The sequence below is a fragment of the Bubalus bubalis genome, chromosome 24, assembly GCF_019923935.1.
Source record: "Bubalus bubalis isolate 160015118507 breed Murrah chromosome 24, NDDB_SH_1, whole genome shotgun sequence".
Taxonomy (NCBI): domain Eukaryota; kingdom Metazoa; phylum Chordata; class Mammalia; order Artiodactyla; family Bovidae; genus Bubalus; species Bubalus bubalis.
The window spans coordinates 3,433,770-3,710,505 of record NC_059180.1 but is presented as its reverse complement, the minus strand read 5'-3'; the positions used below and the strand labels follow the sequence as shown (position 1 = coordinate 3,710,505).

The 276,736-nt window shown below is 50.5% G+C and overlaps 5 protein-coding genes, 3 long non-coding RNA genes and 1 other non-coding gene across 32 annotated transcripts; 5 read left to right on the top strand and 4 right to left on the bottom strand.

Moving 5' to 3' along the window:
- Positions 1–3,908: 3,908 nt before the first annotated feature.
- Positions 3,909–24,277, bottom strand: LOC102390572 (zinc finger protein 568). Of its 10 annotated transcripts, XM_044936230.2 has the most exons (9): positions 24,019–24,269; positions 19,813–20,002; positions 19,619–19,726; positions 19,202–19,305; positions 14,578–14,706; positions 11,765–11,807; positions 8,532–8,658; positions 8,018–8,113; positions 3,909–6,398 (listed from the first exon to the last, which is right to left on the bottom strand). In XM_044936230.2, the coding sequence occupies exons 6-9, from the start codon at positions 11,771–11,773 to the stop codon at positions 5,815–5,817; spliced, it is 816 nt and encodes a 271-aa protein (XP_044792165.1). In that variant the 5' UTR covers positions 11,774–11,807; positions 14,578–14,706; positions 19,202–19,305; positions 19,619–19,726; positions 19,813–20,002; positions 24,019–24,269; the 3' UTR covers positions 3,909–5,814. The 10 variants fall into 10 exon arrangements, 6 of the variants coding, with proteins under 6 accessions (XP_044792165.1, XP_044792164.1, XP_044792167.1 ...); XM_044936229.2 differs by lacking the exon at positions 19,619–19,726 and having other exon boundaries at positions 24,019–24,259; XM_044936232.2 differs by lacking the exon at positions 19,619–19,726 and having other exon boundaries at positions 3,909–6,395; positions 24,019–24,259.
- LOC112581730 lies at positions 6,605–9,450 on the top strand. The gene is made up of 2 exons (XR_003106317.2): positions 6,605–6,664; positions 9,353–9,450. It is a non-coding gene; the product is annotated as an uncharacterized LOC112581730 (long non-coding RNA).
- A 16,721-nt stretch (positions 24,278–40,998) lies between the features above and the next one.
- RNF216 (ring finger protein 216) lies at positions 40,999–161,974 on the top strand. Of its 6 annotated transcripts, XM_006044281.3 has the most exons (19): positions 41,000–41,168; positions 43,816–43,852; positions 47,040–47,149; positions 50,479–50,600; positions 56,118–56,248; positions 59,523–60,377; positions 61,317–61,393; positions 66,889–66,991; positions 68,639–68,803; positions 73,992–74,106; positions 78,004–78,143; positions 81,695–81,745; positions 82,666–82,803; positions 84,015–84,163; positions 84,660–84,738; positions 139,519–139,616; positions 146,484–146,706; positions 158,359–158,428; positions 159,122–161,974. In XM_006044281.3, the coding sequence occupies exons 4-19, from the start codon at positions 50,534–50,536 to the stop codon at positions 159,439–159,441; spliced, it is 2,781 nt and encodes a 926-aa protein (XP_006044343.1). In that variant the 5' UTR covers positions 41,000–41,168; positions 43,816–43,852; positions 47,040–47,149; positions 50,479–50,533; the 3' UTR covers positions 159,442–161,974. The 6 variants fall into 6 exon arrangements, with proteins under 6 accessions (XP_044791686.1, XP_006044343.1, XP_006044342.1 ...); XM_006044280.3 differs by lacking the exon at positions 43,816–43,852; XM_044935751.1 differs by lacking the exons at positions 43,816–43,852; positions 47,040–47,149 and having other exon boundaries at positions 40,999–41,168; positions 59,694–60,377.
- Positions 161,975–165,063: 3,089 nt separating this feature from the next.
- Positions 165,064–166,158, bottom strand: LOC102414942. The gene is made up of 3 exons (XR_003106384.2): positions 166,011–166,158; positions 165,787–165,902; positions 165,064–165,195 (listed from the first exon to the last, which is right to left on the bottom strand). It is a non-coding gene; the product is annotated as an uncharacterized LOC102414942 (long non-coding RNA).
- A 6,970-nt stretch (positions 166,159–173,128) lies between these two features.
- FSCN1 (fascin actin-bundling protein 1) lies at positions 173,129–182,604 on the bottom strand. Its single transcript, XM_006044279.3, has 5 exons — positions 181,651–182,604; positions 175,377–175,533; positions 175,169–175,290; positions 174,733–174,900; positions 173,129–174,423 (listed from the first exon to the last, which is right to left on the bottom strand). Exons 1-5 carry the CDS (start codon positions 182,480–182,482, stop codon positions 174,221–174,223), a joined length of 1,482 nt encoding a protein of 493 aa, XP_006044341.1. The 5' UTR covers positions 182,483–182,604; the 3' UTR covers positions 173,129–174,220.
- A 3,958-nt stretch (positions 182,605–186,562) lies between these two features.
- Positions 186,563–186,635, top strand: TRNAG-UCC. The gene has a single exon. It is a non-coding gene; the product is annotated as a tRNA-Gly (tRNA).
- A 20,264-nt stretch (positions 186,636–206,899) lies between these two features.
- Positions 206,900–213,221, bottom strand: LOC112581772. 3 transcript variants are annotated; one of them, XR_006548246.2, is made up of 5 exons: positions 212,742–213,221; positions 212,049–212,214; positions 210,218–210,320; positions 208,816–208,997; positions 206,900–208,444 (listed from the first exon to the last, which is right to left on the bottom strand). It is a non-coding gene; the product is annotated as an uncharacterized LOC112581772 (long non-coding RNA). The 3 variants fall into 3 exon arrangements; XR_006548245.2 differs by lacking the exon at positions 212,742–213,221 and having other exon boundaries at positions 207,619–207,675; positions 208,349–208,444; positions 212,049–212,718; XR_006548244.2 differs by lacking the exon at positions 212,742–213,221 and having other exon boundaries at positions 212,049–212,718.
- A 10,551-nt stretch (positions 213,222–223,772) lies between these two features.
- Positions 223,773–227,221, top strand: ACTB (actin beta). 2 transcript variants are annotated; one of them, XM_025274489.3, is made up of 6 exons: positions 223,773–223,900; positions 224,635–224,763; positions 224,925–225,164; positions 225,611–226,049; positions 226,139–226,320; positions 226,449–227,221. In XM_025274489.3, exons 2-6 carry the CDS (start codon positions 224,641–224,643, stop codon positions 226,590–226,592), a joined length of 1,128 nt encoding a protein of 375 aa, XP_025130274.1. In that variant the 5' UTR covers positions 223,773–223,900; positions 224,635–224,640; the 3' UTR covers positions 226,593–227,221.
- Positions 227,222–234,625: 7,404 nt separating this feature from the next.
- FBXL18 (F-box and leucine rich repeat protein 18) lies at positions 234,626–274,727 on the top strand. 7 transcript variants are annotated; one of them, XR_006548425.2, is made up of 7 exons: positions 238,566–238,698; positions 240,513–240,716; positions 244,274–245,811; positions 248,659–248,877; positions 252,274–253,065; positions 253,721–254,477; positions 256,699–256,834. XR_006548425.2 is itself a non-coding variant. In XM_044936412.2 (5 exons), the coding sequence occupies exons 1-5, from the start codon at positions 234,763–234,765 to the stop codon at positions 274,559–274,561; spliced, it is 2,175 nt and encodes a 724-aa protein (XP_044792347.1). In that variant the 5' UTR covers positions 234,626–234,762; the 3' UTR covers positions 274,562–274,726. The 7 variants fall into 7 exon arrangements, 5 of the variants coding, with proteins under 5 accessions (XP_044792347.1, XP_044792349.1, XP_044792345.1 ...); XR_006548424.2 differs by having other exon boundaries at positions 252,274–254,477; XM_044936412.2 differs by lacking the exons at positions 238,566–238,698; positions 252,274–253,065; positions 253,721–254,477; positions 256,699–256,834 and adding exons at positions 234,626–234,780; positions 274,366–274,726.
- Positions 274,728–276,736: the final 2,009 nt, after the last annotated feature.

The following is a 276,736-nucleotide window of genomic DNA, read 5'->3' as shown; positions in this document are numbered from 1 at the left end:
ATTCTTTGTCTCTACCCACATGGCACACAGCACTCCCCTACCCAAGATGTGATGATCCAAAGTGTCGTCACACATTGGCAAACATGCCTTGGGGACAAAGTCATCCCTGGTTGAGAACTACTGCTCTGAGTCATAGCCACACGGTATCTTTGGAAAAGGAGTGAGTACTCACATAGGAGAAGTCTATGGCAGCACTGTTTATAATAGACAAAAACTGGAAATGATCCACATGTTCATGAACACAGAATAGATACAAACAGCTCGTGGCAGGACTACCCTGGCGGTTCAGTGGTTAAGACTTTGCCTTCCAATGCAGGGGGTGCAGGTTCGATCCCTGGCTGGGGAGCTGAGATCCCACATGCCTTGTGGCCAAAAAACCAAAACATTAATCAGAAGCAATATTATAAAAAAAAACTTAATAAAGAATTTAAACAATAATCTACATTAAAAAAATGTTTTAAAAAAAAACCCAGCTTGTGGCATGTTCATGCAGTTCATGCAGTTCATGCAGCAGGAATACTACGAACAACAAAAAAGAATGAAGTACTGCTATTGGCAAAAAATGAGAACAACACAGATGTAACAGTGTAAGGAGCAAGACGCAAAGAACACATACTGGATGCTCCCATTTAAGTAAAGGCCAATGACAAGCTCATGTGTGGCTTTTGATGTCGTCGTGGTGGTTAACTGGGGAAAGGGTTTGGGTTGGCAGAGGGCACAGGGAGATTGCCTGGATGCTGGCAACATTCTATATGTCGACTTGGGTGGTGATTCCATGGGTATATGTATGTGCAAAACTTCATCAAGATGCATCCTTAAGATCCGTGGAGTTTGTTTTATGTGAGATGAACTGCGACTGGTTCAAGCCATTCACCAAAATAAGCTTCAAATTACCACACTTGTACTCATACTGCTTTGTGCTGCTTTTTTCCATCTATGAAAATCCCTTGTATAATTCAGCAGTAAGTCCCATCATCATACCTGCTGTAGACTGAATGTGTCCCCCCTACCCTGCAATTCACATGTTGAAAACTGCTCCCCATTATTAGTCTGTTATTAGGAGGTGGGGGATCTCTAGAGTTGATGAGGTCATGAAGGTGGAGACTTCATAAATCAGATTAGTGCCTTTATGAAAGAGACCCAGGGACTTCCCTGGTGGTCCAGTGGCTAAGGATCCACACTTCCCATACAAGGAGCCCAGGTTTGTCGATCCCTGGTCAGGGAACTAGATTCCACGTGCTGCAACTAAATATCCCATATGCCGCAATGAAGACCCAATGCAGCCAAATAAGTAAATAAAAATAATTTTAAAATAAAATGTTTTTTTTTTAAAGAGAGAGAGACCCCGAAGAGCTCTGTATTTGTCTTTCTCTGTCTGGCTTACTTCACTTAGTATGATCATATCTAGATTACAGAAAACAATGTTACCAAAGAGAAAAGCAGAGGGTGGTTGGTGGGGGTGGGTGGGTATAAATTAGGAGTTTGGGATTAACAAATACACACCTACTATACATAAGATAGATAACCAACAAGTACCTACTGTATAGCAGGGGAACTCAATGCAATATTCTGTAATGACCTATAAGGAAAAAGAATCTGAAAAATAGACCTATAACTGAACCACGTTGTTATACACCTGAAACACAACATTGTAAACCAATTTTACTTCAATTTAAAAAAGAGAGGAGGACATGAGGAAGAGACTAAAAAAGAAAGAAAGAAAGAAAAAAAAAACAACGATCTTATGGAAGGGTTCCCTGGCTATCTGTCTGTGCCAGCTCTATTCTTACCTTCTGCTTCTCTGAGGCCAGTGCTCAGGAACCTGAGGCACACAGGAAGCCCCCTCCCACAATTCTTCCCCAAATCCTACAGCTGTGAGGAAGTCCTCACTCCAGAGATGCTGAGGGACGGCCATTCTAACAGCCTGATGTCTGCAGCTGATTGCTTTCAGTGCATCTCCTGGGATTGGGTTAGTCCCAAGGGCCACCAGCGGGCCTGTTATCCAGGCTGCCTGAGATGAGAGTGTTGGCCACCGCTGAGGAAGCCCTGGTCCTTGACAGGGGGTCAAGGGTATTGGAGCTGTATAGATGCTGAGCACGGGTGGCTGCAGCTGCTTTGGAGCCAAGATGAGTCCATGTGGGGAGCCAGCCTGCATTTGCTAATGATGGTCCTCCATCCCTGGGTTCTTTTTTTTTTTTTTAATATCTATTTCTTTGACTTCACCAGGTCTTAGTTGCAGCATATGGGATTTAGTTCCCTGACCAGGGATTGAACCTGGGCCCCCTGAATTGGGAGCTCGGGGTCTTAGCCACTGGACCACCAGGAGGTCCCCTTATTTCTTTAAGAAGGTTATGTATCGTGGGTCTTTGGCTGAATTCCATGGTGCAGAGTAGCAGCACCTCTTCTCCCCCTCCTGCTGTACAAAGTCTTTCAGAATATTTTGAATCTTGAGACACATCAGGTTTCAATTTTCAGTTTATTTATTTATTGAGAGATAACTGACACATAACATCACATTGGTTTCAGGCATACAATGATTCGAGATTTGTATACATTGAGAAAGTATCACAATAGCTCTAGTTAACATCACTTCATGTAGCTGCCAAATTTTATTTTCTAGTAATGAGAACGTTCAAGGTTTACTCTCTTAGCAGCTTTCAAAGATGCAATCCAGGTCCAGATTTTGGCTTCTAATTCTCTATTACCTGCCACTCCCACTCCCCACCCACGATTTGGCCTTAGAGGTGTAACCAAAGGGCTTCCCAGGTGGCACTAGTGGTAAAGAATCCACCTGCCAATGCAGGAGACTCAGGAGACTCAGGTTCAATCCCTAGGAAGATCCCCTGGAGGAAGGCATGGCAACCCATGCCAGTATTCTTGCCTGGAGAATCCCACGGACAGAGGAGCCTGGCAGGGTACAGTCCCAAAGAGTCACAGCTGAGCAACTGGGTGACACATATTGCCATAAAGGTCTGCAGCGGGCTCCCTGGCAACCAGACTCATAGGAGGCCGCTTTCCCTCAGGGTGGTCCCATCAGCCCCAGCAGGATTAGGGTCACCCCCACCAGGGCAGAGGCTGCAGGGTCCCCACAGCTAGGACCTCAGAGCCTGGAACCCATGCTTTGGTGAGTTGGTGGTTCTGGGCACTGAGCACTCCAGCCCTCACCTGTCCTGACAGGACCTTTCGGAAAACCGAGGCCAGCTCTGCTATTGGTCGACAGCTGGGTCTGCGCCTGAAATGGGGAAACACACTCCAAGTCTAACATTCGCTGGGGGAGTTCACCCTCTGTGGGGCGGTAACAGGCAGGAGACACACCCCTAGCCCCTCAAACCAGCCCCCAAGAGCAGTGTTCCAGGGGGATTCTGGGGCACCTGCACTTGGGGGTTGGGAGGTGGCAGCACAGGGGGCCCCCCAGATGGAACATCCCATCTGGGGGAGCCCTGGAGCTCTCACAGCTGAAAGGCATTTCTCCAGTACCCAGTTGCAAGACTGTTCCCATTGTCAATTGTTACCATCTTGTTCCCAGGTGTCAAGACTCTGTTAAATTAACACTTGTTAAGGGGCTTCCCTGGTGGCTCAGATGGTAAAGCATCTACCTGCAATGCAGGAGACCCGGGTTTGATCCCTGGGCCAGGAAGATCCCCTGGAGAAGGAAACAGCTACCCAGTCCAGCATTCTTGCCTGGAAAATCCCATGGTCAGAGTAGCCTGATAGGTTACAGTCCATGGGGTCACAACGAGTCAGACACGACTAAGAGACTTCACTAAGTGGAGCACAGGGTGCAAGACGATGAGTGTGTTAAACAACAGACCACAGAGAAATTGAAATAGACTCGTTTAACACTCACAGGGCCTGGACTGAGTCCACAGTATGCCTGGAGGGGAGGTCAAGATGGAGTGCAGACAGACTGGACTTGGCACACATGCCTTTATTAGGATCCACAGGAGACATGCTCTGGGGTTGCTGGGTTAGGACCATATCAGTCAATTCAAACCCACAGAGCAGGGTTCTGATGAGCTCACAGGGTGCCGGCTAAGAGGCGTAAGGCACACAGACATTGGGAGGCAGGCTGCTGATCATAAGGGCTGAAGTCACACCAGGGACTTATGTCTGCTCGTGGCCTATCGCTGCCATTGGGCATGTCCTTGTTTGACGGGCTACTATTATCAGCTTAAGGTCCCTGCAGCCTCTTGACCAAATATGATGGATGACGAGGCAGCAATACCAGAGAGCAATGTAGCTAAACTCTCAACAGATATACATTGAGTACATCTAGATGTGAATATTTCTAATTACTCAGCTAGGCATATATTGCATGTATATACATATGCATATTTACACATATATACTGCACGCATATATGCATGCTAATGCATGTCTTTTGTTGAATCTGAGCCAATACATATTTGAAGTCTCACTTTTCTTTTAGTGGAACGTTTTTCACTTTAGATGGTCCACTATAATGCCAGAAAAGGGAGCCCCAACCTTGCACATTTAACATGACTTATGAACTAGATGACAGAGATGAGGGTACCTCATGAAGTTGCTGGCTTCCTGATCCAAGGGGTGCTCTGTAATATCTGCCAGCAAACAAAAAACCAAAAGGTATGTGGTACTGTGTATGGACTTCTGGTTGAATAGTAAATTTGGAATGTTCCAGTTATAACATATATTAAAGACAAAAGGGTGTAATTAGTGTGGAAACTCTTGATAGATGTCATCCTCCATATTATGGTATCTATATCTACAAGTTCACAATTGTGTTCAAATATAAATGCAATTCAAAGTAAAATTATTTTTATGGAACATGTCCAGGAACATAGCCCCTGTATACCCCTGGGATTGTTCTGTGCCTCATTCAGCCTTATTCAATATGCTGTCTTAACGGTTTAACTTATTCATTGACTTCAGACTTCAACAGCCATAGTTACTATGAGACACAGATACACTTCATAATTAAGTTTATCCTATAAAACTAAATCCCTCTACAGAGTCATTACCCTTCTTAGTTTTAAGAGAATAAGCTTTTCGGTACTTCCCTGGTGGGTCCAGTGGTTAAGATTCTGCACTTCCAATGCAGGACATACGATTTTGATCCCTGGTCAGGCAACTAAGATCCTACATGCCATGGTGGTGTGGCAAAAAGATTTAAAAATTTAAAAAATAATAAGCTTTTCCTGATTCTCTAAATTGTTAGGGTTTCGCTTTGGTATGACGCTCTGCCCACAGTTAGCCCTGGACTTTCCAGCGAAGGGGTTTTCCACGTTCACAAAGTCCACAGGGTCTTCATTCCTCAGTGTGCTGGGAATTCGTGATGAAAGCCTTGTCTCACCCTGTCCATACAGCTTCTCCCGGGTGTGAATCCTGTGGTGTCGGAGGAGGTTTGCCTCCTGGGCGAAGGTCTTCCCGCAGGCAGAGCACTCGTAGGGCCTCCTGCCCATGTGGGTCCTCTCGTGGATGAGGAGGCAAGAGTTCTGCAAGAAGGCCTTGCCGCACTGGTAGGGTTTCTCTCCCGTGTGCATCCTCTGATGGAGGATGAGCTGCGACTTCCGGAAGGAGGCCTTGCCGCACCGGCCGCACCCGTAGGGCTTCTCCCCGGTGTGCGCTGTCTGATGGATGATCAGGCAGGACATCTGGGACAAGTACTTCCCACACGCTGGGCAACCATAGGGCTTCTCTCCCGTGTGACATCTGTGGTATTCGATGAGGCGCGACTTGTGGGAGAAGATCTCCTCACAGCCGGAACACTTGTAAGGCTTCTCTCCAGTCAGAACGGCCTGGGGGGTGCACAAGTTCGTCTCCCCCAAGAGCTTTCTAAGGCATTTCCTGTTTCGGCGGCATTTCCGGTCCGCCAGCTTTCCCGGATGTTTGCCGGGGCGGACCGCCTCCCCCCTGGAACTTCCGCCCTGAGGGTGGCTGTTCCCTGTGGACTCGGTGACGGGTGATGAGTCTTGACTTGCGGGAGAGGCCCTTCCCGCCTGCGGTGCGTTTGCGGGGTTCCTCACTACCGTGGGCTCCTTGGTCGGCATTAAGGGCTTGGGCACGGCTCACAGCTTCTCGGCACCGGTTACAGTGGCGTGGGCGCGCCCCGGCACAGGGAGGGTCCAGCTTCGAGTAGAGAAACAGGTTCCCCTGTGCGTCGTATTCGAACCTCCTCCTCGCAAGGTACGCGCTGGGAGTGACAGTGACGTCCGCCTTGCCCGGCAAGGCGGCGCCGCACGACTCACACCGAGGGGCCTGTTGTTCTGAAGGGACGACGTCTGTCTCCTGAGGGGTGTTTTTTCCAACCGTGTTAGGTGCGTGGTGCCCTTCTGGGGTCAGTTGTTTGTTGTCTGGGAGTTCTACTTGCTTCAGAGGTTCCTCTCCGTGTTCCCGTTGCCTATCAACTTGGGAAACTTCTAGGGAAAAAAAACAATAAGGTCACAGACGTGTTTATCTTTCCAGGAGCACCATGAAAGTGTTGGTCACTCAGTCGTGTCTGACTCTGCCACCCCATGGACTACCGTAGTTCGCCCTACTCCTCTGTCCAAGGGATTCTTCAGGCAAGAATACTGGAGTTGGTTGCCATTCCCTTCTCCAGGGGATCTTCCCGACCCAGGGGTCGAACCTTGGTCTCTTGCATTGCAAGCAGTTTCTTTACCAACTGAGCCTTCAGGAGCACACGGTAGGACTAAACTATTTCAGAAACGTTTGGGAAAAAATAAAAAGTAAAACTTTTTTTAAAAAGTAGTGTTTGGAAGGAGGACTAACTTTGTGGTTTCAAACCTGAGTGCCCATATTAAATTATGATAATCCTATTCCTACTACACACACTTCCTACTCCCTTGGCTGATCTTTCCCAGCAGAATTTTCTGGGGTGGGACCAGCCAGGGGCATTTTTAAAGCTTCCCCAGTGATTCTGCTGCACACCCCTGATTAAAAACAACCACCTTGAATGGATACTTGATAAAGGATCCTTGTCCTAGAAGGGAGAAAGGGTTAGTTGATATACATTATGTGTATCCTGCAGAAACAAGGGTGAATAAAACAAAGGCTCTGCTCCCCACGGGAATACACTGAGATGGGGGAAAAGCTTTAGTTATAACCTATCGGACAAAATAGGGACAGGTTATCGATACATGCATGGTCTTGAAAGATGAATTTAAAGTCATATAAAAGATAGCAAATACATTTTTTGAGGCATTTCAAAGTGAAGCAGAGAAAACTATTTTAGAAAACTAAAATAAAAATGAGTGATACAGGAATTCTCTGGCAGTCCAGTGGTGAAGACTCTGCTTCCACTGCAGGGGGCATGGGTTTGATCCCTGATCTGGGGACTAAGATCCTGCATGCCACACATCATGGCCAAAAAAAAAAAAAATGCTGCTGCTGCTACGTCGCTTCAGTCATGTCCGACTCTGTGTGACCCCATAGACGGCAGCCCACCAGGCTCCCCCGTCCATGGAATTCTCCAGGCAAGAATACTGGAGTGGGTTGCCATTTCCTTCTCCAATGCATGAAAGTGAAAAGTGAAAGTGAAGTCGCTCAGTCGTGCCCAACTCTTAGCGACCCCATGGACTACAGCCCACCAGGCTCCTCCGTCCATGGGATTTTCCAGGCAAGAGCACTGGAGTGGGGTGCCATTGCCTTCTCCTAAAATAGGACAAATCTACACATATCTGAGAGCTTGAGAAAGCCTGTGTCATAACCAGGGAGACAAGTGCAAGCCTAAAGATTCTAGAGAAAGACTGAGAAAGCAAGGTCTTAGAAGAGGGTGGCAGAGTAGAAAGAAATAATAAATTTTAAAAGAATGTCTTTCTCTAAAATCCATGGGAGGGCAAGTGATCATGCAGTGACGTGATGGGTACAGGTAGCAGAAATCATTTGGGCATCTCAAGGTCTTCGGCCAGCTGTCCACAGTTCCTTGCAAAGATTCAAGGCTTTTAACACAGTTGCCTGAAATAAAAAATCAGAGATTCTGCTTTGTGACCTTCTGGGACCCCATGTCTTCTGTCCCCCTGCACACTGGTTCTCTCACCTGGAAAGCTCCATCTCAGGATCTCTTCCTCTTCCATCCACGGCTCTTGCCCCTGCTCCAATCTGGAGATCACAGCTGGTTTGGTGACTTGACATCCTGTTCACGAGAAACAGTTACAACATTTATCCTGAGGGACTCCCCTAGTGGTCCAGTGGTTAAGACTCCATGCTGCCAATGCAGGGAGATGGGTTTGATCCCTGGTTATGGAATGAAGATCCCACATGCCTTGTGGCATGGCCAAAAGATTATTTTAAAAAAGAGTTTTATGCTGAGCCACCTGGGACACCCAAGGAAGCTGAAGGCTCAGGCCGCACAATGAATATTTACCTCTCAGCCAAAGAAGAGCTGTTTCACTTGGGAGGAAAATTCACCAATAATCCAGGTGAGATTAGAACAGGACTTGATGACTGAAACCCCAGGACAAACATTTTGAGTGCTTAAGGGGTCTTATGTAACTGGAAAGGAAGGAGCTCAGACATAAGCAGGGGTGGGGGGAACTGGAAACCTTCCTCACCCACGAAGACCAGGTGGCTGTAGTTCTCCAGCATCACATCCCGGTACAGGGTCCTCTGTGTAGGGTCCAGCTCCTGCCACTCCTTACGGGTGAAGCCCACAGCCACGTCTCTGAATGACAAGGACCCCTGGAACAGCACATTCCTGATTAATCTGGAGTGCTCGGCACAGGGTATTACGGCAGAGGTGTAGAGGAGACAGATCTTACCACCTTCAGAGGGCAGGTTTCCCCATGTTCAGTTACATAGGAAGCTTAGCATGTCCCTAACTTTGTACTGCATTTTGTGGGAGAGAAAAAAAAATCATTAGAAAGTGTCTGCCTTCTGGATCTCTATTCATCCATCCATCCATCCATCCTTCCATTTAGAGAGCAAGCATCGGTGGGGGACCAGGTATGTTACTGGTGTTCTGCGTGATGCTTGGGGTTGAAAGCTGAATGCCACAGTGCTCCTGTTCAAGGGCGCTTGTTGCCTGGCGGCATGAGATGAATGTAAGAGACTGCTGTATGGTAACAATACACTGAAGGCTATGATGTAAGGACATTTAAGTACAGGACACGAAGACAGCCGCCAGATTCAACATCCTGACGTTAAGCTTCATTGGCGTTTGTAGATGAGCAGAATCATGAAAAATCAAGCGTGTTCTGATGTTGGAAAGATATTCCTATCAAGAAGCATGACCCAAGAAGTCATGGGGAAATTTTGTAGGAAGTAGGAATAAATTGGGAATGATAGTATAGAGGTGTGTGTATAAGGGGGGTATTTTGGGGGGTGGCGGGCAGAGGGATCAGATCATGGAACAAATGACGTTTTTTTCCTGCAGGCAAGAGGGTCTCCATCACAGCACTTAAGAAGGGGAGCTACAAAAGACAATCTGATGTAGATGATTGCTGTATCACGAGGTGGGAATCACGGAGAGAATAAATAAAATTCAGGCACAGTTATAATCATCAACATGAGATACAGGCAAAGTTAAGGTGGTAACAAGAGGAAAGCAGAGAAAGGAAAGCAGAGAAAGGAATCCATGTATACAGGTATAGTTTTCATTCTTTTTTAATTTTTAAAATTTGTTGACTGCACTGCGTGGTATGTGGAATCTTAGGTTCCTGACCAGGGATGGAACCTGTACCCCCTGCATTGGAAGCATAGTCTTAACCACTGGACCAAGGAAGCTCCAGTTTTCATCCTTTTTAAATATCACATCTTCAAAACTTGGTGTGTATTTTCCACTTAAAGTACATCTCATTTAGACACAGTTTTCAATTTCACTTTGGTGAAATGTAGTCCTATGAAAACAAAGTTGTGTTTCCTGAAAAAATATTTTACTCTGAAGTTTTTAAATTGAAATATAGTGTAAAAATTCAAATCCACAGTCACATTAACCACACTTTGAATGCTCGGTATCTACCTGTGGTTACTGGCTACCATGATGCATGTCTGTGTGTGCGAGTACACTCAGTCATCTCTGGACCCCATGGACTGTAGCCCACCAGGCTCCCCTGTCCATGGGATTTTTCAGGCAAGAATCATGGAGTGGGTTATCGTTTCCTTCTCCAGCCATTATGGACAGTGCATGTCTAGAACGCATCAACACTACTGGATTCCTCTGCTGGGGATTTGCTATTGGCAGATAAAACTGGTTTAATTATTAAGGGCCAGTTCTAGGACTGTCTGTCTCTCTGCATTAAGATCCCAACTCCATCACCTAATGGATTTTAATATCTCTAGCCTCGGTTTGTTCAGCTGTAGAATGGAGGAAGGGATTAATGATACCATCTCACAGGTTTATTCATGCAATAATATACTAAAAACAGAGACCACGTAAGTGCTCAGCAGATACACTTACAAGCTTTATTGTTGTTTTTATCACACATAACCCTAACAGGGAGATCCCTGAACTAGAAACCTGTGAATGCTTGTCTTCCTGGCGTGGACCGCTGTGATGTTTATCTACCAGGTCTCATCTTCCTCCCTTCCCTGCCCCCCACCCCCACTTCAAGCACGTGGTGCTCCTGGGAGCTCCCCTTTGCAGACTCAGCCCCTCAGCCCTTGAACTAAGCTGAACCGATCCCAACCTTTCCCAAAGATATTTCCAACTGAGGAAGGAGACTTGGTCCCACTCTGTGGCAGAATTCGTAAATGTGTGCTGTGGGAGCCCTATTTCTGGTCATGTGGATAAGTTGATATGAGAAAAGGAGTCATGGAAACAAGGGAGACCCCTAGTGAAATCTGGGTCCCTGGGCAGAACATTCCAAGTCCCAGTGGCACGCCTGCTCTTCCCACAGCTTGGGGTGCTGCCTCGAGCCTGTCTTTGTCCTCAACTAGCTCTGGGTCTCAGGCTTTGTAACTTCCGGGACTCTGACCAGCGTACTTCAAGTTCATGCATCCTCGGAGCCTGGGGTAAAGAGGGAGGCCCTTTAGGACTGGAGGCATTTGACGGCAATAGAATACATGATGTTGTGATGTCTGAAGAAAGATATGGATGGCCACTGAGAAAGGACACAAGTGGGGTTAAGGGCAGTGGCTGAGGTTAAAGTCACAGAGAGAGGAGGCAGGACAGCTCAGACCATCTCCCCCGCCCCTGCTGAAGCTTGGAGCTGTTCAGGCTCTATCTGTGTCCAGAATTATTAGAAACAGCAGTTCAAAGAACATACCACTCATCCGTTTGTTCCTCTGAATCATGGAGTGTTTTATCTAGGTCAGTGTGAACCCTAATAAGGCTGTTTATGTAGACCTGAGTATTCTGACTCCCTGCAACAACTGTAATCACAGAATTTCTATATTGATCTAGTACATACTTGATACTGTGAGGGCAGGGGAAACTCACAGGAGATCTGCTGTTGCATTTATTTGAATGTTGTTGTTATTGAGGACCCTGCCTATTACATCTGACGTGTGAAGACCCATCACATAAATGTCTAAATACCCTGGAAAGCTTTATGTTCCCTGAGAGGGTGATATGTTTGTCCCAGACAACACAAGTCATATATTGGATGGAATCTGTCTTTTTAAAGTGACAGACATGTTAGACACAAGTTTAGAGGGCAGCTAATAACTCCAGCAGCCTGTGTAGTGTGCCTGCCCTGCCCTCCGCATGGCCTTGATCTTGCATTATCTTCCTGTTTTCACTGGTCCTGATTTCTGTTGGCATTGTGTTTTACTGGACGAATTCTTTTCAGCATCCTGAAATCCATGGGAAAATGAAAAGCACGGTGTAAAGAAGTGCCACACTCACCTGGCACATGGTCCTTCCTTGCTGGTCTGGGAAAAGCAGACACCTGTGGAGGCAGAGATCGGGGTGGGAAGGAGAGGACATGAGAGGCCAGCCTTGCCTCCAGCCTCAGAATCAACTGCTCTAACACCCCAGCCACAGGGTGGCAGGGGCTCCTCCCAAGAACCCCGTTTATCAGAGCGAAGCCCGCACCTTGGAATGTGATGGGGACCTGACCTTGAGGTTTGAATTTGAACTATTCTTCTGCTTAACAGAATATACATCTCTGCGTCTCAGTCATCACCATGCAGTTCACTACCCTCCCCCGCCATCACCCAGAAATTTAATTCATAGAAATTTATTCTGCAGAAACAGTCATGAGTTTGGGCAAAGATTTAGCGGCCAAGATATTTATTACAATTTGGTAAAACTCCAAAAAAGCAGACATAACTAAATATCCAACTATAGAGTACTAATTAAATGAATATACCACAGCCAAAGGGAAATAGACATGATGTAGCTAATAAAATCATAGAAGACTATTTATGATAGTATACTGGCAACTGAAAAAGGTGGTTGAAAGCATCTTGAACTGTCTCCCCCGCACCCCACACACACAGAATAATCTCTGAAATGATGTAGGACAAAATGCAAGTAGTAGTTAGCTTTGTATAGTTGGATAATAACCATTTGTACCTTTTTCTTTTTACTTAGATGAATTTTCTAAGCTTTTCTATGACAAACAGGCATTTCGTATATCATCATGTCTTTTAAATTATTATTCTAAAAATATCTGTAGCCTACTAATCTCCTAACCCAAAGCTTCTATCACCGGGTGTTGAGGAAATCCACAGGGAAAAAATGGAAATGGGTACCAGAAGGCAGAGTCCATTCAGTATCACTCAGCCAAGCAACTGGAAGTCTATTAACCTGGGGTGCTTGGTTCTATCTGTGGATCCTGCTACATTTTGTTCGGTTCTCCTCTCATGGCTGCAGTTTGTCAACAGTCACGTTTATTACTGAGACCTGTCCTGGCTCAACTGTGCCGACTCCTGCACAGGAAATGGTCCTGGTCAGGCTCTGCCACTTACCAAATACGGGACAAGATCTGATGGCTTCTCCTGAGCCCTCCTCCTCCTTTCCTCATTTTCCCAGGGAACAGGAACACGAAGGTTCAGGAGCAAATTTACTGTAGCTGGAAGCATCAACTGGACCCCACACCTATCTCTCTCCTGGTCCTACGTATGTTCCTACTCAGGACAGAGACACACTGGAGTTTGATCCAAGAATTCTGCAGAGATACTAAAACTCTAGAATGACAGGAAACTCCATAAAGAATTCTGAGGGTGTTGTGTTTTTTTTTTAATAAATAAATGGAGGCTACTGAACTGTTGAAAAATAAGAGACTAGTTGATAAATTATGATACAAATTAAAGCATGCTAAGCTATGAATCAACATAAAATAGTATAAATATTTGAGATGGAATGATCTTCCAACAATACCAGCAAGTGGAAAAAAGCAGGGCACATAGCATGTGATTCAGAGATGGGTAACAGAGGAGGAAGGCAGAGGTCCGATGATGCAGCAGGAATCGAGGAATGCCACGGCCGGCCGGCAAGCCTCCAGGAGCTTGGAGAGAGGCCTGGGGCAGGTCCCGCTGGCCTCCAGCGCTGGGCAAGATTCAGCGTCTGTTGTGTAAACCACTAGGCTTGCGATGCTTTGTCATGGCAGCCCCAGGAAGCACACTGGGAAAGGCAGGCCGGACCATCTGGGTCAAAAGCCTGGGTCAGAAACCCTCTATGCTCTGTGGCCTATGACCTGCCACCCCATTTCCTGCTTCTTTATCATAGAATGGGTTTTCATAAACATATCAAGAAAAAACTTACGTAGAAAACAGGCAAAATGTTAACAGTGGTTACCTTTGCATCATAGGATTTGTTTTCTAAGTTTTTCAACAGTAAAATGTGCTCATTGTTTAAAACTTACGTATTTCATAAAAATTTACATGTATCATCTTACTGGGTCCTCTCTCCATGACCTCCTATCAGAGTCCTGCACCCAGAGGAGCTGAAATCCATGAGAAGGTCTGAAGGGGTGGAGCGTGGGGAGGGGCAGTGTTTAGCAAGGGCGCCGCCAGGCCTCCTCCGGACAGGAGCCCTGGCTGCTAGTGCTGGCTTGGCCTCTAGTAAGCTGGGTGGCCCTGAACACCCCTCTCATGCCTGTTTCCTTTCGTCTTTAACAGGAGAAGGAAAAACGAAATACATTTAAGAAAGCAAAGTCTGGGCCTTGACTCCACTAGGAGGGAAGGTTATGGGTTACGAGAAATCAGGTATGGAGGTGACATCAGATGACAAGCTAGAAATCTAGCTGGATGGACAGCAGAGAATGAAGTAAACGCAGATGAGTGGAGAGAAATTGGTGGCTGGGGTGGGAGGGGGGCGGGTTGTCACCCTCAGAACCATGGGAGGCCCTTCCCTCCAAGTTCATGCTTCTCACACACTAAGGCAGGAGACCCCCTCTCCTCCTGGAAATCTTCCCCCGAGACCGAATCCTAGATGATCCCCTAAGGCAATGACATCACCCAATTCTGCCTGCAAGAGGGTCCCAGGCTGCTCTTAGGGGCCTTTTCAGGGTTCGGCGGCTGCCCCACATGGTGAGCCTCCAACTTCAGCCCTAAGCTACCAAGTGGGATAAGAAGGGGATCCCTCTTTCCAAGGAGAAGGCTGCTCCCTGGGTCACCTTTCTTAGGAGAGTTATTCTAATTTGGGACGCCTGGCATTTGAGGCCTGGGGCATGTTCTGAGCACTAAAGCTCTGCTCTCCTGCTGAGAACTTACCGTCAGCTGGAGGCTCAGCTCTGGCCTCCGAGACTCTCTAGCGGTAGAAACAAGCTTGACTATGCAGACAGGACCAAGCCGCCTTGGCTACAGTCTGATTCTAAGCCTTTGCAAAGACACTAAGAAAACCTGGAAATAAACAGATGAGGTGGTGAGACTCATGTAAAAACATTGGCAGGACACTTCATCTCTGAGTTGGCAATGGATGGGGGCAGGAGAGGAGAGACATGGAAAGGGAGGACCCCAGGAGCCCGGCCATCGTCTCTGGCTTTGGAGGTAGGTGTGAGTGTGAGAAGATGCTGAGGGACGACCTCAGCCCAGAGCAGGCAGCAGGGCAGGGTTTCCAGCCCAGACGGCCAGAAACCCACTTCCCCTGACTCTGCACACCAGGAGCGGACTCTCCCCAGAAGCCCTGGAGAAGAGGCCAGCCTGTCCAGCATCTTGATTTTGTTTTGGAAACCCGAGCAGAGTGCGTGGCCGTTGCACTGGGTCACATGGCCTCAGAACTGTGAGCTACTCTAAATCACTGAATTGGTGGTGATCTGTGACAGATAGAGAGGAGGAACACAGGGCGGAGCTGGAGATCACACGGAGACTCCCCTGGGCCAGAGGCAGTGGGAACACAGGAAGCCCCATCCTTCCAGAAATTTCTCTCCTGAAGAACAAAAGTCCTATGTTGCTGGAGGAAGGGTTAGTAAAACCCTTTTGTTGCACCCAGATCATGGGTAATACCTACCACATGTGGCAGGAGGAAGAAGCAGCAGGAAAAGAAAACCCTATCCCTGTGGGCGAGGGGCAGAAATAGGTCCTAGGCTCAGACTATTAGCACCTCCTACTGTTACTGAAACACAAGTCCATGCCCTCAACACACAATGAGGCAAACAATCCCAAAATGTCAAGAGTTTGGAACTGAGGAAGCCCCGGAGAAGAGGCATTCAAGGAGATGGGTGGCTTATGCCTTAAAAACCCCAAACTCCTCAAAAGCTCTCAGCAAAGCCCTTTCCTAGGAAAGGTGAGGAAGGAGCACGGTTAGTTGATGCAGACTTCTCGGCATCACATCCTTTGTCCTTGAGGTCAGGTAACCATGTTCCTCTAAGTCTCTACCAAACGAATGTTACTCTTTGTCCTGACAAGAAAAGGCCAGGTCACCAGGCACAATGCTTGCCCTCTGAGGTCCCAGTCCTGGCTAAGGAGAAGAGAGAGCTCAGAGGGTGGCCCCCTAAGGGCCAGAGCCTCAGACCCTGCCCAGCTGTCATTGCTGAAGGTGCCAGGCGCCCAGGACCCAGCAAGCCCTCAGCTGCCCAGTTGGCAGGGACCACGTCTCGAAGACTGTGTCTCATGCTATTCAGTCAGAGCCGGGGATGGGGGAGAGGGTCACTGCCACCTCAAGGCCTGGGCCTGGCTAGGGGGTGGCCTTGGGGAGGGCCCTGGAGCCTATTCCCTGGGCCCCCCGGCTCACCTGCGGGTCTGAGCTTGGGTGAGCTGGAGGGCCCCCTGGAGAAGGCAAGAATACACCTCTTACCTCACTCTCTACCTGATGAGCATCAGTCCACCAACCATTGGCTGAATCACCCCCTAACACTGCCGTCATTGACAGCTGGCTGCTTGGAGGCAGGGCCCACTGCTGTGCTGACCAGTGGGTGAGCAGGACCAGTAACTCCCTATTACACTACCTCCGTGGGAGAGACATATCCCCAGGGCCCAGGGCCCTCCTAAAACTGAGAGGGAAAGAGCACCCTGCTCTTCCTCCCCGGTCAGCCAGCACAAGGAGCAGACGGGGAGCACCAGCAGGAGGAGAGAGTCAAGGGGGGGAGGCCGGCGGTGGGAGGAGTGGGGAACCAGTAAGTAACCAGCCAGCTCTAAGCCAGAGCAGAGACCCATGATAACCATAGCAACAAGAAATGCCAGCTCTGCGCAACTCACAACTCCTGTCCTCCCAGCTCCAATACAGAAACAGCCCAGCAGAAGTCTCCCACACACAATGTCTGGCATTCATTTAAAAAATTAGGAGACAGACAAAAATCTAGAAAGAACAACCCACCAGAAGGAGACAAAGCAATGACCCGAAGCCAGCTCGATCCTGGGTCCAGTGTGCCCCAGCAAATACACATGAGGCAGGTTAAATGCACAAAAACACTGACTGGACACAACGAGGAGAAACTGACAAGTCGTGACAGCAAAAAGATTTTAGTATATACTTTTAGAAACGAAGATCTAGGATACAAAAAAAATAGCATACGATGTGAATACACAAAAGCTTGACATTGGATCAGACAGTGAACTCAATAGTTAGAGAATATACATTTTTAAAAGTGCCATCTGATATAGTTATAAAATTGACAAGCTGAAAAAAAAAATCTCAACAAACCTTTAAAAAAAATCAATATTGCATAAATGCTACTCTCTAAACAAAAAAGTAATAAAATTAGAAAATAAAAAGAATGCAAAGATATTTACAACAATGACTACAAAAATACTACATACCAAAATTGGTGGATATTTAAAAACACATATTTAAAGGAAATTTACAACCCTAAGACAGGCATTAAATTAATGGAAATGGATAACATACAAATGCAGGAAGCTAGCACAGAAAAGAATAAACTCAAAAGATGTTTTAAAAAAGAAATGAACAAGTATGAAAAGAAATTTTAGAAGAAAAGAAATAATTAAGCACATATTTTTTAAAAAATCCTGCCCCAAATGTATTACCTGAATCTAATCATGACAAAACATCAAACTTAAATTAAGGAACAATCATAACTGGCCTGTATTCTTCAAAACTGTCAATGCTTTAATAGTCTCCAGATTAAAGGAGACCAAAGTGGGGAGGGGGTTGCAATGTGTGATACTAGATTTTCTTTAGCTAGAAAAGGTACTACTGAGACAACTAGTAAAATGTAAGATCCATGGGTTAGACAATGGCATTATACCAATGCTAATTTCTTGATTATACTGTGGTTATGTGACAGAATGCCCTTGTTTGGGGGACATGCACATTAAAGTATTCACACACAAATATATAGAGGAGGGAGGAAAAGCAGGATAAAGCAAATTGTCATATAAATTAGCCAAAGATGTCCTCTGAAGATTGGCCCCTGGGTTGTTTGTTTCTTCACAGCTGTCTGAGATCTCTAGTTCAAAAGACCAGCAGCCCCAAACTCAGATATCAACACATGTGAATGTTTTAAACACAGTCCAGATACCAGCGCATCTGTAGTCATTTAGAAGTTGCACACTTTACCCGCCCTGTGAAACCGCACCCAGTTTCGGGTGGTGCTTGTTCAGTTGCTTAAGCTGTGTCCAACTCTTTGCCACCCCATGGACTATAGCCTGCCAGGCTCCTTTGTCCATGGGAATTTCCCGGCAAGAATACTGGAGTGGGTTGCCATTTCCTTCTCCACTGGACCATGTTTTGTCAGAACTCTCCACTATAACTCCTCCGTCTTGGGTGGCCCTGCACGGCATGGCTTATAGCTTCACTGAGTTACACAAACTCCTTCGCCGTGAGTGGCTATAAAAATATAAAGACCCTAAGTGGCTTTATATACCCCAGGGGTTCCCTTATTCTCCTCTCCTTTGGGAAACGGCCTCTGGGCCCTAGCCTCTAGGTGGTCTCATGCTGAAAGAGGCCCCCTTATCCCTCATACGCATGCATAAATAATGTCATTGTGCTCCTGCAATTCATGGTTACATCTTTTTCCTTAACTGGCTCCAAAATCCCTCTGGAACCTCCTATACGAATGTGGCAAAATGTTAGGGAATTTAGATGAAATCTATTTAGGAATTATTTGTACTATTCTATTATGACTTTAATTCTGAAATTGTGCCCAAATGAAAAATTAAACAAAAAATGAAATTCAACTCTTGGAAAGGATTTATTACAACTAATAAAATAATTGTTTTGTATTTTAAACTAATAAAAGACTAACTGCAGGCAGGACTGATCAAAAAAAGAGTGGGCAAAAAAGAAACAATTTTTGGACTTGAAAAAGGAGACAATTACAGATATACCGAAGTTTTCTTTTAATTAGGTGAGTACTACAAATTAATGCCATAAACTGAAATTAAATTGGACAACTTTCCAGAAAATATATAAATTACTCAAATTGACAAAGCAACAGAAAACCAAATAAACCACTAAACTTTACATGAAATGTATCCATACTCAAAAATACACCCATCAAAGAAACATTAGATCCAATCAAATTCCAGTCAAGATTTTTGCAATGGCTCCTCCATAGCACCCAACCTAGCAGTACCCCCTCGGCTTAAGCCTCTTACCTTTGGTATGCTGTTCCCTCATCTGGGAGTACCCTTTTGCATCTTTCCACCTAGCAGACCTTACTGAAGTCTGATCTTCAGTCCCGCCTCCCCCAGTAGGAACCTCCCTCCCTCCGGTGGGGGTTGGAGGTGGGTCCGTTCATTCATTAGAGATATCGGGGCACTCACACCTAGAGGGACCCTTATCTGTTTACCTGACTGACATGTCCATAAGTCTTTGGCCGCGGATGGGACCCGGTGTTCCCCCAGGGCCAGACACTCTAAAGACTGACACTGTAGACTTCTGAAACAACAGTCATTTCATAGCCTTCCTTAATTGCCCTCATAGCTCAGCGCCTACCCTCGGCTGGATGTAGGGTCCGCAGGAGTTGGGCGGGGGAGCGGTGTCAGAAGAGACTTTCCTCACCCACAGGAGGTCTGGGCACCCAGGTGGAGTTCAGGGATCTGGGTAGGCAGAGAAACTCCAAGTTAAACATCAGAAACAAATCCACCGTCAGGAAAAAGGGGCGACCGTGCGAGGGCGAGCTAGTTCCCAGCTCTTTGGGCTAATGCTATCACTACTGTGTCCTAGAGTAGCTCCCTGTGGATGGTGGGCTCAGACGAGGCTGAGCTGCTGCAGATCAGAGAAGCAGTGAAACCCAGCCAGCCTGCGGCCCCTACCTCGGACCAGACAGAAACCTTGACCCCCCTAAGAAGACATCGGATGGAGCGACCCCGCACGGAGCACCCCCTCCCAGTGCCCGCCTGGTTTTGCAACCGTGGATTCCGTCACGTGAGTCCCTTCTACAGCCAGGAGCCGAGGGAAACACCAGTCCGAGGTGCCGCGGAGACCTCAAAACCGGCCAGGTCCGAGGTGCTCTCAAGTCTGAAGATCACAAGACCACCCATGTCCGAAAATGCGCAGATCTGAGTCGAGCCCCCCCCCCCCCACCCCTGCTCTGCGTAGGCAACCTGGACGAGGATGGAACTACAACTCCCGGCAGGCTCCGCGGCAAGGCCCTTCCGGTCAGCCTGAGTGAGGCACTTCGCGCACGGGGGTGGCTGGCGTGGGCAGGTACACGTGGCAAGAGGAGGCATGTCGCGTGGCAGGTCCAGTGGTTAAGACTCCTTGCTGCCAATGCAGGAGGCGCAGGTTCTATCCCTGGTGAAGGAAGTAAGACCCCACATGTCCCATGGCGGGCCAGAAAAAAAAAAAAAAAAATGGAATGCTGACCTACCATCCCCATGATCTACCCAAGAAATCAACTCCTTGAACTACAGTAAAAAGCCTAGGAAGCCAGGCCACTACCTCTAGCCAACCTCCAGGAAGCTAAGCAGTTACTTTTATAGAAGTCAGCTCCAAATGACCAGGACTTCATCAATTACTGAGTTTCCCTAGCTTTTGTTGTTGCTGGTGGTGGTGTTCAGTCCCTAAGGCCTGTCTGACTCTTTCTGACCTCATGGACTGTAGCATGCCAGGCTCCTCTGGCCTCCATTATCTCCTGGAATTTGCACAAATTCATGTCCATTGAGTTGATGTTGTTATCTAACCATCTTATCCTCTGCTACCTGTTTATCCTTTTGCCTTAAATCTTTCCCAGATCAGGGTCTTTTCCAATGAGTTGGCGCTTCACATCAGGTGTCCAAAGTGTTGGAGTTTCACCTTCAGCATCTGTCCTTCTAATGAATATTCAGGGTTGAGTTCCTTTAGGGTTGAGTGGTTTGATCTTCTTCCAGTCCAAGGGACTCTCAAGAGTCTTCTCCAGCACCACAGTTCGAAAGTATCAGTTCTTCTGCACTCAGCCTTCCTTATGGTCCAACTCTTATATCCATACATGACTACTAGAAAAACCATAGGTTTGACTACACAGACCTTTGTCAGCATAGTGATGTCTTTGCCTTTTAATATGCTGTCCTGGTTTGTCATAGCTTTTCTTCCAAGGAGCAAGTGTCTTTTAATTTCATGGCTGCAGTCACCATCTACAGTGATTTTGTAGCCCAAGAAAAGAAAGTCTGTCACTGTTTCCATTGTTTCCCTATCTGTTTGCCATGAAGTGATGGGACTGGATGCCATGATCTTTGTTTTTTGAATGTTGAGTTTCGAGCCAGCTTTTTCCCTCTCTCCTTAACCCTCGTCAAGAGGCTCTTTAGTTCCACTTCATTTTCTGCCATCAGAGTGGTATCATCTGCATATCTGAGGTTGTTGATATTTCTGCTGGCAACCTTGATTCCAGCTATGATTCATCCAATCCAGAATTTCCCATGATGTACTATGCATGTAAGTTAAATACTATGCAGGGTGACAATATGCAGCCTGTTGTACTTCTTTCCCAATTTTGAGCCAGTCCATTATTCTATGTCCGGTTCTGTTACTTCTTGACTTGCATACAAGTTTCTCACGAGACAGGTAAGGTGGCCCGGTATTCTCATCTCTTTAAGAATTTTCCACAGTTTGTTGTGATTCATACAGTCAACGGCTTTAGTGTAGTCAATGAAACAGAAGTAGATGTTTTCCTGGAATTCCCTTGCTTTCTCTATGATCCAACAAATGTTGGCAATTTAATCTTTGGTTCCTCTGCTTTTTCTAAACCCAGATTGTACATCTGGAAGTTCTCGGTTCACATACTGCTGAAGCTTAGCTTGAAGGATTTTGAGTGTTACCTTGCTAGCATGTGAAATGAGCGGAATTGTATGGTATTTTGAAATTCTTTGGCATTACCATTCGCTCGGATTGGAGTGAAAACTGATCTTTTCCAGTCCTGTCCCCACAGAAATCTCAAAAACAACAGAATGATCTCAGTTCATTTCCAAGGCAAACCATTCAACATCATGGTAATCTAAGTCTATACTCCTTTCCTCTGATAAGCTCTGAATAAACAGCCTGGCCTGTTCTTACCTGGTTGGTTTTCATTTATTTTCAAAGATGCAGTCAATGGTAAATACTTTTCTGCACATTCTGCATATTTTGACTAGCTACGGTATTGTGTGGCTTCCCTCATTATTTGCCATTAAAATGTATTATTCAAAATTCGCTAAGTGAAAGTAAGAAGAATTTAAACTTAAAATGATGCTTTTCAGAAAGAAGAGCTTTCTGATTCTTAGAGCTGTTGAAAAGTGTAATACGTTTCAGGCAGAGGGTCATTTTGGAAGAAAATTTTCCTCTGTGATTGTGTAGTTATGTGCTGGTCAGCACTAGTAGCCACTAACTACCTTTGACTACTGAGTATTTGAAAGGTGGCTAGTCCAGAATACTGGAGTGGGTTGCCATTTCCTCCTCCAGGGGATCTTCCTGACCCAGGGATCGAACCCACATCTCTTGTATCTCCTGCATTAGCAGGAGATTCTTTACCACTAGTGCCACCTGGGAAGCCCAAGTCTAAATTAAAATGTGCTTTAATTGTAAAATACCATGAATTTTGGAGACTTGGTACAAAAAATATGAATAGAAAATATCTCATTAGCATATTTACAATAACTATATGCTGAAGGAACAATGTTTTGGACATACTGAGTTAAATAAAACTACTAAAATTTAAAATAAAATGATGCTTTTCATATGCATCTAACATTTATACTGCTAAAGTCACTAAATCTTAAAATTTTAGAGTATCCTGTATTACATAATAGTGTTAATAAACTTGACTTATTTTACAGTGTTGCTAGAATTGCCTGTAGAGTTTGAAAAACCAAATATGATATTGGTCTAAAACAGATATTCTCTATGACACATATACTCTGTGTGTGTGTGTGTTTGTAAGTATGTATGTATTGGAGGAGGATGTTAGGGGTAAGGAATGTCATGATGTGATTATGAAAAACCTATTAATTATCATTTAAGCTACTTACTAATATGTTCAAATAGTAAGGTTCATATCAGCCTGTTTTTATTATTGAATAAAATGCATAAGAACTTTTAAAATATATCATTAGATTCAGTTCATGCTCTTTTTGAAAAAAAAGAGAAAAGTAATCTTATTCTTTTGTAACATGGAATTGCTTTTCCTTTTGTTTCTAATTCTTGTATTAGATTTGGACATCAGGGATTTGAGTCCTTTGCAGATTCAGCTACATAGCTTTCTATTAATAGCTTTTAGTTTGTTTTAGGGAGAATTATAAACAATAGAAATCATCTCCTTAAAAAAGTTTGAAAAGACTCATTTGCAAGCCTTCTGAGTATAGAACCTTTTACAGGATAATTGAGGGTTTTATGTCTTTTGTTTTTCTCTTCCTGTTTAATTGACTTCGGTAATATATTTTTCCTTCCAAACTTCTTTTAATTCAGTACATTCAAGTTATTTACCGTTTCTATTACTTTGAATTATTTAAAATTTCCAGATGTATTTCTAGAGAATTTTCCAAGAATTAGTATCTCTTTTGTATTGATCAACACAACCAGAGATTTCTCACTTATTTTTCCCCAAAGAGATAACATTAGATTTATTATTTTTTTCTTTTGAGAATAAACCTGTTAAAGCTATCACCTTCTCACATCAAGATTCCATGGAAAGTAGTTTAAAATAGATGGGAAAGGGACCAAAAAATAAAATAAGTAAATTTTTTTAAATAAATAATTTATTGAATTTGTTACAATATTGCTTCTGTTGTTTATGTTCTGATTTTTTGGTCTTGAGACATGATTTAACAATTAACCAATTACAGCACAGTTAATACAATGCCAACACTAAAAAAAAAAGTCCCAGACTTCAGTAATATGAACCCTTGTTATCATTAAGCTTCAACAGAGAAATCAATGTCCCATAATAAAATCTCCTCTTAGAGAAACTGAAATTACTAAATCTCTTATTCTTAATTTCAAAGAAAACTCTGCAAAATCCCATTCATGTGGGTCTCAGGTGCCTAGATAAAATTTGTATTCCTTCTTTTAAAACCTGCCCTGTCTTCCATTAAAATTAATGTTTTCTTCAATATCTCCAGAGGTGGACTAATTCTCCCCCAAGCTTTGTGTTCCCACTTGTGTTCCCAACAAGTCAACTGTTTATCTTAAAAACACATGGCAGCTGTAAGGAGCTTAGAAGTCACCACTCTATCCACACAAGTAAAAAGCAAAACAAACTGATAAATCAACAGTCTTAGAGTCATCAGAAAAATGAGGTCACAGGGCAAACAACTGCCCCCCAAAATTGGAAAGACAGGCGAATATAGGGAATCACAACTTACCAGAGCAGAAATCTCCATGTGGACCAATCCAGGGTAAGAAAACCTAAGCCGTAATTGATAAATTGCTGGAGGCTTAGTGGAGACAAGTGTGGAACTCAGAGTCTCCAGGGAGGTCCCCACACTTCTGTGAGTTTTACCTCCAGAGCTTGACCAGTTTCTCAAGGTGAAGATAGGAGAAAAATCGCCTCATACCTCCTGCAGGGGAAGGGGAGTGACGTGGCCATTTTAAATACACCAGAGCATTCTGGTTTTCTTAACAAGGTCTGCCCTCAGGAGAAACTAGTTAACCAGAGAAACTAGTTAACTCAGATTCTTTATCATCTGAACCACCAGGCTTCCCTGGGTCGGGAAGACCCCTGAAGTAGGAAATGGCAACCCACTCCAGTATTTTTACCTGGGAAATCCCATGGACAGAGGAGCCTGGTGTGTGACAATCCATGGGGTTGCAAAGAGTCAGACACAACTTAGTGACTGAACAACGAATTATTATATTATTAAATGCCAATTTATAGCAGGGTTTTCTGGGTTTTGTTTTCCATGCTTCAGGGCTTGTGAGGTCTTAGTTCCCCTGCCAGGAGTCGAACTCATGCCCTAGGCAGTGAAAGCACAGAGTCCTAACCACTGGACCACCAGAGAATTCCTTACAGCAGGTTTTTTTAACCCATTATATCATGTTCATATAGTCAAAGCTATAATTTTTCCAGTAGTCATGTACAGACATAAGAGTTGGACCATAAAGAAGGCTGCTTGCCAAAGAATTGATGCTTTCAGACTGTGGTGCTGAGGAAGACTCCTGAGAGTCCCTTGGACTGCAACCAGTCAGTCCTAAAGAAAATCAGTCCTGAATATTCATTGGAAAGACTGATGCTGAAGCTGAAACTCCAATTCTTTGGCCACCTGATGCGAAAAGCTGACTCATTGGAAAAGACCCTGTGATGCTGGGAAAGACTGAGGGTGGGAGGAGAAGGGGACAACAGAGGACAAGATGGTTGGATAGCATCACCAACTAAATGAACATGAGTTTGAGCAAACTCCGGGACATGGTGAACGACAGTGAAGCCTGGTGTGCTACAGTCCATGGGGTCACCAAGAATCAGACATGACTTAGCAACTGAACAATAATCAGTACAGAGGTTTCCCTCAGATCCCTTTGACTCAATCTCCACCCCTCTTTGCATCACAAGTCTGACATTTTTTGGAGCACTCAAGCTTTCTGGGTCTCTCTACTTGCTGGTAGGTCTCTCTACTTGCTGGTGGGTGTCTGAACAAGCCATCTAACCCTCACACCACCAGGCACCTGTGAAATAGCAATCCCCCTTCTACCCAGGAGCTAGCTTTCTGAAGACAGCAGTAACGATGCCATCCATGTTGTCGGCTGTCACCATGAGGCCAGCCAAGTCTACCAGCAAGTGGAATTTTCCACTTCCTCTAAAACCTTCCACAGGTTTTTTTGATTTTTCACTTCTGTTTCATGGCACTTGAAGCCCTAAGCTTATTTTATCCCATGGCTAATATCTGTGACAAAGCAGGCCCTGATTGAGAGGGTGAAGATGCTCATAATTACCTTAGCAACGGAACATGCTGTGCATTTGAGTCATGTACTCTCATCCCCATAGCAACACAGAATCACAGAATCTTGATCCTTTGAAGCCCAGTGGCAAAAAGGCTCACTGATCTAACCCCTTTCTAAAACAGAAATGAAATCAAAACAAAACCTTTAAAAATATTATTTACTACTCAGCCTTCATATCCTTGTGCACATCCATTGTTTTTATTGTTTATAATGGAGTGTTGACACAAATGTTTTGTTTAGTCAGTAAGTCATGTCCAACTCTTTTGTGACCCCATGGACTGTAGCCTGCCAGACTCTTCTGTCCATGGGATTTCCCAGGCAAGAATACTGGAGTGGTTTGCCATTTCTTCCTCCAGGGGATCTTCCCCACCAGGAATCAAATCCAAGTCTCCTGCATTGGCAGGCAGATTCTTTACCACTGAGCCACCAGGAGAGCACAGCTAGTTGTATACATACATAACTACAAATTGTAAATGGGCTATAAAGGAATAATTCAAAGAGGAGGTTGATCTAACCCTAATTGTCGAAGAAAGTTGTCAGAAAAATAGCATTTGATTGATAACTGAATTGGTGTTGGAGAAGACTCTTGAGAGGCCCTTGGACTGTCGGGAGATCCAACCAGTCCATCCTAAAGGAGATCAGTCCTGGGTGTTCATTGGAGGGACTGATGTTGAAGCTGAAACTCCACTACTTTGACCAACTGATGCGGAGAGCTGACTCATTTGAAAAGACCCTGATGCTGGGAAAGATTGAGGGCAGGAGGAGAAGGGGACAACAGTGGATAAGATGGTGGGATGGCATCACCAACACAATGGAGATGGGTTTGGGTGGACTCCTGGAGTTGGCAATGGACAAGGAGGCCTGGTGTACTGCGGTTCATGGGGTCGCAAAGAGTCGGACACGACTGAGCAACTGAACTGAACTGACAACTGAATTGTGGCTAAGTAAATGGTAGGCACTCAGTACGTGTTTGTGGAATCTGATTCTTTCCCTAGATGCTTCCTTTTGAAATTTGAATGTGGGAAGAGATAGAGGAAGCAGAAGAAAAAGCAATGGAGGCAAAGTGTACAGTAAGAATCATCTAGAAATTGAAAAACTTCCTAAATTGTGTGTGTGTGTGTGTGTGTGTGTGTGTGTGTGTTTTGGCTGTGCCTTGTGGCTTGCAGGATCTTATTTCCCCAACCAGGGACTGAACACAGGTCATGGCAGTGAAAGTGGCAAGTTCTAACCGCTGGACCTCCGGGGAATTCCCAAAAATCTCTGGAGTTTTCGATCAGAATCTGACATTAACGACCTGTGTGATGTTGGGCATGTCACTCACTCTCTATTTCCCACCTGTTATAACACTTTGAGATTAGACTGGCTCACGGTTTTCCCAAGCAGGTACATGTATCACTGTGCTAAGCAAAAACATTAAAAAAAATTTTTGGCTGCACTGCATCTTCCTCATGGCACACCGGCTCTTGGTTGCTGCAAGCAGGCTTTCTCTAGTTGCAGTAACAAAACCATTTTAACTGATACATACCTGCATGTTGTTGTTGTTCAGTCACCAAGTCTTGTCTGATTCTGCAACCCTGTGGACCACAGCACACCAGCTTCCCTGCACTTCACTGTCTCCCGGAGTTTGCTCAGACTCAAGCCCATTTAGTCAGTTGATGCCATGCAACCACCTCATCCTCTGTTGCCCGCTTCTCCTCCTGTCCTCAGTTTTTCCCAGCATCACAGGGTCTTTTCCAATAAGTCGACTTTTCGCATCAGGTGGCCAAAGTATTGGAGCTTCAGCTTCAGCATCAGTCCTTCCAATGAATATTCAGGACTGATGTCCTTTAGGATGGACTGGTTTGATCTCCTTGCAGTCCAAGGGACTCTCAAGAGTCTTCTTCAACACCACAGTTCAAAAGCATCAATTCTTCAGCACTCAGCCTTCTTTATGGTCCAGACTCTCACATCCATACATGACTACTGGACAAAAACCATAGCTTTGACTATACAGAACTTTGTATTCATTTGAATACAAACAATAAAAGTACCATAAGAGTCTTCTTCAACACCACAGTTCAAAAGCATCAATTCTTCAGCACTCAGCCTTCTTTATGGTCCAGACTCTCACATCCATACATGACTACTGGACAAAAACCATAGCTTTGACTATACAGAACTTTGTATTCATTTGAATACAAACAATAAAAGTACCATAAAACCCCCATGATTTCAAAAACATTACTGCTCAGGAGAAGATTCAAGTAAGTAGTGCTGAGCCTTCTACCTCTTATGGTACTATAAGTGCTTGGATGGCATCCCTTGAATGGCAAGAACCTCTTATGGTTCATAACATATATATATAATATATGCATATTATATATAATACACACACACACATATATGAAACAGCAGTTTGCAAACATTGGACAGCATGAAGCACAGGACTGGATGCCCGAGATACAGATGACAAAGGAAATGAGGCCTATAACTACCCCAACTTCTGCCCAGAAGCAATTTCTGGAATAGAGGTGCAAGGAGGGGAGACCTAATCAGAACTCAGGAGCCTTATTGAGTGGAGAGGATATAGATCAGAACTCAGGGAAACTCAGGTAGCCAGAAATTGTAGGACACGATTATGGAAAGAGTAGAATAGTGGTTCAAATTATATGTGGAAGTAAAAGCATAAAAGTGGGAACTTCTTTGGCAGTCCAGTTGTTAACACTTCGCTTTCCAATGGCAGGGGGTGAGAGTTTGATCCCTCATTGGGGACCTAAGATCCCAAGTGCCTTGTGGCCAAAAAACCAAAACATAAAACAGAAGCAATATTGTAACAAATTCAATAAAGACTTTTAAAAAAGCATAAAAGATGGGAGGGGGGAAATGAAAGTATGCTGCTGCTGCTGCTGCTGCTAAGTCGCTTCAATCGTGTCCGACTCTGTGCGACCCCATACATGGCAGCCCACCAGGCTGTCCCATCCCTGGGATTCTCCAGGCAAGAACACTGGAGTGGGTTGCCATTTCCTTCTCCAATGCATGAAAGTGAAAAGTCAAGGTGAAGTCACTCAGTCGTGTCCGACTCTTTGCGACCCCATGGACTGCAGCCTACCAGGCTCCTCCGTCCATGGGATTTTCCAGGCAAGAGTACTGGAGTGGGGTGCCATTGCCTTTTCCGAATGAAAGTATATTTTTCATTTAAGGGTATAACATTATAAGAAGATGGGTTATGATAAGGTAAGTATTCATGTTATAAACCTTAATGAGATAATTAAAAGGTTAATACAGAGAGGAATAGTTGATTAGCCAACAGTAGAGATAAAATGGAAATCTCAAAATTACTCAGTTAAATCCAGAAGGGAGAAAAAGAGAACAAAGAATAAAAGGGCCAAAATAGAAAACAAATATGAGACAGCAGATTTAGACCCAGTCGTATAAATAATTATATTAAATCAAAATGGCTTAACCACTTGAATTAAAAGACAAAGGTTGTCAGGTTAGATAAAAATGCAAGACCCAGCTATATGCTGTCAACAAACCTAAGGTTTTAGTTGGAAATTTCAAGACTTCCCCTCTCTCTCACTGGAAGAACAGAGACAGAAAATCAAGATGGATATTGTAACACTGACATTGCTGACTTGTCCAGAACATTCTACCGAAGAACAAAAGAATACACTTTCTTTCCAAATGTACATGGATTCACTAAAATAGACCACATCATTGGCCCTGTAACATCATTGGCCAATTCTTGAAAAATGTTTTTGAGTTGATAGCATGTAGAATATGTTCTCTAGTCACAAAAAAAATTAAATTAGAAGTCAATTAGAGAAAGATATCTAATAATAATAAAGAAATTTAAAACACAATCCTAAATAATCTGTAAGTCAACTAAAAAATCACAAGGGAAATAACAAAATATTTGAATTGAATGGAAATTTTGAGAAATACATGAAAACTAATAACTTTTATTCTTCAAAAGACACCATCAAGTAAACAAAAAGGCAAGAGATTTGAGAGAAAATATGCACAATACTAAGGACTTTTATTGAAAAAAAAACTCATAACAATTGTAAGAAGATGAAGCACTCAATTTAAATAATGGGCAAAAAAATTGAACAAAAATTTCACAAAAGAAGAAATAAAAAGGCCAATAAGTACAGGAGAAGATGCTGAACATAATGCACCATTAGGGAAACAAAAATTAAACCACACTAATGTAGGGACTTTCCTGGCAGTCCAGTGGTTAAGAATCTGCCTTCCAATGCAGGTTTGACCCCTGATCAGGGAACTAAGATTCCACGTGGCTTGGGGCAGCAGAATCCAGGTGCCACAAATAAAGAGAAGTGCAGTGCTGCAGTGAAGATCCTGCCACAACTAAGACCCAATGTATTATTATTAAATAAATAAAACAATAAAATTAATAAAATAAATTTTTAAAAATTTAAAAGAAAGTATCAGTGGAGTAACGGAGAAGGCGATGGCACCCCACTCCAGTACTCTTGCCTGGAAAACCCATGGACGGAGGAGCCTGGTAGGCTGCAGTCCATGGGGTCGCGAAGAGTCAGACACGACTAAGCGACTTCACTTTCACTTTTCACTTTCATGCACAGGAGAAGGAAATGGCAACCCACTCCAGTGTTCTTGCCTGGAGAATCCCAGGGATGGGGGAGCCTGGTGGGCTGCCGTCTATGGGGTCGCACAGTGTCGGACATGACTGAAGTGACTTAGCAGCAGCAGCAATGGAGTAAAAAGGCAATCCACATAATGGGAGAAAATATATAGAAATCATATATCTGATGAGGAATTAGTATCCAGAATATATAGAAACCACCTAAAACTCAACAATCAAGAAACAAATACATTCACAAATGGACAAAAGACTGAACAGATATTTCTCCAAAGAAAATATACAAATAGCCAACATGCACCTGAAAAGATGCTGAAGATCATAATCTTTCAGTTCAGTCCAGTCACTCAGTCGTGTCTGACTCTTTGCCACCCCATGAATCGCAGCACACCAGGCCTCCCTGTCCATCACCAACTCCCGGAGTTCACTCAGACTCACGTCCATCAAGTCAGTGATGCACTCCAGCCATCTCATCCTCTGTCGTCCCCTTCTCCTCCTGCCCCCAATCCCTCCCAGCATCACAGTCTTTTCCAATGAGTCAACTCTTCCATGAGGTGGCCAAAGTACTGGAGTTTCAGCTTTAGCATGATTCCTTCCAAAGAAATTCCAGGGCTGATCTTCAGAATGGACTGGTTGGATCTCCTTGCAGTCCAAGGGACTCTCAAGAGTCTTCTCCAACACCACAGTTCAAAAGCATAATCATTAAGGAAATGTAAATCAAAGCTACAGTGAGATACCACCTCATTCCCTTAGAATGGGAAATATTTTTTAAAAAAACAGTAAATAACAATATTGGCAAAGATGTGGAAATGTTGCAACTCTTGAGCACAGTTAATGGGAATGTCAAAATGGTGGAAAACAGTATGTTCCTCAAAAATGAAAACCAGAATTATCATATGACCCAGCAATTCCACTTCTGAATAGTAAACATACACCCAAAGGAGTTGAAAGCAGGATCTGGAAGAGATATTTGTATGCCCGTGTTCACAGCTGCATTGTTCACAATAGTTAAAACATGGAAGTAACCCACGTGTCCACTGACAGATGACTGGATAAGCAAAACGTGGTAACATACAAATGGGCTACTATTCAGCCGTAAAAAGGAAGAAGATTCTGACACATACTACAACATGGATAAAACTCAAGGATACTGTGTTAAGTGAAATAGATCAGTCACAAAAAAACAAATACTGCATGAGCACATTTAAGCAAGGTACTTGCTGCTGCTGCTGCTAAGTCACATCAGTTGTGTCCGACTCTGTGCGAACCCATAGACGGCAGCCCAACAGGCTCCTCTGTCCCTGGGATTCTCCAGGCAAGAATAGTGGAGTGGGTTGCCATTCCCTTCTCCAATGCACTTAGGGTAGTCAAAATCCTAGAGACAGAAAGTAGAATGGTGGTTGACAGGGGCTGGTGGGGAATGGGGAGTGATTGTTGAATGGGTATAGAATGCTGGTTTTTCAAAAAAGTTATGGCGACAGTGATTGTGCAACATTATAAATGTATTTAATACCACTGCAGTGTGTACTTAAAAATGGTGAAGATGGCAAATTCTATTTTATATGTATTTTACTATTATAAAATTACCAACAAATGAACATATGTTGAACAAAAGGAACCAGACACGAGAGTACCTGCTTTATGAGCTCATTTATCTGAAGCTATAGGAAAAGCAATTCTAATCTAAAGTGATAGAAAGAAGATGAGTGGTTGCCTAGCGCCAGGGATGGGGGTGGCGGATTGGCAAGGAAGGAGCATGGGGACTGTTTTGGGGTGATGGAGATGGTCTCTGTCTTGATTATGCTGAGGGTTACATGGGCATATAAATCTGTCAAAACTCATGGGAATGTACACTTATTGCAGGTGCATTGTGTTGAATACAAATTATACTGTTACTGCATTGGGTCTGAATGGCAGGAGATGACTGCTTCTGAATGCAGGCAGGGTTCAGGAATAATTTCCTTCATGGCCAGATGAGCACAGCCTCATCTAGATAAAGCTGATGGTGAGACTTCCAGCCCTTGGGAACAAAGTGATGACGCACAAATTAGGAACACGCAGTCTTCTGCTGTTATAAATTGTTTTATAGGTCGCTGCCACATTAACTGCTTATAACCAGAAAATGAAATCAAGGGAACACTGCTGTGATGACTCCCAGAGATGTACGAATTGTACCACAGCTCTCTGGAAGGTTCGGAGGGTTGCTGTCTGTGTCACACCACCTGCCCTGTTACATGGAAGTGTAGCCGGTACGGTTGATCGGAATTTCCGGATTTCAAACACCATTTGTTGTCAATAGTTTTGTCTGTAGATAGGTATCTTTTTCCCTGATTTGTGGTGCTGGTTAATATGAAAAGAAAAAAAAAAAAAAAAAAAAAAAAAAACAGGGACTCCTCTTGTTTATTTATGTTTGTACTTGATTGCTTCGGGTCTTGGTTGCAGCATCCGGGATCTTCCTCGAAGCAGGCAGCATCCTTCATTACCGTTCATGGACTCTGCAGTTGTGGTCCATGGGGTCAATAGTTGCAGCACTCGGGCTTTGTTTCTCCGAGGCTTGTGGGATCTTAGTTCCCTGACCAAGGATCAAACCCCTGACCCCTGCCTTGCAAGGCAGATTCTTGACCACTGGACCACCAGGGAAGTCCCCAGTTCCTCTTGTTGATATAGAACTCCATTTTTCCCTTAAACTATAAATGTGGAACAAATATTCCTTGATTGCTGATTGATCATTATTTCATTCTTTTCTCTCTTTTTTTAAATAGGCAAGTTTTATTATCAAATGTAACCATTCTACAAAAACTCAGTAATCTTGTAGTATTACTGCCTTTAAGTCTTTCAGAGCTTTGGACAGATAGCATTTTAAGGCAGCAAGTATAAAGAACTTTTTTTTTAATTTAAGTGCCAGTTATCACTAAGTTTCACAGAAAAATGGTTTTTGTTTCATATTTTCATTTTTCCTACTGTAGTTAAAGAGCCGATTCTGGTCAGTGAAGAGGGAATGTTTGACTCTCCACTCAGAGTGTTAATCCAAATAATGTAAAGTAAGTAAAAATAGCAACCATGTAAATCTTCATGACATTGCAGCCAAGCTAAGGACACGGTCAGTAACTTATAGAAACGTGATTCGTACAGATGACCCACAGACTCATGAAAAGATGCTTGTCATAGGTAATTATTAGAGAAAAGCAAATCAAAACTACACTGGGGTAACAGCTCACACTGGTCAGAATGGCTAGCATTGAAAATATACAAATAACAAATGCTGGAGAGGATGTGGAGAAAAGGGAACCCTCCTACACTATTGGTGGGAATGTAAATTGGTGCAGCCATTATAGAAAACAGCATGGAGGCTCCTCAAAAAAATGAAAAATAGAGTTTCCCTATGATCCAACAATCCCACTCCTGGGTGCACATCCAGATAAAACTTTAATTCAAAAAGATACACGCACCCCTCTGTTCATAGCAGCACTATTTATAACAGTCAAGACATGGAAACAACCTATATGTACATGGATAAAGAAGATGTGATGTATATACACAGTGGAATATTACTCATTCATAAAAACGAATGAAATAATGCCATTTGAAGCAACATGGATGGACCTAGGGATTATCATACCAAGTGAAGTAAGTCGGGAAGAAAACGACAAATACCATATGCTAGCACACATTCACAATCTAAAACGTGACACAGGGTCACAGGAGCGGGGCTTCCCTGACAGTGATGGCAGAGACGGGGTTGGAGGCACAGAAGCAGCTCCGCGGGCAAAGCCTCTGGGCCCTGCAAGGCCCGAGGCTCCAGCTCGGAACTGGCAGATAATCAGTGCCGGCTAGGTCTGGGATGCAGGTGGGGCCTTTGGAAAAAGAGAGCGGGCAGAAGAGAAGCATTCCTTCCAAGCTCGTGCTCGAGAATTACAGCTCGCAGCCTTGAAGAAACACCATGAAAATGAGATCTCTCATCACACAAAGGAGACTGAGTGCCTGAAGAGAGAAATTGAGCGGCACAAGCGGTCCATCAAGAAACTAAAACATCGTGATGACGGTGATCAAGTGCACACAGTTCTCCATGGAATGGCTACCTATTATTGCCCACTTCTGTGTAGACTATGTGTAGACACAGTTCTGGTTTAACTAGTATCTGTGTGCTCCCAGCAAATTATAATAAATCGTCCTCAGTGAAAAGAAATAAAAAAACATGACACAAATGAACACATCTTTGAAATGGAAACAGACTCACAGATACACAGAACAGACTTCTGGTTGCCAGGCAGGGGCAGGGCAGGGAAGGACGGGGAGTTTGGGATTAGCAGGTGCAAACTGTTGTATATAGAATGGATAAACAACAAGGTTCTACTATATAGCACAAGGAACTGTATTCAATATCCCAGGATAAACCATAATGGAAAAGAATATTAAAAAGCACATATATATATATGTATATCTGAACCACTTTGCTATACAGAATGTACAGAAATGAACATAATGTTGTAACACAACTGGAGCCACTGGTTTTTACATCACCTCAGTCTCAATAAGGGAATTCCACTACTTTCACAGTGACCCAAAGAGCACACCAAGAGGGCCTGAGAACCCTCCTGGAGCTCGGACCATGGCCACTTCGTTCTTCTCTTAATGAAGCATGTTTTAAGTTTCATGTCTTGCACCTTGATTTAACTTTTACTTGTAGTTCATTGCTTTGTTTAATTATAAATTTAAAAATGTTAATAACATGGAATCTGTTTTTCTGGTTACCTTCTGATTATGGAAAGTGATAATTTTTACTTACAGCAATAAAATAAAGTTTCCTTTTTATTTTTTATTGAATTTTGGTTCATTTACAACATCGTGTTAGTTTCTGGTGTATAGCAAAGTGATTTGGTTATATATATGCACACATATTCTTTTTCAGGTTCTTTTCCATTATAGTTTACTATAACATATTGAATATAGGTCCCTGTGCTATACAATAGGACCTTGTTGATTATCTATTTTAAATACAGTAGTTTGTATCTGCTAATCCTAAACTTTGGTAACGATAAATTTGTTTTCTATGTCTGTGAGGTGAGTCTGTTTCTTTTTTACATAAATATGTATTTAAAAATATATATTAAATAGTTGATTTACAATGTTGTGTTAGTTTCTACTGTACAGCAAAGTGATTCAGTCATAGGTGTATATATATTTTTTATATTCTCCTCCATTGTGGTTTATCACAGGATTCTGAAGACGGTTCCCTGGGCTCTACAGTTGGTGCTTGTTGTTTATCCATTCTATATGTAATAGTTTGCATCTTCAAATCCCAGACTCCCAATCGATCTTAAATAAATATATTTTAACAAAAATGAAGCAGTCTAAAGAAAAACATTATTAATGCGCAACAAGTAGATTAGGCAAATACTGTTTGTGGTGGTACTGCTCAAATGCCTGAGATTTGGGAATGTGCTCTCTTCTCAGCTCTGCTGCTTTGTGGGTCGATGAGAGGGCTGGCGGGGGCTCACCTGTGTCATCTCAGTCAGATGGGGCAACAGCATCAAATCAATAGGAACCGTGGGACTTCCCTGACAGCCCAGTGGTTAAGATTCTGCACTTCCACTGCAGGGGGCACGGGTCCGATCCCAGTCGGGGAACTAAGATCCCACAAGCCAGGTGGAACGGCCAAAAACAACAACAAATATGACAACTTACGGAATCCTTGGAAGCAAGGGCCATTCTCTTTCCTGCTGTCTGCTGGCCAGCAGGTCATTCCTTCTCATTCATTGATGCCTTTGGGACCTGTCTTATTCCATGCCCTCCACCTGCCATTCTGACATCTTTCTTGATGATTTAACATCCTTTTAAATTATCTCTCCACTCCAGGCTCTTAGCTTACTGATCCCTCCCCTTCAATGATCAAGACTTCACCTGTTAATCCACACTCACAGTTACACTCTCAGTTCAGTTCAGTCGTTCAGTCGTGCCGGACTCTCTGCGACCCCATGAACTGCATGTAGCACACCAGGCCTCCCTGTCCACACCAGCTCCTGGAGTTCACTCAAACTCATATACATCGAGTCAGTGATGCCATCCAACCACCTTATCCTCTGTTGTCCCCTTCTCCTCCTGCCTTTACTCTTTCCCAGCAACAGGGTCTTTTCCAAACAGTCAGTTCTTCACATCAGGTGGCCAAAGTATTGGAGCTTCAGATTCAGCATCAGTCCTTTAAATGAATATTCAGGACTGATTTCCTTTAGGATGAACTGGTTGGATCTCCTTGCAGTCCAAGGGACTCTCAGAGTCTTCTCCACACACCACAGTTCAAAAGCATCAATTCTTTGGCGCTCAGCTTTCTTTATAGTCCAACTCTCACATCCATACATGACTACTGGAAAAACCATAGCTTTGACTAGACAGACCTTTGTTGGCAAAGAAGTGTCTCTGCTTTTTAATATGCTGTCTAGGTTGGTCATAACTTTTTTTCCAAGGAGCAAACGTCTTTTAATTTCATGGCTGCGGTCACCATCTGCAGTTATATTGGAGCCCAAAAAATAAAGTCACTGTTTCCCCATCTATTTGCCATGAAGTGATGGGACCAGATGCCATGATCTTAGCTTTTTGAATGTTGAGCTTTAAGCCAACTTTTTCACTCTCCTCTTTCACTTTCATGAAGAGGCTCTTTAGTTCTTCTTCCCTTTCTGCCATAAGGGTGGTGTTATTCACATATCTGAAAGTGAAGTGAAGTCGCTCAGTCATGTCTGACTCTTCGAGACCCCATGGACTGTAGCCTATCAGGCTCCTCCTTCCATGGGATTTTCCAGGCAAGAGTGCTGGAGTGGATTGCCATTCCCTTCTCCAGGGGATCTTCCCGACCCAGGAATCGAACCCGGGTCTCCCGCATTGCAGGCAGACGCTTTACCTTCTGAGCCACCAGGGAAGCCCTCACATATCTGAGGTTACTGGTATTTCTCCCGGCAATCTTGATTCCAGCTTGTGCTTCCTCCAGCCCAGTGTTTCTCATGATGTACTCTGCATATAAGTTAAATAAGCAGGGTGACAATATACAGCCTTGATGTACTCCTTTCCCTATTTGGAACCAGTCTGTTTTCCCATGTTCAGTTCTAACTGTTGCTTCCTGACCTGCATACAGATTTCTCAGGAGGAAGGTCAGATGGTCTGGTATTCCCATCTCTTTGAGAATGTTCCGTATTTTGTTGTGATCCACACAGCCAAAGACTTTGGCACAGTCAATAAAATAGAAGTAGATGTTTTTCTGGAACTCTCTTGCTTTTTCAATGATCCAGTGGATGTTGGCAATTTGATCTCTGGTTCCTCTGCCTTTTCTAAATCCAGCTTGAACATTTGGAAGTTCACAGTTCACATACTGTTGAAGCTTGGCTTGGAGAATTTTGAGCATTACTTTGCTAGCCTGTGAGATGAGTGCTATTGTGCAGTAGTTTGAGCATTCTTTGGCATTGGCTTTCTTTGGGATTGGAATGAAAACTGACCTTTTCCAGTCCTGTGGCCAAAGCTGTTTTCCAAATTTGCTGGCATATTGAGTGCAGCACTTTCACAGCATCATCTTTTAGGATTTGAAATAGCTCAACTGGAATTCCATCCCCTCCACTAGCTTTGTTTGTAGTGATGCTTCCTAAGGCCCACTTGACTTTGCATTCCAGGATGTCTGGCTCTAGGTGAGTGATCATACCATCGTGATTATCTGAGTCGTGTAGATCTTTTTTGTATAGTTCTCCTGTATATTCTTGCCACCTCTTCTTAATATCTTCTGCTTTTGTTAGGTCCATACCATTTCTGTCCTTTATTGTGCCCATCTTTGCATGAAATGTTCCCTTGGTATCTCTAATTTTCTTGAGGAGATCTCTAGTCTTTCCCATTCTGTTGTTTTCCTCTATTTCTTTGCATTGATCACTGAGGAAGGCTTTCTTATCTCTCCTTGCTATTCTTTGGAACTCTGCATTCAAATGGGTATATCTTTCCTTTTCTCCTTTGCCTTTCGCTTCTCTTCTTTTCACAGCTATTTGTAAGGCCTCCACAGACAACCATTTTTCCTTTTTGTATTTCTTTTTCTTGGGGATGGTCTTGATCCCTGCCTCCTGTACAGTGTCACGAACCTCCTTCCATAGTTCTTCAGGCACTCTTATCAGATCTAATCCATTGAATCTATTTCTTACTTCTACTGTATAATCATAAGGGATTTGATTTAGGTCATACCTGAATGGTCTAGTGGTTCTCCCTACTTTCTTCAATTTAAGTCTGAATTTGGCAATAAGGAGTTCATGATTTGAGCCACAGTCAGCGGCCAGTCTTTTGCTGATGGTATAGAGCTTCTCCATCTTTGACTGCAAAGAATATAGTTACACCCTAGGCTTCATCATTACCAAAACTGCACCAATTTCTAAGACCTCAGCTTCAAGAATCCCTCTCTTTGACACCCTTCTGTCTCTCTAGATTCCTTCTTCCCTCTGCATCTATGTATGTAGCTGGAGAAAGATCCACCTCCTTGCTACCTGGCCTCACTTTAAGCTTATAATCCCGGAACTCCAGACCAGCAACCCTTTGCAGTTGCTATCATTTCACTCTCTCATCCTTTTCTTTCACAAACCTCCAAGACCCTCTCTCTGACCTCACTCTCAGCTAACGGCTCTCCTTCTGGTTTTACTGAAATTCAGTTGTATTGTGTTGAATCTCCGAGCAGCATTTGGCACTGTTGATAACTCCCTTCTCCTCGGGACACTTTCTTTCTCTAGCCTTGGGGTACCACTCTCTTCTGTGTTTCATCCTCCTGTACTGCCCTTTCCTTCTTGACATCCTCCTCCAGATCCTAAATGTTAGGTGGCCCTGGCCTCCCTCAGCTGCCCTCTCTCCTCTATCTACACTCATTCCCCGGGTATAAGTATAGCCAGTCCTGAGGCCTTATATATTATCTGTATCTTAGTAAATCCCAATTTAAGTCCTCAGCCTCTGAGTTCTTATCTTTCTGAAGCTACAGACTCATAGATCTATTTGCCTATTGACATATCTAGGGTCGAGTTTGCAATGTAACGTGCAAAAACACATTCACTTCTCCCTACTCCAGCCAAAATCTGTTCCTCCTGATTTTTCCCATATTTGTGAATGGCATCACCATTCACCCAGCTGCACAAGCCAAAAACCTATAGTTATCCTCAATTCTGTTCATTCTCTCTCAGTCTACATCCAATCCATCAACAAATCTTTTTTACATTAAAAAAAAAAATCCCTAATCTGACCATTTTCATTACCTCCTCCTTGACTGTGCTGATCCAAGCCAACATGTCTTATTATTTAGAACCCTGTGATAGCTTCCTAACTGGTTTTCCTGATTCTGCTCTTACCTTTCTATAGTCTATGTCCAAATAGCCACCACAGTGCTTTCAGAAAACACAAATCAATTCACTGCTGCTGCTACCAAGTCACTTCAGTCGTGTCTGACTCTGTGCAACCCCATAGACGGCAGCCCACCAGGCTCCCTCATCCCTGGGATTCTCCAGGCAAGAACACTGGAGTGGGTTGCCATTTCCTTCTCCAATGCATGAAAGTGAAAAGTGAAAGTGAAGTTGCTCAGTTGTGTCCAGCTCTTAGCGACCCCATGGACTGCTGCCCACCAGGCTCCTCTGTCCAAGGGGTTTTCCAGGCAAGAGTACTGGAGTGGGGTGCCATTGCCTTCTCCGAAATCAACTCACAACTGTCCCCAATTCCCCAGCAGCTTTCCATCACACTTAAAATAAAATCCAAACACATTTTAAGACTGTCTACTATTTGGCTCCTAACCAGCTTGCCAAGCCCATTCCCTAGCACTCCCTCTCACTGCTTTGCAGCCACGTGGCATCACCCTGTTTTTTCTAACACACCAGGCATATTCACAATCTCAGGGCTTTGCTCTTTCTATACCCTCTGCTTGGAGCTCTTTCTTCAGGTGGTCGCCATGGCTCACTCCCTCACTTGATTTAGACCACTCTCAGTGAACTCCGGGAGTTGGTGATGGACAGGGAGGCCTGGCGTGCTGCGATTCATGGGGTCGCAAAGAGTCGGACACGACTGAGCGACTGATCTGATCTGATTATCTCCATCGCAGCTTCCCTGGTGGCTCAGCTGGAAAGAATCCGCCTGCCAATGCAGGAAGTGTGGGTTCGACCCCCGGGTGGAAAAGATTCCCTGGAGAAGGAAATGGCAACCCACTCCACTATGCTTGCCTGGGAAATCCCATAGACAGAGGAGGCTGGTGGGCTACAGTCCTTGGGGTCACAACAGTCGGATACAACCTAGTGACTAACCAACAATTATCCCCATCACTCTATCCTTTTCTCTGCTTTATTTTTCATCCGTGTGTGTGCGTGTTTCCGAACACTTCCTGCCTGAGCCAGTATTTTAATTGGTTCGTTAGTTCACCAGTTATTGACTTGCCCACTAAAATACAAGTTTCATGAGAACAGGGACCTTCTGTACTGCTTTTGCTCCAATTCCTAGAACAGTGCCTGGCACACAGGAAGCCCTCTGAATATATGTTCCGTGAATGATTTGCCAAAGGCAATGGGTGCAAATAAACGCAGATCCAGGAGATTTCCACGGTCACCCGCTTCACGCCCTGGAGCTGAAACCCCCAGAGTGATAGTGACACTTGACGGGGCTCCTTTCGTCCTCCCGCCTAGTGGCGAAGTCAAGACTCGGCCCACGCCGAGCCGGGACGAAGGACAGGAGTCCCTCTCTATGGTCTTACTCCCCAGACCCCTCCTCCCTAGCCCCCTGCGTGCCTCTATGGTTCTTCCTGTCATTAGTCGGGAGGGGGCGCTGTGCGCAGGCGCGCGGTGACGCCTCAGCAAGGCCGGAAGGAGCGCAGCGGAGGCCTCGGCGGCGGCGGCGGCGGCGGCGGCGACTAGGCTGTCGCGGCCGCTCCTGCTGACTGGAACCCGCGGCGACAGAAGCCCCAGAGCCTGCCTCGCGAGCCGGCGAGTCGAGTGGCGAGTAAGTATCGGCCGCGGCTCCTCGGCCAGCTCTGTGGGGCGAGTGGCGTCTTCACCGGGCGCCTCCATTAAGCCGGGGGTGGGGGCGGGGGCTCGACCGTGAAGGGCCCGGGGGGGCTCGAGCCCGGCCGGGCGGCTGCCCCGACGCGAGCGAGCCCAGGGCCGGCTCCGGGCAGCGCCGAGCGGCCGGAGCAGCGGGGCCGGCGGCCAAGCAAGAGCGACAAAGGCACGGGCGGCCGGCGGATCCTCCGCAGGTCCCGTTACTTCGGGAAGTTTCGCGGGCCGGTCGGTGGGTCCGCCGCGCGAGGACTCGAAAGCGCCGAAAGACTCGAGTTTCCTCGGCAGCACCTCCTGGGAAGCGGTGGCCGAGGAGCCGAGCGCGGCCCCGAGCGCGCGGGGGGCGCAGCGCCGTGACTTTGAACTCCGACGCCCGGAGGTGGGGGTGGGGGTGGAGCTGCGGGCCGCGGTCTCAGACCCTCGCGGCTCACCTCTGGAGGGGCGTCTTCCCTAGAAGGCGGCCGCTCGCTGCTGCCCACCCTCGTGAGGACTCTCCGAATCCCGGGCAGCGCAGGGAACGCGAACCCCCCCGCCCCAATGTGCCCGGAGTGCTGGGCGGCGAACGAAGGCGCTGTTCCCGCGTGGGTTGTGGCTCGAATGCCGCGTGGAGCGACTGTCGAAAACTTTGGGCCGCACCGGTCTCGTGACCCAGCTCGCTGAGAGCCTTGCGGGGTCTACGCGACGTCCGCAGGGCAGGGTGCCGACCTCAGCGAGTGGGGCGCTGTGATCAGTCGGGGTGCGTCATGAGGAGCGCCTGGAGGGGGCTGGTCCTAGGCTTTTTGATACAACGAGAAGATGGCTTGCGCTGCTGGGAGTGGGCACAGCCGCGTTCAGAACGCTGGCCTCAGGAAGACCGCGGAGAAACGGCCTTCCTCCGTTAGTTTTTTTTTTTTTTTGCAGAAGTCGTTTATAGTAGCTGGGAGTAGGAAGTGGCTGGATTTAAGGAAATAGCTTGAGAGCCTGGGGCCAGACTTTCGGAGCTCCCTGTTAACGTAAATAGAGGCTTTATAGTTTCCTCCTGAAGGCAGGCAGCAACTACAGAAAGAGAAGAAGCCTTGCACCCCGTTTGGAGAAGTGTAATGAAGGAAGTTGAGCTATGAGTCTGGAAGACTGAGAGTTTATGAAATAGGGTGGATGAGAGAGCCTGTGCTCATGTTAATGAGTATTTACAGTGTTCTAGGCTGTGGTAAGAGCTTTACAGACGTCATAATTTTCTTTAGCTAGACACTGTTCTAAGGATTTTCCGTATATTAACTCTGAATCCTCGATAACGTGGCTTTTGTCGTCCCGTATTTTCAAGAGGGAGAAAATGAGGTGCTGAAAAAATAACTTACCTTGTAAGGGTCAAAGCTGGGACTCGAACCCATTTGGCTCCAGAGTTCATGCTCCTAATTATCCTGCTATACCTGTGAATATTCAAGAAGTTCTGGCGTATTTACTTTTGCCAGGCTGTGTGCTGTGTCCTGAGGCTTTGGAAATGAATTACACAAGAGTCCTATCTTCTTGAGGCTACCCTGGTGGCTCAGACAGTAAAGAATCTGCCTGCAATGCAGGAGACTGGGTTTCTATCCCTGGGTAAGGAAGATTCCCCCGGAGTAGGAAATGGCAGCCCACTCAAGCGTTCTTGCCTGGAGAATCCCTTTAACAGAGGAGCCTGGTGGGCTACAGTCCATGGGGTCGCAAAGAGTCGCATATGACTGAGCAACTAACACTTTTTCAGTTCCCTACCTTCTTGGAACTCTTTTTAGCAAAGGAGGTGGATGTTAAATAGCTTCCTAAATATTTTATTGTGGTAGTACTTGGAAGGGGTGAGAGACAGATGAACAGACACTGGGGATAGTCTGGAAAGGTTTTTCTCTGAGAAGTGAAATTTTAAGATGAGGAACTGAAGAATAAATAGAGTTAATTTGGTCAAAGAGAGGCAGAGAGAAGAGCCTGAAATTTCACGGCACTTTATAGGACCTGAGCCGTGGTTTGTGCGGAATGGTGAATAGGGGAAGAAGTATGAGGTGGGGCTGGCTGTGTCAGCAAGGTCATGTGAGGCAGGGTTTCATTGGCCATGGTAAGGGTTTTTGTTCTGCCATGAAGAGATTTGTGGTTTAAAAAACAAAAACAAAACTCCGTGCTATATGAAAATACATTGGGGGGTACAACTTGTAGACAGTATTAGGATAGAAGGGGCAGGATGTCATGAGTTAACGGAGGATTCAACTGTAAAAATATCGTTGAAAACATTGATTTCTTCCTTGTGGATTGAGGATATGCTTGCTTATCCATCCCAATTTCCGAACCAAATTTCAGTTGACAATTGGAGGAAAAAACTTAATGTTGTATGTTAAGCTCGTTAGCCTACCCACTGAAAATTTTGAATAATTTCTGGCTTAAAACCTTTCGTGTTGTAAAAAGATACTGATAACAGAATTTTTAGAGCTCTTTGAAACCACCTGAACTCCAGACTAATTGTTTGCATATCATCTCTGATTATGGATGCTATTTTACCTTAGTTCTTTCATTTTGTATGTATCTTGAAATTAGCGTGCATTGCATTTTCTTATTCTGAACTCATCAACTTCATTGTTCTTTCTTTATAGTATCACCATCATCCAGTCATCTGATCTCAACGTGGAGGTCAACTTGGACTCCTTGCTTCCTCTTGCCCTGATGACCAGTTACATACGAAATCCCATTGTTGCACTTTGCTGGTGGTCCGGTGGTTAAGACTCCCAGTTTCCGTTGCAGGGGGTGCAGATTCAGTCCCTGGTTGGGGAACTAAAATATGCCATATGCTGTGTCCTTAAAAAAAAGTCCCGTTGAATCTAACCTTTATAATTAGTATCCTACATCTTTTCCTTCCTCTGCTTGCTGTTACCTTTTACCTTTAGTTCCCACTTCACTGGCTCTTGTTTACTGGGTTTTCCTGCCTCTGGATGTCTTTTGCAGTCAGTGTCTTACACACTGCAGCTTGGTCGTTGTTCCTAAAGCACAGCTCTCTGCATTGCTTCCCATTGAGTTAGAAAATAAAAATTAGAGCTCTGCTTCACTTTTCTGTTAGCAAACCACCTCTGAGCTTAGTGACTTAATACAACAGTTTTTTTTGTTGGCAGTTTTGTGGGTCAGGAAGTTGGGAAGATTTCACCTGGGACTTTTTTTTTTATTATTCACATGCTGTCAGCCACAGTGGCTGGGACTGGAGGATATACTTCCAGAATGACTTCTTTATTCAAATGCGTTGTCTGCGGCTGCTGGAAGACGGCCCAGCTGCCTTTCCCTTTCCATGTAATGTCAGAGCTTTCCATGTGGTCTCTCCAGTAGGGTAGTCAGACTACTTAAATGGTCACTCTGGGCTTCCAGAGCCCTTGATGGAAGTGCAACTGTCTTAAAACTAAGCATGGAGCTGGCAGAGCATTCAGTTTAGCTTAAATACTTCTGTCTCCCCTCAGCCTTCCCTGACTGCCTGACCGCTCTTAACTGTAATAGTCTTTGTATTGCAGTAAAGACCATACTTTGTAGTATACTCAATTGTGTGCATATTTTCTCTCACTGATGGAAGTTCTGTGAGGCAAGATCCATGTTGGATTTTCCTTGTTATTCCCTATGAGGCATAACACAGATTCTTTAAGTGTTAAGTAAATAATACCAGTTTAGTGTAGAAAAAATCAAAATTTAAGGAAGCAAAAATATAAACCTACTGCTTAGAAATAACCATTATCAACTTTTTTGTGTTAATTTGATATTGATTACATATTAGTACAGGATTACAAAGAATGGCTATCTAAATATTAAGATGAGAAACTAGTATTTGAATGAAGAGCAGTAATCATTTATAGACATTTTAAAAAAATATGATTGGAAGTGGTTTGTGGGGGCTGGTATAACCTGGGCATGTCAGCTTCTCCCAGCCTGGCCTGGCTCTCCTTTGCCCTCCTTTCCTTTATTACCCCAAAATCAATGTTGCAAAAGTGATGGGCATATTTTTGGAGATTATTCTGGAAAGCAGCAACACCACAAAACCCCAGGACCATGCAGTATTAGGAGCATCTGAAAGGAAAAGTGGAGAAGTGATGTGAATAGAGGAATAAGAAGGAAATAGTTTGTTTAAGACAGACCTAAGGACTCTGGTCACAAGGAAGCAAAGATGCAGTTTTGACATGAGAGAACCATGGATGATTCCCATCTTTTCCTGACTTCCTTTGTTTTCCAGATTTTCTATAATGATGTAATTTTTTATTATACTACATTGTGTAATACTTTATAACTGACAAAGAGAATGAGAAACTGGTTGTTGTCACATAAGCCACATTACTTGACTACTTAAATATGGCTGTGATGAACAGCTCCAGTCTCTGGCAGAGAAAGCTATTTTCAGAGTCACTCGTTCATTCAACAACTGTGAGACACTGAAAGTACACTTATGAATAAGACAGAGTCAAGGGCATATGGAGAAAACAAAATGTGAACTCTTTCTCATCATGTGTTGATTCGTTCATACAAGGAAGAGGAGAGTTTAAAAAAAGATCATTAGGACAATTGTGGGAGGTGGAAAGGAACATAGAAGAAGTACCATCCAGATTTCTTAAACTCTTTCAATATAAGATTCTTAAAAAAAAAAAAAAAAAATTCTCCATTGAGTAATGAATTGATGAATACATGCTAATTTTTGGTTCTAATTTGGAAGCTTTAAATGGTATATTTGACCATAAAGTATAATCATAAATGTTTTTTTATAATTAAAGGCAAGAAATAATTGAACTGTTCTTTCATGAAAGGCATTTCCTATTTCTGAACTCCACTTTGGTGTCTATCAGTAAGTGAAAAGACATGTATAGGTTCTTGTTAACTTCCAGAGGGAAAATGAAATTTCCTAAAGAAGGAAGTAAAAGTTTTATGTGAATAGTTACAGTACTAGTGAAAAGTAGCTTGGAAGAGGAGAATAAACCCCTCCCATCCCCACCCTGGTTGGGCTGTATTATCAACCCTTATTATTAACAAAACTATACATCTTCTCTTTCCATTTCACAAGTAATAATAATAGTCATAATGTGGCCCTTACTGTGTGCCAGGTGCTGTACTAAACACTTTATATGTATTTAACTCAATTTCAGAACAGCTGTATTCTCATTTCATGAAGAAAGAAATTAGGCCTGAAAGATTAAGCAGTTTATGCATAGTCACTGATATGACTGGTTGGTGAAACCTGGGTTCATACTTAGTCTGATCTGAGCCCAGATGAGAGGACTGAATGTCAGGGAGTTAAATGATCTTTACAGAGAAGCTAGTCAGGAATAGAAATTTCATTATCAGACTTCTCTTCTCACTGCAGCTTGGGGCCACTGTACATGCCATTGATGAGGAATCTTGCTTTTAAAGCAGCACTGGTAATCTGCTTAACTACAAACTTGACAGTCTAACCAAATTAGATATAAAATAAATCACATTTTCCTTTGTTTTCCAGTGTAAAATTGAAGGAATCTAGTTGTGGTAAAAAAAGAAATAGGAAATTTGGATATTGGAATTAAGTGTTCAAAGTACTTTTTGAAAGTTGTATTGGAAAGAAAAACACTTGAATAAAGGCAGTTGAAAGTGGACACCAAAGCTCTTTCCTTTATACTGGGCCATCTGGAAATAACATCATTATTGTTATTTCAGATGAGATACCTAAGCTTATGCTTGGATTTATAATTTTTAAACATTGAGGTACCTTTGTCCAGTTATAGATCCCAGAAAGTTCTGTTGTAATATTTAAACACAGTCTTGCTATAAAACTGTAGTATCTTATGTTGAAAAATTCTGACATTATTTGATTGTCTCTTTATAGACATCATATTATGAGAAGACATGGTCTAGGGCCTACCTCTTTTGAAGCACATGGTTTCTCTCAGGAAGACAAAGAAAACAGATTTTCTTAAGAAGAAAAACCTTGAGTCGGTAGGTTACAGATAGAATCTTGGAACTAAAAAGGTGCCGTAGCAGTTAAAATTGTCCCCCTTTGGTTCTTACTTGATTTTCATTCTTCTGATGTCCATCAGAATAAAGCAAGAAAATGGTTCAAAAATCAAACTACAGAAAGACTTAAATAATCTTCTCCTCTTGACCCCCAAATACTGTTTCAGAGAGGCAAACACTCTTTTTTTCCCCTGATAGTGACTTTTTTCCTCTCTAACCTTGCCATTTACAAAAAAAGAAAAAGAGCTTATCTGTTTGGCTGCACCAGGTCTTAGTTGTGGCGTGTGGGCTCTCTTAGTTGCCACGTGTGAGCTGTAGTTCCCTGAGCAGGCATTGAATCTGGACCCCCTGCATAAGGAGCTCAAAGTCTTAGCCGCTGGACACCACCACTCTTAATAATTTTTTGGTGAATATTTTTTAAATTTTAATGTACAATATTTCAGTCTTTGCTTTTGTGGACAACATTTTTTCTATCCTGTTTAAGATATCTTTCCATGGGGAGGGAGGCGGGACTGGGGTTCAGGAGGGGGCCCCCATGTACACCCATGGATGGTTCTTGTCAATGTGTGGCGAAAACCACCACAGTGCTGCTGCTGCTGCTAAGTCGTTTCATTCGTGTCCGACTCTGTGCGACCCCGTAGACAGCAGCCCACCAGGTTCGCCGTCCCTGGGATTCTCCAGGCAAAAACACTGGAGTGGGTTGCCATTTCCTTCTCCAATGCATAAAAGTGAAGTCGCTCAGTCACGACCCCATGGACTGCAGCCTACCAGGCTCCTCCATCCATTGGATTTTCCAGGCAAGAGTACTGGAGTTGGCCCACCACAATATTGTAAAGTAATTAGCCTCCAATTAAAATAAATAAATTATTATTTTTAAGAAGATATCTTTCCCAGGTCTGATTTTTGAAGGTATTTTATGTTATCTTCCAGAAAGTTTGTTATTTTACCTTACCATTTAAATCAACAGTTCACATAAAAATTACTTTGTCTAAGGCATAAAGGTGAGGTCTAGTTCTTTGATTTTCCCTATCCTCCCAAATTATAGCCTTCCAGTACAGTGTCATACAGTTTAAAAATCATATTTTTACATTGCTCTGCAAGGCTACTTTTGTCATAAATGTCCGCATGTGAACAGATCTGTTTCTGGACTCTGTTCCATTGGTTTTCTTTTGCCAATACTGCTGCTACTGCTGCTGCTAAGTCGCTTCAGTCGTGTCCGACTCTGTGCGACCCCATAGACGGCAGCCCACCAGGCTTCCCCAGTCCCTGGGATTCTCCAGGCAAGAATACTGGAGTGGGTTGCCATTTCCTTCTCCAATGCATGAAAGTGAAAAGTGAGTGAAGTCGCTTAGTCGTGCCTGACTCTTAGCGACCCCATGGACTGCAGCCCACTAGGCTCCTCTGTCCCTGGGATTCTCCAGGCAAGAGTACTGGAGTGGGGTGCCATTGCCTTCTCCGTTGCCAATACTACATTGTATTAATTATTATAGCTTTATAACAAGACTTAATATCTGATAGTATAAATTCTCCGTCTTTTTGTTTATGAATGCTTTGCTTTTTCTGGGGTCTTTTTTATAATCATCTAGTGCATATCCATTTAAAAAATATGAGTAAGGCTGCATTAAACTTGTACACCAATTTGGGGAGAACTGACATCTTTACATAAGATAATCAAGCATTCCAACCCATGAAAATTAAAGAGTAAATAAAGGAAGAGACATACCACATTCATGGGTTGGAATGCTTGATTATCTTATGTAAAGATGTCAGTTCTCCCCAAATTGGTGTACAAGTTTAATGCAGCCTTACTCATATTTTTTAAATGGATATGCACTAGATGATTATAAAAAAGACCCCAGAAAAAGCAAAGCATTCATAAACAAAAAGACGGAGAATTTATACTATCAGATATTAAGTCTTGTTATAAAGCTATAATAATTAATACAATGTAGTATTGGCAACGGAGAAGGCAATGGCACCCCACTCCAGTACTCTTGCCTGGAGAATCCCAGGGACAGAGGAGCCTAGTGGGCTGCAGTCCATGGGGTCGCTAAGAGTCAGGCACGACTAAGCGACTTCACTCACTTTTCACTTTCATGCATTGGAGAAGGAAATGGCAACCCACTCCAGTATTCTTGCCTGGAGAATCCCAGGGACTGGGGAAGCCTGGTGGGCTGCCGTCTATGGGGTCGCACAGAGTCGGACACGACTGAAGCGACTTAGCAGCAGCAGTAGCAGCAGTATTGGCAAAAGAAAACCAATGGAACAGAGTCCAGAAACAGATCTGTTCACATGCGGACATTTATGACAAAAGTAGCCTTGCAGAGCAATGTAAAAATATGATTTTTAAACTGTAAATAGTGATTTCATTTCCTTCAGTTATATACCCAGAAGTGGAATTGCTGGGTCATGTGGTAGTTCTCTTTTAAAATTTTGAGGAACTTCCATGCTGTTTTCCATAGTGTCTATTCCAATTATAATCCCACCAGTGGTGTAGTTTTCTTTTTTCCATATCCTGCTAGCATTGTTATCGCTCATCTTTTTGAATGAATGATAGTCATTCTAACAGGCAGAGGTGTTTTTGATTTGCCTTTCACTGATGTATAGTAATGTTGAGCACTTTTTAATATCTTAATTTGGGATATTGAATTATTTGTGATTTTTGCCAGTGAGATGTACAAGTTCTTTATATATTCTGGATTTTAGCACCTTATTAGGGGTTATGATTTGCAAATATTTGTCTCCCATTCAGTAGGTTGTAGTAATTGAGTTCTTAATTTTACTTTTTAGAAGATCTTTTATTTCCTTTTATTTATTTTTTTGTTTAATTTAACTTTTTAAAAATGTATATCCCATCTAGTCTTTGATCCTTTGTTCATATTTTGTATGTTCTTTTGCAGCAATTTTTTTTTTTTTTAATTTTAGTTTTTCCTCTTCTGTTAACTTTAGTTATTCATTTAAAAGACTGAAAAAAATTTTTCTTTTTAGGGGTGTTTTCACTTTATAAAGGCTTCCCTGGTGGCTCAGACAGTAAAGCGTCTGCCTGCAATGCGGGAGACCCGGGTTCGATTCCTGGGTCGGGAAGATCCCCTGGAGAAGGAAATGGCAATCCACTCCAGCACTCTTGCCTGGAAAATCCCATGGATGGAGGAGCCTGATAGGCTACAGTCCATGGTGTTGCAGAGTTGAACAGGACTGAGCGACTTCACTTTCACTTTATAAGCTGAGAATGCTATCTTGACTAGATATGTGGGAAGATACTCCTTCATTCTTAATAATTTTCTTTTTCTTTTTCACACCCTTTGGAATAGGTGGTCGCCATGTTTAGATATTAGCAAGCACATAGGTGTATGTCTGTGTTGGAAAATGGCAGAGGGAAACAGCAATGAAGAGGTGATTCACTTAAACAATTTCCACTGCCACCGGGGACAAGGTGAGTGTGCCCATTTTCTCTCTTTCATCATTGCTTTTTCCTTTAGTCTTGTTATATCATATTTGAAATTAATCTGTTTTGTACCATGTAGAATCCAGAAATGTTTCATTTTCAGACCTCAGAACATCAGATTTAAATGGACTCATCAGATTAGAAGTTTGTGTCAGATGGTGATAACCTGCTGGCATGAGTGAAGTTTAAGAGTCTTCCATTACAAGAAGATTGAATCTTAAGAGATAGGAGGGTGGAAACAGTGGTAGTTCTCAGTTTTTGAAGGAATGGTGATTGCAGAGGAGTACAGTTCCTCTAGGGCTGTATGTTCTGATCGTACTTAAGGTGCTGCTAATGCATTTCTGGCCCCCTCATACAAGGCCTAACTTCTTTTTTTCCAGAAGACTCTGGTTTAGCCTTACAGGGAATTTTAGGACATGTATTCCTTGACTGTACAGTGTTTAAAATATGGGGAATTTCATTGATTCATAAAGGGAAGGGACCCTTCATTTCTTTAAGATTTCTAAATGCATGTGAAATTTCCTATCAGATCCTAATTCACAGTTACACCTAGGCTAAAAGGAAAAAAGTTATGCTGATGAGTAGAAGAAGATTATAAGTATAAATCCATAGAAGAGGTTGTACCTTTTTTTATGTTTTGCTATTGATAGTACTTTGTATTTATGGAGACTTTTTTCCCAGCAAAAGATAAAATTTTATATATATGGCTTTCAGAGCATTTAAAAATGAGCAGGGAATTCCCTGGTGGTCTAGTGATTTAGGACTCCATGCTTCTGCTGTAGAGGGCTCAGGTTTGGGGAACCAAGGCCCCACATGTCATGAGACACAACCAAAGAATAAATAAATAAAATTTAGAAAATTTTATTAAGCAGATAAATAGAGAAAATAAATTTGCTTAAGCTATGCAAATTATAAAAACAGAAGAAATACCAATTTTTTAAGCTGTTATTGATAGTATATTCTAAGTTGGTAGTGATTATAGCCGTAATGTGTTGTTGTTTAGGAAGTTTTAAATCCTAGCTATATTTGTATATATGATCAGTTCCATATTTTCCAAACATGCATATCAAATTAATGTTGTGGGGTGTTTTTTTTTCCTAAATCGGATCTTAAATATACTTGAATAGAGTTTCTTTAAGAACAGCTAATTCTGGAAAACTACTAACTTTGGAGATATATTTTTCTGTTCAACAAACTTTATTTTGCACACATAGTGAGGATTTGTTTAGACATAGGGTTGTTTTTATTAGCTGTATTAATAATTTCTATTGTGTCATCCCCTTAAGCGTTTAAGTTTTTAAATCATCTTTATTGAGGTATAATTTACATATAATAAGTGCACACATTTTAACTGTATATATAGTTCAGTGACTTTTGAAAAATGAATATACCCATATAACCACCACCTCAGTCATGATGTAGAACATATCCAGAAAGATTCCTTTATGCCCCTTTGCAGGCAGTTTTCGCCCAACTCCTGACCTGCTTTCTGTCACTATACAATTTCATATGAATGGAACCATACAGTATGTACTCTTCATACTTGAATTCTTCAGCACAACAGTTTTTTGATTCATCCATATTCTTGCATGTATCAGTAATTCAATTCTTTTTAATTGCTGAATATTATTCACCTGGAAATTCTATACCCAGTGAAGGTAGGCTTAAAAATGAAGGTGAAATAAAGATTAAAATTACAAGAATGAATAAAAGATACATTATGCAAATAGTAACCCTCAAAACAGAGCCTTTCAGTTCAGTTCAGTCGCTCAGTCATGTCTCACTCTTTGTGACCCCATAAACCGCAGCACACCAGGCCTCCCTGTCCATCGCCAACTCCTGGAGGCCACCCAAACCCCCCAAACCCATGTCCATCAAGTCGATGATGCCATCCAACCATCTCATCCTCTGTCGTCCCCTTCTCCTGCCCTCAATCTTTCCCAGCATCAGGGTCTTTTCAAATGAGTCAGCTCTTTGCATCAGGTGGCCAAAGTATTGGAGTTTCAGCCTCAACATCAGTCCTTCTGTGAACACCCAGGACTGATCTCCTTTAGGATGGACTGATTGGATTTCCTTGCAGTCCAAGGGACTCTCAAAAGTCTTCTCCAACACCACAGTTCAAAAGCATAAATTCTTCGGCACTCAGCTTTCTTTATAGTCCAACTCTCACATCCATACGTGACTGCTGGAAAAACCATAGCTTTGACTAGATGGACCTTTCTTGGCAAAGAAGTGTCTCTGCTTTTTAATATGCTGTCTAGGTTGGTCATAACTTTCCTTCCAAGGAGTAAGCATCTTTTAATTTCATTGCTGTAATCGCCATCTGCAGTGATTTTGGAGCCCAGAAAAATGAAGTCAGCCACTATTTCCACTGTTTCCCCATCTATTTGCCATGAAGTGATGGGACCAGATGCCATGATCTTTGTTATCTGAATGTTGAGCCTTAAGCCAACTTTTCCACTCTCCTCTTTCACTTTCATCAAGAGGCTCTTTAGTTCTTCTTTACTTTCTGCCATAAGGGTGGCGTCATCTGCATATCTGAGGTTATTGATATTTCTCCTGGCAATCTTGATTCCAGCTTGTGCTTCCTCCAGCCCAGTGTTTCTCATGATGTACTCTGCATATAAGTTAAATAAGCAGGGTGACAATACACAGCCTTGACGTACTCCTTTTCCTATTTGGAACCAGTCTGTTGTTCCATGTCCAGTTCTCTGACCTGCATATAGGTTTCTCAAGAGGCAGGTCAGGTGGTCTGGTATGCCCATCTCTTTCAGAATTTTCCACAGTTTATTGTGATCCACACAGTCAAAGGCTTTAAATTATCAGATAACATACACAATTCAGCCAGAAGTGTCAATAAAAGATAAAAGGTTTTAAAAAGTTAAAGAGTCGGGGAAGATAAAGCAATTCTAATCTCTATGTGTGTAGTAATATGATATCAAAATATACAAAGAGAAAATTGACAGAACTGAAAGGATAACTGGACAAATCCACAGTCAAAATGGGAGATTTTAGCATGTTTATTTCAGTAACTGAGAGAGAGCAAACATATACAAACATTTGTATGAATATAGGACATTGGAAGAACATGATCAACAAATTTGATACAATAGATAGGAATGTTGCACAGGAATGTTTTCCACAATTGACCATATTTTGAGGCACAAAACAAGTTTCGAGTTCCTACACCACTGGCGGTAGTGTGAGTTGGCATAGACAGTTTAGGAAGCTGTTTGACATTGTCCACTAAAATTGAACGTATGCTTTCCCTGTGCCTCAGCACTTCTGGAATATACCCAGCTGAAATGAGTATACCAAGATAGATATGCAAGAATATTCATAACAGTATTATCCAAAATAGCCAAGACTGGAACCAGCCCAAATGTCGAATGTCAACAGAAAAATAAGTAACTTATTCATACACATTCATGTAGTAGATCACATACAGAGGAAACTGCATACTGCAACACCAACATCATGGACATATCTCAGATGTGTTATTTGCATGGAAGCCAGAAATGAGAGAATATACACTCAGAAACTGATCTGTGGAGTTAGGCTCCTAATGTGCTAGAAATGTATTTACCAACATTGGTGATGGTCACACAGGTAGGAGCCTTTTGTATGAATCATAAACTTTGTTCTGTATGTTTATATGTGGTGTTTTGGGGAGTATCTTGTTAACCATTGGGATTCACTGTGAGATGATAGGTTTAAAACCAACTTTTTTGCTGGGTGCCCCAGGCTTGTTGTCTGTCTTTTTTTCTGGGCCAGTTCTTCCTGAGAGGAACCTACAATTTCCTGCATGTAGAATCTAAGACTGTCTGCCAGCATTCAAGGGGCCAGTTAACAGAAGGCAGCAGAGTCACTCATTACGGCTGTTCCAGTGACACGCCTTTTCACTCTTGGCCTGGTGTCTAGTGACTCTCTGTGTTGGTGACTCTTCACAATGGACCTCCTCAGGGTGGGTCTTCTGGAATGGCTGAATGAGAAACTTGGCAAATCCTCTCCACAGAATTAACAGTAAAATTAGAATTGTTTAAAATAACCATTTAAAGACTGGAAATGAACAAAGGCATACAATAATTGAGAATATTTTTCAAGGAAATCTGTGATTCTGCAACATGGATTAAGCTGCCTCTGGTCAGCTGCCCTCTGCAGACTGTGGGTTTGAGCCTTCTCCACTCCTCTAGATTTCTTGCCTCTGAAAATCTGCTGTTCCCAGAATTTTGTTTAAATCTCTTGCTAGCTATCATTTCCTTTTTCCTTCTTTGTGTCCTAAAAAGAAGGACACTTTTTGCTTTTTCACTTTTTACGAGTTCCTTTACTGTCATTTAAGTGGGGTTTCAAACTCGGTGGTGCTGGTCACTTAATTTCATTCTGCCAGCCCTCTACAGTGCACTTCTGCAGGCCCTCAGTTCAGTCAGTTGTTAGATACATCAGTCTGCTGTGTAGGTAGCATTGGACTTGAAATCAGACAACTTCACTGTGTGTGAAGTACTATAATAAATAGGCATTTTGTGTGGGTTTTCTAAGCTAATACAGCTATTTTCTATAGGCACTATTGTTAACCTTTCTTCAATGATGAGGATATGGATGCCTAAAGAAGTAAATAATGGCATCATGTAGCTAGTATGTGGGAGAGCTGAGATTGGGATCCAGGCAGTCTGACCTTAGATCCCATGGACTTACCTATTTTAAATTGCTGTCCTTGGCATCACCACAGCCCTGTTACAGGGATGAAATGAGATAATTGGTTTTATATTGCTTTTCAAATTGTTGGGTACCATAAAAGTACATGAGGCATTAACCTTGAAAAAAAATAATTGCGCTTTATGAAGGAATTATCAGTTTGTGTTATCCAGTAATTCATATCAAATGTGATCTGTCTTCAAACGAAGAAAAGGAGTTAGAGAACTTGAGCAGAATTATTACATCTAGATGGCTAGTTGAACTTTGGTTGTGTTTAAAAAGGAAACTAGAAAGCTTAACTTGCTTACTGTTGTAGATGCTAAATGGGTATTTGCATAAATAATACTCAAGATTTATATGTAAGATGAGCAAACTAATATAAAATATTAAGTGAAAATTTTACTGTTTCTGAGTGAGTTTTTTCAGACCTATCAGTTTGAATAAAACAGTGTTTTATATTCCCTTGGAGGAGTAGAGATGAGATGGGAGGCCATGATTTCACTGTTCAGTTGCCAGTCAAGAAGATTTTATCAACAGATTCCTCCAGTCTAGTATAAGAAAAAGTTGATAATCTTGAGCATAGTAATTGTCAGATTTTCTCTGATGATTGCCAAAATGAATTATTGGCAAAGATCAGCACAGAAAGCTCATTTTAATGCTTAGGTGCATGTGCTGCCTGAGGAGATAAGTTAACACTCCAGTAGCCATGAACTTGGCTTTAGGTTTGACCCTTTTCATGCCAAAGTTGAATTAAAGGACTGAATATGATTATGCCCACCTCCTGATAACAGTGTTCTCTCTGCCTGCTTTTAGACTGGATCAATCTCAGAGATGGACCCATCACCATATCCGACTCCTCTGATGAGGAAGGGGTTCCAATGCTGGTCACCCCAGCTCCTCAGCAACATGATGAGGACCTGGATGATGATGTCATCCTGGCGGAAGTGAGTTTTCTGAAATTTACCATGATGAAATATATTTCAAGTTAATAATTGATTCTTCGGACACTCCGTTTTAATAGAATAGCTGCGAGTACTCTTAGAGCAGTATTTAAATAATGTTGGAGTCACCTGTTCTCTGAAGTTTTGGTAGGATTTTCCCTAAAGGCATTTGGGCTGTTTCTTTTCATGAAGGACCGTTCTTGGAAACTGTTTCAGCTTCCTCTGTGGTGATCGACATGTCTGGATTTTCCGTTGCTTTTTATGGTTTTGTTCACTGATACTTTTCAGTGTTTTTTTAATGTATTTAATAGAACTAAACAAAATAGCCTGTTCTTTCTATTTACTCTACTTACTCTGAATCTATGGCTCCTCCAATTTTCCTTTTCTGTTTTAGTATACTTTTGGGATTTTTTGCCTTTTTTCTTGATTTGATGAGTTAACCATTATTTTCCCTCCTCTCTTCCTCTTTGACCCAGTCCTATGAACAACTAACCACTTCTGTCTGTATAGGGCTTCCCTGGTGACTCAGATGGTAAAGAATCTGCAAGAGATGCGGGTTTGATCCCTGGGTCGGAAGATCCCCTGGAAAAGGAAATGGCTACCCACTCCAATATTCTTGCCTAGAGAATTCCATGGACTGTCTCTATACATTTGCCTATTCTAGACATTTTATATGAATGGAATCATATACTGTTTGGTCCTTCTTTCATTTAGCATAAGTTTTCATGGTCATCTATGATGTAGCATGAATTGGTACTTCAGTTCCTTTTTTATTGATAATGTTCCGTTGTGTGGCTGTATCACATGTTGTTTCATTGATTGATGGACATTTGAGTTGCTTCTCCTTTTTCACTATTATGAATGATGCTGCTGTGAACATTCACGTGGAAGTTTTTCTGTGGACATATGCCTATAGTTGATTATATAGGTGGGTTTTGCCTAGTGGTTCTACTTAAATTAAGAGACTAAAATTTAGTGAGTGAATTCATCTAATTTTTGTTTATTAACATGACTATTATACTTTTTTTAGTTCTCTCATAGTGTTTAATATGCTTTACATTTTTATTGCTTTAAAAAATGATCTTTCACTATGTTCCCTGCATCTTTGAGGTTTAGTTTTTATTTATATTGGGGTCATCTGTTCTTGCTGGTGATTTGAAAGGTTTTTATCCTTAGTTTTTTTTTTTTTTTTTTTTTCCAGTTACTCTAGTACTTAGTTTTATACTTTCAGATGCTGTTCTTACATATGTCCTTACATGTTGATTTATCAGCTTTAAGTGTATCTTTCGATCCTCAGCTTCACTTATTTCCCCTCCCAACTTTTGATAGTAACTGTATTTCTACAAAACCATGATTTAAAACATGTATATTAAATAGCTAATTATTTCATCACTCCATTGTATTCTCACATCTCTCTTTTCTTATTTCATTCACTCTGTGGTATAGATTTCATCATATGTGCCACTCGTCTACCACTTCTTTTTTTAGTAGTTAGATATCTTCATGTAGTTTCTGTGCTGTTTGTTTTTTATTACTACTCAACTTTGAATGCGTTTGAAATTTTCCTGGACCGGCTCTTCGTAGGCATTTATGTTGGGGAAGGGCTCAGGCACTGTTCATGGCGAGCAGGAATTCTTCCTATGACAGAGGATGTTGGGGCTGCATGGGGCAAGGAAGTGTGCTTACATGCATGTGTGCGCTTGTTTCTTTCTTACTGCCTAGCCGTGATTGCCACCTCCAGAGCAGCCCAGATCAAAGTTCTCTCTGTCCTGCCTCACTGACAGCCTACCTTCATCAGGGACGTCTGTCTTCATTCAGTCTAACCTCCTCAGAAAATCCTTGCTGCCCAACAGCGTGCAGATTCCCAGTGTTTCAAACAAGGGACTATAGCTTTTCCCTCTGCGGGCCATACCACTTGCTTTGGAGAACTCTGCCTTTCTGGAGCTTTCTCTGCCTGCCTGAAATCTGGATGTACTTCTCCCACTGCATGTATCAGCTCCTCCTCACATATATTGTGATTTGGGATCACAAATGTGTGCTGGTTTATTCAGAGATCTTCATTTCTTTGTCTCATTCTCTCTGGATTGGGGTGACTTCAGAAAAGATCAGGGTCAGAGACATCTTTATTCTGCTAAATTAAAATTGGGCATTTTACTTTTTAAATTTACAAGTAACACATAGTTGTGTTCTCTATAGAAATTGATACAATACAGAGAAAACTAGTCTCTCTTCACCAGCCCCTTCTGCCCCAGAGATTTCCCAGAGGAACTGTTGTCAGCAGTTTGGCACGTATCCTTCCAAATCTTTTTCTTTGAATTCACACGTGTGTGGGTTCATGCATGCATGTATATATTCAGTGTATATATACACATATATGCTTTTAGAAATGGGATGTTTATGTCTGTGTTCCATTTTTTTCCAAAGAATAGAAATCAGTCTGTGTGTGTTGTTTTGTAGCTTTTCTTCACTTAACATTTCTTGGTGAAGTTTCCATGTCATCACGTAGAGAACCACCTCTCGGGGTGGGGGTGGGAGAGAGTCAGAGAGTATTTTGTAAAGCAGATAAATAGTTTACTTAACTGTATGCTTAGGGACAAACTTAAGAATGTCTCTAGTGTTCTCTTTTTATGATGCAATCAGTGTGGCAGTGAATACCCTTATATATGTCCCCTTTGGATACATAAGGGTGTATAGGATTGATATTGAAAAGTGATATTGATAGATTATAAGGATATACATTTTTTTTTTTAATAAGCAATACCAAATTCCTCTCCTAAATTCACCAGGAATGAGTGATAGTAAGTTTTCCCACATCTGTCCCACATTGAACACATCTGTGTTTAATGTCTAACTAAAAAGTTGTTTGCCAGTCTTGGCAAGGGGGTAGAATCTTGTTTTAATTTGCATTTTGCTAAATTACTAATGAGATTTAGAGTCTTTTCTTGTGCTTACTGACCATTTCTCACTCCTCTGCTGTGTTGTCATTCTTTCATTATTTTCTCTACTATGCAGTTACTTTTGTTTTAGTGGTCGCAAGTGAAATTATAATTCAAAGTATAAGTCAGGCTTCAATCTCTGAATGGCTGCTTTGATTCTTACAGTTACTATAGTGTGATCAGATTTCAATATGAAGATAAATTTGAAGAATAGGTCTTATGGGGGAGGGTGTTTTTGTTTCTTACCTGTCCTACCTCAGAAGCTCAATATAATACATAAGAAAGGTATAGACACAGGAAAAAAATTGAACTGTTATTATTAAAATTTCATTTTTTCTTAGACATACAAACCTCAGACATCACGACCCAATCTCATCAAACCAGCTGCCCAATGGCAAGATCTCAAAAGATTGGGAGAAGAAAGGCCTAAAAAATCTAGAGCAGCCTTTGAATCAGATACGAATGGCTATTTTCCCGTGTATAACAGCTCATTGTTTGGTTCTGGGACACAGGATGATTCTGAGGATGACTACAGTGAATTTCTAGATCTTGGGCCTCCTGGAGTTTCTGGATTCATGAAGCCAAGTGGCCAAACAGAAAGAGAACCTAAGCCTGGACCAAGTCACAACCAAGCAACCAATGACCTCATCAACCCCAGATCAGAGCAGAAAGTCATTATCTTAAAAGAAGGTAATCTTTTTCCAGAAGCTGATCCTTTGGACACTCAGAACCAGTCATCTGAAGAGTCAGAGACAGAGCTTTTATCAAACCTCGGAGAATCATCTGATATCCTCGATGACCAGGCCATCGAAGAAGACTGCTGGTTAGACCACTCTTACTTCCAGTCTCTGAACCAGCAGCCCCGTGAGGTACCAAGCCAGGTTGTACCTCAGGAGCGGCGTCCAGAAGCAGAGCTGGGCCCAATGCTGTATCAGCATGAACCCCGGGGGTCAGCTTTTCCAGGACCGGCGTTTGCAAGACCAGAGCCCCAGCAGGATTGGATTCCAGACCCTGCTTCTCCTCGGCCTGCCCATCCTCTGGGAGAGCTTGAAGACCAGCAACTAGCAATAGATGATGAAGAACCAGGCCCAGCATTTCCGCTAGAAGAAACTCGGGAGCCCAATTTGGGAAACCTTTGGGGGCAAGAAGCTTCTGACGTAGACCAGGAACTCATTGCACTGTTGGTGAAAGAGACAGTAAGTTTTATTTTGATAAATAAGTAATTATACACACTAAATATATTGTTTCCTTTTATTACTAAAGTGTTGTGTGTGTGGACTCATTTTCCTGATTTCCTAGATTTATAGCCTAGAAGAAGAAAAGCTGAAGGTACAAAAATTAAATCAGGATTCCTTAATCTAGCCTGAACCCCCTCAGCATGCCCCTGGGATTCTAGCTGCAGGTTGTGGGTGCCCTGGTGCTGTCATGAGTGGTCCCTACAGTTTTTAAAAAGGAATTGAGTTAACTCCAAATTCAAACCCTTCAAGCAAGTTTATAAGATGACCTAGAGCTGCACTGTCCAATATGACAGCCTCATTTGGCTGTTTAAATGTCTTAAATGAAACTTCAATTTCATTTCCAGTGGCACCAGTCAGATTTTAAGTGCTCAATAGCCACATGAGTCTGAACAGCCACCATGTTGGAAAACACAAAATAGAGCATTTCTGTCTTTATACCAAGTTGTGTTAGGTACCACTGACCAAGAAAATGAATGCAGGGCTTTGTGGGCGGCCATCTGCCTTTGAACAGTCTTTTAATCATTCTTCCCTGGGTTTTTTTCATCTGGTCTGCTGGATCGTGTGCTTCTTAAGGGTATATATACACTAGAAAGTGCCATGTTCATCTTTAGGTGCCCTTTGCTTGGGGTGAGATGCTCAGTATTTACTGAAAGAGAGAAGAATGAATACATAGAATGAGGGCAGAGGACCAGGTGGTCTCTAGGGACCTTTTTCCATATTCTGTGTAGACAGATAAATCTGGGCACCTAGTGTGGAATTTTAAGCCAGACACAAACCTGCTTTATAGTCCTTTTCTAGCGTTTAGTCATTTCGTATACTTTTTGCTATCTGATTTTTATTGCGATTTGAAATCATTCTAGGGGTTGACATATAAATAATGTATTTATTCCTTCCTAGGAAGTAAGATTTCCTGATGTAGCAAATGGGTATGTTGAGGAAATAATTCATTTGAAGAATTACTATGATTTGAATGTGTAAGTATACTACCGTGCCTTTTTTTTTTAATTGCCGTAAAATGTACTTAACATAAAAATTTGCCATTTTAATCATTTTTAGGGTTTTCTAGATGGCTCAGTGGTAAAGAATCTGACTGCCAATGCAGGAGACTCAAGAAACTCGGATTTGATCCCTGGGTTGGGAAGATCCCCTGGAGGAAGGAATGGCAACCCACTCCAGTATTCTTGCCTGGAGACTCCCATGGACAGAGGAGCCTGGTTGGCTGCAATCCATGGGGTCCCAAAGAGCGGGACACGACTGAGCGACTTCGCATGCACATGCACAGCCGTTTCTAAGTGTGCAGTGCAGGGGCATTAAGTGTGTTTGCATTTTTGCACAGCTGTCACCACCATCCATTTCCAGAATGTTTTCATCTTCCTAAACTGGAACTCTGTCCCCGGTCCCTGTCCTGAGCCCCTGGCAACCACTGTTTTGCTTTCTATCTCTGAATTTGGCTCCTCTAGAGACCTCATGTAGGTGAAATCACACAATATTTGTCCTTTTGTGGCTGGCTTGTTTCAGTTAGCATTATGTCTTTTTTAATCATCCTGTTAGAAGAGTTCTAATTTTAATTGTATGCAGACTGTTTTCTGGGTCTTACAATCATGTGTGGTTATAGAATTAAGATGTTTAGTTAATTCTGAGCATTGATACTACATATGTCTTGCTGGGGCTTCCCCAGTGGCTCAGTGCGTAAAGAATCTGCCTGCAGTGCAGGAGATAAAGCAGATGCCGGCTCCATCCCCTGGAGGAGGAAATGGCAACCCACTGCAGTATTCCTGCCTGGGAAATCCTATGGACAGAGGAGCCTGGCGGGCTCTAGTCTGTGGGGTCACAAAGAGTCAGGCAAGTTTCTTTCTGCTTATACTCTTTCACCTCCTTCTAGTCTGCAAAGGTGGAACAGTTGCAAATTTATAAAGAACAATAGATATTTAATTTAATTATATTTTTGGCTATTTAATACAGATTATTTTAATTAAACAAGAATATTCAAAGATTGTATTGTGTACCGTAGAATTCAGCAGGGGTGTGAGTGGGAGCTGGCTGCCCTGACCAAGAGTGAAGGGCCCTCTTTCTGAGATGAGCAGCCCAGAGGAGGTGCTCTTTTCTGATTCATACCAAGGCACTGTTGGCACCATTGGTAGCCCTGTCTGTCCCCTCGACTGAGGGGCAGCCACTGCTTTCAGGTTTTTAAACCAGGTTGGAATCAAGGTTTCATAATGTATTTGTTGACCTTTTTAGCTTCTTGATCTAGTATAGTTCCCTCTTACTTTTTTTTTTTGTTACAGATATTCCCCCCTATAATTTTTGAACATAAAAAGTTGAAAAACTGTAAAATGAATACCCAATATCCACCACCTAGTTTATTATCTGATATTCTGCTGTAAGGAATATTTTGCTATTTTCCTCCACTTGCTTGTTTTTTAAATTACTGTAGACATAGAGGTTTTGTATAAGTGGTGTTTTATAATTAGTTTTTTTTTATAATTACATAAATAATTTATAATTATTTTTCTTTTTGATAGTGGATTATCCTAAATTTGACCAGTAGGAGCTCTTAAATTAATAAACTTTATTTTTAGAGCAGTTTTAAAGTCATGACAAAATTGAACAGAAATGACTACAGTTTTACAGTGAAAACTATCTCCTAGACGTCCACTAAACTAAAAAATAACTAATTTTTTTTAATGTACCTTTTTAGTTCTTGGAATGAAAACATACTTTTTTTCAGAGCAAATATAATTTTGGATTTTTAATGAAGTAATGTTAAGTAAAAAATACTTTTCATTGTTGTCTTCAGGGGGTTAATGATCACCTTTAATTAAAAATTATTCTATTGAATTTTCCTCTTTGTTAATTTTTCTCCTCTTTGTTATTCTCCTGGTTCATAGTTTCACTGATGTTCTGATAAATGTTATTCTGCATTATTCCATATAGTAATTTCCTTTTTTAAAATTATGCTCTACATCCTGAAACCCTAAAGTTAAAAGTTTGGAATCAGGGATTATAAATAGATTCATGATGCTTGAAACATATTTCCAAATAGCTTTCCAGTGGTCCGTGCTCACTCGCTCAGTTGTGTCTGATTCTTTTAGTTTTAAAGTAACCCTTTGGAGAAGGCAATGGCACCCCACTCCAGTACTCTTGCCTGGAAAATCCCATGGGCGGAGGAGCCTGGTAGGCTGCAGTCCACGGGGTCACAAAGAGTTGGGCACGACTGAGCGACTTCACTTTCACTTTTCACCTTCATGCATTGGAGAAGGAAATGGCAACCCACTCCAGTGTTCTTGCCTGGAGAATCCCAGGGACGGCGGAGCCTGGTGGGCTGCCGTCTTTGGGGTCTCACAGAGTCGGACACGACTGAAGTGACTTAGCAGCAGCAAAGTAACCCTTTAGAAATTTAGTATGCTTTAATGTTTCCCTCTCATTCTGTAGATGAATATATTGTTTTCTAAATACCTACAAGGTTAGTTGTCTGCAGTATCAGTAAAACGTGATCAGATTGACAGATCCTGTGACAATTCTGTCCTCCTTCCTCCTGAGTCTCGCACACATCCTTTTCTCTTGGGACTTATCAACTCTGTCCCTAATGCAAAGTCTTATGAATTCCAGAGGAAAGGGAATGTTCAGTAATTGTATTGAATACTTTCAAACCTACAGTCTGATTTTTTTATATATATATATATATATATATATATATAATTTGTTAGTTTATTTTTTATTGTACTGGGTCTTTGTTGCTGCATAGGGACTTCCTCTAGTTGTGACAAGCGGAGGCTACTCTTCGTTGCAGTGCTTGGGCTTCTCATTGCAGTTACTTCTCGTTGCGGAGCACAGGCTCTCTGGTGCTCAGACTTCAGTAGTTGAGGCGCATGGACTTAGCTGCCCTATGGCACGTGCAGTCTTCCCGGACCAGGGATCACACACGTACACCCTGCATTGGCAGGCAGATTCTTACCCACCGTACTACCAGGGAAGTCCTACTGTTTGATTTTCCTGACTCAGTTTTCCTTTTGTCCCTGGACTTTTGAGACTGAATTGTTAATTCTCATAACTAACTTAAGTGTTGTTAATGTAGGGCTGAAAGGAGGCCCAGAGCAGAGTAGAGCGGGCTGATATTTTGTGGGGCTGACTCACAGAATGTTGATTCTGTGTCCAGTCTTTGTCACCTTTAATTGTAACCAGCTGGTCATTTTAGCAGGAGAAGCCTGTTAGCCAGAGAGCTTCCTGTGATAGTAACCTGCTCTCTTTAACTAGGACTTTACTCACATATGATGCAACTTAAATTGGATCAAGGCAGCAACAACTACTAAAGAACAAAAGCTAGAAATATTAGCCTGGCTTACTTAGTGGGAATGCTTTCTCAAAACCCTTTAGCTTGTCAAGTCAGATCAAGCATGGAATAATATCAATAGGTGGGCAGATCTGAGTTCTGACAAGCCTCCTGCTGCCTTTGCCTCAGGCTGTAAATATTAATGTATTTGGTTGTAGCATAAATCTGTAGAAAGGAAACCCTGTTCTTAATTATCGGTGCCACTGAATATCATTTAATTCCAGGAAAGTTGTGTTCGTGAGGGTAGAGGAGACTTTAAAATGGAAATGAATTTTGACAGTTCAAAGTGAGAGCCTCTGATACCCAACTGGTGGAATTCCACATCTTGCATCATGTTGATATGAGAAGTTTTTCATAGTGTTGAAAATACAAAATGAATTGAGATGGTTCTCAATTTTCTTTTCTAAGAAAAGAACCTCTAAAATAGGTTTAGAAAATGCATTTAAAAATGTATAAAAATAGAAATTTTTAAAGGATGAGATTTTAAAAACTAGAAACAGGAGTTTTAATGCTTTCTTCCAAGATCATCTTGCATACACCCCATTTTAGCCACCTGGCTTCATTCATGCATGGCTGTTCTATCAAAGAAGATTCCGTTTATTGGCCTTTGATAGCCGCACTTATCTGAACATTACAAACAAGTAAGGTTGAAATGGAGGAGCTCTTCCACACCTGGTTTATAATATGTCCAGGTGTGCATGAGAAAGGAATTGTTTGGAACTCCATGCCTTTCTCCACAAATACTGAGTTCTTCATGGTGACTGAGTCTCAGCTACCCTTCAGAGATTGTATAACCTGTGGTGCTCATCAGTTTGTACTGGAACAAAGAGTCACCACCAGTGACCGTGGTTTTAAAGGGAAATGTGCTCAGAATTCTTGAGGAGGGTGTCTCCCTTTGCTACTGCTGTAATATGAGAAAGGGGTTTTTCCTCTCAAGCCTTCTGGTGTATGTTCCAGAGAATAGGTGTGGTGATAGGAAGAGAGCTTATCAAGAAGGTGCATGTGGGGTTCCTGCAAGTGATGATGAAGAAAAGGTTGAGGGGTGCTTGACCGGTCCTGGAGCAGGAGCAGGAGAAGGAGGGCACATTGCCGTTGGGCCAGTGCTGAGGGTCCTGAGGGGGTTTGCACAAGAGGCACGCCTCCCCAGTTTTCAGTCCCTGAACACTGGCGCCTGGTGAGAAGAGGAGCGGGAGGTGAGCACTTTCTCTCTGACTTCTTTCTGCTGGACCTGTCTTAATTAGAGGCTGTATTCCTGACACTGGACGGGAGAAGACCTGGGGAGAGTCATGGTGGGGCGCTTTCAAGGCAGTCTGCAGGAGAAAGGAAGAAAGCCGGAGTGGAGGGAAAGCCCCGCTTGCCCTCTGACTGGGCAGCTTTCTTGCTCCTGAAGTGGCTCATGCCGCACACCCCAGCTGTCCTTGTCACTGTGGAATATCCAAAGAGCACAGAGTGTTGCTGCCTTTGGTTTTTATAGGCTGAAGGGCTTTGCTAGTTTAATTTGTAAATCTGGGCAGTGATACATCTTATGGGTTATTTTATTCTCTTTATCCTTGCTTTTGAAAGATTTCATGATAGTGATTAAAAAGACAAGGCTGTGATTTTGGAATGGAGAGAGTTTTTTCTTAAGCAAACATGGTCTGTTCCTTCAGCCATACAGCAAACTGAGCATCCCTCAAATCGTCATGGGGATTTATTTACTATAGGGTTTAAAAAAGTATTAATGAATTAGCACGGGTCTTTTATGTTCTGTTTATTAACTCTTAGAAAACTATTTTTAATTGTGAATGTGAATACAGACTTTTCCCCCATCCCTTATTTGTTAATAGTTTTCCTGACAAATGATAGATACTTTCATCTAAATTCTCCAGTTCCATACAGTTCAACCAGTAAGAACTAACAAATTTCGAAGGAGTTTACCTTTATCGGTATGTTTATTGCTTTTCACATTAGCAAGTAAAAATAGAAATTCAGTGTAATGTCTTATTTGTTCATTTGTTTTTCTGATCTGCAAATATTTTCATTCCCTGATAGGTCAATTACAGTGTGACTAGAGATTTTATTTTCATACATTATGTTTGAATCAGTGAGCAAGTGTGGCATTTGGAAGCAGAGTGACAGTAATATCATTTATTTTTACAGACTTTGTAATTTTCTTCTGGAAAATCCAGATTATCCAAAGAGAGAAGACAGAGTCCTTATGAATCCCAGTAGCAGCCTGCTCGCCAGCCAAGATGAGATGAAGGCAAGTGGTGCTCTTGCTTTGCAGTATCTACTTGGAAATTCTCTCCTCTTTTCATCATTTTTAAGGGAATAAAGTGCTTTGTCAAGATGCATTTTTTTAAGACTATCCAGGAAAGTAGGTTTTTCAGAATACATATTTTAGTGGGATTTCCCCCTCTGAGTCACCTTGAGTTCTGTATTTGACTTCTTTCGTTGTAATTTCATCTTCCCTTGAAAGTGGGAAGATGGAATTTAATTCCCTACAAAGAATTAAATCCTCCATATTGTTAATGCTACAAAGCAAGTTCCTAACATGAATCAAGAATTGGCCAGGACTCTTTGTATCATCTTAGGGTTTAACATTTTATTAAGAAATTTTCAAACACACAGTGAAGCCAGAAGAACTTTCTATTGATTTCCTGTATACACACCAGCCAGTACTATTAAAAGTTAACGTTTTACTATGTCCAATTTGTCCCATATCCATCCCTCTGTCCATCAGCACATCCCTCTTATATTTTATTATAACTCACTTCAGAGCAAATTGCAAAAACATCAGTACTCTGCCGCATAAATACTTCAGCATGCAGATTGTTGCCTAGAGTTTAATATCTGTTTTTCTTTTTGAGTAAGATTTATATACAGTGCATACACCTGTGTAACCAAATCCTGTGTCAAGATATAAACAGTTTGGTTTTTAAAAATCTTAATCATTGTCTTCATGTGTGGTCCAGACCAGCATTTAGTATGTTCAGTGGTTAAAGGAAAGTATAGTTCAGAACTGCTTCACTGGTCTCTATTGCACCATCCTTCCACTTCCCACAAATTCTTTTTGACTGTTTCTTTCATGTATGGTTATTACTCATTTTATTGCTCTTCATTTTATTGCACTTTACAGACGTTACAGTTTTTGTTTTCACAGATTGAAGGTTTGTGGCAACCCTGCCTTGAGCAAATCTGTCAGTGCCATTTTCCCAACAACTTTTGTTCACTTCATATCTCTGTTACATTTTGGTAATTCTCACGATATTTCTGACTTTTTTATTATTATTACATTTGTTATGATAATCTGTGATCAGTGACCTTTGATGTTACTATTGCAAAAAGATTGATTTGCTGAAAGCTCCAATAATGGTTAGCATTTTTCAGCAATAAATTATAGAATTAATTGAGATATGTGCTTTTTTTTTTTTTTAAGACATACACTGTTGCACACTTACTAGACTACAGTATGGTGTAATTTTAACTTTTCTAAAAGTTGGGAAACCAAACAATTTGTGTGACTTGCTTTATTGTGATACTAACTTCATTGCAGTGGCCTGCGACCAAACCTCCAGTATTCCTGAAGTATGTCTGTATTTTGTAGCTGGGGGAAAACAACCTCAGTTTTTTCTAAACATTTTGTGAAAAGAAAATGGCTAAAAACTTGTGTTCAAACCCCCAACTATACTTTTTCATAGTTCCAACTAGCAAAACTAGTCTCCAGACTCCAGACAGTTTGTTTAACCTCTCTGAACATCATTTCTTCATCTTTGCTCAGGGCTGGTATCCTCCTTTAGAGTAATTAGTACAAGTCAGATTATTCTGTTCTTCAGTAAGTAATTCTTCAAATGATTTCCCTCTAGAAATACAGTCTGGCCACTAATGTTGTGCCTCTCTCTCGTTTCAGTTGCCTACAGTAGACTTTTTTGACTATTCTAAATTAGCTCCTCTTGACCAGCACTGCTTCATCCAAGCTGCCGACCTCCTGATGGCCGACTTCAAAATGCTTAGCAGTCAGGACATCAAGTGGGCCCTGCACGAGCTCAAAGGACACTATGCAATCACCCGAAAGGTGCTCTCCTTGGTCTTCTGGTGGGGCACACCTCTTGACCGCTTCTTCCCGTGATAACAGGATGAAGAGTTCAGCTTGCAGAAGTTGGGCTGGTTTATGATGGCAAAGAGCTAAGGAGTTTGTCAGGGTGAATATATGTAGACAAAGGGTTTGCTGATCAGAAAGAACTGAATGAAAAGAAACACAGATTCGAAGCAGGAAAGTTCTGGTATGACCATAAGGACATGAATTTCCCCATGGAATGTGGAATGGAAGCGTGTGTTCCCCTGCTGTTCCTCCCTGGTGTGCTTTCTGTCTTGGGACTAGTCCCATGACCCTCCCCGAGATGCCTCAGTTACCAGTTAACGTGAGGCAGAGTGTAAAGGGCCGGGAGCCCAGCACTGCCCAGGGAGTGGCGGTTTGCTTCAGAAGAGAATGGGCAACTCCTGAAAGCTCTCAAGGTTTTCTTTCTTTCTTTCTGGACTCTAAATAAAGATTCCACTTAAGGGCCTCTGTTCCAGATCTTAGAAAGGTGCTGTTCGCTAGTGAGTAGCAGACATGCTCCATTTAGTGCAGCCCACTGTACAGGCCCTTTGACGACAGCCAGGACGGAAGAGCAGCACCGGCAGGTCCTTGACCTGTTCCTCGTCTCTCCTGCCTTTAAACCGGTTTCTCTTGCTGAAGTTCTGGTGACTCTTAGCAAACAGTGTGCTTTTCTTTCCAGAAGACAAGCAAATGTGGAGTTACTTTACTTGTTAAAACACCCACTGGGTCTTAACCTGAAAGAAGGTGAACATCAGTGAATGTGCTGAGTCTAGGCCCCTTCCACCTCTACCTTGATAAGATCCAGGCATCTGTCAGCAAACTCCTAATTACAGGTTCATTTTAGTTAAAAATACTCTGAAGGGATCACAGAAATAATGCCTTCTATTTCTGATAGATAATGCCTTCTCATTTCCCCTGCTAAAGAGGGAATGTCGGTACTGTCATTCAAAAATGAATACGCTTCCCCCCTCCAAATTAATGATCTTGAGAAAGAAGGGGCTCTTTCATCTTTAGGGCCCTGTGTGGCATCTTTATTGATCCTGTGGTGCCTTACACATTTTCTGAGCTCCCAGGAAGCCCAGATGAAAAGCAAAAGCGTAGCAGCAGGAGACAGCTCCCCGTGGTCTGGAGGTGGGATGGTCCTCATTAGAAATGTCCCTGCCTACATCCTGAGGTCAGTAAAAGTGACTTCGCTAGCAGATGCTTCTCCACACTGAAGGTCTGATCATCCCCCAGCTTGTCGTTACTTGGGTGGAGATTGGAGAGTTTTATGGCTCATTTCTTGTTCATAGCTTCCATATCCTTTTCCTCATTTGTCTGGCCCTTTATATTTTTTGTGGTGTCTGTTTGGGCGGTTAATCTAAGATTTTACAGGATTTTGAAGAGATGAGTTGGGCTACTTGAATGAACATCAGGTATTTAAGGGGAAATAATGTTTGACAAAAGCTAAAATCTGATGTGCCCTTTTAGAATGTCTCCCTGTTGTACACACAGGGTGCACAAGACTTGTGCCTTGGTGGAGGTCATACTCAGATGGGCAGGGAGGCAGAAAACACACCCTGAGGGGCTTCCTCGCCGCTGCAGTAGCTGTCCTCTCTGCACCACTCCCCAAACATGGTGACAGTTAGAGAAGGCATGCTGACTAAGGCAGGGTCAGTTCTCCACAGATTGCTGTTTTTTCCCTGTAAACATCAGACGCATACAGAAGTAGAGCTGGTATTGTGACACGCCCCTGCATACTGTCAGTCGCCTTCAGGAGTTGCCAGCTCCTGCCCAGACTTGTATTTCCACCCCTACCCGCCTACCCCTACCTGAAGTAAATTCTAGGCTTCATTTCATTTTTTTCATCCATAAAGTATTTCAGTATTAATTTTTAAAAGATAAAGGCAAAGACAAAGTATTTTAAAATCTAATCAAAATACCATTATCACACCTTAAAAATAAACATTATCAGATGTCCAGTCAGCATTCAGATTTCTCTGAATATGTCATAAATCTTGAAACAGCTTGTTTGGTCACAGAATTCCAAGTAAAATATGTTTATTGCGTGTGGCTGGTGAGTTCTTGAATCTCTTAATCTGCACGCTCTCTTTGTCCTTTGTTTTACCTTACTGCTTATTTGTTTGGGTTTTATCTTACAGGCTTCCACAGTCTGAGTTTTTCTGACTGCACCCCTGCATTATAATTAAACAGTTCGTCTGTTTCCTATAAATTGGTTACATCCAGAATCTTAATCAAACTTAGATATGATTTCTCGCTTGTATTTTAATTCTAGTTCTGCCACTTGATGGTCTTAAACTTGCAGAACTTCATGCCCGCTGCTTTCTCCATGCCTGCCTTGTGACTGTCATCTTGGGATTTCCTTCACCTTGCCTTTTGACAAAGATAAATTTTCTTTACTTTGTTGAGTTCACCAAAAAGTTCATTCAGGTATTCATGTACCATCTTACGGAAAAGCATGAACCACCTCTTTGGCCAGCCCAGAGATCCTGACCACTCTCTGTGTCTTGCTTTACACACTCACACTTGACTGATGGTTGGAGTAGATTGAAAAGTTCCCCTCCTGCCACAGGTGTGACTACCTCTTTCTTTCAGGCAGTTTGCCGAGTGCCTGCCATCGGTCACACGTTGGGAATGTCACAGTGGACATACGGGTTTCTTCCCTCATAAACTTAATGCTGGTGGACAGGGCCATCTTGTTTAACCCATCCTTTAACTTCTGTTGTGTGAGGTGGTCATCCTCAGGGTCTTACCCAGGCTTCTTAGGTTTCTCCCTCCGTGTACTTGAATGGTCACCTTTATCTCCATACAGGTAACATATCTCTGTCTCTGGACTTGACCTTTCCACCAGGCTCCACAGAGGAGTCTCTGTGTACTTCTCAGCTTTTACGTCGTCAGATGCCAGTTGTCGTGTTTTTAGGTCATCCCTTAAAGGAAGTTTGGCCGCTGTCACAGATGCCCTGAAAATTGTAACCAGCCTGAATCCTTGATTGTTAAAACTAATACTTTGGGAATTTGATTTGCGAGTTACCTCATTTATAAAATGCAAGTCATAGTAACTTGTCTTGTTCCTTCTCCTGGGTTTTAGAGAATAGCCTTGGTTGAAGGGCGGGGTATTTGCCTGTAGATAAAATGTATGAATTAGTCTTGCAGTTGAGTACAGACATTGGTGCCTAAGAATTTGTGGGGAATACCTTGTATAGTGGGAATTCAAAAAAGAAAGGAAGCGAGGGAGGAGGCACTCTAGCTGTGGAGGACACTGATCAGGGACGTAGAGAGGTGGCAAGATAACTCGGTGGAGTTGCACTGAGTCTGACTGAGGACACAGTGACGCCAAAGAGAGGAGCTGTAGTTCCAAAACTGGCCTGAGTCCTGTCCTCGCTTTAATTAAGGTTTGCCCTTCTCTGTAGCCTTGCTTCCCTCTACTGTGAAATAAATAATAACCTCCCTTAGAGGATTGTGGTGAGAATTAAATGGGCTTAAGTTAAGGACTTGAAAGGGCTGCATGCAGTGCCTAGCTTATAGGAGGTGCATACAGCAAATGTCAATTCCCTTTTGATTCCCACACTGAGGAGCTTTGAAAAGGAAGGGAGATAGGAGTTAGGTTAAGATGCAGGGCTGATCCTCTCTCTTAAAATACTTGTTTTGTTACCATTTTACCACAGGGATGCATAGCTGTTTAAGATAAACAGGTTCAGAATGTGATGTATTAGCAACATTCCTGTAACACATGCACATCCCTGTAACCTTTTATTTACCAAATAAGTGTTAGATCCAGATTGTGCAGTTGCTGAAGGTGCACTATGAGCTGTTGTAACAGTCCCTGTCCTAGAGGCTCCGAGTTCAGGGGAGGAAATAACATGAAACAGATAACAAATAAGTATGTAATTACAACTGGGACAACTATTCCGAAAGAGTATATGACTAGAGGGTGGTCTGAGAGGCTCCAGGAAGGCCTCTCTGAAGCAAGTGACATTTAATCACACCCCTAAGTGTTGCATAAGCAGGAGGTCAGTCAGGAGGAAGGGCAGGGCGTGAAAGACAGGGGTGTCATTTCCTGGGATGAGGGTTCCCATAGGAGAGCTAATTTGGAGGGAAAGATAGTGAATTCTGTCCGGGAAGTGCTGAACTGCCAGCATGCTGCTGGGTGGGCCTCAGATATCTGAGTAAAAACAATTCATTGAGTGGCTGAATGGACCAAAACTGGGGGAAATAACGGACTGGAGAAGGGATTTTGAGATTCTTCAGCATATAGAAAGTGACCTCACCAGCCTGGACGAGGTGCACCTGAAGAGACTGTCAGGTGAGAAGAGAGCCAGGGCTGCCTGGAAGACTCCCCATGTGGAAACACGAGGCAGAGGGGCGGGCCGCCAGGAGGTGGTCAGGAGAGCGGGGCAGGCCGCGTGGCATCACCGCTGGGCTCCAGGGGGGCGAGGGCCGAAGCCGAGGTCCTGGACTGGGCCCTGTGTTAGGGAGGTGAGCAAGTGAAGAGGTGTGGTAGAGGCCAAGGCAGAGGGGGCTGGCGCTCCTGGGAGGCAAGGTGATGTCATGTGCAGATGGCTTTTTGATAAACTTGGCTACAAACAAGGGGAGAAAGCAGAGCTGGTAGTTGGAAGAGGAAAGAGGTCTGAGAGGAAAGGTTTTCTTTTAAGATAGCAGAGACTTGATCACCTTTAAATGCCAATTGGAAAGATAAGAGGGAGAAGCTAAAGCTGTGGAAGAGAAGGGAGTATCTCTGGCATAAGCATTTTGCACTCCAGTGTTCAGTACAAAGTGGGGAAGTGAGTGAAAGCAGCAAGAACGTGGAGGAAATGGAGGCCGGATTGTTGCCCAGAGATGCACCAGGTAATGTGGTGCCTGTGACATGGGACTTGTAGCCATTTGTTATGTGGTTTAACCTGTGCTTACTCATGGACACCGTCCGTAGCTTGTTGGCTCACGCACCTCTTTATCAGTCAGCACCTTGGTTCTGCCAGTACAGCAGTTGTTGAAAGAGAAAATGAAGTCACGAAATGCTACCTGCTTACTTTGCCACTACCTTTTCTGGTAAGCCATATAGGGAAGGTAGCTGAAACTGAGTCACAACGAGATTTGGGATTGCCTGTGTTTCACGTATTCTTGTGTCCCATTTACAGCAGTAACCTTTCCCTTTCTCAATTTTTAGGCCTTTTCTGACGCCATTAAAAAATGGCAGGAGCTATCGCCAGAAACCAGTGGAAAAAGAAAAAAGAGAAAAGAAATGAATCAGTATTCTTACATAGATTTCAAATTTGAACAAGGTAATGGCCAAATGTGACTGTTAACGATGGTGAGCGGCCCCCTCCCACACAACCCAGAGGGGCCTCGTGGTGTGGCTGCCTGAAGTGCCGTGTCCCGGCAGTCTGAGGAGCGTCACTGATGTGACTGCTTTGCTGGCACGGCAGTGTTCTCAGAAAGGGGCTGCGTTTGTCGTCTTCCTTCTGCTTAGGATACACCATGAAAGGAAAATTGTGTGCAGTGTTAGAGATTTGTGTGTAGGGACATTTTTAAGCTTGAGGGGAAAATGGGTCTTGAAGGTTTGACAAGAATTAACCTTATGACTGCTTGGTAAAAAGTGGACCAGTGTGTGTTTGCTTACTGCAGAGGAGTCCCGTACATACCTGAGAGGGTGGGTTCTGCACAGCAAAATCCACACAGCTCTTAGGCTGCCACTTAAACTGTTTAAAGTTCTGTTATTTATATTGATGAAATAACTGCTGAAAGCTCTTTCGAAGAGGTTACTTTGGTCTAATTCCCCTCCTCACTGCCACCCTCCCAAAGGTAAACTTGCTGAATTTTGCAACAGACTTGATCTTAGTTGCTTGTGTCCAAGAAGAGTCCACTTCAACTTTTCCTGTGGATTATTTCATAAATGTTTCCCTTTTCTCCTATTTGTCTTTCTGTTACACCTGTAATTTAATTTCATAACTTCAAGTGTGTCTAAATGGAAAATCCATGAGATAGCTATAGAGTTGGAAAGTATTTGAATTTCTGAACTCTTTAGGATCTAAAACAAAATGTCCTAAGTTCTGACTTCTGAGGTCACCAAGCTGCTCTGTGGAGCAGTGCTCTCCTGACACGATGTTGTCACAGATCTGCGGCAGAATGAAAGTGAGGACAGTGTAAAGGCAGTTTTTCATTATCTGTGTGTGTGTGTGTGTGTGTGTGTGTGTGTGTGAAGTCGCTCAGTCGTGTCCGACTCTGTGCGACCCCATGGACTGTAGCCCACCAGGCTCCTCTGTCCGTGGGATTTCTCCAGGCAAGAATACTGGAGTGGGTTGCCATTTCCTTCTTCAGGGGATCTTCCTGACCCGGGGATTGAACCCAGGTCTCCTGCACTGTGGGCAGGCACTTTACCGTTTGAGCCACCAGGCAACCCTGTTTAGACTAGGCACGCCTAACTCGGCACACTAATACACAGTCATTCAGTACTCGTTTCTGACGTTCAGTGGTGGAGAAAAGGTAGTATCACATCACAAGGTGGTCTACTCCCTTCTTGGTCAGCTGTGTCTTGTAGAAAGTTCTTCCTTTATATCACACCAGGAATGTACCTCCTGAGGTTTTCTGCCATGGTTGTAGTTCTTGCCGCTGAAAGGATTTAAAATCTGTTGCCTCTTCATCTTCCCAGTTGCCCTTCTTTCTCTCTTTCTCTAACTTGTCTTTATCTCTCTAAGAGGTTGGGTGTACAAGGCTGGACAGAGTACTCCAAATGAGGTCTGGTGTTTTGAGGCAGCAGCTGGGATTTAGGTTCTATAATTTCAGCCATACAGCCTGAGAACACCTTAACTTCTTAAAATCAAACTATGTCCCGCCACTGACTCACATTAAACCTTCATCTTCTTACCCACCTTGCTTTTTAAGTCACAGACCTCTCAGTTTTGATGCATTTGATATTTTTCACTGAACATCACCTCATTAGTTTCAGCCCATTCTTTCAGGTATACCTCTGAGTTTTTTTTTTTTTTTTTTTGATCACACTGCACAATACGTGAGATCCTAGTTCCTGGAGCAGGGATCAGACCTGTTCCTGGAGCTCGGGACCACCAAGGAAGTCCCAAGATTCTGATTCTTAACTTGGTCTTACCAAGATAATCTTTAAGGGCACTGAAAGTTTGGAAATAGAAAATACACTTGATTTACATTTATATCTATGACTTGCAGTCTTTTTTTTTAAGGGGGTTTATAAGTACATAAGCTTAGACTCATTCATTTGTTCCAGGAATCCCATTCTTTACCTTTTCAACTGTTTTCCATCCAAGCAGTACTGTTTGAGCTGTACATCAGCTGGCAAAGAGAGAGACCAGATTCTCCCTCCAGTGTCCTTTTTCATTGTATATGAGCTGACCACCACATAGCCTCTCATGAGGAGTACGGATAGAACTTGGATGTAAACGGAACATCAGTAAAAATGCAGCATGTCCCCTCTAGCAAGGCTGACAGAAAAAAGAAGATGCAAATTGGAGTTACTCTTTATAGGGTAACTTACTCTTCATAGAGGCTTTCACTGTAGACCCTACAAACATCCAAGGAGGAATATTGTGGTTATCTTTACATACGTAATTTTGACAGCCTAGATGAAATGGACCATTTCCTCAAAAAACAACCTACCAATAAACTTACTATATAAAATAGATAATTTGGATAACCGTATAGCTGTTAAGGAAATTGAATTCGCAGTTTTAAATCTTCAAAAAGATCTCCAGCCCCACTTGGTTTCACTGGAAAATTCTTCCAAAACTGCTCCTAAGCAGATGACATGATTGTAGGTACATACAGCTCCAAGGAAGTTCAGTAAGGTTGCAGGGTATAAGATCAGCCTACAAAAACCAGTGTATCTTTATGCTAGCAGTGAGCATATGGACATCAAGATTTAAGTACAATACCATTTAGAGTCATTTTGAAAAAATTTAACACAGGTGTGAATCTGACAAAACATGTATGGGACTTGTGATGAGAACTACAAAACACTGAAGAAAAAAAATCAAAGAAGATATACATAAATGAAGACATGTACTATGTTCATGGGTTGAAAGACTCAATGAAGATATAAGTCCTCTCCAAATTAATACCCATGCCTAGTGTGATTTCTGTCAAAATCCCAGCAAGATTTTTTTTTTGCAGATACAAGCAAGGTATCCTAAAATTATCCTGAAGTTTATATGAAGAGGCAGGGTACTAGAATAGCTAAAATCATCTTTTAAAAGAAGAGTAAAGTGGGAGAAATCGGTCTCCTGGATTTCAGGACTTACTCCATAACTACAGTGGTTAAGACCAGGTGGCCTTGGCAGAAATATAGTCAGATAGATGGAACAGAACAGAGAACCAAAAACTGGTTTTCTAAATAGTTAATGAAAAAATGTTTTAGTTTTTTGAAAGTAGAGTGAACAAGAGGAAAGCAGAAAAATTAAAAAATGTATCAGGGTATAGAGATTACCAAAAAACAGGCTTTTGTGAGTAAATAGAAAATCTGGATGGAATGGATAGTTTTCTAGAAAAATGTACATTACTTAATCAACCAAAGAAATACAAAACCTAAATAAGACCAGTTGTAAAATCTGACATTTGTCATTTTCTTAGCTTGTGTTCTAAGTGTTATTTATTATAAATCTGGGTACTGCATTTTCAAAATAAAAAAATTTTAAAACATAAATTTGCACCTACCAGGATGGCTCAGATTAAACACTGATGAAATTGCTGGCAGAGGGCGAGTGTAAATTGGAACAAGCACGGCAGGACACTAGCTCTGTTTTCTAAAGCTGATCCAGCAGTTCTGCTCCTCCTGTGTGCTCTGCTGAACTGCAGACACAGGTATAGCAGCTCTGGATGATAACCCCAAACCATCAACCCCCCGTCCTCAGTAGGAAGCACATCATGAATTGCAGTGTATACCACACTGCTGTACGGACAGGATAGGGGAGCTCTTCCAGTTGGATCATAATGAGGGATGGCTATGGAGAGGAAGAATGTCAGAAAGTGCATGGAATGTTGGGAATGGTTAGGAGCCCAGTTTTCCCAAAAAGAACATTATGGAAAAGTCATGTAACTTAACATCCTGATAGGAATAGGTGGGGGACCAGGCCACATAAGACTGGGATGGCTGCCTGGATTCCTAGCAAAACAGTTGTCTGCATGATTCTGCATTGTCACGTATCTTCTAGGTGACAAAAAAATAGAGAAGAGGATGTTCTTTCTGGAAAATAAGCGGCGACATTGTAGGTCCTATGACCGGCGTGCCCTCCTTCCAGCTGTGCAGCAGGAGCAGGAGTTCTACGAGCAGAAAATCAAAGAGATGGCAGAGGTAGGAAGATGTGTTTGTATGTGTTTCTAGGATCTGATTTGCTGGTGGGGCTCAGCATAAAGCTGTCTTTGAAGATTTGCCTTTTCTTGTACGTGATTAATGAATAAGCCATGAAGTTTTTAAAAGGAAAACAAAGCTAGGTTTTGTAGTAATACTGACTAAAATTCATAGTTTCACAAATCAGATTTACGTTCTTTTAATTGGCACTTAGTAAACACATCTGTTTCGCCTTCTTCGCCCTCTACTGGGAGAGGAAAAAACAGATTCCATTTAGTTCTTTAATTCTTCCAAAAGTGAAAGTGAAAGTCAGTCAGTCATGTCTGACTCTGCGACCCCATGGACTATATAGTCCATTGAATTCTCCAGGCCAGAAATGTACTGTCAAATGTGCAAGTCAGCTGGAAGATACAAATTTGGTTTTTTAATACAGACAGACCTCAGAGACATTGTGGGTTCAGTTGCAGGCCAGTACAGTAAAGTGAGTATCGTAGTGAAGCTCATCGTAAGTAAAGTGAGTATCGTAGTGAAGCTCATCGTAAGTAAAGTGAGTATCGTAGTGAAGCTCATCGTAAGTAAAGTGAGTATCGTAGTGAAGCTCATCATAAGAACGCATTGGCCTCCCAGTGTGTAGGAGAGTCATGTTTACACTGCAGTGCAGTCTAGTAAGTGTGCAGTAGCGCTGTGTCTAAAAACCAGTGTCCAAGCCTTAGTTAAGAAATGCTTTATTGCTAAAAAATGCTAACCATCATCTTTGTTTTCAGCAAGTCATAATCTTTTCGCTGGTGGGGAGGGGATGGTCTTGCCTCAGTTCTGGTGGCTTCTCACTGATGAGAGTGGTGCTTGCTGAGGGTTAAGGTAGCTGTCCACATCTCTTAAGGTGTGGCAAAATGCAGCTTGCCAAATCGGTCGATATTCTTCCTTTCATGAATGATTTCTCTGTAATGCGCTGTGCTGTTTGATCACATTCTACCCACAGCTTTAAAACTTGGAGTCAGTCGCCTCAAATCCTGCTGCTGCCTGATCAACTAAGTTTGTGCGATTTTCTAAATCCTTTGTTGTCATTTCAGCAATCTTCATAGTATCTTCACCAGTAATTTCCATCTCAAGAAACTGCTGCTTTCTTTTTTCTTTTGGTTCATCTGTAAAAGGCAGCTCCTTATTCTTGAAGGTTTTATTCATGAGATTGCAGCTGTTTGATTCTAATTCTAGGTCTCTTACTGTTTATACCACATATGCAATTAATTTCTTCTTTAAAGTCAGCCATGAGAGTTGGGATCAGCTTCTTCCAAACTCCTGTTAATGTTGGTATTTTCATGTCTTCCCATAGATTACAAATTTTTTTTTATTGCACATGGAATGGTGAATCCCTTCCAGAAGTTTTCAGTTGACTTTGCCCCAGATTCATCATAGGAATCACTATGGCTTATAAACCTTACAAAATGCATTTCTTAATAAGTCTCGAAAGTTAAAAACTAACTCCTTGATCCATGAGATGCAGAATGGATTTTGTGTTAGCAGGCATGAAAACATTAATCTCGTTCCTCTGCATTAGATCTCTTAGGTGACCAGGAGCATTTCAGTGAGCAGTAATATTTTGAAAGGACTCTTTTTCTCAGCAGTAGTTCTCAGCGAGCTTAAATTATTCAGTAAACCATCTTGTAAACAGATGTGCTGTCATCCAGGCTTTGTTGTTCCATTTATAGAGCACAAGCGGAATAGAGAAAGCCTAATTCTTAAGGGCCCTAGGATTTTTGGAACAGTAAAAGGAGCACTGGCTTCAGCTTCAGGTCAACAGGTGCATTAACCCCTAACGAGAGTCAGCCTGTCCTTTGAAGCCAGGCACTGACTTCTCTCTATCAGTGAAGGTCCTTGATGGTATCTTCTTTCAATAGAAAGCTGTTTTATCTACATTTGAAAATCTATTGTTTAGTGTGGCCACCTTCATTCATGATCTCAGCTACATCTTCTGGATAACTTGTTGCAACTTCTACAACATCATGCACCCACTGCTTCATCTTGCACTTTCATGTTACAGAAATGGTGTCTTTCCTTAAACTTCATGAACCAGCCTCTGCTGACATCAGACTTTTTTTCTACAACTTCCTCATGTCTTTCATCCGGACTTTGGTTTATGAGAATATTGTGGCTGAGAGATGGGCCACTCTTCCTTTCATTTGAATGCTTAGAGAGCATTGTAGGGTTGTTGATTAGCCTGTTTTCAGTGTTGTTGTGTCTGGGGGACGAGGGAGAGGAGTGGGGAATGCCCATCAGTGGAGCGGTCAGAACACACATGACATACGTCAAGCAAGTTCGCTGTCTTAGGGCGCAGTGTGTGGCATCCCAAAACAGTTGCAGTGGCAGCATCAAAGGTCACTGACCACCATAACAAAGACAGTAATGATAACGGAAAAGTCTAAAACATTGTGAGAATTGCTTAAAAGTGACACTGACGCATGAAGTAAACAAATTGCTGTTGGAGAAACAGCACCAGTAGGCTTGCTTTGATGCAAGTCACGAAACTTGTTTTTGTGGGGTTCTTTTTTTTCTTTTCTTTTTTTTTTTTTTGGAGAGCACTGTCTGCAAAGTGCAATAGAATGAAGTGTGCCTGTATGTATTTTCTAGACCAGAAACTCAGATTTGGCCCATGGACCCCTGAGTTCCCCAAGACTCTTTAGGATATCTGCGAGGTCAGATCTCTTATAACCATTTTATAGTTTTTTGTTTATCTTTCCTTCTTTTATGTAAAAGCATGTGTGTGTGTATATATATATTTCGGACATTTCTTTCTTACCTAAAAGGTACACACTGTTCTTCCCTTGCCCTTTTCACTTAACAGTGCGTCCTGATGATGACTCTGCAGCAGTCCATGGAGATTCTTCTCCTTCCTTTAAAAACTGCCTAGTGTGCCATTGTCTGCAGTACCAGAGTTGACTCAGTTGTTGCCCTTTTGCTGGACATTCAGGCTTCTTTCCAGATTTCTGCTGTTACAGATAGTACCATTATAAATAACTGTATGCATGTATCATTTCGTATTTCTGCCCCAGGGTAACTTTGGAATAGATTTCCTATAAGTGTGATTGATGAGTTAGAGTATAAATAGTTACGTCACTGTTAACATCATGCCAAATCCCCCTCCATGGTGGTTGTACTTTTTTGCATTCTCACCAGAAATGTAGAAGAGTACCTGTTTCTCACCAGCCTTACCAGCAAAGTATGTTGTCAAACTTGGTTTTTACCCATTCAGTTTTTTTGTTTACTTACATGCTATTCTACACTCAAGTGTTTTATGTCAGTCTTTTATTCCTCCTATATTTTGAGTCAGATTTAAGAATGTTTTCTCCATATATTCTAGTACTTGTAAAGTTTCCTTTTTTACATACAGCACTCTGATGCATTTTAAATTTATTATCAGTTAACTTTTTAAACTAGTAAACTATATAACTGAAGAGATGACTATTAATCATTATTTTATGTTTATGAAAGTAAATGCTAAGTGGTTTATGACATCTTGACTAAAGTTGCATCTATGTGTCTGGTTTTTTGTTCCTCAGCATGAAGACTTTTTGCTTGCCCTGCAGATGAATGAAGAACAGTATCAAAAGGTAATTGATACTTCATCTAATTAACTTATTCTGGGTATTTTCATTAGCTGTTTTTCTCATCTCACATTTCCTACGCATTTTGATGACAAATTGGTTCCCTTAACCTCTGCTGTTGACCTGCCGAGTTTGTGGTTCAACTAAGTTAAAATCAGGTATTAAACCATTGAATCCAAATTGGATTAGACTTGGAGGGAAGATAATATTGTTAGAGTTGTTTGTCTTAAACATTTCCTGGAATCTGTTAGATAGACTCATAGAGCAAAATTTAGAATTCACATGTCACCTCAGAGTTAGAAAGAAGAGATATATTTAACCTCAGGATCAGATGGATTTTGTGTGATATCAGCCATCCTCACATATTGGCCTTTTCTAACATGGTAGAAATGAACTAATGACTGGATCAGTCACTGCCCTTAATAAAAAGGGTAAGTTTACTGGTACTCACAGTACTTGAAATGCTGCTTTATATGGCTTCAGTAGTCCCTTAAGGCAAAGCTTGGACTGAGATGCAACCCCATCGCACTCTTATCTTATAACAAGATGCAAAATGCAACTTTTGAAACGTTTTAAGATAATACCCCACATGCCACTTGTTCCTGACTGTTAGCATCTGATTATAGATGTTATAATCCTGCCAATACAATGAAATTCGTGAATATGGTAACTTTATACAAAGGATGATGCCAAAGAATACCCCCCAAAAAACATGAAAATTGTACTGTCTTTAGCTGTTAATATGTAGTCATATTTGTACTGGCATCTTAAGCTAGATTTCTATAGCAGAAAACAGCTCATCATTGTTTTATGGCTTCTAGGGATTGCTTTTCACCTCGGAATGTCTTTGGGGTGGGGGAATATGAAACATGGCTGCCTCCTCTACTCGAGTGTAAGGAATTTCACATGTTTGTGCCCACCTCCAGGATGGCCAGCTGATTGAGTGCCGCTGCTGCTATGGGGAGTTCCCATTCGAGGAGCTGACGCAGTGTGCTGATGCTCACTTATTCTGCAAAGAGTGTCTCATCAGATACGCCCAAGAGGCAGTCTTTGGATCTGGAAAGGTAAGAATGGTGCAGTGTGTGCATACAGCGTCTGTGGAGACCGCATTTATAGATGTGTAAATGCCTCATGGAAATGCCTTTTCTGGGGTGAGGTGGAACTCTGCTAAGACATGATTATGTGTGTGATTCCTCTACAGCCTCTGATTTGTGTGATTATGTTAGTCCTGAGCACACTAGATTTCTTTTCAGGGAATGGTTTAATTCTTCATGCTCTCATGCCTGGCTCATAGGAGCACCAACTTCTCCTCTCCCTGTTCACAAATAAAATGAAGGATAAACACCCAAAGAGAGTCCTGCAGCCTGTATTGAATATATGAGGATGCAGATTAGTATTTTTTTAACAAAAATTTTAAAAGATTTTATACAGTTGTATTAAAATGAATAATATTTTATGCAAAATTATATTTCTCTGTGCAAAGTCAATTTCTCTTTACACCAACATAACACAACATAGAATTCAGAGTTTTGTCTTAACGAACACTCGAAAACCACAATTGCTTTTCATAAGTGCCCCACCAATAATCAAACCACTTGACATCAGTTATTCTAAAATCAGTTGTAGTTTAGTCAGGGGCTGAGTAGCAGTTACTGAGAGAGTGGATGTGATTAGCAGAATATAGGCATACTTAAAGATATTGCAAGTTGGGTTCCAGGGTGCTGCAGTATAATATATATCACAATAAAATGAGTCACACGACTGTTTAATTTCCCGGTGCACTTCAGAAGAGTCGTGTATACACTGTGCTGTCCTCTCTGGAGTGTGCAGTAGCATTGTGTCAGTCCCCGCCCCTCCTCCCACTCACCTCTGCCGTGAGAGGTTTGGACCTCCACCTTTTCCAGGAACTAGAGAGAGAGTCAGCTTGCTTATCTTGAGTACCTTCTTTTCAGACCTGAGCTATAACTTTCCTCTCTTAATCTGCTAAGCCATTTACCCATCCTCATCTACTTCCCATCTTGATATATTCTGGTTTAGGCTGGTAGAGGTCCTCAGGTGGAATCAAAGATGGACTTTGTGTTTTTATTTCATGGTTTTCTTATTTTGAGAGTGCTTTCTCAAAGAGGGGACCTTTACCATCTCGGAGTCTGGTTCTGAACCACTGTTTATTTTCTTGCCATTGAAAGATGCATTTAACCACTGAAATTTGTGTGTGTGCTTCTGAAAACTTGGGTTAAATTTTTTTCCCCTTTTTCTCCTGGCGGTGTCATTCTAGTCAGAGCTCAGCTGCATGGAGGGCAGCTGCACATGCTCATTCCCAGCCAGTGAACTGGAGAAGGTGCTTCCCCAGACCATCCTGTATAAATACTATGAGCGAAAAGCAGAGGAAGAAGTTGCAGCAGCCTACGCTGATGAGCTTGTCAGGTGAGTTCTGAGAGTCAGAGAATGTCATCTGTCAACTCGTTCCCCATTAGGAAGACTTAGACTGCCCTGGGCCCTTTTATTTTGACAGTGAAATTCTGTGGCAGAGCCCTAGCTGCAGGTTTTCTGGCATTTCTTGCTTTTGAAATAAGAGGATAATTTTATTAATGGAAAAATCTGCAATTCAGATTTTTACCTCCATTCCATGACACCTCTTAATCATCTGGCTTCTAGCTATAGTCCTTGTGCATTGAGCTAAAAGAGGTGACATGTGTAGAGTTTTCAGAAGGGTATGTTTACTGAGTGGTTTGCACTGAGGCGGGACTCAGAATGGCACCTGCATTTCCTGGTGAGAGCCAGCACAGAGAGCCTCCATCTGTGTTTTAATGAAAAGTAAGGAGTAAAGGGAGGTGTGACTCTCCAGCTGAATACTCTGTCTTAGAATGAACAGTCTGACTTCAGTGTTCTGAATAACCTCCTCCTGCTGCTCTGATTCTAGGTGCCCCTCCTGCAGCTTTCCTGCTCTCCTGGACAGTGACGTGAAGAGGTTCAGTTGTCCCAATCCTCGCTGTCGAAAGGTAGGGCGGCAAATGCCTTTTCTAGACTCACATTTGAATTTGGTATTATAGACTGCCTTAGTGGCACAGTCCCTGCTGGTCCTCTGCATGCTGATCCCTGAGAAGGATTGGAGTGCTCTCCTTTGCATGAAAGCAGATGAATTTGGTACCTTGTGAGGTGGTTGACTGTGTTTCAGAGGTGGGGGCCACCTACGGAATTTAATCACATAGCTCTGGATCCCTGGTTTATGCCATCTTCCTCAAGGGCAGATACTGTAGTGTAGAATGTGAAGGATTTTGTGTTTCCACTGTGCCAGTATTTTTCTTGCTTGCTCTCACTATCCTGTTGTGCTCAAATGCTTCTTTTCACATGTGCATTCACACATAGCCTGCCACCTTCAAAGTCCACATGGTATTTCTTTGATTAACAGAACTGGGCAACATGGTGGCATCTCTGTCACATTTGGTAGACGACTTCCTCAGCTGTTCTCATACGGACTGGTCGTGTAGTGTGAGACCAAAGCTGTCCAATCACCTTGCTGCTGAAAGTCTTTCTTCTTTGACTCCTACTTCGTGAGCTGAGAGTGTCTTGAAATTTGTCAACCGTTTATATAAGCCACTTAAAAGTTTTTAAGGAATATTGTATTGGCATCTACCTAGGCAAGTATATTTTCAGCCATTTTTCTGAAATAGAATGAGGAGAGTTGAATGTTAAAATCTCCCCCACCCCCTGCCCTTTTGGAAAGTGAAGAAATGAAAGTGTATATTGGAAAAGGAAGAAGAAGCTAGACTGACAGACTAATTACCCATTTTGTTTTCAACATTAATATTTCTGTGTAAAATCTGGATATTTTCTTACAGTTGATGTATCCATTTAGTAATTTGTTCCCATCCCAGGCTGTAGTCTCTGGCATCTTGGAACTAAGAAAACAGAGTAGCTGACTGTCCTGCATGGTCCCCGTGTGTCCACCACTAGAACACTTGGGAAGGCGGGGCCTGAGCTAGGGCACAGAGAGCAAGGAGGCAGCAGCCGCAGGAAGAGCAGGGTGGGAGTGACGTGAAAGTGAAGGTGTGGAATGTTCCGGGTCCAGGAGTTAGTCCCCTCCTGGAGGTGACTGGTACTGCGAGTGTGACGAGATGGGCTCAGGCTCATGAGCTGGGAGGGGCCGGGGCCGTGCATGCAGGCCTTCGGCACCATCCTGAGGTGGGGGCTGGGGCTGAAACAGCAGAAGTTGGTCTGGCTGTTGAGTGATCTAGGTGAGAGCTGCACATCGCTGTCACCTGCTCACCTCGGGAGTCTCCATGAATTGCTAAGCTTGAGCTAGAAATTACATTTCCTGGTATGATGCCAGATTAGACTCTGCCAGTGAAAATGTTTGTGTATGATTTGGAAGGCCAAAGACAGTTACAGGAAGGTGTCAGGGTACGTGGGAGTCTGAAACAGTGCCCCGTGAGTATCTGAGATCATCCAACCTGGGATGTCAGCAAAAGCCTCCTTCAGCTCTTAAGACCCTAGGCAGAAAAAACGAGTTTTCTGCTTCCTCTCTGTGGGAGGAACGTACACCCCCTGCTGAACTTGGAGAGTTTCTGTGGGCCAATGCAGTGTGAGTGTGGATGAGAGGTCACTTGCAGGAAGCATGGTAAAACATGCGCTTAGAAGTGATATCAGCGAGGTGATGGAATAGGTAGCCCCAAACTCTCCTCCTCCCCAGAAACACTTGATTTAACAATACATGGACCAGACCCTTGTGAGAAATCTTGAAACCAGTTACACGGCTCCTGTACTCCAGACAGCGCAGTCAGCTGGTAGGGAAATTAATGGGACTCATCCCCAGAGTCCTTCCCCCAGCACATGCGGCACACATGGAGGAAACGCCCAACTCCTCACATCCCCTTGGGGAGGTGACAAGCAGACTGGGACATACATCTGACACTCAGACTTCTCAGAGAACTTCCCCAAGGGGCTGGCTTGTACCTTTCCTGAGTCTAAGCACGGCCAGGAGGGAGCACCAGGTTTCAGATCACTGAGGACAAAGGCAGTGGTTTGGACTAGCAAACGTTAGCTCACCTTTGCCACTTTCCTTGGCTTAGTGTAGAGAGAGCAGGAGAAAACCCCAGTTCCCAGCTTCTGCTTGGAGAGGGGAAGAGTTGGAACGTGCATCCAGTGTTACAGTTTTTTGGGTTACTGCCCAGGGGACTGGTTTCTGTCTCACTTGATTCAGCCCTGACAGGGCCCTGCATACTCTAGATGCCTGGAGGCCTCTGGGAACAAAAGAAAGCTGAGAGGCTTGCTGCTGTTCCCAAAGCTCGTAGTGTCGCAGACAGAGGCCGTTACATCTCTGTGGCTTTTGCCTCGAGGGGAAACGAAAAGTGGGACATACATATCCAGCGTTCCAGGTTTTGGGGAGTGGAAAGCTCTTTACAGGGCTGGTTTCTCTCTTGCCCAACTCAGAGCACTAATGAGACCCACCATACTCTAGATGCCCAAGGGCTGCTTGCTCAGTCGCTTCAGTCATGTCTGACTCTTTGTGACCCCATGGACCATTGCCCTCCAGGCTCCTCTCTCCATGGGATTCTACAGGCAAGAATGCTGGAGAGGGTTGCCATGCCCTCTTCCAGGGGATGTTCCTGACCTAGGGATTGAACCTGCATCTCCTGAATTGCATATAGATTGTTCACCCACCGCGCCACCTGGGAAGCTCACATAAAGGCTGCTAAGAAGAAAAAGCTGGGCGTCTCACGGCAGCTCCAGAGAACCCGCAGTACTGCAGACAGACACCAGAGGGAGCAAGAGATGGCAAACTCCCAAAAACAGAAAACCTCTCTAAACTGGAAATGTACACGCATAAGTCTAGAGAAGGGGCATCCACAGAAGGTTGAGAATCTTCCATAACCCATTGCCTGATAGATTGGTGAAGGTTTTTCCCCATAAAAGGCCAGTCTAGGACAACCCTGGCAGTCCAGTGATTAGGAATCTGCAGGCCAGTGCAGGAGACACGAGTTCCCTGAACTTCAGTCACACAAAATGCAGAAGTTTTAGAGATGTGCCACACAGCAATGTCCGTGTAGTTAACGTATTGAACTGTATGCTTAAAATGTGTTGATGAGGTAGTTGTCCAATCACTTAGTTGTGGCTACCTTTTTGCAACCCCAAGGACTGTAGCACACCAGGCTTCCCTGTCCTTCACCGTCTCCTGGAGTTTGCCCAAACTCATGTTCATTGAGTTAGTGATACCATCCAACCATCTCATCCTCTGTCGTCCCCTGCTCCTGCCTTTAGTCTTTCAATCTACCCTTAATAAGGTAGAATCCATGTTATGTTGTTCTTACCCCAATTTCAAAAGGAGAGAGAGCGTATCTTTCACTGTCTTTTCCTTCTGCCAAGATAGACATGTAGAAATAAGTTTGTTTTGAGCTGTTGAATTTTGAGTTTGTTCCAGCAGCAAACCTAGCACATTCTGACTGGTACAGATCATGGGAACCAGAGCTAACAGTGGGAGTGGAGAAGAGGAAAGACGGTAGGGAGATAGGATTAGAAAGAGGTGGTTTGACTGTGGGGGTGGGGAGAAAACTGGATGACTCATTTTTCTGGTTTGAACCTCTGAGTGGTTGATGAACTATTCACACAGAATTGGAAATAGATTAGAAAAAGGTTCCAGGAGAGGTGATCAACTCTGTTTTGGACATGTTGAGTTTTGAGAGTGCAAGTATTCAGTAAGTGTCCTTTTCCCAGAGCCTGGCACACATCAAGTGCTCAGTATTTATTTGGAACATGACTACAGTCAGGAGCACAGGGGAAATCTAGGCTATAGGAGGGTTTTGGAGTCAGGAGTAAGAAACATTGAAAGGAGGGAGTCCTGGGGAAAAACAGAATGGAATGTGGAAACTCAAGGGGGCTGGAGTGAGGCCCTGTAGGAGTTAGGTCACCGGAGGCAATTCATGGGTGAGTTTAGGGAAAGTATGACCTTAAGAGTCTCGCTGTCTAAGTTGAAAATAATCTCTCCAGTGGTTCACAACTCTTGACGTCCCTCAGTGGTGCTCTACAGTGAAGAGGCTGCATCGCACAGTCTGTCTACTGCAGTGTGCTCCAGGACTCGATCCTCACCTGAGCACAGGAGCATTCACGTTCTAGACTCGCGTTTGGCCCAGTGTGAAAGATGAAGGGAAAGCTCTCTCAAGGGACCTGAGGCAGTGACAGTCAGTTAGCAGTTAATACTTACCAAGAACTTGCCATCTGTCCTTTGAAAAGAAGGGAGAACTTAAAAGTGAATTGTTACTGTGTGCGTGTGCGTGCTCAGTTGCGTCCAACTCTTCGTGACCCCATGGCATGCAGCCCTCCAGGCCCCTCTGTCCATGGATTTCCCAGGCAAGAATACTGCAGTGGGGTGCCATTTCCTCCTCTAGGAGCCATGGAGAGGTTGGCCACAAGGTGGCACTAACACTCCACGAGGAAAGGTTTTCTCTTGGGCGTTTCAGAAGTGTGTGTGTCAGCCAGTCTTGTAAGAACTTACAGAATGCTTTTAGGTTTAGTACCAAAGCGGACCACTCTCTGCTCATTCAGAATTTAATATCAGAGATGTCATTGTTGTTAGGGCAATGCTGTTACCTTTTTCACTTGTACCTGTTCTCCCGATGACGTACTTTCTCTTCAGCTAGATGGCTGAACCAACCATTGGTCCTTGAGGATTCCTCCTCTTCAATAAATGAGCCACAAGCCAGTTTGGCCCTTTTGAGACTAAGGGCATCTGCTCCCCTATTGCATTGTCACTGCCAGTAATCTGAACTCCAGTTAAATTTCCAGGAGCTTGTCACTCTGAGATGAGGCGTTTATATGAATGCATTATCTGGAGGAGGGCTTGAATGCCTGGAATCATTCCCCTGAGATCCTGGAAGAATGAGACACTGTATCTTTGATGAAATGTGGAGAGAGTCTTTGTTTCATTGATGTGATGGAATGCCATTGTCAAGGCCCTCAGCGTCCTGTGTATTCTCAGATAAAGAATTCATCAGTTTGTTTTTAACATGCTGTTTTTAGGAGTGGATTGGATGTGTTTGAGTTGGGACTGTGGGGTATTAAATTAAGAAATTTGAAAGTGATGCTTCTGGAATATTTTTTAGGGTCAGAAATTTCCCTGTTGGGCCTCTTTCTACCTGTCTAGAATCATGACTTTGCTCTCTAAACTCAGAGGTGTAAGTAGAGCTTTCTGGAAAGGTAGCCGGGGCCACAAGGTAGAGGTTTAGGAATACTTATGAAGCTGGTGCTGTTGGGGAGATGGCTGGTGGTGGGACTTTAATCAGAATAACCGTTGAGACCCCTTTGCTTGATGTCTTTTAGTGGAGCCCAAGAATGTGAACGTGATTGTGTAAGCTCTCATCTTTTCCCAGTGTCACTTATCCTTGTTTTTATGTAGCTTTCTCACCTGCCAGCTTGTTCTCTGCTCATCTTTTTTCATGCTTTCCAGGCCCCATCCTGTCCTTGGTAGCATTCAGTGTTAACTGACTCGACAGCAGTAGAATATCACCAAAATTCACATCTGCAATGAACCAGTTTGTTGCTAAAAAACAGGCATCTGCAGCCGCCTGCAGTAGCTCAGTGGCTGCATGGAGAGAATGTAAATGAACCCGCACCAGCTGTCAGTGCCAGGGCAGTTCCAGCTGTGACAGTGGACGGTTGGCACTTACTGGCCACACTATAATTTGAGGCCCAGCCAGTCAGCTGACCCCTGTGCTGAGCACAGGCCTTTACATTTATCTAGATGTGAATGAAGCCTGATCCTCTTGTTCAGGAGGATTCTCAGGGAGGACCTTTATTCAGGGAGTAATGTTGAGAAGAACCAAATGTCTGGATAACAAATGGATTTTTAAATCACGAGATGAGGGCTCATCTACTGGCGTGGAAGTCCACACTGCATGATGCAAGTGCACAGGAGTGAGGTGGGGTGGGAACTCCTCCTCAGCGTTCAGCTGCCCCTGCTTCTCCCGAGGTGTCACTTCCTTCAGACCCCGGGGCCTCCAGCTGAACCACTTAAGAGCTCAGGCTGCAGCAGTATGCAGGTGTGACAGGAAGGATGCTTTGTGAGGCCCTAGTCTCCCATTGGTCCCAGAGTCATCCAAGGCAGTGTCCATCGAGGGAAAGTGGTGGTGCTGAGAACCCAAAGTGCGGCCTCCCTGCCACCACACACAGCCCAGAGTGGATCCCAAAGGCCATCCCTGTGAGCCATCCCCCGCTGAGCGCTGAGCGGAGCTGGCATTAAAACAGCAAGGTTTCAGGATGTAACTCTCATTGTCTTAATATTTTTGTCAGCTTCCAGTTTTTAAAATTCCCCATAGTGAATAGCATAGTGAGTCTGTTCATCATAGGCGTCTCAGATCCACACGCTTCTTTACTCGACATCTCAGCACATTAAACACTGCGTTTGAGAAGCCACATCTTCCAGTTAGGGGTGTGTGCTTGTGTGTTTCCGGGAAGAATAAAGGCAACGAAAAGCGAATATTGCTTACCTCTTCCTACTCTGCCTTCCCTAATAAAACTTAAATAAATACCATCTCTGCTGTTGTTTGCAGTAGTTATTTTAAAAGGAGATAGATATGTACCCAAAATAGGGAAAGGTAAAAATATGCTTGCATTACACTGAAATGCCAATATGAATAAAACATTTATTTTTGCTTCCCCTCAACTGTACAGAAATAGTTTTTATTCTTATACAGTCATACCTCATTTTATTACACTTCACAGATACTGCAGTTTTTTATTTTTATTTTTTTTTTACAAATGGAAGGCTTCTGTCAGCCCTGCATTGAGCAAGTCTGTTGCTGTTTTTCCAACAGCATTTGCTCACTTTGTGTCTCTGGCATATCTTAATAATTCTTGCCTTATTTCAGACTTTTATTATTATATTTGTTATGGTGATCTGTGGTCAGTGATCTTTGATATTACTATCACACAAGGATTATGACTCGCTGAAGGCTCAGGTGATGGTTAAACATTCTTTGGCAATAAAGTATTTTTTATTTAAGTCTGTATATAACCTTTTTAGATACAATGCCATTGTGCACATAATAGTACATTGTATAGTGTCAACAGAACTTCTACATCCACTGAGAAATCAAAACGTTCAGGAGTCTCACTTTGCTGCTTATTTGCTTTTGCGGCGGGCTGGGACAGCACCCGCGAGGCGTCCAGAGTTACGGGACTGGTGAGCGGGGGCTGGCGCAGCCCCTCAGATCTCTCCCCTCGACACTCAGAAGTCAGCTGCTGACTTTCCAGCAGGTGGTGACATGCATTTCAGAGCCAAGGTGGTCCAGACACTTAGCTCTCATGGTAGACTTCGGGGCCTGAGGACAGAACAGCAGCCTGGGCCTTGGGTATTTGCTGACCTTCCTTGCACCCAGGAAATGGGCATTGCTCTGTCCTGCCCTCGGAGAACATTCAGCGCTTCTTAATGAAGCCGTTTTAAATGGTTAAGATGTTGGCCACCTTCTAGGGGACAGATCACAGAACTTCCTGTTCAGTTCAGGATGAAGAGCCTTTCCTTTCTCCTGTGTCAGCATTGTGTGGGATGAGTACTTTTTTTGCTGAGCTGTATTGGTAATTTCTCTGTTTTGAGAGTTCTTTTTGAATACAGTTGCATGAGAAGTGTTCTTCCACGCCCTGCTCCAGGGCCAGTCCTTTGCTGGGTGCCCTAGCTTTTGTTTGTGAGGCAGCTAAGCAGACAGTCTGGAGGAGTGGTTAACATGAGGCTTTTGCTCTTAAACCTCTCTTGGTTAATCCGAGCTCTTCCTCTTTTCGGCATCATGACCTAGGTAGATACGTCATCTCCCTGAGCCACATTTCCTTTATCTATAAAATGAGAACAGTTGCACCTGTTTGATGGAGCTTTTGTAAATGGCTTGTCAGTTGTATCTCTATATAAATCTGTACCTGGGGCCTGGGCGGGGGAGGGTGGGGGGGTTGGTTTGCATTAACGACACAATGTAACTGAGGTGCTTGCCCCGCTGGCTGTCACTTGTCTCAGTAAAGCAGCCGCTGCCCTTCAGGGAAGGCGGAGACTGATGCCGAGTGTGTGCAGGTGATGTGCAGACTCAGGTGAGCAGCAAAGGAACTCCTAGACAGGAGGCGCTTCCTCCCCCAGGTTTGTAGAACCTGCTACCGCAGAATCACAGAGTTCCCCTAACGGGGACAGTTGTAAAGTCGCGTCAGAGGGCCAAAAGAGGACTCCTCACTTACCTCCGATAGCATCGCTGACTCCATGGACATGAATTTGAGCAAACTCTGGGAGATAGTGGAGGACAGAGAAGCCTGGTGGGCTGCAGGCCATGGGGTCGCTAACATTCAGACACGACGTAGCGACTGAACACCACCACTTAATTTTTCAAATCATGTACTCATAAAATTTCATTTCTTAATAGCATGCCACAGTGGAGAGGGGATAGGTTTTTGAAGCTAAATTTTTTGCTGACCAGTCTGTTCTGTCAAATGACTGCTGTCGCTTGAGCCCACAGCATTGAGGTTGAGAGGAGAGCCCCGTTCCGCCCTGGGGAGAGCTGTGCCTTGAAGCAGACTGCTCATGGGTTTGCCCTCTGTGTCTCAGCCGCTCCACTGCCGGGTCCCCTCCCTTCAGGTTTCTTGTTGATTTTTTGTTTACCCCTGTTCAGAAGGATTGGCATCCCAAGGAACGATATTCAAAGAGATGAGTGTGGGAAAGGCCTGGAGACAAAACAGTACGTTTTGCTGCTGGAGAACTCAGAGTTAGTCGCAGAGGGAAGATTTTTAACAATCGTGGTTTGCCTCCATGGCCCAGTCGTTGGTCATGGTCTTCGTAGGAGCGCGCTGCCCTTTGTGTCTTGGCTGTCACCCCCACGTGCAGCGCGGCCGGCAGGCCTGGAGGTGGGGGCTGCTTGCCTTTCCTCTTACTGTCCTTTAGCAGAAAACACAGCTCCTTGTCTGTTGATGGTTGTTTTGGTCTCTACTAAAATACACTGTGGTACTTAAAAAGATTCTGTGGATTAACAGGTTTGTTTGCGCACTTCATTAAATAGAAACTCTGACCCTTTTTCGTGGATTTTCTGGCTGCCTTTGGCCATTGCTTATCAGACTGCTAACAGCCTCCGTCTGTTCAGGCACCGTTCGGGCATCAGAAGCTCTCAAGTGTCTCTCTTGCTGGAAACCACAGTACTTGTTTAGTGCTTTCAGACATTTTGCTAATATCACTTAATGCATTTTTCTGTGCCTGTGGCCTCATCAAAGGAAAGATGCATTTCAAGTCAGAGTCTTTAGAAATCTCATGTTTTGTTTTGTTTTTTTTTAAAAAAGGCCTCCTGTTAAAAATTCTTCAAGAATTGATAATCTACAAAATATCCTTTTATAGAGTCCCTTGCCTCCTTTTTGTCTTTACACTCATTGTGTGTTACTGGCTGTCAGCATCTTAATTTTAGTGATCCTCATCGTGATGTCCTTGAGAAGGGAGGGGGGTTGCATATGTGTTGGAGTGCAAAGCGATAGTGTCCCCCCTTTGCATTCTCAGCACAGAGCGCTGCAGGGCTTCCAGCCTTCCAGGTAGAAGAGAAATTGTTGCTATGGTAATAACACAAGCACGAAAACACCCTGTATCCTCCTGGGTGTCTGTGTCAGGGAGAAGGAATGTAGGCAAGGGACGAGGCAGCAGAGAGGAATGTTCAGGCAAAATCAGAATGGAGCCTCTGCTGAAGCTGCCTCTGGGTGGAATTTCTTATGTTTACTGTTGAATTCAAGGTCATTTTCTGATTGCTGTGTGGTCGCTGAGAATGTAAATGGTCTTTTACTCCTCAGTGTCCTCCCTGACTTTGAGACAAACATACCGAGAATGAGAAGGGCCTCTCTTGTCCCCAGAGGGCAGGTGGGATCGACCACACAGACCCACGTCACCCACTGCCCTTCATCTCCAGTTTAACAGGCTAAGGAGCCAGCTCTGCCGTCTCTTTGGAAGCCGCATGGCAGCTGTGTGCTCTGCGTCTGTATTACATGCTAATGTCCCTTGAGAAGATGGACTGGGAACCACGTTGATAACTCAGAGCAGCGCTAGGAAACCAAGGGCAGTCCGCCAAGGTCAGTGGGAGGAGCCCAGGCGAAAGCTGGTGCACTGCCTTGCTGAGGATCAGAGCCCGTCCTGCCAGGGCTCCTTGAGGTGACGGTGGACTGTACCGTCCATGGACTTCTCCAGGCCAGGATACTGGAGTGGGTAGCCTTTCCCTTCTCCAGGGGATCTTCCCAACCCAGGGATCGAACCCAGGTCTCCCGCATTGCAGGCGGATTCTTTACCACCTGAGCCACCAGGGAAGCCCCAGAAGCATCAGAGTTGAGACCACAGAAGTCCTGGTGCCTGGCAGTAGAGCTCCTGCTGGGTTTGAGGGGCCTTCTGCCCCTTGTCCCCTCGAAGTCATGTAGCCAGCAGGTGTCGACATCAGGAATCAAATCTGGGGTTTTCTTATCATTATTTGTGTGTTTTTAGGTGTGCTTTTGGCATGATAGGTTGGTTTTTCAAGAGTCCTTGTCTTTTAGAGATACAAACTGAAATATTTATAAATGAAGTGATGTATAGTCTGCGATTTGCTTGGAAATTGTACTAGAAGAGGGAGAATGGCAGAGCAGACAGAGTTTAGGGGAGCCAAGATAGGTCACGAGCTAGTAGTTTATAAACACGAGTGATGGATACATGCGGTTCATTATATTATTTATGGTTGTGTGTATTTCCGTTTTTTCATAACAAGGCAATTTGAAAAACAATAGAAATCTAGATGGGTTTGAATTCTGTGTCTGTGCTCTGACCCACTTTGCTTTGCTGCTTTGAGGGTACCTCACTCTTGGAAACGGGTGAGACCCTTCACTGAAGTGTTCTATTTCATGGCGTAGTCACTTCCTTAAGAGATGAGGACAATTCATGACATAACAGGACAATGTCAGCAGCTGTTTGTGGGAAGATTAAAGGGCTCATCATCCCCGAGGAGTGAGGGCTACGTGTGTGGGGTTTCTCTGTAGGTGTGAGATTCTTCTGTACACCTGGTGGAGCCCTGATGTTTTCCAGCCTCCCTGGGAAAACAGATTTGAGCTGCCTGTCAGGAATCCTGAATCGGTTACTGGGCCATCCCATAACCAGTGAAATAGGGTCCTGGGGCCTGGCTCAGAGTCCTGCCAGAGGCTCAGGCACAGCCCTCAACAGATTCTCTTCCTCTGGGATGCCTTGCAACCTGCAGTCCACTCTTGAGGCCGGGAGGGAGACCAGATGACCTTTTGAGTGTCCTTCCAGTCCAGAGGCTCTGATTTCTAGAATACTGAGGACTTTCAAACTGGCATTGACATTTGGTTTTTAAAGAGAAGTAGGCTAAGAGAGTTTCTCAGATCAGATCCCTGTAGCCCCAGAAAAGCACTTTTCAGTTTTATTTCCCATCAGAAGCACGAATATGAAAAGCATTTTAAGTTTCAGAAGCTCCCTATGTCTGATAAGCTGATCCACATTTTAGCCCAAAGAGAGTGAAACATATCATGGTTTTTTTTCTTGTCTTTGACAACAGCCTGTCCTTTTGCCTTTCTCTCCCCTCTTCTGTCACATTTTGCTGCTAAAAACATCTGTTGCTCCCTGTCTTGTTACCACAGCCCTCTGGCCTTTTAATTCTCTCCGAGGCCAGCACCCGCTCTGACCTGACCTTATCTCTGCCAGCTTGGATCTTTTTTTTCCAGGTGGCACCCTTGCCCCTAAAGCCTTCATTCCAGGGCTCTGCCTGCATGTGGGTCCTTCCCTCTCTTTCTCTGGACTCAGTCCTTCTTAAAAACTTTTGTCTGGTCACCATGCAGAAGCCCCCACAGGGTCTTGCCCCTTATCGTCTCTGACATTTTTTCCCTCTTCTCTTAACACGTTCGTGAGCCACCCCCTCAGCCTAGACTTGTGGCAGGGCAGGTGGGACTCTGCCCTGTGGGGCTCTGGTCAGATCTGGTCATTCAGATACTGACTGAGCGCTGCCAGGCCTGAAGAAGTGCAACAGGGGCAGCCACAGCCCTCCTGAGCTCTGAGCAGGGGAGGCCAGCCCCGCGAGGATGGGAGCTGTGACGGCGGCTGCTCCCAGAGTCGGGCGAGCACACCATCAGGAAACGCTTGTGCAGGAGCAGGGTCTCGGCCTGACTGTGGCCTAGTGGGTGGAGCAGGGGACCGGGTCTCTGACGTGAGCAAAGCAGTGTGAGTGGCCAGCCAGCAGGCGGTGTGACGGAGCAGGAGGACGTGGACTGGGAAGAGATTCAGACCCCAGATTGCGAGGGCTTCACAGGGCAGAGTGGGGACAGTGGGTCTGGTTCTGGGCACTCCAGGGAGCTGTTGACAGCCCGGATGTTAGTGATCACAGTGCCAGAAGGGTGGACCTTGAGCGCCATGAGGGAGGGAGTGGGAGGTGGGGAGGGCTGAAGTACAGAGCGTTAGGGGAACTAGGCAGTCTTGTCAGTGGTGTTATCGTAAAGTGGCATTTCTGATGACCTGGTGACCCAAGACCTGGGTCACACAGCACTCCCATGGCCCTAAGTTAACAAACTCTTCAATCCAGAGGCTGGTTTGTTTACGTAGTGCCTCGAGTGCTTGTGCTTCCTTCTCCAGAAGGTCTCAGTGGGGTTGGATTGGCCTGAAGAAACACGGTCTTCTGAGGACTGATCGGGGGCTGCCGGGGAGGGGCAGCAGCGGGCAGGAGGGACGGTGGAGGTGGCTGCTCGGGGCCAGCAGTGGACGCGATCAGCCCAGTTGTCCCGGAGGCTCCTCCCTGTGGTGGGGCTTCCCCAGCGCACAGCCCCCCGTGGGTCGAAGGGGTGTTGGGAAGGGGGCCCGACGAGAGGCCAGGCGCGTCCTTCAGCAGCTGCTGCTGCTCTGAGGCAGCTCCACACCGGCGTGTTTGCTGTTTCTAGTCCTGGGTGCTTCTTAAACGTGGAAGAAACCACGTAACCATCGGAGTTTTTTCCCCACACATTTAAAAAGACTTGTTTTCCAGCCGAAAGCATGTTGGATTAAGCTTAATTTCTCACTCAGATGGGCCTGATTTCCCTAACTCTGATGTGCATACAGAGATTTGCCAAATTTTCCTCTTACAGCGTGTTTTCCCAGCTGCTGAGAGGCCTGCTTTTTTCCTGTGGGCCTCCTGACAGAAATGCAAACTATTTACGGCCCTGTGGTACCAACTGCTGTTATTACCACAGGGACTTGGATATCGGTGTGCTTTCCCAGGAGCTGCATTTATCTGGGGCCGATGTTACCTCCCCTGTCCCCCTGAGCCATCCGGGAGACGGGGCCCAGGTTGGCTGGGCTGCAGGGAGAGCCACAGCCCCTCCAGAATGAGGTCACTTCGCTGCCCAGCTCCAGGCCCACATCCTCGTTGTACAAGGAAATGAGGTCTGTTCCTCAGATGTGATCTGATTGGAACTGTGTTTTCTGGGACTCACAAACACAAACCTTTTGATGCCTTGTTTTGTAAAAGGTGCATTTTCATAAAAATGAGGCTTGATGCTATTTCTCAGTAAGTGTGTCGCTGTGCAGGCTAGGCTCTCACTGGGGAGCTGTGTGGCTGGGGCTTTGCTTTTCCCTTGCCGAATGCCAGGCGTGCACTGTCCATCCAGGGGTGGCTGAGAGGAGAACACTTGCTTGCTGCCAAAACCACAACAAATGACAACTTTCCGTTCTGTCATCTCTCAGCTCCACTGCTGGGCAGGCAATTCATTTTTCTACCATAAAAGGGCAATGAAGCTCGCGTAGAGCCGTGTGCCTTCTGCAGTGAGAAAGCAGAAGACGTGCTGGGGGAGGACTGCGCCACGGGAGGCGCAGCGGCTCGGTGGCCCGGCCCACGTCCCTGCGTAGGCCAGGCTGCTGAGCAGCAGCTTCCGTCGCAGGGAGCAGGGCATGGAGGGCCCGCCAGCCCCCTGGGTGCCATCACACTCACACTCGTCTGGTGGGGAACAGGGGTGTGGTTCCAGCCCTGTCGAGGGGACAGCACTGGGCCTGCCCAGGTGACTCTCCTACTGGCATTTGCTTCTCTCCATCTGTAACTGTAGACGTGGGGCTTATGAGGGGTAGAGGGGAGTCGTACAGCCCAGGCATCTTCACTGTGCATGTGAAGCAGGCGGTTCACACAGCCTGAGGAAGCGATCAAACCATCGTCTTTGAGTTACATGAGAACTCCTTGTCAGGGACCGCTCTAATCCCTCTGTGTCCTCAGCGGTCCACTGGTGCACAGTTTGACTCAGGTGAGTCACAGAAATCTTGACTAACAGAAGCACAGTTCCTGGTTGATGGGTTTGTGTGTCAGTCAACCAGGGTTTCAGACAAATACCTGTGCTGTGTAGTGTCAACTCATGTATCCTTTAAATTCATAAGTAAAATTCATGGATCCTTTAGGTGCTTGTAATTAAATGTGCAGAGTTGGTAAAGGGTAGATAGAAAGCAAACGCTTAGCAGTTTTGACAACATACGGAGCGCTCCAGAGATAGTGATTGCGAATTTCCTGCCCCGTACACCCTGGCAAAGGAACCCAGATGCCAGCTTGACACAAACTGAGCGGCAGCACAGAAAGCAGTGTTTCAACAGGAGCCCTGCGCCAGTGCACGGCCACCCTCGAGGACGACTGTTCGCGGCCTCTGCCTTCTCCGAGGGGAGCAGCCGCCGCCCCAGAGAAGGCATTGTTCTTGGGCTGAGTCAGGAGCAGTGCCCACATCTTTCAGCCTGGCTCCCTTAAAGATTTTCTTGTAGAGGAGAACTGAGGTTTGTTTTATCATTTAAACTTACCTTAACTCTTAACTGCACATCTGATTTCATAGCGAGTGCTGGGACTGAGCTGAGCACATTCCTAAGGGAATAAAAATCATGTCCAAAAATCTTGCTGGTCTGAAAATTTGGGAGGAAAGCAAGGATTTTCAAGGTTAAATTTTATTGCCCAGATAGTGCTGGTGGTCAGAGTAGATTCTGAGCTCATTGGCTCAGAACCAGAGGTTAACTCAGAAGTCATTCCTGAAGGAGAATATCACTGAATGGAGGTGGCAGAAACAAGCTCAGTGTGAACGGTTCAGCATTGCATCCCTCAACCTCGATGGGAAGCGTAGGACTAGTTTAAAACCTTGTCCTTCCAGGAGGTAATGGTCTTCAAATGGAAATTTACACAAGTCTTTCTTCGTATGACCTTCCTAAGTTCTTTTTTTCTCAATAGTGTAAAATTGAGTATCCTATTAATCTATCAGAGAGCTAATTGGTATTTTTCCTTGATGCCTCTCAAGACCTTCACTGCCCTTGAAGTAAACAGGACAATTCTGCACAGAATTCCTCTCTACTGTGCATCTCACACTGTCTTTCCTTGTAGAAACCTTGGAAGCCCTTGTTTTTTTATGAGAAGCAGGAAGTGGATTTCATCTTCAAGAACAATTACTAATTCTTATTAAGTGTAATTTTGATAGGCTGATTTCTCAAGCAAGCAGCACTTCTCTCTTGGACTGAGTCTCCCCTTCCCCATCCATCACTGTCTATGCATGCCTGGGCGTCCTGGCCATGTGGTGACCGGCTCAGAGACATCAGCCTGCTTGCTTCCTAATTTGGTCAGAGTATGCTTCAGGCAGCCTTGCCTAACTAAGAAAAACACAAACACAGGGAGTAGCTTTGATACAGCAAAGGGGAATTTCCTTTTATCAAGAGACCTGCAGTTTGCCTCTTACTTCCTCTAAAAAGAAGAAGTCACACTTTGGGAGGCTAGGCTTGCCCTGCAGGTGCCTCTTTGAGCCTGCTTCTTCACGCCGGCCCCCCAGCCAGGTCCCGCTCTGCCCTCCTGCTCCGCCTTAGTGCCTCCCAGCACTGACAGGTCAGTTTCATTCTTAAGGACACCCATTTTCCACTTGCGTGTTCATCAGCAGGAAACAGAACAGACCACGTGTGCGTTCATACAAGGACATACACCAGAGGTGGGCAGGCTTCTTTTTTTAATATAAAGGGCAAGATAGTAAATATTAAACATTTTAGGAATTTTGGACCAGTCACAGATGCTCAGCTTTGCCTTTGTAACTTGCACATAGCCATAGACAGTACATGAACAAACAAATAGGACTGTGATTTAGTTAAGATCATATTTACAACAAGAGGCAACAGACCAGATTTGACTTGTGAGCCAGGACACCATAGCATTAAGGAGAATGACATGGGTCTAGTTGTGCCAATCTGAAGCTATCAGCAAGATGTATTAAGTTTAAAAAAGAAAAAACAAACTGTATAACAGTGGATATTGTACGCTTATATTTGGCTCTCAAATGGGAGGAGGAGGAAGAGGAGTTGTATGTGGTCATGTGCAGATGGTCTGTGTGAATGGAGAGATAAGAAATTGGTTGCAGGGAATTGCTTTGGGGAAGGCTTTCTCCGAAGGGAAGAGGGAGTATTGTGCGTGTGTTACTTTTCCAATTAAAAAAATAATTGCACTTGTTTTCATCAACCTAGTCATCTCTGAACTTCTAAAACAAAAAGGTTTTTTTTTTTTGCCTTTTTTTTGCTTTTAGGGAACTTGAGGGGAAAAAAAATGATAAACATGATTTTGAAAATATACTTGCCCATTTTCAAACCTGTCGACCTTCCTCCTGGATCCCTGGGAGGGCTGACTTCACCACCCTCAGAAGGGGAGCTTTTTGCCTCAGGTTGTAGGTGACTGATGCAATTTTGTGGAAAGAGCTAGAACTCTGACAGCTCTGCCTTTCTTCTCACTGGCCTTTCTGCAGGAGCCCTGTCTCCAGCACAGTGAGAAAACCTTGGCACAGAAGTTAGAGCCCCATGGGTATAAATACAGCTTTCAGTAATTATGATTCAAGACTGCTTCCAACTGCTTCCTTTTCCCACAGAGACTATTTCTGACTAACAAGTAAGGATGGGATCTGATTCACCCAAGCATCACTGGGACCAGCTTTTAAAATGTCTGGTTTTGGTTGTGAAACCAGCAGATAAAGTTGTTACTTTCCTAGTAAGTAAAGCAGTTCAGTTTTGGTTGGTGAGCAAGAAGTGAAGGGCTGTCTCAGCTTAGGTCAAGTAGATACAAACAGCGCAGGAGTCACAGCTGACTGTCTACCTGGCCTCAGGACTGACTGTCTACCTGGCCTCAGGGCCCTGCCCCCATCTCCCAGGCAGATATTTTTCAAACAGCCAGGCTCATCCTTGCCCAGGCCTGATATGCAGGCGTATTTGCTGTTACTCAGTTCTGATACAAAGCTCCGGATAGGAATGCTGGATGTGGTATTGGTGGGTAGAGATTTGCAGAGAAGGGGATGCAGCTATAGCATCATCTTGTCTTGGGCACTGACGGAGGGCCCAGCGTCACTGGTCTTGACTTTCCTGTGTAGGCTTCATTGCGAAGGTACTATTCGGCTGAACAAGCAAGCACTGCCTTTTGTGAGAGAGGTCGTTTAAAACACCAAACATACATTTGCAAGATGCTGGTACCATTTCCTCTGGCCTGTTTCATACACTAGTAGCTCTTCAGTGCCTGAGACCTAACAACACTGACTGCCTCCCCGCCGGGCGGTCAGGCTGTGTCCACTCGAGAGGAGAGGCGGCGCTCGGCTTGGTGAAGGGCCCTGGGAAGCTGTGCTTCACTGTACACACTGCCCCTGGAGGGGAGCTGGGCGTTTTAAACCAGATTGAAAACTGACTCCTCGTCCCCTCCCTCCTCCTTTCTCTTCCTCCCTCCCTCCCTCCCTCCCTCTCTTTCCCTCTCTCTCTGTCTCTCTCTCTCTCTCACACACACACACGCACATGCGCAGGCGTGCGCCTTCCTCTTCTACCAACACCACCTGCCTCCTGCCAGCTCTCTCCATTACTGCTTTTAACCTTGAAACCTCTGTTGTACACTTACGCATTCATCCTGTTCCTGCTCGTGCATTATTAATGGGCCTGGAGCAATCTAGCCAGAGCACTGACATTACTAATTACTGCTTATAACTGAGAAGTAAGGAGCAGGGAGTGAAGTGGGTCACTAGACGGTGTCGTAACAATAAAATACTGCTGTCAGGCAGAATTGCTTGGTGTCTGTGCTTGTTTGTTCAGGGTGGAGATGGGTCTTCACCAGAAGCAGACCCAGCAGAGACCCTGTCAGTGGGTGGGGAGGTGCTCTTCACATCTCATCGATGGGTCACCCCAGTCTCACTGTCTGTGTGCAGGGTCAGAGAACAGGGTTCATTTCTCTCAGAACTTAGGAGCAGCCAGAACTCATTATGGCAGAACCCCTTTGAAGGCAGGTTCTTTGCGCGCTGCGTGGTGAGCCAGATGGGACTGCGTTCAGGTGGCAGAAGAGGCATTGCAGGGGGTGCCGAGACGTGTGCTGGCATCAGCCCTTCCCCTCCGGGCCCGAGTTTACTTACCTGAGTCAAGTCTCTGCCAGCCCCCAAATCCACACTCCGTGGTGAATGAGACACATTTGTGTTGTTGGAAGACGTGAGCTTGGCAGTGAGCACTTGGACTCACCTAACGTTCAAACTGTTGGGCGGCAGAGCATCAGCAGCCAGAGAAGGCGGCGGCAGGGCGCTTCTCCCCAGTCCCCACACACCCCCACCCTTTCCGAATGCGCGTCCTTCCTCCCTGTGGGGCAGGGGACAGTAACAGCGGCCCTGCCCACGTGGAGGATGTGTTTGGTGGACAGGCCCACGTGAGCTGGTGTAGTGGCTTCTGAGAGGCAAGGGCGGCACGTCCTCCCGTGGTTGCTTCCCGGAGAGAACTTCATGCTGCTGGAGCCACCTTTGTGTTGCCTGGGGAACCTTACAAACTGCTCTCTGATCAGAAGCCTGTCCATCTTCTGGAAAGCACTGCCCATGTCCTCTTGGAACAGGAAGTAGAAGGGGACTTTAAAGAAATGAGTAAACTGATGCAGTTGAACTCTGCAAGCATGGGCCTCATTTTCTTGAACTCTTTACATCTAAATTATTTTACTGAAGAGTGCTATCATGGAATTACAGCCCTGAGTTGAGTCCAGGGGAAAAGAAAAACTGATTTGAAATAATATTTTTTAATTGTTGAAAAACAGGAAAAACCATTTTGAGAGGACACAAGCTTATACTTTTCCTGAAAAGAAAACTGCTTCATAAAGGGGAGGAATTGTTAATCATTTGACGGTAGAACTGAAAGGATGTGGGCTTCTATGTTCCCTGTCTCGTGGGCTGCCTCTCTTTTCTTTTATATTACTATAAATAAGGCCAGAATCGAGAGGATGTAGGGAGAGTGAGTCATGATTCTCAAAACTGAAAGTGAGTCCCGTTGTTTTTCCCATATCACACACACCAGCAAAATGCTGAAGCAGGGCTGAATGGGGGGGGGTGGGCACTCTTTACTCTCCCCGGCCCTGGCACCCCCAGTGGGCCCTCGGGCTCCTGGTGGTGGTTTGTCCTAAAGTCTTGACTTTTGTTTTGTGGAGCCATGGCAGACCCACTTGAGGAAGAAGGGTTGTTTCTTTAATCCAGTTCTTAAAATGTTTTCACTTGTTTTTCTCTTCTCTCAGTCAACTCTTGATTTTGGAGTTTCTTCAAATTTTACTTTAAGAAGCAGTAATCTGGGAGTTCCCTGGCGGTCCAGTGATTAGGACTTAGCACTTTTACTGCCCCGGCCTGAGTTCAGTCCCTGGTCAGGGAACTAAGATCCTGCCAGCCCTGTAGAGCAGGGGGAAAAAAAAAAGATTAAAAGGCAGTGATTTGCATAGTAATGTTGGCTGTTATCTTCATTTAGGAGCCTGAGTCATACTTTATCAAAAGCAACCCTTTTGTTGCTAATAAAGTAAGATAGATAAATTGAGAATTGGCCCACCCCTAGAAAGAGTGAGCAACAAAATTTTGCAACCCATTCCAAAAAATTAAAATAAGGAAAGACCTATTAGTACGGATCAGGAAATCTCTCCCAAGAAGTACGCTATTGAGTACAAAAAGCAAGGTACTTTTTGGGTGCAATTTTAAGCTTTTTTCCTGGGCTAAAACTCAGGTGTTCACTCATTATGCCTTTTTGTGTTTCTCAGCATGTACATGTATTTTTTTTCTTTAACCATTGTCCACAGAGATATAAAAAACAAAAACTACTCCAGGATGGAATTCTGAGTTTTAGCTGAATGCTTTTTCCCCTGATCTTCAGTCTGTTTGGAATGAACCAGTCGGCTAGCTCCCGCTGCTCTCTTTTTTATTCTGAGTATCTGAGCGTGTTGTGTGACATCCAGCTTTTACCCTGCTTTGTTTACTATCTGTTTGTGCTTTTCATACCTTCTTATTCTGCTTGTTCCGTCTAATAGATGGTAAAAATAATTGAAAGAAGACAATCTTTGTTGAATTATTTTGGTTTTACACAGTTCTGTACTTTTAACAGCAGAATAGAAAGCCTGATGTCCTCACAGGTCAGCTGGAGGAATCCAGGACTCGGAGTGAAAGTGCCTTCTGTTTACTCTCGTGGCTCTTCCAGGAAAACCTGGCAGGGCTTTGTGCCATTTAGGTAGTAAAATGCCATGTTCTTCATCTGAACTGAAGTGCTCCCTCCATCTGCTAGACCTAGAGTTGTATCTGGTTTTCGCTGGTAGAAGTAAGTGAAATTCATTAGGCAAAAACTTCTGACATTAAATGTTTTAAGTTTTCTCGGGAACAGAATCAATACACAGAATACAAAGACTTTGTTATTGAACAGACCCGTTTTTCTGATGTTTATTTACTGCTCCAATCATCTCTTTGGTTTTGTCACACAAGTGTATGTTCCTCGGTTCTTTGTCTCGTCACAACAAAGATTTGGAGCGACGGACATTAAAGCCCTCGGCGCGTCACAGCTCTCGGGTCTTGGACAAACCGTGCTACAGCTCTTAGGCAAATCAGTGTTACAACTCTATTTTATTTAGAAGATAGCAGGAGAGAGAGAGAAAGAGAGAGCGTGCGCACATGCGGGAGATAGAGTCCGAGAGAAAGCACTTTGGCTCCTCCTTTTATATGTTTTTTCCTCCACCTGGGCCTGCCCTATGCAAATTGGGCTTAGCCAGGAGTGCTGTTTGTTCTGTTTGTTCTGCCTGAAGTCTTCACTCTGGTCCTCAGACCTTCCTTGTCCTTTAGGCACTGCCATTTTGGACTCCTTTTCCCTATTCTACCTACCTAACAGTTTCCTTTCCAAAAGCCAGTACCTTTCATCAGACATAAGTAAAATGGTAAGAACAGCTTTTTTTTTTTTTTTCTTCTTCTTGCTAGAAAACAGGGGAAAGAGTATGATAGAAAGTTAAATGTAATATTAAATATCGTGAGAGTTCTGGGCATAACCTAGGTGGTGTAGACAGGCCCTTCATTCTCTTAGTGACTTGGTTTCCTCACGTGTGAGTGGATATGATGACACTCTGGGCTATCTGAGGATCAAAGGAAGGGATGTTAGTAAAATTCCGAGACAGCACCCTTAATCTTGACAATGTAGGTAGGTTCGATTATCTTCTCCCTCCCCTCATTAGGAAATAAACAAAAGACGAGGTTTTTACTGTTATGAATTCTCCCTCATTTGGGGCATCTGATTTCTTTACTTCATTTTTCTCTGAAATGATATTACTGAATCACTTGGATTTCTCCTTGAATGAGATCTACTTACCTCAGGATCTTTCAAGTGGGAGAGGAGCTTCACACAGACTTTTGGACCCAGAAGAAACTTTAAAACGTCAGTTAGATCCACTGGTGTCAGTATGACAGTCTCTCCACATTATCTTTGTCCAAAACTTAGATATGAGTATATCCTTTCCTTCATGTTTGAAAGCTCTGCCTCTTCCTTTAATTTCTGGTTTTGATTTGGAACCTGATAGTCGGAGAAGGCAATGGCAACCCACTCCAGTACTCTTGCCTGGAAAATCCCATGGACAGAGGAGCCTGGAGGGCTGCAGTCCATGGGGTTGCTGAGGGTCGGACATGACTGAGCGACCTCACTTTCACTTTTCACTGTCATGCATTGGAGAAGGACATGGCAACCCACTCCAGTGTTCTTGCCTGGAGAATCCCAGGGACGGGGCAGCCTGGTGGGCTGCCGTCTCTGGGGTCGCACAGAGTCGGAGACGACTGAAGCGACTTAGCAGCAGTCCTGACAAATACATTCAGTTGACCATGGTCATGGATCCAGTTAGAATAATCAGGGCTTCTGCTTTTATCTTTTAAGATCTTCTGTAGGTAAAATTCCTTTAGCACAAACATCCCTGTCTTTGAAAACTTTGTCGATAAATTTTCCAAACTTAGCCGTCTTCGCTCAGGCTGCTCTAACACATTAGCACAGACTGGGTGGCTTAAACAATAGACGTTTACTTCACATAGTAATGGAGGCTGGAAAGTCTTAAGATCAAGGCCTTGGCAGGTTCAGTTCAAATGAGGGCCCTCTTGTCTATATATCATGACATGAGGAAGAGCAGAGGGGGCAGGTTCTCCTGCCTCTCCTTGGAATGAATCCCATCCATGAGTGCTCCACCCTCAAGGCCTTCCGAAGGTCCTGCCTCCTAATGCCATCACGTTGGAATTAGGATTGCAATGTGTGAATTATATGGGGACACACAAACATTCAGTCCATAACACCAACTCACATTGCTTAAAAAAAAAATAATTGATAACTCCAGTACTAACAGAACCAAGCAGTGTAGACAAATCATGTGAGCAGTTTTTTGTGGGTGTTATGGTCTACCGTGTGACAGCCTTAACTGGAGGCACTGGCAATGCTGACCAGTAGCACATAATCAGAAAACTGATAACATTCAGACTCTAAACTGCTTACTGTCTGTCAGCAGATCATTTACTCTGACTCTTCTCATCAAAAAAATTGACGAGTAATTCCTTTCCCACCTCCTTTGAAGTACTGAGGTTGTGAGAAGCACGCGAAGTTCTGTGAGGCAAGAGCAGTTTGACAAAGGAGTGTCAAGAGCTGTTGAGAGACCACGTGGCAGCAGTAGTGTTCTTGAGAGTTTTAGAAATGCAGGACTTGATACCTTCCCTTCAAGACACACAGCATGTCGGGGTGACCCAGCTCTTTCATGGTTGATGATCTAAGAGAAGGTTAACCCTGAGAGATTGACACGAACAAGGAAATAAAGTAGATCCCAGTGCAGCAGAAGCCAAGGGCTTTTCCAAGATGCATTTGAGGGCCGTGCCTCAGGAGCAGAGGGGGCAAGGATCAGGGAGAATTAAAAAGCCAAGTGGAGATTATCATTGAATAACTTGTGTGGAGCCTTAAAAGTGAAGATGTTTATCAAGACACATTTTCTAAAGCTCAGTATGGACTGAGATTGTGTCTGCGTTCTCTGTGCCATGGTTTACAGTGTGCGCTTCACTAAACTTTTTACATAGTTTCTGCAAGATCAGTAATTAGAATGCATTATAATGCTATCTATGAACATAAAGAATTCACATTCGAAAATGTTTTGCTTTTGTCCAGGCCTTCTTAACATACATATTTAATTACAAGGCATGAGAATTAATGGGGCTTTGAACATTTAAAGCTCTTTTCCTAAGATTAATTTGATTTAATTACTCCTGAGATAGATGTTTGCAGCCTTGGTGACTTGCCATTTGGATATGACTGTGAGGGGAGAGTGGCTCAACCATGATTTCTGTCAGGTTCAGCATTTGGCTTTTTATTTCCCTCCCACTATATACCCTCCCCTCTCGTTTTCAGTTCATCGCTTTGTCCTTTTCATTCAGGGTGGAAAGAGGAAAAGTGATAGAATCTGCCTGTATGAGATTCATCTTGTATCTCGCTTTATTTTCCAAGTAATAATGTTTAATGTGCCTTCCTTGTGTCCGGGAAAATGCAGTAACAGAACAGTTTCTGCAGCCCTGCTCTCCCAGACTTAAAAATCCTCTCTTGCACCCTGGTTCCTCCAACCTTGGTGGCCTGCCTGAAGGAGAAGAGTAGGCCCAGGCCGACAGAAGAGACAGGGATCAGTGGGAGGGAGTTGCCCTCTCCTAACTTCAGTCACATTTATCCATCTAGTCCTGGAGGCGGAGGAGGTCCAGGACCCAGCGGGGCACAGAGTGAGGGCAGCTGTTCAAGGGCACTGTATCCTGTTCCCTCTCGGGCCACCTCCACCAGTGGGCCCCCTTCCCACCCTTCCCACCTAGTCTGCACATCTGTGGTGGAGGATAATCGGGGGAGCATCCCCGGTGCCTGAACCCAGAGCCCGGCCCCCAAAGCCGCGCCTCTCTTTCTGCTCTGTCTGGCTCCTCCTGGAAGCAGCAGAGTGTGGCGTGAGCAACTGAGGGCCCGGTGGAGGGCTGGCAGAGGCCTGGCCGGCAAAGGCTGGCTTCACCCGGGGCGGGCTCATCTCAGCAGCCTCGCCGCCTGGTGCGCAGGCTGTGGGGTAAGGGCCCGCCCCAGGCAGCCGGAGTCTGTGGATGGAAAGCAGCGCCCACTTTTCCTTCTTTAACCACCTCAAAAAGTAATAATAATGAGGCACATCATTCGATTTGTTAAAGGAGGGACCCTACAAAAGTAAACTCTGTTTTTCCTTCCTGTTTGTGAGGTACCGTTTGCTCACAGGCTGCTTGGGAGCCCATTGGAATAGCTGTTAAGATACCACTAGTGCCCCTCCCTCCCCTTGCGCTCCGCAGCCAAGGCACAGGCCCCGGGTTTAAGTGGGGGATTTCACTTGAAATCCGGAGGATTTTGAAACAGAACAGGCATTTTGGGAGTCCAGATTTGAGCAGAAGCAAGTGTGGGCCAGCACATAGGTACAGAAGCTCCCAGCTTCACAGTTTAGGAAAGCAGGGCGCATGCTTCTGGCAGCCTGGCGCCCACCCCGGTCGCAGTGTCCTTCTCTGAGTGGGCAGTTGTGCCCCATTGTAGTGCAGGCGTTTCTTGATTGTCCTGCCATGAGGAGAGCAGCTGTGGGGTAAAGAAGCAGCGGGAGAGGAGCCACTACAGAGGGGTGTGCCCCTGCAGGCATCGTGAGGGTGGGCGAACATGTGCCCTCGTGGCTGCTCTTACCTCAGGAAGTTTGTCTCCCTTGGTCTCCTCAGTAGCACCCTTTAGAAGAGTCCTGGGCCGCCACCCTTTGAGGCCACACATATTCTGTCTCAGCTCTGAACTTGCTTTTGAGGTTGGTGTGTTCACCTCCTGTCCAATTGTAAAATCAGGATGGGGTGGTAGCATCGGATTGGGTGCCAGGGCCGGGGGCTGAGGGCCAGAGCTGGGCAGTGCTGTCTGTGGCAGATGTCACTTGTGACCAGTGAGGCCTGGACCTGTGCGCCAGACAGAAGATTGCCCCAGGTCGACACGCAGGGTCTGTTCCTAATGCTTTCTGAGTGAAGGGACAGAATGGCTCTGGACGCAGTCAGCTGGGGGGCTTGAGGACGGAAGAGGGCACCTGCCCTTGGTGCTGAGGGTGCTTCCTGGCCATTAGAGAGACGTGTGCACTGGAGCAGGGCTAGCGGTTTTCCTGTCAGAAGCTTAAAAGCCATTGTGAAATTGAAAGTGTCAGTCACTCAGTCGTGTCCAACTCTTCGCAACCCCATGGACTGTAACCCGCCGGCTCCTCTGTCCATGGGATTCTCCAAAGAAGAATACTGGAGTGGGTAGCCATTTCCTTCTCCAGGGGATCTTCCTGACCTAGGGATTGAACCCAGTCTCCCACTTTTGGGCAGATGCTTCACTGTCTGAGCCACCAGGAAAGCCATTGGACATGGTGATCCGAGCTATGAAATGTGACACTTGTTTGAAGCCTTTCTGTTTCAGAATTAAGCTAACAATAGTTTGTGTGTTTTCCTAAAATACTCTAGATAAAGAGTTGGAGATAAAGCAGGATTAGAATTCAGATAATAGTAGATCTGCTAAACAGCAAAGATAGGGTCTGCTTTAGGCATGGTAACAGGAAACATCTAGAGCTCCGGTCATGGCTGAGCTGGCTCTCCATGCCCCAGAGTGGCCGCACACGCTTTGGTTACAGTCCCCATGTTCTAGCAGGAGAGTGCCCAACCTGGGGAGCAGAGGGCTGGGGAGAACTGGCCGAACTGAGGGGTGGGGAGAGGCAGAGCAGTGAGGCTTGTGTATGTGGTGGACGGGCAGGCTGGGACCCTCGGGGCTTGTGGGGGTGGGAATGCAAGCTCCTTCCATGGGCCAGGCTGGCAGTGACTCTGGACACACAGGACTGGCTGGTGGCGTGAGTGTGGGGGATGAAGAAAAAGGATCCAGGGTGTTTTCCTTGAGCACCTCATGGGTGGTGGTGTCCCTCAGTGATACAGAAGGGATTAAGCACAGCTCTGGGGAGACAAGGGGATCAAAATTCGTGTTTCAGGCATGTCTGTAGTGCCTTTTAGACCTCCAGGTGGAAATGGTGAATGTGTTGACCTGTTGCCTAGAGAAGCCATGAGAGCCCCGGGAGAGCCAGGCCCCGCGGAGCCTGCCTGCAGGTCCTGCCCAGCTCTGTCTGCCGCAGGGGAGCCTCAGAGCCTGTGGGCTGCAGGGGGTGGGGGGTTGGTAGTGGAGAGCAGACGTTCTAGAAGGGACTTGAGGATTGCACCTGGAAGGCTGCTGGGGAGCGAGGGTAGAGGGGTGGGGAGAGGCCTCCCAGCAGAGGACGCGGCGTATTTGAGGTGTGTTTCTGAGGGAGGGGTGGGGCGGTGGCAGGTGAGGAGCCAGCTGGGAAGGGGACAGTCCCTGTGGAGAGTGGGGGCCTCTTCCTGGTGACAGTAGGAGGCCCATCCAGGGTGGGAAATGGGGGTGACGTGGTCAAATCACGCTTTCCAGAAGATGATTCCGGTAGCAGTTTGAGAAGAGGCGTGCAGGTGAGAAGCACGGGGCAGGGGCGGCAGCGGGGCCGGTGCGGTGCAGTCCCAGCGGCTGCTGGCGTCCTCGGGCGACGGCAGAGCCGCCGTGCTGCCTGCCCGGGCTGCAGGCTGTGAGTGGGCCAGCCCGCTGTGTGGGTGTTGGGGTTCTGGCTCTGCGGACCCCAGTGTCATGGGAGGGCAGGCTCTTCATGAGGTGGTTTAGCTGCTTAGATTCTGTCTTACCATGGGCCGTTCTAAATACACTCCTGTTCGTAGTCCCATGAGACGGGTTGTTTAAAATGCACTCACTCACACAGGTACTCTGGTTCTCTCAGTGGCTTTTCTCCTTCCTTTTTTTCTTAAAATTGTATCCTGCAGCAGCAGATTCCACTGCAGATTCCAGGACAGGAATGTTCTTTCACTTGCTTGACTTCAGAGATTTGATTCTGTGGTCTGTTGCCCCAGCGCCTGGAGCAAAACCTTATCAGATAACTGCATCTGGTGAAGATGTCGGCTCCTGGGAACAGGAGACACTTTGGTCTGTCCAGGGGCTCTCCGGTACTGGGAGGCCTCACCCAGGTTCCGACTTCCCGACGGTCTGTTCCAAGGTCTGTTCCAACAAATACGTCTCTTCAGTGTATTGATAAACTTACACCATTTGTTTATATAGCATATTCTCCGTGCTGCCCCAATCTGGGCCTAAAGAATTTGCCCACAGCCGCCAGGCTGTTCGTTTAGCAGTCTTCATCGGGGCAACTGGAATAGCAGTGTCTGTGTTCACATCCCAGCCCCTCCACTAACTCGTCTGTGGCCTTACACAGCCCGCCTCACCCCTGGCCTCAGTTTCCCCTACTGTGAAGAACGGGGAGGAGAATAGCCCCCTGCTAGGAGACTGGCTCTGAGGACTAAGTGGCTTGATACGAGTAAGGTGTTCAGTTAGCCCATAGGCACTCGATGCATGTTAGCTGTTACTGGTGTTCACGGCACTGTTTCTCAGCTCTCCTGCTCTTAGATTTGGCACTTTACTCCCTCGTCTTTTCAGTGTGCTGTACTTGTGGCTCCTGTAAGTTTCCCTTTTGCTTTTCCAAGGGCCATTCCAAGTCTGGTCATGGTTACTGGAAAGTAACTGGAAGCCAGCAACACCACCCCTGTCATCTCCGGGGGTCATCCTCTGCTCACCTGCGTCATCGTCTGTGTGCTCGACAGTGGCTGCAGACCTCCGTTTCAGTTCTTTTATGTACTCGTTACTCTGTCATCCTGGTTTCCCTTCACCTTTCAAGGGAGAGAAGCCAGCTCTCGCCTGTAACCTGGTGACCAGCAGTGGGCTCTGCACCGTGTCTATGAGGGGCCTCTCCAGCTCGTGTTAGCAGCCGGGGTTTCCCTCAAGCTGTGCCGGGAGGGCGGGAGGGCGGGAGGCGGGCTGTGACCGTTGTGGCGTCAGTGATGGCCAAGCAGCAGCCGAAACATCAGTCAGTCGCCTGTTGGGTGCTGCAGGGGCAGCATCTCATTCAGGCCTGTAACTCTGCTCTGGCCCCTTCATAGACGAGGAGACTGAAGCTGGCAGGTGAGCCTCTAGCCTCCCATCACCACTGAGTGAATGGCCTGGGCAAACCACCCAGATCTGCCCAGAGCCAGTCTCTTGACCAGCAGGCTGTGGGGAGCATGTGTGCTTCTCCCGCCGCTCAGCTGCAGGAGGGGATGAACTGGATGCCTTGGTGAGGGCTGCAGTGCTGCTCGGGCAGCTCCTCGGCCACGTATGCGTTCCCTTCCTGAGCTCAAGCCTTAATGTTCTGTAGATCCTGCTTATGAACTGTGGATACACTATTTACGCTGCACAAGCTCAGATGACAGAAAGTTGTATTGCCTATTTGTGTGTGTGTGGATGTTTTCAGTAAATCTAAAGCCTTGTAGATGGCAGGGACACGAGAAGGTTTTTGAGGGCCGTTTTCTCACTGGTTGGGTGAGGAACTAACAATTACAGCATGCAGCCAGCAGAGGGCCACCGAGCCTCACAGATAAAGCCTAGATTCGGGCCTCCCGGAGGCCAGCCCAGACTGGCGGGCCCATCTCTGAACTTGGGAGGAAACGCCAGCAGTCTTGGTATCAGGTTAGAGCCAGTAATTTCAGAAGTACCGGTACAGAATCCGGTGACCTGATAGTCGGGAACACGTGTAGTCTTGATCTGAGGGTGGGGCAGAGGATTGTGTGGTGTGCCGTTGTGTGTAAAAGAGGAACCCACTGGCTCCTGCGGGAACCAGGAAGGGAATGGGAAGCGGTTTATCTAACCCCTTCACAGTGCGGCTTCCCCCGCTCTGATTTGTATTGGTTTCTGACTGAAGCAACTTAGCAGCAGCAGCTGTTGCAGTAACCTGCATGGCCTCTGCATGTGTGGCCCTCACTCTGGGCTGACCCTTTCCTGGGAAGCCTTGAACGGCTCTCTGGGACAGTGGACGCAGAGTGAAGTGACCAGACACACCCGGCAGAGGGTGAAGCTGTTTGGCTCTAAGAAGCCCTCAGTGGGAGCAATTGAGTGGCCAGATTCCAGACTGGTTATTGGATCCTGACTGTAGGTGTAGTAAAAAATGCTTAGAACAGTGTCTTTATAAGTGCTTGTTGTTGTTACAATCTATCAAAAATTGTATATGCACCTTTTTTTTTTTCCCAGACATGCCACGCAGCATGTGGGATCTTAGTTCCCTGACTGGGGATCGAACCTGAGCCCTTGGCAGTGAGAGCAGGGCATTCCACTGGACCGCCAGGGAATTCCCTGTATGTGGACCTTTGAATCGTGGCCTGGATGTTATATTTCATTCTTTCCCTCACCCCCGAGCCAGATTAATAGTATGTCTCTAAATAAAATATGTTTGCCCTGAAATGAACACCTTGACAGTTAGGAAATAATACCAATACAAAATACGATCGTTTTTAGCTTCTTACACCATCTAGGTAACATCAGAGTGCCCTGAAACTTGGGCGGCGGGCTCCATGCATGTGTGTGTATGAGAGAGAGAGAGGTGTCAGTGTTTTATTTAGACTAGGCTGCTAGTTAGGTTTTCTTAGGAAGATCTTTGCACAGGATCTGGTTTGTTTTGGCTTGCTTTTGTCTGGCTTTGTCTTTAAGAAACAATAACCCCTACCCCCTGGAAACATGGGCCTCAAATGAGAGTATATCCGGCATTCACTGGTCCACTTTGGAGCTTCCCAGCTGGGTGCACACCTGCCGTAGACCCAAGGTCAGCCTTGGAATAAAAGCACAGGACAAGAGCGGAAGGGGGAGGACTTTGAACCAGAGCGCAAGGAGGGCTAGAGGCTTTTCTGCACAGCCTGGCTGTCACAGTACACTGTTGTGCGTCTTTTATTTCTTCCCTAGTTGTTAGGCCTGAAGTGCCCTTCTTCCATAAGAATAAGGACTTAGATTAGACCAGCTTTTTCCAGCGCAAGCCTGTTGATGCCTACTATGCACCTGTTCCCCTTTTGTGGCTTCTCAGGGTGTCCGGGGCTCTCTTTGGGTCCCCAGAGCACTGTTGGTGCTGTGGTGGCCGTGCAGACAGGCAGATGGGACTGGGCCGAGGTCTGGAGCAGACCGAGGTTCGCTCCACACACGCAAAGGCTGCCGGGAAGCGGCCACTGGCCCTGCTGCAGGCGCTGCGGCAAGGTCCTGACAGGGCTCGTCTTGTCTCGGAGTCGTACTCATTTTTTCGCACCTGCTGTCAACACTTTTCCTGTCCACTTTGTTTTGTGTTTAAGTTTGCATAAATTTTTAAGGTATGAAACCGGGGGAAAAGGAATTTCTTTGAGATAGAGGTGGTGCTGTGTGCTTTATGATCTGTGCGGGCCTGCTTCTCTCTTCCATCCACGGAGGTAGAGCCCAGAAAAGCCACTCCCTTTGCAGGAGCCTCGGCTCCTGTCTGTGACTCCCTCACATCTGTGCAGGGCCCAGGATTGACAAGCTGCTGGGCAGGAAGCACCCGGTGCGGTGACCAGCCCGTAACAGCTGCTTCATAAGCGTGCTGTAACCAAGTGTTCGAGAGGCGCTGTTATTTTAAAATGCTCACCTTTCAGTTAAATTGTGGGAGTTTTGCTATTACATATGAAGCTACCATGTTCAGACATGAGCCGTCTTACATCCACACTGCATTCAAGGCTCCCTTCTTTGTGCTCCTGCAAGTGGGTGTCAGCCTTTTTTGAACAGTCTTCCCAAGGATTCCTTGTCTGGCAGATTTTTCTCGTAGCCTGTGATGACTTAGGGTTATTTGGGTTTTTTTTTTTTTTTTTTTTTTTTTTTTCTCTAAACCTAGCCATATGGAAGAATTTCTTCAGAATCTTTTCTCTCCCCATTTCACTTGGTCTGGACTTTGTCTCTGGTCTGTAGCCTTGGCCTCCTGCACTCAGCCCCTGACTCTTCCTCCTCCCAGTCTGCCTTACAATGTTTTCAGCCTTGCTTTTCCTCAAGTCACCCAGTTAGAACGTGCAGCGCTTCTAGAGCCCGGGCTTTTGATGCTCTTTCAGAAGAAAGAAGTCGAGCCTCTTCCTCCTGATTTCTCACAAGCCAGACCAGGTCCCCCACCTACCTGCCTCTGTTCATACACATGCTTTTACCTGAACCTCCCCCTGGACCATTCTCTTCCCTTCTTGTCCTGCTGTCTCCACAAAGCCCTCTCCAGTCCACCCTGCTCTGTGGATCCTTTCCACGTGAATTACCATATATAGTCAGGCAGGTAGGCTACAGGCAGAGGCCCTTATATACTCTGGGGCTCCACAGGAGAATTTCAGTAACCTCTCTGACTTCATCCTGCTTCCCCCACTCAGGTAGGTAAGTAAGTAAGTGTTAGGTAAGTAAGTAAGTGTTAGTCGCTCAGTCATGCCCAATTCTTTGCGACCCCGTGGAGTGCAGCCCACCAGGCTCCTCTGTCCATGAGATTTTCCAGGCAAGGATACTGGAGTGGGTTGCCATTTCCTTCTCCAGGGGATCTTCCCAACCCAGGGATCGAACCCGGGTCTCCTGCACTGCAGGCAGATTCTTTACTGACTGAGCTACAAGGGAAGCCCACTCAGGTAAGGCTGACCCCAAATGCAGTGCTGCCCACAGGTGGAGTTTGGGGGTGGCGAGAAGGCATCTCGCTCAGCGCAGAGTGTTCAGGAGACTGGTCTCGGGGAGCCCACGCAGAGCAGAGTGGACACCCACACTGTGCGTGCGTGTCCCTGTCCCATTGCAAGCGGGTAGAGGCTGATAGGTACCCCCATACACCGTGCCTTTCAAGACAGAACAGACCTATAAATGCAGCTTCTTGGGCTGAGGCCCAGGAAGTCTCAGCTGTCCTGTAGATTTTCTGACCAAGAGATCCCCAGAGGTCAGATAGAATCCAGAGAGAGAACCTCATGCACAAAGGTCCTCTCACCTCCCGTCTGGACCACCTTCCCAACTCTCCTGGCAGCCTGTCACCAAGTTCTCTCCACTGCTCTCCTCCACCCTACACTGTTGCCTGGATCAGCACAGTAGCCTCCTCACAAGTCTCTGCCTCTGGTCTCTGCTCCGTACCTGCACCAGAGTGGTTGTCATACCAAACAAACTTGGCCATGTTGTCTCCCTGTGTGAAACCCCCACAGTCCCCGTGACTCTCCAGATGTACCTTAGGAGGCCTTCCGTGAATGGCCCTGGCTCAGGGTGGCCTCACCCGGTTCCTTTCCTGCACGTCTTTCTTCTGTTGAAATTGGTCAGTAGCACAAGCTCTCTCCTCATGCTTTGCCTTGGGAGGTAGTATATTTTGAGGCTGGTTGCTTTGCTCCTTACTAAGTGCAGCGAACATAACTCTTCAACCTGACCATTTTGCAAAGTGAGATCATTAGTAAAGACAGAAGTAACTGATACAACTACAAGATTGTTGGGGCTTCCCTGGTGGTGCAGTGGTTGGGACTCGGGGCTTTCACTGCGGGGGCCCTTTACTGTTCTGAGTGGTGAGTGGTTACTAGAAGGAAGGAATTAAGAGTGAGAAAGATACTGACAGCAGCAGAGCAGGCTGCCACTCGGGTTCAGTCCCTCGTTGGGGAACCGAGGTCATTCAAGCCACGCAGCATGGCCCGAAAGAGAGGATTGTTACTCGCCCAAAGCCAACTGTACTTAGAGGCCCGACTTCTGGGAAGTCACATGTTCATCCGAATGGAAAATAAATTGGTGGCATGCTCCATTTTCTGGGACTTAGTCACAGTCTCCACAGCCTGTTCCCTTCTGTTCCCCCAAAAGCATGACTTAGAGTCTCCACATGTATGAAGAAGGTTGAAGGGCAGCAGTGTGTGCACAAAGGTCTGAACCTCTCTGGATCCACCGCAACCTAATATTTGATTACCATTGAAAGCCACTCTGTTAATTTGCAGGGGTTGCCATAACAAAAGATCAAGATGGAGGTGTTGGCACGTTTGGTCTCTTCTCGGCCTCTCCCTGTGGTTTGCAGAAACCGCCTCCGCCCTGTGTCCACACAGCCTTCTCCTGTGAGCACTCCAGTCAGGCTGGCTCAGGGTCGGCCGTGAGGGCCTCGGTTCAGCCTGATCCCCACTCTGAAGGCCCGCTCTAGATAGATTCTGAGCTACTGGGAGTCAGGACTTCAACATCTGCATGTAGGAGGAAACAGAATTCAGTCAATAATAGCTGCCCCCAAAAATGTGTCCTTTTAAGCCTGTGTGATTCAGTTGAGCAAGCCATATAAAACTGGAGTGGTTATAACTGGGCTCCCAGTAAGTCACAGACAGGTCTCAGAGCTTCAGCAGGCACGCCCCCAGTGTTTCCAGGCTGTCCGGCCTTTATCCAGGCACACAGGGCAGTTACTGCTGAGCCCGAGCGGAGCAGAGCTTGGAAGCCTGACAAAAGGCAAACGGCTTCTGCTGAAGTTTTATCCTGCTGTCCATCTGTTGTTGTTTTGAGTAGTTGCTGTACGGAAGGAATTAAGAATGAAAAACAAAGATGCTGGCAAAACCAGTGCACCACTCTGGCAGCTCTGCAGGGCCAGGTGTTCACACAATCGCTGTAGCCTTTCTAGGGAAGGGGCCTAAAGGAGGGTAAGGGACATGCTTCCTACTGGGTGACCTTCCACTCTCCCTTCCTGGGCTGGGCTCGTCTTGCCTTCAGGGAAGTCTGTGGACGGGCTCCTTATATGGCCAGCAGTACAGGTTCCACCTCGGTATGCCATGTAACTGGAACTGAGAGTTGGGGCCATGGATAAAATCTAAAGACAGCTTGAAAAAGTTGCAAGGGAAGTCACATGTGCAACATACTGTGTTACGAGACCCATTTCAAGACCTTAGTTGCACTTTTGCTCGCAGAGGTCACCTTTGGGTTTTTGAACATGAAGAAAATGAATGAACAGCGGAGGTGGTGGTTCAGCATGCTTCGGGGGCAGACGGTGAGGACACACCATCAATCAAGTCCCCCCGATCACACAGTCTTCACAGTGCTGCAGATAGCGGCGTCCTAAGGTCTGCTTATACTGGAGTGACGAACTGCGCTGAACGTTTTAGTCCAAGAATAAGCAAGAAAAGAAAGGGCCGTTTGTCTTCATCGGCAGTCAGCTCCGCACTCTCCCCTGGCTCTGAATGTCTCTTCTGGGCGGCTCCCTCGACATGGCGTCGGGTGCGGCCTGCCTGCCCGCTGGCTGGGTCCTTCTCCGCACTAGCAGGCGGCCTTTGTGGCGTGGCGTGGCATGGTGTGGTGTGGTGGCGAGTGTGTGCTCACTGCGGATGGTTTACATGCGGCCCTGGGGAGCCTGCACCAGCATTGTGTGTTTGCACGGCGCTTCCCAAAATGTACTGCTCACCATCTCGTTTTCAGCAGAATATTTAGCAAATGTGATACTTTCAGACCCTGATTTACAGACATAAAGGCCTGCAGGCCTCACTGCTGGCCCCGCCCTCACCTCACTCGCTCATGCGGCTTTGTCCCCTGCTGTTACATGTTTTGATGGCCTTTCACTCGACAAGACGAAGTGATAATTTCATGAGCATGGAGTATACTCTGCTACTCTCCATAGCCATGTTGAAAAGAATGGATAATGTATATAGTCAGCTTCCCTAAAAGTTGCCAGTGGTGAAAACTGATGTCCTAAAGAACTCAGATTACCTGATACTTTCTTGTCTGAGCAGAAGTATCAAAAGAATCAGCAAAACCAAGACCTGTGTAAGGAGAGGTCCGGCCTTCTCAGACTTTACTGTGTATTCACATCACTTAGTAACCCTGTCAAAACGCAGATCTGCTTGGTAAGTCTCGAGTGGAGCCTGACGTTCTGCCTTTCTGACACGCTCCCGGGAAAGACGGTGCTGCTGCTCCTCTGAGAAGCAAGTAACTGGGTAACCGTCCCCGGAGGAAGCCATCTAGCCACTCGTCTGCATTAAAGTGTTCTCTGATGTCCTTTATAGTATTCTGTCCCACAGAACTAAAAATCATTGATTAAACTGCTCTTGTTCCTAAGGGAGAGGACTAGTTTTCAATTTGAATAAAGAGCCATATGGTCACGTCAGTAGGGGTCTAAGGATAACAGTGCCTGGAGACATTAGATGGTTGGCGTGCTAAGCAAATACATAGTGTTCTACTGTTTGCTGTAACAGAAATATTTGAAAGAATTCACACCATAACTGGAGTGGCCAAAGCATGTGAAGTGGGAGTGTGGAGGGCGTGCAGCATTGGGAGGGAGACCGCATTGGTTGTTTCTGCATCGAGACAGGTCTCCTTTTCCTGTTCCCGTGCCTCGTGAGTTGGAACTCTTCCACTTGCATTTTTCACCACGACCTTGTGTCGAGTGACGTTTCTTCCTCCTTTTTCTGATGCTTGTATTCAGTCATGTTGCTTGGGCCCAAGAGAGGCCTTCCTTTCTGTCACACTTATGAGCAAGGAGGGAAAGCCCACTAGAGCTGTTTCCTCTGAAGGGGGCGTTGTTTGGTTGTTTTAATGAGAGTGTGAGAAGCACCCAGCCTGGCAGCAGACCCTCCATGCAAGCCTGCTGTGTGAACCAGTAAAGAAGGGCGGGGTGACTGCCTCCAGCGGAGTCTGAGGAGAGAGCCTTCCTTCCAGCACCAGCAGCACGTCAGCACGCCACGTCCCTCTGGGCTTTCTTAACCTGCTTCGTCCAAATCAAGCAGCCCTGATCGCACCCCTGGTTGATAGCAGAACAGGAAGAGGGAATGCGAAAATGCCCGTGGAGATCAGAGGTAACAGCACCCTTTCATCTGTTTACCACTGTTTGCTCCTTCCTTTTCAGGAAAACAGTGAGCCTTCTGTCTCTTTAGGATGTACAGAATTTGGGAAAACTCTGGGTTCTTTGGAAGAAAATCATTCCAAAAACCTTTGCGAGTATGTGGTGCCTTTGATTCCTATCCCTTTTCAAGGAGCTGACCGTATGGCTGTGGGCACACGAGATGTTTATAAATGGCCATCCTCTCCCTGGGCAGTGAAGAAGGAAGACCCCGAGCTCTAAAGAAAAGAGTTTTGTGGTCAGGTGTAGCGCAGGCAGAGTACTACAGGGTCCACAGAGGAGGGTTTAGGCAGACTGTGATGCCTAAAGAGAACACATAGTTTGATAACTTCAAGCAAGCACTGCTGATGTTACTTTGCCCTCTGCTTGGCCCCCAGTGGGTACTTAGTAGATTTTTTAAGTGGATGATGTCAGCATAGAATCTGCCCTGCAAACCTTAGGAACAAAAAAAGAGACATACCCACAGGGCACTATGTGCTGTGACTTTGGGCTCCACAATCACTGCCAGTGGTGACTGCAGCCATGAAATTAGAAGGTGCTTGCTCTGTGGAAGAAAAGCTATGACCAACCTAGACAGCATATTAAAAAGCAGAGACATTACTTTGCCAACAAAGGTCCGTCTAGTCAAAGCTATGGTTTTTCCAGTAGTCATGTATGGATGTGAGAGTTGGACTATAAAGAAAGCTGAGCACTGAAGAATTGATGCTTTTGAACTGTGGTGTTGGAGAAGACTCTTGAGAGTCCCTTGGACCGCAAGGAGACCCAACCAGTCCATCCTACAGGAGATCAGTCCTGGGTGTTCCTTGGAAGGAGTGATGCTAAAGCTGAAACTCCAATACTGTGGCCACCTCATGCAAAGAGTTGACTCGTTGGAAAAGACCCTGATGCTCGGAGGGACTGGGGGCAGAAGGAGAAGGGGACGACAGAGGATGAGATGGTTGGATGGCATCACCGACTCAATGGACATGAGTTTGAATAAGCTCCGGGAGTTGGTGATAGACCAGGGAGACCTGGTGTGCTGCAGTTCATGGGGTCACAAAGAGTCAGACACGACTGAGCGACTGAATTGTGCAACTGACTATGTGCTGATGTAGAAAACAAGCCCCGAGGAGCATCCGGATGCGCTGGCGCGCTCTAATAACCAGGGAGTTAGAAACACACATAGCAAAGGGGAGAGGAGCCAGGGAGAAGTGGAGCCCCACTGGGGGTCAGCCGTAGGAGAGCCTGTGCAGGCCAGGCACCCACCGGAGGTGCTGCATTTGCTTGTGAATCCTTGTGCTCCTCCAGGGAGATCTGAAGAGTGGTCATATTTGAGAAGAGACTGCCCATCGCAGTAAATAGCAACAGACGCTTCCTTTTATTCTCCAAACGTTCTGCTACGCTGTTGTCTTTATTCCTTTCACCTGGGGCAACAGGTGGGGCGGGCCTTGAGCTTTAAAAGTGGAGGAAAATCCAATGGGACTTTCCAGTTACCAGCCTGGAAGTATACCTGAAACCACATCATTTTCTTTTTTACTGGAGTTTCTGAAATAACTTCCTGTATGTCATTTTTTTTCTCCAGTCTGTCTACCCAGCATGGTAAGCCATAAAATCTCCAATAGAGCAAGTCTGTGTGTCTGTCTCAGGGAAAAGGAAGAAAAAGGAAACTAGAGAGACTTCATTGTCCTGAGGGGTCCAAAAAGGAGTGAGTGGGGGCCACATTCAAGGGGACAGCAGCCTCCACAGGGGAACGCTCATGCGTGACCTCTGCTTCCTTATAAAAGTCCACTTCCGTGAGGGGAAGTGAGCGCCACTGGAGAAAGAGTGGGATTGAGGGGTCAGCAGAGAGGTGAGCAAGAAAATGGAGCGATGCCGATGTGCAGAGGGTATACGGGGAGGCGGCGGCCCCAGAAGGAGTCGGCCCAGGAGTTGTCACGCCCTGTCCTCTCCGATGCACTCTGGCTGTCCCCACCCTACCCCTGCCACCCCTCCAGGAACCTGTTCTCCTCCCAGCTTTTCCAGAAATCATTACCAATCTCGTTACCAGAAATGGTCAGAGGAGCTATAACTGCCAGTTGGAACAGCTGTGTGGAGGCTGTCCTCCTTCCTCATACACCCTGAGGCCTGACTGCCGGCCTTCAGCCCAGCTGTGCTGGACGGTAGTGCGGGTACCGCCGAGGGTATCCAGAGGAGTCCTTTGCTGTAAATTGGAGCTAAAATTTGTAGCAGCCAGGACGCTGCTACCAACGTGGGGTCTTACGTTATGTGAATGATGCAGTGCTAAGGCATCAATAATGAACAGAATGTGAGCCAGGGATTATCTGAGTGTTATCTAGTGGTGAATGGGGCTCAGAGTTGAGCCAGTTCTTGGTTCCAGGAAGCCTGACACGACAGGGCTTTGGATTTCTATCCCTGTAGGACTACAGAATGCCAGAAATTCTGTCATGAATTGTGCAAGACTTCACCAGAGAGAAACGCAAGTAGGATGTGTGTCGATACTCCGGCAGAGAGAGCTGGCTGTGGTGCTGTCAACTAGCCCAGAAGAGCGACTGCCAGCCCCCCAAGCATAGCCGTCTTACCCACTCTCTTTCATCCGTCATCTTTCCATTTAAGAAACCCAGTCTACTCACCTTAAAGGCCCCACCACTCAGAAGCTTCCTGTTTCCCCCTCTGTGCCCTGGACGCCACCCCTGGAGCACCCCGGGACTCTGACCTCTGCCCCTTCGTGTTTGTCCCCACTTGCCCGGGGTGACCTCATCCAGGCTGTCTTAAATTCCTTCTGCATGCCAGAGCCTTCCACATCTGGACTCCAGCCCCAACTCTTCCCAAGCTCCTAGCCTAACGAGTTCAAACCACACCACCAAGAACTCCCCAAATCCACCACATAAAATCTAAATCTCTTCTGTTTTTTTCAGGAATAACTCCATTCTTCTTGAGTCCTGGGGGGAAAACAGCATGATTACAATAATGTCCCCATTTGCTGGTTCATCAAATATGGGAATATAGATAAATCCAGACTCCACTTGATTAATCCCATCAGGAAACATCATTTGTTGTTAGAGTTGCAGATACTACGTCTCTGTAATGTCTTTCTTTTTAGGTCTTGTTTTCTTGACAAGGGTTTCATAAGAGTACACTGACAACTTCTCATAAACCATGGATCCTAAAATATTCAGATGACTATGATGAGACCTGCATGCTAAATCTAAAAAGATTGTAACATACCTGTTCTCCAACTGCACTAGTCTCATGGGTTGGGTTTTGTGAGAAAGCCTGTTAATGAGAACTGACTAAAGATGTCCTGGTCAGAGAAGCTTTTCTGGTAAAACGAGAAGACGTGGGAACTTTTCTTCTTCAGCCTGATATCTAAAGACTGGTGTTGGTCTGTATGGTCTGGAAGCTCCACCCTCAGGGAAACTGAACACGGAGTCGGGGGTGTTGACCTGGTATCCCTGCAGCCCCTCGCACCCGTCTCTGGGGACTGAGGGTACCACTCGCCATACAGTGTTGGCCCAGTAGGCAAGGATTATCTGGCTGGTAAAGGACCGTAAGGTCAAGCCAGGGCAAATTTCATAATCATTACCATTTTTGAGAAGAATTTCCCACTGCTGCCTTTTTTCATCTTCCATACTGAAATAGTGGCAGGAGCTAATCAGAATAGCCTTTGAAGCCTCCAAGATAGTTAACATCCCAGCCTGCGTGCTCTGTCCTCCAGGGCTCATCCTGGAGATCAACCTTCAGATTAATCTATTTTTACGTGAGACTCAGTTCTGCAATGCTTCGTTATCTAGTCTTCAGCTCCTTAACCATAGAAGGGGAGAAAGGAGGAGTACGTGGGACAGTCATCGAAACAGCAGTAAGGAAAAAACCATCTGGCCAAAACAAACGTGAGGACTCCAAGGGCCCAGCAGCCCTCGGGTAGGGTAGGGATGGCTGTGGTAGACGCCTGTGGCTTTGCTGGTAACAGCTCAGAGCGACTGGCATACACTGAGACCATAATGCGAGGTACCAACAAAAGGGTGAATTGTGTCCTCTTCACTCTTAAGAAGTTCATCCCAAATGGTTAAAAAGTGAAAATGGCTCTTCTCATTCATGTTGCTGCAAATGGCATTATTTCATTCTTTTTATGGCTGAGTAGTATTCCATTGTATATGTGTGTGTGCACCACTTCTTTATCCGCCCATCTGCTGGCGGACACTTAGGTCGCTTCCATGCCTTGGCTTTTGTAAATAGTGCTGCTGTGAACCTTGGGGGTGCGTGTATCTTTTCAAAGTAAAAGTTCCTGTCTTTTCTGGATGTATGCCCAAGAGTGAGATTGCTGGATCATGTGATAACTATTTGTTCAGTTTCTTGAGAAACCCCCATTCTGTTCCCCATAGAGACTGTATCAATTTACCTTCCCTCCAACAGTGTAGGAAGGTTCCCTTTTGTCCACACCCTCTCTACCGTTTATTATTTGTAGACTTGATGATGGTCATTGTGACCGGTGTGAGGTGATACCTCGTTGTAATTTTGATCTGCATTTCTCTAATAGTGATGTTGAGCATCTTTTCATGTGCCTGTTGGTCATCTATCTTTGGTAACTTTTAAAGTTGCACTTCTCCGTTCTCATATCTTTAACCCATTTTTATATCAGATTTATTTTTTTACTTCCCAATTTTTGCCGGTTCTCTGTACGCTCTAGATATTAATCTGCTTTCAGTTTTAAGTGTTCCAGATATCTTCTCCTAGTCAGTCACGCATCTGTTACCCTGTCTGCGGTGTCTTCCTTAGGATGAAACTACTCAGTTCACTCAGTGCGCCTTTGTCGTGTACGCTTTTGGGGATGTGTTTAAGAAATCCTCTCCTCATGAAAGAGCAGGTATTTGTCTGCATTCTCTTCTGTTAGGTTCAGCGTCTGAGAAGGTGAGGCTTCTAGTCAACGCCTTCCCTGTCTTAGAGCCTGGCTGACCTGCACAGCACAGCTGTCAGCCCAGGCCTCTTTGGGGATGGCTGTTCATTTTACGACAGTTACATTCAGCTCACGGGCTCCTCTGCTAGCGTGTGAACCTCTGTGGGGGGGAAGGAGGGGGCGGTACAGGCTCAGGGAGCAGCCAAGCTGCCTTCGGGAGACACAGGCCACAGCGAGGGTAATGCAGGGCCTCCCTCTTTGGAAAGTTCTGCTCCTCAGGCAGAAGGCCGGGATCAGAGACCTTTGTGAGCCATCCTGTCCAGTGTCCACCAAGGGTGTTGTGAACCCTGAGTCCTGTCCCTGGTACTGGGACCGCTGCCAGCTGTACACAGTGCCCCCTGGAACCCCACCCACCTCAGACTCGGCCCTTCCGCTGAGCGGCCTGGGCCTGAGGCCCTTCCTTCCTCCTGTGCTCAGACCTTCCGGCGCCGCCTCTGCCTGGTCTTGAAGCCCAGCTTCGTACACCTCCCCGCCTGCGGCTGGACCAGACTCGGGGGGAGAGGTGCCCAGGTGGCCTTCATTCCTGCTCAGGCTTGCGTGGCGGGGCCTGGGTTCTCTGCTTTTCTGGTTTACAGTGCATCTGTAAGTCATCCTCTAAAGAAGCTTTTTGGTGTTTGAATGGATGAATGACTGACTGAATCCTAAGTTGATGGCTTTCAGATTGTTTTGACTGTGACTTATAGTAGGAATGTATTTTACCATAAAATCAATGCATACATAAACGTATATGTATAACCAAAGCAATAGTTTTACGAAATAAATACCTGGTATATGGAATGCACTCTTGTATCTTTTCTGTTCTAGTTTTTGTTTTTTAAAATCCACTTACTGTATTTTACTAAAATAATTTCATAACCCACCCAATGGATTCTAGTCCATTGTTGTATGAATCATAGCTGTGAGGAGCTGGTTCCCCAGACTTGCCTTGTGTTTCACGTCTGCTGTGAACAGAGCCCTTTGGGCAGGGCTTAGTCACAGCCTCTGCCCGCCCGCCCTTTCAAAGCTGTGAGCACAGCATGAGGCCTGAGAGACCTGGGGCCCAGGTGGAGGTGTGGCTCCAAGACCTGTGAGCTTGCCAGGGGAGGGGGCCAGTGGAGGGGGTTTGAGGACTCCACTCACTTAAGTCCCTTTTCAGAGAACACTCTTTAACCTTTTTACTCTGGGTGCGTGCCAGAGTCCTTATCACTATCTGACGGGCCCCAGACACCCCACCCTTCTTTCAGCTCACTAGCCTTTCCACCTCCCTCCTTGCTGTTCCCATGGCCTGGAATTCCTTCCCCCAGACATCACAAAGCCTACTTTCTCTTCTCTCTTAGGTCTTTGCTTAAATACACCTTCTCAGAGAAGCCTTCCCCTGCCACCCACTTTCAAATTATGAACAGCAGCCCTCTCTGCAACCCAGCACCGTATTTTCCTCCTGAGCACCTATAATCTTGTCTCACTGTGTGTTTTACTTATATGACATATGGTGACCTTTCCCTCAGTAACTTCTGGAAAGGTGGGCGACTTGTATTTGTCCATTTTATTCCCCATTCCTGAGAGTAGTCATAGCAGTATGCACCTGCTGGCAATGGCAACCCACTCCAGTACTATTGCCTGGAAAATCCCACGGACGGAGGAGCGTGGTAGGCTGTAGTCCATGGGGTTACGAAGAGTCGGACATGACTGAGCAACTTCACTTTCACTTTTTACTTTCATGCATTGGAGAAGGAAATGGCAACCCACTCCAGTGTTCTTGCCTGGAGAATCCCAGGGACGGGGGAGCCTGGTGGGCTGCCGTCTATGGGGTCGCACGGAGTCGGACACGACTGAAGTGACTTAGCGGCTGGCATTGCCATGGGTGTTGCTTATATTGTCCCCAGGGTTCTGTTAAGTGGACATTCTAGAGAAAGTCATACTTGAATAACTATTAATGATATGAGAAAATTGGTATTTTTGTGGTTATTTCAATAAAGGTAAAATTGGACTTCTATTATTCCTGGACACCCGGGAGTAATTTAAATTTACATTACATCCCACCGTTTCTTAGAAGTCCTGGCTGCGTAGTACAGTAAAAAGCAGACAGCCATGGCCTTGGCATAATGGCCTTTCCCAGTCAGGGTTTATGTTACCCTCTCCTAGGGAAGATCCCCTGGAGAAGGAATTGGCAACCCCACTCTGGTATTCTTGCCTGGAAAATTCCACAAACAGGAGCTTGGTGAATTACCGTCCATGGGGTTGCAGAGTCGGACCCAACTGAGCACACCCGGCGCTCTCCAGACAGCCCAGCTGTCTCCGCAAGTCTCCGCGCCTTTACAGCTTCCTGTCCCTAGGGGTCAGCAGCAGCACAGAAACCAGATATGAACCGCCTGGTCTGATTGTCACCTGATCTTGGTGAATCTGAAGAAAAGGGGTGTTTGGCTTCCTTCTAAGCTGCAGGAATGAGATTGGGAGATTTCTTTTTTCAGAATCTCCTTCTGTGCATAGAAGTGGTAGGGTGTGCATCCAGTGCACACATTTTTTAAAATTCCCATAGTTTCGTGTGTGTGTGTGTGTGTGTGTGTGTCCATCAAAAAAAAGGAACACTATGGAATCTTCCCCAGAAAGCCCATTCTGCACTAATGTTGCCCAGAGCTGTTGCCTGGCCACACCCAGATTTTAATTTCTACATTCAAAAATCAAAAGGTTCTTCTGTCTCAGATTATTTAATTTGAAGGATAGAGAGACATCTTTCTTCTAGGAGAGCTTGGCTTCTTGTAGAGGCATGATGTAATCCCGTAATTACAAGACATCATCAAAAGAATTAATGTTTGAATTTTGTTCATCCTTAAGAAAATTAGGCCCAGGCAGGCTGGACTTGTCTTGTTGGGGTGAGGGGTGGGCAGGAGGAACCTGTGATCTGACCTCAGGTGGTCACTGACCTTCCAGACCCCCTGGGAAGAGCCTGACTGGCTGTGATTTGAGCCCTAATCCCTCTGAACTAGAGGCTCTCGCAGGCAGTGTACTTGCTGAAGCTCCTTTCATTGGAAATGAAGAGAGATCCGTTTCCACATATTGAAGCTATAGGAGAAAATTGACCAAGAATATCTTACTTTAAATACATGCAGTACTTTCTCAAGCACCTTCTGCAGGCATTTGGCCATTAACTTCTTGGTAATAACCTATCTGTAAGTTTTGTGCATTCGGTTGGGGAAGGGTTTTAAGGAGCCAAGAAAGGAATGCAGTGGGAAAGGATAACCCATATCCTTAAGGCATAAACTTTGATGGACTAACTTGAAGTTGCCCCACATGTAACTTGACTTTGTTGTAAAACCATCACCACATTTTGTGTAATTTTAAAGAAAAAGATGGGATAGAGTTCTTTGGAGAAGAGATCAGTTTACCTGGAGGTTTCGTGTGCCTTTTCCCACATAAAATGCAGAAGCCCCCAGAACAGGGTAGGCTAGCTACATTTGTAACTCTTTATGGAGAGGAATGTGCTTTGTCTGCCCACCATCATCTCTGTAATTTTTCATCCATTCAGCCCCTTGTGTATGTCAGACCTAGTGCAAGGCCCTAGAAATCCGAAGATAATTGAGACATAGTATGGAAGAAGATAGGCTCCTTTCAATCAGGATTTCTGCTGGCCTAGTCACCAGTGGATCCCCGTGTGGCACATAGCAGGCACTCGGGGGATGACCTTTTTTGAATAGATGGACCCTCCACTCCAAGCCTGTCTGTAGTGATTAGCAGGGCATCGACTATGCCTTCAAGGAGTGCCTGACCTCTTGGAGATGTGATGCAATCAGATAATCACGAGGCACTATTAAAGGTGCTGTAATAGCGTTGGAGCCAAGGGCTCTGGGAGTACAGAGAAAAAGTACCAGCTTCTGACCGAGTCAGTCAGGTTTCCCGGAACCCCTAGTATTTGAAATGAGAGCTGATGAGTAGGTGTTGCCAGCAAAGAAAGGACACCTCGGCAGAGCTTTGCGAGGCTGAAGTGTCAGGCGTGGAGCCCTGGCAGGAGGCCAGCGTGCTAGCCCGAGTGCTGGCTCAGAACAGGCGCGCTTGGACAGCTGCTTGTCTAAGCATCTCTCCTGCCCCGTCCTGCTTCCCCTCCTCCAGCAGATGCCCTTCGGCTGAGAGCTGCAGCGCCGCCTCTGCACACCTCCCTGCGCTCCTGCCCCTCACCTGGCTTTAGTTCCCTAGATGTTCCTTGTCTTCTGAAAGAGTGGACATTTTATCTGTTTGGTGGTCCACCCACTCCCACCCCCAGAATGTAGACTCTAGGAGGGCAGGGACTTCGTTTGTTCACGGATGGATTGCTGAGAACAGTGCTGATCCATGTGGCAGATCTCAGGCGAAGGAGGGAAAGGGGAGGTGTCCTTACTCCTCTCAGTGCAGAGTGCTCCAGAGCAGCGTTGTGATGGTCATGGTCTCAGCCACTGTCAGCAGCAGGTCTGCACCTATCCTGGTCCTGGCCACCTTTGGGGAAGTGAGTGGCAAGTATTTGTGAGGAAAGGCCCTGGGGCTAGTTGAGGGAAGGACCAGGTCGTTGGTAGTTGGTTCTGGTGTGGAAGGCTCATGTGTGTACATCTAATAGGAATCTCAAGACACACTTTGAGACATGAAGCTGGCGGAAAGCGGCAGGAGCAGCTACTTCCTCACATGTGTCCAGCCCGGGATTGCCCTGTGGTTCGCAGATTCCTGTCATTATTATTAAGAAACCGTGTCCTCAGATTTATTCCTAGTCCATCCTGCCTCTTCATGGGTCCTTCCCAGCTTTCCAGGAAACGGGGGAAGCAGGCATCCTGTGCAGCTGCAGCTGGGTTGTCCACACCTTGGTGCCCTGATGCCCAGGGTTCTACATGACCTCGCTGACCCTTCCTCTGCGGTTTCTCCTACATAAAATGCCCACTGCAACCTCAGAGCTGGTCTCATACCCTCGTGCCCTTGGGTTTCCAGTGAACAGTGACCTGTTCTTGCTCGCAACACCATGCCAGGAGGCAGTGAGAGTAGAGTGGGAAGCACAAATGGATTTGAGCAGACTTGAGTCCATAGCTCGATAACCTTATGAGCAAGTTAATTTGCCTCTCTTCTGTTTTCTCTTCCTTTTCTCATTTACTTAACCAAAAGAAAAAGGCAGGGGCGGATAATGGCCAAGTAGTATTGCTGTGAAGACTGAATAAAACGTGTATGTGAACAGCCTGTACCGGAAGATAAGTCTGAAACCTTGAGCCAGGGGAAACATTGAGTGGGATATCTGAGTTCGAGATGCTTTTTAAAGATGGTCCCTACCATATAGATGACATTTCAACGAGAAACGCATCTAAAGAGCCAAAGCTGAAAAAACAATCTCCTTTGTAAAGTCAAGTCCCTTTCTGAAATCATGTAAGGGAAACTGGCCCTCTTATTCCTGATCAGAAATGATAGACATGTAGCCATTTGCCAGTCACAGATCAGCCTCACTGCTGCAGGCTCATCGCTGGCCCCACTGGGCTAAGGAACAAAGTTGCAGAGGGCTGTGGAAGTTCAGAGAAGGCGATGGCACCCCACTCCAGTACTCTTGCCTGGAGAATCCCATGGACGGAGGAGCCTGGTGGGCTGCAGTCCATGGGGTCGCTAAGAGTCAGACACGACTGAGTGACTTCACTTTTCACTTTTCCTGCATTGGAGAAGGAAATGGCAACCCACTCCAGTGTTCTTGCCTGGAGAATCCCAGGGACGGCAGAGCCTGGTGGGCTGCCATCTATGGGGTCGCACAGAGTCAGACACAACTGAAGTGACTTACCAGAAGCAGCAGCAGTGGAAGAAGTTAGGCCCAGAACTGAATCCAGACTCTAGGGCTTGTTCTCCAAGTTATTTATAGGGCCCTTGTCCTGTATGTGCTGGGCAGGGATGGGGGTTGGGGTATGGGTGGGGGGGTGTCCCTGCAGGGTCCTGCTGCCTAGCAAGGCATCCCTCCTGCTGCCATGAGCAGCCAGAATGGTCTTTTAAAAATGTAAATTAGATCATTACGCTTCCCACCCATCAGCCTGGCTTTCCAAATGCCTCCCTCCTGCTTCAGCAGCTGCACCAGGATTGACCACTGTCCACTCTCAGCTCTCCCCCTTGGGCTCCAGCTAATGCCACCTCCCTCTGCCCCGCAGATGAGACAGGCCGTCCCCCGCCCCCACGCCAGAGCCCTCACCCCTGCTCCTCCCTCTGCCTAGAGCACCCTTCCCCCAAATCCGCTCACTCTGTTCATCCCTGAGGGCTCGGCTTCAACACCGTGTCCTCAGAGAGGCTTTCCTGGTCCCTGGGCTGATTCTTAACTCTCCTGCTTTCAGCACCCAGTGCTTTTCCTCTGAAATGTCCCTACCACAGTTGTAGCTGTATATCCTGTTTGTTTAATGTTTTCTGCACCAGAACATAAACCCCAAGAAGTCTGACTTGCTTATTGCTATATGCCCAGCATCTGATACAGCCCTTGACAAATGATAAAAATTCAGCAAATATTGAGAGTGAATAAATAAGCTAGTCTAAAATTAAACTTGTATTCTCACCTCTACCACCCACCCTCACTCAGATCTGCTTCTCCTTCTGCAACACTTGATCCAAGTCCATGTTTCCAGCAACCCAGTCCCGCAGACTCTTCCAGTTTCTGCTTAACTGTCTTCCTGCCTCTTGTCTCAGCCTCTTCAGTCTGTCAGAGCTTTTAGAAATGCAAGCCCAGGCAGATTGCTGCCCTGTCTAGTTCCCTTCTTCCATGACTGTCCGAGCTCTAGAGCAATAGATGTATGACTTTGTGATTGCTCTCTCTGTCGGGGGAAAAAAAATGTATACAGCAGAATTCCCCCTAGAGTGTGTGTTTACTTATTTATAAGTTATGTATTTGTACTACTGTTGTAACATACATTGCAAAATATAAATATAGAAAGTTTTAACGGGTAGGATGAAATAAATACTTTTAAATAATTTTCGTTTAAAATTTGTTTTAATTTAATGATAAGAAAAGCTTTCATGCTTATTAAAATATTAGCACATTGAATATGTTTGATAGTTGAAATGCTTGAGAGTCTCGTTCTACTTTTTTTTTTTTTGGCCGTGCGGTGCAGCTTATGGGATCTTAGTTCCCTGACCAGAGATTGAACCCATGGCCTCAAAAGTGAAAGCATGGGGTCCTAACCACTGGACTACCAGGGAAGTCCCTGGTTCACACATTTTACATACTTTAGGCTGTTGTAGCTGGGAAGGGCGCCTCACTAAAAGATGTCAATCCAAAGGGATATTGGTTGCCTGTGTGTTCTCATCACTCATAATACTGGTTTTATTCAGTCCCATGAAGATGCCAGCTCCTCAGAGAATCCTTGTCTGACTTCACCCCTCCCCCTACTCTGCCATCTCTCACGTGCCTGTGTGTGTGCACGCGCACACGTGTGTACACTATTGTACTTATCTCCACTGTGCTGTACTTGGTTTGCTCATGTATCTAACTTCCTCGGCATCCTTACCATAGAGAAAATAGAACTTCACAAATCCCCTTAGTGACAGGAAGGAAAGCCCACTGGTTGTGCCCAAGCTTTGACCTTGCCAAGCTTGATTGATTGCCAGGGTTCTAGCATCCATCTCATTGTCTGCTTTTCTGTCTTACTATGAAACTCTGACTGGATTTGGCTAGTATTATCCCTGTGTCACTTGGGTCTTGAGGTGGGGAGAACCAGTGACTTTCACAACTGGAAGACACATGTGGCCTGAATGCCCACAGCCCTGTGGCTTCTAGAGTATGCCGAGCATCTGTGAATGGCCACATGCCTAGACCTCAGCTTTTATTTAAGAGTTCTGAGGATTTACAGCCCCATCATTTTTTGAGTACCTGAGATGGCAGAGCAGAGACCTGGAATTCAGAGATTCTATTTGAATTGGCCACAGCCCCATGCCCCATATCTTAGGCTTGCGACATCTCTCCCCAGGAGAGTAAGTCTGGAAGTTTCCCTGAAGGAACAGTTCAGAAGTAAGGGAGCAGCTTATACTCTGTTCCGCTTCTGAGACAGAGCTGGAGTCAGGCAGGTAAGATGCAGAGTGACAAGGAACGTAGCAACTTCAGAGCAGGCCTGGGGCCAGGGCGAGCACAGAGCGCTGAGTCTGGTGACTTGGACCCTTGTCACCCTTGGTCTCCTCTCTCAGGTTCTTTGCCAGCAGCAGGAGGCCCTGCTACATGTAGATGATGACCTGGGACACTGTCTGCTACCTTTGAGAAAGCTGTTTCTATGAAGAAATGTCAGCTCCCTGACAGGGTCATCCGAAACTAAACGTGATCTTCTGCCTTACCTGTTAAACATTTAAGCAGCAGAAAATGGATGAACAGGAGCCATTGAGTGCTTTCTTTATAGTGCAGAGTTAAGACCTTAATGAATAGGCAGATCACCTTGAGGCATCTTAAGCGCTAAAGGGCAGCATAAAAGCTTAACCAGAAATCTCCCTGATACCATGAGGAACACGGACTGGTAGCTGCTCCTTAACAAGGTAACCAGTATGTGCATTCCTTCCTCATCAAAAAGGAAGGGGCTGACTTCTCTGTGTGTTTGCGATGGTGATGAATTCAGCTGCTTCCTCCTGATCTGAAATGCACAAGGGTGATGGAGAGTCTCCCTGATTAGATTTGAGAACCAGGATGTGCACGTCCTGCGTGTTTTGAAGTTCCTTGTCAGCAGTGTACTCTGCCTTACAAATGATCCTTGGGACTTTCATTAACCTTACTTTGAAGAATTGACTATCTTCTTTTTTTTTTTTTGACTATCTTCACATTAGAAGTGTTCCAGAACATTCCTTCTAATACTGTTTAAGCATTCGTTGCATTTAGGAACAAAGCCTAGCTGTACTTGAGAGGATTACCTCTTAGTAAAACGCACACTGTGCTTAGAAGAAAGGGTACGTTGTGAAGAAACATCAGAGAAAGCTCCAAATGTAAAATCCACCCAGCCTGCTATTTGCTTGTCATATTTTAACTGTGGGTTTCTAGTCTCTTCAAAAGACATTTCATTTTATTCGTTGAAACCCCTGATCCCTTCAGTGAGAAGAACATGTCTGAAAATCCACACATGGACCCATAGGAGAGCCACTGTGATGTTGGAAGTGAGCAGTGGCTCCATGGTGGCCCCTCACTCACAGCTGACTCAGCTTGGCCGGGTCACCTTACTGTTGTGGACCTGTGCCTCACCTAGAAGGTGGGTTCTTCCCTGTGAAGAAGGTCCCATGAATTAATAACTGGGTCACCAGGAGTGCTGGAAAGCACTCTCTGGATGCTATGCATTGTTTTCAAGCTGTTGTTCCTGGTGGGTGGCTAGGTTGGTATTGTTTGAAGGTTAGGGTCTAGATACCAGCTCATCTGTTCTCCAGCGGTTGTTTATCCTCCAGTTTCCTAGAATAGTCAGACACAAGGTCTTTTAAAAATGGGTTTTGTGCTGCTTTATGTTTGGGTGTATAATAATGAAGTCACTACCGACTTAGCTTCTGTTTGCTGACAGATGTAGATAATAGACCAGACAGCATCAGGACCCTTTGGAAGCAACAGCATTTAACAGACAATCTCTGACCAGCTCCTCTCAACCCCACCCCCACCCCATCCCTTGATTGAAGCCTTTTTATGAGGAAGAGCTATTCAGGTTCTCAGTTCTTCATGCAGTCCATTCTGTTTCTTTTTTAAAATTTTTATGTTTCAATTAGGTAGTGCATTTATGTAATATATGATTCAAGGAGCCCACAGCCCACTTTCCAGCCACTCAGGATAATCAGTACTACCAATTCTTGGGTATCCTTTCAGGTTGATTTTTGTATATCACTGTATTCTCCCACCACCACCTTTTTTGTTTTAGAAATGCTGTTACACAGAATCATCTTTTAAAATCAGCAACCTGCTTGTGTTACTTCCATGCTTGACACCTTTGACTCCTCCTAGCACTCTTAGGATAAAAGTCAGACCAATAATCATGTCCTACAAAGTCTCACTTGACTTCACATTCCAGGATGTCTGGCTCTAGGTGAGTGATCACACCATGGTGATTATCTGGGTCGTGAAGCTCTTCTTTGTACAGTTCTTCTGTGTATTCTTGCCACCTCTTCTTAATATCTTCTGCTTCTGTTAGGTCCCTACCATTTCTGTCCTTTATCAAGCCCATCTTTGCATGAAATGTTCCCTTGGTATCTAATTTTCTTGAAGAGATCTCTAGTCTTTCCCATTTTGTTGTCATCTGTTTCTTTGCATTGATCGCTGAGGAAGGCTTTCTTATCTTTATCTCTCCTTGCTATTCTTTGGAACTCTGCATTCAAATGGGAATATCTTTCCCTTTCTCCTTTGCTTTTCGCTTCTCTTCTTTTCACAGCTATTTGTAAGGCCTCCTCAGACAGCCATTTTGCTTTTTTGCATTTCTTTTCCATGGGAATGGTCTTGATCCCTGTCTCCTGTACAATGTCACAAACCTCCATCCATAGTTCATCAGGCACCCTGTCTATCAGATCTAGTCCCTTAAATCTATTTCTCACTTCCACTGTATAATCATAAGGGATTTGATTTAGGTCATACCTGAATGGTCTAGTGGTTTTCCCTACTTTATTCAATTTAAGTCTGAATTTGGCAATAACGAATTCATGATCTGAGCCACAGTCAGCTCCTGGTCTTGTTTTTGCTGACTGTATAGAGCTTCTCCATCTTTGGCTGCAAAGAATATAATCAATCTGATTTCGGTGTTGCCCATCTGGTGATGTCCATGGGTAGAGTCTTCTCTTGTGTTGTTGGAAGAGGGTGTTTTCTATGACCAATGCGTTCTCTTGGTAGAACTCTATTAGCCTTTGCCCTGCTTCATTCCGTATTCCAAGGCCAAATTTGCCCGTTACTACAGGTGTTTCTTGACTTCCTACTTTTGCATTCCAGTCCCCTATAATGAAAAGGACATCTTTTTTGGGTGTTAGTTCTAAAAGGTCTTGTAGGTCTTCATAGAACCGTTCAACTTCAGCTTCTTCAGCATTTCTGGTTGGGGCATAGGCTTAGATTACCGTGATATTGAATGGTTTGCCTTGGAAATGAATAGAGATCATTCTATCATTTTTGAGATTGTATCCAATCTCTGACTCGCTTGTTAACCATGATGGCTACTCCATTTCTTCTAAGGGATTCCTGCCCATAGTAGTAGATACAATGATCATCTGAGTTAAATTCACCCATTCCAGTCCATTTTAGTTTGCTGATTCCTAAGAATGTCGACGTTCATGCTTTCCATCTGCTGTCTGACCACTTCCAATTTGCCTTGATTCATGGACCTAACATTCCAAATTCCTATGCAATATTGCTCTTTACAGCATCGGACCTTGCTAGAACTATCACCAGTCACATCCACAGCTGGGTATTGTTTTTGCTTTGGCTCCATCCCTTCATTCTTCCTGGAGTTATTTCTCCACTGATCTCCAGTAGCATATTGGGCACCTACCGACCTGGGGAGTTCCTCTTTCAGTATCCTATCATTTTGCCTTGTCATACTGTTCAGTATGACAAGGCAGAAGCATCACTACGAACAAAGCTAGTGGAGGTGATGGAATTCCAGTTGAGCTATTTCAAATCCTGAAAGATGATGCTGTGAAAGTATTGCACTCAATATGCCAACAAATCTGGAAAACTCAGCAGTGGCCACAGGACTGGAAAAGGTCAGTTTTCATTTCAATCCCAAAGAAAGGCTATGCCAAAGAATGCTCAAACTACTGCACAATTGCACTCATCTCACATGCTAGTAAAGTAATGCTCAAAATTCTCCAAGCCAGGCTTCAGCAATACGTGAACCGTGAACTTCCTGATGTTCAAGCTGGTTTTAGAAAAGGCAAAGGAACCAGAGATCAAATTGCCAACATCCGCTGGATCATCAAAAAAGCAAGAGAGTTCCAGAAAAACATCTATTTCTGCTTCATTGAGTATGCCAAAGCCTTTGACTGTGTGGATCACAATAAACTGTGGACAATTCTGAAAGAGATGGGAATACCAGACCACCTGACCTGCCTCTTGAGAAACCTATATGCAGGTCAGGAAGCAACAGTTAGAACTGGACATGGAACAACAGACGGTTCTAAATAGGAAAAGGAGTACATCAAGGCTGTATATTGTCACCCTGTTTATTTAACTTACATGCAGAGTACATCATGAGAAACACTAGGCTGGAAGAAGCACAAGCTGGAATCAAGATTGCCGGGAGAAATATCAATAACCTCAGATATGCAGATAACACCACCCGTATGGCAGAAAGTGAAGAGGAACTAAAAAGCCTCTTGATGAAAGTGAAAGAGGAGAGTGAAAAATTTGGCTTAAAGCTCAACATTCAGAAAACTAAGATCATGGCATCCGGCCCCATCACTTCATGGGAAATAGATGGGGAAACAGTGGAAACAGTGTCAGACTTTATTTTGGGGGGTTCCAAAATCACTGCAGATGGTGATTGCAGCCATGAAATTAAAAGATGCTTACTCCTTGGAAGGAAAGTTATGACCAACCTAGATAGCATATTGAAAAGCAGAGACATTACTTTGCCAACAAAGGTCCGTCTAGTCAAGGCTGTGGTTTTTCAGTGGTCATGTATGGATGTGAGAGTTGGACTATGAAGAAAGCTGAGCACCAAATTGATGCTTTTGAACTGTGGTGTTGAGAGTCCCTTGGACTCCAAGGAGGTCCAACGAGTCCATCCTAAAGGAGATCAGTCCTGGGTGTTCATTGGAAGGACTGATGCTAAAGCTGAAACTCCAGTACTTTGGCCACCTCATGCGAAGAGTTGACTCATTGGAAAAGACTCTGATGCTGGGAGGGATTGGGGGCAGGAGGAGAAGGGGACGACAGAGGATGAGATGGCTGGATGGCATCACTGACTTGATGGACATGAGTTAAGAGTAAACTCCGGGAGTTGGTGATGGACAGGGAGGCCTGGCGTGCTGCAATTCATGGGGTTGCCAAGAGTTGGACGCGACTGAGCGACTGAACTGAACTGACAAAGCCTCACACGGACAGGCTTCAGTGGGCCTCGCCAGGCCTATTTTCAGTATCTGCAGTCCAGCTACAGGGACCAAACTTACCCAACTTCCTCTGCCAGCGTCTTTCTCTTACTGTTCCTCTGTCTGGAATGCTATTCTCCTTTTGCTTTCTTTGACTCATCTTCCTAATCTCAGGCTCCACTTCCTCAAGCCTTCACTGGCCCCCAGGCCAAACAAAGCTGATAACACCATCTTTTCCTTCATTGGACTTATTACGGTGGTGATTTCCATTTATGGAAATTACATTTGATTCATGTTTCTTTAAATTCTTGTTGTTGATGTAAGATAGTTTCCAGCATATATGAGAATATTTTGTAAACTGTGATGGGTCCTCAAATAAAAAGTAATACTTTTTAAAATTTTTATTTATAAATGAAGTTAAGCTATGGAGGATGATAGCCATGTTTTTTGAGTGAGGGGTGGCTGAAGGGATGTCTCCCTTAACGACCCCTAGTGATCCTAATCTAGATTGTCCTTCAGTTCAGTTTTAACACAAGTAGTGTCTGCCAGACCAATGCTGGAATAGTGGGTGGAACCAGCCCTCAAACAGCTCACAGCATTTTAATTTTAAAAGCCCAAGACCACATAAATCTATCCTTTTAGATTTATGTTTTTTTCAAGCAACTCTTGGAATTTTTAGAAAGCCTTATACAAATTGGGTGATGGGAGCAGTGCTTTATTTTGATCTAAAGAGAGAAAAAATTCCCCATGGTTCCTTCTAATGATTCTTCTTCTGTTGAGAGATGTCTTAAGAAATATCCCTGCTGAAATGGAGAGCGATCCTCCAAAAGAATTCAAGACAAGTGAAGCTTGTTTCACATTCCCTGTTGTTGAATGGAAACTTATATGGTATCTCTTCACCAAGAGCTGTCTTTGTGTCTCTCCTTTATTCCCAGGAAACCTGTAGGAAGTGTCAAGGACTCTGGAAAGAGCACAATGGCCTCACTTGTGAGGAGCTGGCTGAAAAAGATGACATCAAGTACCGAACATCTATGTGAGTAACATGGTTTGGGGAGCCTACTGACTGATTCTCAACTCCCCCATTAACCTGTCTTTGGTTGGGGGGCGGGGGGCGGGCATGGTGGGCAGTAAATGCTGTGTGAAAAAACAGGCTCTCAAGCTACTTCAGTCTAGAATAAGCTCAAGGAAGCAACCTAACCCCCTTACAACCTCTAGAATGCAACATAATGCCGTCAGTCGGAACCATTGCTGTATAGCGCTCCTTATGTATCTGGGCACTTTACAGATATTAACTTTATAAATGCATTGACTTATGTAATACAGACGTCTGTTTCTCTCTCATAATAGTCCAGCCCTGCCAGGCAGATAAGAGCGCATCTGTCCCATGAGGTCATTCAAAAACCTCGTTCTCTTTATCTCATCACTTCGTCATTCCCTAGAGGAGTGTTCTCACCTCCATGGTTGTGACTAGGTTGCAACCATATTTGCACTCCAGCCCATAGGAGAGGAGAGAGACAGAAATATTATTTCTGCTCATACCCTTTTGCTCTAGACTGAGCCGCGTGCTCACAGTCGGGCCCCAAGGCAGAGTCCATATGTAGTCTCTAGCTGGCTGATTTTTTGGTCCAGCTTAAATTTGAAGGGTAAGGAGTGGGTTTTGTAACCAAGAAAATGAAGGGGGAAATGGCTGTTTAGGGCAGTTAACAATCTCCAAGTCTCCACCAGAGATGGGTACTGTTATGGCTTAAAGCTCAACATTCAAAAAACGAAGATCATGGCATCCAGTCCCATCACTTCATGGGAAATAGATGGGGAAACAGTGGAAACAGTGTCAGACTTTATTTTTCTGGGCTCCAAAATCACTGCAGATGGTGACTGCAGCCAGGAAACTAAAAGACGCTTACTCCTTGGAAGGAAAGTTATGACCAACCTAGATAGCATATTCAAAAGCAGAGACATTACTTTGCCAACAAAGGTTCGTCTAGTCAAGGCTATGGTTTTTCCAGTGGTCATGTATGGATGTGAGAGTTGGACTGTGAAGAAGGCTGAGCGCTGAAGAATTGATGCTTTTGAACTGTGGTGTTGGAGAAGACTCTTGAGGGTCCCTTGGACTGCAAGGAGATCCAACCAGTCCATTCTGAGGAGATCAGCCCTGGGATTTCTTTGGAAGGAATGACGCTAAAGCTGAAACTCCAGTACTTTGGCCACCTCATGCAAAGAGTTGACTCATTGGAAAAGACTCTAATGCTGGGAGGCATTGGGGGCAGGAGGAGAAGGGGACGACAGAGGATGAGATGGCTGGATGGCATCACTGACTCGATGGACGTGAGTCTGAGTGAACTCCGGGAGTTGGTGATGGACAGGGAGGCCTGGTGTGCTGCGATTCATGGGGTGCAGAGAGTCAGACACAACTGAGGGACTGATCTGATTTGATCTGATCCTCATTTTACGAATGATAACAGCTGAGGCACAGAGAGCCCAAGTAAACACGCTTACGCAGCAGTGACTGGCAGAGCAGGAACTGGAATCCAGGCAAGGAGCTCCCTGGCTTTGCTGTTTGCCATAAGTTTAATGGGTGGAATAATGTTCCTCAGAAGTGTCCCATGTCTCCCTAATTTGTGGAATCTGTAAACCTGTGGATACGTTACCTTACATGGCAAAAGGGACTTTCCAAATGTAAGGTTATTGAACTTGAAATTGAGAAGAATATCCTGAATTATCCAGGTGACTGGATACAGTTCTTTGAGGGTATAGGACTGAGGTTCCCATTTTCTCAGCAGCAGTGAATAGAAGGTTATTCTCTGCTTCTGGAAGCTCTCACATTCCTTGGCTTGTGGCCTTCTTCCTCTGTCTTCAAAGCCAGCCAAGGGCGGTGGAATTCTTCTCATGTCTCTCTGATTCTTTTGTCCATCTTTCCATCTTTGTCTGACCAGTGATAAACTTACTCTGCTCTTAAGAAGTCATGTGATCAGATTGGGGTTACCTGTAGTTAAGAGCCTGGAGCAAAGTTTTAAATTTTTCTGTGCCTAAAAATTTCCTTATCTGTTGACCAGTGCAAGTTCAGTGTATGAAGCAAGCACCCAAAGCCAGTGCTCTGGGACAACCCAGAGGGATGGGACGGGGTGGGGAGTTCAGGATGCGGGACACATGTATACCTGTGGCCGATGCATGTTGATGTGTGGCTAAAACCACCACAGTATGGTAAAGTAATTATCCTCCAATTAAATTAAGTTTAAAAATTTTCTTACCTGTAAGGTATAGAGCATAATCATACCTACTTGTAGAGTTGTGCAGATTAAAGCGTCCATGATGGATCATGCCACATGATGTTTTCCATAAGTATTAGCTCTTTGTTGTTGTTTTTTAAGTAGGAGGCCCTGATTTATAAATTTGACAAAGCACATAAACAGACAGCTTCTTGCATTCAAGGCCTGCTCAGGCCTGGTCGTATGTATTCTGCTTGCACTTGGTGATGGAGTTTTGCCCAGCTCAATAAATTGGTTCTTGATGGCCCCCTGATCGGGCATTTGAACTACTCCAAGACTCAGTCACAGACCCAGAGATGTTTCTTAGAAGAGTTGGTTACTTTTTTTTTGGTCCCACTGTGTGGCTTTTGGGATCTTAGTTCCCCAACCAGTGATCACCCAGGCTCCCACAGTAAAAGTACCAAGTCCTAACCTCTGGACCACCAGAGAATTCCCAGAGTTGGTTACTTTTTGAAAGCATAGCCCCTATTCTGACTTTCCTTTCAATTCCTGCTACCAGCTCCATTCAGCATGTTAGTCTGCTATAGACACTTGGAATGTAGCTTAGACGGCTTCTCTTGGTTTAGGCACTGCTTAAACCTGGCCTTTTGTCTCAGGAGTAAGTGGATCAGAACCACATATCCAGATGTGATACATGTTAATTCCAAAATGAAGAAAGGCCTCCCAGATGTCTGACTTCTTTCTTCATGGTGGGAATACAAAATACAGCAATGTGTGGTTAGCTTTGGGATGAATAATAGCCTGATATATACACACTTGACCTCCAGACCACCAGAGATTCATAGAAATTAGAGATATCTGTATTTTTAAGGGATTTATCTCCCATTTTCTGGCATGCATATACCATATTAATGTAAACTAGAGTGCCTGCTGCTTCCTGTTCCCTGGGTTCTAGTTGCATGTCATTAGAATGGTGGTCTAGTGTGTTACCTGTTGGGTGACAGATGATCAAGGTCCTTACCAACTGCTTCTGGTGTTCTCAGCTTATTGGACAGAAAATAAAAGCATTTTCCGGATCAATAGCTGCATACCAGTTGCCAGAGGTTCTGTTTGTTTGCTCTGGTGACATCTGGAACAGCAGCTGCAGTGAGAGCTATTACCCGGTCAGGCCTGTGCAGTGTTCTCCAGGACCCATTCCTCGGTACAGGCCAGTCAGAGGAGTAAAGGAGATATGTTGGGAATCAACAGCCCTATGTCTTTCAAGCTTTTGATGGTGGTGCCAGTCTCAAAGATGGTCACAGGAATCTGGTGTCGCCTTTTGTGGGGAAAGGGTGCTCCAGGGGCTTCTACTTCTCTGCCACCCGCCCCTCATAGCCATTACGCCAGGGACCAGAGACCCAAGGGACCCCAGTCGCCTACTGTCAGAAGTAAGAAACAGCAGGGTGCACACAGGGCGTAATGAGCGGTTTGTTGCTGAGTCGTAAGATACAGCATAGTAAGTGGCATGAGGTGAGGCAGGTGCTGCAGCAAACCTTGTACAAGAGTGTTGGTTGCAGCACTATTGGTGTTAGCCAGATGAAGGAAGCAGCCCAGATGTCCAGCTGATGAATGGTCACCCAAGTGTGTTAGAGCCATAGAGTAGAGTATTATTCTGGAGAAGGCAATGGCTCCCCACTCCAGCACTCTTGCCTGGAAAATCCCATGGACGGAGGAGCCTGGAGGGCTGCAGTCCATGGGGTCGAGAAGAGTTGGACACGACTGAGCGACTTCACTTTCGCTTTTCACGTTCATGCATTGGAGAAGGAAACGGCAACCCACTGCAGAGAATCCCAGGGACGGGGGAGCCTGGTGGGCTGCCGTCTATGGGGTCGCACAGAGTCGGACACAACTGAAGTGACTTAGCAGCAGCAGCAGCAGAATATTATTCAGCCATAGAAAGGGAGCGAAGATACTTGGCTACACCATGGATGAGCTTTCAAAACAGGCTAAGCGGAAGAAGCCAGTCTCAGAATGCCACATCTTAACATGATTCCATGTATATAAAGTACTCATAGGCATCCGAATATCTGCCTCTGTGCAGAATAGGCAAACCCACTGGAGACAGAAAGCACATTAACGGTTGCAGTGGAAAGGGGGTTGGGAAGAGTGACTGCTCCATAGGTCCCGAGCTTCCTTGGGGGATAATGAAAGTGTTCTGGAACCAGAGAAGGGTGATGGGTGTGCAACACTGGGAATATACTGGATGTCCCTGAATTGTATACGTTAAACTGGATAAAATGGTTAATTTTTTGTGTCACGTCATCACCAAAAAAATACATACACATGCTCATGAAGGAAAGCTATTTAAGATTTCAAATAGCATGTGCCACAAGGAATAGACAGTGCCCAGAAGGCACTCCCAGTGTTTTTCGGTAGTGGTGAGAACAGATAAGCAAGGGATTGTGGACTCTTGATTGGTTGTGTAGAGCGGGGCAGTGGGCCTTCCTGTTTGGACACAAGGTCAGCACACACAGCTGCAGCTCAGGCCTCACTTCCTTTCCTGCAAACGATCACATCCTGTGGGCCTGTTTGCTTCCTGCCTAGTTTAGAATTGACTTGCCAAATCACCCTCCTCCCAAAAAAACCAACTATGATTTCTCCCCAGTGCCATTTTGCACTTTCACATTATTGGATAGGTGGTCACTACATCCCTTAAGAGCAGTCCTTTTTTGGGACAAGGTCATTCCAGTCGCATCTAGTACTATTGTTTCGCAGAAACGGATTTGAATAAATATTCCTGCAGTGTGAACAGCTGTTTGACCATCACAACAATGTTGAGTTGTATGTGTTCTTTATATTCCTCCATCCATTTAGAACTGCCTTGACTTCCCCGCATCACACCCAGTATTATTTCACATTGATGACTCACAGCTTGGTGACAGACCAGGCCTGTGCTTTCTTCCTAGAAAGGATAGTGTACTCTTGAGCCACTCTTCTCCCACACTACAGCCTGAGGAGCTGCCCAGGTAAGAAGTGAGCCAGTCCCAGGCCTTTAGAGCGCAGCGGCTTAAGGCCAGCCCGCAGTCTCCAGGGTGTGCTTACACAGAAAGCTCCTGCTTTGTAGAAAATTGCAGTTGTATTGTGGTCACAGCTTTTCAGATGGCAGACCTTTTCATCAGAACCTTGTGAGTCTTACCATGGAGGATTGAGAAATGTGTTCACAGTTGCTGAGCTCACTGAAATCGTGAACATGTATACAGTGTTGACAGTAATAAATTCATTTTTTAAAAACCTTGTCTCCTTGACCTTGTTTCCTATTCAGCAAAACTGAGAACTCATTTGTTCTTCTGTAACTTGAACTGGATTTAAATTCTTTCAAGCCAGAGTTCTGCCTTCATTTTGGACCATTCAGAAATTAGACCTCAGAGAATAGCAGCCAATTTCCTAATGCATTTTTTTCTTTGTTTAAACACATGATCTGGCTTTTGAGGAGCATACCACAATAGTCTTCTGAACATCGGTGTTTAAAAACGCTTGCCTGCCCCATGCTCACCTGGCTGCTCCTCCTCATTAGCAGAAAAACGGGGAGTGATGGAAGGGAGAAGGTTGCATTGTCTCAGCTCTGGGAGGGAGAGAGTGGATCAGAGCTTATCCCCAGAAAGTTATGGTCCTTACACTGAGGCAGTTCCCTGGTTACCACTCTGGGTTCGTACTTGGAGAGGAGAGATGTGCTCGAGCAGCAGGATGAGTCCTTCAGGGCTGTGCACCCTTGGGCTCCTTCGTGCCCTTCTTGGTCTCAGCAGGGACACCTTTGGCTCCGTCCCATCAGGACCGTAATTCTTCATGCCAGCTGGGTACAGGCAGCACAGCCTCTGCCCTCTACCTTCAGGAATGCAGTGCAGCAGAGGAAGACAGACACATGAGCATTACAGGCAAAGTTGGCACGTGTTATTTTAGAGTTAGGAACAGCACCGTAAGAAATAACTAATTCAGCAGTGCCAGCTATTGAAGAAGAGCCAAGACCTGTCATTTTGACTGTAGATAACAGTTAAAGTGCCTCTGAAAGCAAGTAGCCTCCCCACAAGCTTCGCATTGGCCAGGATTGAGTCATATGCACGCCCATCGCCTAGCTGCAAGGGACCTGGGAATATAGGATTCCAACATGCCAGTTTGTCAGAGGAGGCGGGCTCTGCCAACAGGAGGAAGTCATAGAGCGGCTATTGGCTGGCCCCCAGGTATGTCTACCCTGGCCCAATGTCAGGTATTTAAAAATACAAGGTGTGTATAACTAAGGTTTACTGGCTCTCCATTATCCAGCTTTGTGTATATAAAAAACATTCTTTAGGAAGACCCTGAGTTTTTTTCTATTTTAAGCCAGTTAGGGACACCTGTAACAAACAGAATAATCATCCTCCAAACACCCAGTACCAGGCACTGTACCCCGGGTGCTTTGTTCTTATCTGTGATCCTCTTTCAGAACACTATAAAAACGAGGAAACTGAGTCTCCAAGCAGTTAAATAATTTACTCAGGGTCATCCAACTGAAAAAGCGAAGCCAGTTCTGAGACTCCAAAACATAGATTCTTTTTACCCTTTGCATGTCACCAGAAGAGCCAAGCAGTCATTATCTGTGAAAAGAAATACTTTAACAGCCATATTTTTCTTTCATCTTCGCTGCTCTCTCCAATCATGTTTTCTTCCTTTTTTTTTTTAAGTGAAGAAAAAATGACTGCCGCCCGCATTAGGAAATGCCACAAGTGTGGGACCAGCCTCATCAAATCCGAAGGCTGCAACCGCATGTCCTGCCGCTGCGGTGCCCAGATGTGCTACCTCTGCCGCGTGTCCATCAATGGCTACGACCACTTCTGCCAGCACCCTCGCTCCCCAGGAGCCCCCTGCCAGGAGTGTTCCCGATGCTCTCTCTGGACCGACCCCACTGTAAGTGAACAAACGGCTGCCTGTCATTTTGTAGGGGGCAAGTATCAATACTGTGATACAACAAAAAGAGGTCTTACACATACCTAGTGTATTTTGACCCCTGAAAAGATAGGGAACTGCACAGACTGATAACAATACCTGAAAACTGAAAAAGTAGCTAAAAGCTACTCTGCAGAGAGCAGCACTCCCCTATAGTTCATAAGCAAGTTCTTTTGATCCTTTACAGAATAGAATTTCATATGCCATTCAAAATATTTTTGACCATAGAAAAATAAGGAATGTCTTGCATGTATTTGTATAAAGCCAGCCAAATGCTGATACCAAAACCTCTCAGAGGTAACCCTGAAAAAGAAAGCTACAGATTTATCTCACTTATGAATATAAATAAAATGTCACCAAATAGAAACCATGACCAGGAAAGATTGTTCCAGATGTTCAGAAATGGTTTAGTATTAATAGCTATTGATAATAGTTTACTATATGATACCTTTGGATGATAAAAAGACAAATGCAGTCAGCCCTTCATATCTACAGGTTCTACATCTGTGGATTCAACCAACATGTATTGAAAATATTCAAGGAAAAAAAAATTCCAGAAAGTTCCAAAAAGCAAAATTTGAATTTGCCACGTGCCAGCAACTATTTATATAGCATTTACCTTGTATAAAGTGCTTCCCTAATAGCTCAGTTGGTAAAGAATCCACCTGTAATGCAGGAGACCCTGGTTCAATTGCTGGGTTTGGAAGATCTGCTGGAGAAGGGATAGAATACCCACTCCATTATACTTGGGCTTCCCTTCTGGCTCAGCTGGTAAAGAATCCACCTGCAGGGCAGGAGACCTGGGTTGGGAAGATGCCTTGGAGAAGGGAAAGGCAATTACCTATAATTTTGAAAGTGAGACATAATTTTTACTATGAAGCTGCACTAATCAAAGTCATGTAGACTAATGCAGGAATAGGCAGATAGATCAAAGGGAGACAGCAGAGACAGGAACAGCCCCAGGAGAATTTGAAGTGATAAAAAGTTTCATTCAGATCCTTAGAGAAATGATAGATTCATCCATTCTTTCATTTGTAACTACTCAGTGTTGCTAGGACTAGTCTTCATGGAGTTTACAGTCTTACTAAGTTTAAAACGAAACCCCTTCCCGTGGTTGGTGCCGTGCAGGAAGAGTCATAGAGTGATGTGGTGGAGAGTGACAGGAGCCGGAGCGGGAAGTCATCTCGGCAGATCTCTCTGAGAGGCAGCGTCTGCAATGAGACCTGCACACAGGCCAAAGAAATCAAACCACGCCAGCCTGTTTGTGGAACATAGAAGGCCAGTGTGGCTTGCAGGTGGTGAACGAGGGGAGGAAGGTGAGAGAGGTGGGTGCTGAAGCAGCCCGCGGATCTCACCAGGTGGCTGGCGGGAGCTGTCACAGGCCCGAAGGACACAAGTGACTCGGCCTAGTTTAAGTGGTAAAGGTCGTGCTGGCTGCTCTGTGGAGAGGGAAACATCCAATAGCTGTTTGGAGGGCACTGGGCAAGCCATCTGAGGATGCTCCAAGGACACAAAGGAGAGATGACTTATAGTCTTGGGGAAGGCAAGGTCCTTCTTAGCACTGCCTCAAGGCCAGGCTGAGAAACAGAAATCCTCTTTGGCAAAAGACACCATAAACAAAGGTAAAGATAAATGAAAAACTGGAGGAAATAGTTGTCACACGTAAATTATGTAGATACATATATTGTTAATATGTAAAGAGTAATATGACTGAGTTAGAAATCAGTAAATATCCCTTTAGTAATAAGGATCAGTTTGGATGTGGGTAAGAGAAAGCCCAGAAATAACAGTGGCTTAGACATGACAGATGTTTCTCTCTCCCTCCTGTCTAAGTACAGTGGTGAATAGCCCAATACGGCATATAGCTGTAAAAAGTGATGCCATGTATCTATATATAACATGGAAAGAGGGGGAAAGAAAAACGTGGAAAGACTTACATGAACACAAATAGCGAGTAGATGGGGTCACAGACCCAAGTTAGCCCCGGGGCAAGTACATAACCGACGGTGAATGTTGAGCAGGCCAGGACTGTGGGACAGCAGGATGTGGGGACTGGGGCACGCGGAGAGATGGGCACCAAAGATTGACCATTAGTCCAAATCTGAAACACTGTGCAAGCTAGGACTGTATAAGTCAAAGATAAAAGACTTGTTAGCCCCTGGTGTAGAACATCTCCACCAGCTCTAGTAAGAAAAGGTGCTGGGGTGTTGGGCCAGCCCCTGCTGGAAGCCACGGCAGGCCAGGCAGGCGGCCTCATCCTCAGAGCTCCCCACAGGCTCAGAAAAGCACTGAGTTCTCTTGAAAATCCCGTGTCCGCACGGCAGGAATAGTCTCCTTCCCGGGTGGAAAACCAGGCTGAGGAACCCAGGAGCCACTCTCACTCCACAGCCCCGTGACCCAGCAAGACCCTTAGCAAGCCTACCCTCCTGTCGCTGAGGAAGTAATCGACCTAAGGGGTGACTTTGGAGCTAGACAGTCACCCTCCTGTTGCTGGTTGAGTGGGGGGAGGTGCAAGCACAGTGGGATGCTCTGTGCAGTGCTCTCCAGGGGGCCCCATGTTGCCTTGTAGCAAAACTCCCCGCCCCAGACCTGGCCGTTGGCTGACTTGCTTCCTGGGTCCCAGCCAGCCAGCAGCTGGGTGCCTGCTCATCTCTAGGAACTTGGTGAAGAAATCGGGTCTTTTTCTTCAGCTGGAGCTCCTAGGAAGCATTTCCTAGGCTGCTCTCTCCGGAAACAGAGCAGTGTGGGAGTGGCCACGTGCAGGAGGGTGAGCGGCAGGCATTCTGGCCTCCTCTCAGCCCTGCTTTCCTTTCTGCTCCTTCTCATTCTTCCTTCTCCCGCCACCTCTTTTCTTCCCACACGTGGAGTTGATTATAAAGGTTTCCTTCTGTTGCCTTGTTTGGCCCACAGATGCAACTTCCCTGTGTTTTCTTGTTGAACTGTCATCTTCTACCCTGAGAAAGGTTCTGTATTTGCTCAAAGTATAAAGTTCGAAAGGAAGGTCAGGCCAACATAAATTCCTGCGATTTCCTCGGGCAGCCACAGCCAGAGATTTTGTTCCACTTGTCCTGTTCCCATCAAAACTGGGATCAGCCCCGTCTCCTTGATTCTCACCAGGAGACCGATTGAATTCCAACCGAGCATCTGTTGGGGCTTCTGGGAACACAAAGCCATTCAGAAGTCCAGGGAAACAAAGCATGCCCTGTCATCCACCCTTCTCTCTGGCTTAATTAACCAGCAAGGCCAGGAAGAATCTCTCATTTGTCCGTGAGGGAGTTATCCCTTCGTGGTTTGGAGGGAAGTTGAGTTTCTGTCCTTAATGACTGCGGATTGCTTGGGAACTGAACTAACTCCATATTAGAGAGCTGTCAGTTATCTGTTAGTTGTTGAAAATAAGCTCAAAACATTCAACCAAGAGTCTTGTAAAACAAGATGTCTTTTTAGGAAGGAAAAAAGTAACAGAAGCAAGCCAGTCACGACAAACTACAGTTTTCTAGTTTAGGGGTCAGAATGCACAGACAGATCACAACCTGTAAATGAACAGACATTATTTTGCAGTGGGGGATGGGTTGCCCTGGGACTTTACTGGACCCAAATGAGCTTTTTTCTTGTCCATGAGTGGTAACCTAGTGGGGTTAACGAGTTACACCTTACTGTTAGTAGAAGCCGTGTTCAGAGCAGTCACCTAGCAGGCTGGATTCTAGAAGTGGGACAAAATTCATAAGAGCATTTTCTCTTTAAATACAAAACAAAGTTGGTTTTATCTTGGGTTTTGGCTACCAGAAACTGCACAGAATTGTTCTCTACAACTTCTTTGTTTTTTAAATATAAGAATTTGAGGCATGTTCAGTTCAAATAAAACCCTAGGGCTTTTACAACCAGTTTACAATTTGGCACCATTATCACCTAGCCATTTGGTCAGGAGACTTATTTATTTTTCCTAAACCTGCAGTGGATTGAACCTGACGTTAATATGTGTTAATATATTTAATTCTGTGACTATGCTCTAAGGCAGCTGTATCATCCCAGTTGTATAAATGTAGAAACTTGCAGAAGATTATGTCAGTAAAATGTGGCATGGGGAAACCCGGTGGTTAGCGCTCCATACTCCCACTGCCAAGGGCCCAGCTTCACTCCATGGTTGGGGAATGAAGATCTTGGAAGCTGCGTGGTGCAGCCAGACTTAAAAAAAAAAAGGCCCGTGTTGATCTCAGGTCTTCTATTCTCTCCACATCTTAAACAAAGCTACCCACCAGCCCTCTGTCCTCAGTTGGCTCCACTACCGTCCAGCCTGGATCAGCATCTGCCTTCCTGATGGGTCAGGGGCACTGAGGGCACTGGGCTTCTTTGAGACTCTTGTTTGAGTGGCCTGGGGAAAGAAGAGGAGGGGAAGGTATTTCAGAGGATTAGGGAGCGAAAGGTGGAGACCCTTTTAGAGAGTATCTTCAGAAAGATACTCCAGACTTCAAGTTGGTGACTAATTGTTAGTTTCGGTGTTTTTTCCCTTAACTTTTAAAATGTACCTTCTGTAGAAGAAACAAGATGGTAAGGTGAACCTCATGTCTAAATACAATTGCTTCTATCACAGCATGGGGGCGGGACCACTTTCTTATCCTACAAATGAGGAAACAGGATTCGAGTCACTTGGTAAAACCAGGATGCAAGCCCAGGTCTTCAGGCAGATGTTAGCTCCTTCCAGTCCTAAAGTCTCTGCAGTCCCGCGCGAGGTCACCAGTACAGGAGCTGGCCGGGAGCGGCCCTCGGGTCCCTGAGCCCAGTGAAGAGGCAGGCCTGCATAGAGGGGTGGGCCCTCACCGAGCAAGTTGCAGATGCAGAAAGGGGCCTCGACAGCGCGCCCAGTCAGTTCAGATGTGACTCAAGGACGGCACCAAGGAGACAAGCAGTGCGGCTCAGTCCACTCGACACGGCCTGGGGGCCTGTGTGATGTTCAGCACACACCAGCGGGCCCCAGGCTGCGTCCTGGAGCCTGACAGGAGTCACAGCGTGCCCATCTTCCACGCACCTCCAGGTTCCCGCCAGGCAGCGTCGACAGAAAGGTTTGGGTTCCAGGCCCCTGTGCCCCAAGGAGTCTTCACAGAACCAGCCAAGAGCCGTCCAGCCTGCGCTCCTCCCCGGCGCCCCCTCCCCGCCTCTCCAGACCCCAGCTGCACAGCACGTGCTGCCCTGGCCGCAGTGCACCTTCCTCCCCCAGTTTCCTGTTGCGGGGGGACAGCTGGCGCTGGGGGGTTAGGGTCTGGTGTTGCTTGGCGAGCTGCAGCCGATCTGGGAATAATTTGAAACTAAATCCTCAGCTCTTTGGAAGCCTTTTATGAAATCATTGCAAGTTTATTAACAACAGCTGTGGCCACACATGACCTAGATCCCAGCCCCAACCCCACTCCCAAAATGGCAAGAGGGGAGCAGCAGTTGACTTGCAATTCTCAGTCCCCTCTTTAAGGGGAAAAAAAGTGAAGAAGAAAAGTCACCACTCTCCCTTCGTGGTCACAGGAGGCTGGCAGCAGGCAAGCGGGTGGCCAGCCCTGGTGCCCAGACATGTTGAAGGAAACAGGCTCAAAAGGATGTTTAAAAGCTTCACAAGAACAGCTACACACTAAGTGCTCAGACATCTGTTTCACGAACCTTCAGCCTTGGTGGCGATTGTTGTCAATATCTGATGGGTGGAAACCTTCTCTTCTTCCCTTTAACCAGTTGCAATTTCTCTTCATCTTCTCCCATCCAGACCCTGGTCCATGGGCAGAGCTGTGGGGCTTCATTGTTGGGGGACACATTTTAAGGAATTGGGCTTTGGGGTGGTTTTTCTTCATGAAAGCCTCTCTGCTTTTCTCCCTCACTTGTGCCGGCTGCCGGCATGCCGAGTCGGTACTGGGAAAGGCCGCCCGCTGCCAGCCCCCGAATGCTCTGGCTCGCCTCACTCCCCAGCCACCATGTGAAGCAGGCATGTCAGTCTTCCGGGTTAGGCCAGCGTTTCTGTATCTTGCTGAGCTCAGATGAATTCAGCGGAAGGAAACAAAACTCTTCTCCTGTTAAGATGCAGCCGTTCGTTTCTTTACATAAAGTGTTCTTCCAGATCTGCTGGGCGGTGAGATGCCGTATCTCTCTCTGCTTTGACCCTTTGTCCTCGGCATTGTGTTGGGGTGCGCTGGCCCATCGTGAGCACTAGACGTGTTCTCCTCCCTGTCCTCATTGCTCTCTGGCCGAGGGGTGGGGGAGGCGTCTGGGCTCCCCCAGTGTGGCCACGAGTAGTGATGGAAGTGCTGTGGAGTCACTTCTACTCAAGCCTGCTGTTTCGTTACACTCAGTCTGAGACTTGCTTACGTGCCCATTCTGTGGATCTGTTTGAAAGGTTTCACGAAGATTAGGAGCGGGCAGAAAGAAGGCAGAGAAGGCCTACAGGGTCCATCTTAGGCCGTGAGCCAAAGGCCATGGAGAGGAATGCTGGGGTGAGCATGTTGCCTTGGATCGCCACTCACCAGGGCCTGTTGAGGTGTCCAATGTGGTGATGTGGGCAGAGCGGTCTGTTCCCCCCGCAGTTCCCCAGTGACTGAGGGAGTCAGGGTGTGGAGGGGCACTTAGGTCTCGAGGGGGCATGATTCAGCCTCCACCTCCACTGGGGGCAGAGCAGTCGGAGCAGCGCTGACCACTCGCGCACAAGGCTTCAGCCCCTGCCTGCTTGCAGAGTCCGGATCTGCCCGGGCCCCCTGGGGACAGGAAGCCCAGGAGGAGCAGCCAGGCCCTGCCCCGGTCCCAGTCTCACTCCTCACCGCTTAATGCGATGACCTTCAGCCTGTAACTGCGTTGCAGAGCCTGTTTTCTCGTGGCCAGGAGAGAGACGTGGCGTGCAGGCGCGTGTGAGCGAGAGCAGCACACACACAGGCAAGAGGGACCCGAGCGTGCAGCATGAGGCCTTCTAGAAGGGAATCTCAGGTTTTGCATGTGAGATGTGGATACAGAAACAGCGGTAATTAGGCCAAAATCTTCCAAGGAGTTATCTCTGCTGAGATAACTTGGTGAGTTTACTTGTGTTTTTTTAAACTCTTGTTCCTAAGATTGCTTTAATGTGTGTAAGAATCAAAACCCTGGCTTTTTGTGGCATAAGGAGAAAATCCCATGGGACCCCAAGGTATACAGGTAACTTGGTGGCCTCATGAAGAACTGTGTCAGCAAGGCAAGGACATGCAGAGATGGCCTGGAACAGCACCCCGGTCGGGAGCAGTAAGCGACTCCATTACCTCAAGCCAGTGAGTCCTGTGGCCTTGGTGATGGAGCCTGGCCTGCATGTTCGGTTCCTGGTTTGTGGGCTCCCTGAGCTCCCGGCTCCTGCTGTGGGTGAGAGGGTCTCAGAGGCCAGTCCGAGACCTGATGTTTCAAGTGGTGTCACATGCACTCCTGGGTAAGCAGACCTCAAGAAGAATCAGAATTTTCAGGGAAGAGTCTCCTCTCTGCTGTCCTGGTTGTTCACCTCCTTGAATAGAGGTATTTTATTTTGCCCTGTTCCCTTCTTTTATTTAGTAGAGAAAGAAGATTTCAGAGTTATGTCCATCCCAAAGAGAAGGAACTCTCTTATATTTCAAAGAGGGCAAGAGACAAGACACTCTTTGTAGAACAAAGCAGGGCCTAAAAATAGTCACCTCTGACAGTTCTTAGGGCAGGCAGTCACACTGCCTCCAGTCCCAGTGTTCCAGAAGCTTTTGTTCAGACATGGGTGGTTTAAGTGCTTGAGAGCTCAGGCTTTGAGATTGCAAGGCCTGGATTCAAAAGTGACTGTGTGTGCCTCAGTTTCCTTATTTGTAGTATAGGGATTACTCAGTAGTACCAAACTTCTGGCATTGTTAAGAAATCTTTATGAAGTGCTTAGAATAGGAGCTGACACATAGTAAGCGCTCAGTAAGTATTAATGCCCTTATGTCACTGTCCCTCAGATCAGATCAGATCAGATCAGTCGCTCAGTCGTGTCCGATTCTGCGACTCCATGAATTGCAGCACGCCAGGCCTCCCTGTCCATCCATTTACTTCTCACGGTAAACCTGCTATGGAAATGATTAGACCCCCGCCTGGGTCCTGCTGGCTCTTCTAGAGGGGTCCCCAGGCCAAGGTGTGTGGAGCCTCGAAGCTGGAGTTCTTCCATCATTTCAGCTGCTTTTCTGTTAGGAAGTCCATGCTATTGTAAGATAAAATAACCTAGCTGCGGGGGACGGGGTGAGCGAGCGAGCCCTGCATCCCACCTGGACTTCCTGTAAGTGACTCAGCCCCTGTGGGGGGCTGGAGGGCAGTTGATGCTGTGCTCCAGCCCACGCACGCACCCCCAGTCCTCTCAGCATCTTTTTTCCTCCCATTGTTCCCAGTTTCCAGCAGCCTAGGTGTGTCCTAGCTTTGCAGAATGCCAAGCCTTCTTCACCAGTGTCCTTGATCACTGTGAATGATGACACTTAGGGCGCCTGAGTGTTTCCCAAGGGAGCTCACGTCTAGAAAAGCCTCAGTAGCCTCACATGCTGCTTACCCAAACCCAGGAGTGTTCTGATGAGGGCCATTCTTCACGTGTTACCTCAGAATCAACCCTGAACTGCCTTCTCTCTCCTTTAACATTATTAATTTTTTAAATTGTGGTAAAATATGTATAAAGTACATTTTTAAAGTGTACAATTCAGCCTGCCTTCACTCTTGAGGAATTTTAAGGGCTCAAAGGAAACTGCTTGTGGAAGGGAATTCCACCCCAGATGAAGTAAAAAATCTTCCTCCTTAGAGTCTAACATACTTGGCTGAAAACGTAATTTTTTTCTTTAAAAAAAAAAAAAGTGTTTGAGTTCTTAGTTTCTAGACATAGTGCCCTGTGACTCCAACCAGTTGGAGAAAGTTGAAATCTGAAATGCCTAACCCATATTCTAGGTATAACTGACAATTTACTCATTATTTATGGTAACAATCACTGCTCAAAATAGTTGAGTGCTGACATTTTCTGGTGAAATGCAGACTGTATTTAGACTCTGAAGAGCACTGCCTAACCAGGGAATGAATGCCAGAACTTGAGGACAAACGGTCCTGAGTCCACTGACCAATCGGGAGAGCTACCGGCGCAAAGGTAGGAAGGGAGGAGGCCCGGGTGCTCCCGGAGGGTGCCGAGCTCAGCCTGGTGGGCTCTGTCCCCACCCTCCGGAGGGGCTCGGTGCCGGCCCAGCAGTCGGGGCCAGCGCAGGGCCTAGGCCGCTCTGTCGTCCGGAGCTGGCAGACCTGACGTAGGAAGCTTGGCTTGCAGTTGCTGTGCAAGTGCCTCCCACCCACCTATGTATTCAGGGGTGAACTTTTACCAGGAGCATTTGGATTTATCACAGGAAACTTGGTGTTGATAGAAACGCGGCAGGTGCCCTGCTCGTCCATCCCATTTACAGTGCTGTAAGGGGCATGGAGGCCACTCACAAAGCACCCCTCACCCTTCATTCCTCATCCTGACAAATGAGACTCGGAGGAGGAAGGGGGGCGGGGCTCAGGGGTCGGTCCTCAGTGCTGTGAAAGTCCTCTTTAAGCCCATGGAGAACACCACAGTGGAATGCCAGCTGGAACTGTTTGCAGCACAACCATATATGCTCCCTGGGGAAGGGGCCAGGTCTCCCTGATTCTGAGCCATGCATCCAGCACGCCCAGTACACACTCCCGACTGAAAGAATTCCTACACCCGCCACGTTTTCAAGTCAGACGTCAGGATCAGCGAACCATCAAAGTAGCTCTTTGCGGGGTTTCTGAGACTTCCCATCTTTCTGAAATCTCATCCCTGGCGTTTCGGGCAGCTTTCGTCCCGTCAGTGAGGTGTGCCTGTGCAGTGCTGGGTCTTACACGCTAAGCCTGTGCAGTCCCTAGAGCAGCCCACTTCACAGAAGAGATGCAGGGACTGGGCGTTCAGGAATGTGTGGGCCCAGCTCTTTCAGGGCAGGGCAGGGCAGAGCAACAGCTCTCCCATGTTCCATTCTTCTAGATCACTCTTTTCTTAACCTTTCTTCCTAGGCTGGCCACTGGCAACAAAATGCAGGTGTTGGCCAGCTCCTAGCCTAGATAAGTAGAGTTTATCTTGACCTTCACATGGAGACCTTCAGTCTGCGTCCACCAGCACCTGCTGTGTTAGTGGAGCTCTTTGTGTTGATTGGCTGAGCAATTACTCCAAGGCAGTAAGTTTCCTCACCTGGGGTGTTCGCAAAGAGGCTGGATGACCACGTCTTAGGATTTTTGTGGAGTAAGTGTCTGATGCACACCGAGAGAGTGACCCTCATGACTCCAGGATCATGGCAGGGCCGTCACTGTCTGAAGTCACAGGTGACCATCTTTGCTGTGACCTTAGTAACTGCCCACGGCCCAGCTCCACGCTGAGACTGCCAAGCTCTCCTGTGGTCCAAGGGTTCCACGTGTTCTTCACATCCCCTCCATTCACATCTCCAGAGTTCCACAGGTTATATCAGGCGGTGTCTAGTCGGAGTAGAAAATCCAGCTATCACTGACAGTTTTCCAGCCCAGACTTCACCAGGCCTTGCCTCGTGCCTCGTCTAGGGCAGCACTTGAGTCCAGCAGACTTCCCCACCCCCATATTGGGCACCCCTGCCCTTCTCCTTACTTCTGCCCAGCCTGACTGCCCTGGACTCTTGGAGAGGCTGCTGCTGGGCCCTAGGAGACGGAGCACGCCTGCCTGCCACTCGGTTTTGTCAGCTTCTGACGGCAGCATCCACTCTGCTCCTCGTCCAGCCCCAGTTCCCAGGCTGGGCTTGAGTCCTGCACCCTCCATGGCCGTGCCAGTGCAGCAGCAGCCCTGTGGCTGGCAGCAAAGACATGCGCCATATGGATGGGTCCTGTGAGTGTCCTCTCAGCCCCCAGCCTTTCTGCAGGGCCGCTGAGGAGCGGGTCGAACCCCAGCATGTTGCGCAGGACAGGCCTGGGCCAGGTGGAGGTGGGGGAACCGTACGTGGCAGGGACCCCGAAGTGTCCCTGGTGAATCCCACATGTCTGCCTGTGCCCAGGCTGGGACCATCCACATCTGAATCGCCCGTTAGCAAAGCAGGCCTCCCGAGCATGAGTCTGTCCGGGAGTTCCTAAACTGCTGTGCCTTCCTTGTGGCCCAGCCAGTGCTCTGTGGGCAGGATGTTGCTCCGTCTGTCGCCCACCACTGACTAGGAGCTGACCGCCAGCTTCAGGGTCAGCAGGCCGGTGAACTGTCCAGCCCAGTTCAGGGAGTCTGCAAGACTTGTAGGCTCTACTCAGAAGGGTTTCCGTGCCCAGAGCTTGTAAACTCAAGATCTAAAGCTCCTCGGGCCCTGCCTACTCCAGACTCAGCCCATGCCAAGTCTTTGGGTAGCCCTCTGCCTGGAAGTTCTTAACCCTGAGCTGAGTGAACGGAGCAGGCTCTCAACCTGGCCCCTAGACGGCCACCCGCCCTGCACGGGCCCGCTCTCTGTCCCAGCCTCACGGGAACACCATCTGGTGCTGAAGGAAGAAGGTTCTTGGAGACCTGGGAACGAGGGGTGTGCAGACTCATGGCCTCCTGCATGTCCCAGCAGGGCCTGAGCCCTGCATGGAGCTGGCTGAGGGCAAACTTGTCATCAGTTGCTTTTCTTCTAGGAAGATGATGAGAAGCTAATTGAGGAAATCCAGAAGGAGGCCGAAGAGGAACAGAAAAGAAAGAATGGAGGCAAGTTCTCCCCAGGACAGGCCCTGCGCCCAGGCAGTTCGCATCCACGGGGAGGAAAGGACGCCCACTGCTTGCCTCTGTGGGAATCCCGGCCCCCTACCCGCCAGGGACCCCCAGGGAGGGCTGTCCTTCAGGCAGGCCCCAGTCTACCCCACCCACAAGTCCAGCTCCCTCTGGGAAAGGTCCTGAGAGTTTAGAGGCAGTGTTAGCGGCTCCGTGAAGGCTGGGACGTAGGTCCTAGCTGGTGAGATTGAACTTGAGGAAGCAAACAGGAGCCACAGCCAACTGAGAAAGACAGGAGGCCCCTCTGAGGCTGGAGGAACGCGATGGAGCTCCTGTCAGCGGCCACCCAGGCCCTGGCTCTGAGAGAGGCTCCCACACCCGCTCCACCCTTTCTGAGCTGATCTGAGCCACCTTCCCCTAAGAAGACTCCTGTGGGCTGTGATGCTCGCGGGAACATGTGCTTTTGTCCTTGGTGACTGCTGAGGAGGGTGGGGGCTGCACCCATGCGTACACGCTGCCTTGAGGACTTCAGTCGGCCTTAGTCTGGCCTGGCCATCCCTCCTATGTCCACCAGGAAGAAGGCAGGTCGGCGGTGCCTGGCCTGACCTCTAGGAGTTCTGATGGGTCCCCAGCAGGTCTGCACGCAGTGGGGTTAACCCTTCTCTCGACTAAATCTCACCTCCCTTTCAGAGAACACCTTCAAACGCATCGGGCCCCCCTTGGAGAAGCCCCCTGAGAAAGTGCAGAGGACCGAGGCCCTGCCGAGGCCCGTGCCCCAGAACCTGCACCAGCCGCAGATACCCGCCTACGCCTTCATGCACCCGCCCTTCCCCCTGCCGCCAGTCCGGCCCGTGTTCAACAACTTCCCCCTCAACATGGGCCCCATCCCGGCACCCTACGTGCCGCCCCTGCCCAATATGCGCGTCAACTACGAATTTGCCCCCATCCACCTGCCCCTGGAGCACAACCTGCCCATGCACTTTGGCCCCCAGCCTCGGCATCGCTTCTGATGCCTGGGCCCCGCCCCTCCAGGGAGCCCTGTCGAGTGCCTGGCAGCAGAGGCTGGACGTAGATGCTCCCTCCCACCCCCACCCAGGCCCATGGCTGTGCCGGGCCTGCCAAGTAGGGGTGGTGGACTTGGCTTTCAGGAGGGTGGGCAGAGTTTCTTCCTGGGAAGGGCCACAGCTCCTTCAAGAGCGACCAGCCGGTGGTGGTACCCTGTGGGTGCCCATGAGGATTGGTCTGGCACTCACTGGGCAGAGATCAGGGGCAGCAAAGCCCTCTTCCTGAAGAGTCCTGCCGTTCTAGCTTCCAGGTGGGAGCCCTGGCTACAGGGCACCCGTCTGTCACTCATATCCTCGCGGGAATAGATGCAGGGAAATATTTACCTCCATCCCCAGCCCCTGGCAGACAACAGAAGTGTCTCAGTTAAAACCATGTAAGCCTTCCTCACCACAGCAGTGTGACCCATAATAAAGTGAAGTAACAGCGCAGTTTGGAGAGCCACGAGATTGGACCCGGGTCCAGCAAGCCTGGTTCTCCCGTCCCCCGCTCCGAGGCCTGCCCAGCGTGAGGTGTGCCCCACCGCCCTGACCAGCTGCTCCCAGTGAGGGGGTGACTGAGTAATGTTCACAAGCCTGGGAACACTACTTGGGGGGGGAGCTGTGGACTGTGTCCCTCAGGCCCCCACTGCCACAGGGGTTCCAGGGTCTCCCCTCTTGGCCATCGGATGAGACCACAGGGAGCCACTTCATGCAATGGGATGTTTGTGTTTTATCTGAAGAAACATTTGCCGTTCACTCAGTTTTCAGTTTTCCGTGGCCTACTCAAGTTTCCCTCAATCCCTATTACCTACCCCATGCCTGGCAGCTGACGGTGGGGTTCCTGAAATCTTCGCCAAACACAGGGCCTTTCTGAGCTCGCTGTGACAGCCAGGTGGCTCTCCTTGGAGCCGTGTTTGCCACCCCAGGTTCTCCCCGAAGGTGTGGCGCGGGCGCTGGCTGTCCCCAGGGCCAGGGGACCTGTCCTGAAGTCAGGACTCGTTTGGGACCCCCCGCCATGCCGCGCATGGACTTTGGCTGTCCAGCCCCAGCCAGGTGTCAGCCGCGCCCCAGCAGGCGCTTTGCAGCACGTCACCACACTCCATCCTGCCTGCAGAGCCGCGGCCCCCATGGGGATGAACCTGCCTGGCCCCAGTGTTAGCCTCTGTTCTCTGGGTGACACTCCGATGGCTGTGGGCTCCCAGAGCTCACACACACAGACCTCGGTGCAGCGGACATGTTCCATGTCTGGGCACCCTCTGCCACCAGCCTCAGCTGTTTTTCAGAGATTAAGCTGGAGAGGAGATGAGGCTGAGTTGTGCGTCCTTGCTCTTTTCTCCAGATCTGGGCTTGAGGGGTGCGGGTGCCTGAAGAGAGGCCACACCCGCTGTCTGCTGCCAGGAGGCCCGCCCTGCCCAACCCTGCCCCCGCCCCTCAGGTGCAGCTGCAGGGTTTCTTCCTGTGCCTGGAAGACATGTTCCGCCCCCCTGCTCCCCACAGGAGGGCTCTGAGAGCCAGGAGCTGCCAACAGGTGTCCCCAGGTGCTGCCTGCCTGCTCAGCTGGTGACAGTCTCAACCCAGCCCACCAGAACCTTCTAGGTCTCTGACCCAATTCATCATCCAACGAGGGAGCCAGCTTCCACCTTGGCCCTGCGACCCAGGGTACATGGCTCCAGGGAGGGCCTGGGGCAGCGGCAAGGACAGACAGACCTCAGGCAGGTATGTGCCCGACACTGGCCCAGTGACTGCCCTAGGACCTGGCACGTAGAGGTCACCTGGCACAGGGAGACCAGAATGATGGTCCCTTCAAGGCCAATCCCAAGGCTCGTCTTCTAAGACGAGTTCTGGCAGTTCATAGCCACACAGGGCAGCTAGGGAACCACTCCTTCCTCTCTGAGCCAAGGGCACCCAATTTCCAGTGTTCGTTCTCCAGCCAGCGTGTGGAGTGGCTGGCAGGTCAGCGGTCATAGCGCCGTCACCAGGCGTAAGTCCCCGCGTGTCTGTGAAATGAGCCTGTGTGTGTCCACATGTCCTGGAGGCAGCACCTGGGTCTCAGTCTCCTGGAGAAGTGGTCTGTCCTAGTGATGGGGTGGGGGCAGAGATGGGACAGCCTCATCTGACAAGACAGTCAGTGGCCTCCAGACACTAACGCCAGGACACCCACAGAGATGAGCCCCTGTCTGGGGACAGCAGTCCCGGAGGCAGCCAGCACCTTCCCCTCTGGGCTGCTGGGCTTGCTCCCCGGAGTGAAAGACTGCCCAGTGGCAGTCCTGTTCTTGCCTTAAAACTGGAGAGAGGAATCTAGTATTTGCACTTAGCAAAAAGTTTTAAAACAAGTGTGCATGACCAGTCACATTGTATAAAAACAGCAAAAATGATTAGTTTATTACATTTTTTTTTCTTTCTGGTAGTAAAAATACATAATTGTTTAAACTACTGTGTGTAAAAAGCTTGTATCATATGTAACTTGTTTTTTTTGTAAATAGATGTTTGTGCAGACTGCTCTCTGGTTTCTTTTCTCCGCACACGGCACAATCAGGCAGGCCCTATGACCCCCCGCAAAGTTACCAGGGCTGCTGGGACAGAAAGCCCATGGATTCCTGTGACAGATAACGCCTCACCTAACTGTTCTCTCAGAGCAGAGGTCGGGAGACTGCACAAGAGCTGCAGGATCTGATTCCAGAGCTTCCCCCGAGGGGCCTGGCCTGCCCAGGAGGGAGGTCTGATGATCCATCACACTCACCCTGCCCGGGGAGCTGCCCAGGTCAGGTGGGACACAGAGGGTACTTTTGTCCGGTTTACTGTTTATCTGGCTGCCCCGGGCTCAGTTGTGGCATACAAACTCTTAGTTGAGGCATGTGGGGTCTAGTTCCCTGACCAGGGATCAGATCCAGGCCTGCCACACTGGGAGCAAGCATGGAGCCTTTGGCACTGGGCCACCAGGGGAGTCGCTGTGTGCTTTTCAGCACAGAATCACCTTTGACAAAGCGTGGTCAGTCCGTCTTCCAGGTCTCTGTAAGCAGGCCGCTGAGTCGGCCTGGGAAGTGGATGCAGAGGGGAGAAACCTCACTCAGAAGGCCAGTCTTGAGAAGGCAAGAGCCACTGTTATGGCCCCTTAAACGCTTTCCACGTTTGCCAGGCCTGGAGGCCACTGAGTCACGGGCGGGCACCACATGCTCAGGCTCAAATCCAGTTCAGAACGTCAATAGACCGTGCTATCCTCGTCCCCATTCACAACTTTTTACTGAATGGCGTTTTTTTTTTTTTTCTTTGCACATCTGAAAAAGGCGTACTAAAGTAAATCCTAGACAAAACAATCTGCATTCCCAGCTTCTAAATTGGTGTATTTTTTAAGTTTACTTAACGCCATCTAGGTCTCGTTCCTGTACACGTTCCATATTTACATATTTGCAGCACCATCTAGTACTCTTGCCTGGAAAATCCCATGGACAGAGGAGCCTGGTGGGCTGCAGTCCATGGGGTCGCTAAGAGTCGGACACGACTGAGCAACTTCACTTTGACTTTTCACTTTCATGCCTTGGAGAAGAAAATGGCAACCCACTCCAGTGTTCTTGCCTGGAGAATCCCAGGGATGGGGGAGCCTGGTGGGCTGCCGTCTATGGGGGTCACACAGAGTCGGACACGACTGAAGTGATTTAGCAGCAGCAGCAGCAGCAGCACTATCCTAGACTGCTCTACAGCTCCCATCGGTAGATACGTCCTGTTTTCTCTCCCAGTCCGCAGTTGTCTCTTTTCCATCCACCCTTCAGGCCACCAGAGTCACATTCCCCCTCTTCACCCCGCTCACCCTCCATGTCTCTGCAGGCACCTGCTTATCAGCGCTCCGGGCCTTTGTCATCGCAAAAGTGGTTTCATACCTCTGGCTGCAGTTCACTTTCTTCACCATCATGGCGTGCCCTCCAGGTCTGTGGGTCCAGATAGCTCTAACCTGTGCCCTTTATTCCTTCTGTGGTGTTTCTGTGTATGGATTTGCCACAGTGATCCAGCAGTTCCCCCATTAAGGAAAATCTGGGTGCTTCCCATTTCCTGCACACATCGCCTCAGTGGACACTCCCTTTGATGCCGCAGTAGACACATTTCTAGCAGTGGAGCTGTGAATCAAGGTTGGGACAGGGTGGGCGATGGGGTTAGGTATTGAAGTCTAGTTGATTTGCAGTATTGTGTTGGTTTTGATGCGTTTCCTCCCAGTGTGTTTCTTCCTATGATATACATGGTGTATTTCACAAAACTAGTAAACCAGATGTGCAGATTTTCTGTCTATGAGGAGCAGGAACAGGTATGAGCAAAGACTTCCTGAAGGTGGCTTTTAATTAGCTCACTCTTTTATAACCTCCTGCCGCAGGCTCTATTCGGGTTCTCTTTGGACTTTTAAAGTCTGTCTCCCGGAGGCTGGTTGTGCCCAGCTGGCTGGCCCACTGTTCCCATGACCCCTGGTGGGTAATGATCATGTTTAAACCCCATCTGTGTCATCCCTCTTGCTTGGGATCAGCACATTTTGGCTGGGCTGGGCTGGGCTGGGGTTGGCCTTAGAAGGTGACAGTCAAAACCATTGTGGCATGGAGGCCATGCCCTGGGCCCTACACCTAGTGGGCACCTGTGTGTACACCACTAACGGAGGACAGGCCTGGGCCGGGCTTCAGGAAGGTGCCACCCAACTGGGTCTTGGGCTGTCAGGCTCCCCCAGCACGGGTGACAGAAGACATGCCACTAAAATACCAGATCGTGGGAAAGAGGGGCACAGCAGGAGCCGCCAGGGGCTGGGGAGGTGACGGGGAGGAGCCTCCAGGCAAGAGGCCACAGAAGGGCCCCCTGGGCTGGCCCCTCTGCATCACGGGAGAGGCGGGCTGGTCCACAGGGGCTCTGCATTTTCAATCCGTTCGTCAGTGTGGGGCCTACAGAGCGTGGGGACTAGTGGAGGCAGTAGCACGTGTAGGACCTGGCGCGGGGCGGGGGTTGTATGTGCAGGGTGGGGCAACTGGCTGAGACGCGGCTGGGGCGGGGGCGGTGCCGCCCAGCACCCAGCGTTGCTCGCTTGCAAGGCGGCGGAGGGCAGCCTGGAAGCCAGAGGAAATGAAGGGGAGCGGTGACGGGGGAGGAGGGGGAAAGGGAGGAGCTCCGGGCCGAGCCCCCTCTCTGGCCTCTGGTTCCTGGGAGCTGTCCCTCCCCCTTCCCTCCAAGCCCCGAACAGGGCCCAGTGGAGCTCCTCCCAGCCCAGGACCAGCTGCCCCCGCCGCGGCAGCCACAGGAAACCGCCCGGAGCAGCGAACGAAGCGACGAGCACCGCGGCTGGAGAGCACCGCGCAGGGCTCCCGCCCCGTCCGCGCTGCAGGCCCAGGGGCAGCTCTGAGACCGCCTGCGGTTTGGCTGAGCCGGCAAGCCCCGAGGCGGCCCCCGCTTCCCCCCAGCACGGCCGGCGGAGGCTGTCAAAGGCTCTCCAGGGCCCAGTGCACATCAACCACCTCGCCCCAGGCACCCCAAAACAAGCCTCGTCCCCGCCCCACCTCAGCTGCAAGAGGCGCCTCTCGGGGTACAGTGGCCGCAGCCTTCTCTCTCTGCCCTCCCTGTGTCAGCCCCAAGTCTGGTCCCCTCTGTTACCCTCTTTGTCTCTGTCTCTGTCTCTCCCTCTTTCCTCCTTTCTACCAAGTTTAAGGCCACTTACCCAAAATAAGGGCTTCCTTCTGGCTCAGCTGGTTAAGAATCCATCTGCAATGCAAGAGACCTGGGTTCAATCCCTGGGTTGGGAAGATCCCCAGGAGACGGGAAAGGCTACCCACTCCAGTATTCTGGCCCAGGGACTGTATAGTCCATGGGGTCGCAGAGTCGGACACAACTGAGCGATCTCAAATTACCCAAAACACACATGATACAAAAACAAATAGAAAATACAAATTGGAACGCAAGCGAAGTGACCACTAGCACAGCCAAGAGTTAGGGCTCTGAAACATGTCTCCACCAGGTGTCCACGCCCTTATCCTCAAAGGCAGCTTGACCTCACGGTGGACAGGCAAGAGTTAGGAGGGTCAGTGTGTCTGGAAGGTGGAGACGTGCCTGCAGCTCAAGGGAAGGACGCTCTGCAGGCAGAGGCACTTCTCTACGACCTGCTGGAGGCCTGGCTGCCCTATCCCAGGCATGCTGGGGGCCCAGCCCGTTCCCAGCCTCAGCCCTCTGGGGCACGCAGCCTCAGCCCTCCTGGGCACCCACACCGCCCCCACAGACATCTCCTTCCTCTCCCTCCTGATGGGGAGGAAGGCCAAAAAGGAAGCCCAGGGCGACCTCGAAGCTGGGTGTTCCTACCCAGCTCCGCCGTTTCCTGCCTCTGGGACATAGACCTCTCTTCTGCTGAGGTGCTGGCCGTCTGGGATTCATTCACAGTCTGGAGTGTTCAGGAAATAACTGCTGGAAGAAGAAATCTATGAAATGAGGATAAAAAGACCCACCTCAGAAGGGGAAGTAGGGCATCCAATGAGACAGCGTGTGTGAAGATGCACTCTGACCCACAGGAGCCTCACAGAGCTTACCTGCATTGTTCTCTGTGGTGGTTCAGCCTCCAAGTCATGTCTGACTCTGCAACCCCATGGATTGCCGTACGCAGGGCTTCCCTGTCCTTCACCATGTCCCCACCTTCACTCAAACTCGTGTCTACTGAATCAGTGATGCCATCCAACCATCTCCTCCTCTGTCACTCCTTTCTCCTGCCCTCAGTTTTTCCCAGCATCAGGATCTTTCCCAATGAATCGGTTCTTCACATCAGATGGTCAAAGTATTGGAGCTTCAGCTTCAGCATCAGTCCCTCCAGTGAATATTCAGGGCTGATTTCCTTTAGGACTGACTGGTTTGTGAGTGAGTGTTCTTTGAACTGAAACGGTGGGCAAATCATCTGCCAGCTGGAGTGTCAGTTTCCCCATCTGTAAACTCCGGGGTGGGCTCAGGGGGTGCGAGAGGTTGGTTGGGTAGCCTGAAAAGCCCTCCCCACTCTAAAGGGCTGGGGTTTTACAGGTGTCCTAACAGCCCAGGTATCAAGAGCTGGAGTTATAAGTTTACAGATATGTTTGCCTAGAATGTGTTTCACATAACAATAATTTAGCATTATTCATAAATAGCCCAAAAGTGGAAACCATCCAAATCCAATGTCCACCATCTGATGAACAGACAAACAAAATGGGGCCTGTCCAGACAGGATAGTATTTGGTCATAAAGGAAAGAAGGGCTTCCCAGGTGGCGCTCGTGGTAAAGTGGCACACCTGCCTGCCAGTACAGGAGATCCAAGAGACACGGGTTCAATCCCTGGTCCGGGAAGATCCCACAGGCTGTGGGGCAGTCAAGCCCGTGAGCCACAGCTGCTGAGCCCGTGCCCTGGAGCCTGGGCCCCACAAAAGAGAAGCCACTGCAATGCGAAGCGTGAGCACCACAGCAAAGAATAGCCCCCTCCCGCCACAAGAGAAAAGCCTGCAGAGCAACGAAGACCCAGCATGGCCCCCAAAATGGATTAATTTAAAAACTTAATAAAGATGAAACTATGCAATGTTTTATCTTTTTAAAAATACCTCGGGTGAAATTCATAACAGATTAGATGCTGCAAGGGGTCAAAACAGACTGTTACTGAACTTGAAGACAGCAATAGAAACTATTCCGAACAAAGAAACAGAGAAAAGAGGAGGACGGCCAGCCAGGGCCCACCCTACACCCTCAGGGACAACGGCCTTTGTGAGGAGGGCCTCGGGCAGGGTGAGTCGGGGGAACTGGCCATACCCCAGCCGCTTCTGAGCCCCCACGGGCACCTCGGGAGCCGCAGGAACCCAGGGACTCCCTGGTTACCAGTGCTTTGATGAGACGTCATCTGGAACCCTGGGAGGGGTGGGAGGCTTTTACATACAGCCCTCAAATCGGCCAGTGGCGTTTCGGGGAACAAGGAAACCCAGCAGGCAGGAGCTCCCAGGGCAGACCCCTGCGCTCCCGGTGAGCACAGACTCCCCAGGGCACACTGCACCCTGCTCCTCACCTCTCCGCTTGGCCAGAAGCTTCAAGAGCGATTCCATCCAGGTTGGGGAGGGTGTAAAGAAACACTCACCCTCTGCCGGGCAGGGGCTGGGGGGAGGGTCTCAGGGGGAGGCCATCAGACCGCATAGATCAGAATGTCAAGTGACCCAGGAATTATCCTTCCAGGAATCTAGCCCGGGCACTTGTAAACAGGCTCCTGCCACTGTTCCATTCAGCAGTGTCTGTGCCAGTCATGATACACGAGATACAATGTGAAGGTCGGTGAGCAGGGGCCGAGGTAGATAAGACGGGATGTGACGAGGCTATGCGACAGGACAGAGGGAGGTCTGTCTGCGCAGATAAGGAAAACTGGCATCTGTTCGGGGACAGTGAGGGGAGGGGGCAGTGGACACGTCCGATGCTCTGTGTGTTGGAAAATAAAACACAACCCTTGTACACCGTTGCTGGGGATGAAAATGGTGCAGCTGCTGTGCGAGACGTTATGGCAGTTTTTCAAAACCTTAAAATTGGAATGGCCACATGACCCAGCAGGGCCACTTCTGGGTCTGTACCCAGAAGAATGGAAAGCAGGGCCTTGTACGCTTATGTTCACAACAGCATTATTCACAATAGCTAATAAATGGAAGCCGCCAAAACGCCCGTGGACGGATGTGGCATATCAATACAACTGAACAGGATTCAGTCTTTTCATTTTTTTGGCTGTGCTGAGTCTTTGTTGCTGCTCGGGCTGGGCTTTTCTCTAGGTGCAGCAAGCAGGGGCTACTCTTTGGTTAAGGTACATGGGCTTAGTTGCTCTGCCGCAGCATGTGGGATCTTCCCGGACCAGGGATTGAAACCGTGTCCCTTTCATTACAAGGCAAATTCTTAACCACTGGCCCACCAGGGAAGCCCCAGTATTCAGCCTTAAAAAAGCAATTCTGGCACTTGCTGCCACGTGGGTGACCCTTGGGACCATTATGCTAAGTGAAGTAAGCTCACCACAAAAGCACAAGTGCTGTAGGGCTCCACTTGGATGAGGTCCTGAGTGTCACGTTCATGGAGACAGACTGGACAGGGGTGGGGGCCAGGGGCTGGGAGACCGGGAGTCAGTGTTCAGTGGGGACAGAGCGTCCGTTTTACAAGGTGGAGAGAGTTCTGGAGATGATGGTGGTGATTTGATGATGGTCCAACAGTGCGGATAAAGATGGCACCACTGAACCATTAGGAACGGTTAAGATGGTAGATATTATGCTAGTGTTGTTTAGCTGCTAACTCGTGTCTGACTCTTTGGTGACCCCATGGACTGTAGCCCGCCGGGCTCCTCTGTCCATGGGATATTCCAGGCAAGGATACTGGAGCGGGTTGCCGTTTGCTCCTCCAGGGGATCTTCTCAACTCAGGCGCTGAACCTACGTCTCCTGCATTGGCAGGCAGATTCTTTATCCCTGAGCCACGGGGGAAGCTCCCTTTATGCTAATGTATCTTACCACAGTTAAAAGTTATTTGGTTAATTAATTGGAATAAAATAAATACAGTGGGGGGGTCATGATAATAAGGACATAACATATCCCTCGGCTCCCCCGTCACAGGGGTGCTGCCTGTGAACCTCAGCTCTGGAAAGCAGCCCGCCAGGATGGGGAGGCGCGGAGGTGACAGGCCCGCGCCCTGCTCATCGGGGACGGCTCTGCCCGCAGTGCGCTGCCCTGCTCTCCTGAACCGCCCAGCGGGGCTCGGAGCCTGGCGCCCGCGGCGCGGCATTGCCCTCCTTCTCGTCCCCGTCTCTCCCCGTCCTGGGGTCACCTCCCAAAGAAGCCACTTGGCCTGGACGCTCGTGTTCCTTTGTTTCTGGGGGAACCGATCACATGAGTTTCAGTATCTGGACATACCTGTTACATTTGTTGGTTCTTTATTGAAGCATCACTGACTTACACTGTTATGTTGGTTTCAGGGGCACAATATAGTGTAGGCTACACATATACATAATGAGTGTTACACAGAGATGTACTATATGTTACAGTCACTACCAGGATAAGTCGTTAGCATGTGTCACCCCCACACCGAGGTGCGACAGTATTAACTACATCCCCTATGTCGTGCATTGCATCCTTGTCAACTACTGATTTTGTACCCAGATATCTGTACCTCTAAGTCCCCTTCCCCGATTTCACTCACTCATCCCCCCGCCCCAAGTCCTCCATTCTGGCAACCACCTGTTTGCTCTTTGTGTCTGTGAGTCTGTTTTTGTCTTGTTACTACAATATTTGTCTTTGTTTGACTTATTTCACTTAGCAGCATACCCTCTAGATCCAGCCATGTTGTCACAAAAGGCAAGATTTCATTCCTTTTTATGACTGAGCAGTATTCCATTGCATGTATGTGTGTATATATACATAGATACCATACTTTTTTTTTTTTTTTTTTAGTATTTATTTCTTTGGCTGCACGGGTCTTAGTTCAGCATGTGGGAAATTTGATCTTCATTTTGGCCTTCAGGATCTATTAGCACGGCATGCAAACTCTTAATTCGTGGCGTGCGGAATCCAGTTCTCTGACCAAGGATTGAAACCCGGCCCCCTGTACTGGGAGCACAGAGTCTTGGCCACTGGACCACCAGGGAAGCCCCCTATTCTCTTAATTCTTTTTTCAGGCAAGGCTTTCTTACTAGGGTGCTGCTGCGGCAAGGGGGAGTGAGAACAAGCAAACCAGATCCCCTTGCCGGCTCCTTTTAATTCTTAAAGCAACAACTGTGATAGGGATGTAGCTCTTTCTGAGCAGCCTGCCCAGCCCCAGGTTCCTGGCAGGTGTGTCTCCCTCCCCTTCTGGGGGTCGTCCCTGTTTGGTGGGGCTGGGGGCAGGGAAAGGGGTGCAGGGTCCCCTCCCCCATCTCCTGCAGCTTTGGTCTTAATTATTCACACCTCAGGGAGGCTCGGCCTCCTCTTAGCTAAGCTCAGGGGCCCACAGGAACCGGCTGGGGCTTCAGGCCAATTGCTCAGCTCCGCCCCACCCCTGCTGGGCAGGCCCGGGCCCCTTCTCCGGGCCTCCTTCTGCCGGGAGCCCCCATCTGTCCCCTTCTCCTCTTGCTACCCCAGGGGTCTCAGAGCCCCTCCCCCATCAGTCTTGCTGTCCCTGGAAGGAGGGAAACTGAGGCTAGAGGGTCCCCAGGGAGTCCAGAGGGGTGGGGGTCTCTTTGTAGCATCACCCACCTTACACTTCAGTGTGTTTTGGACCCCTCCCCAATTCTGGCAGAAGCCGCTGTGTCCCTGGAGGAAGAGGGGCCCAAATAGGTCTGGGTGTCCTCCAACAAAGTCTCCCCAGAGAAGAACAGGGAAAGAGCCTGAGCTGGGGAGCGCAGGGGCCTGGGCTTGAAGTGTCCTGTGAGATGCCCCTGGGAAACTCTGAGGGATCCACCTGGGTCCTCCTGGGGCTGGAGTCCCCAGCGGGGCTGGAAGACCCACCCCAAAAGGATGTGAATGGCTGCCTGTGAAAAAAAGTCCCACTTTTTTCTGGCCAGGCTGCATCTTGGGAACCACAGCTGCCCCCAGCTGCCCCGCCTGGCCTCCAGCAGTCCTGCCGCTGCCAGGGAAGGACTCACGGAAGGGAAGAAAGCTTGTCTCTCCTTGCTTCTTCCTTCCTTACAAGTTCAACTGCATGTTCTTCGTTTGGGCTCACAATCAACCCCAGTGGAGTAGCTTGGAGCACCAGCTGCACCTGCCCAGACTCGCTGGGCACTCTCTAGGCCTCTGTTTCCCTATCTGAGCAATGGGAGGCTGGACTCCTGCTCGTCCTCCATGGAAGGCTTGGGGGGAACCCACCCTCAGAACTGTGGGGCCTTGCTGGCCCCCCACCCAGCTGGAGGTGGGAGGAGCTGCCAGTCAGGGTCTAGGAGAACTGGGGCAAGGAGTCCCCAGAGACAGAGGGTGGCAGCCTGTGGGCTGAGTGGGGGCGGGTCTGTGTGCCTCTGTGTGTGTATGTCTGTGTCTGTGTTCGTCTGTGTTGTGTGCACTGGGCTCTTGTACGTGCCTGCATGTGTTCCTGTGTGCACACACCCACTCGCGTACAAAGGTCCGTGTGCCTGTGTGTGCAGGGTCCTGCGGTCCGGGACCTGTGAACCGGAAATCGCTGAGGAGGCAAACATGCTTCTGGCTGGAGGAAGAACTGCACCCTGGAATCTGACGTGGGGCCCCAGAGCCAGTTCTGATGGGGGCGGAGGCGAGGTAGGGGGGTGGGCGCACTTTCCAGTCAGCACAGGTGCTCCTGTGCGCCACGGGAGTGTCTGCCTCCTTCCCATAGCATCCTATTGCCTCCACGGGGCCTGGAGACAACGGCCTCACTCGAGCAGATCCACTCCTCCTCGGGACCCAGCCAGGTCTCAGCCACAACTCCTGACCTTTGCGTGCGCTGTGGTTCCCTGACCTGGCCGCTCTTCCGTCCCAGGTACTAGGTTAGGCCCCGCTCCTCCCTAGGTGTGATCGCCTCTGCCACCAGACTTTGCACCTCGTTTGCAGAGATGAGGGAGAGGGGAACAGCCCCTGGAACGCGCAGCCGGTGCTCATTTTTGCAGAATGCGTGGAATTTAGAACCAGCCCCTAGGCCTGGCTCAGAGGATGCGGGCAGGGGTCCGTGGAATCTCTCCAGGACAAGTCATTCCGCTCCTGAGCAGCCCTCTCCTCGGGCACCGCGGGGAACACCTCCACCTCGCTCCACTGCCCAACTGGGGACCCCCACCCCCAACGGTCTGTAAGAGCTTGGCTCTGGAATCCTCATCTGTTCCTTCCACGTCACCGAGACTTTTCTGGCTTCCAGCCTGGCTTGAACAGCGGTGGGGGTTGGTCGCCAGGACCCCGCTGGGAGCTCACCATCCCTTTGTGGCCGCCATCTGTCCTTGTCAATCTCGAGACTCCCGCCCCCAGTGGCCACCAATCACAGCGCAGGCATCCCAGTTTCGTCATCGGCAGCCAATCAGCGCTTCGGCTGACCGCTCAGGCCCCCCCCCCCCGCCCCCGCGAGACGGCCGCAGGCCCAAGTCCAACTTCAGCCGCCGCCTGCCCGTTGGACACCCGCGGGGTACCCATTCCACCCCTAAGGCTGTGCCTTGCTGCTCTGAGCCTCAGTCTGCCCCTCTGTAAGATGGGAACAGGCAGGCTCTGGGTAACACGAGGGACTGCACAGGAGGGCCCGCCCAGCACCTGTCTCTCTGGAGGTCCCCGCAGGGCTGGCCACGTGGTCGGCCAGGGACCAAGAAGGGCAGGGTGGACTTGGGACCCAGGTGACCCCTCGAGGCCGGAAACTTCCTGGGCTTCTTATCTGCCAGACAGAGAAGTGGCTCTGTCCCTCCGCAAACTGGGCACAGGCGATATCTGATCCAGGCACCCACCCTGGACCGCAAGCCTAGTCCACCCAACTGACTCCTCTCAGGGCCGCTCCCCACCTCCGTGGGAGCCTGCGGTCTGGGGGTGTGGATGGACGCACTGGAGGCCTCTTCAGTATGGAAAGGGGGCAGTCCAGGCCTCCACGCTCTCATCAAGGCACACCTGCCCAGGTGTGCTGGTTTGTGTGGGCTTGACCTCTAACCCCTAAACGTGCAGGAGTCGGGTTCCCGGGCCCACCCCTCCCGTCTGCCTTCATCCCAACGCGCACACGCGCACACACAGCCTCCGGGCTGCAGACTTGCGTTATTTTATTTTGCTCTTTCCAGTCTGAAGCTACTATCATGGGCGTTTAGAGTTATACAAATGACACTTACAAAAAATAAAAGACCAAGACACCCAGAGTGAGATGCATGGCGGACACTAACCGGAAGGGAGGGGAGCCGGCAGGGCGGGGGCTGGGAGCCATGGGCGGGGGTGGGGGGCGGTTGGGGGCTTCCAGGGGGCTCCCAGCTGAGGGCGACGCCCAGCTTCATCCCGCTGAGACCTGGGAGTCTGGTCAGACAAGGAGCACCGACCACACGGGGCCCTGGCTGAGGCGGTGAGGGGCCTAGCACCACCAGGTGAGACCCGGCCCTGGGGTGGGCACTCGGGAGGGTGGGGCTGGAGAAACCCCCTGGGAAGGTGGGGGGGTTTGGATTCGGGGAGTCACCCCGCCTGCTCCACCACTAGTGGGAGGAGAGGCCTCTGTCTCAAGACCCCCTGAAGCCCACTCATGGCTAGAACCAGGCTTGCCTGGGGCTCCTCCAGCAATAACATTTCATTAAAAAAAAAATACTGATTTGGTCATTTTCTGCTTCCAGTCAGGCCAGTGGGAAAGCAAACAGAGACAGGGGCAGGGTCCCGGGATCACAGCAGGGTGTGCAGGGGCAGGAGCCAGCCCTGACCTGTCCGGTCGCAAGGGGAGGCCACCGACAGGCCTGGGGCAAGAGCGTGGCTACTGGGGGGGTGGGGGAGGATCAGGAGGGGACAGGAGATTCCAGTTACGCACCCTGCCATTCCGGGGGGGTGGGGGCTCAGGAAGGCCTCCCAGCTCCCCCACTCCTCCATGGCCTCTTTGGGGAAATAAGGCTCAGAGTCGTCTGAGGTCAGGAGAGAGAAGTTCCAGCCTCGCCCAGGGCGCATAAGAGAAGGCAGAGGGCCGGGACAGCCTGCCCAGGGCCAGGTCAGAGCACCGACCTGCCTGGGGGATGACCGGTGAGGGCACCGTTTGCTCTGGGTTTCCAGTTTGAAAGGCAAGGGGCTCGCCACCCGCAGCGGAGCCCCCAGGAGAAGAGAGTTAGCGTGGGGCGGGGGCAGGGCAGGGAGGGGGCCGGGGGCGCAGGCCTAGTACTCCCACAGCGTGGTGGGGTCGATGGTGTCGGCGCAGGCCTTCAGGACCCCCGCGTGGTCCCCCTTCAGGTAGTGCCCGCCCACCTTGATGGCCACCTTGTTGTAGTCGCAGAACTCCAGGAAGAAGTCCACCGGGCTGTCGCTGCTGCTGGTCACCGACGAGTCATTGCCCACCATCCAGTACTTGCCCGTGGAGTCTGCAGGGGCGCAGGGGGGACCCCGTCAGGCCCTGCCTCGTGCTCTGGCCCCCACCCTCCAATCACGGCTCCCAGAGTGTGGCTGGGATCTGCCCTGTCCACCCACGTGGATGGACGGAGCCCCTCCCAGAGCCCTCTGTCTAGCGTGGTCTCCCTCCTGTACCCACGAGAGCGGAAGGAAGGGGCTCCCCACCAGCTTGAGCTCCCACATGGGGCCTGGAATGGCCCAAGCCATGTCAGAGGGTCAAGTGGGGTGCAGAGGCGGGGGGGTGAGGTGCCCCACCCAGTCCCGCCCACAGGGGCACCTGCCTTTGATGTTGTAGGCACCGTCTCGGAACTCCAGCTGGAAGACGTCATAGTTGGAGCGGTTGGCATCCAGAGTGCCCGTGACCTTGCGGCAGCCGATGAAGCCGTGCTCCCCGCGGAACACAATGATGGGCCGGTTGATCAGCTTCATGAGGAAGAGCTCCGAGTCCCCTGTCCCAAGAGGTGGGAAAGGCAGTGAGCCTCAGGGGGATCCGGGCGGGGGCCGGGGGGGGTGCGACGCCCAGGGTGTGTGTGGCTCAGAGAGGGACAGCAGGAGCCTGGGGTCACACAGCACGCCAGCCCTAGAGGAGGCGGGGTGAGGGCGGTCTGGGAGGACGCTTGGCACAGGGCGGGCTTCCAGTGGGGTTGGTTAGTGACCATGGCATAGCGAGACCCCACCCCAGGGAACTGCGGCTTGAGGTGTGCCCAAGGTGGCTACCTGCCGTCTCCACGGAGGCCGCCAGCTGGCCGTTCTTCTTGGCCGTCACGAATTTGCCATTGGATGCACGCAGAATAATCCTCCGATCACGCCACTCGATGTCAAAGTAGCATCTGGCGTCCCTGGGGTGGGGGGGTGGGGGACAGGGTCAGGAGAGGTGCCCCCCCGGAAGGGCCGGTCTGGGCGAGCACGGGCAGCGGGCACTCACTTGGTGGAGGCGGTGGACTGCACACCCCCGTTGGTTGTCAGCGTCCAGTACTTGCCCGAGTGGGTGCGGAAGGCGCATTTTTTGGTATCACGGTCTATCTCCAGTTGGAAGGTCTCTTGGTCGGTCTCTTCGTCCTGATTGGCCGACAGGTCCATACCTGCGGGGAGAGCCTCCAGCTAGGACCAAGGACCCCCGCACTCCCCAGTTCTGGCTGACCCTCAGCCCTGCCCTCACACACCAGTACAGTGGGGGGCGGGGGGGCTACTGAGAACCCACTGCACGGCTCAGACCCCTCGGCCTCCACATCAGAGGGAGAACCCAGGACCCCGGGCCAGACCAGTTAAGGACCAAAGCCTGCTAGGTCCACTTACACATCACTCTCTCTGATTACAGACGTAAAACCCTGCAACAAACCAGATGCAAGAAGATACTGTAAAGCCAACAGGGAGAATCTGAACGTGGCCCGGGGTTAGAGGGGAAGGGTTAATTACTGCTAATCATGTTGTCAATATGTAAGAGAATGCCTTGCTGTTTATAGAGACGCAAAGATTTCGTGATGAAATGCCCGGATGTCTGAGTTCTACAGGAAGTACGAGCAAAAACAATGAATGGAGGCCCAGGGAGTTGGGATGGCAGCTGGGGGGTTGCTACACGGCGGTTCATTGTTCCCTCCTGCTTCTGTGTACGTGTAAAAGTTCAAAGAGCAATTGCCCACGCTCCTTTCAGGAAATCTAGAAAACTCCTCTGAAACTGCAGTCACACACCCCCAACGCGCACTGCACCCCCGGAGAGCCTCTGTGAACACTGGGCAACCACAGCCTCCTAACGCTTCCCCTGCGTTCACACACCCGTTTTCTTGACCTTAAAGTGCACGCAGGTGGCAGATCGCGATTTGCACATGACCTGCCTAACACTTTCACGTGTGTCCACATCCTGAAATCGTCTGTGAAAGGGGTGGCTTCCGGGGTTTTGTTCCCACAAGCTGCAGCCCCATCGCTTTTGCACACCCCTGTGGACTCCTCCAGCTAAAACCTGCAATGCGACCTTTGGTCACAACCACAAGTTCAGGTCCCCAAGCACCATGGGCCTAAGAGCCTCACTGTCGGGTGAGGTGGGCCTCCAGGCCTTTATGAAGCCGGGGCTGGTGGAAGGCACCCCTTCAGATGAGAGGAGGCTGGAGGGTGGCAAAGGCTGGGGGCTGGGCGCCGCGCCCCTGGCCCAGGACCCCTTCTTGGTTCTCCAGGCTCCACCCAGAGGGCCTGACAGGTGTCAGCACTGTGCTGACCAGGTCTTGTGTCCCATGTCAGCACCACCCTGCCTCACAAGAGAGAGGGAGACAGAGAAATAGTGCCCTTGCCCAAGGTCACCCAGAGAAAAAGCTAGGGGTCCCCGGGCTCTCGGGAGAAGGGGGCAAACTCCGGCCTCGTACCAAGCCCTGTCCCCCAACCTTCCCTCCCCTCTCTGGACTGGTGGCCACGGCCTCCGCGGGTCACCCTGAACAGACCCTCACCACCGCTGGGCTCGACCCCCCAGCCCCTCAGGGTCCCCTGAGCCCCAGTGTCAGGGATCAGCTGTCTACTCAGGCCCCGGGGTTGGGCTGAGCGCCATCCACCACAACACCCCCCATGGAGCACCAGGCGAGGAGCAGCGAGGGCTGGGCCTGCTGGGGCTCCCAGGCCCCAAGAGGTGGGCCGTCCTGGGGCCACTGGCTCAGACCCGTCCAGCCAGCCTGCCCCACCCCACCTGACGGGCCACAGGGCACCATGTACCCCACGCATAGGAGGCTGGCTGATGGCAAGGAAAGAACAGGGGAGACGCCCCACCGGGCACACCTCGGCAGCAGAAAAGGCAGAGGGGGCTCCCTAGGGAGAAGGGCAAAGCGGGCAGGGGAGGGCCGTGAATGGCAGTCAGCCCTCCCGCACTTGCCAGCCTACCTGCTGGTACATGGCCCTGCAGGTATACAAGGCTTGCACCAGGCTCAGGCCAGACACACCCCGGGGGCCCTTCTCCAGGAGACTTCAGGTCCCGAGCGCTCAGTCAGCCCTGAACCCCTGCTCCTCCCAGCAACTCCCCTCCCAACCCTGGGGTGCATAAAGCAAGACTGGAGTGGTGGGTCCCTACCCCGGGCCGCACGACGACCACTGCCGTCTACTCAGCCACTCAGACCCCGTCCAGCCTGGCTGTGTCCAGTCCTGGAACTGGTGTGGATCAACAGGCCTAGGCCAGCGAGCAAGGTACTCAAAGTGGGGCCCAGGCGCCTTGCGTGAGCAGCACACCCCTCCAGCCTCAGTTTCCCTCTGTCAACCCAGCTCGGTGTCTCTCCGTCCTGCCAGGAGATTGAGAGCATGGAGGGGCCCGATGCCAAGTAGACACGGGGTATTCTGCCCCCACAGGAGGGGCTGGGGGTAGTGTCCACTCCATCCAGGGGGGCCCCTCCTGGCTCCAAGGCCATGCCCCGATGGGAAAGGCCCCACTCGGCCTTGGAGTCTCTAATTAGAGCTGGGTTACTATGGGAACAGGGTTTTCTTTGGGATTTTTCTTTTCATCAACAGCAGCACAGAAAGCGTGAGTCACAGGCCCACTGGAGCCCCGGGAAGTAAGGAGAAGGATGCGGGGGCCCACCAGAGCCCACAGGCACATCCCCCCAACCCAGAAACGCCGGGCCCCGCCCCCGTCCATCATGGCTTTCCCAGTCTCCAGCCCCGGGGCCATCCTGCACAGACCTGCCTGCAGCATACCCCATGGTCTCATCCCCCCACAGCCTTAGCAGTCCCCAAGTCCCCTGGATGGTCAAAAATCGGGCGCTCTCCACCACCCCCATTCAGTTTAAGGGAGGGAGCCCAGAAGCTTCTATGGCTTCACCTCACTTCTCCTCCTTGCTGTCAACTCTTGCCACTACCTAACCACCTTAAATCCCTACTCCATCCTTACACGAGCTGTTCCCTGGGGCCAACGTGACCTGCCTTATCAAGAGAACTCTTACACATCCTACAAAGCCTGGCTTGTCCAGCCCTTCCTCAGCCAGCCAGCCAGCCTCACCTTCGAGCGCTGGGGCTGGGCACTTCCTGAGCACGGAGACCCCAGGGCACAGCTGGCCAGAGGCAAAGGGGCTATGAGATCAGGGTCTGGCTGGAGCCCAGGGCAGTGTGTGTAGGTGTTAGTCGCTCAATCATGTCCAACTCTTTGCAACCCACCATGGACTGTAGCCCGCCAGGCTCCTCTGTCCATGGGATTCTCCAGGGAAGAACATTGGAGTGGGTTGCCATGCCCTTCTCCAGGGGATCTTCCTGACCCAGGGATCAAACCCAAGTCTCCCACACTAAAGTCAGATGGATCCCTTACCATCTGAGCCACCAGGGAAGCAGAGCCCAGGGCAGGTAGGCGCCAAAGAAGCTTGAATACAGCTCACTCGGCGGCCCTGCCTGTGTGGCCACAGCGACCCCACTTCCCAGGACCTGGGCTGGACGTATGCCACCTGCCTAGTCACAGCAGCTCTCAGGACCCCCAAGCCCTGGTGGCCGACCCTGCCTCTAACGGCGGCTGCGATGACCCCGTCCCAGAAATACGGTCTGGCCACAAAAAACGTGCCCAGGTGGAGCCCTTTACAGATGGGGAGACTGAGGCCGGAGAGCCGCTTGCAGCTTCAGCAGGAAGCACCCCACCCGCACCGGGCCCTGGCTGCTGGGATGACTCACATCCCCCACCGGCAAAACCCAGGAGGCTCCTCCTTCCTGGCCCGCGTTTCCCAACTTGTGTCTGGAGGAGCCTCCCCCGCCTCCCTGCCACGCAGGCCTGTCTAAAATGGCCTCTGCAGGCACGCCCCCCAACCCTGCGCGGCCCCGGGCCCCCCGTCACCCTCCATCCCGCCAGGGAGACCCGACGTCAGAACGGACCTCAGAACCTGAAGCCAAGGCAGCCCCAATCTTGGCCCCCAGAGCTCCCTCCCCTTTAAACACACAGATGAGCCCTCGGCTCTCCTGCTGCAATTTCCGGCAGCTCCTCTTGCCCCATCGGCCTGAATCACAGCATGACACCCGCAGAGAGCCTCACTCAAAGGAGAGGGTGTCTGTCCAGGCTCGCCACCTGGTACCTGCCAAAAATACCCCAGACTCTCTCTGTCCCTTCCAGGTCCGGGGGCCTCCTGCCACGTTTTTCCCAGGGAAGGGGCGGGACGCAGCTGGCAAGCACAGAGCATCCTTCACTGATAAGCACCCACTCCGGGTCCTGCAGCCCTGCTGGCTGATCCAGTCCCGTGGACCAACCTCACAAGCTGCTTCTCGGCCAGCACTGGGCCTTCTGCTCCTCTCTGCCTTGGGGCCTTTGCACAAGCTGTGCTCTGTGTCCTCAACACTGTCCCACACACCTGATGCAGCCCCCCTTCTGTTCATCCTCAGGTCAGGTCAAATGTCCTCCCCAGAAAGGGACCTCTCCCATCTAACCCAGGGCCCTCATGGACCGCCTGGAGTCCCAGACACCTCTGTTGCCCAAGATGTGCCTCATGTCCCAACGAGGACACAGCGCCCAGCAAGGAAGGCGCCGGGACGTGCTCACTTGCTCACCACTCAGGCCTCAGCATGCCTCACTCGCTAGGGGCTCAGTGTTTGCAGAGTACGTGAGGAGTCCTGCCCCACCTAGTGCTGTGTGAGACTGGAGAGGGGAGATCCTGTGGTCCCCAGAGGCTGGGAGGCATCAGGGGGTCCAGATGAGGGCCCTTTCTGGACTCAAACCCAGTTCGGCCTGCTGCATACTTGCTGTGTGACCTTGGGCACAGGGCTTCTCTTCTTTGGGCCTAAAACCGCCCATCTGCAGGATGGAAGAAGCTTGGCCCACTTCAGTCCGCAGCCCGCAGCTTCCAGCCGAGCGGCCACGGGGCTGCAACCTCCTGGGCAGAGTGCGGACCTCAGGAGGGTGGTCATCAGGAGGAAGGGGGGCCATTGCCTGGGGTTCCCACCCAGCTATCTCCAGAGGCCAGGGTGCAACTTCCTGTCTGCGGGGAGCAAGACACCCAGAGGTTCCCCTGGGAGGAAGGAACAGACTGCCTTCTGGACCAAAGAAGGGGCGAGGGCGCCAGAAGGAAGAGAAGCCGCCTGGGGGAGAATCTGAGCCGGGAAAGAGGGGGCTCATTCTGGCGCGCAGGCCGGTAGGAAATGGCCAGGCCAACGGGAGGCCCCGGGAAAGGACGCGTCGAGTTGCAGCCAGCTGTTCCTGGCTGCAGTCTTAGGGGGTGGGTTTACTCGAGGCGGGGCGCTTTCCGAGGGTGCCGGGCTAGGGTCTCCCGGTTCAAGCTGGGACCGCTCTCGGGCACCCACGGAGGAAAGCGCACCGGCCGGGAGCCGCAGGGCGGGGTGCCTGGCGGGCAGCCACCCCCACCACGCCGCCCTGGACCTGGGCGCGAGCAGGGAGGCCGCCTCCTGGGGCGGCTTCGGACGGAGCACCCGGCCCGGGGGGCGGCGCGGGGGGTTCCCAGCAGGGGGGACCCGCAGAAAGCCGACTCCCTCCCCGCCCAGCCTCATCTGGTTTTCTCATCCGCAGAGACCGAGCAGGACAAAGGGGGCGAGGGAGGGCCCTGTCGAGGAGCCCGCCCCCTGCTCACAAAGGCCGCGGCCTCAAGCGCGGGGCGGACGCGGGAGGAGGGGCTGAGGGGGAAGGGCAGACACTCGGGGCGCCCCCCTCCAGCAGAGGCCAACCCCTCCCAGCAGCCAGAGGGGGTGGAGAGAGGCCCAGCCCCGGGGGAGGTGGACGCGCACCCTGCGGAGACCAAAGGACCCCCATCCCACCCGCCAAAGGCGGCCCTTAGGGAGCGCGGGCCCGCCCTGCGCGGGGGCCGACCCCTCGCTCCGCCCTGGAACTGAAGACCCACTAACGGGGGGGAAGGGCAGGAGGCACCGGGCAAGGGGCGTCGCCTCCCCCAGGGCTGGGCCCACGGAGCCGAGGGATCCGCACGAGTCGGGAAGACACAGACTGAGCAGGGGGTGCGAGGGTGGCACCCGGGGCGGGGCCTAAGAGCGGCCTAGGGAGCCCCAAGCCCAAGGCGGAGTGGGGGCCGCGCCACGGTCCCCATGGATGGGCAAAGCCCCACCCCTCGCCCCTTCCTCGGGGTCGAAGCGCAAGCCCTGCGGCCGGGTAGGGTGGCCTGCACGCCCAGCGGGGGCGGACGGGGCGTCGCTCGGGATTGCCGCGGGCGAGGAAGGGCGGGAGGCGGTGGGGACGGGGGTGGGGTGGGGTGCGCTTTGTGCAAGGCCCGGAAGGAGCGAGGGACGGCGTCCCCACTCACCCTGGCGCGTGGACACGTTCCTCTCGTTGGCCGCCTGCAGCACGACCTGGGCGCAGCTCTGCTCCAGGGCGAAGAGCTCGTCCTTGCCCACCTTGGTGGCCTTGCCCGCCTTGAGCGTGCCGCTGGGCCCCGACGGCGCCAGGTAGCGGCCCTCGCAGTCGCGGAAGGCCACCTTGCCGGAGCGGAACTCCAGCGTGTAGCCGGTGGCGGGCTCAGGGTGCGCCACTAGGCGCCCGTCGTGGCGCAGGAAGCGGTGGTCGGCCGTTTGCAAGCTGTAGCGCTGATCCTGGAAGGCCAGCGTGATGAGCGAGTCGACGCCCCAGGGCACGTCGCGGTCCACCGAGATCTCATCGGCCGGCCGCGCGCCCAGGTGCGCGTAGCGCTTGCGGGCCAGGCTGTAGATGTTGACCTGCGGGTGCATAGCGATGTGCACGCTCCACTTCTCGGCCGGCGACACGGTCTGAGCGAAGCACGACAGGCGGTCCTCGGTGCCGCCGAAATAGCGCCGGTGCGCCTCGGACTGCAGCGACCAGCGGCCGTCGTCGTGCGCCACGATGAGAAAACGGCAGTCGGCGCCCGGCGCCTCGTGCTCACAGGTCACGTTGCCGTCCTTGTCGGCCGCCAGGTAGCGGCCCAGGTGGCTGCGGAGGCACACGGCGGCGCTGCCCGCCTCGTCGGGCGGCTGCTCCAGCGTCCAGATCTGCTTCTTCTTCAGGCTGCTGGCCGAGGCGTTCACCTTGAACCCGAACGTCTCGGCTGTCAGGTACTTGTTGCTGCAGTTGATGAGACCGAACTGGATCTGCAGGGCCTCGGCCGTGCCGTTGGCGGTCATGGTGGCGGCTGGCGGCGGGCCGGCGCGGCCCGGGCGGTCGGTGGCGGGTCCCGGCGGCGGTGCCCTGCTCCTTTGTTCGGCGGCGGCAGAGGCCGTGCGCGCACCCTCAGCAGCGGCTTTACAAAGCCGGTTCGCGGCGCCCGAGCCCCTTTATAGGCGGGGTGACGTCAGCGCCGCCAGGCCCCGCCCCCGCCCCGCCCCGCCCGGGGGCTCGCGGAGCAGGGGACGCGCGGGCTGAGCCAGCGAGTGGCGCGGGGGGCCCGGAGGGGCGCTGGCGGCAGCTGCGCTCGCAGCGACCCCTCCTTCTGCACCGCCGGCCTCTGCAGTACCCCCCACTTGGGGCCACCGCCCCCTTCCCCCCAATACCAAAGCCCCACCCTTGCGGCGCCGCAGCCTGAGGGCTCGCACAGAGCAGGGGACCCCTCGGAGGCCCCCCCAACCCCAAGCCCAGTCGGGAGGAAGGCCTGAGTCAGATTAGAGGTTGTGGATTAGAGACGTCGGAAACCACGGAGCTCATCAGTACTAGCAGAGCGCTCCGGAGGCTCCTGGAGGTGGACTTAGTGCAGAGCCTTGAAGGAGCAGAGAGGGGACCCTCCAAGTGCCTGTGGGCGGAAGGGTGGGCGCAGGCCAGGAGCTGGGAAGGGGTCTGCCGACCCCAACTCACCCAACCCAGGCTCTGCAGCCTCCAAAGCGGGGTCTGTGGTTCCCCGAAGCGTCCCTCCCAGAACACTGACCAGAAAGGCACCCTCCTTCCTGGGGGTCCAGGCACCCAGCCCCGCTGGCCCAAATCGGGCTCCGGAGTAGTGACAGCGTTCCCATCCCGAGGCTGCAGAGGTCACAGGGTTCTGGTGAGGTTCACAGGCATAGAGCGAGTTGCTGTTCCATCACTGGGTCGTGTCCAACTCTTTGCCACCCCATAGGCTGCGGGACGCCAGACATCCCTGTTCTTCGCTATAGAGTGAGTAGTGAGCCCTTTTATGGAGCAGGTAAGAGATGTGCTAGGACTCAGGAAGCACAGCCCTAAGGGGGGCAACCCGCATCTGGAACCCCAGGGGCCAGCACGCCTCCCACTCTGTACCCACCCCCAGGTCCCACTGCACTGGACTCTGAGCCTGGTACCCAGGAGGGGATAATTCCTACAGATGCCCATCCCCACCCCCACCCTGGAGAGGAGCACTTCCCTTTTCTGAGCATCTCCAAAGGCCAAGACTTTTGCTGGGACATTCCCCACATGCCAGGCAAGCCCCTGGAATGCCAGCGTGACCACAGGCTGCCCACAAGGTCTCGAGGCTAAAGGCAGAGGGCACTGAACTAGCTCCCTGGCTGGTTGGTCTGTGCCGCTGCCTCCCCCCAGGCAGCTTCCTCCAGGGGCTTTTATCTTCCTGTTAATTCCCTGTTACCTTCCTGTTATTGTAGGTCAGGTAGGCTAACTGGCAGGGCCTTGAGCCCCAGACAGCCACTGCCCATAGCACCCCTTCCCACAAAGCTCTGGAGAGCTGAGAAGCCAAGTTTCTCATTTTGAAGTCGTTTGATAGGTGCTTCCCTGGTGGCTCAGTGATAAAGGATCCACCTGCCAATGCAGGTGAACCCGAGTCTGTGGGTTTGATTCCTGGGTTGGGAAGATCCCCTGGAGGAGGAAATGGCAACCCACTCCAGTATTCTTGCCTGGAGAATCCCGTGGACAGGGGAGCCTGGCGGGCTACAGTCCATGAGGTTGCAAAGAGTCGGATATGACTTTCAGTGACTAAATAATGACAAATAGGCTTGAAACCCAGGGTCTCCCTGGCTGTGTGACTGTGGTCAAGTTACTTGACCTCTCTGAACCTGTTTCGCCTTTTATAGAAGAGATGCAAATCCCTCATCTCAAGGTGGTCTGAAGGTCCCTGAGGACTTGGAACTCAGACCCTGTCCCTGGCCACCCTCAGAACCCATTGCTATCCCCAAGGCTCTCTAGTTAGGGCCAACTCTCTGGCCAGCTGCCATGGCTCATAAGAGAGGATGCCAAATAACTGAAGGCTGGGGGCAGCAGTCCCATGCTGACAGAGAGGACTGGGATCTGCTGAGACGCTCCTGCTGTGGGGCTGGAGTTGGGGGCTCCTGCCTCTCAGTCAGGCCAGGGGTGGGAGTAGGTCCAGGCTTCCCAGGTTATGCTTTTGATGGGTACAAAGACTGGAGAGCCCAGCTGGATGGTAGCCCTGGCTTCTTGCACTGGGCTTCCTGCAGTCGAATGCACATCCTGGTCCTCAGTTTTTCCATCTCTAAAATGGGCATCATGATAGCATCTGTCCTGGGAAAGAAGCCTAGAGGACAGGAGCTCACACACATGAATGGGACCAAGGGGTTCCTGGGACGTGGCACTCAGTTTTCGAACCAGGAAGGTCTTGGGCAGATGGGGACAAGTTGGTGACTCCACACACCAGGCACCTAGATGACAGTGCCTGGCACATGGTGAGCGCTCATAAACGCCAGCTGGTCCTGGGGACACAGACGGGCCAGACTCCCTCCAGCCCCCTAAGACCCCCAGGAATTCCCAGGACCCTAGTCGTATAGTCAGAGCGATGGTGGAGCACAGCTTTAGGATCACTTAGCCAGGAGCACAAGCCTTGTGCCAATTTGCTGAATAAATTAACATCAGATAGAGCAATGCGGAGGATGAGACATGGAAAGGGAACCTTGGATTTCCCCGTGGACAAAGGCAGGCAGGTCAAGTGAACAGATTAGAGACTGAGGCATCGGGGGATCAGGTTAGTTAGTCCTGAGACTGGGGATGGGAGGGGTGGGGAGGGGTCAATATATGAAGAATTGAGGTTAATTTCAACAGGTCTGGAGCTGAGTGATTATTATTTAATTTTTTCTGAATAGACAACACATTCACATAGTTCAGATATCCCCAAATCTAAAAAGGCCTTTGTCCTCCACCTCTCTCCACTCCCACCCCACTACCTGCATAACTGCTGTTAGACTGTTGTCTTCTCCTTGAACTTCAAAGACAAGCAAACTCAGAATTTTTTTAAATTGGAGGATAATAGCTTTACAAAACTGTGTAAACCCACACTCCAGTGGGTCTCAAGCCTATTTGTTGTCATTTAGTCGCTCAGTCGTGTCTGACTCTTTTGTGACCCCATGGACTGCAGCCCACCAGGCTCCTCCATCGATGGGATTCTCCAGGGAAGAATACTGGACTGGTTGCCATACCCTTCTCCAGGGGATCTTCCTGACCCAGGGATCGAACCTGTATCTCCTACATTGCAGTCAGATTCTTTACCACTGAGCCACCAGGGAAGCCCCTTAGATGAGGAGAAGGGAAAGCATCTCAGGGTTTTTGTTTTTTGAATTGAAGTACAGTTAATTTGCAATGTTAGTTCCTGTTGTACAGCAAAGTGATTCGGTCGTACATATATATATTTTATTTTTTAAATATTCTTTTCCATTATGGTTTATCACAGGATCTTTTTAATTCAAGGAAAATTGCTTTACAATGTGATGTTACTTTCCACTGTACAAGAATGTGAATCAGTCGGGTTTTTTAAAATTATTCTTATTAGTTATTGCTGAAATGTCAATGTAGCAAGAAAATCTTAGGTCAGTTTAGCCGAAGAGCATTTTCAAAACTGCTTGTCTGCTCTGCACCCACATTTCCTCCTCTCGCCTTTCCCGAGTGTCGGTTACAATGGGAGCCTCTGTGTCCAGAGCGGCCACACGGTTCTGTCCGCAGGCTCCACCTCAGGTCCCTCTGGGGAAGGACAGGAACACGGACACTGTGTCCCTGGGCCCCCCGGGAACCCAGGAGCCACCTGAACTGCCCAGAACGAGGGCATGGCCTGGGGAGAACGGACGTGCTTTGGCTGGGGCCACTCCCAGGCTGGCCACCGGGCGCCCTCCTGCCTGGTCTGGGGAGGAAAACGAGGCCACCAGGAGGGGCTGCTCGGCCCAGCCTGAGCCCAGGTCCCCGAGTCACAGAGACTCGGACTCCTCCCCACCCGACAGCCTCAGAGAATTTCTGTGCCTACCCACCACAGACAGGAAGGGGCTGTCCCATCCCCGGTGCATCCCCCCACAGAAGTCACAGGAGAAGGGACTTCCCTGATGGTCCAGTGGTCAGGACTCAGTGATTCCACTGCCAAGGGCCCAGGTTCAATCCCTGGTCAGGGAAGTAAGATCCCACAAGCCGCGACCAAACATTCCCTATGAAATGACACGCTGCCTGGGTTTTGCCTAAAACTCTTCTAGACAGGGTGGTGGGTATGGGGATGACTTATGTGAGTCTCTCTCTTTTTGTTTTTGGCCCACTCAGCCTGGCTCTGACCAGGGATCAAACCCAGACCCTCAGCAGGGCAAGCGGAGAGTCCCAAACATTGGACCTCCAGGGAATTCCCGAGTCTCTACTTGAATAAATGTTTGGACATGCCCATAGTAAAAAGTTTTAAGCAGGGCTTCCCTGGTGGTGCAGTGGATAAGAATCCGCCTGCCAATGCAGGTGACACAGGTTCAATCCCTGGTCTGGGAGGATCCCAGATGCCATGGAGCAACTAAGCCCGTGTGCCATAGGTACCGAGCCTGTGCTCAGAGCCCGGGAGCCGCAGCTACTGAAGCCCTTGCGTCTACAGCCTGTGCTCTGCAACAAGAGAAACTACCTCCAGGAGAAGCGTGCACACCAAAACAAGCAGTGGGCCCCTCTCGCCACCAACTAGAGAAAGCCCGCCTAGGGCCATGAAAACCCAGCACAGCCGAAGAAACCAAAAAATTAAAGTTTTAGACAGGCACACTAAGAATAAAAATAAAATACCCCTCTCTCAGTCCCCTCTCTCCCAAAAAATCGTGGTGGTGGAGGCAGGGATAGAGAGTCTGTACTGATTGTGCCAGCAGGGAGGCTGCAGGAGGGATGCCCTACTAGGAATCTCATGTCCGCCTGAACGCTTCCACAGCGATAATAGACCCGGACATTGTGATCCTGGATCTTTGCCTCTGCCTTAGTCTTTGTCCTGCGTGTGCTGTTTGGTCGTGTTTGAAACTCACCCTGCCAGTCCTCTCTCTACGTTTGTTCAGAAACGTGCTCTGTAGGTAGTGATGGAGAGCCAACAGGTAGATGTTTAGATAGGAAGTGTTTCTTGTCTTGGCGCACCACCCCCTCCACCCTCAGGGCTTTATCTACCTGTTCTCTCTGGCGTATGGAAGGGCCTCAGATTCCTACCAGGCTGTTCTGTAGGCCTGAGGCTTCAGGCTTAATACCCAGGGTGAATGCCTCCCTGAACGGGCTGGGCCCCAACCTGTCCCAGCGCTGGGCCCTCTCACCTGGGCCAGGGCTGTGCTGTGCTGCCCGGGGGCCTCCAGCACCTTAGGCTCCCCCTGGCTTCTCCTCGAGGAAAGCTTGCCAAGCCCCACGTCTCCTGAGACCTGGCTGGAGACCCGGGCCCTGGTGCCCACCACTCCTGAGGCCCCTGGCGCTGGTCTCTGGTGGGAGTTGTTGCCATTCGGTGGCTCAGTCGTGTCCGATTCTGTGACCCTGTGGACTGCAGCACACCAGACTTCCCTGTCCTTCACCATCTCCCAGAGTTTGCTCAAACTCATGTCCATCAAGTCGGTGGTGCCATCCAACCATCTCATCCTCTGTCGCCCCCTTCTCCTCCTGCCTTCAATCTTTCTCAGCATCAGGGTCTTTTCCGGTGAGTCAGCTCTTCGCATCAGGTGGCCAAAGTTTTGGAGCTTCAGCTTCAGCATCAGTCCTTCCAATGAGTATTCAGGGTTGATTTCCTTTAAGACTGACTGGCTAAGATCAGGTGTAGTATCTGGTGAGGAGGTAGGCATCACATCTCTGCCAGTGTAGGATGGGGGTGACTGCTTCATGGGGATGGGGTTCCTTTCAGGGGGACCACAGTGTTTTGGAAATAAGTAGAGGTGGCGGGTGCACAAGATTTTGATTGTGCCAAAGGCCACAGAGGGGCTCCCCTGGTGGCTCAGTGGTAAAGAATCCACCTGCCAATGCAGGAGATGCGGGTTCGATCCCTGAGTGGTGAAGATCCCCTGGAGAAGGAAACAGCAACCCACTCCAGTATTCTTGCCTGGAGAATCCCACGGACAGAGGAACCTGGTGGGCTGCAGTCCACAGGGTTTGCAAAAGAGTCGGACACGACTCAACCTCAACAACAACAAAAGGCCACAGAGACTGTATGCTTTTTTTATTATTATTATAATTTTTAAATTTTTATTTATTTATTGGCTGTGCCTCGCAGCATATGGGATCTTAGTTCCCCGACCAGGGATCAAATCCGTGGCCCCTGGAGTGGAAGCACAGAGTCTTAGCCACTGGAGCGCCAGGAAGTCCCAGAATCACGTGCTTTAAAACAGTTAATTTTATGTTATGTGATCTTTACCTCCATTTTAAAAAATCAATCAGTCTTAGCGAGGAACAAAGCACACAAGCGAATCACGAAGCTGGGAGGGGTCAAATCAGGCCTCAGGCTGTCTCCCGCCCTGCACCTCCTTCCTTCCTGGGGCTCCCCCTTTCGCACCAGCTCTGCAGTCTCACACCCTCTCCTTGCCTCCTGGGATCCCCACGAGATGCTAGAAACCTCTCATCACGCCTGCCCAGGGTGTTGCCGGCTTTCGAGGCCTGGGCCCTACCCGAGGTCCTGACTGTGGTCCAGGGACCAGGGATGGAGGTCTCGGGAGCAGCACTGGGCAGATCACAACCCCTGAAGCTTCAGTTCCGCGTCAGCAAGAGGCCAGGGTGTGACGTCCTGGGGGTTTCCTGCTAGCATCATTCAGGGTTGGGGGGGTGCCCACGCTCTCCGAGCCTCGCCCTCCCTTCTCTCTTAACAAGGTGAGTGGGGCCCTGGACCTAGAAGTGCCATCCGCATTGCAGATGCACAGATGTCCATGGCCCAGCCCGCGTGGACGCCCGGCCTTGGGACCCAAGCCCATGAATGGTGTCTTTGTTGTTCCACCCCTGTGGCCCCTCGAGGCAGCCTGGTACGGCCTGCCTCCCTCTCGGGTGCCCTCAGTGGGAGGAAGCGATTCCGGGGCGGGACTCAGACAGCTGTGCCTTCCAGGGCCACGGGCTACACCCCCAGCACCGGCGGGTCAGAGCCAAGGAGGGCAGCACCAACCGTCACCCATCACCCTGTCTGCAGGAATGCCTCTGCCGATCTGGGCTCAGGGCCCTCACGTTACCAGTTGGCAAAAGGAGCCCTGGACTGGGCAGGACAGAGAGGCTCGGTGTCAGCTTTTAGCAGGGACACGCAGTTCTCAGGGGCCCAGGCCGTGGCTCCTGTCAGATTTTTCTTTTTTTAAAATTTATTATTAACTGAAGGATACTTGCTTTACAAGAGAGTGTTGGTTTCTGCCTACATCATGATCTTGTCAGATGTGACAAGAGGTACAACCCGCTTCCTGGTCCTAAACTGTAACCCGTGTAAGTCAGGAACCAAACCCAGGGTGGGGTGCCCAGGGCCTGACCCACGCGGTGTGCTGTCCTGGGGAGTGCGGAATCTCAGAGTTCACTGTGAAATCCAGGAGGGCCCCTGGGAGGAAGCAGTGGCCAGGCTGGGTGAATAGGAATTTAGCAGAGTGGAGCCAGGTCAGCTGGAGCAAAGGTCCACAGGCTGACCTCCCTGTGTCTTTCTGAACACGTGTCCCTGCAAAGCATTTCTATTTCTGTCATCTGGACAATGACGCCCCGAGGGGAAGGCCTGGACTGGCCACAGCGGGCGGCTCAGAGGCCTCACCTGGTGCATCCGTCCGATGGTATGGCAGGTGCTGGACCGGCTCTGAGGCCCGAGTGTGCTTTGCAAAGTGAGGCTGCGGCGGAGTGAGCTTGGCAAGGGCCCGGCTAATTAAGAGGGCATTAGCATCCTGGGCAGAAGCTGTCTCCTGCCAAGACATCCTTGCCAGGAGCAGGGCCGCTTCTCTGGCCGCGCCAGGCCTCAGCCTCCCCCCCACACCTGGCTGCTTCCCCACTCCTACTTCCGACAGCCTGTGCCCACCCTCCAGGGCTCCCCCCACCCTTCCGCCGGCACCCCTGAAACCTGGCCTCAGGCCCGTCTGCTGAGTGGCCTGATCATCCGTCCTCCCTGAACCTGCATGGAACCCTTGCTACACCACGTCCATAAGTCCAGGGCATCACGGTCACCTCGCCTCCCTCTCCCAGTGGGCTCTGAGTGTGATGCTGACTTTTTTTTTTTTCTGGGTAAGCTGGCTCTTCATTGCTACATGGATTTTTCTCTAGTTGCAGCAAGAGGGGACTACTCTCCTGTGGGGTGTGGGCTTCTCATTGCGGTAGCTTCCCTTGCAGAGCACAGGCTCTAGATCGCACAGGTTCAGTAGTTGTGGCCCATGAGCTTAGTTGCTCCCCAGCATGTGGGATCTTCCGAGACCGGGAATAGAACCTGTGTCTCCTGCGTTGGCAGATGGACTCTTATCCACTGAGTCACCAGGGAAGCACCTCTGATTGCTTTCTGCTGCTGGGGAGAGAAAGAGCGACAAGCACCTCCATGGGGACAGCAGCCTCGATCCCCACCCCCGTTGCCTCCAGTCCATCCAGCCGGGGGCCGGCGGCTGCCTCCAGGGCGAAGCTGGCCGTCTCCCCGCTCCCAGTGCTCAGAGCCCTCGGGGGGCCCACCTCTCTGTTCAAGTCTCCTGTCTCCCTCTCCTCCTGTCTCTCTTCTCCACCTGCCAAGCCCCCTGCTTACGCGAAAGACCCACCTCAAACGTCCCCCACTTCCTCTGGGGAGGCTCCTGGCTCCTTCCCTGAGCGCCCAGGGGTGGAGAGGAACTCTGACACTGTTCACACAGGTCCAGGCATCCCAGGGGTCAGGGCAGGCATCTTTGGCAGCGAGGGAAGTGTTCTGGAATCTGCTCTGTCTGATAAGGGAGCCTGAGGCTCGGGTCACCAAGGATCCTTGTATGTTGCTTCACTGTGCTTCATCTACATGTCAAAAAGGCAGGTCCGGGCACTTCTGGGGCAGCCCTCCTGGGAAGCCAGAACAGAGTCTGGGGCTTGGAGTGATGTCCCAGGGGTCAGCAGACAAGGCGGCAGGTGTCCAGTGCCTTGGCCAGTTGTCGGGGTGCCTTGGCTCTTCCGCCCTCGTCCCCCGCCCTCCCCAGTGCCACGGCTGCGGCGCCCCCGTCAGGCCCTGCATACACCCCTGACAAACGCACCCCTGAGGCCCGCCAGCTGCCAGGCAGCCCTGGGCAACACGGAGGGACCCAGAGGCAGGAGGGCTGGAGGCCTAGACCACGGACTGCACCCTCGCTCACTCTCCCTGCGGCCCCGACCTTTTTCAGCTCAGTCCTCCCCTGGCCTGTGGACCCTCCCAGACTCCAGACCCTGATGGTTCTATAAGTGGGCACCCGGTCCCTGGCCCTCCCACTGCTTCCCAGAAAGAGCCGGAGTGGGGCCTACATGGCCTTTCAGGATGTCTGGGGAATTCTGAACCCTCCTACGGGGAGGGGGGAATCTTCCACTACCTGCCTGGCTCAGGGGTCCTAACAGCCCCTCTCTGCCCGACCCAGTGCCTGTCCAGGACCCTTTACAAGGGTCCGGGGCATGGTGGGGGTCCTGGGATGGGGACGAGGGCAGTCTTGGGGCCTGAGCGAGGAGCACAGCTGCAAGGCAGTTTGCGGGAAGGGAAGGGCAGGGGCGGAGAGTTGCCAGCAGGGATGCGGCCTAAGACTTCCCCTCAAGAGTGCCTGGGAGTCTGAATTCTGCAGGCACTGCCCTCCACGAAGCCCACCAGCTCTCCACCACTGGGGTCTTCTCCAGGGCCTCCGTGTACAGCTGCACAAAGGCTGAGGTTGGGGGACAGCCAGCTCAAGGCCCGCTAGACAAGCTGTGTCAGCCTGAAGGAAAAGAGGTTGTTCTCTTTGCCAACGGTCATAGCCCCTGGTCAGGGTATGTTTTATCCCCCTAGAGGAGTACATCCTTCTAATTCACACAAGGCTCTGTGCAGGCCCAGTTTTCCCTAGGCCCTTCCAGGACCCTTTAGGACACACCCCTCTTCGGTCATGAAATCTTCGAGGCAAAAGAAAAAAGAAGAAGAAAAGAAAACTGGGAATTTCCCACTGGTCTAGTGGTTAGGATTCCGGGCTTTCACTACTGTGGCCCGGGTTGAACTGCTGGTTGGGGAACTTAGCCCCCACAAGCCACCATGGTGCAGTGAAAAAAGAAAAAAATTTAAAAAAGGACTCAACTGGCTAAATAACAAGGCCAGTATTTATGACAAGAAATAAGAAGCCCTGAAGAGGGGAGTTTCCTGGGTTGCTTAATTCTGATAATCGCTGGGAAAGGACCCTGGAACTTCCCCTAGTCCTCACACTGCCATCCTGCGTCAGCTTTACCCTCTGGTTGAGCCCCTCAGAGTCACAGAATGGCTACCAGGGCTCTGGACATCACATTTCCCCAGTGTTATCTAAGCCAGGTTTTTGACAAACCCCTTCTCAGTGTCATGTTTTTAAGCACATGAGACAAAATACATGGGATTACAAAGGAAACCAATTGCATTATGTTGTCAACCCTGTTGTTTAATGGTGAAGTGTTAATATGTGCCTCCTTTTAATACATTAAATAATAACTGGGGTAGACTTTAGAATACCATTATCTGAGTCCAAATGACATTCTGGAATTTCTGCAATAGATGTAGTATGTTCTGAAACCCTAGGTGGCAAACCCACAGGGCCTCCTGGGGTTTGCTGCTCACCCCCATAAAGGAGGGAAATGCTGAATTCAGTCACTGACCATCAGGACGTGATTGTGTTCTCATGCACATTCACAGACCCCAGACTCCCTGACTCCAGCAGCTGTAGGTAGAGGGCTGCTTTTGTAAACGAAAGAAAACTTTTCCCAGGCCCTCCCGCAGACCCTCCTTCATTTCTCTTAGCCAAGCTGACATTTCTCTCCAAATCCACGCCCATTGAGAGAGAAAGACCATTCAGCGCAGCAATTCGACTTCTGGGTAAAAGCCCGGAAGAACTGAAGGCAGGACTCTGAACAGACATTTGCACACCTGTGTTCACAGCAGCATTTATTCACAGCCAAAAAGTGGAAGGAACCCAAGTGTTCACTGACAGGTGAGTAGATAAACACAGTGCGGCTCATCCTTACAATGAAATACGATTCACCCTTAAAAAGGAATGAAATTCTGATACTTGGGACTTCCCTGGCAGTCCAGTGGTTAAGACTCCATGCTTCTACTGCAGGAAGTGTGGGTTCAGGTAGGGAAAGATTGAGGGCAGGAGGAGAAGGAGGCGGCAGAAGTTGAGATGTTTAGATGGCATCACTGACTCAGTGCACATGAGTTTGAGCAAACTCTGGGAGACAGTGAAGGACAGGGGAGCCTGGCGTGCTGCAGTCCACGGCGTCGCAGAGTCAGACACGACTTAGCAACTGAACAAGGGGAACTAATATTGCACATGAAGCACAGCCAAAAAAAGAACTAGAGGCCGGCACACAGGTGGGACAACAGCATCCAAGTGGGGCCATGGGCAGCTGTGGCCACTGGGGTGCAGGGCCTCTCTCATCCTGTAACATCCTTTCTCCCTGGAGCCTCAGCATTGTCCTCTGTGAAATGGGTACAATACCACCCACCTCACAGGGTTATCAGGGAATGTTCTGAAAAAGATATTTGTCCATGGGAGGCAGCAGGGATAGAGGAGTTCAGGGTCCAGTTGGGGCTCAGTCTGGGGTGCAGGGGAGGGAATAGGGTGTGGGAGAGGCTGGCCCCTGCAGGTAGGTGCTCAGGGTTTATCCTGAGGGCACTGGGGAGCCATGAAAGGTTTTAGTGGGAGTGCTTCTGTTGACGCCTGGGGGAAGATGGAGGGAAGGAGCAATGGGGGGGTGCTGAGATGGGGGAGGAGTTACCGCATGCAGGAGGGTGAGTCAGCATGATGGGGATGGGGGCCCGGGAGCCCCACATCCTGAGGATCACGAGGACCAAGCAGATGCACTCAGAAAACAGTTTCTGTTTTGGGGGGAAGAACTTTGTCACCATCTGAGGGGCTGGGAGGGTACAGCACCGGCAGGCCCAGGCAGGCCCCGGGTAGGGGGTCACAAGCCCCCAAATCCAGGCTCCCCCAGCCCCAGCCTCTCCACGCTGCAGGGGACCCCACAGTTCCTCCCACCGACCCCTCCCCTGTCTTAGACTCCCACCCCTCCCGCCCCCACCCCATGAGGCCAGAAGGCAGCTGAAGGGAAGGTGGGGTGTGGGGTGCAGAGGTGGGGAAATGCCCGCAGGGTCCACTTCCCTTCCGGAAGCTCTGGCTGCATCCTGCGGTGGCCGGAGGACTGCAGTGTCCCCAGCCTGATCTCTGGCCTCGTTACGGATTTTCTGATAAAACTTGTACAAGGCAAAAATCCTGACCAAGGAATGCCTTAGAAACCGCTGCCTCCAGGCACCTGGGGCGCTGCTGACGGCAGATTCTTGCAGCATCTGTGTCGCCAGGGAGTCAAGCTCATAGGGGACCCCTCCCTGCCATCCCTGGTGCCCCCCAGCCCTATGCAGGAGGGTGTCTGTCCACCTTCAGCAGAGCCCTTCAAGGAGAAGGATGCTGAGGCTCAGAGAGGTGCAGGGACTTGATGCCCAGCTAGTCAGGGTGGGTCCCAAACCTGTGCTCTGTGTGGAGACCTCACTCGCTTGCCCTCCTGGAGCCTCAGTTTCCCCTCTGTTCCCGAGAGCTGCTCCAAGGGCTCCCACAGGCTCCATGCAGGGTTTCCTGGGGCTGCAGCTGGCTTGAAACAGCAGAAATTTATTCTCTCACAGTTCTGGAGGCCAGACAGCAGAAATCGAGGTGCCTGCAGGCTGTGCGAGGCTCCAGGCGACGCTCCTCCCTGCTTTTTCCGGCCCCCGGTGGGGCCCAGGTGTCCTTGGTCTCTGTCTTCACAGAACCTCCTTCCTGGTGTCTCTCTGGGTCTCCCAATCTCATCTCCCTCTCCTTTCTCTCTCTTTCTTAATATCTATTTGTATACATATTTATTTGGCTGTAGTGGGTCTTAGTTGAGGCAGGCAGGATCTTTAGTTGCAGCAAACTCTTAGTTGCAGGCATGTGGGATTTAGTTCCCCGACCAGGGACTGAACCCAGGCCCCCTGCACTGGGAACACGGAGTCTTAGCCGCTGGACCACCAGGAATGTCCCCTCCCTTTCCTTTCTCGTATAAAAACACCCACATCCCAGGGTCATCTCATCCGAGATCCTTAACTAATGACTCCTGCAAAGACCCTACTTGCACACAAGGTCACATTCTGCCGTTCCAGGTGGACATGAATTTGCAGGCGAGGGTCACAGTTTGAGCCAGCCCAGTCCAGATGTGGGCCTCGCTCAGGTGCAGCCCCTCGGACTGGACTCCCTGGCATCATTCCCACCATTTGCGAGCTGCCCTGTCCAGAGTCTGGTTTGTTCAGTTCCCCGTGCGTGCATGTTGTGTCCGACTCTTTGCCTCTCTGTGACCCCATGGTCTGTAGCCTGCCAGGGTGCTCTGTCCATGGGATTCTCTAGACAAGAATACTGGAGTGGGATGCCTCCTCCAGGGGATCTTCCCAACCCAGGGATCGAACCCGCATCTTAACGTCTCCTGCATTGGCAGGCGGGTTCTTTACCACTAGCACCACTTGGGTAGTCCATGGAGGACCCCACAGATAGGAAGGAGTGACTCCTTTTATCAAGTTCAAGAACAGTCAAAGTAGTTGGGGAGGTGCTGGCCAGGGGGCACTCCAGGAGGCTTCTGGGAGCTGGAAATGTTCTGTATCAGTCACAGATGTAAGTTTAAATGTTCCAGCAGCTCCTTAAAATGGTAAAAATAAATTGATTTTAATAGTGTTTTATTTAACCCATGAAGTGAAAGTCCCTTAGTAGTGTCCGACTCTTTGTGACCCCATGGACCATACATACAGTCCATGGAATTCTCCAGGCCAGAATACTGGAGTGGGGCCTTTCCCTTCTCTAGGGGATCCTCCCAATCCAGGGTTGAACCCAGGTCTCGCGCATTGCAGGCAGATTCTTTACCAGCTGAGCCGCCAGGGAAGCCCCATTTAACTCACGTATAGTGAAGTGTTTAGTATAGTGAAGTCTCTCAGTCATGTCTGACTCTTGGTGACCCCGTGGACTGTAGCCCACCAGGCTTCTCCGTCCATGGGATTCTCCAGGCAAGAATACTGGAGTGGGTTACCATTTCCTTCTCCAGGGGATCTCCCCGACCCAGGGATCGAACCCGGGTCTCCCGCATTGGAGGCGGACGCTTTAACTTCTGAGCCACCAGGGAAGCCCTATTTAACCCATGCTGCTAAGTCGTTTCAGTCGTGTCAGACTCTGTGCGACCCCAGAGACGGCAGCCCACCAGGCTGCCCCGTCCCTGGGATTCTCCACGCAAGAACACTGGAGTGGGTTGCCATGTCCTTCTCCAATGCATGAAAGTGAAAAGTGAAAGTGAAGTCGCTCAGTCGTGTCCAACTCTTTGCGACCCCATGGACTGCAGCCTACCAGGCTCCTCCGTCCATGGGATTTTCCAGGCAAGAGTACTGGAGTGGGGTGCCATTGCCTTCTCCAATTTAACCCATGAGTACGCCCCAGATATGACCATTTCAATATATAATCAATATAAGAGTTACTGAGAAAGTTTAGGTCCTGACGCCCACCCACACCCTCTGCTGGTCCCTGCTGGGCACAGGGAGGCGCCATGCCGTTTCCCCTCCAGACTAAGCCATCTGGCCCACCTCCGCTTGGCTGAGCTGCACCTAGACGACCCCCACCCATCCTGGCCAGACAAACTTCTCCACGGATGCAGACTGAAGGTAGGTGCACTCTGCATTTGAAGAAAGACAGAGAAAGGGGGTGGGGGAAGATGGAAGGAAAGACAGAAAGACATTGTCCTTGAGCGACTGAGTCCGGGAGTCAGGACAGGGCCCTTCAGTGAAGGTGCAGAGTGACGGGGATCAGAGGCCCTGGAGGCTGGGGGCGGGGCATCCTCGGGGAAGCTCTCCTCCTCCAGGCAGCAGCAGGAGGCTGTGATTCCACCGGGACCCAATCAAGCCCCTTATCTCCCTCTGCTGGCAGCCATTGTCCTGGAAGAAAAGGGAGAGGAGACGCCCAGAGGCCCCTGCCACCCCCTCCCACCTCCCTCCCCCAGCGCCCTGTCCAGCTTCCCCACCAGTCTCCAACCCAAAGCTGCTCCTGGAAGCCCCAGGCCCCCTCCCAGGGCAGCAGATCCACCTGACGATGAGTGGGGAGGACTCTGCCTCACGTCAAACGGAAAGGAATTGTGTCCCTTAAAAAGCGCACACTTGGGGATTCCCTGGTAGCACAGTGGTAAAGAATCCACCTGCCAATGCAGGAGACACAGGTTCGATCCCTGGTCCAGAAGGATCCCACCTGCCACAGAGCAGCTAAGCCTGTGGGCCCCAACTACGGAGGCGGTGCTCTAGAGCCCGGGAACCACAACTACTGAGCCCACGGGCTGCAATTGCTGAAGTCTGTGCGCCCTAGAGCCCAAGCTTGGCAACAAGAGAAGCCCCCACAGGGAGCAGCCCACACACCACAGATAGCGAGTAGCCCCCGCTTGCTCCAGCTAGAGAAAAGCCTGGGCAGAAATGAAGACCCAGAGCAGCCAAAAATAAATAAATAAATAAATAATTTTTAAAAAGTGCACACTTAGTTGTTTTCCAGATACAGCGAGAAAAAGAGAAGACATCTTCCTTCCTCTCCCCTTTGGCCCTTCTTTCATTTCCCTTCTGGAACAAATGAGTCCTAAAGCCACTGGCCGCGGCAGAGCACGGTGGGCTTCCACGGCTCCCATGCGGGGTGCGCAGGAGTGGGGGCCTGAAGCTGGGCGGCAGAGTGGTGACTATGCCCTGCATTGACCTTGGAGGTGCCAGGGGGGGTTGGATTTTTGTGTTCAGGAGAGAGCATGGAGAGGTCCTGGAGACAAGCCAGGGAAGCAGAGAAAACAGGAGGAGGGTCCTCCAGGAGGACAAGGCCACCCATGGGCTGGGGACACGAGGACAGCCCTGACCTCTCCCCTGGAGATATGCCACATGCGTCCAGCCTGAACCCGGGGGTCCTGGCCAGTGTTCCCACCACCCGGCCCCCCTCGCCCAGAACTACAGGAGCACCCACGGCTCTGAAAGAGTTTAAGGTGCTTTCAGGAAGTCTGAGGTCCTGACACCCACCCACACCCTCTGCTGGTCCCTGCTGGGCACAGGGAGGCTCCATGCCGTCTGCCTGGCAAGCCCTGAATGTCCCCCCACACCCATCCTTCCTGGGGCAGCCTGGACACTCACCCCGCCCTGCCCTCCTGGCTCCAGCAGTCCCATAGCCCGAGACCCACAGGCTCCAACAGCTGCTCCCTTGGAACTCTTGAGCCGAGGTAGCTGCTCCTCCAGGATTCCCACTGACGTTCTGTGGACTTTGGCCCCTCACTCTTCACAGTCCCGCAGGTACTGCACGTCCAACCCCGAGAGTGTGCCTGGCACGGGGCAGGGTCTCTTCTCATCCTCAGGGCTTATCATCCCATTTTACAGATAAGGCAAGTTTCAAGGAGATTAAACTTGCCTGGGAGGTAGAGGTGGGAACAAAGCCTATACACGCTCTCTAGACACCACTGCCAAGTTTCCTTATTAAAATCCCCTTCTCCAGACAAAAAAATCTAAAATTACATATGTGATTTGCATTTATGGCTTGCCTTATGTATCAGTTGGATGGTACTATTCCTTGGAAGCAAGTAAATCACTGATAAAAAAATAAAATTCTAGGACTTCCCTGGCAGTCCAGTGGTTCCAACTCTGTGCTCCCACTGCAGAAGGTGCAGATTTGACACATGGAGGGGAGGGGAACTAAGACCCCATAGGCTGTGTTGGCTCCGCCAACAAAAAGAAAAGAAAGTTGTGTCCAAAGAACCTTGAGTTCTTCAGAGCTGCATTAAAATGGCTCATGTTCTGACCCTAAAAAGCAAATAAAATATAACTGCCTCCTCCAGCCTGCAGGCTGCCTGCCTGGCTGGGGTCATCCTTGTCTCATCCTGAAGACCCTCCTGGTGACTTAACTGCTGAGTCTTAGGTATGTGGGGAGGAGTCACAGATGATCACACTATCCACAGGCTTCTCCCTCTCTTCCCACATCTCATTATTATTTCCTGGCTACTCTTGACTGCTGTGTGACTTAAGGCAGGTTACCTACCCTCTCTGAACTTCAGTTTCCTCAATAGTATCAGCTTCATAATCAAGTAACCGGTGATCACTGAGTCCACCCATCCCCACCCCAGCACAACGGGGCGAAACAGCAGAAGGACGGGGCCTAGAGGGTAAGTTCCTAGGCGGGAACGGAGCCAGGCTTGGGGGCTGAGGGGTGCGAGGTCTGGGTAAGGAGACTCAGGTTTTACCCAAGGTGGAACCCCCAAGTCTGCACATCTGAGGCTCACAACAACCTCGACCGCAGTTATTAATTACAACACCTAGGGTGTGACTCATGCGGGCAGCCGAGATCAGGGTGAGGCTGGGCTCACAGCCTGGGGACCCAGCCCCCCAAATTCCTTGGGGTCTTGCGGTGGGGATGGGCTGAGCCGGCCGCTGTCTTTGTGCGGGCGGGGGCGTGGCCTAGAGAAGACGGACCAATCCGGGGAGGCCGCAGCTCTGGGAAGCCAATGGCGAGGCCGTGGCCGGGTCGAGGGTGTGGCCATGAGGGAAACGGGGCGGGGCTCCTGCCTGGGGCCGTAGCTGAGGGTCCTTTGGGGATCCTGCTGAGGCCGCGGGGCGTCCCCGGGGAAAAGGAGGGTCCAGGAGAGGGGGCGGTGCGGGAGGGAAGGGGACCTGGGATCCAGCGGTGGGATCAGAGTGAGCAGAGGCGCCGCCGCAGGCGATGGGGGAGCCCCCGACTCTGGGCGCGACTAGGAAGGGGGCGCCCCCGGGTCCGTGAGGTGCTGCGGGGACAGTCCCTGCCCACCCTAGGGGACCCCGCGTCCCTCACCCCGCCCCCCCGCCCCGGGTCCTTCCTCCCTTGGCAACTCCCGCTTCCAGATCGCTTCCCGCCCCGGCCGGGACGGCCCTTCCCAGCCCCTTCCGCGCACAGCCTCCCCTCCCCCGCTCGCTTCCTGCTGGCGGAGGCGGCAGTTCGCGCAGCTGGAGGTGCGGGGAGCTTGGAGGCTCCTGGCAGGGCCTGACCGCCTTCCTTTTGGGTGTGGTTTCCGGAGTCCCCCCCAGCAGCACCCTCATCCAAAGCCCCTTCCGTCCTCCACCCTCCACACCTCAGCTACTGCAGCCCCCCCACAACCAGACAGACTCCAAGGCTGGGTGGATGGCCGCATCCTCAACCCGCCTGAAGAATTTCCTTGTCAGTCTCCTCTCCGCCTCCACTATGCTTCCCGGGGCTCCTACCCCACATCCAATCCTCCCGTTCTTTTTAAGGACAGCCGAGGGTTTTCTTGGTGGCTCAGATGGCAAAGAATCTGCCTGCAATGCAGGAGACCCGGGTAGATCCCTGGGTCAGGAAGATCTCCGGGGAAAGGAAATGGCAACCCACTCCAGGATTCTTGTGGGGATCATCCCACGGAGAGTGAAGCCTGGCCGGCGACAGTCCGTGAGGGGACTAAGCATGCATGCGCCGCACACAGGTTTTCTTTCCACTCTGCTCTTCCTCTCGACTCCTGAGCCCGGGGCCACCCCCTGACCTCCCCATCCACAGTCATTGCTTGAGGGATGGGCCCGACCTCAGTTGCTCAATGTGGAGCGACCCCAGGGCACACTTGGCACCCTGGCCCAGAGCACTGCCGTCTGCCCCAAGTCACTGTGCCCTATGGATGTGCCACTTGGACCTGCAGCAAGCATTTGGCCATCCTGTAGGCAGAGCTGACCCACGGGGGAGAAGACAATGCTTAGAGAGTCAGAAGTTGAGCCAGAGCCCCGATCATACCATCCCTGACATCCCATTACCTCTAGATGGCTACGGAAGCCATATTTGCTGTTCTAGAAAAGATGCATTGGGATTTTCCATTTCTTGCAATGTGAAGATGTTCACTGACATGTTAGCCCATCAACCCTGGGGAGATAATTAATTCTTATTTTACAGGTAGGGAGACTGAGGGTCACAGTGGCTAATGTCCTCAGTTCACTCAGGAGAGCAGTGGCAAAACTGGGACCAGAATTGGGGCTTTCCTGAATCCTTTTTGAGTGCTGATTGTGCTAGATGTGTGTGATACTGGAGTGGGTTGCCATTTCCTCCTCCAGGGGATCTTCCCTATCCAAGGATTGAACCCACTGAACCCATATCTCCTTCACTGGCAGGCAGATTCTTTCCCAATGAGCCGCCTGGGAATCTTATTCTCTTAGGAGATCACAAGTCCTTTCCAAGCTCTTGACCACTAGTTGCTTATCAGTTCTTTCTTCCCCAGGGGCTGAATCCACTTCAGTTGAATGGCATCCAGTTGAAAGGGGGAGGTGGGTTGGGGAGGGGTATTCCCAAATTCCCAACAGCAGGCGGAAGCAACCACAGGTCCACCTCCACCCTGCCCTCTGCCCTACTGGAAACTTGGAAGCCCAGAGAGGGGCCAAATTGCCCTGAAATCACACAGCACCTTGGAGGAGCTGGAGACTGTGGCTGCTTCGAGTCCTTCTGAACCCAATCGTCACTACCTTCCTGGGGTCCCTAAGACATTTGGACCAGAGTGGGGCTATTTAACTCTTGAGAGTCCCTTGGACTGCAGAGAGATCCAACCAGCCCATCCTAAAGGAAATCAGTACTGAATATTCATTGGAAGGACTGATGCTAAAGCTGAAACACCAATACTTTGGCCACCTGATGTGAAGATCTGACTGAAAAGACCCTGATGCTGGGAAAGCCTGAAGGCAGGAGGAGAAGGGGACGACAGAGGATGAGATGGTTGGTTGGCATCACCGACTTGATAGACATGAGTTTGAGCAAGCTCCGAGAATTGGTGATGGACAGGGAAGTGCTGCATTCCATGGGGTCACAAAGAGTCGGAGATGATAGTGACTGAACTGAACTGAACTGGGGCTACTGTACAGGTGGGAATGGACTGGAGTGGGGGTCTTGGGTATATATTTGGAAGGTAAAATCAATCTTGGGGGATGGAGGAGATTGTCAGAGCAAGAAGATGTGGTCCAACCCTTTGGTTAAGGAAACTGAGGCAAGAAAGAGTGAAAACTGTTCCCAGGGTTGGTATGTGCCAGGGCCCAGCTGAGTACCCATCTCTCCTGTGTCGGAAAGATTATCTGAGACCTAAAAATGAGGCCCGGAGCAGGACTGCGTTGTGTGTAAGGAGCCCACCCGAGGGTTAACTGATTCTCGAGCAAACTTCTGTTTGCCTTGCTATTTACTTTTAATTAAGGGCTCAAACTTGGTGAAGTTACAGGTTAACTTGTAGATTTGTGTCTGAGACAAAAGATAACACCAAAGGTTACTCCTAGGACACTAGTCATGTTTCGGTGGTTTGTGAAATCAAATTTAGGAATCTTTTTTTAAAATGTATTTGCATATTGTTGCAGGGCTTTTCCCTAGTTGCAGAGACTGGGGGCTGCTCTCTAGTTGCGGGGCTGACCTTCCCATTAGGGCGGCTTCTCTTTGCAGAGCACAGACTCCAGGTACACAGCCATCAGCAGCTGCCCCTCCGGGCTCTACGGTCCAGGCTCAGTAGTGGTACCTACGAGGCTAGCTGCTCCGGGGTGTGTGGAATCCTCCCAGACCAGGGATCGAACCCATGTCTCCTGCCGATACTGGCAGGCCGATTCTTTACCACTGGGCAACTAGGGAAGCCAGGAATTTAGGAATCTCCTCCTAGTATTTTTTTTAAGTGAGTATATAAACCCCAGGTCCACAAATGCTCTTTGTGTCAATGTTACCATCTTACTGTTCCCTCATCAATGAGTTGAAGGAAATCTTTCACAAATGTTCATTTTCTAATTGTATGAGAGTCATGATCTTAGCTTTTTGGAAATCATACTTTGACACCTGCCTACCAGCACAGGGCCCTTCTACCTCCTGACCTTGATCAAGTTTGCGCACGGTGCGGGGGCCGGGGGGGGGGGGGGGGGGGTGGGCGGCGGTCAAGGCCTGGTTCTTTCTCAGTGCTCACCACCCCCCTACACACACTACTCCGAGGCCAGAGTCGCTGCCGGCCCGCCCTAGCACCTGTGCTAAGACCTCATCTATGCCTGTCCTTCTTTCATGGCCACGCTAATCCTTAGTTTTGGCATCCAGGACCTCTTAGTTGCAGCATGTGGGATCCAGCTCCCCAACAGGGATCGAACCTCGCGCCTCTGCATTGAGAGGGCATGGAGTCTTAGCCACTGGACCACCAGGAAAGTCCCTTTCTATGCCTTTCTGGCCCAATAAGCTGGGAGGCTGCCCCTGGTCCGGCACCCCACAGACCCAGTTCCTGGTCTCCATCTGCCAGGAAATGTCCAGTGGCCGTTGGCAGGCAGTTTCAAGCCCAAGCCCCAGATTTTGTCTCAAGGGCCCTGGAGAGCTACGGATGATGTGCGGTTGGGGGAAGATAGGCCGGCCGGTTGTGTCCCCAGGGTGACTTCTCAGTATCTGTTCATCAGAGTGCAATGCCAGTGGCACCAGGATACCACGCTGATGGATCACCACCTTCCGTGTCCCCGAGGCCAGTCTGAGACAAACCGTGGCCAGTCCCAAGCTGGGTGAGCTAGGCCATCACCCACCCCCATTAGACTCCACTTGCGAAATCCCACCCTCTTACCGGGAAATGAACTCCTGTAAAAGTTCTGTACTTGTTGGAACCAGTCCCACCTTCCAGCCTAGAATTCGCCCTCCCCTCCGCTCCACATCCTACTCACCTTTCCGGGCCCTGTTTAAACCGCCCTGTTCCGATAAGCATCCTTATCAGTCAGCGGCTCCAGACCCCAATTCACGATGAGGCCTGTTCCGTTGTAAATTGACCACATAAATACATATGTGTATTTACTCTTATTTTGCATTTTTTGAAAGCAGTACTTCTAGCGGGGTCACAGGGTGGGTATCCAAAGGGCTTCTCCTGGGGTGGCCTCGCCCCTCTTCAAAAGGATACCTCTAGCCCCTCCCAGCTTGGCGTGGCAGGCGCGTCTCCAGCGCCACCTGGAGGCCGCCAGGCGGCCCGCAGCCCGGTCGGGCGGTGGAGAGGGCAGTGGGTTCTTGGGGGCTGGCGAGGGAGGAGGTCCCTAGGAGGGAACAGGCCTTACATTTTGTCTTGGTGGTGGTGGTAGCCTTCTCTAAGGAGGGCAAGTTGGAGCTGGGCCATGAAGTACACTTATTCACCTTCTTAGTCCGGCCACCCGGGGTGGTGGACCGTGTGTGCAGCTTCCTCCAGCAAGTCTCATTCTTGGGGGCGTTATATATACCCGTTTTATGCATCGGAAAACTGAGGCTCAGTTCTTAGAATATTTGCACCAGGGCCCCCAGCCCAGTGCTCAGACCTTATCTCAGCCTGCCCTGGCCCCCTCCCCGCACCCACCCAAATGCCAAGTGCGACTTGATGATTGAACGCGACTTAGCGACCGAGGACCAGCTGGAGCGTGCTTACTGAATGGTCCCCTTTATTTAGGGGAAGAAGTTAGTCCCAGAGAGGCCCTGATCCGGCTGAGTCACTCAGGGAGTCCGGACTGGGCCAGCTCAGCTCCCCGCCAAAGGCCTGGGCCTCCGGGGCTGAAAAGAGAGCCGTCAACCCCCCGCACCCCAGGGTTCCTTCCAGTATGCCCACCTCCACCCAAGTCTGGGCTCAAGGATGAGGGGTCCCCGAGGATGCGGAGAAGGCCCCGCCCGGTCTCCCCGCTCCCTCCCTCTCTCCCTGAACCCTCGGGCTGTACGCCCACCGCTACCCCCCTTTCCTCGGCTCCCGCAGGTCCCTCCAGAAGCCCAAAGCCGGGGTGTGGGGGGGGGCGGGTGGAGAACTCCGGGGGGGGTGCGGCCAGAGCTCGGGGGTGGGGCATCTGTGCGGGCAACACCCCCTCCCCAACCTATTCGGAGCATCCCTCCCGCCCACCCCCAGCGCCCAGGAATTCCGCTGAGTCACTTCCGAGGCCGCCGCTGCGCCCACGCGGAGAACAGTAAATGTCATTCAATTCACTAGGCAGCGGCCGGGCGCTCACCTGCGAGACCCGGCCTCTGGCCTGTCGAAACGCCCCTCCTTGGCCAGCAAGGCCGAGCCTCCCTCCTGCCCTGCGTTCTCCCCCAGCCATCCCGCTGGCCACGCAGCCTCTTGCCTCGGGGCCTTTGCACCCTCTGTTCTCTCTGCCTGGCACACTCTTTCTGCGCATCACCCCCACCCCCCGTCCCGTCCCTCCCCGGTCACTGCCTAGGCCCCTGCTTCAGGGGGGATGTCTCCGGGAAGAGCGAGGAAGCATCTGTGAGCCTGACCTGCACACGTTCGGATGGGCACCTGTATTGGAAAAGAGTGTGCGAATGCAACCCGGGAGCGCCACGTGCCGCACGGTGCAATTGGACAGGTGTGTGCGCGTGTGAACGTGTGAGACCGGCGGTCAGCGTGGGGGCCGGGCACGCCGAGCGTGCATCCCGCGAATCCTCCGCCCACGCGATGTCGGTCTCGGAGCTTTTGTCTCCCAGCTCCAAGCCCACCCTTCTCCGCGAGGCTCCAGCTGGGGGCTGTGAACTACCATTCCCAGAATCCCTGGTTGCTCCGGAATTCCTGTCGGGATCCTCCAATTGGAGGCGCGGGGGCTCTTAACCTTTCACCCACGCGGTTGCTGTTAGCATCTGAGGATACTGAGGCGATCCTTCTCAGAATCATGCTTTAAAAAAAACAACAACAAATATTTTAAGGGTTCCTGTTGTGTTTATTGCATCCTGTGCTTTTTAAACTGGTAATATACACATAACATGTGCCTTTTCCTAGCCCATTTCCAACAGTGGAAACAGTAGCAGACTTTTTTTTGGGGGGGGGGGCTCCTAAATCACTGCAGATGGTGACTGCAGCCATGAAACTAAAAGAAAGTTACGACCAACCTAGACAGCATATTAAAAAGCAGAGACGTTACTTTGCCAACAAAGGTCCGTCTAGTCAAGGCCATGGTTTTTCCAGTAGTCATGTATGGATGTGAGAGTTGGACTATAAAGAAAGCTGAGCACCGAAGAATTGATGCTTAAAAAAAAAAAAAAAGAACTGATGCTTTTGAACTGTGGTGTTGGACAAGACTCTTGAGAGTCCCTTGGACAGCAAGGAGATCCAACCAGTCCATGCTGAAGGAAATCAGTTCTGAATATTCATTGGAAGGACTGATGCTGAAGCTTAAACTCCAATACTTTGGCCACCTGATGCGAAGAGCTAACTCATTTGAAAAGACCCTGATGCTGGGAAAGATTGAAGGCAGGAGAAGGGGACGACAGAGGATGAGATAGTTGGATGGCGTCACCAACTCAATGGACATGAGCTTGAGTAAATTCCAGGAGTTGGTGATGGACCGAGAGGCCTGGTGTGCTGCAGTCCATGGGGTTGCAAAGAGTTGGACACAACTGAGTGACTGAACTGACTGAGCCCATTTTAACTGCAGCTTCCTAGCAGTAAGACATTCACACTTGAGAAACAACTTTCCAGAAGTTTTTCGTTTTGCAAACCTGAAACTCTATACTCAATAAATTCCCCTTTTCACCCTGGCCCCAGAGCCCCAGACCCTGCTAACCACGCTTCTACTTTCTGTTTGACTATGTAGCTGTTTCAGGTCAGTGAAATTGTACAGTTTTTGTCTTTTTGTGACTGTTTTAATCACTTGGCATAATGTCCTCAAGGTTCATCCACCTTGTGGCATATGTCAGAATTTCTTTCCCTTTAAAAAGCAGAATCATATTCTATTTTATATTTATAGGTATATATATATATATATATATATATATATACCACACCCATTTTGTTGATCCAGTCATCCGTTCACAGACAATAAGAATCATGCCTTTCAATGCATAAAATAAAATGCATAGAATTACAAAGAAATGAAAAAAGGATACTGTAGCAATAGCAGTTGTCAACAAGTTGAGGGGCTTCCCAGGTGGCGCCGGTGGTAAAGAACCTCCCTGACAACGCAGGAGATATAAGAGACACAGGTTCGATCCCTAGGTTGGCAAGATCCTCTGGAGGAGGGCATGGCAACGCACTCCAGTATTCTTCTCTGGAGAATCCCATGGACAGAGGAGCCTGGCGGGCCACAGGCCATAGGGTCGCACAGAGTCGGACACGACTGAACGACTTAGCCCTGGCAAGCACAAGTTGAAAATGCAAATGTGTGATACAGTGACCAACAAAAGTATTTCTTTATTATACGTTGAATACTTACATGCCTCAACCCTAGAAACTCTAGGGTGTATGGACTCCAGTGGGATTTCTGCCCAACAGATCCCCAGTTTTCCAATTTTATAACTCAAGTGATCAGTTAGTATGTGGCAAATCTACTTCATTCCTAAGGACACCACGATCCATTAGCTGTCATCCAAATTTCCTGCAGGCCAGAACTTTCTGGAAATAGACCCATCTCTGTGTCACTTGCCCACCTTAACTCTAGCACTTAAGGGCCGGTGCTTGGACTCTGCCCTTCAGGATGGCATCAGCCCCCTGGGATCAGAAGCCCATGGCAGTGGAACACCGCCCCCTCACGGCAGCCCAGAGAGGATGGTTGCTGGAGCCCGGGGAACGCTGGCATTGCCTTGCTGATATATTTCTCAGAGGCATGCAAGTCACACGTGCTAAATCACTTTCTTCTGATTCTTCCTCCCATCATGCCTGGGAAGTTCTCTCATGCCTGCCTCAATGAATGTAGACCACTGATGGGATGGGATGTAACTTCAGACAACAGACCAAGCAAATTGTTGGAGGCCCTTTGAGCTGCACCCGCTGACGCGTTACATCCTGACTCCGGGATGCACACTCACGTCCGTAAATCCAGCCCAGTCCAGTGGCACAATCCCCCTGTGTCGTCTCCGCGGACCGGACACTGGTAGAGCCCATCTCCATGGAGCCCAAGCTTCCTGTTGATGGAAATTAGCAACATCTATCTTTCTCTTGGAGTATAAGCTGTTTCCTCTGGGGTCAACTTTGACCACTGAGCCCCTGGGGCGTGCTGAAATCAGACCCTAGTTCTAGGGCCGAAGGCCACAGGGATGGTGGAGCTAAAGCCTGTAACAGGGGTCCATTCAGGTGAGGGTGTTGGAGCACCTTCCAGCCAGAGAAGGCTGGATTCATCAGATGCTGGAGGAGGGGCTGCTTTCACCAGTGGGAAGACTAATAAACCCAGATTCTCAGCTTCATCTGCATCTACCTGGGTGTCCAGATTCAGGGTGCCCAGTTCCATGGTGCATTCGTGGGCATGAGAGGTGGGTGTTCCCGGTACTCGCCATACCTCAGTTTCCTCATCGGGAAAAGGGGCGGAGAAATGTTCACCCCAGTAGGGTGGCTGGGAGGCTGCCGCTGGAGAGTTCAGTGGGTGGGTGACGGCTGGGCCCTGGGCAGCTAAGGACACTCCTCTTGCTGGATGCTTTCCCACAGCCACTTCTTGTCCAGCAAGCCTGGGGGAGGCAGGGCCTGCGGCAGTGAGGGTGAGTTGAGAAAGGGGTGCCAAGAACAGGGCGTGCCTATGAAACTCTGGGCTTTGTACAGGGAGAATGGAGCTGGTCCCCCGTGCATCCTGTGAGGATGTCAGGGAAGACTGTCCCCACTAGAGGGCACCCAAGAGCAATGTCTTACCAATGGTCCTACCTCCAGGCTGGCCCCACCTGGCTGGCATGTACTTCTCTCTGCGGGAACCACTACCCTCTCCGGAAGCCCCTGCCCCTCCTTCCTACTCCAAGGGTCTCCCCTTCACTTGGGCTGCTGCCTGGCCCCTTCCTACTCTGTGGTCCCCTGGCCACGCTTCTGACAATTCTCTCTTGCTCATGCTTGTCCTTAGCTGGGTCAGCCTGGACCTAGTCCCTTAACCTCGCTGCCTCTGGGGGTCTTCCGTCCCCATCAGGGTCCTGGTGGCTTTCATCAGAGCACCCGGGTGCGGCGCCCACCTGTGGGTGCCCTTAAGTCTCGGGAGGAAAAGCAGACTCTCGTTTTACTTTCTCTTCCTCTCCCTTCCCGAAGGCCCTTTCTTGACCCCACACCCTCCCCCGATTCCTCCCTGCTGGCTTGGCTGGCCCTCTGGAGCCCCCTACACCGAGCTCCGCGGGCAGGGCTCCAGGACTGACCGGGTGGCACACACCATCCAGCGTGTCCTTGCCGCCCACGGAAGCTGCCTGTGGACCTGGCCACCTGGAGTCGAGGCCAGGCGACCGGCAGGCCTGTGTCCTGTTGAACGTGCCGGCCCCGAGACTCACCTGGAGTGACCCTCGCCCCAGGGACAGGGCAGCCAGGACAGGACAGCAGGGCCTGCCTTGGCTGGCCCCGTTTGTCAGAAACAAGCCTTTCCAGGCCAGGCCAAGCCAGGCTATTAGCCACTCCTGTACAGCTCAGACACCTTCATAGGCACCCCCCCCACCCCGTTCATGGCACCCCTCTGCCTGGCCTCCCCCAGGCCTCGCTGGACAAGTAGTGGCCATGGGAAAGCATCCGGCAAGAGGAGTGTCCTTAGCTGCCCCAGGGCCCAGCCGTCACAGGCCGCTTAGCCTAAGGCCTGAAGACCTTTCCCACCCCAGCAAGTCCTCCTCTCTCCCAGGAGGAGAAGGGGGCCTGACACCCTCCCTCTTCCTGGAGCACCTACTGGCTGCCTTGGGCTCAGGCTCAGCACTTGGCGTGCACCCGTCCGTATGGTTCTCACACACCTGCCCCAGAGCGATGATGCTGGCCCATCATACAGAAGAAGAAACTGAGGGTCAGAGAGGTTGACCACTGCGTCCAACTCCCGGCTCCTTGCTTCACTCCTTCCTTTTTGAAAAATGTGAAATATTCTGAGTATACAGAGAAGTCTAGAGAGGAACGTAGTTCACCCCTAGATCTGCTCTTTATTTCACCGTATTCAGCTCTGTTTTCTTGAAGAAACACAGGGTATCGGAATCAGTGGATGCCCTACCCTTCCACGCCCCCTGCCACCTCCACCCTGAAGCCCTGGTGGCCCCTTGCCATCTGTTTAGATGCCCCTGAACGATAAATGGGAGTGTCCTGTGCACCGCTCCTTTTTAGTTTGGTTTCGGTGCAATTTAATCTATAGTCGAGGTCACCAGCCCTGACTGTACAGCTGGGTCCTGAGTGGAAGGCCCTGGGACCACCACCCTAATTAGCACACAGGAAGGCTCCCCCACCTCCCCACCCAGGACGGCCACCATCCTGACTGCTGTCACGCTTGGCTGGCTTTGGCTGTAAGAGGACCCTGAGCCTTGCTGCCTGAGGCTGCTCCCTGGGTGTTCCTGAGCCTGCACGTAGGTCGCATCTCATGCCCCCCTTATCTACCACTGCTCCTGCAGGCCGGTATTCGGTGGTTTCATAAAGTGTTTTTCACATTTTGCAAACTGGCCCTGACCGCCTAGTACTTTTCTCCCCGGGGCTTGATGGGGTTGATCTAAGTGCAGATCTGGCCTCCTTCGCAGGCATCTTCTGGAAGGCGCTCTGGCACCAGGCAGCTCTGGGGTTAAAGCACCCGCACGCCGGCCTGGTGGGCCCGGGTACGGCCACGGGTGTCCACGGCGGGTCCCCAGCCCGGGACCCCCCAGGCCAAGCCCCTTCCCCGCAGCTTCCCCGAGGGTGCCCCCCGCCAGGGCCCAGCCGCAGCCGATCCTTCGGAGAAGCGGGGACGTGTCGAAAGGCGCAGCCCCACCTCGGACCCCTCCGGGGCCCCGCGGAACACGGGAAGTTCGGGGAGGAAGCTGAGAGCTGCGCGCGCCGGGCGGCCGGCGGGCCGGATGACTAAGTTTGGCCGCGCGCCGCGCCGCCGGTTGCCTTTTATGGCGCACTCGCCGGCGGCGGACGTGGCCGCCTGGGCCCCCCGGCCGAGGGGCTGAGGGCACGGCTGGGAGGGGGGGGCCGGCGGCGGAGGTGGGGGGTCAGCTTCGCGCGCTTCCCCGGAGGGCCGCCCATCCTCTGGCCCGCTTCCCTCCTCCCCACCCCCAGCTGGCCAGGCCCGGCCTCCCCATTCACCCAGAGGGAAACTGAGGCCGGGGAGGGGTGGCGTCCCGCCGGGGTCACCTCGCACCGCGGCGGGGTGGCTCCCGATGACACCCAAAGGCCCTGCTTCCCAGCCCAGGGCCGGGACAGCATGACTCACACCTCCAAGGGCGCGGAGCTGCATTTATTGAGCATTCACTGTTTGTCTCCCGGCCTCCAGATTTCTCGGCCTCCCAGCAGTCCTTTGAGTGCGGGTTTAGGTCCGCGAACCCCAGGGCTCTCTCGGGGGCCGGGTGGGGATGGGAATGGGGGACAGAAGCAGCTCCCCCCTCCCTCCCCCCTCACCTGCGCCGGCTGGCTGTTGTACTTTACATCTGCACAAACTCAGGAGATGAAAACCATCTCCCCATTTAACAGATGGGAAACTGAGGCTGTGAGGCTCGGGTCTGGGGAGCTAACTGGCAAGGCACTGAAGGACGTCTGGGAGCGGGTACCCCAATCCTAGGGGTATCAGAACGCACAGAGGCCCGGCACGAAATAGCTCTCTGTTCGCACCTGCGTCGCAGCTTGACCGTGGGGCACGCTGGCGTTTCCAGCTGTTCTTCCGCCCTCGCCCCCGCCCCCGGCCCTGCCACGCTGCGGGCCTCACTGAGTTCACATGCACAACGGGGAGACTCCAGGGGGTCCGGTTTGGAGCGGGGAGCCCGCTCGGGGTGGCGGTCTGGGAAGATAGAGGCAGCGATTTAGAAAATTCGGGCGCTGGGCTGCGCCCCCCCTCCCCACCCTGAGTCCCCCAGGCCCGCGGCGGCTCCCTGGGGGGGTGGGCCGGGGGTGGGCAGCTCCGGCCACCCTCTCCGGCCGGGCCTATGGGGCCAGCACCCCCTCCCCGGGCGCTCCCAAACCTCGCCTTTTATGGAGAGGAAGCTGGGCCAAGTGGGCCGGGCCGGCCCGAGGGGCGGGGTGGGGGCCTGGAGCCCCGGCCGCCCGCGCCGGACACGCACTGGGGGCGCCGGAGCTTATCTCCTCGCGAGCTGAGCGGCCCTGGGACCCGGGAGGCTCTGAGCCGCGGCCACGTGAGCCGCGCGGGCCTGGGAGCGCCAGATAATGACCTCCCCACCCGGGCCGCGAGCGCCGAGCCCCGGGAGGCGGGGCCTGCGCTCCTGGGTAGCCGGCCCGCTCCGGGCTCCAGCCTCCCCCCGGGGGATGGGCTTGAAAACGCTCACCTTGGGACCCCAGACAACGGCTTACCTGGGGTGTCCGGGTGGACCCTCCACCCTCTGATTTGACTTAGCCAGCCCCCCTTCCCCTGACTTGGGAGAGTCAGGGCTTCTGTCCCTCAGCTCCGTGTCCCCGCCCAGACTCCCAACAGAGAAAGTTCTCCACCTTCAACGGCCTCCACCCCCAGCCCGGGCCGCTTTGCGGGAGGAGGGCCAGGATGGGCTATGGAGTTCTGAGAACCCAGTATTCCGCCCGATCCGCGTGGTCCAGGGTTCAGGTGGGACCCTGGGAGGCTGGTCCCAGGCCATTGGGCTCCATTTTGCAGATGGACACACTGAGGCCAAGACAGAGCAGGGCGTGGCTCGGGATGGTTCCGAGTTTCTGCTCATGTGCCGTGTGGCCCTGGAACCCGGACCAGACGGTCTGGGCACGGACTGCTGGCCTGGATATGCCCGAAGAGTCCTCAGGAGTGCCATGTCATTCTCCTGAGCCCCCTCCGAGATCCCCCGGCCTTGAAGGGACTTTGCAGGCCTAAGGAGCTGAGCGACAGAAGAGGGGTGTGTGGCAGGGCCCGAGGACTCTGGTCCAGCCCATCTGCAAACACCCTGTGTCACTCACACAGCCCCCTCCCTCCCCCGGGGTCAGCAAGGCCTGACCCCATCCTTCCTAGGTGTGGGTCTCTAGGCCTGTAACAGACACCTGCCCCCAGCCCCAGGCCTGAGGTGACAGTTCCGTGGAGGGTGGGGCTAGGTGGGGGGTAATACATATAGACTTGCAGATTCCTGAGCTGGAAGGCTGGCACCACACCCAGGACACCCTGGGGAAAGGTCACTGTCATGATTAACTCTAGATAGGCCCGCCAGTGCCCCTGATGACAGGGAGAGGCCGGATTTCAGCCCCTGCCCTTGGCCCTTTGCCCTCTGTTCACAGGAACCCTGGGAATGGGCTAGGGCAGAGCCGGGAAGCTTAGCTTATCAGTTGATCCACGACCACCTTTCTCCTCCTCCCTACACCCCCCACCTGCTCCTCCAAAACCAACTGTGAGCAGGCATCACAGAGGGGCCACTGGTCCCCAGTTCTTTCCTGGGAAAAAGAGCAGTAGTGACCACATCCCAGCCACTCCGTGCTTTTTGACCCCTTGACTCACACTCTGATTTCATCCTTCCAGCAGCCCCACACAGTTTTCACCCCCATTTCACAGGCGAGAAAACTGAGGCCCTTTCCAGGTAAAGAGACTTGCCCAGAATCACCGAGATGACAGGTACGCCCCTTCCTGCCTCTTGGGGTTGCCATGGGGACAGAGTCAAATTACAGAACATCAGAAAAGTGAGCATATCACAAACAAGTTATCATTCTCATGACTATTATTATCATTATTTGTGTAGCCCTATATTTCTAATATGAACTTCTATTTGGCTAGAAGCAGAGAGAAATCTGACATCTGAGGCTACAGTTTGCTTTGGAGCCTCCTGGGCCCTTTCACAAGGTAGAGCCAGCTGCTGAAACATCGGACGTGGCCCTGCCCCTCTCCTGCTCCCTCACCCTCTATGGCTCCCCATTACCGTTGCTGACGAAGTCTCAGCTCCTGAGTTTATGCCCCACTCCTCTGAGAACACACCCGCCCCAGGCATCCTGGGCGCCAGCTAATCTCCAGGCCTAGGAAGCACTTTCCACCTCCTGGCTGAATTCCAAGGAGACATTCTTGTTCTGTGACCCTGCAGCTTGTTTCCTTCTCTGGGCCAAGGTGGAAGCTGACGAGGAGAGAAAGGGGCGCCTGGCCACATAGTGGGAGGGAAGCCCAGAGGCCCTGCAGCTGCCGCCTGCTGCAGAGTTCTTGTCCCTGGTCACCAACCAGTTCTTTGATGGGTGTCATGGAACCCCCAGCGCTGAGCACCAGAGGCTGGCCTGGTAAGCTTGTGTCCAACTCCCAAGAGGGCCTGTCTCTTGCTCTTATGGGCTCTAGAACCTAAGTTTAACCCAGCTCTGTGAGCCTCGCTCAGACCCTGCTCACCTCAATCTCCCCACCTATACACATGGACCTGAATTCAAGGCCCAGCACATTCCTCCCAAGGGGTAAGGGCACACAGCCCCCTCTGAGCTGTGCTAAGAGGGCTCCCCCAAGCCCACGCCCACCCCAACTCTGCTTGTCCAGTTGGGGTCTTGCCCAGTTGCACCCTCCGTGTACCCTGCTGAGAGCTGACCAGAGCAGAAATGCTATTGAGCCCAGACCTCTGTACTGACGTTTCTATGGACTCCAAAGGGCCCAGCCACATCAAATGTTTGCAGTTCTCCCAACATACCCTTCTGTCAAGCCCTCTCTAAATTAGCTCCTTTGTAAACTCCTATTCACATGTCAAAGCCCAGCCCCCAAAACCCCATCCTATAGGAAGCCTTGCTTGATCCTCGGACTGGGTTGCCCCTCCTCCAGTTCAGCACCTCATGTGTTCAGGATATCAGACAGTTGTTTTCCCCAGGGACCCCTGGAGAACAGGGTTCAAGTCTGACCCGTGAGTGTTATCAGACACCAGGTGAGTCAGCTGCAGCCCAGAGACCCGAGGACTTGCTGTGACACCTTCCCTCCTATACTCCCGTCAACATCCGCTGGAAGGTGTGAGCCCTGAGCGGGCCCAACCCCTTCCTCCCCAGGCCTATTCCTCATCAGCTTTGGCAGTCCCAGGACATTATCCCTGCCAGGGCTGTGCCCACACCCTCCTGGGACAGGGTGCTCACACCTTGGAGAGACAGCACATCGACTCCTGTAACCTCTGTCCCTGCTGTAGAGAACTGGATCCATTCATCTTCCCCTCCCTTCCTCTCCTCCTTCCTTCCTTCCTTCTATCTGAAGACAGAAGCCTAAAACTGCACTAACTTACACCCTGAGAGGGGGACCCACAGTGATCAAAACGGACATGGTCCCTGCCAGTGGAGCATGGAGGAAGAGAACATGATCACACAGTTACATCCAATAGTTGGCTGTGATGAGCATGAGGAAGACGTGTAGGAGCCACAAGAACCCTGCCCTTGTCCAGGAATCCAGGGGGGCTTCCTGGAAGAGGTGATGTGTACACCAAACCCTAAAGGAGAAGCAGAACTTAAAGAAGCAGAAAGGATGCGTGTGGGGAGCAGAGTCCATTACAGACTGAGAGAACAGCAAGGGCAGAGGCCCTGAGGCAGATTTGGTGTTCTAAGGATTAGAAGGCAGGGTGTCTGGGAACACAGAGTAAGGCTGGAGGGGCAAGGGGGTGAGGTTAGCCACACTCCCAAACTAGCCGCGGTCTCCACAACTACGTGTAGTGTCAACGTGCAGCTCCTTGAATTGCCACAAGCTGAACACTCACAGGTTCCCAGCACCCAGATCGACGCACAGGCCTAGGGTTCCAGAAGCTTCCATCATACCCTTTCTAGTGGTCCTCCACCTAGGGCACCGTTGTCCTGTCTTCTGCACATAGATTGGCTCCCCGTCTTTAAACTCCACGAAAACAGGATCAGAGAGAATCCGTTCTTGCGTGTGAAGTGGGAGCTCACTGTGGTTTGTATTTGCATTTCCTGGATGACCCGTGATGTCGAGTCTCTTCTTATCTTTCCTGGTGATGTGGAGATTTGGGTGGACTTTAGTTTAAAATGCCCCTTCAGGGGTTTCCCTGGTGACTGAGTGGTAACGAAACTGCTTGCCAATGCAGTAACACCAGGAAGATCCCACATGCCTTGGAGCAGCTAAGCCCATGCTCCACGACTACTGAGCCTGTGCTCTCGGGCCTGGGAGCCACAATGACCGAGCCCTTGAACCGCAACTGCTGAGGCCTGTGTGCCCTGGAGCCTGAGCTCCACAGCAAGAGATCCACCATAAGGAGAGACCCGCACTCCACGACCAGAGTAGCCCCCGCTGGCCACAACTAGAGAAAAACTTGTGCACAGTAGAGAAGACCCAGGACAGCCAAAAAAATCCAAAGAAAAAGCCCCTTCAGGGCCTTCCTTGGCAGTCCAGTGATCAAGACTCTCGCCTCCATTCAAGGGCGCACGGGCTTGATCCCTAGTTGGGGAACTTAGGATCCCGCAAGTTGTGCAGTACAGCCAGAAATAATAATAATGATAAATAAATAAATAAAATGCCCCTCCAGGTCTGTTTCTCATTCCCCTCCCTGCCTTTCCCCTTGCTTTCTTGCCCAAAGGCCAGCCAGTATTCTCTGGTGGAAGAACAATCAGCGGGAGGTAAAGAAGAACGAGGCAGCCTCCACCTCCCACCCCGGCCGGACGGGTCACAGGCCCGCAGACCAGGGAGAGGCGCACCACTGCGCACGTGCAGGCGAGGCCCCTGTTGGAGCCCCCGCCCTTGCTGCAGCCCCCCGGCAGGCCCGGGATGCGGTGTGGTACGTGGCCAGTCACGCAGCATGCCCAGTCCGAGTGGCCAGCCACGGCCACCCTGTACCCACTCTGGGCAAGGCCCAGCTCTGGCGTGTCTGTTGCACGCCTGTTCCCTCCCACAGCTCTGCGATGTAGCAAAGCGAGGTGGCCAAGGCCAAGGCCACCAACACACAAGCAGCTCAGCTGTGTCCCCGGGAATGGAGGTTGCAGGGCTGGACACATAACTTCCCTCCCCCTCCCGCCGTCCCCTGTCCTATGTATCCAAGAATCAGGATGGCCCAGCCTGGGCCCTGCCCTCCAGGGTCCCCGCACCCGCAGAGAGGGAGCAACGTGGGGCCAACAGGAGGCCCCGGAGGCAGCTGATCGAGGGACAGATGAGGGACAAGGCCGTCAGTCCCGCAGGGCTGGGTCCAGCCAGACCCGGGCCGCCAGGCTGACGTGTGCGTCCACCTGAAGGGGCAGGCACCATGTGGCCCAGGGTTGTCCCAGCAGGACGGCCTGCTCAGGCTGTTTAGAGCCATCTTGGCCGAGGGGTGCGGGGCCCTGCACCCGTCCTGGACAGACCAGCCCGGCTCTGCCAACAGAGAGCTGGGCCTCCTCCTTGCCATCCTGCAGGCACACAGGATGCAAAGCCCCAGCCCTCCAGCCCTCAGCTCCTCCGGCTTGCACCAAGCTCTGTGTGACACTGGGCGAGCCTCTGCCCATCTCTGGGCCTTGGTTTCCCCTTTGGTAAGTAGGCAGGTGACGGGTGGCTTCCAGACTGTCTGTGACAAGCCCCTGAAAGGTCCAGAAAACCCTCCCAGATGGCGCCATCCGCACTGGGTCTTGCTGACCCTCCTGGGCTCAGAGATGCCGAGTCCCTTTCCAAGGACATCCGGGGTGAGCGACGGAACCGAGACCTACTCAACAGAGCGCCTGAAAGTGAATCAGAAAAGGAAAGACCAGGGTCTCCAAAAGACATGGTCCGCCTCTTGGGGCCTCACAGTGGGGGCGGCAGGGTCGGGGGAGGAAGCCCCCTCTCTCCTGGGGTACTCCATCTGCTCTGGGCTCCCTTCACTCTGCTTGACTAAGAGGGCACGGTGCGTAGCCCCCTGGCCCTGGGCATAGTGGGTTTACTGCTGAGTCCTACCTGGGTCCGGACCGACCCCCCAGCCTGGCCACTGCCTGGTCACAGCTGTGTGCCCCCAGTGCCACGGGTCTCCACGGCTCAGGGGCTCAGCCCAGATTACTCCCTGGGGGGCCTGGGAAGTGGAGGGAGCAGGGCCTCTGGGCCAGAGGGAGCCCTGCTTGCTGTCCCAGAGGCCAACAGAGGCCACTATGCCAGGGGAAACCCCTTCCCCGCCTGGCCCATCAAACCCAGGTCTGAGATGCGGGCCCGCTGCGGGCTCACACAGAATCAGTCACATCAGATCTGGACCGTGTCCCCACTCAGTGGACAGTGCAGGCCAGGGAGGGGTGGTCCCCCGTATCACAGGAAGCTCGGGTTCCTGACCAGCCCAGACGGCAGCTGAGATTTCTGGCTAAGGAGGGCCTGGTTACCCAGTGGCGTGGCCCAGCCGATCAGGTTTCCACCTGGATGGGCCCCAAGCCCGGAGGAGCCGGCGCCAGCTGAGGAGGGCGCCCCACGCCCCAGCGGTGAGCCGCGCTGCCCACTGGTCACTCTGGGCCTCGGTTTGCCTGCCTGGAACATGGGGAACAGCAACTGTCTGGTGGCTCCCAGATGAACGGGGCCCCTTCGAGACTGGCCCCGGAGTCCTGGGTGCCGAGTCCTTCCGGTGATGGACTCTCCACTCTCACTGGCCTCAGTTTGCTCCTCTGAGAAATGGAGAGATTCCAGTTTGGCCAGCAGGGGTGCAATGAGCTTTCTGTGTGCACCCAGGCGGGGCTCGCCTCTGCTGGCTGCAGGCCCTCGGGGACCCTGCCGGCTGGCCCTGTCCTCCTGGGGACGCCAGGGCCAGCCTGTACCCCGAGGTGGGTGAGCCTGTGGCTCGTGAGTCACCCCTGCCCCGCCCGCCCGCACTTTCCCAACGGCTCCTGTCCCCCTTCCCGTTCCCCTTTCACTTCCTCAGGCCCCTCCAGCCTGGGGGGGCATCCCCTCCTACCTCTGCTCCCCCAGCAGAGAACAGGCCACCCAGCCAGGGAGGGGCTGAGCCCCCAACACTGACCATGTCGCTGGGTGCCCGGGACCTGAGCCCCCACGTCAGGTCACTGATTGCCCCTAGTCCCCTGGGGCCAGAAGCTCCCCCCACCCCCAACCTCTTTCCACAGCCCAGGGTCAGGGGTCCCAGGCGCAGGGGGCCCCTGTGGCCTCCTGTCTGCGCCGTTCCCCTGGGCAAGTCTGCCCACACTTTGGGTCCTAAGGCCCAAGGACCTCACTTGGCCCTGAACTTGAAGTTGCTGCTGACCCCACCCCACTTGGTTCCACCTGGTCACCCGGCTTCTCAGGCCGCTGGCCGGAAAACCAGGGGCGCCAGAGCACTGACTTGAGTGACCGGGGGCAGGTCACCAGCTACTCCCGGTGGGCGGACGTGGACCCAGGCCCTCAAAGGCCTACACACCCCCTGGGGCGGGCGCCTGAGACCGGGATGCCCCCAGTCTGCCTGGGACAGCCGTCAGACCCCCTCGGGGGCTCCCCGTCTCACCGCCGCTTCTCAGGGAGGGGGGCAACTAGCCCTCCTGGCAGAAGGGCCGAGGGATCAGCAGGGGCTCAGCTGCGTGTGTGTAGAGGGGGGATGCCCACGGAACCTCATGTCTGTTTCTGAAAAAATTCAACCAAATAAGCCAGGCTGGGAACTTCCCAGGAGGGCGGCTTTTCTCTGGGTGCCCTGGGGGACAGGAAGAGAGAGGGTAGTTTTGAAGGATTTTTTAAAACACTCCCAAGGAGGGTCAGAAGTTCCCGGTTTCTCTGGGGCAGGGATCCCCCTTGAGTAGATGAGCCTCAGGGAGGCGGGGAGGCCCAGGGCGGGCTGAGGCGCTGGAGGCTGCCCGGTACTGGCCCCGGGAGAAACTCTGGCTAGAGGCCTGGCTGGGGTGGGGACCAAGGCCTGGCTGAGGCCCAAGAGCACGAGGTCCGGCCCAGCCCTCCCGCCTCTAGGCTCCCCTTTGGCTGGCTGGGGACCTCCTCAGAGGGCCTTGCCTCTCTGCTTCCGTCTGGGGCACCAGCACTTGCTTTATTTGGGGTGTTGTCTGGGGCTGTTCCTCCCTGGAAACATGCCTGGCTGGTTGGTGCTGGTGTGCGGGATTCAGGAGCGGCATGATCCAGGAGGCCGGGCACCTGCCTGTGCTCGCTCTTGCTGTGGAATCCTCACTGGGTCACTTCCCCTCTCTTGAGCGGGAGAGCTGCTGCTGTTACGCCAGAGGAGGGAGGCAGTCAAGGGAGGCTTCCTGGAGGGGGCAGGCAGGCCAAGGGAAAAGGTTGGGGAGGAGACAAGAGGAACCTCAAGCCCAGTCCCTCCCAGGACCTCAGAAACCCAAGGTCCAGAATCGCTTCTTGAGACCATCCCAGGAGCAGGGGACGGGGCAGGGAAACAGCAGGCTTGGGGGCTCAGGACCCACTGTCCTGTGACCAGGGGCTCTGCCTGCTTTCTCCAGGCCTCGGGAGATAAGCGCTGAGGAGGTGGTTGGGACCCAGGAATTTACACTGTGGAGCAGCCTTTGATCCCCATCCCTAGGGACATTTTTACCCAGGGAGGGGCAGTGAGTGGCCTCCAGGCCCTACACCCAGAGCCCTTCACTCCAGACTCTGGGCCTCAGTAGCCTCATCTGTAGGAACGGCTGTGCTTGCTGGAATATCGCCCCTGGTTCACCAGTTGCCCCTTGTGGGGAACCCATCGCAGGGTCACTGCCCTCCTGGAGCCAACAGTCTGATACAGAAGGTCTCCTCCCCTCTCTCTACCACAGAAAAATGGAGCCTGGGGTCCCCTAGGGCAGGGCGGCAGCGTGGGGGCGGGCTCTGGAGGAAGGTGGGGAGTGGTCCTCTGGTATGGGCTGTAAAGGTCCTCTGGCCTGGAGGCCTCTCGGGGAGGGGAACTGCAAGAGGGAAAGAAGAAAAAAAAAAAAGTACCAGAAACGCAAGTGCCGTCGCCATTGGCTGAGCCGCCTAAGGGCCCCGGGGGCTGGGTGCCGGCCTGCCCCAGTGACAGCTCGGAAAACTCCCTGCAAGGGCAAAGTTCCCTCGAGCGGGCAGAGGACCTGCTCACTTCCTCTCCTGCGCGCCTCCTCCCTCTTCCTCCGCTGCTCCACTTCCTCTTTCCCTCCTGCTGCCTCTCTCTCAGCTCCTCCCTGCCCCCCAGGCTGGCGACCCAGCCACCGCCCGCCACCCCCATCTTCCCAGGGTCCTTTCTCAAGGCCGAGGACACCCAGCGGGGGTCACTGATGCACTGAGATTGGAGCCCTGGGCGGGGGGTTCGGTGGGAGGAGATGGGGAGATGGACGTTGGACAGAGACCTGGAAGGACTCGCCTCTGGTCAGCGAGGCTGGCCCTGTGCAGTTGCCTTTGGTGGGACGGAGGTGTATGCTGCAGATCCCAGAGGACTCCCTCAAGGGAGGGGTCTTCTGGGATGGGCCTTGAAGGATGCATAGGAGACCACCAGGCTGCTGCAGACAGAGACGGCCAGGAGTCCTCCAGCCCGCGGTGGGTGGGTGGGGCCCCCTCACTTGAGAAGAGGCGCGATGGCAGCCCAGGCCCTGCATCCCAGGGACCGGCCTCGATCTCCAGCCCACAGAGCTGTCGGAGGCCACCGGAGTCTCCCACGTGTTGCCCCACGGCCTGATTCCAGTCTGTCCGGCACCCCACCAGGCTCAGTGAACAGCTCTCATCAATGGGCAGCAAAGAGGCTTCACCCCACCCTCCCCCCTCCCCGATTCCCACCACAGCTCCTGAATCACAGGGCTGGCAGGTCCCAGGGTAGCTGGCCAAATGCCCGTGACTGAGACACAAGGCCAGGGACAGGGCAATCTGGTCCCTGGAAGGCAGGGAGTGGACGGATTGGAAACATTCACCCAGGCCTGGGGTGGTGCTGGGGGAGCTGTCGAGAGCAGTTCCCTGGGAATGCCAGCCTGCGGCTCTAAGCCCCCAGGGCTCTGCTGCGTGCTGAGAGCTGGTCACTCTTCCTACCTGTTTGTGGCCTCGGCAACCTTCAAAGGCCCTGCTACCGGCCTCCTGCAGTGGGCTGGACCAAGCTGTCTCTTCCCTGGCCAGATTCCACATCCATATATGGACTAATCTTTTGCTGGTTTCAACACATACTCAGTGAGCACCTACTATGTGTAGCAAAGCCCTAGGCAGGCCTGGGGTGCCTGCACACAGACCCCTGGGGACAGGCAGGCCCCCACCCGGACCACCCTCTCCTCTGTGTGAGAATTCAGCGTGTCACCACCTCTGAGAAGCTGCGTGTTCCCCCAGGCTGGGCCAGGTGCCCCTCTGGGATTCTACGGCCTCTTGGGTGCCTCTTTGCCAAACGCTGACCACTGCTGTCCACCCTCTGGGGGGAGGGGGCAAGCTCTCCCTGCTAGACTGGCAGGGCTCAGATTAGGGAACCACCCAGAACACTGCAGAGCACCCAATGTTTGAGGGGAGGCCCAGGGTAGGCGCAGGTGTTCTGGGTCTTGGCTGAGGGCAGCTGGTCTTCAGGGACTCACTGCTCCCCCAGCTCCCTCACTCCTCGCTGGCAGGCTGAGTGTCCTTCCCCAGTGCTTGGTGGCCTCCAGATGGTCCAGGGCAATTCAGCTGCACGTGACAGGCAGACGATGGACAGTGGGGCCCGGGCCCCAGGGCTGCACTGAATGGCCCTGCCTGCCTGCACCCAGTAGAGCTTGGCAGCTGCCCGGGTTAACGGCCCAGGGTTGGCCTTGGCTGGGTGTGACCAGGCAGTTCTGAGGCAGCCCAGCTCCATAGAAACGGTTCCTCCGTTCTACAGATCCCACCCCTGTCCAGTCCTGCAGCAGGGGAGGCTTGGCCAGCCGCTGGCCCCTGGGTGGGTGGGGGGAGGGCTGCCCTGTCCCTGGGAACCGGGGTCCTGAAGTCCCTGTTAAATGGCCACAAGCCCCCTGAGTCCCCGGTGTCAACACAGCTCTGAGCCCCAGGTCTGAGTAATAATGGCCCTCTTAGCACACTGAGAACACCCACTTAGCAAGCGGAGCACCCCCAGAGGCCCTCCTGTAACCCAGGCTTTCTGGACAGTTGAGCTAATGTTGGTAAGGGCGGAGGGCTCTCTGCCCACCCCCCCCCACCCCCAATCTGTTCCCTAAGCATGCACCCACAGCGACCAGGGACCCTGGCATCTGTGCCGACCCTTGCCCACCTGGGCGCTCACTGCCCTGGGGCACGCACACCCAGAGGGGCCTGAGGTTGGGGGGGGGGGTGTCCCGCAGAGACAGAAGCAGGCCGGGTGCGGGCCTGGCCACGCGGGGCCGGACCCGGCGCAACAGCTCGGCGGGGCGGCGGCCCGGGGCTCGCACCCACTGCCCGTGGGGCCGCCCAGCACCCCAGGGCGGCCAACGCCAAAACTCTCCCTCGTCTTCCTCAATCTCGCTCTCGCTCTCTCCCAGTCCATCTCTTTCTTTTTTTTGCAAAAGGAGGAGAGAGGGGGGTAAAAAAAAAAAAAAAAAATGCTGCACTGTGCGGCGAGGCCGGTGAGTGAGCGGCGCGGGGCCAATCAGAGCCCGCCGTTTCGAAAGTTGCCTTTTATGGCTCGAGCGGCCGCGGCGGCGCCCTATATAACCCGGCGGCGCGAGGCGCAGCCACCGCCGAGACCGCGTCCGCCCCGCTAGCACAGGCCTCTCGCCTTCGCCGCTCCGCCTTCGCCGCCGGTCGACACCGCAACCAGGTAAGAGGCCCCCCGCGCCGGCCGTGCCGCTGCTGCGCCGGGGGCCCGGCGCCTCCTCCGGGCAAGAGGGCCCCCCCGGCTCCCCGGCCCCCGTGGACGGCCGCCGGGCTGCAGAGAGCGGGCTCCTGCGCGCCTCTCTCTCGGGGCTGGAGTTGCGCTCGGGGCGCGCTCCATCGCGGCCGGGAACGGACGCCCTGGATCTCTGTCCGCGAGCGGGCGGCTTTGCTCCTCCCGGGCGATCCCGGGGCGGCGGCGGGGAGGGAGGGTGGGCGCGGCGGCGCAGCCCGGCGGAGTGGGGGCGGGGGAGGCGCTTCTGCGCGTGCGCGTGCGCGCTAGGTTCGGGAAGCGACGGCGGGGCGGCCGGCCGGAAGGGGTGGGGCCGCCGCGGCGCGAGAGCGCCTGCGCGCACTTCCTCCCCGCGCCGCAGGCCGCCTGGCGGGCGTGGCCGCCGCCGCGCGCCGGCCGGGTGGCGCTGGCGGGGCGGGGCTGGCGCCGGGTGGGGAGGGGGCGGAGGCCTGGCTTCCTGCCGCGCGCCGCGGGGGCCGCCTCCAACCCGCGTTTACCTTTTATGGTAATAACGCGGCCGCCCGGTTTCCTTTGTCCCTAATCTGGGCGCGCGCGCGCCGGCGCCCCCTAGCGGCTCGAAGGCGCTCTGCGCCGGAAGTGGGTAGGGCGGGGGCGGCCGCGCCCTACACCCTCCTACATCTCGGTTTACCCCCCGGTTGTCCCCACAGTTCGCCATGGATGATGATATTGCTGCGCTCGTGGTCGACAACGGCTCCGGCATGTGCAAGGCCGGCTTCGCGGGCGACGATGCTCCCCGGGCCGTCTTCCCCTCCATCGTGGGGCGCCCCCGGCACCAGGTATGGCGCCAGCCGGGGGTCTGGCTTGGTGGGTGGGTCCTGAGGTCTTCGGAGCTGGCGGGGAGGAGGGTGAAGGGAGGCCTTTTAGGCTTTCTGGGTGGGTGGTGGGGGTCGGTGGGACTTGGCCGTAGCTGAAGGCGCCTCCTCGCTCCTCTCTGCAGGGCGTAATGGTGGGCATGGGCCAGAAGGACTCGTACGTGGGGGATGAGGCTCAGAGCAAGAGAGGCATCCTGACCCTCAAGTACCCCATTGAGCACGGCATCGTCACCAACTGGGACGACATGGAGAAGATCTGGCACCACACCTTCTACAACGAGCTCCGTGTGGCCCCTGAGGAGCACCCCGTGCTGCTGACCGAGGCCCCCCTGAACCCCAAGGCCAACCGTGAAAAAATGACCCAGGTCAGTGGGCCGCCCGGCCTTGCCTCCGCGCCCCTCCTTTCTTGCCTTTCTTTGCCACGCCCTTTCTCACTTATTCTCTCTTCTGCCATTTCCCTAGGACTTTCTTCTCTGAGCTGAGTCTCCTTTGGAACTCTGCAGGTTCTATTTGCTTTTCCCCAGATGGAATCTTTTCCTGGTGTTTGCCTTTCTGACTAGGTGTTGAAAGCATAAAGTGCTGTGGGTGTAGGTACTAACCCTGGCTCGTGTGACAAAAGCCAACCGAGGTTGCTGCCAGGCAGCCTTGGAGTGTGTATTCAGTAGGTGCACAATACGTTCTGAAGTGAATCCCCATCCTGGGATCCCCAGCACACTTAGCTGTGTTCCTTGCACTCTTCTGCATGTCCCCAGTCTGGCTTGACTGCCCCTTGTGGCGTCCCAAGTATGACGTGGCCCGTGTCTTCCTACAGATCATGTTCGAGACCTTCAACACCCCTGCCATGTACGTGGCCATCCAGGCCGTGCTGTCCCTGTACGCCTCTGGCCGCACCACTGGCATCGTGATGGACTCCGGTGACGGGGTCACCCACACGGTGCCCATCTACGAGGGGTACGCCCTTCCCCATGCCATCCTGCGTCTGGACCTGGCTGGCCGGGACCTGACGGACTACCTCATGAAGATCCTCACGGAGCGTGGCTACAGCTTCACCACCACGGCCGAGCGGGAAATCGTCCGTGACATCAAGGAGAAGCTCTGCTACGTGGCCCTGGACTTCGAGCAGGAGATGGCCACCGCGGCCTCCAGCTCCTCCCTGGAGAAGAGCTACGAGCTTCCTGACGGGCAGGTCATCACCATCGGCAATGAGCGGTTCCGCTGCCCTGAGGCTCTCTTCCAGCCTTCCTTCCTGGGTGAGTGAGAAGGCCCGCCCTGCCCGCCCCACACGAAGGTCACCCTGTGGCCACACTGGAGGCTAAGTCTGCCTTCTCTCTCTCCCCAGGCATGGAATCCTGCGGTATTCACGAAACTACCTTCAATTCCATCATGAAGTGTGATGTCGACATCCGCAAGGACCTCTACGCCAACACAGTGCTGTCCGGCGGGACCACCATGTACCCCGGCATCGCGGACAGGATGCAGAAAGAGATCACTGCCCTGGCACCCAGCACAATGAAGATCAAGGTGAGCGCCCATCCGGAGCCGGACGGTGCAGATGGGCATGGTGGTTGTCAAGGCGGGCCGCCTTGCTCGGGTCCCGTGGGTACCGGGGAGATGACGCCAGGGCCCTCACTGCCCCCTTCTCTCTCCAGATCATCGCGCCCCCTGAGCGCAAGTACTCTGTGTGGATTGGCGGCTCCATCTTGGCCTCGCTGTCCACCTTCCAGCAGATGTGGATCAGCAAGCAGGAGTACGACGAGTCCGGCCCCTCCATCGTCCACCGCAAATGCTTCTAGGCGGACTGTTAGCTGCGTTACACCCTTTTTCTTGACAAAACCTAACTTGCGCAGAAAACGAGATGAGATTGGCATGGCTTTATTTTTTTTTTTGTCTTTTTTGATTTTTTTTTTTTTTTTTTTTTGGCGCTTGACTCAGGATTTAAAAACTGGAACGGTGAAGGTGACAGCAGTCGGTTGGATCGAGCATCCCCAAAGTTCTACAATGTGGCTGAGGACTTTGATTGTACATGGGTTTTTTTTTTTTTGTTTTTTTTTTTTTAATAGTCATTCCAAATATTGCGAGATGCATTGTTACAGGAAGTCCTTTGCCTTCCCAAAAGCCACCCTGCTTCTCTCTAAGGAGAAGGGGCCAGTCCTCGCCCGAGTCCACACAGGGGAGGTGATCGCTTTTGTGTAAATTATGTACTCCAAAAAAAATTTTGTTTTTAATCTTCGCCTTAATACTTGTTCTTTTTGTTTGTTTTATTTTGAATGGTCAGCCATCATGGCCCCCTTTTTTTGTCCCTCAACTTGAGATGTATGAAGGCTTTTGGTCCCCTTGGGAGTGGGTTGAGGTGCGGAGGCAGTCAGGGCTTTCCTGTACACTGACTTGAGACCAGTTCAATAAAGTGCACACCTTAAACACACAACTGGTTGGTTGTTGTTGGGGACAAGGGTGGGGCAGTGGGAGACACCTTTCCCTGGGGGTTCTTGGAGGGTCATGGGGGAGGAGTTAAGGATTCTAGCCTCTCATGTTTGAGATAAATTCCCTGGCTTGGCCCTAGTATCCCCATTTCGCACTGGTTCTGATATTGAGATGCTTGAATAGTCGGGAGGCCTGAAGTTGGGAGTCTTTATACCCACCTCCTGTGATTGGGTGGGGGGACATTTGTGACTTTCTATCTTGGAATGGGGGCACGGCCTCCAAAAGTCAGAGACTTTCTCCTCACCTTAAGAACCTGAGGCTGAGCCCAAGGGCAACACCTGCCCATTCACCTGGAGTGACCCCCACGGGAGGGGGATCTTTCTATAGGTCCGCAGGGCACCCACCCCAACCTGTGGGTGAGGGGCTGTGGGGTTGGCAGAGATGGCTCTGGGTGCACTTGGCCAAGGTCTGTATCTGTTCTTGGGACTGGAGGGTTCCCAATTTCAAGTGCAGGTTGCCCCAGTTCTCCCAAGACCCTGTGGGGGGGCCACAGCCCGCCTCCCAGCTGATTCCCCACTCCTGGAGGGCGTGGTCTCCCTGGCACCTCAGGTCAGTCTGGGGCTCCTCTCCCATCCTGGCTGGCCTCCCCTCTGCTAGAAGCTGCAATTGACACGGAGGGAAAGGGGTGAAGTTCCCCTATGAGGGATGGGCCCCCCATCTCTAGAGGGAGTGAGAGGCAACAGAAGTCGGCCCCCAAGTCAATCCAGATAGCTAGCCTTGAGGGGCCCCGCCCCTCCATGAACCTGGGGGGGGGTCCCTCCAGCACTCCACTAGGAGTTGTGGCCCCTGGGGGCGGAATGACACACCGCCTCCCATCTCCGGGAGAAACAGTGCAGACCCTCAGGAATGTACTTTTGCCCAGCATCTTGAGGGGCTGTGGTCAACTTCAGGTCTGGAGGAACAGGAGAAATGGTAGTGCAAGGTGGTTATCTTTGCGCTGGGAAGGGGACTGATTGACCTGATGGCTTCCAAAACCAAACAGGAGCCCACAGTCCTGGGCTCGCCGGGCAGGTTTTCCTGGGTCAGTATATGAAACAGCAGGCGGGTGCAGAGCGTGCCATTCAGAAGGGGTCCTGTTCTCCAGGGCATCGTAGACCGCCTCTTTCACCTGGCCCAGAGGAAGAGCAGGACGCCAAGGACAGAGGCTCAGAAAGCAGGGGCTGAGAAGGGAAGTCCCTCCAGGGTCGGGTCAGTTCTAGTTAATTCTTCTGGTCTAATTCTGGGGTGGTGGTGAGTCCTGGACTCTGGGAACTACAAGTTAAGTTTCCACCTTGGACTGCTTATTCATTCCTCAGTAAGAGTTGGGCGCCTACTGTATGCTGATGCCTTGGACACAGACCCAGCCCTGGAGGAGCTGTCAGTCTGGAAATTCCTCTTACCCGCTCCCCCTTTCCTTTTCTTCCTCCCTCCCTGCCTTTCTTCTTCCAAGCACTGTCTGTGCCCAGAATGGGCTGCAGTGGAGAAGAAACCAGCTGTTTCCTACCCTCATGAGACTTCCCGTTCACTGGGGAAGATAGAATAAATAGGAACTTACCACGCCCAGTGGCAGTGAGAAGAAAAAAGTGCAGAGGCTGAGTGAAGACCACAGGGTCGGTCAGGGAAGATGGGGGCCATTCATCACGTCCATATATCCAAGCTCATCAAAGCTAAAAAAAAAAAAATACAGGTAACCAAAAAAAGCAGCAGTCATCATTTTGCCTTTTCCCAACAACAAATAAAGTAATAAAGGACCATAAATCTGGTTGATGGGGGGTGGGAGTAGCCATGGCTCTTGAGTAGGAGGTTTCTTCAGACGGCTTCCTGTGGGAGGGGTGTGTGAGCTGGCCAGGAGTCACCTGGGGAGGTGGAGTGTGGGCGTGTCCGTCTCAGGCAGTGGCCCTGATTGAGTGAGGACAGACGCCCGGGATGAATGGGAGGGTGCTTGGGGCCACGTGTCTTTTCTACGTGGCCCTGGAAAATCATGTTACTGTCTACATGCCCATCTGAGAAATGAGAACGTCAGTAACAGCAGGAAGGGTGCTTGTGAGCAGGTGCCCCTCAGTCTTTCCCTTTGAAAGGAAACACACGTTTGACCCTGCAGGTGCCGCCCCTTCCCTCCAGGGCCCACTGCTGGGCTGGTCATCCGGGTTAAGCCAGAGGGTGCCGATTGCCTCCCACCTTCCTCCTATACCCATTCTACAGATTAGAAAACTGAGTCTCAGCGAGGCCAGGTACACCGGCTCCAGGTCACCCACCTTATGAGGACACTGGAACTTGACCCTGACATCTGGAAAGCCTGAGAGATCAACAGGCCAGACAAAGCAAGGTTCAGCCCCCCAACAGCTGTCTTCTTGTACAGACCTTGGGCTTCTCCTCTCTGACCCTGGAGTCTCCTCCCTGCTTTCCCAGGTGGCTGGCTCCCCCGTGAGGCCGCTCTGAACACTGGAGCTTCACCTTCTTAAGGAACCGAAACCATCTCTCACCGCCCAGAACGTCCCTCCTCCCAGAAGCACCCTCTGCCTGGAGGGAACTGCACCCCAACAGGTGCCCTGAGGGGAGGGGAGTCTTGGCAAGTTGCAGGGGCTCAGAACCTTAGGTCACTGCCTTCATCCTGATGTGTCTTCCTGGAGCCCAGTGGTGAGGGAGGCTCACATGCCCCTGGTGACATTGTTGGAGGCCAGTCGTCTTCTTTGGGGGGAACTGAGGCCATGAGCTCTAGGGGGCCAGTGGCAGGTGGTTTGAGTTGCCCAAGGGGTTCAGGGACTGGGATTATTCAGAGCCCCTGCTGGTGGTTGATACCTTCATTCACTCCTTCACCTTATTGATCATTCAACTTGTATTTCGAGCACTGACACAGTTCTGGAGGAAGGGGTGTTCAGCAGTGATATCCTGACATTGTCCCTGCCCTCAGAGGGCGTCCAGTCTTGCCCCACTGTCCCCGAGGGGGCCTCAAGCCACAGGTGGCTATTCACATTTAAACAAATTACAATTATGGGCTTACCTGGTGGCTCAGTAGTAAAGAATCCGCCTGCCTGATGCAGGCGATGTGGGTTCAATCCCTGTTCCAGGAAGATCCCCTGGAGAAGGAAATGGCAGTATTGTTACCTGGAGAAGCCCATGGACAGGGAAGCCTGGCGTGCTGCAGTCCATGGGGTGGCAAAGAGTTGGATGTGACTTAGCGACTGAACAACAACAAACTTACAATCAAGAATTCAGTTTATCAGTGGCACAAGCGACAGTTCCAGTGCCCACTGGGCAGCACAGCTGTGGCACATTCTCCTCCTTACAGAAAGTTCTAGTGGATGGCACTGGCCCCGTGGGAGTACAGATGTGGGCCAAAAACTCATACTGATGGTTCTTTAATTATCCACTGGGGTAAATGCCTTCGAGGAATACTTGGAAGGACAGTGACGGAGGAGAACAGGACTGCTTTCTGAGGAAAGGATGTTGGGAGGACAATGAAAGAGAGTCAGAGTTGGGGTGAAAGCTACCCAACAGAGGGGGTGGCACAGGCAGAGACGGAGGGAGGGTCTTCAGGAGTGAGAAGGTCAGATGTACATATTTCAAAAATAAGAGACTTTAATTTGTAGAGCAGTTTTGGGTTCACAGGAAAACTGAGCAGAAGCCGTTTCCCATCTGCCCCTGCTTGCATAGCCTCCAGCATCAACACCCCCAGCAGGGCTGCCCCTTTGTCACCACTGATGAACCTGCGCGGACACAGCACGTCACCCATACTTCACATCCAGGTTCGCTCTCGGTGTTTACCTGGTAGGGTTTGCACAGACGTCCGCCAGTACACTCATAGAGTAGTTTCCCGCCCTAAAAGTCCTCTGTGCTTGGCCTGTTCCTCCCTCTTCTGGTCCCCCAACTCCTGGCAAATCCTGATCTTTTTATTGTCTCCATAACTTCTGCCTTTTCCAGAATGTCATGTTGTTGGAATCATACAGTATGTAGCCTTTTCAGATTGGCTTCTTTCACTCAGTAATGTGCTTCTAAGTTTCCTCCATGTCTTTTCACAGCTTAATAGCTCCTTTCGTTCTTTTTTTTTTTTCCAGATTTTTAAAAAAATGTGTATTTTGTTTATTTTTGGCTGCACTGGGTCTGCATTGCAGCACTGGGCTTTCTCTAGTTGCAGACAGCGGGGGCTTCTCTCTAGTTGTAGAGCACAGGCATCTCAGGGTGGTCACTCCTCTGTTGCTGAGCTCTAGGCTCATGGGCTTCAGTAGTGGCGGCTCGAGGGATCTACAGCACAGGCCGAGTAGCTGTGGCATTTGGGCTGAGTTGCTCCGCAGCACGTGGAATCTTCCCAGACCAGGGATCAAATCATGTCCCCTGCATTGGCAGGCAGATTTTTACCCATTGGGCCACAGGGAAATCCCAATAGCTCATTTCTTTTGAGTGTTGAATAATATTCCATGGTTTCGATGGACTGTACTCATTTATCCGTTCACCTACACGTCTTGGTGGATGCTATTTAGGGAAGTGTCACCCAAACCCAGAAAGGCCTGTGATAGCACAGGAGCAGTGAGGCGTCAGAGCCGGTCCCTCTCCCCGTCTCCTTAAGGCCCACACTCAGTGATTTCCAGCTCAAGTGTTCCTTGGAATTGGGGATCCCAGGACACATGGAGCGCCTTCCTCACTAGGATGAGTAAGAATTACGATGGTTCCAGCTGGTAAGCACTGAATGGCTCCTCTCTGCTGGACATGTACTTGTATACTACTACTACTACTAAGTCCCTTCAGTCGTGTCCGACTCTGTGCGACTCCATAGACGGCGGCCCGCCAGGCTCTGCCATCCCTGGGATTCTCCAGGCAAGAACACTGGAGTGGGTTGCCATTTCCTTCTCCAATGCATGAAAGTGAAAAGCGAAAGTGAAGTCGCTCAGTCGTGTCCGACTCTTCGCGACCCCATGGACTGCAGCCCACCAGGCTCCTCCATCCATGGGATTTTCCAGGCAAGAGTACTGGAGTGGGGTGCCATCGTCTTCTCTGTATACTTGTATGCTGCTACTGTTAAGTCGCTTCAGTCGTGTCCGACTCTGTGCGTTCCCATAGACGGCAGCCCACCAGGCTCCCCCGTCCCTGGGATTCTCCAGCCAAGAACACTGGAGTGGGTTGCCATTTCCTTCTCCAATGCATGAAAGTGAAAAGTGAAAGTGAAGTCGCTCAGTCGTGCCCAACTCTTAGCGACTCCATGGACTGCAGCCCACTAGGCTCCTTCATCCATAGGATTTTCCAGGCAAGAGTATTGCATTTAATTCATCATTGATTTGATAATGTTGATTGAGGGCCTGCTGCTGCCCTGCCCTTTGCCAGTGGTGCAAGGAAGATAAACACACCGGCACGGCGAAAAGCAAACCTGATTCTGGCTTGTAAGGGAAGAAAAGGAAGGGGCGTGGCAGCCAGGAGGGTCTGGGCCTCCTCCGTGAAACTCCCCCACACGCCTGCCTGAGTCAGAGTTGAGCTCCACTATGGGGGCTTGCATGGTTAAACAACGGGGACTCCATTAATATGTGTGTCTGGAGTGGTACCTAAAGGCTGACCAAACCATGAGCTCTCCGAGGCACAGATTGTGCCTGTCCCCATGGAGGTCTGCCCTCAGAGCCCTCTCGATACTAACTGGATACTAAATGATGCCCAGAGAGGGTTTGATATGAAACTTGATGTACTGAGTTGAATAGTGTATCCTGAACGTTCAGGTTCACCTGGTATCACAGAATGTGACCTTATTTGGAAACAAGGTCTCAGCAGATGTCATTAGTTAAGATGAAGCCATGCTGGCCTAAGGTGGATCTTAACTCCAGCATGACTGGTGTCTTTATAAGAGGAGAGGGAATTCTCTGGCAGTCCACTGCTTAGGACTTGGCACTTCCACTGCTGAGGGTGCAGGTTCAATCCCTGATCAGGGAAGTAAGGTCCCACACACACAAAAAAGGAGATACACACACACACACACACAGAGGCAAAGAGGGAAGATGGCCCCAGAGGCAGAACTTGGAATATGTGGCTACAGGCCAAGGAACTCCCAAAATTGCTGGTGTGTCTGTGCTAAGTCGCTTCAGTCGTGTCTGACTCTTTGGGACCCTGTGGACTATAGCTCGCCAGGCTCCTCTGTCCATGGAATTCTCCAGGCAAGAATACTGGAGTGGGTTGCCTTGCCCTCCTCCAGGGGGGATCTTCTGAATCGAGGGACTGAACCTGCATCTTTTGCAGCTCCTGAATTACAGGCAGATTCTTTACTGCTGAGCCATCCAGGAAGCCCAAGGATTGCTGGCAACTCCCCACAACATAAAAAGAATCAAGGAAAGATTCTCCCCTTGAGCCTTTGGAAGGAGCATGGTCCAGTCAACGTTTCCATTTCTGACTTCTGGCCTGTAGAAGTGTGAGAGAATGACGTTCTGTTCTTTAAGCCACTCAGCTGGCTGTAGTCTGATACCCTCCTCCCAAGAAACACACTTGCTTAGAGTCACCCAGGAGGAAGTCGGAACAAGCATTCAAATCCAGTTCTTTCTGTCCACAGGATTTTTAGCACAGTCTCTAGACACAGGGCTTCAAGAGTTGTAGCGCGTGGGCTCGGTAGTTTCAGCTCCCGGGCTCTGGAGCAGTATCACTAATTGCGGTACACAGGCTTTGTTGCTCTGCTCCACGACATGTGGGATCTTCCCGAGCCAGTAGCCAGGTTTCAACTGTGGCCCCTTCATTTGCAGGCGGATTCTTATCCACTAGTACCACCACGGGAGTCCGATAAATGATTTTTAAATGCAAAACGTTACGGGTGAGAGCATATCATCTATACATTAATTTACCCAGAAAATGTTTATTCAGTGCCTATGTCAGGGAATGCTCCGGGTACGGGGTGTCTACAGTTTATTGGGTGAGGACAGAAAAAAAAAAAAGATACAGTAGATCAGATGGTGAGAAGTTACGGAGAAAAATTGCGCAGGATAAGGGCAAGTTTAGGTGGGTGTTCGGGGGTATGGGGAGGAGGTAATTCTATTCTCTGAGAGACAGAGAGAGAGAGAAAGAGAGAGAGAGTGTGTGTGTGTGTGTGTGTGTGCGCGCGCGTGCCTGTGCGTGTTGATCGGCTGTCTGACAGGTGGTTTCTTAACTCTACAGACACCAAGAACAGCAAATGCAAAGGCCTAGAGACAAGAGAGTGCTCAACCGGCAAGAGGGGCCGCATAGCTGCAAAGGGGCGTGCAGTGCGCAGAAGAGCTGGAGATGAGGTCGGACAGCAGGCGCGGGTCTGCCTGGCCTCGTGGGCTGAACCCGCGCCTTAGCAGGCCCTTTGCTGTGTGCCGCATCCAACATGGCGGCCACATGGAACCCGCCCGCGGGCGAGCGGAAGTGCGTGTCGGCGGGCGCCGGAAGTGGCAGATGGCCCCGCCCCCTACTCGGGTCTCTGTGGAGCCGCGGACGCGCCGGCTTTGAGCATCCCTGGCCAGCCAGGCGAGAGGCCCCGGAGCTGTGGCTCCGGAGGCAGCGGCTCGGCCCGCCCTCGACATGGCCAGCTCTGGAGAGGTACGGCCGGCGCCTCTCTCCGCCCTCCTCCCTGTCCGGCGGCTTTGGCCCCGCTCGGTCCTCCCCACCCCGACTTCGGTTCCCCTGCGTCCTTTCCGTTTCGTTCCATGTCCAGCTCCATCCTGCCCGTCCCCACCTCGGTTGGCTCTGTGCTTCCCATCCGGTCCCCCAACCGCGGCCCCGGGCGGTCCTTCACACTCCGACCCTGGCCTTGGCCTCGCCGGCTCCTTCCCTTCCCGTCCCTGGCCTTACTCGTTGCCCCATCCGTGACCCGTCCCGCCCCCTAGGACCTCACCCTGTCTCTGAAGGTGTAAGTTCTCTCAGCCTTCGGTTTTCCGTCCCTTTCCCAGTCCCTCCTCCTCATGGGCAGACCTCTCCCCGCTCCCTGCTTTCCCAGAGTTTACAGCTCCTCTGCGCCTCCCCGGCCCTTTTTCCCCTCTCCCGGGCCTTGGCTAGCTCTTGGAGCTCTGAGATGTTCCTCCTCCCTGCCTGTTTCCCATCCCATCCTCTGTCGCCGAATGTTCACTTTCAGCCCAGCCCACTTTTCTCTGAGCCTGTTTGTTGTGTGACTTGCGGGGCGGGTAGTGGAGGAAAAGCCATTTCACCTGGGGGCCTTATGACTTAACTCTGAATGCTCCACAGTCGGGGTCCGACAGAGCATCCCGCCGAGTTCCTGTAATGTGGTGCAAGGTATTCTCTCAGTAGACTAGGGAGTGGGGGATCTGGACTCTGACTAGGGCCTTCCCATTTGCTGCTTCCTTCCTACTTTTATGTATACTTGTGTGCACCTGTATTTATGGCTATCGTCGGGGACCAGCAACCACTGAGTGAACTTCCTGAGTCTTATGGGCTTGCTTGTTCTCTGGGGAACTGGAGTAGATGGGGCATGGGTACACGGAAGGTGGCTAGGGTTACTGACAGCTCTTCAAGTGAATTTGGGTCAGAAGTGGCGCCTAGATTAAGAGGGAGGCTGTGTCCCCCCCAACACACACACACACACACACACACACACACGCCTTGAAGGGCCCGAGAGTACCAGCTCCCCCAACACACACACACACACACACACACACACACGCCTTGAAGGGCCCGAGAGTACCAGCTCCCCCAGGAAGAGTCATGGGGGTAGACTGGCTGTGTTAGCAGATTCTGGTTAGTTGCATATGCTTAGTGTGTGGAGGGCGGGGGGGGGGGCATGGAGGGCATCTGCTACTGTGGTCTTATGCAGTCCTGGTGCAAAGGCCCCTCTGTTTCTTGAAGTACATGTTGGGGAGCTGCCCAGTGAAGCCTCTTGTTACATCGTGAGCATCTCTTGGTTTGAGAAGAGAGAGGGGAGTCTTATTCTATCCTGGATGTGGAGATAAGGTCCCTTTCTCTGTGCTGTGCTTAGTTGCTCAGTCATGTCCAGCTCTTTGCGACCCAGTGGACTGTAGCCTGCCTGGCTCCTCTGTCCATGGGGATTCTCCAGGCAACAATACTGGAGTGGGTTGCCATGCCGTCTTCCGGGGGATCTTCCCAACCCAGGGATTGAACTCAGGTCTTCCATGTTGCAGGCGGGTTCTTTACCAGCTGAGCTACCAGGGAAGCCCCTTTCTCTGGGTGGATCTTATGATTGATTGAGATATAGTTTGCATACCATAAAATTTATATACTTTTAAAATATGTCTTTTTATTTTTTGGCTGCTCTGTACAGCATGTGAAATCTTAGTGCCTCGACCAGGGTTTGAACCTACATCCCCTGCAGTGCAAACATGGAGTCCTAACCATTGGACTGCCAGAAAAGTCCTTAAAACTTACACTTTTCAAGTGTATAATGCAGTGATTTTAAAAAAATATTCAAAAAATAAAATAAAATAAAAAATAAATAAAAAAATATATTCACAGGGTTGTGCCATCATCCCCACTTTCTGATTCCAGAATGGGGCAGTCTGATTTTGAGAGTCCTTGGTGGGTTTGAAATCCAGATGTCCTCCTCCTGTCCTTCTGAGGAGCTGGGCTCTGCACTTTTAATAGCTCTTCAAAAGATTCTGAAGCAATGGTTCACTGACACCCAGTTCAGTGCCTCTTTCCATTGGGCATTAAAAGGTGATCCCTGTTCATGAGCTGTTCCTGGCCAAGTGAGGAGGCAGTACAACGCACCTGATGAGGCTGGAGGGGGTGAAGGGTGGCTGGGGCAGCGGTGGAGGAGCAGGGTGAGTTAAGTGTGTCTGGGGTGCTGGAAGGGCTTCCTGAGGAGGGAGCCTTTGAGCTGAGGTTTCCAGAGTAGCAGTTTCCCTTCTGTGGTGGGGGCGTCATCGAGTGGAGGGAGCAGCTGTGCCAAGGCTTGGAGGTCCGACTGCTGGGTACTGGGCGCCATTCTGGAAATTGCCAACTAGAGAAGCAAAGACTTACGAAGAGGGGCAGTGGGGCTTGCCTGGTTGGTCCAGTGGCTGACTCTGTGCTCCCAAGGCAGGGGGCCCGGGTCAGGAATTAAGATCCCACATGCTGCAGCTAAGAGTTTAATACTAAATAAATAAATAAAATTTTAAAAAGGCAATGTGAGAAGCATCCTTTCAGGTCGCTCCTTTGATTAAAAAACAGCATTACAGAGTTCCACACATTTGCAAAAGAATGTTGTAATGAATTTCCCTCTATGCACTCATCGGCCAGTTTTTAAACAATTCTTCTTGGAGTGCAGTTGGTTTAAACTGTTGTTGGTTTCAGGTGTACAGCAAGGTGAATCAGCTGTATGTATATACATACCACTCTTTTTCAGGTTCTTTTCCCATATAGGTCATTAGAGAGTGTTGAATGGAGTTCCCTGTGCTTCATCGTCCAGTTTTAATAGTTAATACAGGACTGGTCTTGGTTCGTCTCTGACCCTTGCACCCCCCCACCCGCCCCCCGCCCTTGCCCTTTGGGTTATTTAGAGCACATCCCAGACACCTCCTCAGTTGATCTCTGAACCCTGCGATTTCTTTGGGTGCCTGACTATAGTCAGACAGTGAACATCCTAGGAGGGGATTTTTTTTACGGGGCCAGTACCTAGGTTTCAGCTTAATTTGGCTTAAGTTTTTTAAAAATTGTGAAATATTACACATTCTGAAAAAGAACGTAACACAGTTTATCGAATAAACTCTTTGAGCCCCCACTCTTGAAATGGTTTTCAGCGTGTAGTCCGGTGCTAGACGGCTGGTTCCCAAGGGTGCCTGATAAGGATCACCTGGCCCTGAGCAGGGATTTCCGGACACCCAAGGAAGCCCCTGGCTGGACCCTGCCGGAAGCCCCTGCGGCCCTTTTCCGGTGGTAGAGGGCGGGGCGGTCTCGGGCTCAGCCAATCAGGCCCTGTCTTGCGTATCCTTGCCCTCTGACCTCGGGCTAGTTACCTGATTTTTTTTTTTTTTTTTTAAAGATGGAGGCTGGGACTGCCTCAGTTTCCCGTGCTGAGAACACATTCTCCGGAGAGGCAGAGGGAAGCAGGAACGGGTGTATTTGGGTGTGCGTGGACGTGGGCCTTGTGCGGCCCACGTTTTTATTTGGCGAATGAAAAAGCGAGAGGCCTCCTGTCTTCCTCCGGGTGGGGTCGCCTGTGTGCTGTTGCCTCCGCAGAGCCTTTCCTGGGGGGCTGGGTGGGGGGAGGGGTGCCTCGGCTCCAGGGAGCAGACTCGACTGGTGCAAACCCTGGGCCTCCTTCCAGCCCTCCTTCCAGGCCCTCCTTCCTGGGCCTTCGGGAGACCTGGGGGAACCGATCTGCTCTGCTGCCTGGGCGGCCGCTCCTCACACAGGCCCGCCGCCCCGAAAGCCCGTGCCTGCCCGGGGTGGAGCGTGGGACGCTGGCCTCGGGACAGCCCTAGTGGGCGGAGCACGTGGAGAACACGATCTCGCAGCATGTGCTGGGACTGGACGGAGGAAACCTCTGGTCAACTCCTGCTTTGTTGTGTGTGTGTTTTAATGTAATTTCTGGGTGGTAGCCTAACTGCGGAAATTATATGATACTGGTGTACCTGAGACAGTTTTCCCCAGTGTTCTCTTTGCTCTGCAGCGGCATTCTTACTTTGATAAATCTGCGAATCGCGGGGGGAGGTCAGAAGGGGTTAGCCTCGGGTTGCTCGGCGGAATTGAGGCCCAGCCCTTCCCTCTTGTCCCCCAGGAGCCTGGCACACCGAGCTCGCCTGATAATGATCACCAATGGTTCCACCCGCTCTCGGGAGACGAAGTCCCTCGGTCTAGGGTGCGGTCTGGGAATCTTGATTTTTAACAGATGTGCCTGGGCGATTCCAGGTAACTGGACCTGGGAAATTTCTCAGGAAAGTAATGTATGGTTCGAAATACTGGACCCAGAATACAGCGACCCAGGGCAGCTTGTGGACTTGGGCCTGATGGCCGCCTGCTGCCCTGGTAATGGTGGGAGGAAGGAAAGAAGGAAGAGAAGGCAAATCTGGCTGCCGCCTCTCAGGAGGACGGGAAAGTGGGAGGGGCGGTGCTGGTAGGTCGGCAGTGGACGTGCAAACGTTTCTTGCCCTGGCGAGGGCTTGGCTTGATGCAGAGGCCAGAGGGGTGTCGCAGTCAGAGCTCCCAGGAATCCCCTGGTGCCTGCATGGGGTACGCAGAGGGGCCTTTCCTCCCGGACTTAACGGTTGCCATGGCAGCAGCACGGCTTTCCAAGCCTTGACGCTTCCATCCTTGGCAAGTATTACCAGCGAAGAAGCAGGCTGGAGAAGGTGGGGCTGGTAGACAGAATCATTGGGCAAGCCAGTAGAAATAGTTCTGGGTACTCTACTGGGAATGTCACAGAGGCACCCCACTCAGGTCGGTTTAGAGGCAAGAGGGTCCTTTCCGGAAGTGTTGGAAAGATGCAGGGATGCCTCTCTCCCACGCCCCACCCCCCACCACCCCCTCAATGGGCTCTTCTTAGAGAATTCCAGTTCCCCTGGCCTTGATTCAGGGATTTCCTGTCACACTAACAGAGGCCTAGTCCCTCTCCCTCTTGGTTGTACAAGGCACTGATCAGTAAGGTGGGAAGCCCACATTTGGGCAGAAAATCTTTTGTTGATTTTTGCAAAAAGAAAATGAAACAGTTAAGACGTGTGGACATCTTACTGGAAATACCAACAAGGGTTTCTAACCAGAAGTGGAGAGAAGCTACGCCGCCTCCATTGTTTTTTATGAATCTTTAAGATTTTTAAATGGCATTGGTCTGGTTGGTGCTGCTTCTTAATTATGAGGGCTTCATCATTTCGTTCTCTCCTTTTACTCGTCCTTAACAACAGCGCTGAGAGGTGCCCATCTGGTGCTGTTCTGAGGAGCTGATACACAGTAACTCCTTAACCTATCACAGTGATCCTGGGGGGGTGAAGACCAGGTGTCATTATTTCTGGATGGAATTCACCTGCCCAAGGGTTTTAAGACTGACCCTCTGGGCTGAGGAGGAGAAATGGCAGCTTTCACAAATGACAGCCTCAGCTGATGGTTGTGAGTTGAGTCAGAAACCTGCCAGACTTGGCTGAGGAACTTTGGTAGGAAGAAAAATCTCTCTTAAATTAAAAAAAATTGAAATTCCACTTAGACTCTGTTACGTTCGAAGAGAGATCCTGGTGTGCAGATTGGAAAGGGGGCCTTTGGAGAATGTCGGGGTCTCTCGCTCTGTAGTTAAGAGTTTTGGTAACAGCTCCCCACAGACCACGGCGAGGACTTCCCCTGGCTGAGGGCCGCCCTTGGGGATCCCATGGAAATTTGGTGCCCCTTATTTTCAGGACACGTGCGATGACAGCGACACAGCCCCAGTGGCAGACAGCGCCCACCTGCTGGGCTTCTCCGACGAGATCCTTCTGCACATCCTGAGCCATGTGCCCAGCACGGACCTGGTTCTGAACGTCCGGCGCACCTGCCGGAAGCTTGCAGCGCTGTGCTTGGACAAGAGCCTCACCCACACGGTGCTGCTGCAGAAGGACTATGAGGTGAGGGGCCCGGAGGTGGCGCCTGGCGTGGGGGCAGAGGTGGGGAACAACCGAGGTGCCCCACTGAGGCCTGGGGTGCCTGCTGCTGCTGCTAAGTCGCTTCAGTCGTGTCAGACTCTGTGCGACCCCATAGACGGCAGCCCACCAGGCTCCCCTGTCCCTGGGATTCTCCAGGCAAGAACACTGGAGTGGGTTGCCATTTCCTTCTCCAATGCATGAAAGTAAAAAGTGAAAGTGAAGTTGCTCAGTCGTGTCTGACTCTTAGCAACCCCATGGACTGCAGCCTACCAGGCTCCTCTGTCCATGGGATTTTCCAGGCAAGAGTACTGGAGTGGGGTGCCATTGCCTTCTCCGGGTGATGAAAGCTGGGGGCCCAGGGACTCTCCTGGTGATCCAGTGGTTGGGACTCCACCTTCCAGTGCAGGGGGATGCGGGTTTGGTCCCTGGTGGAGGAGCTGAGAGCCCCGCCTGCCTTGCAGCAAAAGAACCAGAACATAAACAACCAGGGCAATATTGTAACACATGCAATAAAGACTTTTCCAAGGTGAAAAGCCCGGGGCCTAAAAGTATGGATGTTAGCCACCTGGGCCAGGGTGTAGGTGAGGGGGGTGTTGTTCTGGGAGGGTCTTAGGTCCTGGCACCAGGCCAGGAGGGAGACGGATTTCCAGGTTGAGAGTTACCCAGGAGTGGACTTGCAGACCCATGAAAGGTGTTGGGCTCTCCTGGGAAGTTGAGCACAGTTGGAGGCAGCACCTCGGCCCCCAGCCGCAGCCCGGAGTTGAGGTTGCCTGCATCCTCCCCAGTGCTTGATGCTGTTAGTCTTTCTGGTGGTAGCCATCCTGATGCACGGAAGCTGGTATCTCTCTGAGGATTTAACTTGGTTTCCCCGATGAAGGACGCTGTGACTTCTACTTTCATCAGCTGCAAGGGAGATTTGTATATCGTCTCAGAAGTGTCTGCGCAAGGCTCTTGCCCACTCGTTATTGTCTGTCTTTTTCTTAGTGAGTTTTGGGACTTCTGTGTATGTTCTGGTGCGAGTCCTTGGTCAGATGTATTGTGACTGTTTCCTCACAGTCTATGGCTTGCCGTTTCATTTTATTAGCAGTGTCTTTTGAGGAGTGTAAATTTTTCATTTTTGTTATTCGGTCGTAAGTTGTGTCGCACCTCTTTGCAATCCCATGGATTGCAGCACACCAGGCTTCCCTGTCCTTCACTATCTCCTGGAGTTTGCTTAAACGCATGTCCATTGAATCGGTGAGGCCAGTCTTTTGAAGAGTGTAAGTTTTTTATTTTGCTGATATCCAGTTGAATTTTTGAGTTCCTGCTTTTTGTATTCTGTTGAAAAAATCTTTGTGAGACCTGAGGTCATGAAGATTTCTTCCTGCTGTCTTCTTTCTTCTTTTTATCTAACGTTATATTACTTTTAGGTGTACATTGTAATGGTTTGCTATTTGTATGCACTGGGGAATGATCATGTCGAAGTAACAGTTGTTACCTTATGGAGGTATAATTTTTTTTTCTTGTGACGAGAACTTTTAAGATCTTCTTTTGCAACTTTCAAATATGCAGTATGTTTGCATCTTTGTGATAATAATGTGGGGTTATTAGCTATAGTCCCTGTGCTATACTTCACATCCCCAGGACTTATTTTATAACTGGAAGTTTGTGCCTTTTGATTATCCTCTCCCTCCAAATCACCAATCTGTTCCCTCTATCTATGAGCTTGGTTTTAAAACTTCCTCTCTTTTATGGAAGTCTAGTTGACTTACACTATTATATCAGCTTCAAGTGTACAAGATAATGATTTGATATTTTTATAAATTACACACCATAGAAAGTTATTATAACATTATTGATTCTATTCCTATACTGTAAGAGTTTTTTTTTTTTTTTTAGTTGTACATATAAGTGAGATCTTATACTATCTGTCTTTCTCTTAACTGAATTCACTTAGTGTAATTACTTAGTTCACTTGGTGTAATGCCCTTAAGGTCCATCCGTGTTGTTGCAGATGGCAAGACTTCCTCCTCCTCCTCCTTTTTCTGACGGGAATGCCACACGGCGTGTCTCAGTCGCGTCTTCCTTCTCCGCTCGTCTACTGATGGACGCTCAAGTTGCTGCCGTGCCTTGGCTGTTGTCACCAACACTGCTTGAGAAGGCGGTGCAGAGAACCTTTTCGAGTTAGTGTTCTTGCTTTCTTTGGGTAAATACCCACAAGTGGACTTGCTAGATCATTTGGTAGTTCTATTTTTAATTTTTTGAGAAGCCGCCATACTGTTTTCCACAGTGGTTGCATCAATTTACATTCCCACTAACAGTGTCCAAGGGTTCCCTTTTTACTGCATCTTGGTCAACGCTTGTTATTTTGGTCTTCTTGATGATGGCCATTCTGTCAGGTAGGTGTGAGGAGTTTTTTCTAAATTTAATTTTATTTTTTTTGGCCGCGCAATGCAGCATGCAGGGTCTTAGTTCCCTGAGTAGGGATCGCTCCCTGCACTGGGGTCTCAGCTACTGGACCACCAGGGAAGGCGTTATCTGGAGTGTTTAGAATGTGTCTTTCACCTGTGCGGTTCCAGCTGTGGACATCGCTGTAGAGAAGTGATCATGTGCACGAGCCTTACGTACACAGACGCTCAATGCTGTGTTGTCGGAAGGCCTTGGTGGTCGCTGGGCCCACAGCGGGCTGGATGTACCGTGGCCCCCTGACCGTCCAGGCCCGGTTTTTGAGGAACATGTAACCATGTGAACGTGCACGTGATGTAAAAGAAAGCAAGAGCCAGAGCCCGCGTTCCGGACACGATTCTACCGTGTGATTTGAAAGAAACCCACACAACATGAAACTTCCCTTCCTAACCATTTTAAGCATAGCATTCTGTTAGCCCTAAGTACATTCACAGGGTTACGCAACCGTCGTCACTCTTTCTGAAAGTCTTTTTAATCGTCTTAAACAGAAGTGTTGGAACTATTAGGCAATAACTCCCATTCCCCTTTCCCCAGGCCTCTGGTAACCTCTGTTCAGCTCTGTCTCTGGTCTTGCCTTTTCTGGATCTCTCGCATCAGTGGGATCAGACAGCATGTGACCTCCGTGATGGGCCTCCTGAGCGTTCCGTCCTCAGGGCTTGCCCCGTGCTGTCGCTGTGCCGAGCAGATCGCGCCGCGTGGGCAGACCCCACTGCCTTATCTGTTCAGCGGTCAGTGGACAGCTTGGGTTGTTGCCATTTTCTCGATTGTTGTGAACGGTGCTGCCGTGAGCCAGGGTCTGCTGGTGTCGGTCCAAGCCCCTGCTTTCAGTCCTCTCGTGTGCACACCTGACCGTGGACTTGTGGGCCACGAGGTGACTCTGGCTTTTCAGGGGATCCACCAGACTTTGCCCCAGGGGCTGCCCCACTTTCCCCTCCCGCCTGGCAGGGGCTCTGAGTGCTGGCGGGAGGTGAGTGTGCGGGGAGGGGCGAGGCGGCTCCCTGACCGTCGGGGGGAGGATGCGGGCTGGGGGATGAGGGCAGAGTTGATGCCAGTGCCTTCAGCCGCTCTCTGTCCCCCTCCCCCGCCGTCCGCAGGCCAGCGAGGACAAGGTGAAGCGGCTGGTGAAGGAGATCGGCCGGGACGTGCAGCAGCTCAGCATGGCCGGCTGCTACTGGCTGTCGGGCACCACGGTGGAGCACGTGGCACGCTGCCGCGGCCTGGTGCGCGTCAACCTGTCGGGCTGCCCCCTGACCTCCCTGCGCCTCTCCAAGGTGCTGTCGGCCCTGCCGCACCTGCGCTCCCTGGCCATCGACGTGAGCCCCGGCTTCGATGCCAGCCAGCTGAGCAGCGAGTGCAAGGCCACGCTGAGCCGCGTGCGGGAGCTCAAGCAGACGCTGTACACGCCCTCGTATGGCGTGGTGCCCTGCTGCACCAGCCTCGAGAAGCTGCTGCTCTACTTTGAGATCCTGGACCGCACGCGGGAGGGCGCCGTGCTCTCGGGCCAGCTCATGGTGGGCCAGAGCAACGTGCCACACTACCAGCACCTGCGTGTCTTCTACGCCCGCCTGGCCCCCGGCTACATCAACCAGGAGGTGGTGCGCCTCTACCTGGCCGTGCTCAGCGACCGCACGCCCGAGAACCTCCACGCCTTCCTCATCTCCGTGCCCGGCAGCTTCGCCGAGAGCGGGGCCACCCGGAACCTGCTGGAGTCCATGGCCCGCAACGTGGCGCTGGACGCCCTGCAGCTGCCCAAGTCCTGGCTCAACGGCTCGGCCCTCCTGCAGCACATGAAGTTCAGCAGCCCCTTCTACTTCAGCTTCAGCCGCTGCGCCCTATCCGGCGGCCACCTCCTGCAGCGCGTCATTGACGGCGGCAGGGACCTGCGGAGCCTGGCCGGCCTGAACCTCAGCGGCTGCGCGCACTGCCTGGCACCTGACTGCCTGCTCCGCAAGGCGGAGGACGACATCGACCCCGCCATCCTGGAGGCGCTGGTGGCGGCCTGCCCCAACCTGCGGCACCTCAACCTCTCGGCCGCCCACCACCACAGCCCCGAGGGCCCCGGCCAGCACCTGTGCCAGCTGCTGGCCCGGCTGCCCTGCCTGCGCTCCCTGTCGCTGCCCGTCTGCGCCGTGGCTGACTCCCCGCCGCGGGCCGACCGTGCGCCCATACCGCCCGCCATGCGTGCGGTGCCCCGCGGTTTTGGCAAGAAGGTCCGCATTGGCGTGCAGTCCGTCCCCTTTCCTGGGCCGGCAGGCCCCCAGCCGTCCTCGGTGTTCTGGTCGCTGCTGAAGAACGTGCCCTTTCTGGACCGCCTGGAGCTGATCGGCTCCAACTTCTCGTCCGCCATGCCGCGCAACGAGCCCGCCATCCGCAACTCCCTGCCGCCCTGCAGCCGGGCGCAGAGCGTCGGGGATGCAGAGGTGGCTGCCATCGGCCAGCTGGCCTTCCTGAGGCACCTGACACTGGCCCAGCTGCCCAGCATCCTGACGGGCTCGGGGCTGGTGAGCATCGGCCTGCAGTGCCAGCAGCTCCAGTCGCTCTCGCTGGCCCACCTGGGCTTGATGGGCAAGGTGGTCTACATGTCTGGCCTCTCAGACATGCTGAAGCACTGCAAGCGGCTAAAGGACCTCAGGTGAGGGGCCCAGCCGCAGCCTCCAGGGCACAGAGGGGAGTACAGAGTGCGGCCTTGAGTTCGGCGAGCGTGTTTGCATTCCTGCCGCATGCCTGCCAAGACAGGGGGCACAGGCCTGAGAGTCTCGAGGGCCGGTGGCTTGACCAAGGGACTGATGGTGTTTAGTGGGGGGTGTCGGGGTGTGGGCTGGAGCGACAGCGGTTGGTGGCATCCCGGCAGAGCACACAGGAGGCCGTGCTCCTGAGCCCAGTCTGGGACATTGCCCTCATCGCTGGCTGTTTGAATGCCTGTGTCCCAGAGGCTCGGGCGCTGGTCAGAGAGGGGCCTGAGAGGTGGGCAGGCAATGAGGGGGGCCTGAGCCCCTGCCTGTGCCCACAGAGCCTCACGGAGCAAGCTGTGGAGGTCAGATCCTTACTGGGCGGAAGGGCGAGGGACGACGAGGGTGGGGGTGCCACACACACCCCGCCCCAGGGCACAGCCAGTCATGGCAAGTGCCTCTTCCTCCTCTGCCCTGCTGCCCTGGCCGCAGACACTACTGGTTACTCGCACTGAGCTCGGCTAGCCCTCCAGTGCTGGCAGCCTGCAGGTGGAGTGGATGGGCCCCACACGCCCACCACACCTGCCATGAACACCTATGACAGGGGCATCTCTGGGGACGGACCTGGAGGTGGCGGGCACGTTAAGAGAAAAAGAGAAAAGCGTTGAGAAGTCTGTGTGTACCACGTGCTCTCCTCTCTGCTGCTTCAGCGAGATCCCCAGTGGGAAGCGAGGTCCCGCATCGCCACCTAGTGACCGAGGTGCTGCAACGTGTCCTTCGCCGGCTGGCGGCATCCCCGTCCTGCAGGCAGCCAGGGCTGGGGTGGGGGGTGATTGCAGCCCAGCAGTGCTGGGTTAGGGCTTGTCTCCCTGCTCCAGTGTTCCCACTTTCAGCAGCCCTGCCCCTGGGGGCTTCCTTCCTGCTGGACCCGGAGAGAACGTGAGGCCTTTCAGAATCATGCCCAGAGGGACCCCCGTTCCCCATGGTTTTAGGAGCTTAGGACTTCTGTTTACATGTGATTAAAGCCCCCAGCTCCCTGCTGCGTTTCGTTTCAAGGCCTGGTGACTCCCGTGTGGGACAGCTCTGAACAGACATCCCGTCACCTCAGACCTGATTTTAAAAATGCTTCCCTGTCCTGTGCCTTGTCCGTGTCCCTGGGCATCAGGAGGCTGAGTGCTGGCCTCGGGCTCTCGTTTGGGGAGGGGGAAGACAGCCCCTTCCCCATGTCTGCCTCGCCCAGGGCGTCACTGCGTACAGAGCGCTCAGGCTCTCCTGACCCCTGGAGGCTTTCTGCCCCCAGCACAGGCATACTGCCTCTGCGGGGAGCGGGCTCAGGGGGTCTTGCTGCTTGTCCTGGAAGCCTCTCTTTTGATGATGAGAGCCCGTGGCTGCAGATCAGCTTCTTGGGGGCTGCCCAGGAAGTCACTCTCAGTTTACCGGGCAAGACGGGCCTTTCGGGGTTCCCTGTGGGTCTTACATGTTGATGGAGGTCTTGCCAGCCTCCCAGGCCCACCGAGAGTGTCAGTGTCTGTCCCAGGTGTTACACCATGTTTGTGCTGGGGGTGGTTTGTGCAGTGCCTGGGCCTTGGAGGTGGGGGTGGCTGGACCCAGAGGGCTCAGGACTATGTCACCCCAGGTGTGGCGGTGTCCCCACAGTGTGGGCATGGCCTGGCGGAGGGCTGTCCTGTGCCTTCCTCCCGGCCCACGTGCTAACAGGGAGGGTGAGGGCCCACAACGGCCCGCACAAAGGCCACCAGAGGCCTGGGTGGCTGGTTGAGAGGGAGCCTTGCCTGGTGCCCACTCGCCACCCTTTAAAGCATCCTCCTGGTCAGTCATCGCGGTCAGACGTAGCTCCCTGAGCTGCAGTTTCCTGCAGATGTGCCCGAATCTCCATCATCCCGTGAAGCCCTTCTCGCCCACCACAGCGCCTGTGCGCCCTCTGCCCGCTCTGGGCGGATGTCTCTGGCCGGCCTCTTCCTCTTGTGTTGCCAGCCTTGAAGTGGCTCGGGCCAGGTGACCGTGGATTCCCCCAACAGTCAGAGCGAGTTGTCAAAGCTCATGTGACAGCCAAGCATGTCTGAGAAGTACCGCTGGGGCCTGGTGCTGATCCCCAAGGATGACCCTTATTAACAGTTTTCCTTGTGGGAAGCTTTCAGGTGGACTGGATCCACGCTGACCTCTGTCCGTGAGGCCACCTAGGTCTTCCTGTGTGATTTACCAGGAAATGATCTTAAGCTCTGCTTGTGCCCCAGCTCCCTGCCCCGGGCTGCTGTGCCAGTGTCCTGGGGCTGCCCTGACAAACGACCACCAGCTGGGTCACCCAAGACAACAGGGCCATCCTCTCACAGTCAAGAGGCCAGAAGTCCCAGGTCAAGGTGGGTGGGAGCCTGCGCCAGGCCTGTCCTTCGGCCTCTGGTGGCTGCAGGCAGCGTGAGCATTCTTAGGCTCGTGGACGTGTCCCTGCAGTCACAGAGCCAGCCCCCTGTGCCGTCACATGGCTTCTAAGGGACCGCTCATTGGGCCAGCTCCTGCCCCAGTCCTGCGTGCCCTCATCTCAAGTCATTTGTGTCTGCAAAGACCCTGCTTCCAAACAAGGGCCCTCTCCCCCACCGCCCCGTGCAGGTCCCGAGGGGTGTCACCGCAGCACGTCTTCCGGGGGCCCGGTGCAGCCGGTCCCCGCGCCCCTCCCCATCCTCCTGGCTCTCAGGCGCTCTGAGAAGGCAGTGCAGCCGCAGAGCGAGCCTGCCGGGCCTGTGGGCCCCCGGACAGGAGCTCCGTCGTCTCACACCACATGTCCTGTCTACCCGCAGGTTGGAGCAGCCCTACTTCAGCGCCAACGCCCAGTTCTTCCAGGCGCTGAGCCAGTGCCCCGCGCTGCAGCGCCTCTGCCTGGTGTCGCGCAGCGGGACACTGCAGCCCGAGGCCGTGCTGGCCTTCATGGCGCGCTGCCTGCGCGTGGTGGTGTGCCACCTGTTCACCGGCGAGTCGCTCAGCACCTGCCGCAGCCTGCAGCAGGCCCTCCTCCGCAGGTGAGTGCGCTGGCCCCTCGCGGGTGGCAGGACCCTCCTCGTCGTCATCCTCCGGCTTCTCAGGCGTTCCCCGGGGGACAGCTGTCAGAACCGGGCACCCATGCGGTGCCACCCGTCACCCTGCAGCCTTAGGCTCCTGGCGTCGTTTCCCCATCACGTTGTTTTTCCTCACAGGTTCGCTTCAGAGCCCCTGTCACGCCTGGTGGGCCGTCTTCTGGAGAGCTCTGGGCCAGCCGGGTGCCTGGGGAGGCTGCTTCCAGCCCTGCCTCACACGAGGACCTCTGCCCCCTTCTTTCCTGGGAGCCTCCACCTCGAGCCGCAGAGGCCTGGCTCTTGTCCCTGTGCTGTTTGCTGACTTGTCCTCGTTCCCACCCTCACCCCACAGTGTGCAGGTTCCTAGAAGTGATAGGGCGTGTCCAGGAAGTGGCTCAGTTGCGTGCTCTCCCACATGGCCATCCCAAGCCTAAGCGTCCCTGTGGGTGGGAGAGCCCCTGGCCCACAGCCTCGCCCATGCGAGACGCTGCCAGACTCCCGGGGCTCCTGGGCGAGCCTGTCCTCGCACCGTGAGTCTGTATGGGTGTTTCCAGGGAGCATCGTTTCGCGTGCCCGTTGCTGGGTCGCGTCTCCTTGTTTGTGGTCGATCCCCTCATTCCTGGCAGGCCCTACTGCGGGGCCCCTTCAGGGAGTGGCGGCGCTTGGGGCCAGTGAGCCCAGAGTGCGACCGCCGTGCCATCGCCTGTCGTGGGCCCGCCTCTCCGCTGCTGGCTTTCCCTGCCATCTGTGTTCACTGTGGACTCAGGTTACGGCTGTGGGTCCAACAACCTCCCCTGCTGACCCTCCTACGCCCTAAGCTTCCTCTTAAATCTGCCACTTGCCCTGGCCCCTGGTCCGAGAACGCAGGCAGCAAAGCTTCTTGGTTGGTGTATAAAACACAGCTCCGTGGGCTTTGAATGACAGCTGCGGGGAATCTCCGGGGCAACTGCCAGACATGAACTTGACCCCTGCGTGCACAGAAAGTTCAGAGACTCCTGTAAAGGCTGCTCCCGTGGGTGCTGACCTGAGCACGTGGCAGCTGCCTTTGGCCAAGTAAGCGTGTGCTGTCAGTCTAGCAGGAAACGGTGAACTTGGCTTCGCCGGCAGTTTGTAGGGAAGCAGTTAAGTGAAGCGATGTGTGCAGGGTCCACTCCGGCGGGACACTCCGGATCCTGTGACCTCTCACCTATGTACTCCGGAAGCTCTCTGTGGTGCTCCGGAAGTTCTCACTAGCGCTCTCGACATTCTCCTGGTCCCTGGGGTCCTCGGTGAGGGCCAGTTAAGTCAAGTACAGAGATCCTTCTGGGGTTTCTAAGCCTTCCAGCGCACACTGGAGAAGTCAGGGTTGGGGGTGGAGACTAAGCCTCAGAGAGGGTGATGCAGCGCCCTCAATGGCTGTGCGCCTGCCGGCCGGGCCTGGTAAAGCCCTTCCCGGCGCTAAAGACTTATTTTTCAGTAAGCATGCTAAGACGCTTGAGTCGTGTCTGACTGTGTGTGACCCTATGGACTGTAGCCTGCCAGGTTTCTCTGTCCATGGGGTTCTCCAGGCAAGAATACTGAAGTGGGTTCCATGCCCTCCTCCAGGGGATCTTCCCAACCTAGAGAAGATGGTATTTTTAAAAGGTCTTTAAATACGCGTAACCTAAAGTTTCTGACTTGAACTGTTTCGTGGTGTGCGGTTAGCGGCACCGAGCGCGTTCACAAAGGGAGCCTCGTTCTACTTTTGCTTCTGTGGACTATACAGACGTCTTTTCAGTCTCCAGTTTTCCATGTCTCTGCATTGGTTCAGATTTAGAAGCAGCAGGCGTTTGGGGGGCTGTGGGTCAGGGCGGAGAGCTCACAAGATCCTGCCTTCTTGTGGGTGTGTGTGTCCCCCTTGCCATCTGGGCCTTTGCAGAAGGTGTGCGGTGTGTACACACCAGGCCGTGTCCTTCCCTAGTGGGTCCTGGAGTTTGACAACCGGTCCAGCAGGAACGTATATCGGCCCCCAGGACTGGAGTGAGGGTCTGGAGCAGCCCTTCCTAGGGAAGGGGTCTGCCCCGAGCGGGTCCCTAGGGGCATGAAGCACTTAGGCCCCCTGGAGAGGAAACGTCGTGACACGGCAGTGCCCCTGGCGGCCGTCGAGTGTGGCCCTGGGGGTCCCAGCCCCCCTCTCCCAGATCTCCATGTCCCGCGGGTTGGGGAACGTGATGAAGGAGGCCAGGCTGGTCACAGAATTACAGACGTGCCATCAGCCAGGAGGTCTCCAGAGTCATAGGGCTCAGGCCGCCCCACCAAATGGTCCTTATGGGGTCGCCGGTCCTTGGGGTTTGCTGTCGCCTTTCTCAGGAGAAATCCTAGCAAGGGTTTTCTCCTCCCTGGTGTTCATGATCTTTCTAAAAACAGACCGTGGATCAAGCTGTTTTCAAGTGGAAGCTCCCCTTGGCTCCTCCAGCCAGAGTGGCCAGCAGTTTTAGGAAGGAGTCGTTATGTGCTTTTGTGCTGATTTTGCTGAGTTAACGCTCCATCAGGGGTGTCTCTGTGTCGTTCAAGCTGCACACATTCCCTTTTAAGGACGTGTGGTGCTCGGGCCTGGCCTTCACAGCTGACTCTGCACTCGTGACGCCCCCTTCTCTCAGGCCTGCGCCTGGGAGCCTGGAGAAAGGCCGGCGCTGTGGGGGGCACTCCCCACTCACCACTGTGTCTGCCCTCGGTGTCCGGGCCTGAGGTCGACGTTGGCTGGGTGGACTTCTGGGCGCAGGCTGGGGCCATGGTGGGGACCCGCTGAGCGGCTGAGGTGCCTGGAGCCCTGTGTGTGCTGGAGCGTGGCCCCCCTGTGGGCTCCCCCTGCCGTGTCCTGCCTCTGTGGTTCCCGCTGCCCCAGAGCCCTGTGAGCTGTGTGCCCCGAGCCCCAGCACAAGTGGGGAGACCGAGGCTCCGAGAGGCTGGAGGTGTAGCGGGACCCGCGCTGGAAGGACGCGTCTGTGTTCCTGCAAGGCCTCTGCTGCGGGGCATGGGGTCCCGGCTGCGCTTCTGCGAGGCACCCAGCAGGTGGTGCCTTGGCTCAGGGTGATGGCGCTGGCTTCAGGCATCACAGCAGGACGCATTCCACCTGGGATGACGACCAGGAGGGGCTTGTCGCCACCTTTTCTCACGGGGTTCCCTGCCTCAAGCTCAGAGGATTACTGAAGCACCTGCCCGCTCACCTGCATGCCTCTGAGGCCCAGTGGTTACGATTCCAGGCTGTCACTGCCATGGCTGGGCTTCCATCCCTCATCGGGGCACCGAGATCCCACAAACCACCCGGTGCAGCCAAAACAACAAAATGAGGCAAAACAAAACAAAAAGTCATGTACGGAAAATGACCTGCTGGCCCTGTTACAGGCAGAGATCTGCGTGTCCTGGCCTCCTGCCTGCCCAGCAGAGAAGATGGGCCCAGACACAACCTTCACACCAGGCAGGTGTCCGAGGGCGCGGAACAAAGAAAGGACCCAGCCTCCCCTGTGGGAAAGGCAGGAAGAGCCCTGCTTCTGGAAAGTGCAGGGCAGGCTGTGGTCCGCTCTGGTATGGGTGGTGACCTCCTGGAGGGGGGTGGCTGCAGAGTCTTATGTGGGCGCTGGTCACAGGGGGCCACACGGCCCCTGGAGCACGTTGGTGCAACCCTTTCCACCCCTTCAGGCAAAGCCCACTCGTGTTAGTGGACGGAGGGGACCACCTGTCACCGGAGGCCGGTGGGTCAGCTCTGTGGAGGCTGAACTCACAGCCTTGACCCGGCCAAGCTCCAGGCTCCTGTCCTGCAGCCGGGCCTGAGGCAGGGTTTACACCAAGCTCTTCCTGGCAGTGGCAGCGCTGTTTGTTTTTAGCAGAAGACGGAACACAACCCAAGAGAATGTCAGTAGGACTTGCTGTTTAGTCCGTCAGTCGTGCTTGACTCGTTTGCGACCCCCTGGACTGTAGCCCTCCAGGCTCCTCCATTCATGGGATTTCCCAGGCAAGAACACTGGAGTGGGTTGCCGTTTTCCTTCTCCAGGGGATCTTCCCAACCCAGGGATTGAACACACATCTCCTGCATTGCAGGTGGATTCCTTACCACTGAGCCATGTGGGAAGCCCCCCATTTGTAGGAGACTGGGAAGTAAATTACGATGCATCAAGCCAATGTAACGAAGCGCAGCCTGTAAGAGACTTGGGGTCCCCACGGGGAAGCTTTCAAGGTGTGTCGCAGACAAAAGCAGGGGCGTACCCTGTTTCTCTCTGGCGCCTCTCGGAGGTGTTTCTTGAAGGCTGTGAGAAGTCTGCGGTGTTGGTCCTGGAGGTGTCTTTGTTGGGGGGAAGGGGAGGTGCCCCAGGGATGCCCCAAACCAGCTGCTCTGTGTTCTGCTTCGCCCCGGCCCGCCTCCTTCAGGCCTTTCTGGTGACAGAGCCTCACACCGAGTTAGCAGCTCCAGGGGCCCAAGCCCATGGGTTTACGATCCTGTTCCTCCACATGGGCGGGGGACCAGTGAGCCCTGACACGGAGGGTCTCTCCCTGCCCACTCCTCTGCACGAGGGCGGATCCAGGCTGCCCCAAGGGGCCCTGGGGGTCCCTGCAGGCTTGGCAGGGAGCTCGGACGGCATGCCCTGCACACCCGCCTGGAGCGCATCTTGAGTTCTGAGAAGCTTTAGTAACTGTTTTATTCTTGGCCACTGCCCACCTCCCTGCTTCTTGAAAATCCCTGTTACAGCGAGAGTGGCTTTTATAAAAGGTCTTATGACTTTGGCTTTTCTATAAGACTTGATCTGGGTGGGGCAGCGGGGGGAGCCAAGGCTGCCAACTTGCATTTCTCTCCTAGTTTCTCAGGCCCAGAAGCAAGCCAGCACTGCTGCCAGGCTGAGGCCCCAGCCGGCCCCTCCCGGAGCCCTTCCAGCTCCGAGGCACCTGTAGGGCCAAGCACGGAGACCGAGGTCCCTGGGGCCCCCTCGTGCACGCGCGGACCTTGGGCTCAGAGCTGCCTGCACGGGACGCCCCTCTCCATGTCCGCTGGGCCGCGGCCGGGCCTGAGGTCCCGGGGCTGTGGCCGCCCCGTCGAGTCCTGTGTCAGCGGCGACCTTGGGGCTCAACCTCCCCGCCAGCCGCCCCCTGATGTCAGCCACAGGCAGATGCGCCGCGGGCCGCCCCTCCTCATCCCCCCGCCCCCGGTCGCTCTGCAGCTGTGTCCCCTCGGCTCCTTGCTGTGGCGTCCGAGTCCTCTGTGGGCCCATCTTTTGACACGTTGACGTGTTCGTGCCCTCAGATCCAATGGCCCTGTTTCTGGAATTTATCCTGAGGAAACAACTCAAGCGCATATATGATTATACTGTGTGAAACGAGGCTTACCAATATGGTTGTGGGAAGGGGTCCCTAAACCGTGTCCCCTGGGGAAGGGGCCCGCTGGCCGGGACGGGACCATGGAGGAGGTGGTCCCCGGCCCGGGTGCTTTATTGCTTTGGGCGCAGGTTGGTCACAGCCCCAAAGACTGAAGGAAATTCACCAAACCCGACTCACGTTGTCTGTGTCCTGAGACGTCAGCCAGGCCGCGTCCAGGAGGAACGCGCTCAGCACAGGAGAGGGTGCGTTGGCGCCACGGGAGGGGCTGGGGCCCCTGCGCTCACCTTACAGTTCGGCGTGTTTTCTCTCTGAACACAACAATGGTTTTAAGACAAGCAAAATCTTGTCTGCTCCCTGGAGGCTCGGAGAAGGCATTTGGGGCAGCTGAGCTTCTCAAGCACCCAGAGGCCCCTTGGAAATCCCCTGGTGTGTGTAGAAAGTTTTCGGCGTGGCTCCTCCCTTCCGACCGCTGCAAGTGCCAGAGAGTCAGTCTGGTTGAACTTTCTGGAGCTCTGTATCTTGTTGGTGCCCTCGGGCCCCAGGAGGGACGGCATCCAGGGCGGCGTCTCCTCTCGCCATCTAGAGCTTCTGTTGCCCCTTGTGGGGCCAGGTGGCCGAGCTCGCAGATGCCAGGTTCAGAGTGAGTGTGGACTGAGCGCGGGCTCCAGACATCCTGCCTCTTTCTACCCTAGATGAGATCCAGGCTAGCAGTGAGGGGAGGCGGGGGCTTCCCCGCCTCTGCTGCCCAGGATGGTGTGGGGGTTGCTGAGGGTGGACCTGGGCATGGGGGGCGGTGCCCAGGTGGGGGTGCCCAGGAGGACACGCACACCATGCCTGGAGGTGAACCCATCAACCTGGCAGGTCTGGCTTTTGTCCTTGCAACCTCAGGCTGCATGCAGCCTTGGGTCTTTCCTCTCGTGACGCGATTTGCCCTGGTCAGGGTAGCGGCCCTCAGAGGCGGCCTCCCCTGCTGTGGCTCATCCGTCTGGTTCCGAACATGGGGGACAGCAAGGAGTTTAATTTTCTTTCCTTGTATCGATTTACTCCAGTCTCAAACCACACTTGAATTGTACACACAAACATTACAACCCATCGATGGCCCTCCACACGAGCCCCACCAAGAGCCTGTCTCCCTGCCCCCGGGAAGGGAGAGGGGATCTCAGCCCCACCCTCGGAAGGAGCGATTGCTCTCCCTACTGCTGCCCCATGTCCACGTTTTGTCCAGGCTTCACTCTGCGTGGGGACGGTGAGACTCCAGCTGGGAGGGCGTGTGGGCTCCTTGGTCTGGGAGGTGCCTTTCAGGGGTATGAGGGTGACTGAGCACCCCCCCAGACCCCTCTCTGTCAAGATCGGGGCTGACCTGGGTGCTGACCCCAGAGAAAGCCTTGGGAAGGACGTCGGTTTACTTGGGGCAGGAGTCGCAGGTCAGGGCTGCTCTTAAGGGGCAGCTGCATTCTCGGCTCCGGTGAGAAGTTAATCCCCTTCGGCATCTTGACGGCGGCTCCATAAGAGCCTCGGGGAGGCAGGTGGGCAGGCAGGCGGCTTGCATGCACGTCCCACACCTGAGAATATTTTGTTACAAGTCAAGTAGATCGCACAGCAGGCTTGCAGGTGAGGACTTGCCCACGAGGTTCATGGTCAGACGCTCCCACCAGGAGCAGAACACGGTGCTCAGAACCAGGAGGCATTTCCTCAGCGTCTTTATTGCCACAACATCGAGTTTTATGAATGCCTTTCTGGCGTTCAGTTTGCACATGTCAAAATCCAGTGCAGTGCTGCTGGGGGGATTGAGGGAGGCTGGGACCGCCGTTTCCTCGTTCCTTGCAGCAGGCGTGGGCTGGGGGGCGGCCTGGCTTTAGCTCTGGCAAATTGTGTGGCCACCCTCTTGCCTCTCGCCCTTTGCAATAATATGGGATGGAAGTTCCTCCCGTGACCAGAGGTACCTTGGCTTCTGGGTGGGAAGGGGGCGGTCACCTCGCTGGCCAGGGGCTGTGGGGAGGTGACCTGCGGTGACGTCTTGTCAGCTCCAGCGTGGTGCCCGGCCCAGCAGATGCTCCTTGTAAACTGTCCCCCGCCCCACGGGGTGGAGCCTGGCGCCCAAGGGTGCGCGAGGTGGAAGGCTGATCTGACGTGCCCGCAGAGGTCCAGGGCTGGCGGCAGGCGCTGGGACGTGTCATCCCGGCAGAGTGACGACGTCACATGACTTGGGAGTCGGTGTCCTTCTGGGTGGTCTGTGTGTGTACAGGGTTGGCCGCCTGGCCCCCGTCCCTGCCGAGTCCTGCCTGTGCAACCTCGGTGCTGCGGCTCCCTGGTGTCACCTTCAGGGACCTCCCCGCTGCCCGGGGGAGACAGAGCCTGCTCGGATAGCGGGAAGGCCCCCGCGCACACTCCCGCGTCAGCCGCAGCACCTTGGGGACACAGCCTGTCTGCGCGCGGCCTGCTAACAGCTTCCCTCTGGTTCAGTTTCCAGGCAGAGCGGCCAGCGCTGAACGTCGTCGTCTTCCCCCTGCTCCATGAGGGCCTGACCGACGTGATCCGGGACGTGCCCATGGTGCACCTGGATGAGGTCACCTTGTTTAAAAGCAGAGTGGCTGAGGAGCCCCCCAACCTGTGGTGGTGACGGGAGTGGGCGCCTGGCCGCAGCCACGGACCCAGGATGGCCTGGACAGGCGTGTGGCCTCCCCTCAGCCACAGCTGCTGCACCTGCCCGCCGCCCGGGCCCGCACCCCCGGGGTCCCAGGGGGAAGGAAGCCACCCCCCGGGCTGTCTCGCGCGCCCGCCCGGCCCCTGAGCGCTTCCTTGTGAAGACTCCACCTCAGCGCCCCTCGGCTGAGATGGGGAGGAGGGAGGCGAGGCCGGCCGGCCGGTGACCTGGGGGCCCGGCTGGGGTGCCTCCGGGGGTGTGGACTCACTGGAGCCAGGTCCCCAGAGCCCCGCGTGGCCCCAGTGCCCCCCGCCCAGGAATGTCCCTTGACTCTGTGTTGCTGGCCGGCGGCCTCCAGGCTCCGGGCGGGGCAGAGGGGAGCTCCAGGTGTGTGGCTGCAGTTTGGGGCTCCCTTCTTCCTGTTAACCCGGTTTTGTCTCCGGTTCCTTTCCAGTCAGACGACATCAGGCAGGTTGAGGCCAGCAGCGGATGGCCGGGCGTCCCCGGCCGCACACAGTCACGGCCACCGGTTTTGGAAGCTGCAGGTCCATGTTGCTGGGGAAATGTAGGCAGACCTGCTTCGTTAGAAAAACTTGAAATATTAGAACCCAGAAAGGACGTGTGAGGCCGGAAAGGCAACCCCATTACCCTATTTCAGAGAGCTGTGTTTAGCACTTTAAAAAAATGGCACCGCAGCTGTTCCCAAAACGGGGGGGCAGCCTCCCCGTGTCCCAGCCTCACACCCTGGGGTCACCGGGTGCCTCTGCCTTGTCACCCCGAGACTCTCCCCCAGAGCCATCACCCCCACGGCTGGTGGGCTTCCGAGGGTGCCGGTTGGGGTCTCTGCACCCAGAGTCTTGCCCCGACACCCCTGGTGATGCTCCTGGAGATGTCCCGGGAAGGCTGAGCGGCGTCACGGGGCGTTCCAGCCGGGGGTTGCTGGGTCTCCAGAGAGGCTGCCTCCCCAGGGCCCGGGGCTGGCCTCCTTCCCACTCTGGGCTGGGCGTGCAGTTTGCCAGGCCCGCCTCACCACTGTTGCCCACCTTGGCTGCTGTCTGCTCCGTGGCCCCCAGCCTCGCTGGCTTCCTGCTCTGTTGCACATGCTGGTTGCCTCCGTTGCGTGTCTCTTGTCCTGTCATTCGCCTGTTGAAGGGACCTGGACCCTGAGCCCACATTCGCCTGCCCTTCCTGGGGTCCTCCTGGGGCAGACAGTTCAGCAGCCCTCCCCCAACCAGGCCCAGGGGATCAGGAGGCCTTCGGAGGGCAGAAGCGCGCCTGGGGTCAGGGTCCCGGATGCACACAGGCCCCCAGCGCTCTGGTCAGTCCTCCTAAGCACCATCTGGCGGCCTCCTGCCCCGTGGCCCGGGCCCTGCTCTCACCTCCCTGCACTGGGCAGACCGTGTGTTTGCACGTGGAGCTGGGCTCCTCCCCCACCCCGTGGCTTTCCTGCTGTGGGTGCTGTTGTCTGCTCTGGAGCGTGGGGTGTCCCCTTCCCTCCCCAGGTGCCACTGGCAGCCTTCTGCCTCCTGCCTGGAGGGGCCAGCGTGCCGGCTGCTCCAGGGGAACGCCCCGTGGTGGGGCCCTCACCCCACGGGCCTGGCCGGCTCCTCTGGCGTCCTCACAGGTTGCAGGCCAGACCGCCCCGGGCCCTGGAGAGACAAGGCCACACGCTGTGAACAAGGGTCTGAGAGGTGGTGGGATTCCCCCCCATCCATTTCTGGGCATTTCTGTCGGATGCACCTAGAAACCACCTGCAGGGCCATCAGGAAGGTGGTTTGGGGACTGACCGCTTCCCTCACAGCAGGGCTGTGGCCAGTTTCAGCCTGACCAGCCTGGGGAATCAGCCCAGGATGGGGGCAGGAGACCCAGGGGCCCTGGTACTCATGTCTTCATCCACAGCACCTGGGCTCAGGCCAGAGACGGACCTTCCCACTGGGACCCTCCCCACAGGCAGCCATGGTTCTCATAAGCAAGTGCTTTCAACCAACAGCTTCGTCTGTGCCAGCCAACAGGGCTGGGAGGGGCCGTTCACGGGAGGCTGGGGCGCGAGCTGCCTTGGAAAGCAGCCCCCTGAGAGGGGGCTTGTGTTTTTAGTGTCCCCCCGACCACCCTTTACTTAGAGCAAGCATTTCCCCTGCTCCTGCAGCCGGGACAGGACTCACCAGATGTCAATAATGTGCTTATTCTCACTAAGTGCTATTTTGGCACCGTTGTTAATTGCAATTTATATTCTGCAGCATTTTATGCTGGGAGAAGAACCCACCGTGATGGTCCCCAATTGGCGGAACTGGGCTGTTAAGCGGCGGACCATATGCTGCCTGCAGAGAGGGGCCTGGTCAGTGCTGGGGCCTGCGCGTGCACACTTGTGTGTGTGTACGCGTGTGTGCTGTGTGCATGGAGCGTGCGTGTAGTCAGCCATGTAAGGGTTTTGTTCGTGGTGTGCACACGAGTGTGGGAGCATACATGTCTGAGTGGTGTGTGTGCATGGTGTGTGGAGACAGACACCGGGGAGTGGGGAATGAGGGAGGAGGGGACCCAGACGTTTCTCTCTTTGTTAACAAGAGACCCCAGCTGGCCTCCGGAAGCCGCCCCTCTGCCGGTGCCCTGCCCTCAGCCCCGAGGCCCTGCCCCAGACCCAGAGGCCCTGCCTGCTCCTGGGGCTGGGCTCTGCTAAGTCAGTGCCTCCAGGCAGCCCGACCACCGGCCCGAAGGTGCTCCTGGTCCCGGAGGCCTGTTGACTGCCTTTTGAGGACCGGGGAAGACAGGACTGAGGGTCCCTTCTCCAGGTCTCCAAGGGCTTCTCTGCTCGGGCCTGGGGCCGAGGCGCTCTCTTCTGGTGGCTCTGCAAGGCTGGGTGTTCAAGATGATGCTCCCTTGACCCCCAGCCCAGCCCCACCCTGAGGCGGGATCCGGGGCCCCAGGAGCAGAAGTTTGGCAGATGCCTGGCCTGGGGAAGTGGGGCCAGGGTGCCTGGGTCTCTGCTGGCCGGAGGGCCTGAACCCAGCGGTCACAACCTCATTGCCCCGGTGGTCTCCTGGTGCATGGCCAGGATGGTGGCGGGTCCCAGTGCATACCCTGCCAACCCACCCAGCCTGGCAGCGGGGGACCTGCCGGGATGGGTCCTCCCTCCCGTCCCCCTCTGAGCAGCACTGCTCAGCCTTCTGCTGCTTCTCAGCCTCCCTGTTCCGTTAAGATTTGAAAAGTGCTGAGACCTTGGAAAAAGAAAGAAGGGAGATTGGTGGGTGAGGATACTGGAGTGTGGCCCCCACTGAGGGAGATGTGGACGCCGACACCTGTGGTGTGGTGGCCTCGGCCCTTGGCCCCTCCCTGTGCGGAGGGCTCAGGGCACAGGATTCTGACGAGCAGTGTCTCCGGTCTGCCGGGCGTGATGAGCAAACACCCACAGAAACTCACACAAACCCAAGGTCCCACACAGGCTGACCAGAGTCGTCTAAATTACTTTCTGAAGTTTTTTCAAAAAACTCGGAAGTATGAGGTCTTGCATAATAGCACAGGGTTGGGGCACCAGCTGTACCAGACTCCAGGCCAGCAGTATCCAGAAGCTGCCCTGCTGTGCCCACCGAGGGAGCGAGGGTGCGAGAGCGGTGGGGGTGGGCAGAGGGCTGTGTGCAGGTGTGTGCTTTTGCCCGTGTGCCATGGTACGTGACACCCCACGGCCATCGGTTGCCTCCAGCCAGTTCCTGGCTGCCACTTGGACTACTGACCGCCCGCCCACCTGCCCATCTGACCACTGCCTGCCCCTCTGGCCAGAGAGTCCCGCTCAGCACAGGATCGGTCGTGATGGGGTGGGGCGGGGGTGCCAGGGTGTCTCGCAGCATGTGTGTATGTGACCAGGTGCTAAGTGACCGAATTCGCGTCACCTGCCTTTCAATGACAGACCTCTTTGTCCTTTGGTGAAGCTGCTTCTGAATTTTGTGTTCCAACTTATATTTCGAATGGGTATTTTCATGTAAATTTGTGGCATGTCAAAAGTTTCAAATAAAGTGGAATTGATTTAGCAAAACCAGGCAGCTGTGTGGTCCTTCCAGCTGGGGCGCCCCTGACCTTTCCCCTGCGACCCCCTCTGCAACCCCAGAGGGTGGGCCGAGGTGGGGGTGCTCCGGTCACCTCCTGCTGTTCAGGTGTTGAGAACAGAATCTCTACCGGGCCACTTGAGGGTCCCTGGAGGGAGACGTGAGACCCCAAACGGGGCCCATTCGCTGCCTGGGGCTGTCAGGGGGCAGCCACTGACTCGGCCTTTGGGGGCTGGAGGGTGGGGATGGGCAGAGGCCACGAGGAGGGGCACAGCCAGGGCGGGGCTGGCGGGCAGGGATGCAGGGCGCCGGGGGCCGGGCTGCCCTCCGCACGAAGGCTGTGCGTGGCTGGCGGAGGCCGGGTCAGGAGGGGCGCAGGCGGGGCGTGGCTGGCGGAGGCCAGGTCAGGAGGGGCACAGGCGTGGCTGGCGGAGGCCCGGTCGGTGCAGCTGTTACACGGGGGTGCTGGGCACCGAGCCAGTTTCATTTTTACTTAATACACATATTTGTGTCTTCCAGGTGTAAAATGTACATGACATAAAACTTAGTGTCTAAACCATTTATATCTGGACAGTTAAGTGGTGGTCAGTACATTCACGTGGTCATGTAAGCGGCTCCACCATCATCTCCAGAGCACTCTCATCCTCCCAAACTGAGACTCTGCCCCACTAACAACTAACTCCTCACCCGCCTCCCTTCTGTCTCTATGAAGCTGACTCTGGGGAACTCATCCAGTGAAATCACACTGTGTGTGTCCAGTCGGGACTGGCATGTTGGTAGCGTCGGTTTTACGTGGAAACCTCCTGCCCTAGATTGGGTTCCAGGACCTGCCTGCAGCCAGGGGGAGGATGGAGAGGGACCGTTGAAGCAGGAGCTCAGGGCAGGTGGGCAGGTGTCTGGGGAGAAGTGGGGACCTGGACTTGGGCTGGGCCCAGAGGTGGGCAGGACAGAGGGACAAGGGCAGGGGCCATCAGGTGGGCAGAGGGGGTCCAGCGACGCCTCCTGAGCTGCCGGTTGGTCCTCCAGGTGAGCCACCTACCTGAGCAGCAGCAGCCACTCGGGACCTGTTCCTCAGGAACAGGAGCCTCTGTCCCTCCCAGTTCTGCCCGAGCCCCGGGTGCCCCCATGGGACTCCCCACAATGGTTCACTTCCAGCCGGGAGCAGGTGAGCAGACTGAGGGGATGATCCTTGAGTGGTCTCAGCAGTGACCCTCCCAAAAGGGGCAGGGTTGACCCTCTGCCCTCTGTGTCCAGGGCAGCAGCAGCGGGCATTCATTGGACGGGAGGGTGGGTGCGAGAAGCCCCCGCGGGCTCTGCTTCACACACACGGGAGACATGGTCCCTGGGGCCACAGGCCAGTGGAGTGGGGTGGGGGGGTGCAAGGCTCAGAAAACCGCACAGCAAACCCTCAACTGCAGGGTGGGAAGAGCCTTTCAGAGACGCTCCGGGCTTCCGTGGGAGGCTATCCGCACAGATCACAGCGAGGTGGCTGACCTGGGCTCCGCCTCGTCCGGAGCCACTGGGGGCCCGGGACCTCCTTCACTCACGCGCTGGGGGGTCAGGGCTGGCTCTCCCAGGACCTCAGCCGGGCCTGTGGCTGGGACGCCCCCATGTGGGTGAGTCGGGCTTCTCTCCCCACTGTGAGGGGCGCGGGCTGCCCACCAGAGATGTGCCCTCAGACCTGGCCGTCACATGGGTGCCCACGCCTGACGTCCACACACACTCATGCTTACACATATCCACTCACAGCTTCACGTGCACACAGTCACCAACACTCCAGCACACGTGCTCATGTCTGTACACTTGCACACACCTGACATTCACACCCCCCCACTCTCACAGGCAAGTCCACAGACACCCCTGCGTTAGTATTCACACCACACACTTAGGCCCCACCCTTTCTCACACATTCAGACGAACACACAGATTCACACTGTCACAGGGTCGCACACTTGCTCACACACCCACACTGATGCCCCCATGTTCACACGTGTCCACTCACGTGTGTACGTTTACACGCACACACGTTGATGTATGTGGCGTTCATCCTCACATCCACCCGCACTCACGTTCACACCCAGTCACACTCAGACCACCCGCACCCAACGTTCGGGCACACACTCCATTTCCACATCCCGTGCACGCTCACATGCACACACACGTGACACGCACACGCGTTCACTCACCCACACAAAGGGATGGCATTAATTCCACACACCAGTTGGGGAACACAACCAATTCACTGAAAGGCAGACTTTTCTATCTTGCTCTTCCCAGGGAACTTGAAAATTTCCGAGAGGTAGAACAAAGGGGAAGAGAAATCACCCCAGCCCTCCCCAGCCAGAGAGAACCTCCGCTGCTGTTTTTGTTAATGTCCTTCAAGCCTTTGTTCCGGGCTTTTAGAAACCGTCTGTAGCTGTGATCACCGGATCGCGGTCCTGTGCACACGCATGGTGATGCAGGCGGCTGCCTGTATTCTCCCGGACTCATCACTTTAATAATGCAGTTTGCTGCCACCGGCCGGCTGGCCCCCCACTGTCGGACAATTAGGTTGTCTCTAATTAGTCACTCTTCCGAGGAAAATGGCCCGAATACCCTTGTGCTGGAGCATTTTCTATATTTAGAAAGATTTCCTTAGGAGAGACTCTGGTTAGCGAGATTTCTGGGTCTAAGGGAGAGTTTTTAGAGGCAAGGAGGAGCTTCTAGGAAACTGGAAACACAGAGCTGTATTTGAGGAGTGGGTTTAGCATCTTTGCACAGGATGACAGCCCCCATCTCAGCCCTTGGCCTTCAGGATGCGGAGGTCACCTCTCAACTGCGTCCCACACGGGAATTTTTATTTTCTACGTTCCCTGATTTCAAATGCACTGACTCCCCAGAATGGAGATGATGGTGAAGGCGTCCAAGCGAGCAATGCAGATCAACTAAAAGTAATAGACTTAAGATGACGTAGGGGGACTTCCCTGGTGATCCTGTGGCTAAGACTCGGCACTCCCAATGCAGGGGACCTGGGTTTGATTCCCAGTCGGGGGAGCTAGATCCTTCATACTTCAACTAAGAGTTTGAATGCTGCAGTTAAGATCCTGTGTGCCTCAGTGAAGATCCAGTGAGCCAAATAAATAAAAAAATTTTTTCCTGCAATTTGGTGATTCCCTACCACATGCATCTGTGTCCAGGGAGGGTGGTGACCTCTGGCTGCATATTCCCCAATTGAGGCTCCTAGTCTCATCCACAGTCCCAGCCCCTCCCGCCCACTTACCTCCTAAACGGACCCTGGGCCTGGGTCCTGGCAGCATGAGGCCCGGCCATCTGCAGAGACAGAATGTGGCCCCCAAAGCCACCTCCACCCTCATCCCCAGACCGCAAAGGGGGATTATGTTTGCAGCTCATGAGGCTTTGAGATGAGCGGTCCTTCTGATGGGCCCAGTGGAATCACAGAGGTTCCTGAAAGTCCAGGAGGGGGCCTTGAATGAGGCCTCGGCCTGACGCTGCCAGAGGAAGGGGTCACAAGCTGAGGAAGCAGGTGGCCTTTGGAAGCTGGGAAAAGCCAGGAGGCAGACTGTCCTCTAGTGCCACCAGAGGGCCACAGTCCTGGTGACACTTTGATTTTTACCCCAGTGAGCCCCGGGTCAGACTCCTGACTTCCAGAACGGTGCTCATTGACATGATATCAGCGATAGAAAAGGAATACACGGCGGTGGGGGGGGTCCCCAACTCTGTCTCTGCACTCAGAGCCCACCAGGAAAGCGAGGCAGGAGAAGAGGGGGGTGGAAGAGGGACTGGAGGGAAGTGCAGGCTCGCTTCCCGTGGGTGGGAGGACCTCTCAGTGTGCGCGTTTTCATTCTCTTCTTTTTCCAGATTTTCTACCATGGGCACAGATTAAATTAATGCTGAGATGGAAACAAAAAACACACATAAAAAGAAAGTGAATAAAATAATGTCATTAAAAACATATTCTAAAAAATAGAAAAGAAGGAAAATAAAAAGATATTCTAGGATGACGCTCTCAACGAAAACAGATCATTTCTAGATCTATTAAAAAATCGTTCACTGCCTATTAATCCCAGAGGCAAGTTGCAAGATTCTATACAAGATATGATGACCTATTTCAGTTAGAAAAAGTCCTTCCTACAGCAAGTTTGTGCAGAGCAAAATCTGGACCAGCACAAGTACACACCAGACTTTGGTGGAGGAGTCTTTAGGGGAGTGGGCTACCAAAATGAGGCTGGGGGCTTCCCTGGTGGTCCAATGGTTATGGCTCTGAGCTTCCACTGCAGGGGGCACAGATTTGATCCCTGGTTGGGGAAGTAAGGGGCTTCCCTTGTGGCTCAGACGGTAAAGAGTCTGCCAGCAAAGTGGGAGACCTGGGTTCAATCCCTGGGTCAGAAAGACCCCCTGGAGAAGGAGATGGCAACCCAGTCAGGTATTCTTGCCTGGAGAATCCCATGGACAGAGGAGCCTGGCGGGCTACAGTGCATAGGGCCGCAAAGAGTCAGACACGACTAAGCAATTAACACACACGGGAAGTAAGGTCCCACACGTTGTATGGCTTGGCCAAAAGAAAAACAAAAAAAACCACATACGTTTCTTGAAAAAAAGACAAAAAGACTGGATTCCACGAGAAGCAACATTTGGGTAATTCAGACCATCGCTGGGGTGGCAATGGACCCCCCTCAAATTAAGGTGGTGGGAGAGAGCCTGGAGCCAGCCCTGGGGGCGAGTGGTCCAGACCCTCCTCCCTAAGTATGGGGGCAGTGAGCCGTCCCAAGACACCTTGGTGGTCTGAGAAAATTCTTCAAAGACGGAGCCCAGTTTTCACCAGAGAAGCTGTGAGCTCTGTGCTTCGTTACCTCGTTCTCCAGAAAAAACTGCGGAGGCTTGGCTCCCTCCACAACAGCCGTGGCCTGCCCACTGGCCAGCCGCTCTGGGCCCCGCGCCCGGGACACTCAGTCTCAAGCCATGGAGCAGTGCCCCCTGTTCCGAGGGCAGGGTGGGGAAGGCCTGTGTTTCTTTTAAACTTTTCTTTAAAAAAAAATCAGTACAGAAAATCACAGAAAACAAACAGCTTGATGAGTTAGCATAATGTACTGAGAGGCAGGGCTTCCCCGGTGGCTCAGACAGTAAAGAATCTGCCTGCAATGCAGGAGACATGGGTTCGATCCCTGGGTCGGGAAGATCCCCTGGAAAAGGGCATGATAACCCCACTCCAGTATTCTTGCCTGGAGAATCCCACGGACAGAGGAGCCTGGTGGGCTGCACCCGATAGGGTCACCCAGACTCAGACACGACTGAAGCACATGCTGAGAAGCAGAGTTCTTCAGCTCCAGCCGTGACCACCTGCCTCGCCCACCTGTGCAGGCGGGTCCCCAATGACACTGCAGCCCAGTCTCACAGTTTTCGTTGCTGTATCTTCAGGTCCTGTCCAGAGGGTCCCGTCTGTCCCTTTCTTTCCTGAACAATTAATATTTGGAGCGCCCGGGCCAGCCCACCTGGAGAATTTCCCACGGTCTGGATTTTTCCTAACCGTATCCCTCTGTGCCGATCTGCACGGCCTGTGTTTCTTGCCGATGCGCAGCTGGATCCAGAGGTTTGATCAAACTCGGGCTCAGTTCTTCATCATTAACAGTTTTTTTTTTGTCTTAAATGTAATATTTGGAATAGGAATATATATTCAAGTGACTCAACAATGAATAACAGGAGTGGCCCTGGTGGCCTGGTGGTTAGGGTCCTGCGCTTCCATTGCCGGGGCCTGGGTTCAATCCATGGTCAGGAATCTGAGCTTCTGTGAGCCAGGCAGCCTGGCAAAACAAACAAACAGAACAGGAAATTTCCCAGCGGTCCAGTGGTTGAGACTTGGCCCTTTCGCTGCCAGGGCCCACTTTAATCCCTGGTTGGGAAACGTGGACCCTGCAGGCAGGCTGTGCGGTCAGGCCACAACACAAACAAAAACAATGAATAAATCTGAGAAGATTCCTGGTAAGATGGCCCTTTCTTACTCCTGTCCCCCAGGCCCCCAGTTCACCACCCATTCCTCTCTTCCCAGGGAACCACCGCTTTGATTCTTTATATCGGCCTTAATATGATTATTGACTCCATCCCTGCCCCTCTTTTAACCACCATACCCATCTTTAATTGCACAGCTCCGTGGCACTGAGTACTCTCACACTTTGCAGCCATCCCCACCACCCATCCTCGGAGCTCTTCATCTTCCCTAACGGAAACTCTGTCCCCAGGAAACGCTCACTCCCCCTGTCCCTCCCCAGCCAGTCCGGGCCCCCATCCTTCTGCTTCCTTCTCTGCAGTTTGACTATTGTAGGTAATTCATGTAAGTGGAATCATATAATGCTGTGGTCTAAATATTTGTGGCCCTACCCATAAATTTATGAGCTTCCCTGGTGGCTCGGATGGTAAAGATTCTGCCTCCAATCCAAGAGACCTGGATTCGATCCCTGGGTCGGAAAGATCCCCGGAGAAGGAAATGGTTACCCATTCCAGTGTTCTTGCCTGGAGAATTCCATGGACAGAGGAGCCTGGTGGGCTACAGTCTATGGGGTTGCAAAGAGTTGGACCTGACTGAGGGAAATTTATATATTGAAATCCTAACCCCCACAGAGATGGTATTATGAGGTGGGACATTTGGGAAGTGATTAGGTCATGAGGACAGAGTCTTAAATGGGGTAAGTGCCTTGTAGGCAAGACCTCAGAGAGATCCTTTGCCCACCAAAGACATAAGATCCAAATACGTCAGAGCTTTTCAAAGCCCCTATAGATAACTCATTCTTTGGCTATTTGGTTAGTCTCTTATCTATTTATTTAACTCTTATTCTGGTTAGTCTGTTACTTGTTCCAACAGTTATTCATTGCCTCAGGCAGCTGCAACATTAAAACACTTGCTTGTAATTGTTTTAGATAAAGGCCCCTCTGTGAAATACTTTTTAGCACTGAGTGAGCTCTGACTTAGGTTAAATAAAGGTAATTTTTTCCAATGAGGTCTTCCATGGAACCACCAGACGTGTCCAAAAATGCCAGGTTTTTTAAAAAATAAAGCTTTGGAAGAGCCTCAGCTCTGTTCTACTTCTTCAGGGGCTGGGAATGTGGGCTGTTAGTTTTCAAAGCTGTTGCTGAGCTAGACAAAGGAAGGTGGGATAGGACAAATTACAAATCCACAAAGCTTGATTCCTACTGGAAATCAGTTGGTTTTCTTGATTAAACACTCCCCTGGTTGCTGCAAGCCTCTGGTTAATTTCCAGCGTTCTGCAGAAGTTGCTTTTGATCATTTCTGCCAGTCTTCTCCATTGATTTTATCAGGGATGAGCTTTTGAAGGTTCTTGCTCAGTCACTTTTCTCCTGTCACCTCCCCATTCAGTTTTGGCAGCTGTGTGGTATTCCACTGGATGGATGTGTTGTCATTTATTTAACTCATCCCCTGTGGTTGGAAATTTAGATGGTTTTCAGTCTTTTGTGATTACCTGCAATGCTACAAATTAATCCCTTGAGTATCTGTCATTTTACACATGTGCGTGTATCTATAAAATAAATTTCTAGAAGCAGGAATAGCTGGGTCAAAAAATATATACATTTGTCGTTTTGATAGATATACTGCCCAGATTGTCTTCCACGGGGATTGACTGAACCAATTTACATTCCCAGCAGCCCTGTACAAGGAGAAGGAAATGGCAACCCACTCCAGTGTTCTTGCCTGGAGAATCCCAGGGATGGGGCAGCCTGGTGGGCTGCGGTCTGTGGGGTCACACAGAGTCGGACACGACTTAGGAGTAGTAGCAGCAGCAATGTACAAGAGTCTGTTTCCCACAGCCTTGCCAGCAGAGGGTGTTCTCTAACTTTCAGATTTTGCAAGCTTGGTGGGTGAAAAACAGTATCTCTGTGTAATTTAACTGAGCATTTCTTTTATGAGCAAAGTTGAGCATCTTTTCAGGTTTTATTTATACATTTTTTTTTTTTTTGCCACATGGAGTGGCTTGTGGGAGTCTCAGTTCCCCAACCAGGGATTGAACCCAGGCCCTTAGCAGCAAAAGTGCTGCATCCTAACCACTGGACTGCCAGGAAAGTCCCAAATGAACATTATTTTATTAGGGGAGAAAAAAATGATTTAAAAGCTGAATTCAGCATGATAATAGCAATTAACAGGGAAAGTCTGAACAAGGTACAGAAATAACGCAGAAGAAGAGGTTCATTCTGCCTGGAAGGGCCAGGGAGAAAGCGTTCCTAGACTGAAGTCAGTGTAGTCTGGAGTTGAGGGGCTCATCAAAGGTTGCCAGAGTCAAACCCCAGCAGAGTTAAAAGCAAAACCAACCAACAGGAGACAACTGGTACCCATGTGTGTGCCCAAGCCTGGCTCATCTGACAGCCATGCCCCCAAGCAGGGCTCAGGGTCCTGACCTTGCCCCCAGAGGGCAGAAGCAGCCAGTGTGGGAGCTTAAAGCATCTGCTGGGCTTGAACTGTCTCTGGTCCGCTGAGAGCAAGACGTGCCAGTGGTAAGAAGGGCTGGGAAGCACGCATTTATTTCTATAAAAATAAAGGCCCTCGGGAATTGCCTATGGTCCAGAGGTTAGGGCTTGGCACTTTCACTGCCATGGCCTGAGTTCAATCCCTGGTTGGGGAAGTAAGATTCTACCAGCTGCATGGTGTGACCGAAAAAAAAAAAAAAAAAAAGGCCCTCATTTCCCTAATACAGAGAGCACCTATGAATCAGCATGAAAAAATAACAGAACAATGAAAACCCCAGTGGCCTTTAAAATACCTGAAAAGATGGGAAAGAAAGTGAAGTCACTCAGTTGTGCCCAACTCTTTGTGACCGTATGGATAGTAGCCTGCACCAAGCTCCTCTGTCCGTGGGATTTTCAAGGCAAGAGTACTGGAGTGGGTTGCCATTTCCTTCTCCAGGGAATCTTCCCAACCCAGGGATCGAACCCAGGTCTCTCACATTGTAGACAGACACTTTACCATCTGAGCCACCAGGGAGGTCCAAAAACGTGGGAACTCCCTGGCAATCCAGTGGTTATGACTCTGCACTTTCACTGCCAAGGGCGCGGGTTCAATCCCTGGTCAGGGAACTAAGATCCTGCAAGCTGTTCAGCATGGCCAAATAAATAATAATAATAATAAATAATGTTCACTTGGAAAATCTAATTAGTGTAGGTAAACAACAAAAAAATAATTCAAGTCCCAATATTAATATTTTGGAGTATAACTTCCTATCCTTTCTTTTTGGAGTATTATGTGTATGTATATACTGAGAAAATAAAGATGGGGTTATACCCTACAAACAACTTTACCCAATGTTCTTTTTTTGGCCAGGAAGCATTCAGGATCTTAGTTTCCTGACCAAGGATCGAACCCATGCCCCCTGGAGTGGAAGTGTGGAGTCTTAACCACTGGACCGCCAGGGAAGCCCGTGACCAGTGTTCTCTTTGATTGCTTATGTGGTGCACAGGTTTCTGCCTCACCTAAGCTGCTACGCTGTGATTTGTGACAGCTTTAATGACTGACGCACGCTGCTGACCAATCCCCAATGGTTGGACATCTAGCTTGTCTCCAGATTTGTGCTTTTGTAAACGGTGCTGCAGTGAGCAGCCTTATAAACTTAGTATTGTGCATAACTTTCTCTTCAGGACAGAAAAGCAATCTTAGAAATAAAATAAAATAAAAGGTGTTTAGAATTTGAGGTGTCAGCACACACTGCTTTGTTCACCCCCATCTCCCTGGTCATAGGGCTTCCTATCACATGGCCCCCTGGCCCCCTGGCCCCTCTGGCCTCAGGGGCCAGGGCTCCTCTGGCCCCTCCCTGGATGGTGAGACCCCTTTGCCCGCCACGAGAGGACCCTGCTCGCCCTCCCTGTCTGAGCACTCAGGCTGGGCACACGGGGAGGAGCAGGGGCTGTTTGCCACGAGTCAGGCTCTGGGAACCCTCGTGTCTGTAAAAACAAAATCTGAGGCTAGGGATCTTTGTTCCTAACATGTGTTTAAACTTCTAAACGTTAAAACCAACCAACCAACCCCTGGATACAGCAATGCCGTCACCCTCACGCACACTGGCCTGTGTTTTACGTGGATATGGGTCGTGCTGGGCCGGGAGGTCACGCCCGAGGGTCAGTGACACACCCGGGGGTGGGAGAGAAAAGAAGTGGTCTAGAGTCCTAACACTGCCTGCGTGCTCGCCCACCTGCGCCCCCTGCACAGTCAAGGCTGCTACAGGGCCCTCTGTGCAGCTTGTAGTCTGAGCTCTTGGGGGTCGCACCTCCCCAGGCCCAGCGCACAGTAGGTCCCGTGTGGGGTTTGGGGGCCTGGGCCGTGGACCCTGGGATGGCTCTGAGCCAAGTGCTGCCAGCCCCTGGAGATGAGGGAAGCTGGCTCAGACGAGGCCCCTGGGCCCAGGGTGGGGGAGGCAGCCGAGCACCCCGGCCTTGCCCACTGCCCCCAGCCCGCCGCCCCCTGCAAAGGCCCCTGAAGCCCTGGAGCATTTGTTCTCAGGCTGAAAAGCTTTTTTTCTTTTCCCTCTGTCCCTGGCCCGTGGTTTTTTTTTTTTTCCTTTCTTTTTGGAAGCAGCACTGTGCAGAGATAATGGTGCTTCTGGGAAACGAGGCTGAGAGTCTTGTTTGTTCAAAGAAAATATTTTTCTTCCACACACAAGTGCTGTGTTTATGCTGTAAATTGCCCTCCTCCACCACTGTCCTCCTGCCCCCCTTTCTTCTGGCTTCTGTCCCTCCTCGAGTTGGGCTCAGGCAGGGGCTGGTGGGGTCTTTAAGCCCTCCTTCCTGGAAGTGGAGTCCTGAGCACGCTCACCACCACCCCGCTGTAGAGGGGTTAGGGGCCTGGGGATGCTCTGGTTGAAGGGGGGCTGTCATGGGTCCTAGAGGGCCCCCCTGACTGGTCACAGCCAGGTCCCCCACCTGGTCGGGGGCTCCCTAGCCACAAGCCTGCCCATGAGAGGCTTTGCGTACATATCTGAGATGCTCCAGGCCTGACCGCCCATGGGCAGAGCCCTTGGGGTCGGGGAGGACCTTCAGCCTCCGTCCTCGGCCTGGGCTCTGGGGTCACTGAGGCTGGGGTGACCTGGTGACAGATCCCGGGGGTGCCACGGCCCCCTCCCCGGCCCCAGAGCAGCTGCCTCTCCTTCCTCCAGAGCTCTCGGGACTCTTCCAGCTCCCAGCCCAGGCCTGCCCGGCCCACAGGGCACAGCTTCCAATTCTCCTGACCCACCAAAGCCACAGAAGGCTGTGTGCAGCCCTGCCCCCGGCCCCACTCTCACACACACACCCACACACACCCACACACACACAGGTCCCGCCTGCCCTGAGGCACCTGCAGAGCCTGGGGTCCCTCTGGCTGCGGCCTCTGTGTCCTCCTGAGCACCCCCAGGCCAGGCACCGCGTCACCTGCCCGCACTTGTCCCTCTGTTCACCTGCTGAGGCACGTCCACCTAGCTTCGGGGATTTGGTCGTTACGAATAAAGCTACTCTGAACAGTCATGTGCAGGATCTCCTGTGGATGTCAGCTCTCATTTCTCTTGGGTAAATAAATTCCTTGGAGGAGAATGATTGTATCGTGGTAGGTGCCTGTTTAACTTTGTAAGGAAACTGCTGAACTGTTGCCCAAAGGGATGGCGATATTTGCACTCCTCCCAGCTGGCTGCGATGCCATCCAACCATCTCATCCTCAGGATGGCATCTCCCGCTCCATGGACATGAGTCTGAGCAAACTCTGGGAGATAGTGAAGGACAGGGGAGCCTGGCTTGCTGCAGTCCGTGGGATCGCAAAGAGTCGGACACGACTGAGCGACTGAACAACAGCAGCAGCTGACTGAGAGAGTGCCTGCTGACTCACATCCGCGCCAGCCCTTGGTGCCGTGACTCTAGCCTTTCAGCGGTTCGAGTACATGTGTGTCCCCACATGGCTTCCATTTGCATCTCCCTAGTGACTAATGATGTTGAACATCTTTTCATGCACTTATCTGACATTAGTGTGTCTTTGGTGAAGTATCTGTTCAAATATTTTGCCCGTTTTTTTCCAGTTGGGTTATTTGTCTTACTATTGTGTAAACGTTGTTGTTTCCTAACAGCTGAACAAATCCTTTGTCAGATATGTCTTTTCTCCCGGGCCGTAACTTGCCTTTTTGGCTTTTTAACATAATGTTTTTCAAAGAGCAAACTTTAAACATTTCTTTTGATGAAGTCCAATTTACGGATTTTTTTCTTTTATATCGACTTTTTGTGTTGTTTGTTTCAGAACTTTTTCCCAAACCCAAGGCCACTAAGAATTTTTTCTTATGTTTTCTTCAAGAAGTTGTGTAGCTTTAGTGCTTACTTTTAGTCCTGTGATCCATTCTTTTTATTAAACACATTCGCATCGTTATGCAACCATGACCACCCTCATCTCCAGAACATTTTCATCCTTCCAAACTGCTCTCTGAACCCATTAAACACCAGCTCCCCCGTGCCTCCTCCCCCAGCTCCTGACAGCCGCTGTTCTACTTTCTGTCTCAATGAATGTGATGCTCTAAGGACCGGACTTAAGTAGAATCATACAGTGTTATTTTGTGATGGGTTTAATCCACTCAGCCTAATAATGTCCTCAAGATTCACCCATGCTGTAGTGGGCGTCAGAATTTCCTTCCCTTTAAAAGGCTGAAAGAAGCATTCTATTGCCCGGGTGGACCGCATTTTGTTAAACTGTCGATGGACACCTGGATTGCGCCCACCTTTTGGCTCTCGTGAATAATGCTGCGATAAACAAATGTCTCTTCAGGGACCTGCTTTCAATGCTTGTGAGTGTAGATCCACTAGGACTGCTGGATTGTGTGGTGGTGATTCTACAGTTAATTTTTGAGAACCTCCACGCTGGTTTCCCCAGCGGCTGCATTCTCCATTTGAGGTTCCCACCAACACAGCACAAGAATCCCAATTTCTCCGCATCCTTGCCAACACTTGTTGTTGTCTGTTTTGTCTGTGTTAGTGGCTGTCCTGGTGGGTGTGAAGCGGTTATCTGTTTGTGGTCTTTTTTTTTTTTTTTTTTAATTTATTAAGTGAAAGTTGCTCAGTCGTGTCTAACTCTTTGCAGCCTCATGGACTATACATTCATGGAATTCTCCAGGCCAGAATACTGGAGTGGGTAGCCTTTCCCTTCTCCAGGGGATCTTCCCAACCCAGGGACCGAACCCAGGTCTCCCACATTGCGGGTGGATTCTTTACCAGCTGAGCCACAGGGAAGCCCGGTTTGTGGTCTTGGTTTGCATTTCTGTGATGCTTGGTGATGTCCAGCATCTTTTCATTTCCTTGCCGGCCATTTGTCTGTCTCCTTTGGGAAAATGTCTATCCAAGCTTGTTGCCCATTAAAAAAAATTTTTTTTTTAATTTTTATCTTTTCCTTTGCCCAGTTTTGAATCCAGTTTGTGTATGTTGTGAGTTGATGATCTTTTCCTAATCTTACTCTAGGCCATCCTCAGCTGTCCAGCCCCAGGAAATCGTCACCACCCCACTGAACACCCCTCCATCCTTCCTCCTGAGGTTGCTGGCTCCCCAAACCTCAACTCCTGCTGCCTTCTTCACCCACAGGAGTCACCTTCTCCCTGCTCCATGCAGGCATGGGAGACTTCATCTTCTGCACCTATGGAGGCCAGGTGGGGTTTAACTGGACAATGTACAGTCAGCCAGTGAGGGGGCATTTCTGTCTTCATTTTTTTTTTTTCATCTAGAGTGTATTTAATGTCAACTAGGTGTAAGATACAGTGAAAGCTGTGGGTTTTCCAGTAGTCATGTATCGAGATGAGAGTTGGACCATAAAGAAGGCTGAGTGCCAAAGAACTGATGCTTTTGAACTGTGGTGTTGGACAAGACTCTGGAGAGTCCCTTGGACTGCAAGGAGATCCAACCAGTCCATCGTAAAGGACATCAGTCCTGAATATTCATTGGAAGGACTGATGCTGAAGCTGAAGCTCCAATACTTTGGCCACCTGATGCGAAGAGCTGACTCATTGGGAAAGACCCTGATGCTGGGAAAGATTGAGGGCAGGAGGAGAAGGGGATGACAGAGAATGAGATGGTTGGATGGCATCACCGACTTGATGGACATGGGTTTGAGCAAACTCTGGGAGATGGTGAAGGACAGGGAGGCCTGGCGTGCTGCAGTCCAGGCGGTTGCAGAGTCGGACACGACTGAGCGACTGAACAACAGCCAGGTGTTAGATGCTGAGCCGGGATTTCAGTTGTGTGCTCGAGTTTATGTCCCAGAAGGAACAAAAAGAGGCTGTGTTGGCTGGCCCCTAGGATGGCCCCACGACCCCAGCCTCCTGGTATCCCTCCCATGAGGTCCCCTCCTGTACTGGGTGGGCCTGACCTAAGTAACAGGATATTGCAGAAATGGTGGAGGCTAAGTCAGAAGGACGGGGAGGCCTGGCATCCATGGGGTCTCAAAGAGTCAGACACGACTGAGCGACTGAACTGAACTGAAGTCAGAAAAGACATTATAGCTCATCTCCCTCCCTTGGATCACTTGCCCTGGTGGAAGCGAAGTGCCGTGTTGGCAGGATGCTCAAGAAGCCTTGTAGAGCCGTCCACGTGGTAAAGAACTGAGGCGTCCTGCCTGCGGCCACCAGAGTTACCCACCTGGGGTGTGGAGCCTCCAGGCGGCCAAGCCTTCTGATGACTGCAGTCCCAGCCAGCAGCTTGACTGCAACCTGCGGGGAGACCCTGGGTCAAGAAGCACACAGCTGAGTTGCTCCTGGATGCCTTCTGCACCGGAACCCCTGTGAGGTAACAAATGCTTATTGTTTATTTTTCTTTGTTTCTGTTTTTTAAAAAATATTTATTTACTTATTTATTTGGCTGCACCAGGTCTTAGCTGCAGGATGCAGAATCTTCAGTTGCAGCAAGTGGGATCTAGTTTCCTGACCAGGGATTGAACCCACGTCCCCTGCATTGGGAGTGAGGAGTCTTAGCCACTGAGCCACAAGGGAAGTCTCTGCTTATTATTTGAAACTGTTAAGTTTCAGGGTAATTTATTGTCCAGCAACGAATAATACCTGCAGGTCTTCCCTGGTGGTACAGTGGATAGAAATCCACCTGCCAATGCAGGGGACCCGGGTTCAATCCCTGGCCCAGGAAGATTCCACATGCCGTAGAGCAGCTAAGTCTGTGCACCACACCACTGAAGCCTTCATGCCCTAGAGCCTGCACACCGCCACGGAGAGCAGCCCCGCTGGCCCCAGCTACAGAAAAGCCCGTGTGTAGCAAGAAGACCCAGTATAACCAAAAATAAGTAAATGAAAATTGAAACCAAAACAAAACAAATGCCTTCAGATGTCTATATAAACAACTATTCTAAGGTAGGGAGTGATAAATTTCACCAGACAGGGACAGATAAACCCTTATAGGATTTGAGTGGTGGGAGAAGTGTTTTCCATATGCAGGAATCAGGAGAGGCTTCATGGAGGAGGTGAGAATGACTACTACTAGTCAAAGCTATGAATTGAAGCGTCACTTGGAGGAGAGGGCAGGTGAAAGGGGAGAAGGGAGGAGACAGGTGCCCAGTTGACAGAGGTCACCCCATGTGTCCTCAGCTCTTGGCCTTTTTGTTCTAGGGGTTTTCTTATGGTTGTGTGTGTGTGCTCACGCTCAGTCATGTCCAGCTTTTTGCAACCCACTGGACTGTAGCCCACAAGGCTCCTCTGTCCATGGGATTTCCCAGGCAAGGATACTGGAGTGGGGTGCCGTTTCTTTCTCCAGGGAATCTTCCCGACCCAGGGATCCAACCTCCATCTCTTGTGTCTCCTGCATTGGCAGGCAAATTCTTTGCCACTAAGGCAGC

Excerpts from the sequence above, each read along its gene's own strand:
- LOC102390572 (XM_025274536.3), bottom strand. Across the intron at positions 8,114-8,531 it reads CAGCCACCTGGTCTTCGTGG|GATGTCAAGTCACCAAACCA; the intron begins GTGAGGAAGGTT and ends TCTCGTGAACAG. Across the intron at positions 6,399-8,017 it reads CCTGAGATGGAGCTTTCCAG|AAGTTTCCCAAGTTGATAGG; the intron begins GTGAGAGAACCA and ends TTTTTTCCCTAG.
- RNF216 (XM_006044282.3), top strand. The coding sequence starts at position 50,534 with ATGGCAGAGGGAAACAGCAATGAAGAGGTGATTCACTTAAACAATTTC. Across the intron at positions 60,378-61,316 it reads CACTGTTGGTGAAAGAGACA|GAAGTAAGATTTCCTGATGT; the intron begins GTAAGTTTTATT and ends ATTCCTTCCTAG. Across the intron at positions 74,107-78,003 it reads AGATTTCAAATTTGAACAAG|GTGACAAAAAAATAGAGAAG; the intron begins GTAATGGCCAAA and ends CGTATCTTCTAG.
- FSCN1 (XM_006044279.3), bottom strand. The coding sequence starts at position 182,482 with ATGACCGCCAACGGCACGGCCGAGGCCCTGCAGATCCAGTTCGGTCTC. Across the intron at positions 175,534-181,650 it reads GAACGTGTCCACGCGCCAGG|GTATGGACCTGTCGGCCAAT; the intron begins GTGAGTGGGGAC and ends CTCTCCCCGCAG. Across the intron at positions 175,291-175,376 it reads CAGTCCACCGCCTCCACCAA|GGACGCCAGATGCTACTTTG; the intron begins GTGAGTGCCCGC and ends CCCCCACCCCAG.
- ACTB (XM_025274489.3), top strand. The coding sequence starts at position 224,641 with ATGGATGATGATATTGCTGCGCTCGTGGTCGACAACGGCTCCGGCATG. Across the intron at positions 226,050-226,138 it reads CTTCCAGCCTTCCTTCCTGG|GCATGGAATCCTGCGGTATT; the intron begins GTGAGTGAGAAG and ends CTCTCTCCCCAG. Across the intron at positions 226,321-226,448 it reads CCAGCACAATGAAGATCAAG|ATCATCGCGCCCCCTGAGCG; the intron begins GTGAGCGCCCAT and ends TTCTCTCTCCAG.
- FBXL18 (XM_044936410.2), top strand. The coding sequence starts at position 238,648 with ATGTGCTGGGACTGGACGGAGGAAACCTCTGGTCAACTCCTGCTTTGT. Across the intron at positions 240,717-244,273 it reads TGCTGCAGAAGGACTATGAG|GCCAGCGAGGACAAGGTGAA; the intron begins GTGAGGGGCCCG and ends CGCCGTCCGCAG. Across the intron at positions 245,812-248,658 it reads AAGCGGCTAAAGGACCTCAG|GTTGGAGCAGCCCTACTTCA; the intron begins GTGAGGGGCCCA and ends GTCTACCCGCAG.